General features: G+C 41.6%; 3 protein-coding genes and 1 long non-coding RNA gene across 8 annotated transcripts; 2 read left to right on the top strand and 2 right to left on the bottom strand.

The window, feature by feature from the left end:
- The first annotated feature begins 12,085 nt into the window (after window positions 1–12,085).
- LOC127473703 (uncharacterized) lies at window positions 12,086–13,820 on the top strand. The gene is made up of 3 exons (XR_007905559.1): window positions 12,086–12,175; window positions 12,538–12,617; window positions 13,246–13,820. It is a non-coding gene; the product is annotated as an uncharacterized LOC127473703 (long non-coding RNA).
- Window positions 13,821–14,970: 1,150 nt separating this feature from the next.
- Window positions 14,971–48,565, top strand: CNOT6 (CCR4-NOT transcription complex subunit 6). Of its 4 annotated transcripts, XM_051793470.1 has the most exons (13): window positions 14,972–15,132; window positions 17,226–17,550; window positions 30,166–30,279; window positions 32,752–32,938; window positions 36,342–36,427; window positions 37,402–37,506; window positions 37,598–37,666; window positions 39,135–39,292; window positions 39,796–39,950; window positions 40,904–41,058; window positions 42,026–42,256; window positions 43,576–43,778; window positions 44,462–48,565. In XM_051793470.1, the coding sequence occupies exons 3-13, from the start codon at window positions 30,168–30,170 to the stop codon at window positions 44,672–44,674; spliced, it is 1,674 nt and encodes a 557-aa protein (XP_051649430.1). In that variant the 5' UTR covers window positions 14,972–15,132; window positions 17,226–17,550; window positions 30,166–30,167; the 3' UTR covers window positions 44,675–48,565. The 4 variants fall into 4 exon arrangements, with proteins under 4 accessions (XP_051649432.1, XP_051649430.1, XP_051649428.1 ...); XM_051793472.1 differs by lacking the exon at window positions 17,226–17,550 and having other exon boundaries at window positions 14,971–15,132; window positions 37,402–37,491; XM_051793468.1 differs by lacking the exon at window positions 17,226–17,550.
- A 9,480-nt stretch (window positions 48,566–58,045) lies between these two features.
- Window positions 58,046–62,955, bottom strand: LOC127473829 (uncharacterized). Its single transcript, XM_051793928.1, has 2 exons — window positions 62,717–62,955; window positions 58,046–61,009 (listed from the first exon to the last, which is right to left on the bottom strand). The coding sequence occupies exon 2, from the start codon at window positions 61,005–61,007 to the stop codon at window positions 60,018–60,020; it is 990 nt and encodes a 329-aa protein (XP_051649888.1). The 5' UTR covers window positions 61,008–61,009; window positions 62,717–62,955; the 3' UTR covers window positions 58,046–60,017.
- Window positions 62,956–72,849: 9,894 nt separating this feature from the next.
- Window positions 72,850–241,972, bottom strand: ADAMTS2 (ADAM metallopeptidase with thrombospondin type 1 motif 2). 2 transcript variants are annotated; one of them, XM_051793541.1, is made up of 22 exons: window positions 241,801–241,972; window positions 240,508–240,869; window positions 179,244–179,403; window positions 126,689–126,891; window positions 115,586–115,669; window positions 106,836–106,992; window positions 105,878–105,983; window positions 104,102–104,245; window positions 102,145–102,277; window positions 100,536–100,649; window positions 93,633–93,778; window positions 92,052–92,227; window positions 87,911–88,044; window positions 86,988–87,111; window positions 86,295–86,375; window positions 84,678–84,841; window positions 83,340–83,499; window positions 82,559–82,691; window positions 80,121–80,328; window positions 79,665–79,794; window positions 78,537–78,626; window positions 72,850–74,232 (listed from the first exon to the last, which is right to left on the bottom strand). In XM_051793541.1, the coding sequence occupies exons 1-22, from the start codon at window positions 241,886–241,888 to the stop codon at window positions 73,769–73,771; spliced, it is 3,561 nt and encodes a 1,186-aa protein (XP_051649501.1). In that variant the 5' UTR covers window positions 241,889–241,972; the 3' UTR covers window positions 72,850–73,768. The 2 variants fall into 2 exon arrangements, with proteins under 2 accessions (XP_051649501.1, XP_051649502.1); XM_051793542.1 differs by lacking the exons at window positions 240,508–240,869; window positions 241,801–241,972 and adding an exon at window positions 234,449–235,177.
- Window positions 241,973–257,920: the final 15,948 nt, after the last annotated feature.

Genomic DNA, 257,920 nt, shown 5'->3' with positions numbered 1-257,920 from the left:
ACTTATCTTGCTGCAATTTCCAGTGGGAGAACCACAGGAGAAGGAGCTTCTACATCAATGAGAAAGAGCCATATCATGTTTGGAGCAGCCACAGTGCAGGGCAAGAGCAGGTACCAGAGGACAGTGACAGAAGAGGGAGGTGTTGGTTTACAAAAGCCCTGGCAGATGTGTTCACATGTGCATGAATCAAAACACCTCTAAAGGTAAGAACCAAAGGAAAGACTGTTTGTATTCATCCCCAAATCATCTTACATTCAAATGAAGAACTTAGGAATTACTATTAAGTAATAAAATGCTCAAAACAGGGTCATAAAATCCAACCAGTTTCCCTGCAAAGGCAGCTGAGATAACAGAGTTGCTTTTCCTTCCTGGTTCTTACAACCAACTGAATGACTGTGGAAAATCCAGTAATCTGTGTAAGATCCCCTTCCTGGCTGGCACAGCTGAGCTGGACTTCCTAAGGAGTGCAATGTCTTCTGTGGGGGAGCTCTGCAATGTCTCTCTTAGAGCAGAGATGAACCATGGGGCACACCAGCCTTGCTCCTGCTGCTGGTGGTTTTTGGAAATGGGACTCCAGTATCTCCTGGACCCTGCATAAAATACCCCACCAGGGAACTATCCTGGGGCACCTCACCAAAGGCACAGGCAACCTGGTTTATAGAAGGCAAACAGTGAAAATCGTTTTGTACCATTTCTTTTTAAATTGCTTGTTCTCTGACTCAGCCTCTCCACTGTCTCCCACAGACAGATGTCCAGGATCCTCTCTTGTAGATGCTTGGAAGTGAGGAGTAGCCCCTTAGAGTTACGGTAACTCCCTCGGGGAATGGTGCCAAAGACACAGCACATTACAGTCCTCTTTCTAATATTGTTAAGTGCACAAGGACCATCTGTAACAGAGCCATCACCGTTTCAATCAACTGAGATGATGCCATAAGGGCAGCTATTGATTAGAGAAAAGAAACAGATCCCAATGAGCAAAGGCAAACCAGTGATGACTTTGAGCTGGCATTCAGTGCAGGTCTTTGTTCAAACTAGAGCTCTGCCACTCCGGGGAGCACCCAACCCTGCTCCTCTTTTCTGGTTGCAGTTACACTTATTGAAGCTCACATATCTTTATCCCACAGCTGGTAGCTGGACTAGAGCATCTGAGCAGATACAGAAAACTCCTGATGAATTCTGTGGTCTGGGTTACAAAGCAGGCAAAAATGACAATTGCTTACTTCTCTGTAACAGTTTCAAATCTACTTTCTATGTATTACTAAGCTATGGATGAGGCAACCGATCAGTTCTGACTGAGAATGGCTGGAATTTGTGTGTTCAGCTGTTCCTTGTGATATAGGAAGGAAAACATCTGCATCAATTCAGTCATCTCCGTGAGCAACAGCATAGATCCGACACTACAGAGCAGGCAGAACTTGTATTAAAACTCTGAGGATTAGGACATATCTTATATAACATTTTTTATGTTTTAATGCATTTGAAAATATGAAGCAATCCTTTTAATCATTAATGTTTCAAAAAAAACCCAAACAACTAACAAACAAAAGCAAGGCTTTTACATCTGCCCATAGTAGTAACCAGTTAGGGCTAAACCCAGAAATGTCTGGGGTTTTTTACAACTTGGTTACAGGGAATATCACTTTTTCTGTGCAGCAGTTGAAAAACTGAGGTCTTTTACAAACAAGCTACAGGCCCTTCAAAATACTGTCAAACAGTTCTCTTGCCAAATGAGAATGATTTTTCACCATATAATACAGTGTAATACACCCAACACACCCTGTGACGCACCGAGTAACGCTGCGTCACTAACAAAGTTACTGGAAGTGATGCTAAAAGGAGTAATTTGCTTTAAAAGTATGTTCTTTCAGCCTGAATTATCTGGTTGGGGTTTTTTTATCTGACCTGAAGAGGTAGTCTGATAAATCTCATTTGAATTCAGTCAGTCCAGCATGAAGGAAAAGTTTCTTTTTTAGAAGCGCTTGAATTTTTCCATTAAATCACTTTTTTCTTTCCTAGAGGCCTTTATAACTATGCAGAGCACTCCAACAGCTAATTTTAAATACACCACCAGTTTCAATGAGACCAATGAAATTATCCACATTCATTGCATAAGCACTGAAATGCTTTGTAGGGCCATGATGAGCCCACACAAAGTATGAACCAGGTCCTTTGATCTGAACCTACACATCCTCACACTTGGAGAGAGCAGGATTGAGGTTGCAGTCTGGTTTTCAGTGATAACCAACAGAATTCCTGAAATCTCCCATAAAAAAAAAAAAAAAAAGGGTATTTTTGCAGCTTGGCTTTGTTAGTGCTGGGGTCTGAAGCAGATCTCCCCTCTGCATTCCTGAATGCTGATCACCTCCACTCCCCCTTGAGCCTGGGCTGCTCCTCCTTCGCTTCCAACTCTCCCATGGTGATGAGCCAGAAGGTTCACTCCCATGGTGATGAGCCAGTACTTCACCTGCTGCATTGTAATTTGATTTTCTTCATTCACTTCTGTGCTGGGGAGATACAGTTTGCAGCAGGGCCAGTGTGTTCCCTCAGGCTGTACAAGCCTCCAGGGGTGTACGCTAGAAAAATGCACAGAATAAAATACCCTGAACAATCCTGACCACCACAGGCATCACCTATGCACCACAAACACTGAAATGAAAGCTGTTTAAGATGAGAAAAACACAGGTATGGTCTGAGTCTCTTCGGGAAAAGCTTCAGCTGAGAAGCTCTTTTTTCTATCAAAACATGACTCACAGGATCTGGCCTCTGTAGGGGAACTGGTCACAGCATCCTCTCACAAAAAGGAAAACCTTTCCCTCTGGCTGGACCATACTAACCCCAAAAATCTATAGTAAAATTTTAAATACATTTTCAGCATGCCTTTGTTCAGATCCACTTGGGAACACACCAGATTTACCATTTCCTTAAGTTAAACCCTTTGCATCTGAAACCTGCACACATCAAAGGTCAGCTGCTGGATTCTTATCACCTTTAATGGAGTTTTCCTTGGGAATCTCCCATCAGGGTCCTGTATCTCCACCATATAGGGTGGAGTTGCTTTGATTACTATGTTCTCCTCAGCCTTTGTGTATATCTAACAGCAGGACTGTGTGGGAGATATCGCTGTCCTGGCCAGCAGCCAAAGAACCGACCCTCTGACATCCCACCAGGGAGCTGGAGCTGATGTACAGCTCTGCTAAGCTAGAGAAGGAGACAGCCTTTAACCTGCTCACCCATCAGTAATGATATGAACACTGTGTTCTTTGCCAAAATTAAGTGAAGCATCACTTTATCCTCAAGGCATGCACACTTTCTCACTTTGGCTGGAAAACAGCATCAAATGGCAGTCAAGGGACACATTTAAGTATTGCACCATGTGAGCCTCCACCAAGGGGGTTGGATGGCAGAGCTTCCCAAATCAGGAAAAACATGTATGAGCTCAGCCAGACTTTCAGACTGAAGTGCCTCTGTTCCTGAATGAAGCCTCTTGACTTGTCTCTGAGCAGTTATATTTATTTTTTTTTAAAGTCACGACTTAAAAACAAAGTCAAAATGATTTACACCACTAAGCAAAACCAGATTGTCCCAGTCCCACCTCCATGCTAGTGTTTATTCACAACTTGGATTCTTTTGCTGAGAGGGACAAAAGACACCTTCTAAAGGAAGGAATTTGTCCTGGACCCTGATCCAGCCCCCAGTGCCATCAGCCCCAGGTACAAGAAGACAGAGGGGAGATTCAGGTTTTAGGTCCTGTTTACAGAGCTGGGCATGACCCTGCACATCCACACCCCTTCTCCAATTAATAGCTTGTTCCCTGCCATACTGAAATCAGATAATAAAGAGCTGACCAGAAATGAAATCAGATAATAAAGAGCTGTCGGGGACATCTCTAATAGCGTGAGCCATCTGCACTCCTACAACGGGTGGTTCCTCCCACGTCACTGCAGTGAAGGTTACTGGCAGGACACCCAGTCTGCATTAGGACTTGTTCCCAGAGCTTTCCTATCCTCCTGTCCTGAAGGGAATTTTACTTACAAACTCTGATATTTCTGCAAACACCACCCTTCAGAAGCAGCATGTTGCAATTACATGTCAAAATTTGGCTAAGTTTGACCAGTAACTTCATATCAGTTACTACTTCTACATTCACTTAAGAACAAATAAGTCATCACTAGCAAACCCCCTTGTTCTCCACTTCAAATGTGGCTTTCATAGGATGGTTTACTAACAAGTTTTTTTGTTGTTTTTTTTTTTCTGTAAACTTTACAAAAAATAACTTCAAAACATGAAATCTCATTAAGAAACCATTTTTGCTATTACAGTTATCATGTGATTTACCAGTTGACTGGGACACAAAATTAATATCCACTTTTCTGGAAAAGCTGAGGTTTGGCTCAACTACAGCTCTGGAAAACAGGAGGACTGTAGTGATAATTCATCTTCTAGATTATACAGATGAGAATGAATGAAGTTTAACTGGTGGAAGTCTAATGAAAGAAAAGGTTATATTGCCACATATTGTAATAAGCACCTGCCAGAGACAGGTTTGCACTGAAAAACAGATGACACAGTGACTACAGTGTATTGAGAACTAATTTAAACACAGAAGTTCTGGAAGGTTTGGAAGGCTGTCCAGCTCTTTGGAGAATTGTTACTTTTTCTAAATTTAAATTGGGAACAGGATCCCAGCCTGCTGCCGCAGAAGAAAAGTTCTGGCTCGTCAGAATCAAAAGCTCAAATGCAATTTAATTATAGTACACTTATAGTTCAATCCTGAAAAAACCTAAAAAGTCCAGAATAAGCAGAGCCAAGTTCAATCACTTATTCCTGTGACAGCATCCACTGACCATAGCATAAAATTCTGACATTTCTGCTCTCCCAGCTATACATAAAAATATAAGAGATTAGATGTATAGCATTTCTTACACAACCAGCTACACCTGGAAATACAGGCCATGTAGGAGGGTTAAGCCTCCTGGCACTTGTCAGCTGTGCTCTGGCCCAGATCTGATGAGGAAAGAACTCAGTTGTTATCCCAGTGGCCAAACTACAGATGTTGTTGTCCACATGTGGGCGTCTTTAAGGGCAGCCTGAAAGCAATTACAAACCCAGTCAAACAAGAAACCTGAGGTTAGGTTGCCTTAATTTCATTTAAGACATCTGATTGGAGCTCTGCTTTTCAGGCCACAGTAGATTGTCATAACATGTCAGTTAATTATGGAAGTCCAGTTATTAAAAAAACAAACAAGTTTGCACTTTTATTGGAGCTGAAATATTTCCAAAGCCAGCAGTAAACAAAGTGTCTGCATTAAATAAATCACGGGCTGAATGTATTATTGACATATGGATTAACAGGGCTGGATGCTCTTCAAAAGCACGTCTGCGCCTTTGCCCAGTCCCACGCAGACGTTCTCACCAGGCCAACATAAAGCACTGTCTTATCACAAAACTTGCAGGAACATTTGTCCAAAAAAGCTTCCATTGCTCCTGTGGATGCCCAGCCTGCAGGGCAGAGGGATCTGTATGGTTTATCTGCCAGCTGGAGGATGGACTCAACCAAGTGGCCAGACCCTGTCTGTTTGACACGCTGCCCTGGCTACTTCACACCCCTCCGGAGGATTTTAGGCTGGAAGAGAGTGTTTCCTTCCAGCAGCCCTGCTAGCTGATGCAACCGGTTTAATTCGGCTTTAATTCAGGTCCACAGAGTCTGCTGGAGCTCGCTGCTGTTCCCAGCCTCGGTGCTCTGCTTGCTCAGCACTACCTGTGCGCTTCCGCAGGGAAATTATCCCACACGGATTGCAGAGTCAAGACAAGACAAGCTCTTTCGGTTACACGGCCAAGGAGCCCACGGAAGAAAAGTGTCTCTAGAAATGTCAGAGTGGGAGGGGCTTGAGCTTTCGTGGAAAACCAGAAAAACTTGGAAGCAAGCCAGGTGCAAAAATGGAAAAACTTGGAAGCAAGCCAGGGGCTCATCCTCTTTGGAAGCAGCTTTCCCACCCTCACCCCGTTTTAGAAAATCAGAAAAAGCTCTGCAAAGCCTAATTCTTTAAAAAAAAAAAAAAAAAAAAAAAAAAGTGATGAAATGAACATGTGCTACCACCTGCTGTCCATTATTTGGAAGAGCAGGGGCCCCAGCAGGGCCTGGCACCCACGGTCCCTCCGCAGCCCCCTGTCCCACTCCGGCCACAGGACATCGGGAGCAGCTTCAGTCCATGCAGGGCCAGTCTTGGGGAGCTCAGGGGCAACAGTCACCCAGGAGAGAAAAATCTGACATTTTGTTGAATTCTGATCAATTAAAAGCAGCACTGAGGAGGGAATTAGGAGATGAGGTTAAAGGGAAGGTCAGAAAGGTGCCCAGGCTGGAGCAGTTTCCTGTGATGTCAGATCCATACACAGACATGGAGGTACCAAGATGGAGAAAGCAGCAGTGGCAGCTCCAGACGTCCTGGGTGCTCTCCTGGGGTCCATGATCACCCGCTGACTCATCCCTGACGGGCAGCTGCTGTCACAAACAGCCGTGAAAGCAAAAGATTCACCGAGTAAATACGGGTTTAAATAGACCAATTCCTGCACAGGTCACTTCACTTCCACACGTCCCCACCGGGGACTGGCAATTCAGATCTGGAGCAATAAATCACCTCGGGCTGGCAAGAATAACGGCCCAGAGCTCACGAACACAAAGAATGCATTTAATCCTTTTCTGTTGCTGTGGTGAGCAAACAGAGCGTGCCCAGCACATTAGGCAGCTTCTTGTGTTAATGTATTACCTATAATTATTTGTAGAACAAAATGGAGACCAGTGGAATCAGTCCAGGTATTCACCATTCCCTGCAGCCAAAGGGCTCCCAGGAATTATCATCTTCCCAAAGTCTTGAGAATTAAAGGACGAAAGGAGTTTCTTTCCAATTGTTTTAACCAGAACCACATACATCCTGAACACATGGTTACACACAGGAGAAAAAGAATGAAAACATTTCTGGACAGATCAAAAATTCACCTTTATCTTTCTTGGCCTGTGCAGAGGCTTCTGTGTTTGCAAGGGCCCTGGGCATCAACATTACCCATCTCAAAGTCTTTATATCTGCTTCTTTTACAACATGTCACTGGTCCATGGTGCCTCTCATCCAACACCCTCAAACCACCTCTGCAACTAATTAACAAAGCACACTGTTTTACAAGGATTAAATGAAGTAATTCCACACATACAGTGTTATAGAGGTGAGCAGCAGACTCCAAACACCAGCTCAATGCAGGACACATTACAGACATGTCCCAAACAGACCAGCCTATGTGCTCAGCTGTGCTGGCAGAGATCACACATTGAATATTTATGAGTAAGAAATCGGGAAGAAGTTGCCTTTTCCAAGAACACGTATGAAAATAAAGCATAGTTACATTTAATTAATAAATTACTAAGCTATAATATTCTGATCGGCCGCAACAGAAGGTTGGATTTCAGCAGAGATTTTTGGTAACTTCCCTGGACTTCCCCAGCCTGTTGCAGTTTGCTCTGAAAGGAAACCCCACCAGGCTGGTTTGGAAGGGACCATTTCTATAAACAAGTGTCCCCTGAAACTGCTTCTGTGCAGCCGATGTGCTGGAGCAGTAACTCCCACGGAATAAAAAGGCCAGTACAGCATCAGTGTAAGTAGAAAGGCAAAAGGTATTCAGAGAAAAAGTAAAAAGGGGAATAAGTTAATGTCAATCCAGGCTTTACAAACATGTGTCAAGGGTTCTTCTCTTACTTTCCATCTGCCGTAAACAGAAGAAAGAAACATTCTAGGGTGGAATAAAAATGAGCAAAGGAAGAAAATAACATGTGTGCTAAACCCATTTCTCCAAAGCCTCGGTGGCATTTCTCTGCCGCAGCACTCCACCTCTCTGCAGGCTCGAGCCAGCGAGAGGATGCTGGGTTACTTCACTCTCATAGCATGAACTCGTACTCCTTGCTATTCTCAATCTGTCACATTCAACAATCACATGCGAAAATGACTCAGGCTGCCAGTTGTCTCCATGTTGTGCTCGTTGAGCATTTGCCAGTTCCTCAGGAGTAGGCTTGGTATTGAAAGCCACACTTTGGGAAATGTGATTTAGCCTGAGCCTGCTGCATTAGGCTCAAACATTATGATTTTTTTTTATCCTGCAACTTTTTGGTCTTTTTTTTTTTTTTTTAATCTTGCAGACCAACAATTCTGGACACAGAGGGAAAAAACAGCAGGTTAGATCAGTGGTTTGTTCAACTTGGCATTTTGCCCCTCCTGGAGGCATTTATTTAAAGTGCCTAATATTTCAGGAGGAGTGGAAAAGCCTTAATGTGCCACCCCAAACACCAGCTGTAGACATTGGGCAAATTTTCTTGCTGTCACCTGCAGTGATCACCTGGGAAGCAGGCAATGATTTTCACCTTTTTTTCTGAGCAAGAGCTGTTCCGTGGTGCAGCCTTTTAGCTGCAGACACTGAGTCACCCTCTCCCCTCTGCAGCAGTCAATACCCTTCAGCCCACTGAGGGCTCCCCATGCTTGGAAAAAAACCTCTTCCAGTCTCATAATCTCAGCTCCAATGCCTGCCATCAAAGCCTTCAAAAAGAAATTACAGCCCCAAGGATCTGTACCGTGGCCTCTCTGGCTGCAGGGGCACCCTATGGTGAGCAGCTCACAGACACGTACATGCCCACACTTATTTAGGTTGTTCCCCCTTTCTGCAAACCTAATGTCCTAAGGAAAGTATTTTGTCAATTCAGATAATATAGAAATAGCCACACTTAACGACCAGCTAAATTTATTCAGTCATTTTGTAATTTATTTTTGTAACCACCAATGAAAAAAAGAAAAAAAAAGAATAGTAGGCCTATAATAGCCTCAGGATTAAAGTGTACTTTATAAATTCTCTGGAGGGTTTTTTTTTCCACTAGAAACTGTCCTCAGCCAAAATTCTTCAGATAAATAATGATATCCTATACAAAACATTCAGCAATGAGGACATTCTACATCTTGGAAATGTGAAGCACGAAGACTATGTATAACTGTAATTGGAAATTGTGTGAAGTTAATTACTGTTATATATGCAAAATTTAGGCCTAAGATTTGATGCAATAAATAATAAAATGAAAGAGATCAATTCCAAAATCTTCATGCAACCATTTTATTGCTATTCAAAGTAATTAATCTGAGTTACAAAAAGGTAAACAATAAATCACTCATTCTGTCCCACAAATGCCACAGGTAAGGTCATGGGAATGATAAACAAAGTTTTCTACGTCTTCTAATAATGTAGCAAACGGATTTTTATTCAGGAAGCCTCTAAAACTTCCCCCAATTACACAGATAGCTGTCTGAAAGCATACGGTTTGTGTAAAGACTGCGTGTACCATATGCACGTATCACTTCACTTGCCACTGAAACAGTTGTGTCATGGGTGGAATGTGGCAACTCTACCCACACACAGTAATGTGATACAACAGATGAAGATAGTGGAAAGCCGTGAAACTGCATGGAGAAATTTAAGTAGATTGAGTCCATCTCTACTTCAATGGGAATTAGATCAGGCCCCAAATGAGAATTTATGCATGACAGCTGGATTAACATATATATTTCCTGAAAGACAGTACCTTTACAAACTGAAGAGTTCCATAGTGTCACACTGGAGCATTAGTTCATTTTTTATTAAGAGAGAAACCATAATTTTGTAATTCACGGTAATTTCCTCCAGGACATCGGTCTCCTTAGTTATCTCTTTTGAGTCCTGATCCTACTTAATTTGCAAGGGATGAGACTGCAGCAGGGACAGCTTAGTGTATATTTGAGTTATAGTCCTCATATATTCTGGTTCATGAGCAGGAAGCAGTGCAAGCGTGAGAGGCCCAATTAAATTAAAAGTTCAGCAGTCCTCCATTTCAGCGAACGGTCAGGCGACAAATGATTACGGTATTATTGCATTTTCTTACACAAGAAAAACTGCACACCCTCTCTTTTTTTCTCTCTTTTTTTTTTTTTTTTTTTTTTTTTTGTTTTTAGGCCATGCCCAGTCGGTGGCGCCCTGCCCACCTGATCCCTGATCCACGGTGGGAAATCCTGGCACTCTGGAAGGCTCCTACCCATGGCAGGAAGCTCCATCAGACATGCAGTGCCACGGCGGGGGGAAGCTTTACAGCGCGGGAGCACAGATGGGATCAGCTTGCCAGTAAATATGTTTCTGCTGCTAGGGAGAAGCATAGAAAGCAACAATGAATAAAGATGAAAAATGCTGACAGAAGAAGGGGGAAAAAAAACCCGCCAAAATGGGTACAAAGGGAAGAGGGTATGGCAAAAAAGACCAAAAATCTGGATGGGTTTGTTTGAGCACTTGCTTTCCACTAATGAGAATTCTTCCATCTTACATCAATAACACCATTATTTGGCATTTAACCTCTAAGTTGTGACTCCATAACTGGGCATTCAGGTTTTCATAGCAATTTGCTCTATTCACTCACATACATAAAAGCTCTTGCTGTGAAAGGCAAAGCCTTGTGCTCCTTTTGCAGAGCTCCGAATGCAACCAGGAGCTCTGCCCACATAATGAATGCACACAGGCCGTACCTTTAACTTTTTCTTTCACGTAATTAACTTAGTTTTTTATATAAAAAGATGGATACCTTCTTGGAGACAGGTGACCGAGAGCTGGAGAGGTGATTCTAGAGACAAAAATCTGTAAGAATCAGCCTGTATCTAAAAAATGGCAATGAGGTAAACAACATCATGGTTCATAAATCCAGCTTCTTAACAGCATTCAGATTTTAATATTTGATTAGGACAAGTAAGAATTAAGACATTCTCAGATCTGTTACTTCACTGCTATAGCATAGCACAAATGCACACACTAGAATATATTAATGAATAAATGCTCCACAAACCTGGAAACTTGAGGTAGAGAACAAGATTCATTTTAAACTGCTACAGTCCTGATAACAGATCAAATATCTAAATAATTAGAAGAGTCATCTAAACATGGTATACAAGCATCTCAGGTGGCGGCAGTGTTAAATAGTAGCATCCATCCCTGGCAAAAAGGAGTTAGAAACTCTTCTCTCGCTATGGAAGTCTTCCTACTAAAATGCAGTTATTTCTAGAAAGAAAGCTTTTGATCTTATTCAGTTTCTTTTTAAGCACTTAGTCTACTTTTGTCTAACAATGGATATTAAAGTAGTTCTAAGGCTGCAAAGCCCTTACCTACAAATCGTGCCATTCCAGGATTAAAATTCCTGAATTCATCTCTGTTGTGGATATGCATAAGGGGAGTTTTCAATTACCTTTTTACATACAAGTCTTCTGGAAACCACTGAACTCCATTCCATGCAGAGGAAAGCAGGAATATTAATTGCCTCAATGCTTTCTGTATGGAGCTTTCACTGTAGTTTTAATGCTCAATAAACATCAAAGATTTATCTTTACTATCCAGCTGTGACAGAAGATGCTCTTACATTCACTCTGTAGATGGAGAACAGGCCATAAAACTTAAGGCTGAAATCATTAAAAATGCAATGATTTCAGAAGCACAATATGAGTGCTCCAAGTCCTCATTTTTCAGAGTACCTGTCATTTTAGGCATATCCCGCGTTCAGAGCAGTTATCCCACTGATCTCAACTGCCATGGAAGCTATCCTGCAGTTTCCTGTCTCTCTACCTACATAGACTAAAAATGTAGACCATAATTAAGCTCTGCCCTCCTATTCGGGATCCCTCTCCTTCTTCTCCCAGTTACTCCCTTCTTTCCCTCTCATTATCTCCCTTACTTTACCATAACTCTGCTCGATTCATTTCCTGCCTCCAGTTACTTTGGTTTTGTCACATTTCTTGGGCACAGAAGGGGGGGAGCAGAGAGGACTGAGCCTTTCCTTGGCCACCTCTTTTGTGACCCCAGACACATGAGCTTCCATAAGCCATGACACCTCTATGCCTCTTCTCTGGGGTGATGATGTACGAGCCATGCAGGATGAAGATATGTCTTTTACTACAAAGAACTTAGAAGTCAAACAAGCCTCTACTGTGCAACTGTACATAGATATTTTAAGATTATAACTTCACCAAATTTGGCAATTTAAACAAAGCAGAAAGCATCATAGCTCAGCCACAAAGATAACTCTCTACCACAAGTTTCACATCCCTCTGTCAGTGCACAGAGGCACCAGGACCTCGAACCAGCTGTAAGTGTTGGTGAGATGGACCAAGTGGCCCTCCCTGAGGCCTCCCAGACACAACTTGAGCCTTGGATGTGTGCAACAGAGGAGATGGTGGGGATGCTAAAAGTCTTTAAACTACTCACAGCACATACTTCTATCTCCAGCTGTAAGGTCAGAAACGTTGTAGGACATTCACCTTCATCATGTGGGACATGTGATTGTGTGCCACAAGTGAGATTTGGCCCAACTGAAGGCCTATTGCACAGCACAGAAAGGCTTTTCTTTTTAGGGTTAATGAATGAAAACTTATGCTCAGGGTACGGTAACCTTAACATTGTGTTTTAAAAAGTGACTAATTTCTGCTCTAACCTGGCTGTCTTTCACAGCAGTGCTGTCCCAAACTCGGGACTACGGCGTTCCATGCGACGTGGCAGCTCCTGAGACGTATGGAAACTATCATGGGCAGGTAAAAGATTAATGGGAAGGGCTCTCTTTTGATTGATGAATCTGTGACCTTGAGCAACAAGAGCACTTGCACCGAGTATATCTGCCATGCGAGGCAGACAAAATGAAAGAGGCTCATGTTACGCTCTCAGATCTCATTAAACACCCAGACCAGAAACACCGATACTGGCACTGGCCATCTGCTCTGCTGTTTGCCTGGTTACAGGGCTGATAACACTTTCAGGGAGCAAAAGTTAATCACATGTACAGATGAGCAGCAGCACTTCTGCACAGGAAATTCAGTAGAACATAACAGTTTCTAAAAAAAACCCCCACATACCTGTTTTTACTTCATTCTGTTGTTTCAAACCCCGTAAGCTGGCAGTTCAAAGAAGAATTGTTGACATAAAAGGCCATAACTTTAGGCTCTTCAATATTGCTGGTTTTTTATAAACAACTTGTAGCGTTATCACAAAGTTCATTAACTTGAAATCTGCCAAACTGCTGTGACCTCCTGTTACTCTGAGTAACAGGCAATAATACAGAATTATTTTTAATTGCTTTAAAATTATTTCCCCTAATGCTCTTTTTTGCTTATCTCAGTTATTTGAGAATTACAGTATTTTCTGCCATTTGTTCTCCACTTGCAGCAATGAAGGCCCTTGCCAGTAGACCTTTCCATGTCTAATGTAATATTACCCCAGCATCCATCCCTGAGGAATGAAGTTTCCCTGCAAGCGTTTTTCGAGAGACTTATGATCAACTAAATTTTCTTTGCTGAGCAGCAATTCCTGGAAAATCCTGCAACGTATTCAAAGACTTTCCTACTGCTTTTGGAGAATTAGCTCTGGGCAAAACGATATAGTCTATTGAAGCCATATCTGACCCAGAAAGTATTAACTGAAGAATGTGCAGGACAGCTGCTTATCGGAAAGAAAAGACATGCAGTGCAGGAGAATGACATGTAGAGCTACTCGAGTTAGTTCTGAATGACTGTCAGCTCTCCAGAGCCAGCCAAGCCCGGGAAGCAGATAGGATATTCTGCCAGAGCCTGTGCACATCCGTAATGGAGCAGGCTCGGGTATCTCCAGCACAGGACTGCACCATGCGGCGAGGAGATAGTTTATCATCTGAGAGTATTTCAGATACATGATCTGATAAGGCTGAACAGAAATCTGAAGTATAGCAGGATTATTTCCAAAAAAGTGTCAAAGGGCTCAACGTTTGTGTGAGCGGGTTTGGTCTGCAGCAGGCCAGGGTCATGTTTTTCAAAGCACTGCCCTTGCTGGTTTGTGGTGGTGTTTCTCAGAAACTCGACCAGGTACCATTCTCCCTGGAATTTTGTTAAAAGAGAATGCCTTGTTTGCACAACAGTGTAAGTGCCACTTATTTCCAGCTACATATCCAGTTATACCTAAGTAGAGGAGCCTTCAATTCTTACTCAGCTTTCCCAGACCAGAAACAGGGTTCTATATGTGGGACAATGCCTTTTTCTTTACTATTCCTTTGGATGAGGTGGTGTGCATCAAGTGCTTATTTGCTGCTGCATCACCAATGCTTGAACATTTTAACTCTCTGAAAAACTGAGGAAATCCTTGATTTGGAAGTCATTATTTATGATTTACGCTAACGCTACACCACGGATGGCACTTTGCCACCATTTCCCTTAGCATCTCTCATCATACTGTTAAGTCTTATTGCACAGGGACAGTACTAACAACATTTAACGAGAACATGCTTTATTTTTCTAAATATCTTTGTTTGCATCCATTAATCTGTTCAAAGGAACATTACACGAGCCACAACCTGAGTTTCAGAAAGGTGCTGCTGGGCAATTCTGGGGGACATTTCACGGTAAACATTGTTTCTGAAAATGTCACAGCAGAGGATCCGAGGCCCTGGCTTACCAGGAAAGACACAAACGTAGAAAATATATTCCCTTTCCTAAAATGCATCCAGGCCCACTACCCGCACCGTGCCTGAGCTCATCCACCGCAAGGCTGAGCTCCCGATTTGGGCTTTTGCAGGAGAATTTTTAAAAGTTCTTTTCCAAACAAGCGGCTATTTCCATTCGCTCCTGCTCGGAACCCTTTCCCTGCCATACACCGCTTGCACCGGCTTCGTGACGTTACTTTCACCCACTTCCCTCCCCCTTTCCCCGGTTCCCGAGGCCGTACCCCAAAATCCCCCCCAAACTCCTCCCTCCTCGTTCCCCCCCACCCCTCCTGGGCGCTGCTGCGCCCCCTCCCCGCGCTCCTCTCCGCGGCCGCGCAGTGCGGGCGGCCTGGGCAGGCGGGGCGGAGAGAGGGAGAGGAGGAGGAGGAGAGGGAGAGGAAGGAGGAGGAGGAGGAGGAGGGGGGCCGGCCCGCCCGCAGCCGCCGCCGCCGCCAGCGCCGCCATGATGCTTGTTTGCTTTCAATGAGTGTGAGGAGGAGGCGGGGGGGAGCCGCTCTCCCGTCCGGCCCGCGGCAGGAAACAAAGAGCCAGGCAGGCGGCGGAGCGAGGGCGGCGGGGGGACGGGGATGCTGCAGCCACAGGTAGGGGCGGCCCCGGCGCCCGGCCCGGAGGGGAGGGGGCTCAGCCCGGGGGGGCAGCACCGCGGGGGGGGTGCGCTGTGTGTGTGTGTGTGTGTGTGTGTGTGTGTGTGTGTGTGTGTGTGTGTGTGTGTGTGAGGGGCGAGCGGCGGTACCGCGGCGAGGGGACCCCCCCATCGGAGTTCAGTGTGGGGGAGCCCCCCGGGTCGTTCGGGGGTGTCATGGGGGGGAGAGGCCCCCTCTGGGCGTGGGGGGGGCTCCGGACCGGGGGGAGCTGGGCCTGGGCAGCCGCGGCTGCGGGACCGCCCGGCGGAGGCTCCGCGCCCCGGGGGGGCGGCGGGGAACGGCGGCGTTGGAACGGGGGGCGGCGGCGAAGGGGCTGCGCACCCCCGGCCCGGGCCCGGCGAGCGCCCACCGGCGAGCGGGAGGGACGGAGCGAGGGAGGGAGGGAGGGAGCCGGGCCGGGCGGCGCCGCGCAGGAGCCCGGCTGTGTTTGCATCGGGGAGGCAATTAAGAGAAATTAGTATAATGGCATCTGCGAGCCTGAAGTTTTTCGGTGGTTTTTTGTTTTATTTTTTTTTTTTGAGGGGGAGTTGGTTTTTTTTTTGGTGGGGATTTTTTTTGTGTGTTGTTTTGTTGTTGTTGTTATTATTATTGCCGTTGTTTTGGTATCGGGGTTTTTTTTTGTTGTTGTTGTGGTGGGTTTTTTTCCCCTCACCGTGCGATCGAGTTTAAAATAATTAAAACAAAAGGCAAGAGAGGGAAATGACATCAATCGGGGGTGGGGGGGGAGAGCACTGCCCGTCCACCCCTCCGCGCGCGCGGCGCCCCGCGCCGCTGCCTCCCCCGCCGGAGGGGAGGCCGCTCCGCCTGGCTGGGCGCGCACCGAGGGGCGGCAGCCAGCGCTGCCTGTCAGCGGCGGAGCGCCTCGCCTGCTCCGGAAGGAGCCGCGGCAGCCGCCGGTCCCTGCCGGCCCGGCCCTCCCCTCCCCGCCCCGCCGGCAGCGGGAGCCGCGGCCGCGCTGGCGCCGGGGCCGCAGCGGCGCTCGCTCGTTCCGGCGGAGGGAGCGGCGGGGCGGGCGGGGGGGAGCCGTGACTGACAGCGGAGGCGGCCAATGAGGTAGCGCGGGGGCCGTGAGTGGCAGCGGCGGCGGCCAATGGGAGCGCGCGGGGGGCGGGCGCGCGAGGCCGCGGGACGGGCGCATGCAGGGGATAAACAGAGGGAATTGGGGGGGGGGGGGCGGCGGGACCAGGATTGGGATTTGGAGTGGTCGTCTTTCCATAAACGGGCTGGGTGCTAGCGGGGTCTCTGCCTAGGTTCGGCTGCACAGGGATGAACGCCTGGGCTGACGGCGGAACGGGAGCGGGCGACGGGGAGCTCCCGCACCCCCACGGCCTGTCGTGGCGTTCGCTTCCTCATCCAGAATTTTATGGAGTGCGATAAGCCTGGGATCAGACAAGGCTTTAGAAAAGGAGATATCTATGCACCTGTCTCTGTCTTGATGTGGATGGTGAACACGTATTTTACCAGCAGTTTTTCCACGAACATTTAAAATTCACGTGAAACCTGCTAGGTTATAGCCCTGGGTTGGCCTCGATGATCTCAGAGGTCTTCTCCAACCTAACCGATTCAGTAATTCTTTCATACTTTACTTTTTCCAATATATATAAACAGACATTTAAAACAAATACAGTAAACTAAAGGTTTTGTTGGTTTTTGTAGGCAGGGTTTTTTGTTTGTTTATTTTGAATTTTTTTTTTTTAAATACAGCTCTCTGTATTTCCACAAATGCGTAGAAAATTGTATGGCTGAAAATATAACTTCACAGATGGGTATTTGCTTTGTAGCTAGAGTTGCAGATCATCTGTTTTTTCATTTGATTTCTGGGGCTTATTTTCTTAATCTAGATTTCACCACAGTGGGTAACTAATTCAAAATTCAAGGGATTAAGAAATACCTGTGGTATTTGTCTGGCTTAAATACAAAGATGTGCAAGTGTTGACTGGTAATTGTATTGTATCTCGCATTTTTTTTCATTCTAGAGCAGGTCTCGTAATTGGGAATTTATCAACATTTCCACTGGGGTAATTTTACAGGATTATCCGCCCTCTGTTCTTCCTGCTGGTTCATCTGGACTCTGTGGAGTTTGCTGCTAGCAATGGAGCCTTCTGTGGGGGTTTATTCATGCTATTACTGAAATGGAGCCCTTCGCTTTGGATTAACTCTTTGTTCACTTTTCACCTGAACCACTTGGATCAGCCCATGTGTAAAAAGGACACTACCATGCATCCCTTTTCTCTTTGCATTTTGAAGTTGAACTCTGAATACAGTCTCAGTGTGTTCAGGCTGTTTACTGTGCTTGAATTTTAGAGGAAGAACTGAAATATAAAGATAGATGTGACTGTAAAACTGCATGGGCAGGTAAATACTTCTGACGTTTTGTATTATGAAGACTTGAAAACATGTTATGGCGGGTCACAAATTGAATGAGCACGGTACCTTTCAAGGTAAAAATCATTAAGATAGGGCTGTACTAGATCTTGGGAAGACATTCTTTTAAGCAAGTGCAATGTTCATGATGGAAACCACTGTCTTTAAAATGGGGTCAAATGCTCCCAGGATTGAGCAAACTAAAAAACCTTTCCCAACACATGAACGAAAGTGTCTGTTTTTTTAAAAGCATGGCAGTAAAATAAAAATGGCCTTGTTAATATATCACCAAAAAACTAAGTATTTTTCTTGGTATATTTTACCATTATTGTTTGGCTCACCACCATGCCTAAGAGTCCAGGTGGTGAACCAGAATTCCTCCATCCAGTTGTGCAGCTCCTGTTGCAGAGGCCCCAGTCTGGTTTGCTAACAGACTCTTGAGTTTTAATTTATTTTCTGGTTTTGTCCTGTCATTTTGGCTGTACATTGTGGATGTGCAGTCTGACCATTATATCCCTGTCCCAAATGGGGCTGCATTAAGCAAAGATTCTACACAGAATCTTTAGCAATGAGGATGCCTTTCAGTCTTTAGAATTGAAAGAATATACAAGAATTGACACTTATTTCCATAGGGGTTTTATTGCCAGGAGATATATATAGTATCAAAGGTTACAGTTGTGTTTGATGAGCTTTAAAAAGCTACCAGTGACCTTAAAACACCACAAGAATATTCTCTACAGGCCCCACCACTGGATTTTAGCCCTAGTGGCACAAGGCAGATCCCTGTCCTGTTGCATGCAACGTATTTGGGGTTTTTTAGTCCATATATTTAGATTTTACACTGCTTTTGGTGCCAAAATACTGACATTATTGAATCCAGTCTAAATTTAGACTTCTTTGTGGTGTAATTTTGAAAGCTTTATGCATAAATTGCTCAAACTGAGTCACTGCAGGGTTTCATCTGTTTTGTTCCTTCTAAAGTGTTGGTGCTTCACACTTGGAAGTGTGATTATTGTACAGTACCCTGCAAGATTATTAGCATTGTATTAAGTGACATAATTTATGTTCCTACATTGAAATTGGGTTGTAGAAGTCCACTAAACAAGGGAATCTTGGCATAAGCCTGGGGACCTGCACTCACAGTTTCTACACTGAGCTGTTTCTGCAGTTGAAGTCTTGAAGAGTTTACAAATGCTTAGACAGGTCCCTTAGAAAAAGCTGTTTAAATGCTTAACATGTAGTTTTAGTTACTAATTACACCTCCAAGATGGTGCTTATTTGGAAAGAAAAAGGTTGGCAACAACTCAATTTTTCCTTTTGTAAGGCTGCAACATGAATCCTTTTGTTAATGCCTCAGAGGCCTTTTTTCAAGTGGATAAATCAAGGAGGGCCTAGGAGCAGTAAATATATACAATTGTTTATTTTAGAACTAAAGTACTTGCTGTTAAGATTCCAGTTTGTGCTATAATGGAGAAGATTGATTTGATTTAAATTTTTTTAGACTGAGAAGGCTGTTAGTTGTGTTATGGAGGCTGCCAGCTAGACATTATGATCACTGCCTGGATGTTTGGATGGCTCTCTTGTGTGCCTTAGTTCATTTTCCTGGTATGCAACCTTTTTCCTGCCAGTGAAGTGACTCCCTACCTGAAGACCTTCCTAAAGTTTCTGTGCCATTGTAGAATACCAGTATCTCCAAGGCCTCCTTTGAACTTCCCCCTTTCCTTAGCAAGGGTGCAGCACCTTGCCATGGTTAGGAGACCATAAATATACCATAATCTGTTATCCTGTATGTTACAAATAACATGTGCAGCTTTATTGCTTGAGCTATTTTGGAGTATTTTGATGGGTAAGATGTGGATCCTGCACGTTGATCTGACTTACGTGGTACTCCACAAAATTATCTCTCTGCACAGATCAGTCTGCAGAGTCAAGGATCAGAAAAAAACTCCAAGCACCGGCTGTGCTCCAGAGACAGATCTTTCATATGGTTTTTAGAACAAAACCCACATTGAACTGACACCTACAAAGACAGGAAGGCTTGAAACTTAACTAAAATACCACCAGGTTTGAGCGTGCATCATCTGGTGTGTATCACCTGTCAGAGCAAGGACATGGCATCATAATGGCTAAATAATAAAAAGTATTAAGGTGTTTTGTGCCAAACTCTGACCGTTAATACTCTTAAATATTCTTTTATACAAGTTTTAACAGTTTTCACCCAACAGAAGAGCTTTGCCTGACAAGCAAAGGTCATGTGGACTAAGAGCATTTTCAGTGCTGCCTTAATCGCAGTTCATCTGTAAAAAGAGTACTTTAAAGAGAGTTTTTAGGAACAAGTGTGAAGAACAATTAAGATTAGGAAGGATTCCTGCTTTGATGAGGAGCATCATCTAATATCTACCTCAAGAACTGATCATGCAACAATGGTCGTGCTCTCTGTGCAGGGACCAGTGGGTTAGATCACCCCACGGTTTCTTCTGGTGTAGTATGTCAGGGCTTTTCTCCAGTGGCAGAATTTGGAAAGCTGCTTCTTTGGTTGCTCTTTTAACTCCACATAATCTGTGTCAGTACCACCGTTGTCAGAATGATGCTGAAAACCACCCAGTGACGTGGCTGGAGTGGTGATACTTTGTTATTTAGAGAAAAAAACAAACCCACAACCTATAAACCCCACTTTCTTAGCTGGGTGTCTTTGCTGGTTTTCACCATTGTCTCACAAACAGCTGCATCAACAAAACAGGGAGAGGTGCAGAAGTGGAACATGGGGACAGGAAAGAAATCTTGCGTTGGCTTTGCTGCGCAAGAGCGTGGTTGTGGAACAACATTTTCAGGCTTGTTGGTTAAATTTGAAGTGAAAACAATCTATGAATAGTTTGGTTGCTTCTGTCAGGATGTGGCTAGATGGGTAGAGCATAAACTGTATGATGAGTTCTGTAACATCCTGAACTTCAGTTAGTTTAGCAACTCTTAACAAGCAATTAGATATCTAGAACTTTTATTTTAGGAAGGTGAAGATTTTTGGATTTAGATGCTGACATCTCTTGTCAAGCTCTAGTTCAGTTCTACAGCAGGAATGCTGAAAATGAGCTCATGTCCGAACTTCATTTAAAGTAGCTGAGTTACCTCTTACTCCATAGTTCTGTTGTAAGTCTAAGAAATAGTGTTTTGTGTGGTGACTTCATGTTTTCACCCATGAAACAACAGAAATGTGGTAAGCATTCTGCAGACATGAAGAAAAATGTGGTAAGGAACATGGTGGTGAATGTGTCAGTATCTAGAATAGCTTACTGAGGAGGACCAGATAAGAAATTTTGCATTAAGTACTCTAAACAAGAATCAGTGTTCCTTGTATCGAGAAGAATCATAACTAAATTGTCAAAGGTGATTGTCTGGACACACCCAGTGCAGGGTGAGTTGGTATTAGGTGAACATATTGGAGTGTAAGACCATTCTCAGCTTTCTAAAGACATGTAGGTAAAGCTTTTAAGCTCTGATCTTACTGCCTACATTTTTAAGCTAAATGTTTTACAACAGCACTCTTCCTTTTATAGCTGATCTTTTAGGTTCCATCTTACTCGTACAGCATGCAATTATGTAATGCAAGTAAATTCTTAAAGTAATTAGTGAATCTGACATCTCTTAATGTATTGGCATTTCAGAATACACTAAAATAGAACGTGCAAGAAGCTGAATGCTGTGTAGTACTCATTAGTTAGCCAACATGTTTATAGGAGCACCAGTTAAGGTCAGCCTTTGCTTTGCAATTTGGTTTTGTGTTAGTGTTTGTTTTGTATACAGCGGCCTTTTACTATAGGCATAATTACATACAATTGCTGATAATTAAGAACTGTTCGAATCATCTGGACCATGTCTCTGCTACACTGAAAACACTTGGACATCAGATTTCAAATAATTAGATGCTGTGCGTGGTATGGGGTGGGAATTTGAGGTTTTTACCATGATTCTGATAAAACAGATCTGTCTTGTAGGTCTGTCTAGAGGATGGAGCAGTCAACAGCCTCTGTGCTAAATTGTGCCATTTGTATCCTGACCATTGTAGAGTTCTCTTTGGAACCCAAATTGGTGTTTATGGCAACTGAACGTGGAAGTGACAGTTGGTTCTTTGCACTGGTTTTTCACACCATTCAAGGTTTAGAGGATTCCATGTACAGCAGTAAAATACTGGGCTACCCGCTGCTCATCTGTAGGAAATTGGGATAGGTAGGGGTTGGGTAGGAGAAGTAAAAGTCTGGAAAATGGCATCCTCCCTAGCCCTGCCACACACCTTGAAACCAGCCAGTTTGCATTTCCATGGACAAGCAGTTATGAGGGACAAAGTAACCTTAATTAAATTTGAAATACCTGCAGGTCAAAATTTAACACATTCTGACTGAGTTTTGGACTTAAACAAATTTAAAGGCTGTTCTAGTCCCTGCTCTCTAGTCTAATCGAGTCTGCCTGATTTGAAGACAGCAAATAAATCCTTAGACATTTATGGCCGGATTGATCTGAACCAGGATGGTTTGCTTAAGTTTCAGGAGCATTGCCTCATGTTAGTCAGCTTTGGCTAGATTAAGGATTCTTGCAGAACTTTTACAGCTTTATAGATTTTTGAAAGAACATTAAAGCATTTGTTAACTTCTGAATTTTCTCTAGGAGAACTTATATATGCAAATTCAAATAACTTTTCTGGTTAGTAATATTGCAGATATACTCACGTGAACCAATGGGTATTGACCTAATCAGTATCTTGTATTTCTTATTACATAGTTGTCATGCATGTTCACATCCCACTGCATTATCTTAAGTCTGAAAAAGAGGAAGGGTAACTTGTGGGTTCGTATTGGCAGTCACATAAAATTATAGTTTTAGAAGTCCTCAAAATATGACAGAGAAGCATTATGTCCCTGATGAAGCCATTAAATCTTAATATGGTAACAGCCACTAAAATGTGATCTTAGCAAGTGAAAAAGCACTTGGAATGAATCAATTGACTTAGTGTTGACTCAACAGCTTTTTTTTTTAGTATTTTTAATTTAGATTATTCCAACATTAAGCTATAAATTGGGTTAAAGGGATCTTGACACTTTCCCACATGTTATAGTTGAGTCTCTTGGGGGTGGGGAGTGTTTCAGGAGTCCTTCTTGTGCTGCTCCAGTTCTTCCTGTGCCCACAGCTGGTACGTGCCATCCCTCCCCACACCGGGTAAAAGGAAATGTTTAATTCACAGCGTGTGTTCTGAAAAATTCAGGTGTTACCCTTTAGCTGATTTCCCTCTCGGATTTTTCTTGGCCTTGTTTTTTTCAATACTAAATGCTTACTGTAAAAAAAAACCTTGAACAGCCTTTTTCAAGTAAAATGCCAAGAGTGTTTGCAATAGTCCACAAATAATAGGTGTTTGCACAACAGACTTGATATTTACCTAGAAGTAGCATAATAGTAGGAAAAAAATAAATCTGTGGTTTCTTGCAACACTGATGTTTTCTTTGTATATATTTCAATAGAACAATGTGGTTCATGCCTATGAAGTTAAATGTAAGGTTGTATTTCAATGGATAGGCAAGTCCTCAAGTTTCTGTTTATTCAGCCTCAAAATATTTGTGATTTTAGTGTGGCTTCCTCTATTGTGAGGCAGATTTAATAATTCCAGTTTTTTTTTTCTTTTGGGTGATGGCCCATACCTGCTTTTCTGAACTTTGGTTTATCTACTTGTACAGTTGTGTATTGTAGCAAAAGATATATTTTTATTTATTGTATATATATGTTATAATACATTGTAACAAAGTATATATTGTATAAAATACATGTAGTATAAATATATATTATATGCTACATTGTAGCGAAATACATATTATGTAACAAGGTATATTTCATAGCAGGATGCAAGTATTCTTCCATATTATGGTGTATACCTGCTAATAGCTGGGAAATCCAAAACTGTAGGTGTACGTTTAGATTTATTTTTAAAGAAGCAAAGTTTCAGTTTACTGTGTTCTAAATAAGATATTGATAGAAATAAAATGACATGAAATTTAGAAGGCTTTGTAGGAACAGTGTCAGGCATATAGAAAAAATATTTAATTCTCTAGTTCAAGTTTTATGTCTTAGGAGGGTGGGGTGGTCCCAAATAATTTTAAATAAGAATTTAGCTGAAGTACATTAAATTTACTTCACGTGACACTTGAGGTCTAGCTGGGATGTGCTGGGTACTTTCTTCCTTTCCTCATCCTGATATCTTGCCTATGAATAGTTTTTCCATCATTTTTCAGTATTGACATCACTCTCTAGTTTGTTGCCCAGGCATGGCACAGGCTGAGGATAAATAATACAGTCATTGACTCGACTCATCAAGTCAAGTGTGTAAACTGTGCAGGGACTGACTTTTGTCATAAGCCTGTTCAAGTTGCTTTTTTGTGAGGAGGTGACAGATGTTGCATCTTGTCATCCTGACCAGGGACACGGTTGTTGCTTCATTTGCTTGTACATCAGGCTGAAATGTAAGTAAGTTCCCACAGAAATTCATAACTTGCCAAGTAAAATGCCACCAGTGACAGGAAGGTGAAAGAAGTGAGCTTGATTCATTTTGGAAACACTGTTGTTTAAAAAATGGGTGGTGGGTCTTTGAGTGCAATGCGGAAACCTGAAATTGTGCAGTAAAAACTGAAATACAACACTATGATGACACTTAAACATTTTTTTTCCAAAGCACAGTAGTTATTTTTGAGATGTACTTCTGTTCCCTTTGGAGAGGGTCACTGTTTGGAGTTGAAAGAATTTCTGTTAATTCTAATAAAGCTCAACAGTAGAAATTAACCCTTTAAATACAGGTTAATGCACCTGATTAACCTATGCATTGCTAGAAATGCTATCACTTTCAGTTATCTAAAAAGAAGTGTACTTTGCCTTCAGTTGGGATTTCAGACTTTGTTCAGCGTTACTGTTTAACTGATGGATGGGTGAGGGGAGCTGGAAGCCAGATTGTGCTTCCTGCTCTGGGACAAGAAATTTTGTGTCCCTTATGGTGGTGTCCCGATTTCAGTCCTTTAAACAGCTGCAAATGCACACATACATTTCTGCTGTACAGGAATAATACAGGAAGCTAGGCTCCCTCAAATATATTTTTTTTCATCTTCCCCACTTAACCAGTTTAATTCTCTTCACCAGCTCCTTTTGTTATCAGACAAAAGTCAGTGTTGATGCAAGAGTGAAGTGGAAATATGGGGTCCTGGGGAGGAGGAACTGCAGCAGGACCAGCTTAGTTCTGCTTCGTGTGTTGTAAAACCACAGTGCAAGTGGCTGGGGGAGTGGATTTGTGGAGGATCCTAAATTAACTTGGAATTCAAGACATAGCAGTCAATTTAAGAAACTATATTTGTGGAGGAAGTCATTGAAACCCGTTTTCAAATGAAACTTTGGATTACATGAAAGAGAGCTTCCAGGTTAAAGGCACAAGGTTACAAATGAATGGTCTGGGATGAGCTTCAAGTGTGAGGGTTTGGAGAGGGAAAGGGAAAAAGAAAGTCCCTCATATGGACTATTGTTTTCTTACAAAATCTTTGAGCAACTGAATACATTGCTTTCTATCCTGCTACTTTTCAGCAGTTCAAAAATAATTTATTTGACGAGTAATACTGCACTGCATCAATAAATGGAAAACATACTTCAATTATCTTGTTACTTCAGTTATCTTGTTACTTCAATTATCTTGTTACTTCTCACTTTGTTAGATCTAAATTTGTATAGTTTATTCACTGTTTTCAATTAAAGTAGCAAAAAATTTGAGTAATTCTGCACTTGATCAAGTGTGGTTATACATTGTTTACTTTCCCCTTCTGGCTATCTCCTGATCTGCAGCAGTTTGTCAGTAATAAGTAATATCAAGTAAAGGGGAGGGAGGGGAGGTCAAAAGAAGTCACCAACATGTGTTAGGAGGTTTCAGAAGCAGAGTTGTAATGCTTCAGCTCATGATCTTGAGGTACTTCTACAGATACTCCCATATGTGTAAATGGGTTTTATAGATGCTACATAGTAAGTATTGAAATAGTTATTTCAGAGCTGATTAGGTCAGTCAGAGCTGTGTCTGAACACTGTGCTGCTCTCATTAGCTCATTGTTTTCTACACAGTTTTAGAATTTTGGTTTTCTTTTCCTAATTTTAATTTTGATATGGTTGGAGATGATGTTTTAGGAGAGTTTTTGGGGCAAGCTTGATATCTACATTTATAATAAAGCTAATACTATAAAGGGTAGATGGTACTTGGCCTGCAGGAGTTGTCTGATACACTTAGTTTTGAAATAGAGCTGATTTATCTGTGGTGTTGTAGAAAGCATTTCAGGAAATGAAGGCATGCTGTATTATTTTCTGTTGATGCTTAAAAAAACCAAACAAAACCTTACTGTTTACTCTCAAAATAACTGCTCAACTACCTATTTTGATTAAATCTTCCTCCTCACCGTCTTACAATTTCATAAAAGTGGCAGAAGAGCAGGACAGGAAAAACATCATTGTCTTTCTTGCCCTGTCACTCAGGGCAGACTCATTTCTCCATTTCAGAGGCATTATTTATTGGTAGTTTTCCTAGTCATCTGGATCAGAAACTGCCTCATAGTCGAGCTTCCACTTCACACATGCCCATAGCCACGGACACCATTTCAAAGTGCTGCCAGTCAATGATCCAACTCCTTCCATTGTTCTCCAGCAGAGTAGCTCAGTCAGCTTGGCCTCCAGGAACTCGTTTTCTGGGCCTCCTGACACCGTGTCCTTCATGGCCCTGGAGCTGTGGCTGTGAGGGCACCTCGGGAGCACAGCACACCCATGCACGTGGTGTGGGTGATCACACCATTCCCTGTCCAGGACAATTCCAAAGCCAGCACCTGGCCTGGCTGTGCACCCCTGGCTGCTGCCATCACTGTAATCTGGAGAGACAGGCAGCCGTCGGTGCAGGTGCAGCTCGACCTGTGAACATTTGGCTTTGTCTCTAGTGGTCTGTTCCAAAGTGAAGCCAGAGCCAGTGTTCCATCATCCACCTGCTGCTGTAGCCAGCTCTGTCAGCTCTTCTTCCAACAAGTTGCCTCCCCTTGACTTTATAACCTTCAGTTTTTTCCTTCTCTTTCTGATCCTCATGACCCTTGTCCTTTACCCTTCCCTGAAGGGTCTTTCTGCCCCTGCTCTCCCTCACCCTGTCCCAAAGCCTTTCTCTCAGCACCCCCTGTGCAAATAAGGGCTTAAAACTGTGTCTGCACTGAAGGCTCAAGATCTAATTCCCTGTATCAGACCCTGTGCACTCTTGACTTCATTTAGCTCAGTTTCTTTATGATAAGGGGTGTTAAAGCTGTGTGGAGACTGAATGATCCAGGATGGGAGTGGGCAGCCACACTCCTCTTCAGCTCTCAAGCTCTTCTGTTTTTACAAGTATTGAAATAACAATTTTAATAACCTGGTACAAGATAGTAAACAATTTCATTTTCATTCAAACTCACTTAAATGTCCTCGTCAACAAATTCATGTTGGGGCGTGTTTTGGGAATCCATGTCATATCTTTATTTGTGAAGATTGTCTCCTTTATGAACTGATTTGCTGCATGTGATAACAGCCTAACATTAGTGGTGCTTCCACTGTGTGTTTGTGCAACTGAAAATCACAGGTGGTGTAAGCTCTTTTGAAAATGATCATCATGATCCTTTAAAAGCTGCAGATATCAATGACACTGAGGATGTTCAATGCTATTTTATGGGTCTTACTAAAAATTGCTTTAGTCTGACAAAATTGTATCACTTAATCTGATGTTTACCTCAGCTTTAATGTTTAACTGTAGCAGCTCAGCAGGTGCTAAATTTGGATTTGGGAAAGGGAGAAGGGAGAAGAGACAGTGATTTGTAAAAGAGACTGATTTTCTTGAACTACTCCGTGCTGTGAAGGTTTGAAATGCAATTCAAGGTATTGTGCTGATGTTTTATGATGTCCTGTGAAATACAACCCAAATTTAGCCTTGCTGTCAGTTCCTGAGAAGTTTTGAGCTCTGGGTAATGGATAAAGATATGCAAATGCCTGGTGTGACAGTATCCTTGGTGTGGCTGATGTCAGTGATGCTCTTGGTCAGCAGTAATTCCTTCAGCCAGGAGGCTCTCAAGCTTTTGCTGCTTTTTTGGCACCTGGTAATCCTAAACAGCAGGGAATCATTCACTGAGAAATGCAGCAGTGAGACAGGAAAAACCATCAAGAGCAGGAACTTTCATGAGGGAGGGTAGTGTCATGGATGGACTGGGAGTGCAGGGTCACCAGGATCCAGTGTCAAAATCTCAAATTCCTAAATCTCTAATTGTTTTAGTGCGCATTAACAAAACCCACTGGAAAAGTATGTCATCCTCTTCTGGTAGGGAGGGGTGATCTGCTGCTGGTACCAGCAAGGCTGTTAATTAGTGCATGTGATTGAGTGTGCTCTGGGGAGCATTCGTGTTTCTGTACTGAATGAGATTTCTGTCTCTGGTATACCTGCTTCTTGAAAAATTGGAACATATTTATTAATTCAGGGAGCGGCAGGAAGAGACTGAGCAAGGTAAACGTTTCCTGACAAACCAGAGCATTCCTACACGGTGTTGGTCTTTGTGAATTATGTATAATATATATAGGAATTTCAGAAGAGATGCTCTGTACATTACTTTGCTATATATTCTTGCACCAGTTGCATAGCTATTGCAGGGAGAAGTTATGCTTTTACTTTTCCAGTGGTTATAATCCAATCTCCTCTCTGTTAATTAGTTTAGTTTGATGAAGAAAGTGTTACACTTGGTGATTCCATCACCCTGGGTACTCAAGGGCCTTCAGTCTGGAGGGAGCCTCACCCAGCTGCTATTTATAATCACATCCTTTTACCCACAATTCACTTCTTAAAGGGGAATTTCTTTTCATTGCAGAAATCTGGTTTTGGCCAGTAGTGGGAGGTGGGAAAGGAAAGGAGGAGTGTGATTAGTAAAAGAGCTGTTGTATTAAAGTAAGCTTGTGGTGCCTAAAAGCTTTATTTTAATTAAGTTGCAGAGTTAGCAGAAAGTTTTGGTGAGTTTCTGTTGGTTTTTTAACGTGCAAAGTAAACATTATTCAGTAAAGTCAATAAACAGATAATAAGTCTGGTTGATGGCCTTATTTACTAACATTTATTATTTGTTTATTCTCTACAATGACAACATTCTTCACTTTGTCCAGGGATGTGAAAAAATAAGAAAGCCTTAAAAGACCTGGTAGGAGGATGTCCTTAAGAATTTGACCAGTATGGCTGCTGTTTACTGAGTGGGTTTGGGTAGCATTATGTTATCACTGTAATGTATTTTGTTGCATAATTGCAGAGTATTGCTTGTAATGTGTTTGTAAATGTGATTTGAGCCACCATTGTTTAATATCTTTATTTCATATAAATACATTTATAGCTTGTTGCTTGTGCCTTTCTGTACCTATTTAGATGTGGCAGCTTAGGACACAGAAATATTGACCATAAAAACTCTAGGATATATGTAGGGCAATGCAAAATCATTGCTCTTATTTGTGATAAATGTGGTTTATACTCGAAGTCCTGTGTAACTTTAAAGCACTGAGCTAATTTATAAATGAATACAGTGTTGGTTTAGTTATTTAAAAACTATGTAAGCTGGTTTTCCTCTTAAACTCAGTAAACCCCAGATGTATTTCTCCTGGGACAGAGGAGAGCTGGCTTGTGGTGCAGGGAGGGTTATGGCACAGGGCTTTGTTATGGAGCCAGGAACCCTTTTTTCCCCCCCTCTCCTCTTTGCACAGTACAAGTATGTTGATGTACAGGAAAGCTGGAAGGAGGGTGTTTTTAGAGAGGAAGATTTGCTGCTTCTCTCTCATGGTCCATGAGTGGGTATGGTAAAAAGAAATAACCTAGAAAAATGCTTCTTGCAAAGTTACCAGGAAAGGCGTGAAAAAGAATGAGAAAAATGGAGTTAAATTTCGGTATTAAATACTTGGCTGCAGAAAGTGACAGAAACGTCTACCTTGGGTACAATATTTTCAGATTGCAAGAGTAGGCTGAAGGTTGGATTAAAACCTATAATTCTGCAGACTTAAAGAATTGAGGAACTTTTTGAAACCTTAATTCTTTCATCATGCTGATTTGTGTGAAGAGTTGAGAATTACAGTAAACCTGGAACTGATAGATAATCAGATTTATTAGCTAATGTGTTCTGTATGGGCAGAAGTGAGATCCCAGATGTGGTGATCATCACTTTTTGAAGTTTCACTGCTGAAGAACCAAGAGCCAGGAGTAGAAGGGGTTGGTTTTAAAGGACATATGACATACCCATGGGAGGTGGCAGGAGACAACGTATAAGTTGGTTTACAGATGTTGGTAAATTATTGGGTGGGGTGTTAGGCTGTCACCTGCCATTCTGGGAGCATCAGGAATCTCTAGTCTTCTGTTTCCTAGCAGTTTTCCCATTCAGTGAAGTTTGTAAATGGGTGTGGGTTATCTTTATCCATAGGTTTGAAAAATATATGGAGCAAACATCCCATATGAAATCTAACTGAAACAGGAATTACTTTCTGAAGAATTCTCAGTATATAACATCTCAATTAACTGTCTTTTTGTCTCAACAGGAATGCCCAAGGAAAAGTACGATCCACCTGATCCACGGAGGATGTACACAATTATGTCCTCAGAGGAAGCAGCCAATGGAAAGAAATCACACTGGGCAGAGTTGGAAATAAGTGGTAAGAAACTGAGGCATGGGCCTGAGTTATAAACTCATTGCAAGTCGTATGGGCTGGGACAAGTGGTGTGGAGTGGAGTCACCCACCTTGAAGTGAGCCAGCAGAACACCAGGAGAGCAGCTGCCAGCTTTGGGTGTGAAGAGTGTGGGTTGGGAAAACATGGGGAGCTGTAGGAGAACTAAGCTGGGGCAGGTGGGGAATCCCCACATGTAGAAAAGTTGTGATGGTGAGGGTATGGGTGTGAGCTCTTTGTGTTTTAAGAAGATGGAGTGAGTGACAGCATGAATTTAAAATCTGATTTGTCCAAGAGAAGAGCGTGAGGTTGGAGTTGATCTGTAGGTGTGTGTCAGTGATGTACTTACTGTAAGTGATGGAACAGCAATGTGTTAGTCCATGACATAGTTTCTATTGAAGCAGAAATTTTCTGTTTAAAAGCAGTTGTAGATTTCACTTCGTTCTTGAGATTAAAGACAATCCCCAAAGCCTCCAGGATCTGTGCAAGCTTTGAGATACTGTTTGACTCTTGGATCTTTTCTCAAAAATAAGATAATGGTCAGAATTTGTAAGCATGAATTTCAACTGATGTGGGACACTAGTGTCACTTGATTTGTAGAGTAAATCCTGATTTCGCTGCAAAAAGTGTGTTTTACAGGGCAATTCAAGCAAATATTTTAGAGAATTAAAAAAATTTTTTATGATGTTTGAAACTTAGGCTGAATTTTGTTTAAATAAGGAGGTTATTTATGAGACTGAAAAAATTGGCATGTGGTATTTCTAAAAGACTGTTCAATAGAGAAATTTATGGAAGAAGGAATAAATATCCAGTTCATCACATTGTGGAGAGTCTTTCCATCCAGTTCATTGAATCTGTGTCTTGCTTCCAGTGGCACGTGCCTCACCACGTGAATGGCATTCTTTACTGAAGGTTACAGATGCAGAAACCCAGTTAAATGCTGCTTCAGGAATCAGCATTATATATCGGCATTAGGCTTGGAATCCTCTTGGACATCTGCTGCTCTGCATAGGAAGTGCATTAAGTGATGGCTCTTTCCTTTCATGCCTGGTAATCTCACTGCAGGCTCATTCCCGCCAAGAGAGGTGGTGCAGGGGAGAGGCTGGATCAGGGATGTGGATTGGAAATCCTGTCAGCTACAAGGGTTTCTTTGATCACAGTCACCTGTTTGCATTGGGGGTGGGGAAGAGGTGTTAATTCAGTTTTAAAAATGCAAAGAACTATTGATTTGTATTTAAAAGCTTTCAAAAGGCTTCTTAACGAGCATTAGAGCAGCATCAATCCTTTAAAAGCTGAAGGCATTTGCCTTGCAAAATAAAGCATGCAGTGTTTTTATTAGTTGTTCACACTGTCTTTTCCTTGCAAAATACTTGGCCATCTAATACAAAAGGCACGAATGTTTTAACTGCTCTCCTTTAAATCGCTGGGCTTTTTTACTGCAGGGTTTTTTACACCCCTCACTTTGTTACAGCTTTACTGGAAATGATACCTGTGGTTAAACCTTTTGCCACCAGGGACTGAGTCCCAGATACACGTGTATCAGTGTAACTTTCCTCAGGCACTAAATATGAATTCTTTTGTTTTGAAGAAAATCATTTAAGGAAAAGAATTCTGAAGTGTGTATGTTGGTGTAATATTAACCAGACTGTTCTTAACATCGATGAGTCACAGTGGGATTTCTAAAGTAACTTTTTACCTTGGACAAACTGGGGTTGATTCTCCTCTTCTAATGCTTTTGGTGTACAGTGAGATGACTTCTGTAAACGAAAAAGGATCTACTCCTGGGGGAAAAAATCTTAGAGAGAAGAAATGTTTTGAGACCTTCTGATGATATCTCACATTCCTTGCATGTGGCAGTGTAAAAATCTTGATTCTGTCACACAAATCCATGTTTCCACCCTTCAGTTTATACAAAAAATCATACCTTTTTTTTAAATATCTGGCAATAGTTTTATGTAGCTTTTAGTTGAATACCAGATGGAAATCCATGTTCTCAACTAAGCATCTTAGTCACCCTAAATATAGTGTTTCTATCTGTTCTTGGCTGGATTAATGCCATAGAATAAAGATTTTTGGTTTGAAAGATGTGCAGAAATAAGGGCCAAAGCTCTTTCATCTCAAACATAAAGCATAATTGAAAAAAATCTGTTTCTTACACCTCTGGTAATTATTAAATTCATGGTCAGGTAGTAAATATGTCTTGTCTTGTATGAAACTTGAGAAAGATGTTTAAACCTTAAGTATAGATTAGGAAAAACAACTTAAGCATCCCTGGCAATACACTGTATTGTCTTGTGCATTGAAAAATTTTTTTGTCTGTAGAATTGGTGATTATTGGAATTCTCATTGAATAAAATAATAATGATAAAACCCACAACAAAACCCTAACAGAACTTCCCTCAAATGTGTTATTATTGCTAAATCTAAAATGTTCTTTTTTCTCTTCCTTCCTTCCACAGGGAAAGTGAGAAGCTTAAGTTCATCGTTGTGGACACTGACCCATTTGACAGCTTTGCATCTCAGTGACAATTCCTTATCCCGTATTCCTTCAGACATTGCCAAGCTTCACAATCTGGTATATCTGGACTTGTCCTCTAATAAAATCCGCAGTTTACCAGCAGAGCTCGGAAACATGGTGTCACTCAGGTATGTAAATCTTAACAGGAGTTAAAATTGGTCTTTAATTGTCTTTGTAGCAACAGTTTAAATTTCAGCATAAGTAAGTTCCCCCTTCCTCCCTTCTTATCTATCTCCTGAATACTTGCTGTGGTCTGTGAAGCTGCAGCAGTGCTGGCTTTTCTGTGATCTCCTGTTCCAGTGTATGACAGCACAGAATGAGCCTCAGAAGTGCTTGGTTTGATGGCAATCACCTATTTTATATTTATCCAAGTCAGGTTTCCTTTCAGGCATTTTCTTCCAGACTCTTTTACAAATCTTTTATCTGGTGTTTTTCTCACAGAGTAACTGATGCACCAAAAAAATTGCTTTTAACTCATAGTAAGGTAGGAGAGAGGTCAGATTAAACATTTATAATCATGTTAACTAGAGTTTTTTCCTCTTTGTGCATATTTAGTGATTATTCCTAACAATAGTTCTTATTCTGTTTATTGTATAACAATTACAACGTATCTAGTATATCTCCTCCCCACCTTTGCTATGATGTAACTGCATTCCTGTGCAAACTGGGGAGGAGGAAAAAATGTTCTAAACACAGCTTTTTGATTTTTTTTTTCCCCTTCAATTTTGCAATGCTGAGATGTGCAAAGTTAGCATGGAATGAGAACTCCTTTTGGAATTGAAACATGCATAGTGATACCTATGCTGATTATGCTTAAGGCTGCAGTATTTCACTTTGTAGAAACACTGTTATGTAAATATATAAATTATTTATATAAGACTAAATATTTGCAGGCAACAGTCTTTGACCCAAAGGAAGAGCTTTATCTTTGGTTTATTAGACAGTTGCCAGTAATTGCTTTCATTGCTGTTAATTTTGAAGACACTTATGAACAGCTTTCTTAAATCCAGAAAGTCTAAAAGTAATGAGAATGTTATTAGAAGTAAAGACCACAATAGAGAAATGGGCTGCCAGCACGGCTTTCATGAAACTGGAAGCAAAGCAAGTTTGTGCATAGAAATATCAGTCATTGCATTTTCTTCTCCTTTAGAAAAGTCTGCTCTGTTGGGGAGGATTAGAGTAGCTGATTAAATTGGTACTAAATGCTCAAATTCCAGAGCAGTTCAAGTCTCAACCCTGGAGGCTGAGCAAAGAGATCCTGCTTTGTGAAGCATAATTGGCAGCTCTGTTTTGTAGTGTGTTGTATAGTTGTTTTCAGCTGTGAAGTAGTCTGTTCTGAGTTCTAGTTCTTTGCATTACTTTTTCTATTAAAAGCAGTTATTACTAACAGGTTTCTTCCCCTCTTTATCCACTCCTGGGGTATCGTGAGCTAGTAACCCTAAATTTACTGGAATATTCTCAAATTCATCTTTGTACTTCATTAACATCCTTTCAGTCTTCTTCCTTTTACAACATTTTTGTAAGTGTAATGCCTATGACATGGAGATGGCTCAGCAGTGTGGAGTCAGCAGGAATGTCAGAAGTCATTACACCTTCTGCCCAGCACTCTTCCCAATTTATTCTGGCTGTGAGGCTTCAGCTCTTCCAAGTTTTCTTTTGAGTAAAGAAGGCTAAATCTTGTAGATGTGAGATGTGTAGCTAAGGTCTAGGATCACACTAGTTCTCTGTTTATGACCTAAACATAACACTTGAGCCCGGGTCTCTGGATGTGAAAAGCTGTGCATTAATCCACAGCATTCTCTCTGTCCTCGGTAACTGCAGCTGGTCCGTGGTTGCTTTTCACTGTGTTGAAGGTGAAGAAAAGCCCATAAGCACATCCTGTGTGATAGTGCACTGCAGGTCTCAGCTGGGCCAGGGGCTTATGTTTCAGGCTGGCTCTTACTGCAGACACTTCCCATGGCTTCTGGGAAGTCGTTCAAACCAACGGTAATTCAATGCTGGGCATTGCTGATATCCTGAGCCACAGAAATCATTTGTGCTCTCACCAGTGAGAACTGATAACAGCTTTTCCAGCTCCCACATCTGGAGCTCTGGGTTTGGTCTGTACAGCAGAGCTCACTCAAGGCTCCTTTCATCTCCCTTTTTACTGCAGGTAGTTGAAAAAAGAGGTGTCAGAGCAGTAGGATTTCTGATCTTTGCAGAAAGAGGAGAAAAAATAAACACTGTAACATGTTATCTTGGAAAGCTCAGCTGTAAAACAGATTCTCTTGACATGCTTGAAAGAACTTGAGTGCACCCTTGGTACGTTTGCAGATGACACAGAGTTGGGTGGAAGTGTCAGTCTGCTGGAGGGTAGGAAGGCCCTGCAGAGGGATCGATGGACCGAGGCCAGTTGTGTGAGGTTCAATAAGGTGAAGTGCCAGGTCCTGCACTCTGATCACAACAACCCCCTGCAGTGCTCCAGGCTGGAGGAACAGTGGCTGAAAAGCTGCCTGGGGGGAAAGGACCTGGGAGTGCTGGTTGACAGTGGCTGAGCATGAGCCAGTGTGTGCCCAGGTGGCCAAGAAGGCCAATGGCATCGTGGCCTGTGTCAGCAGTAGTGTGGCCAGCAGGACCAGGGCAGCGATCATCCCCTTGCACTTGACAATGGTGAGGCCACACCTCGAATCCTGCCTTCAGTTTTGGGCCCCTCACAACAAGACAGACATTGACAGCTTCAAATGCTGTTATGTAGAAATCTAAAAGAGTTAAGATAACTCTTGGCATCCAGGTTTCCTTTTTTTTTTTCTTTTTTTTTCCTTTTTTGTTGCCCAGAAAATACCCTACAAGTCTCTAGGCACCAAGTTGTAAAAACTTCAAAGCAGCAACTTTATATTGACTGTGATTCTATGAAAGTCTTCACTGCTTAGTGGGAATGTATTTGAGAAAGTGAAAAGCTCCTAACAAGTCCATTTACTTTGCTCAATTTGTTGAGATATTAGAATTCAGGACATGAATTCTGTTACTGTCTGCATATTGGTTCTGTCAGTTTAAAAGCACATATTTTTTCTTAACCCTGAAATTATGAAAAGAAAACCACCCAAACCAATGGAAAATTACTGTTGTGAATGACTATTGCATGGTAATGTCAGTTCTAATCATACTGCCACGATCCTGGCTTTTTTTCTTATTTGTTTTCAAATAATTTCCCTTTATTTGGTCTTCAGTCACAGCCAAACTGTTTCATGGTCTGGTTTGTCTGAGCTGTTAGTGCTTCATCACTTGTAGATATTGAAGTGTTTTATTACTGCTAATGTTTGCAAAATGTCTGACTGTTTAAGATAAAGCTCCTTTCCTCTGTACTTTAATAATAGGTGTTTTGTCTGTGTGTGTGTCCGAGTACAGCAGGATTTCCCCAACTATTGCTGTTTAGTCTTTCAATATTGTGGTTTGCAGTATATTGATTCTCTTCTGGTTCAATTGTTGTACTGTACTGCTGCAGACAAATGTTACTCTGTTTTCAGCCCTGTATGATTCTTGCTCTGTCTACAGGGAACTACATTTAAATAACAACCTGTTACGAGTTTTACCTTTTGAGCTGGGAAAACTGTTCCAGTTACAGACTTTGGGTCTGAAAGGTATTACTGCTTTTTTTTTTCTTGGTATCCACGCTTGTTTAGTGATATCACTCTTGTAATGGCTGTAGACTGCCAGTTCATAAAATGTTACTGATTAGCAATCCCAGATGCAGCTACTCAATCCACATTTATAAATACTGTTATTTAGGGATTATTTAGAAAAATAACAAGTTTGGCAAAGCAGTGCACACATAAAGGGGTTTGCTTCTCTTTTTGCAGAGTGAGCAGAAGCTTTCTGTTGCTTGCATAGGGTTTGAATGCAGTGGTGCTTTAACTAAGAAATAGTCTGTAGTTAAATGTAGGTACATCTCAAACCAGAAAGGGAACATGCTTTATACAGCTTCAGGGCACTCTGCTGTTTATGCAAGCACCAATTTAAGTCTTGCCTTTTTTTTTTTGCTCTGAACTGTATAGATTCTAGCTATAAAACTGCTGACCTTGGGCAATTTCAGTCACAAAATCAGGAGCACTGTGGAATATAATACCTCTAAACACTGTTGAGTCTCAAAATCTGTTTTTCTCCCCCTTAAACCTGGGTAATTGCAGTGTGTGTTGTCCATGACAACTCTTGCAATCTGCTTATGTTTGGCAGATGGCAGAGTCTCTGCTCAGATCTGCCTGGCAGATAAACTGATGGTGGATGTTTCACTCACGCCGAGCAGAGGTGGCTCCTGTGTTTGGGCTCATCAGCTCAGCCTGTGTGTTGTGCCACACCAGTTCTTCACTACTCCTTGGTCCAGGGACCACCCCTGGGGGTTCAGTCAGAAGGCAGTCTCAAGAGGGGTTGTGGTAACTTCACTAGAGCTATCCACACATCCAGTGTTTTGTGGGATTGAAGATCTGAGATATGAAACCCCAAAATAGTTCATAGTAGGTGTGGTATCTTTTCTCCCAGAGGCCAGCTTTAAACACTGATATGTAAGTTTGTAATAGTTTGTATATTTTATTCAATATTCCTGTGAATTGGTTTGCAGGAAACCCACTTACACAGGATATTCTGAACCTGTATCAGGAACCAGATGGGACACGAAGGCTACTGAACTATTTGCTTGATAATTTGGCAGGTACTGCAAAAAGAAGTAAGTGATCATTCTTAAAACATTTATTTCTGCTGTGTAAAATATATGTGATTATAATTTGTTGTATCTCTATTTTAAAATGTTCCCATAGTTTCGACAGAACAGCCACCTCCAAGATCTTGGATTATGTTGCAAGAACCAGACCGTACAAGACCAACAGGTACTGTAACACTGGAAGGGGTTTTCCTTTCTTCTTCCTTTTTTCCTTTTAATGAAAGATGTTGATCTTTACTGGAAAAAAAAAAAAAATCAGTGCTTAAATTAACCAGTCATCTTTGCAGTGCTGACCAGCCAGCTGAAGTCGTTCTGTCCCAGTTGGAACACCTGTTCCAGATTTACCCATGGTTTACTCTGAAGTAATTTCTTTTTAATTAATGTCCTTCTCACAGGAATTGAAATTGTTGTCCACAATTAGTTAAATAGTGGAATTTTAACAGGCTTAATTTAACACTTGTTGAAGAATAAAAAAAATGGAAGAATATAAGCATAATTTCCAAAAAACATAGATTTTTTTTTTTAAAGTAACCAGTGTATTATCTTTGACTGCACTTTTCTTGCTGTTGGGATTCAAGTAAGTTTAATTCTTTGCTGATTTTTTTGCTGCATAAATTGTCTAAAATATAGCCCTTTCTATTTACCTGCACACCAAATATTGGTGTATTTCTCATTTACTGCAGTGACCTCTCTTTCAGGGCTGTTGTACATTACTTTCCCCTGTTGATTTTACTAAGGCAGTTGCTGCAAAGGTCATGCTGTAAATGCAGCTTGTCTTTTGCTGTCACCTGTTTATTTGTTTGTTTTCAAAATGCTGGGCTTTGAAACAATCAGCCCCAGATTGTTTCCTCAGTTTTCAGTATCTTCAAACAATGGTCTTGGGTTTTATTTTTCCCATGTTTTAGAGGAGCTCCGAGTAAGCTTCCAGTATCTCATTGTTGTTCAAGTATCTCATTCCTGAAGTGCTTTTGAAAAGCAGACCAACCCCAAAAAAGCAATGAAACAACCCCCTAAATCCATGCTGCTGGATTACATGTCAAGTTGCCCCAAACTGTCTCATTATTATATTACTCCTATTTCAAATGAATAGAGAGAGTAGATGTTTCGTGTCTTCTGCCTGAATTGAAAGCTTTTCGAGGTGGAAATAGCTGGGGGGTTATTTTGCCTATACCTTTTCTTTGTTCGAAGAGATCCTTAGCCTGCTGTTACAGTTTGTGATGGTAATAATTAAGGTAGATTTTTAAGAATCTTAATTAAAGACTTGCAGACCTTTGTATAGCTGGCAAATATAAGCGTTCAGATACATTTACCTTGGTTTGGGTTTTTCACAGTACAGCACCACTTAGCAAAAAATATGTTTGTCTGCTGTTTACTGCATTAATCATATAAGGGGTGGGGGGGTGTTTGTTTCCTAATTAAATGCTAGAAAACAGATGCCAGAAGTCCAGAGTTGTAATTTTTCTCCCTACAGAAAGCCTGACAGTTTTTCTCAGCGTAGATAAATAGGCTGTGTTTTGGTTGAAACAAATGAGGCACGAATTGATGAATTTGCAGAAGACAAAAACCAAGAACGTAACTGTATAGTTTTTTAATATATCAGTGTGTAATTATTGATTAAAATCCCTGTTCTGCAGCCTTGTTCTCTGTCATGTGTTACAATGTCCTCTGTGACAAATATGCCACCCGGCAGCTGTATGGCTATTGTCCATCTTGGGCCTTGAACTGGGAATACAGAAAAAAAGCCATTATGCAGGAAATCCTGAGCTGCAATGCTGACATCATAAGTCTGCAGGTAAAAGATACACCATTCTTTCTTTCTATTCCCATGTGCCGGGTTTCTTCACGTTAAATGTATTTATAGTAAACGTTCTGTTTTCAAAACCTTGTGGAAACAAAAGGAAAAAAGAAGCGATGTTTAGAACGTTATTTGTTGCTTGACATCAAAAGAATGCTTTCAGCCCCCGCAGTTGGAATGGGAACCAGCAGCCCCTGATCAAAGAAGTGTACGTGGGGGTGTCTTTGTGCCCGTGTGTGTATGTGGGGCTCTAATTGACACATTTTCAAATAAGAGGCTTGAGATAATCATAACTCGGGGGATTACAAAAATTCATTTATATTTTCTTAAAATAAGGATATTGCTCTCAAATTTGCATTCTCTGATGCACTTAATTCCTAGATTTCTTTTTTCCCTTAAATCTAATTTGAAAGTGATTTACACTTCTGAAGAGTCTAAATAATATCAGTCTTCTGTGTTTTGCTAACAGCACGTTCATGCTGTTCTGCCTTATTTTACAGGAGGTTGAAACAGAACAGTACTACAGCTTTTTCCTGGTAGAATTGAAAGAACGTGGCTATAATGGATTCTTCAGTCCAAAATCTAGAGCTAGGACAATGTCAGAACAGGAAAGAAAACATGTTGATGGTTGTGCAATATTTTTCAAAACAGAAAAGTAAGTGATGTGTTTTGCAAAACCTTCTGTTGTCTCTTGCTGTCTTTCACATAATTTCTCAGGTCAGTCTATAGCTCAAACAGTTTGGCATTAATTGCCCTTTTTTAGCCATGCAGGGTTTCTTGCAGAGCAGTCCTACCCCTATAGAAGGGGAATGGTCTGTGTGAGAGAAATCATTCTGTGTAGAATTAGCAGTAAAATATCTTACCTTGAAATTTTCTTTTAAGGTGAAATTTCATTTTGTTTGAGCAGTGCTGGTTTGGGAGTTTACTAAATTATACTTCAACCATTAGGTGATAATAATAAAAAAGAAGAAATTAATGAAAAATGAAGCAAATTTTCTTGATTTTTTTTTTTTTTTTGAGTAAAGGAATTTATAATCCCCCAAATTGCTGAATAAGACCTCATATAGTATTGACTTTTTGATGTATTAGGCTTCGGGTAAATTGAAAGACAAAGCATTTGGTATCACTCCATGCTTCTGTAGAAAAAAGTAATAATTTAAGAGCTGTAGATACTGGTTGTATCATATTGCACTTGTACAGCTGTTTGGATTTGAGGGTAGTAATGTCCCTTTCATTCCTCTGTGTCCACAATGAAGTGCAGGTGCCAGTTTTGATGCCAAGTGGCTTATTAAAATTATTTAGTCCCTCTCTATTAAACCTGCATCTTTGACCTCGAAACTGATGCAGAATTAAAAACAAGCTTGACTTTTTTATAGTGTCTCTCTCAATAAAATCTTTTAATTGAAACTAAAGTAGTATAAAGTACATGAAAATTGCCAGGAAAACTATATCCCTTGATTTCAGTTTAGGATTTTATGAACTGATGTGACTGGCTGAGACTTTCACATCATAAACATGTTTGAGATTCAATTAAAAGGTGAATTATCTATAACGTTTCCTATTGTATCTGGCTGCTGAAAAAAGCATACATGATGTTTTTTCTTTCAGATTTACTTTGGTTCAAAAACATACTGTTGAGTTCAATCAACTAGCAATGGCAAACTCAGAAGGGTCAGAAGCTATGCTGAACAGAGTTATGACAAAAGATAACATTGGAGTTGCTGTACTGCTAGAACTGCGAAAGGAATTGATAGAAATGTCATGTAAGTCCCATTTAATTTATTTTTTAAAATAGACTGTACTTTGTAAATGAAAAAATTGACTTTTGTCATAGTAAACAAGAGAAACTAGGTTCTGCAGGTGAATATGGCTTGGCACATTGTATGTTCAGACACATTTATTCCCAAAGGAGATTTGGGGAAAAGTCACATTGTTTAAATTATGAAGATTTTTTTTTTCCCCACTTATATTTTTTAAGGAAAAAAAGCTATAAAGACTTGAGTTTGAGTGATTTTGTTGTTGGTTTTTTGGTGGTGGTTTTTTTCCCTTGAAGTTTATAAGTATCAAAGAATTGATGGTGTTAGTTGTGTGTGTCTGCATCATTTTAGCTTGTTATTTTCTTTGTGTTGTCATACAACCTGTTTGTTCTGCCCTGTCATTCTTAATTTAGGAAATGTAAATTGGCTTTATAAGTATCGCAGTGGGAACCTACTCAACCTGTGTTATATTTGTCAAAATGATATTCTGTTAATTCAGATTCTAACAAACAAGCCTTTTAAAAAACACTTCTAGCAAGAGAGGTAACTTAGAATGTGGATAACTTAGAATTCAGAGCTCACTGCCTAATAATATATGAGCAGTGCCTGTTTACTGTGACAGCCTGAGGAAAACATGTAATTTTTTAGAACAACACTATTTGCCTGTAATTAGATTATCTGTTATTTATGTTAATTCACAGCATTCTTGAATACATAAGCATCACATGTAACAAGATGGTTGATCTGCTAATGGTCTTGAAAGTGAAATATCATTCCTAATGCTTTACATCCACTAAAACACTTGGTAGATATAAGAGGACTTGTCTGACCCTCTTGATTTAAATGGTATTAACCCTCTTGAAGTCATACTGGTATTTTATGTTTTGGTTTCCTCAAACATTTTGTTTAAACTTCAGTAATACTGTTTTCTGTTGCCGACCATGTAAAGTAAATAACTGATTTTAAATTTTAGCTGGAAAGCCACATCTTGGGATGGAAAAGCAGCTAGTTCTTGTAGCTAATGCACATATGCATTGGGACCCAGATTATTCTGATGTGAAGCTGGTTCAGACTATGATGTTCCTGTCCGAGGTAAAGAACATTATTGATAAAGCTTCTCGTAGTCTCAAACCTGGTGTTTCGGGAGAACTTGGAACCATTCCACTTGTACTGTGTGCAGATCTCAATTCTCTACCAGACTCTGGTAAGAGTTCTATTTCTTATTCTTTAGACTGTTTCAAGTGTGTAACAATTTAAAGTTCTTGCTTTTTTAAAGGAGTTTTCAACTTAGAGAATGCATTGTTTGATAATATAAGCTCTAAAGCTACTACGAGAATAGAAGTAAGAGAGAGAAGGTAAAACTGTTTAATTTGTGAGTGACCTTATTGTTATGCAGTAGTATAGCTATGTCAGGTCTTTCAGAAGCATTTTCACTATTATCTTAAAATACAGGAATGGAAAGGAAAAAAATATCTTCCAGAAATAACTGGAAACATGAATGTGTTGCTGATAATTGGGTTTTCTTAATTGTAAGTGTGAGAAGATAATTTCTTATCTTTAAAGTTACCACCATACAATCATTTTTTTGTAGCTCCATTTTTTGTAGAGCTTTTAAAATTCAGTATATCCCCTTCAGACAGGGACTCTTCAGAGCTCTTTATTAACAGGGAACTTTATTTTTTTACTTGGTGGCAACTTCATAAAATGCCAGAGAAGAACAGATTCAGTGCTTGCCACCTTGGCTTCCTCAGGTACCCAACTGAAGTGCTGAACTCGAGAGCCATCCTTCCTTTCTTGTTGATGGTTGTTCAATGTAATAATCTCCATTCTTGGTCCCCTTTCCTTCGGGCTTCATCTTGGCAACTCTTAACATCTGTTAGGGTTGAGAGGAGCAGTTACTGCTCAGCAGGACTGGAAATTTGATTCTTTTTGATCCCAGGAAACCCAATATCTCTAGTGGTGATTGCAGTTCATGTGTCTCATTGTCTTCAGAACAATGAACTGCTTCTTTTACCTGCCAGAATATCAACACAGTTATTCTGAAACTGAGGCACAGTCACAGTTTTTCATGACACAAGTCTTGTCCATTTGGCTTTGCAGCCCCTTTAAAGTTAACTTTATTTGAAGTAGAGTTTTAGAAGTTGCCTCTTTTGCAACACTTTAGCTGAAGAACATTGAAGGACAGGACCTGAGCATAGAAGCAAGGAGAGAAGGAAGCTGACTGCCTAGCACTGATAGAATTTTACTTCTCAATTTTTCATCTTCCCTTTCCCAACCTATTCCTTATTAACCTTCTCATTTTTTTTCTAATCAAAGCACGCCTCATTATTTTAGGTGACATTTTCTCATGATATACATTGTCCTGTAATATTTTAAAAGAAATACTGTCAACTGTATTGTGTACATGTTAAGGTTTTGCTTATATAAAGCATAATGTTGCATGTATGACTTCAAGAACCTAAACACACTTATTTACTGAGTGACTGTTAATCCCTTCCTGTGTGTATGTGTGTCTCTGAATAGGTGTCGTTGAGTACTTGAGCACTGGCGGAGTGGAAACAAACCACAAAGATTTTAAGGAACTGAGATACAATGAAAGTCTCACTAACTTCAGCTGTAATGGAAAAAATGGGACAACAAATGGAAGAATTACACATGGTTTCAAGTTGAAGAGTGCCTATGAGAATGGTCTAATGCCTTACACAAATTACACATTTGACTTCAAGGTAAGGACTTGGCTGGTATTTCGGAAAAGTTTTTTCCAGTTTTAAGTGTAACTAATGTGATTTGCTGTATGAAGTTTAACAAATAAGTTAATCTGTTGGTGCAGCTAACTAGATTCACCAAGTTTATATTTAAAACATAGCAAACTAGAATGCCCAACACTTTGGTCTCCTGGAAACCAGATTTTCCTTTTTCTTTTTAGTAACTTGCAATAGATTTGCAAGAATTGGAAATTCTTGCTGTTAACCTTCCCTGTAAACAGTATTTTAATACCCCAAGCTAAATGACACAGTACAACAGGAGCACTTAAGCTGTCAACTGCAAGGAAATAATCCATGTTGCTTCTGGAAAACTCTCAGTTCTCTGTTGCCCAGTGAAAACAAGGATGGCTTTTTTCCTCCTCAAAACCAGAGCCAAATGGGATTTGAAGCTCTGTAGGAGGTTGGAAATTTCAACCCACAGAAGCACAGCAGAAGTGATACAGGGTGGGCTTTTCTGTTTTCTCCTAGTCTATATTGAGCAATCCATGGGATATAAGAAGAAGAAATCTCCTAAACTGATGATGTGCTTTAGAGAAGGAATGGGATATTTCAGTTACCAGTAACACTGAGCTCACCTCTTGTTTGGGAGAATAACTTTAGTCATGAATAAACACTAACAATGTTTTTTTTTCCTCTTGTTTTAGGGTATTATTGATTACATCTTCTACTCTAAACCTCAGCTAAACATACTTGGCATTCTTGGACCTTTGGATCATCATTGGTTAATAGAGAACAATATAAGTGGTTGTCCACATCCACTCATCCCTTCTGACCACTTCTCACTTTTTGCACAACTGGAGCTTTTGCTGCCTTTCCTGCCTCCTGTAAATGGAATCCATCTCCCTGGCAGGAGGTAGTCAAATACATTTTAGAGGGCAACCTCAATCTAACTTGTACAATTGTAAAATCTGAATATAGAGGAGTGAGGTATGGCCAACAGGGATTTTTTTTTCTTAATAATCTTAATCTTAAATCTAATTATTTGCTAAAGACATAGTAAAAGCCAGGTGCTATCAACAGACACAATTCTGAGCCCAATATACTTTGTATACTGTTCGACAGCGATCGGTGCATTTGCACCTTTCTTTAATACGTTACAATTAACCTTCCTGTTTCTTTTATCCAACGTGACATTTTCATGCCTTGAAATAGGGAATTGTTATACAGTGTATTCTCTTTGCACAGTTATCTGTAGCACTACTTTTTTGAGGCCAGTAGGAACATCCACAGAACATTCTCCGTACTTCACTCCCTCCTTTTTCAGACTTGTTTGTAAAATATAGAATTTGAATTTAGCCTTTATTGATTGTATATGAACAACAGAAAACCTGATTTATGAGATTTTGTACTTTAAAAAAAAAAAAGAAAATTCAGATTTGGAAAATGATTGTATTGTAAACTAAGGCTAAATTTTTATCTGTTTTCATGTGTTATAAAGGCCAGCTTGTAAAAGAGGTTGTCACAGGTTTTCTCTGCTAGTGATTTGCACTGTTAGGGTTTCGTTAGCCCTTTTATACTACTTTTTATGTTCAATTGAGAACGTTGCTTTCAAAATCCAAACCTATAAAATCTTAATATCTTACAGAGATAACTAAATACATTCTGTCTATTTCTGATTTTAAAAAAAAAAAAGAGAGAAAAGCATAGAGTTCTCGCAGAACAGATAAGCTAAGCAGTGAATATAAGTAGACCTGTATGGATTGAAAGTTATTGCTGATGTGTATACACTCAGATATTTTTCTCATCTCTAACTTTTGAAGTAAAATCTAGGGATACTTGTGTACAGCTTCTTCATTTCTGTTTTAAATATTTGTCCTATCTCCACTGTGCCTGCTTAAATTTGTTCTCAACTAGCACTGCCTGTGCATGCAGAGAGATCCTGTGCATCCTCTTTTATTTTTTTAAATAATGTTAACACTTGTGAAAATTTTATGAAGATACTTTTGTATAAGCTGTGGCATCTTTTTTTCCTTTGTGAAGCATTGAATATCACACTTTGGAACATGTTCAGGTTATGGGTACACAGTTTCTAGCTTCTAATGCCCATGCACTGCTTCTTTCAGTGTCATTGCACAGTGCCGTTTTTCCCACTAAGAATTACTATCATGTGGATTCTCTTTCGTTTCAGTGTGTTCCTCAGTTTCAGAAAGTATAATTCCTTGAAGATACAAACCTAGCCCTACATTTTCTATTAATGAAGCAGTGTAAAATAAATGCATTTTCAATACAGGTCCCAAAGACAATTCTTCAGATCATTTTTTTTAAAGTGACCAAGTCTTATTTTAAAGTGTCAAGCGAGACTGAAGTTCTGGTGTACCCTCAGTGCCATTTGTGTCATGAAGCCAAGTATGTAACAGCTTACAAATTTAACTTGTCTATTTCTATCCTAAAAGGGAGAATTTATCGTCTCCTTAAACTAATACAACTTGAATAATCAATGTAAAAAAAAAAAAAATAAATAAAGGAGATAGAGAGCTTGGTCTTAAACAGCTTTTGTTTCAGCTGCGGGCAGGGAAGCAAAAGGACACTGAGCATTAAGAGAAAACTTTCTAAATATTGTGAATTTTTTTATATATAAGAGAGTGAATTGGTAATAATGATTCAAAATTTTATTGAAAAGTAGTCAGCACACAAGTGTGCTCAAACCGTTCTGTTTTAAGCTCAAAGTGAAATTGCAAACAGTTCGGATGTGTAAAATGTACATTTTAAAATTTCAATAGGAGAAATCTTGATCTTGAATCCTTGTCTGGGACCTGATCTCTTGGGGTTATTTTGTTTTGGTTTTAGTTGTAAAAACACCAAACATGTCCAGTTTATAATCAGTACATTGAAATGCTGGTAGTATTGCTGTAGTAGACTTAATGCGTAGTGTTATTTTTTTTCTGTTTGTTTTTTGGGGTTTTTTTGTAAAGTGTGAATAAAAGGTGTTATACTCATGTTTCCTTAATGATGTCTTGGTAATGTACATCATGACAATTTCCAGTAATGATGAGCCAATTTAGCTTGTCAGACTAAGCAAACTATTTTTCTTTTCTGATTATCTGGATTGTGTAAGGAGTCCAGAAAGCTTTACAGAAGGGGAAGGGAAGCACTTACTCATTTTGTATTTTTAGAGGGGGATAATTTACTTTATTAGATGCTGGAGCTTGAGTGCACTTGTTAGATTCTAAAGGTTTGAGCTTTATCCAGTATGTGTTCTCCTCTATTGCTTAGTCTTAAAAAAATATTTGGATTTATGACAGCATGTGAAAATATGGCCCCTTGTGCTTTTGGAGACACAACTGTTCCTGCTGAGTCACCTTATGGTCTAAGGGTCCATTTGAATAACTGTTTCCTCCAGCTTTTTTATACTGTCCATCAGGTCCTGATTGAAAACCCACTGAATCCATTGAAGACACTCCTTTGACTTCACTGGGTTTTAACTGGACTGCAGCTGTGACTCGGGGGCTGAAGGAAGGAAGGAGAAATGTTTTGAATATAGGGAAAGACCAGATGGCACCAAAACAGAGCTGAGATTAACTTTGTCAAACAATCTTTCAAGGAAAACATATTCTTGTGTCAAACAAATCTAACTCAAAAGTCTCAATTTCCAGCTATAACATAGAATAAGGCAATAAACCGTGTCTTCACAAAATCAAAATGTTTGCTTCATAGTTTTTAACATGCAATGGTTATTTGAAATATTTTTATTCAAGGTGGTTTTGGGTGTTGCCATAATTGTACCTTCAGTGTTCTTGTTGTAAAAGCACATACAGCAAAAGTCACAGAACATCCTTGGGGTTGAAAGGATTTATTTAGGTTAGACCAGGCTTTTTTCCACTTAAAGTACACTCTGCCATATCTTGTCTAGTTTTATTTACATTTACCAAGAATTCTGGGTGTCAAAAGTGTAAATTGAAATATACCTTTAACTAAAAGAATTGATTAGAGTACAAGACTAATACCACAAGTTACTGCTTTTATCATAACACAAATAGGGGGGAAAGGAGCATATAAGTTGGTGCAAGTTGTAATTATTTTGTCCTTTTAGCAGCTTTAAATTAAAAAAAAAGGTAAAATTGGCTAGCATTTGACAGAACTATTTTGAGAACATTGTATGCATCTTTGATGTAACTGTAGCAAGTCTCTCAAGGTGGTTTTTTTTTTAGAGCAGGCTTAGAAAATACCTTATGCTTTGCTTTTTCAGCCACACAAAACCTGTATGAAAGACAAAATAATTGCAACACCATTGGGGGGGGAGAAAACTAATTACACTGTAAAACTTTAAAAAAGTTCAGTTAACCGCTTCAGTAGCAAGCCTTTCTCATTCAGCCAGACACAGTATTTTTTAGTATGTTAACTGCTATTCTTTTCCTTTGGTTGCATAAATTTGTAACACTTAAGTGTCTTGGTATGTTTAAGTAGTGTCTAAAATAGAATATCTTAGTCTTTATTCACAGTACTTCTGTATAATGTGTAATGCACTGGACTAACTCTTGTTTACCATTCATGTAACAAAAACCAGCACATTATCTGCACTAAGCTCAAAGAATGTTGCATTTGTCTATAGGCAGCTCTTCAATAAGATAAATGGGAAACTGAATATGGTCTGATGGTAAACAAGGGCTTTTACTGTTCTCTTCAGTGGAACTTTCTTCTTGGTCAAATTTTAACTAGTTAGTATTATATTTATATACAGGGTCTTCTTTTTCTTTACCAATGTATTTTCCTACTCATAGCTGACCAATAAATCCAATATCTGTTTCAAACCTTCTTGAAGTCTAATTCATATTTTAACTTGATTCCTAAAGCTTTTCCTGAAGAGTTGCACATACAGCCAAAGTGAGTGAAGTGTGAGAAGGTATAGTAGAAGCATGTAAGGAACTTGAGAATCCTAGAAATATTTTTCCTGTACTTTCTGTTACTTTCTAGATCTGCAGACCAGAACTCTGCTCAGATCAGTTGGGTTTGGTTTGCAGAGTGAAGGTGTGCGTGATCAGCAGTGAGCTTGTGGAAAACCCCTGTCCAAACCTACTCAGATCTCAACCCTGTGGCCATCTTCTGACCTTCCCAGGTCAGTCAGGAAGGTCAGTTTTGCAGTGGAGATCCACAGGTTTTGTCTGGGTCCTGTAAGACCCCCCCTCCTTCCTTCCTCTTCCACTCCAGAAAGCACAAAGTAGCCTTGGGGTCTGACAGTGGGAAGGGATTCGTTAATTTACCACGGAAGGGGAACAAATTGAATATTTCTTCCATATTCTTTTTCAGAAATCAGATTCCACTAACTCTTGTCTTTAGTCTATTTTAATCCCGCATTCTTTGGCAGGGGGTGTTTCTGCATCAGTGTCTGTGTAACACTGCAGACCCTTGTGTTTGATGTGATGATCCCATCACTGGCAGCAGCAAACAACAAACACCTCAGCACACAAGCCCCCTCCCTGGTCCTGCAGCGTTCAGGATGTTGGTGCTGCTTTGCTCTGAAAAATAAATGATCTAGTTCAGTGTTCCTGTGAATACCACAGGCCCCAGAGTTTTCAGCTGGTTTGTAGGTTTGAAATGTGCTGTCTTGAAGCAGCTGTAAATCCCCAGCAGTGTGATGAGTCCATTGCAGACTCAGCAATGATTTCTCTTTGGTTTTGTCTCGTGGGTGAATGTTAATTCCTGTCACATTTGCAGGGTTGCCACTAGATGGTGTGGGAAACACAGGCTTCACCAGCACACAGCATGAACGGACTGGCGTGCTATCCACAGAGCGTGGCTTGTAGAATTTTTCTTAATAGTATTTTTGGGAATTCAGGCCCAGGAATGAATCTTTTCCAGTGGCAGCACTTGGTTTGGTAACATTCACACCAAATAAGTATGGGAGTTATAAATCCAGCTGTCATGATGGGAATGAAAAACACCTACTTGGTCCTCGGTGATAAAATCATTCTGTAGGGCCTTTGCTTGCTGCATTTAATCTACTTAATGTTACGTTTTTAGATGAGTACAGTTGTTATATGGTTCCAAATTGGAGTCTACAAGCTCTTAAATACTCACATGCCAGGTTAGCAAATATTATTGGGGGAGCTGTCTGTAGGGAAGCTGGGACAGAATTAATTAATGGAGAGGCTGGTGACTCGTCAGGGAATGTGCACAGAGAACAGCATCTCTCACTCAAAGGCAAAGGACTGAGTTGAGCTTGTGTCCTGTGATCCTCAGCCAGGTAGGAGAAATACTGTCTTTCTTTAGCTTGCAGTAAAATAACTACAACTATTTCAATACATTGAATACAAAATTGCTCTGGCCAGACTCCTAGTTACTGGTCCTTCATACTCCATGTCTGCTGGCTCTTCAGTGATAGAAGAAAAGTTGGATTTGTGCCTTCTAGGGTGGGAATTTCCAAAATCAGTGCAGTTGACTGTGTGGTTTGGTTTGTCTTTTCTACTGATATTAGTAGAGCAATGGAGCCTTAAAATGTGGAACTGAGCCTAAAGAGAGAGAGGAAAGGAGAAGAAACTGAGAAAAAGGTAAGTGGAAAGGACAAGAATAAGCAAGGTACATGGATTGACCTTTTGGGAGAAGAAATACTTCATTAAAGGTGAATGTCTGGTAATTTTCTTGCCTTTCATCCTCCCCTCCTAACCCAAAGGCACTAATTGTTTGCTCTCTAAATGTTCCTTTACTCTTTTTGTATGGAAAGCAGTACAACTAATTAAGCTATAGGGACCTTTGGTGCATTTGAGTATTTTCTTATTCCAAAATAATATTATAATATTCTCACAGATTATCAGTTTTTAGTAGATAAAATGGTTATGTTGTTAAATCTTCCCAGTGTGTCAGTGCACAGTATGGATTTCTTTAAAAAATACTAGATGCTATTGTAAAAAAACATACATTACAGAAAATAAAAACATATATACCCCCCTCCTGGGTTTTAATGCCCAAAAAGATTTAACCTTCATCTAATTGCACCTTTTTCTTTTCTGATTAGTTGATGTAATTTTTTTTCTAGGTTTTTTTCTGGCTGGCTTCTGGGTTTTTTCTAGTTAAAGGCACAGGTTGTTTCTCTATGGGTACCAAGAGTGACTTAGCAGTAGTTTCTCCACTCTGGCTAACGATATTGATAGCTCTTTGGAGGCTGAATTTATTGATTTCCCTTCTTCCTTTTAAAAAACAGGATGTAGGTTAAGAGCCTGCTGCTAAAGAGGGCAAAGGCCTGTTGTATCTGAAGACCTGACCCAAACCATGTGCTGGTTTTGCAAGACACGACCAAGCCACAGATGAGATGTGGAGAAGCCTGGAGATGCACAAAGATTTCTTTTAACCATCCTCAGGCATTTCTTTTAACCATCTCCTGCCCTCCCACCTCTCCCAAATAAAGCAGTGGGAGAGAGGAGTGCTAGGAATTTCATATGAGTGGCTCTCATGAGCAGTGTGGAGCAAAGGAAAGTTGTAGACAGGTGCAGGTCAGTCTCTTCTTCCAGGTAACAAGTGACAGCATGAGAGGAAACAGCCTCAAGGGGAGGTTTAGGTCAGATATTAAGGAAAATTTCTTCATGGAAAAGGTTGTCAAGCATAGGAACAGGCTGCCCAGGGAAGTAGTGGAGTCACCATCCCTGGAGGGATTTAAAAGACATGCAGATGTAGCACTTGGGAACATGGTGGGCTTGGCAGTGCTGGGTTAATGGCTGGACAGCTTTCCAGTGAATAAAAGCAACCATATGCAGTGAAAAGTCTAACATCAATTGCCCAGTGAGAGAAGATCAAGTCCAACATGTTTCAAACTGCTGCTTGATTCTTGTGAATTTATGTATTTTCATTCCCTTTGCAGTGTTTTAAGTCAATGTGTGAGGGATCTGAAGGTTTATCCTGCCTTAGCTGCTCTCTGAGAGGCTGTACCCCTGTATTAGTAGGGGATACTCCTGCAAATGCTTGCATGTAGTAAACTAGAAATATTTCTGGTGTAAGTTTAGGTAACAGACTACAGAAAGGGCTGGGATTACTCTGTGTAACATTTTCTCCCTTAGGTGGAATTGTTCATCCAGGGACCAGTGAGGGAGGAGGGAGACAAACAAAAGGTAGAAATTTGGGTCTTGGCTCAAGATGGCCAACAGGAAATTTTCCATTGACTCTACTGAGATTTCACTGGGAAAACATAATCAGGAGTACAAACTATGAAAATACCACGTGTGCATGTGGAACAGGTTGTCTTCCCTGAGACCCGCCCAAACCCACTGAGGCACTGCAGGCAGGAGGGCGAGTGTCTGACCTTCACCACCCAATGTGGGGATTCACATTCCACTGAACTGAGTTTGCATTTTTGCTGGGTCCAGCCCCGAGTCTTTGGCATGGCTGTACAATTTAATTAAGCTTTCACGTTTGATGGTGTGAAAACTGCAGTTTCAACCAGTTACATCATCCTCAGCAGCCAGCAAGCCTTTTCGTTACATTTGCCCAAGTATTATTCATGTCCTGTAGGAACTAGTGCAATAAATAAAGAGGAAGAACCACCTGGCATTGCAACACAGTTTTACCTCTTCTACCTCTGTAATTCTTTGCAGGCTATGAACAATCTACTCCTATATAATTATTTTTTCTTACAGGTTTGGCTAATCTTACAAATCTTTCTCTAAGTAAGAATTATTCCCATTCTAGAGAAAGCAGAAGTAAAAAGCCAGCAACTTGCTGAAGGTCCTGGGTGTCTGGATGGCAGAGCAGGTCAGACCTGCAGTCCCCAGCTCAGACTCCAGCGTTGGTTCTGCTCCCTCATGTCCTGCAGGTGAGCATCACGTCCCATGAGCTGAGGGAGGTCAGCAAGGGGAAAACTGCTCTGAATTATTCAGGCAGATCAAATGGTCTGAAGAGGGTACAGAGCCATGGCCATGTCCTGCCCAGAGCTCCCCTCCACAGCAGGCTGAGCAATGTGCCTTCAAGTCTGTCAGGTGGGTCGATTCCCTCCTGTCCCCAGAAGAAGGAATACATGCAGTGCAGTGCTTTGTGTTCATAGTGATTTTAAAAATACTGTACTGCTGGCCTGGAACACTCTGTACAAGGTTCTGAGGGCAGTGACTTCTGAAATATATCTCCAAAGGCCCTGATCCATAAAGATACCCAAGTCTGTGTTGTCTCTTGAAGTACAATGGAGCAGAAAGACCTTGGGAGCTTGTGTGGGTCAGGAGGTGAGTGCTTGTACCAGGAGCAGTAAAATCTTTTACTGTGATCCAAGCAAGAAACACTTCTCTAAAAAAAAAAAAGAGATGTGTGACAAACTGTTGGTGAGAAAGGAAAGAATTCTATAAATGTTAATTACATTGTTAAGTCTGACAGACGGGACCTCACAGCTCTGACAAGTCTCAGAGTCTGACAGAGTTGGGGCAGACCATGTTAAATACTGCTATTCCTGGAAGAGCAGTAAAAAGCAAAACAATAAAAACATTTTGAACTTAATTTTCAAATAAAATTTCTAGAATTGGTATTAGAAGCAACAGAATTTGGTGAGGTGGTTTGGGGAGGGTTGTTTCCTTGGCAACTTTGACAGCAAATGCCAAAATGAATGGCTTCAAACTGGCAGAGGGCAGGGTTAGATTGGACATTAGGAAGAAATTCTTCCCTGTGAGGGTGGGGAGGCCCTGGCACAGGTTACCCAGAGAAGCTGTGGCTGCCCCATCCCTGGAAGTGTCCAGGTTGGACAGGGCTTGGACCAACCTAGGCTAGTGGAAGGTGTCCCTGCCCATGGCAGGGGGTTGGAGCAAGATGATCTTTAAGGTCCCTTTGAATCCAAACCATTCTACAACACTATGAAAATTCTGAAGACATTGGGCAACACAAATTTCTGCCAATGGAATGATATTTAAATGTTGACATATTTTCCTTTCTATCCCATATTATTTGCAGTGGACTGGAGGAAGAAGGCTTTGTCTCTGAACACAGAATCCAAAGCTTTCTCCTGCCTGTCTGAGATCACGAGGTAATTTTCCATTGCCAGCATTAGCCTTAGCAGGACTTTTCTCTCAGAATCCTTCTGTTGAAGACAGTGACATTTAATGAACTGATGCCCTGAGCAGTCTGTAGTGCCCTTGCTGTCACACGCAGTGCCTCGTGCCTTCTGGGCAGCTGTGCCAGGAGCACTTGTACGGTGTCAGAAAAATGTGCAAAGACTACAGATGTTTGTCAGCATCTTTCTACTGATACAGAAAATTTTGGAAAAGATTATATTGGGCACTCCAGTCTCCACCTCTTGCTTCCATGGCAGCTCCCACCTTGGATCAGCTGGTGTGTATCTGCCTACCTGGAGAGTGAACTCTGTTTCACTGAGGATTTTACTCCTTTGCTTTCTTGTTGCAAGACCCAATTTCTTCTGCTCTCTTTGGTGGTAGAAACCATCACTCCCATTATTCCCCCTACACTTCCCTACAGTGCCACTAGTGTTGGCTTTTGGACTCAGCTATTCCCCCCAAGTGTTTTTCTGGTTAACGCTATCGTACACTTAGATAATTAATTGGGTTAATTATGCTTAGAAAAGGGTTTCAGGGTGGAGACCAAACCAGCTCATCTGCAGCTGGTTTGTTGTGCAGTTCATTCTCTTCTTGAGAAATTGTTGACCTGAAGCTTAGAGGTAGCAGAGGAGGGAAACTTCCACTTTCTACCTTTAAAATGATGAGGGGAGAGTTGTGCCATGCGCTGTAGCATCAATCAGTCATCACTGAGGTGGCTCTTGAGGACTTCCTAGAGCAGGTGACTCTTTATTATTCAAAGGAAAGAGGAGACACTTTGCAGTAGATCCTGCTATTTGCTTGTTGCTATAAAAAGACTGGGAAGGGGAGGTGGGGAGGAATCTGTTCTAAATCCAGCTGGTACCAGCTCAGCCCTTCAGGGAAGCGCAACGCTTAATTTCTCTTGTATTTCTTTGACCCAGTTAGCATTGCACAAATGTTCCTGATCACAGGACTGTCTAATCCTCTCTTGAATCCTGCTAAATTTTATCTTGTTGACATCCTGCAGCAATTAATTCCAGGATCTGACCCTGCACAGCAAGAAGGCTGTTTTTCTTCCCCGTCTGTTTGTTCCAACAATCCAGGTTTGAGCAGAGGCAGCACAGAGCCAGCATCCAAGGCAGGGATGTCACCATCCCTCCAGGACTGCGAGCAGCCCAACACCTCTGGCATAAACCATTTTCTCTCCTACGTACTTGCCATCAAGGAAGAAATAACAAAACATTCAGCTAAGCTCAGCTGACTTGCAAATGTCATAATCCACCACCAGATGAGATGTGGCAGTGTCCCTGCTGGCCAATTCTGCTCTCACTGTGCGTGACCACCCGCTCTGCACTTGCTGATCCCGAGGGGAAAAGCCACTGCAGGTGTGTGAGGCACAGGCAGATAAAGCATTGTGGTTTACACACAGTTTTTGCTAAGCTCAGCTGGCTGGCTGGGCTTTCAGCTAGATTAACTTAAAAGCAAAGATGAGAAACGGTTGACAAACTGCTAATGCACACAAATAAATAAACTAATAATTTGATTTCCCTCATCAGCTGCCATTAGAAATCTGTGCTTTAAATGCAGCAGAAAATTATTCCCATTACAAGCCCATTCCAAAGCACTTAAAGGCTCCCTTTTATTTTAAATGGCATTTGGTCAAATTTTATGTAGCAACTTGCTGGCATTCTAAAAATGTCCAGTTCTTCTACAGCTCCTCACAACAGTCCTCAGAATTGTTGCCTCCAGGACTATTAATTCCAGGAAAGCTGCAATTGCCAGGAACAATATCTCTGTATTTACACAACATGCATTTTGCATCAGCTCTAACTCGTGTCAGGCAAATTGGATTATACTTGAGAATCCCAGGGCATGGGGAAAGACCACGAGCTCATGATGTGGTGCTTCAGGGGTCATCCCTGCTGTCAACTGTGGCCCACATAAGTGGTGCCAGCCACAGAACAGGAATGGGCTCTGGTGAGCAAGGCAAAGAGCTGTGCTTTAATGCTCTGACTCCTCAAACACCAGCAGAAAAGCTTTCAGCCATCATTTCAGATCTCTATTCAGCCTCTGGTTACAGCTGCAAATCCAAAATACAAACCCCCTTGCCATTAATCACATTGCTGATGGGACAGTCAAGGTTTTGTTTCAAAGCTAAGGGATTCCTGCTTAGTCATTAAATGCAGTTAAACTTCATTCTACATCATTTATCATTACTCTCCACTAAGGAAAGCTTAAAGTTAATTAAAATATGCCCTCAATTAGCAATTAGGACCAAATTCAGGTACTTTAGGGCAGGGGAAAAAGCCTGCAGCACCACACACAGGGCCCCTGCTTTAAGCAGAAGGATTCTGTGTTCTGCCTCAGGCCCAGGTCTGGTCGCCTTAAAAGGTGGGAGTTTTCTTTAGAGCTTTTAAGATTTGGATTTTTTCTTAAATCAGAAACAGCTGCTTTAATCCTAACTTCAGAGTTAAAGACCTTTTTAGAAACTGGTTTCTCTGACCTTGCTTACACACCCCCTGCACCTCCCTGTTCACGTGCAGCCCCTCGATCTGCTCCATCTTGTCCCTGCTCATTACAATCCCTCGCTGAGAGAGCCCCAGTTCTGACCTATCCCTGCCTGGAATCACATTGCACTGCCTGATGTTTTAGTTTCTGATCAACTGTGTTTCTGGCTGTCCATGTGGACACAGAAAGGCCCCTCCTGGAGTGGGTGAGGGTTTCTGTGCTGTGGCTGCTGTTGGAGTCTCTGAGTTGTTCCTGCACTGCACAGATCTGATCCCCCCATCCCGTTAGTGAGGATTGTGGAGCTGTTGCTTCCTTGCCTTTGGTTTGAGCTGATCGGTATCTTTGTAATTTAAAAGACAAGAATCTGAGGAAAGAGTGGGACAGCTTTGTTTCTACCTCGCCAACTCTGGTTTGTAAATTCTGGTCATGATTTTCTGTGTCCAGATGCATTTACTGTTTGCAGCACAAAGAGGCTGCATGATCGTGCAAGCACAATTGCACGTTAGCCCACAGCCTGCTTGTGAGCTAGTTGTGAAGGCTGAGACTGAAAGCTGCCGGTGGGATTTAGATACCAATTCTCCATTCAAATTAATCCAAATCCCTTCGGCAGTTCTGATGATCTCAATAAATGAGATTTTTCTGCCAGTGACTTCAAATGCAGAGCCTGCCATGAGATTGGCCATGGAAGCAGCACGGCTTTTATCTCACTCTGTGACCTAAATTCCCAGATAAGGTTTTCTTTCTTGTCTGGGAGCACTTCTGAACAGGCAGGAGGTTTATCCTGACCAGTGATTCCTCAGGGGCTGTTCTGTACAGAGGAAAAGAGGGGGAGCATTTTCTGATGGCCCAGTGTGTGTCCATGGGCTGGTAGGGTCACCAAAGGGGGGAACAGGGAGAAAAGTGTTGTATAACTACAGGCCACGTTATCCCATCCAACAGCAGCCAATTTATTTTGCTTTGGTAGGGCTGCAGGCTCCTTCAGCAGCTCTCAGTTGGATTCTGGAGAGCCCTTGGTGGCCGAGGAGCAGAGGGGCTGTTACAGTGGGGTGAGGGGGCTGCCCCACACTGAACCAGCCTGAGATGCATCTGCAGCAGGTGGGTGATGTACAGCTGCAAACCCGACTTACCAGGGAACTGGTGCATATTTAACTGCACAGTGATTTCACGGGGACCAAAGTGCTCATTTCCAACAGAGCTGATGGTGAAAAAGGTGAGGACTCTGCTTTTCAAAACAGGATTTATCTGAACCTGAAGGGTAGCTGAAGCAAATGGAAACAACCCTCCCCATGTGCTCCCCTGTCCTGTGTTAAACTGGGTTTCCTTCTCTTACCTGTCACAGCCTTTTCTGCACAGCTGGAATCCCTCAGTCTGGGGCTCCTGGCCCCTGAAAACGCTCATCCCCCTCCTGCTGGGAGCTGCCCTCCTCGCTCCCCAGCACCACCAGTCCCATGTTTCCCTCTTCTAACCCCGATGCCTCACCACTCCTGTGACCCTGATTTGCCTGTGTCTTTGTCCCGATCTTTGCTGCATCCCACCGGCTTTGGGTCCTCTTGCAAAACCCAGTTGCTTGAGTAGAACCTCAGTTTTCACTAAAAAAAAAAGCTCCAGAGGAAGCCAGTTCACTCCAAAGCTTCATTTCTCCAAACCCTGCTGCACCTAATAGAGCTGGCTCTGGTGTGACCTGGTAGGGTGAGAAGGTGTTTGTGCACCAAATCACAGTCCATGTGCTGTGGACCAGCCCTGCACTGAAAATAATATCCCATGGAATGCAGTAAGGAAAACAACAACTGGATGGAAGGATTTTATTTGTTTCTTCTGTCAAAAGCAGTGACACATGCAATTGGCATAAGACTCGCTAGGCATTAGTGTCTCAAATATTCACATGGAGGAAATTTAAATGGCAGCAGAGCAATGAGGACAAGCATCACTTAAACCCCAGTGTTTACCTGAGAAGGGAGGGAAAGGTGTGGAGGAGGCAGAGCAGGCTGGCACCTCCCGGGTTCAGTTCTTTCCATCAGCTTTAATAAATGCAGGATCCACCTTCGTTTTTGTTCTTGCTGTGTGGTTCGTTCAAGAACAAAGCTGGGAAGCAGTTCAGCTCCATAGTGCTAATGAGTTTCAACAGGAGAAAAAATATTTGAGGTAAGAGATGTGAGGATGAGAAGCTCAGACACTCTCACCTTTTGATCCTTGGCATATTTACGCTCATGCTAGTACTGAGCAGAAGTTGCCTTCTGATTTAATCTGCTCCAGGGTGGTTTGGAAATCACTTGTGAGTATTTTTATAATTGCAGCTTTCCAATGCTATTTCTCATCCTAGCTGCTGTTGAGCAAACAGCCTGGTCGCTGTGCTCTCCACTGTGCCAAAACATTTGTTCCTAGTAGTAGTAATAATTAGGCTGGTATTGCTTTGCAGTTTTCTCACCTACTTCTCTTGGCTGGCTATAAGAGAGTGTGGCACCAGACACAGGTACGTGAGTTTGCTCTGACCACAGGAAAAAGTGCCAAGGACAGAGAGTTTCTCTGTATGGAGAAGTCTCTGTGTGGCAGCAAGGGATGGCCTGAGTATTTGCCCACCACCCCCCACTGGGACCACACAGCACTATAGGAATGCTTCTTGTCCTACAGACATCCCATGTAGCAATAACAACAACTGAATTGTTTTATATATGTTATGTGCTGGATGTTTGTGACATGCACATATGTTCTTTCCAGGTTTCAGTCTTGCAGGACCAGGCAAAGCACAGTCAACATCATCAGCGTGGTCAGGTAGGTGAGGATACAGAAGCACAGCTATGTAAGGAAACACAGAAATTATTAATTTACATTCAGGTCCTGTGAGCACCAGCCCAGCATCCCCAGGCTGCCCCTCAGCCAAAGCTCCTCTTCTGAGCCTGCAGAGATGTGTGCAGGCTCACGGGGCTCCTGCATGGGGCTCCTCCAGCAAATGGTGTGCAGCCTGGCTGTGACAGTGCAGAAACCAGCACTATCCCTATTTCTTTACAGCTGGCTCCAGAACAGCCACAGCACTGGCATGGCAATGCCCACCCAGGGCTCCTAGCTCTCCTCATGCCAGGGATAGTTCAAGGAGTAAAGGGAACAAAGTTGTGCCAGGGCAAGCAACAGGAAAATCCCCACCCAAAGAGTTGTAATATTCGCCATGTTGCCCTTCCAGAAAGTCCTCTTAAGAGACTTATGATTTTTAAGAAATATTTCTTTATGCTACTGTGTTAACAGATGACTCTCCAGTGGGGCTCTGGTGCTGACACAGGGATCTATGATGGGTCTCCCAGTAAATGCAGGTGTCAGAGAGAGCACATCTCGTACTGTCCGAGCATCAGTCAAAATGTTCCTTTCTGGATAACTGTACCCAAGTGTGAGCAACATCTGGCTGCTTGGCATTGGTTGGAAAACACTGGTATCTCCATGTTCCCACAGATCACTTCTTCTCCAGCACAGATGGGGTGTTTGTGCTCTCTCCAGCTTTTCTTCATGCTCAGGGTAGTTCTAAGCAGTAGGTGGGAGGAGATGCTTTATGAACTGTTGCCTTTCCAAAATGAGAACTGATTGCTGTTTCCTTAGCAGATGAGACTCTGAATTGTCCCTTTGTCCACAGATGAGGGATATGATGGGTCACAACAGTCTACCTGACTCGCATGCATGTTCAAGCCATGTTTTCTGTGTGAGGACTCCAGGGAGAGCTGCTAGAGCACAGGGTGGTTATATCTTGGGAATAAAATTATTCTGAGCAGCTTCTTCTTCACACTTCAGCAATGGCTGGGAGCAAACAAGCTTTTATCTTTGCTTCTTTCCAGATGCATCTGTGCTCTGAAATCCAGTTATGGACCGTGGCTTTTTTAGGTACCTGGAAAGACTCGAAGTATCTCTGCTTAGTGGAGACATCACCCATCACATTTTTGTCAAAGTGAGAAGTTTCTCTCCCTTCTTTTTCATCTATGCCTGCAGTGTTGAACAAACTCTGCTTTCTTACAGAGCAGTGCAGGGCTGGGTTTCCTACCAGCTTCCCTCTGGCTGAGGATGCTGATAGCTCCTCAGCGTTAATGGACACAGGGCCATCTTCTTTCTGACTGTGGTTACTCCCTAAAACTGTTCCCTCATCCCTTCTGAGATACTTAAGCTCTGAGCAGAATGCTTCTTTCTGAACTGGTCTTGGGGAGGGAAGCCTTGGAAGACTGAACACTTGTGGAAAACTGTTTTTCCCTGTGGCTTTTTCTTTCAGGGTTGTGGGATGAAGGTCATCATTTCGGCCAGAAGAGCTGCACTGTGAGTAACCACTGCTGGCACTTTTACCATATGAAGAAGCCTTGGAGGAGCAAAGATTTCCTGCGCAGGTGTAAATCTGTTCCAGGGGGTCCTCTCTGGACCAAAAGTCGGCTTCTGCAGGTGGGACTTTTCCCAGTGGCACCACATTTGAGATTAAATTGGTCAATTTGCATTTTGACCTCTCCTGTTGTGTCCCCACAAGGGGTGGAGAACATGACATGTCTTCAAGGGTCTTCAGGGTCTTTCTGTCCTGAACCTTATGTCTGCTTTCAGGAAGGGCTGGGAAGGTGGGTCTGACAAGGTGGCAGATGGATTGAATGTAGTCATCACTGGAGTACAAGTCTGGGCTGGCTGTGGTGCTTCCAGTGCGCTTTGGGTTGTTGGTTGGATCTTCCATCGCTTCCTCGTGGGTTTCACGGATGGTTGGGAGAGGCTTTGAAAGACTCAATCTGATCCGGGGTGCCATGGCTGCAAAGAGCAGAGCAGGCATGATCAGCATGTGAAAATCAGCTGCAGTAAAGAAATTCTGGGCTTGTTTTTGTGAAGTCCACACTACCTGAGCCACCTGATGGCTTCTTGTGGCAAACAGTGCAGTTTACAAAAACTGCGTTTTAAAAGTTTGCTGGCAGTGCTTTTATACCCAAGGCTTCATAAAGAGCTTCATAAATGTACAAAAGACAAGTGATTAAGTACAGCAGCAAATAAAAGGCTCATTAAGGAGATCAGCAATGATGCTCCTCCTGAATGCAAGGGGGCACAGCTGGAGAGGTGTGGGGCAGGGGCACAAGCTCATCTCGCTGTCCCTGTTGTAACAGCAAGGTACAAACTACTTTCCTTATTTAATACTCCACATGTCTGTTCACTGTAACAGGGCTCTGACTTTACCCTGTGTCCCAGCAGGCAAGAGCTGAACTCGACAGGAGAGGAGCTGACCTGCCCCTGTTGGGAGCACCATGTAAGTAAAGCAGCCTTACAGCTGGTCTGTTCTAGAAGCTGTAGGTGAGACTGTACAAACATGGTCACTTTTGTCTCTGCCAGGGGTTCATAAACATAGTTGTGGGTAGTAGATCTTTCCCTGTGCGCTTACATAAAGTCAAAGAGATTTAATTCATTTCCTTTATATTCAAATAGTCATCCTCAACGTTTTTTAGGATGGATTTCCATCAAACTGCTCCCACTACTCAGTTAAACAGATTGAATTACAAACATTTCAGTATATTTTGAGCTGCAGTGTTTTCTAACTGTACTGATTACTTTTTTCCTCCAAATGCTCTCCCTGCACTTTGCTTATCTCCCCTTCTGGCAGCAATGACTACATAGCCTGGATTAATTTTTTTTTTTTTATTGCTTCCCCCAATGAAATTTGTATGTGACTAATCTGCCGACACAATATAGCTTTGTTGTGTGATTAAACCAAAAGTGCTTTGCTAGCTATTTTAATGCCTTGCTTGTCATTGCTGCAAATAAATCTGGCTTTGTTGAACCTCCCTGCAAAGCTGCAGATCACACACAGAGTACAAGTGAGCAGCTCGTGCCGAGCCCAGGGCAAAGCTCCAGAGTGCCCATCCCTCCCCAGGCTGCTGCTGGCTCTTACTGGTTTTTCTCAGGTGCCACTGGTAAAATCAGCCAAGCTGGGACTTGCTGACTTGAGAGCAGGAGATGCTTGTTTTAAACCTTACGGCCTTTTTATTTTCCTTTTTCCTGCCTGCTCCTTTTTTCCTTATGTCTTTATGCCTTAAGGACAAGGCTTGTTCCTTTGCCTTCCCTCCCACCCCTTGTCTGAGCTCGGCAGTGTCAGGGTCTGGGCCCAGTGTTGAGGAGGGTGGACAGATGCTCCTGAAAAGGGGCTTGGGCACGTTGTGATAAATCACAATACAGCTAATCAGTGACTAAGTCCTGCCAACATACCCTTCCTTTGCAAGGAAATTAAACTACCTATTTACTGTAAAACTCTTCCGATGGGATGGATTAGTTCCAGCTCGGATCCCCTCCACCCTGGGCACTGTGCTGACATGGTCAGGGTCACCTTCCTACCAGCACTCCTGCAGAGCAGGACCCCCCTGCCCTGCAGCTTTCCCTCCACCACGCCTTGAGCATCCCTGGCTACCAGCATCCCGGGGATTCCCAGCGACACCCAGGACACAGCCCACAGCTCATGCGACCCCCTCCCCTTACCTGTGTGGCTGCGGGGCACGGGTGGCTGTTGTCTCCCCTGTCTCCACGGCTCTGCCCTGCTCTCTCCTCCCTGTTTTCAGCACAGGAGATGTGCTGTCTAACACTAACCCATGCGCCAGCTCCCTGCCTCAGTCAGCTGATCCCGCTGCCTGTTTTGTTGCTGTTGCTAAATATAACCCGCTGGCTGCCTGCCCTGCCCGAGCCGCAGCCGGCAGGCGCCGTGGCATCGGGGCAAGCAGGGCCATCCCGGCCCCGACAGGACTGGCCACCGCACACCCCTGCGGCTCAGCTCCCTGACGATAATTCCCCATGTGGAAGGGACCGCGGTGCCGTGGCCGTGTTGCAGGAGGGGCTACCTGAGCTCCGAGCTGGGGTGGGAAAAGAGGAGCCGTAGTACCTTCATGTTTTATTGCTGAGAGGGGAAACCTCAGGATTTTGGGGTGCTTTTGCTCCTCTGCCTTACTTCGTGAACAAATTTGTGCTGATTTGCCTAAGAGATGGTGGGTGTTTGCAGCATCGTTATCGCCGCTCTCTGCTCTCCGCCGTCCCCACTCCCACTCTGTGCTGAGCCGCACGTCCCTGGGCTGAGCCTACATCCATGGGCTGAGCCTACATCCATGGGCTGAGCCTACATCCATGTCGCCGAGTTCCACTGTGCCATCCACTGTGGAGGCACAGCAGGAGCCGGCCCCGCCACGGCACCTCCCTGGCTCTGCTCCCCTCCTCCCACTGCCCCCGGCATCGCCCCCGTTCGTGTTTCGCTGAGACCACACAAGTGCATTATGGCAAATTGCTCTGCCAGGAGGACTGGCAGCATCCGACCTTGCGGGCCCCTTGGCAGTAGGGATTTGCCTTTGTTTTCTGGCTTATTAACATGCTGCAAACTGATTGCAATTCTGGAATAACCCCAGTGTCCCTCTCATAGCCTTTACTGCAGCACCACGTTGGGTGGGGAGATGAATAGTTATGTTGCAGCAGAATCTTCCTTCTGTATTTATTTCCCAACTCTGTCCTCAGAGGACAATAGCTGCTGCTCCTTCCTGGGGAACAGCCACAAAACATCCCTGTGTGACCCAGGCCAGGCAGTGTGACTGCATTTCTGAACCTTGCTGCTCCCCACAATACCTGTCCTGAGCCACTGTGAGGGATGAAGAGAAAAGCAGAAATCCTGGATTAAAAATCACCACTTTAGTTTTAATGCAAATATTCTCTGCGTTACCAGCACTCAGGCTCGCATTGGCTGTAACTGCTGATTTGGTCACCCAAGCCCACGCTCATCATCCAGCTTCCTTCTTTATCTCTGGTGGAAAGAAATAAGCAGCTCAACAGACTTGTGCACCCCTTTAGGGTAGGCTTCAAAGCAGATTTTTTTTTTTCTGGAAATAGCCATTGCTTAGCATTTCAATATAACAGGTGTGTAAGCTTAAGCTGTTTGTCTGGACTTCTGCTGCCAAAAAGCTGAAGTTAGCTGAAATGACCCTCAACCTCCATGCATTAAATTTCCTAACAGCAATGATAGCTGGGATCATGCTGTAGTAACAAGCTTAAATTTTTCCTTCTTGCTTGCAGGCAACGTCATTGCCATAGAAAGGAAAAAAACCTCAGACCCCAGCTTCTCCAAGCATCTGCAGTATAAAGCTCAGGAAAGCCATTTTGTGAGGAAAATGACTGATCTGGAAAAAAAATTCCACGTGTGCAGATATGCATGGACACGTTCTCTTTAAAAAATGTCTTTAAGGTGCTTTCCCCTCCCCTGGAAAGTCTGTCCTTCTGGCTGGAGGTGTCTCCTTCCCAAAGGTCTCATGGAACAGATGGAACTGGGGCCATCCCCCACTAGGGATGGCAGCAGCTCTGAGAGGAGCTGAATCAGGCTCAGGGTTGGGATATCAAGTGTCTAACAGGGTCAGGGAATCTTCTAAAGCTTTTCTGTATCATTGTCCCTCGGTGTGGTTTTGGTGGTGTCCAGACAGGGCTGTGGAGACCTCGCACCCCTCACTCGAGGTGCTGCCCAAGAGCCTCCAAAGTGATCAAGGTCCTCATGAAATGTGCTTAGGTAAGGTATTTCATTATCAACCCCCCCTTAAAATATGGGTTTGCAATAAGAATCCCTTTTATCTGTTAAAATTAGTTTCTTCCAGGCATCTGGTTTTGCTGTAAGAAAATTACATTTGTTTGAATTGCTGTTACTGGAATTGCTCAGGATAATGGCAGTATAAATTATTTGTTCTCTGTCATATTTTTTACATTCTGGATGATATGAAGGTTAAAATATAATTTAAAAAATACCAGATACAGCTTAAAAAGTAGCTGTTATTAACCAAATATAATATACCTCTTGGTTTTTTTACCTCAACCACAGCCACTCGGTTTCCTCTTTCAACAACTGGGTGCTCAAAAAATGTTAATTTAAAATTAAAAACAAGACACAATTTTTAATGCTTGTTGCAAAACTGTCATAGGTGTCTTCCAAACACTTCCGAGGATGGTTCTGTTTAAATCATCCCTGTCTCCTGTACTTATTCTCCCTGAGAGTGTGGTGAATCAGCATTCCTGGGTGCATGAAAACCATCACCAAATGGGATTAATGGCAAAAGAAAACAGCCACAGCAGCAGTGCCTGAGCTGCAGAGGAAAACACCAGTTGTTAGTTCTGCAGGGCTTGGTTGAGTGTCTGAGATATAAATGCTGACAGTTATTTTTTGGTTTGGTTTTCTGTTTGTTAGCTTTTCTTTTGGAATGTTTCCAGTTTTTGGGAGAGCCTTGTATCCAAGCAGTTTAGCAGAGTTGGGTAAGTGTGACTCTCCTTTGGGCATTTTTGAAGTTTGTTGATGTTTGGATAAACAAAGCAATTAATCTTTGGGAGCCATAAATGGATACTAAAGTCAATTCCCATTTTTGGTACTTTCAGGAAAAATGCCTTTTATGTCAAATGGGGGCTCTGGGACAGCTCCAGCACTTCTGGCTAAAGCCAGCATCCACCTGATGAGGCACCAGCCCTGCCAAGGATGCTTCATAAATAATGTTTGCTTTGGGATATTGCAAGGAATATTTATTTTGGGGGGAAAAAAAATCAACTTATGCTTTCCAAAATAGTGAATCTGTACAGAAAAGATAGAAGAATAAAAGCTCCTCCAGCCTGGTTTGACAAACCACTACCCCCAGAGGGGCCAGGGGAGCTGGGCAGCTGTGTTGAGTTCACTGCCTGGATGCAGGTCGTACCTGGTGGCACTGATGTGACAGCTCAGTGATGCCACAGTGCTGCTCTGCTCATGCCTGGGGTGACACAGCTGAGCCCTGGGCAGCAGTAGCAAAATCCCAGTTGGAAAGAAATCCCAGTTTTTAAGCTCCCACACTTTGTCTGCTACCAAAATTGGGCCAAAACAGGACACTAAGCTGAAGGGCCATTCCTTTCACTTCCTCATTACAAGGCCTTCAAGAGACATTTATGGTACCAGTTCCAAGCTTTCCTGCTAACTACTAGAACTGTAAATTTGTTGTTTTACCCTTCTTAGCCCATTTCTGCCCACTCCTCCTTCCAGAGCAGCAGGAGCAACCTGGTGTAGTGGATGGCATCCCTGTCCATGGCAGGGGGGTTGGAAAGAGATGATCTTTAAGGACCCTTCCAACTGTGATTCTGTGTTTCTATATTTGTCTTTAAAAGTTCAGGAAAGGAAAATGTTTTGACCTGATTTATGCCAGATTCCAGGTGATCTGTGTTCTTTAATTACATCCCCCACCCCATTAACCTCCCGTGCATTAGAGCAAGCAGCCACTACAGTACCAGTGAAGATACTCCCATGAAACATTAATGAGCTGTTTTTGTATCAACCAGGCAGAGCTCGGCTGGAAATGTCGCATCCACAGCTGTTGCCTTGACTGCAGCTCACACGGTAACTGGTGGTGGCTGCATGTGCAAACACTGCCACTGGTGCACACAGATTTCCTGGGAATTACTGGGTATTTCTTGGTCTTTTGCAGGTGAGGAACCGGTTGCTGCGAGGGCTGAGTGACTGCAGTCACCACATGGCTTGTTTGCAGAACTGAGCTCTCCACCCGGCTGGGTGGGGCCCTGCTGGGAGCCTTTGCAGAGGCTCAGGGTGATTTAGGCACTCGGTTTCCTTGGGATTTCAATTAAGCTTGGAATATGGCCCCTGGGAGCCTTCACTGGGAGTTTCTAGGCCATGCCAGTGTCATGGCTCCATTGCCTCTCATTAGCACTGGTTGCCCATGGCCAGCAAAGAGAGAGAGAAGTAAAGTATTTTGAAGTCTCAGAAGTGCAAACTATGGTCACAACTCACTGGCAACTTCCCCTGGGAATCCAGCCCAGGGTATTTATTTAAAACATTATCAATATTTTCAGTTGTATTATTACTGGTCTGCATATGGTTATATTGTATCTTTATATGGATGCATTTTTTCATACATTATTTTAGATTTTATGTGTATATATGTATATCTCGAAGTGCCTGAACGCTGGTGTGGATTTGTCCCTTTGGAATGCACCCTGTGAAGAGGCTGGAGAGCTGAGCACTGTCGATTGTGGCAGGGCTTGATGAGGACACTGTGCTGCCATCACTTGAAAAGCTTCTTCTACCTGGGGTCCCATCAGACCCCATATCCTGCCAGCAGCCAGAGTCACCTGAGACAGGTTTGTCTTCTCATAGCTGTTGCATTTCTTTAATAGAAGATTTAAAAAAATTAAATTACAACCATCAGTGAAAAACCCTGCAATATTACTGGCCTCTAAACTTTCCTCTTTTTAGAGAAGCTGGGCTGTGTTTAGATGCCCTAAGAACTGGCAACCCCAGAAAACAACTTAATTCTTGAGCTGGTTTGGGCAGTGGGGCTGATGATGGCTCTGCTTTTCCACAGCTGCCACTGTCTGTGTTTCTCTCCTGCAGGATCCCTGCGTGTTCTTCATCCCCCAGCTGCTGGTAGGGCACAGACAGTATCACAACAGCATCTTCAAATACATCCACGCTGTGTTGGGGACTGAGCCGAGCGGGTTTTACTCCATCTGGTCTTTCCTGAGACCCCGGGATGCAGACAGCCCACCTCACCAGATCAGGGGATTTTTCACCCCGAGACCGAAGTCCAGCGACTGTTTCATAACCGTACTTCTTGTGCCGTGCCACCATCTAGTGGTAACTCAAGTCGACACTCCGCGTCCCAGAGGTGCAGCAGCACCGCCGGAACCCGTGTGCTGCCGGGGGCTGCACGGATGCGAAGCGCAATTTCCTCGCCTGCGGCTGGTGGGGGCACTCTGCTGACGAACCATAAAAACCGGCGGGTTAACTAGGATGGGGTTTGTGCCACACGTGTCATCCTGCTCTGCTCCTCCCTGTAATGAGTTTTTAGAAGTGGCCTTGCACTTGATGCCGTTCTGTGGCTCCATGGCCTCGGTCTCTGCTCGGCTTTGGGAAGCTGCTGATGGAGGAGGGACTGCAGAAGGGTGGGGGGGACGGCAGGGGGAGAAAGCAGAGCCAAGTGATGCATGTGGACACATATCCACCTGCACACACGCAGCTCTCATGGGATTTCCAGGCATTCATCCCCTGGAAGGGCTCTGCAGCATTTTTTGACCCCTGTGGGCAAAGCCCAGTGTTGGGCCAGAACCCCGGGTGGGAGCCTGGAAATCATCCTGTGCCCACCTTGCTGTGGGAAAGGGCAGTCAGGTTTGCATGGCACTTAGGAAGGGCTACCCTCTGCCTGGTGTAATTGAGAATAACCTGTATGACTGTTTTCCTGGCCTGGAATTGCTCCTTGAGCTGCCTTTTTTTTTTTTTTTTTTTTTTTTTTTTAATGCACACACTGCACTGAGCTGGAGAAATGCCTGGGCTCCCCCATGGGCACCATTTATTGCCCAAATCTGAAGAACAGATACAAAGAGGATAAAAGGCTGATGTAGGCCAGGAGAGGAAGAGAAGGACCTCCTGTGGGTGTCATCTTTTGGCATTTCAGACAAAGGGAGAAGGAGGGGTGTTGGATGTCTGACCCCACCATGGGTGTCTCTGGCGTCTGGAGTATGGACATGAGACCCTTTCCCATGACCCCTCTAAAAATCTCAAAATCTTTGGGTTGTGAAAGCATAATGCAATTAAATATAATCCTTGTCAATACTGTATGAATTGTCACAGTAAAGGAACCCCAGGTTTGAGCTGGTCTGCTGTTTTATCAGGGCATTTAAGTCAATGACTTTTCCATATGGAAAATGCTGAGGTGGTTTGTTAGCTGATCAAAGAACATGATGGACATGGATGCACTGCATGGTGCTCACTGAATAATCATAGTAAGCAGGGATCTTTCAAATCCTGAAGCAACAAACTTCAATTAGGTGGGAGAGGTTCAATTATGCTTTAAAGGGAACCTGGCTACGAGTGTGCAGGATATGGCAGGAAAATGTATGCAAAAGAATTTCATGGAAAAGATCAATTATTTTATCAATAGGACATGCCAAGTGGAATTTACTCATCAGTCCTGAACTGAGCCTTTTAAGGAGATGATACATGGGCCAGGATGGATTTCGGCCTCAAGAAGGTTTAAGTGAGTTTGATTAATTTATGTGCAGTTATCAACTGAGGTTTTGGTCCTGTGACTTCATGATATTTAGCCTTGGATAATGGATGTTGTAACAGTGATGTAGGACTTTGGCAGCAAGTGTATCCCAATCCCACTGCATTAAGATAAAGTTGTAGGAATTAAATTGGGTTTGAATCTGAAGGTGCTAGTTCTTTCTCCTCCACCATCTCTGCATAATATTAATTCAATGAAAAAAGCACAGGGAAAAGCCAAACTTTTTTGCAAAAGAACACAGACATTTGAATTTAATAAATTATAAAATTAAAGATTCTAATTTGTATATACATTTTTAATATACAAGAAATGGCTATTTATTGCAATTTCTGTTAAGGCATATGTAAGTGAATGGAAGTTGCATATAGATATTCAGATGAACATAGCTAATACTGTGCATTGTAGGTGAGTAAATAAGACATTAAATGCATTACTTAATAAAATAAAACATAAAACCCTTTGAGTACTGGTAAAGCACCGTTTCTAGAATTCTCAAAATATCTGAAAGCATTCTATGGAGATGTTGTGAGACTCTAAATATTGAATGGATATATGAATATAAAAAGTGATGCACTCATAATAGATTACAGAAATTTTTAAAGGAATGTTAGTGAAAAAAATGGCAGATGATTGGAGCCAAGGGAACCAGAATTTGTTTGGGATTTTTTTCGTGAGAGGCTATCACATGGATTTTAAGTTAAGACTAGCAGAAAAATGACAATTAAAAAAGCTGTGTACTTGCATGGTTAGGTCGCAAATGCACTGCTTCATGGGAGCACAGTGCTTTAGCTCTCAGATCTCTGAGATGGTCTTTGCAGGAATATATTTATTTATAAGCCTGCTTTAGTTTCTGGGGATTAGGTTACATTAAAATACCACTTTGTGCTCATTATGTCTCAAAATGCAGCACCTGGGCAACAGCAAACTGGTTACAGAAGGCACATTATGATGATGCTCTTGCCCAATTACAACATTTTAGAAAAGATGAAACGGTTGTCAAAGTCCAACCAAGCAAAACAAAAAAATAAAAGACCAAATTTTCCACTACATGACATGGAACGAAGATCAGTTGAGAGGAAACCCCCACCTGTTGCCTGAGGCTGCTTTTTGTTTATCAGCAGAGCCCTGTGTTGTGTTTTCCAGTAGGAGTGATGAGCATGTTCTTAGGAAACAACCATCATGGGGAACTGCTGCAAAAAAAACCTTCTGAAGAAAGAAGGCATCTTTCCTGGTCTGAAGAGACTTAACTTCCTCCCCCCCTCATACAGCAAGACTGTGAAGGGAAAGTAGCTGGTGGCTCTGCTCCATGAGGAGATGGACCATCATGCTCTCACTGTCTTCAGCAATCTAGACTGAAGCTGCTCCTTCAAATATTTCAGTGTTCCCCAAATAACAGCTAGAGAAATATTCAGTAGAATTAAAACGGTGAGAAACAAATCAAATTAAATCTCCAAAAAAGAGTGAGACTGAGAAGGGAGCAAGCCCTTCCTAAATGCAGATGGCACAAGGCATTGCATTGGGTCTAATGAACACTGCACCTAATGTAGCACCAGACCAGCCCTCTGGGAGGCTGCTCCTGCTCCCTGAGGCAGCAGTTTCCAGCCTATCTGGAAAAATGCTTTTTTTGAGCTGTGGGCACTGCCTCCTGTGGTTTTTCTTCACATTGCCTGGTTGACTAAGCCTGTTCCAAAAGCTAAGGCAGAACAGAATCTATTAGATGAGTTATCTCAGGCTTCTGGAGGTCAGAGCAATGAGTCTCCCCAGAGAGGAAGACTGGTACCATCCAGGCAGCAAATTTCTACCTCCCCATCTGTGTAAATCCAGCCCCAACTCCTTTCTATCCTTGGGTTTGTAAGGTTTTCCCTAAGTTTCATATGCTTGGATGTGCTTCTAGGCTATGAAAAAGCTGGGGGTTGTGGCTTATTTTTATTGTCCACAGAGCTAAAAGAATATTAACTTGAAGGGGAAAAGATGAGCTTTATACTAACCACATCTGTGTAAAGGAAATGTGGAAGGCAAGAAATACTATGACTACAGGCTGGGAGCCCAGATACAGCTTGTGTCTCCCATGGCACAGCAGCTGGAATGCTGTTGATTTAGACACGTCTTCCTTGCTTATAAATAGCATGGTGGGGTTTTTTTCCCTTCAGTGTTCATTTCTACATTGCTCTGTTTTGCACAGATGTGACCTGACCCTACGCTGTTACCAAAACTTGTCCTGTCTGTAGGCAACCACAGATCCCTTGGCACACAGCTCCAGCAGCCAGGCCATGGAGCGGGGCTGGGACAGGACTCTAAAGATAAGCACCCTTTGTAGGAAAACACTCAGTGTTCCAGGAGTTAAAGTCTGTGGTGGGACTCCTGCTGCTGTGCTGCCAAAACTGCAGGGCCTGAGCTTTACTTTTCAAAACCAGAACAGATTGTTGCTTGTGCTGGCTTCTGCTTCCACATCTGCTGCCACGTCTGCTTGGCTCAGGAGATGTTTCCCAGCGCTCTGAACTTTTACCAGGCCTGTTATGCTTCCCTGTCTTCATGGTCTTTGGTGTAACTCCCATCCCTGCACTACCTGAGCTGCTCCAATTGTATCACCTTGGTGCTCTGTAAGAAGGGGCACTTGATGCCAGCACACCAGCTGAAAACATTCCTTCTCTGCTCTGGCCGGTATCTCCATTTTTCTTAGACCAGGTGTTGTGCTTCAAAGACTTCTGGCCACAGTTCAGGCCAGAACAGTCCCACATCTAGGTGCTGCAAAGTCTGAGGTACCTGCAGGCTCTCACCTCCTTTCCAGCAGGAATGGCTTGTTTGGAAGAGGAGACTGGGCGGCTCATTCAAATCGTGGTGGTCGAGGGCAGAAGGCAGGGTCGCAGGGAGCCACGTGTGGTTCACCTGGCAAGACCTGTGAAGCTCTTTGCCAGCAGCCAGACCAGAGAAGAGCTCTCACATTGCTAGAAACGCAGCACATTCCCAATATTTGTGTGACTGTGCATACGGGCTTACTGATGGCACCACTTCAAACCAAGACCAGCTCAGGCTGCAGGATGAGATCTTACTCTCAGACTGGAAAAATCTGAACTGGGAGCCATCAGACCTACCTCCTGCTAAACAGAGGATTTCAGGGAAGCCCTGGGCTCTGCAGGAGGTTTACCAGCAAAGAGGAAACAAGTGGAAGAGTCCCAGCCAGGAAAAAAACTGCTCAGATGTCACCCACAGCAGGAACCAGTCCATGCTCCCTGTCTTGGTGGTATTAGAGCCAAGCTGAATTTATCTTCTGTTCTCCAACCAGGAATTCAAAAAGACCTATGAAAACCATGATGACCCTGAGGGGAAAGGAAGTACTCAAAGGGTTGTCAGGTTATACATCTTAAAGTTTCTAGCAGACCTGGTGCTGTGAATACACGTGTGTGTGTTTGTGTAAGGGCACAGCAAACAGTTGTTCACTTCTGCACCAATAAAGCTCTCCTAAGGAAAGCAAGATAATACAAAATTATTTCCTTGAAAAAAACCTCAGCCTATGGGGGGGGGGGGAAATAATGTTTTTCTTAACAAAGCACCAAAGAAAAGACAACAAGAATCCAGTCATCTTTAAGTTAAACAGAATGTGGGTAGAAAAAAAATCAGACCAATAAAAAAAGCACCAACCAACAACGATCACTGAGGCTGTTGCATTACAGGAATTTAAAGACTACCAAAAATATGGATAATTGTAAACAGAAAGAGTAGGATATTGTCAGTCCAAGTTGGCCAGATCTACCCTACTAAAAGGGTGCATCCAAAAGTTTAGGAGAATCCTTTGAAACTGTTTATGGAAGTATGTAAGCTACTGTTTGCTGTTTTTTAATTTACACATAAATATAGGGCTACAGGATTTTCTATATATTATCTAACACAGACACGGTTCAGAAAGGTACATGAGCAAATGCTGAGCTGTGACCACAGAGGCAGCTCTGCCAAAGTCATCAAACTGAGCCTGGCACATCCTTAGGTACCTTCCTGAACCGGGCTGTGTTAGTGCCGGGGTTTATGCAATGCACAGAAGCATCACAGGATTGCTGACCACCTGCTTGTCAGTGTTAAAGGGATTTATTACAGCTTGGGACTGCTCTCCTCCATACTAAGTGTAACTCCCATTACTATTCCCAAGTGGTTTTACACAGGCATAGAAGACTTAAAAGAGCCCATAACCAAGAAACCTGCTAACCTGGCCTAAGTATTACGGTTTGTTTGGATTCAGTGGAACACTGTGGGGATATTGCACTAATACTCTGCCGTACCCTGTACACCTAACCTAGCCATCAAACTGCTCAGATTAGCACTTATCAAACAATCTGTCATTTCCATTTATAGTAGGCTTGAGAATTTGGCATCTCTGCCATAGCACCACTTTGATTTTTCCCATTTTTAGTCTCTACGACACGGGCAATACTATGATGTTGGTAACATCTCTATAAGAGAAAAATGTTGTTTGTGCCATATTTCCATTTTAGTTTATTTTCCTAAGAGTCTCTTTTTTCATTTTCTCAGCAATCAGCTCCTGAATTCTTTGATTCCTTGTCCTTTCATAAGGTATCCTCCTCCGTGTAATGATGTTGTGCTGTGGTACTTCGTTATCCAACCCATCAACTTTGTAGGGAACATCCACTGCATTGATTTCTGGGTGCTCCTCAGTTGCATTGGAAGGGGGTGCACGTGTTTTGGGAACCTGAGGAGGGCTGGTGGTAGACTGGGTGGTGGACACTCCCACGAGAGGGCTGAGGGTTGTCAGGAGCTCCTCCTCAATGACATTATTCTTATTTACATTAGCATCGGTTACATTGCCGTCCTCTGTTATGTTGCTGTACATGTTACAGGACTTGCAACAGAGCTTATTGTAACCAGGGATGGAGCAGTAACGAGAGAGAACTTCCATGCGACAAAACATTGACTTGTCTCCTTGACAATGATCTTCTGAAAGAGAAAAAGGGAACAGATAAATAAAGAGCATCTTCACATTAATCAGAAAAAGAAACACAGCTGAAGCTTTGGCAGTGGGCAGAGGGTTTGATATTTAAAGTGGGATGTGAAACTGGCAAATGAGCCTTCTACAAGCAGAAGCAGGATTAATATTAAACCTAAAACTCAGCTCACTTCAAGGGCTGCAAAAGCTGATCTGAACTGTTTGTACCGGCCCCATCCAAGCTCTAGATCATAACACTCAAATTTTTGGCCTCGCATTCTGGAAGTGCTACCCTGAACACAGTGCAGCCACAATGAATTGCCTTCCTGTCTTGGTTGCAACTTCAAAACACACTGATAGTGCTGTGTTGTTAAAACCCAAGAAAGTAATCAGGGTATGAAATCTATTTTTTCCCCCTTCACTCCTTTTAATGTTTTTCTGCATCCTAACAGTTACAGTCAGGTGTAACTTGTATTTATCTGGAACATCTCAGGAAAGTCTTATTTTGATGTGTACCGTGTAATTCTCAGAATTAATCCACCTCCCATTGGAGTGATATTTTTGCCAGGTACCTCTGCTCTCAAAACAACAGCCTTGCCTCAGCATGTCCCTTGCTCAAGAGAAAAGCAGTGCATTTATCATGAGGCTTTTCTCCCCCTCCTAGAAGGGAGCTGATATTTTTGGAACAACAAACTCCAGCACGATGGAGTCGAGCCAGTCCATTAATAATTGGGAGACCCGGCAGTAACAAGTCCCAATTTTTGTGTCACTGACAGAAGAACTGTAATAAAAAAGAAATAATGACAATCAATAAGCTTTAAGCTGCCTATAGCTGTTATGACAATTTGCACTATAAAAGAGGTGTTACAGCAGATCCTGATCTTGCTGAAATACAGGTGGCAAATTGTGGGCTGAGGCATTAAAGCTGGACTGGTCAAACAACGCTACTGCCTGAGAAATATAAATAGAAGCCTACTCAGAGGTTACTCAAGCCCTTGTGATTTCTGCTCAGAGGAGGTAGAGGACCATATGAATTGGTGGCAGATGGATGGTGAGGGGTTAGCAGGCTCCTTGGAGAGAAAGCTACCTGTCCTCTGTCCTACATACACACTCCTCAGCTCCCGTGCCTCTGGGATGAAGTAACAGAGCCAGACACTGCAGTGGAGGAAAAATCCCAACACGCAGCCCATGATGAGAGAATCCTCTAAGGAGAGGAGAGGGCTGAGGAGAAAGGCAGGCTGACCAACACTTGGCATCATCAATAACAAAACATTTTCTCTGTGACCAGAGTGCTGAGACAGATGAAATCACTTCTGTCTCTCTCCCTGCTCTTACTACATTTCCACCTACTCTTACAGTAAAGGATGAGTAACTCCAATTACTCGCCTTTATTTAGAGTGCACCCGATGGCAGACAGAGTCAGCCTCTTACTGGAGCTCATATTTCACCCTCCTGCTACGAGCACTGACTTGTGTCAGCAGCCTCACAGCAAAAGAGAGAAGCAGAGCAAATTCAGATACCAAGGGAACTCAGAAAGCGTAGGTGCTGCCTCTTCACTCATCCTCAGTTAACAAAACAGGGCATTGTAGGTGTTTAATTGGCAAACATATCAGTCTAAAATAAACTAATAACTGGTGCTGCTGCTTTAAAAAGCTGGTGCTGGCTGAGGAAAGTGAAAACACCTCCCTTACATTGTATCTATACCCAGATTGTTGCATTTGCTGCAGAAAAGCAAAATTCTGGTTCCTACTTTCAAATGCACCAGTTCATTTTCGTATTTTTCAAATGCTAAACTGAAATGGTGCTGGAAATACAAAATGACTCCTTCCTTAAGAACCTAAGAATAATACTTTGGTTTTGGAGAAATTTTCAGACCAGCCTGTAAGAGCTGGAAGTGTTCATACCTGCGTGCACAGCTCCGTACCAAGGCCTGCATGTGCTTGTGCAGCTTTATACATGTTTTTACATACCCCATAAGAGTCCCCTTTGAACATTTTGCCTTGTGTTGCATGACCCTTATGCATGTTCCTCCACATGGCTTGCAGAATAAAAGCCAACAGATACAACATTTAAACGTGGTTTCAACAAGGCAGGGTTGTTCTTGGCTTTGTAAGGATCACTGAAAGCACCTTTAGAAAAATGCCTTTTTTTTCCTATTAAAAATATGCAGTGTCAAGCTTAAAAGTACACAGAAATAAACCTGCATTATGTAATAAGTTTAGGGACATCTGATAAGTTATATAAATAAACTCTGTAACTTCTGAATGTCAGAATGAAATTTTGATCCTCTATCCAAAGCAAAATATGCAGATTTGCTGAACTTTTATTTATTTTTACTTGCAGTATGCATGACAGACTGGAAGTATATATTCAAAACATCAGTAAGAAAAAAATAAATCAGTTTCACAGTCACTTTGGTACACATTAGTCTCATAAAAAAATATTGAAAAGCAAACTGAATTGGCACATCTTTAATATTATGTTAAATACATACAAAACACTAATAAAATATCCCTGATAAACCAAAGTGCATATAGACATAGTGCACAATGCCCAGATACCTTATTGCACCATTCTCTATAGCCACCCATCTCTTGAAACATCACTAAACATTGTCTATTTAAAGGTAACAGTCATGAATATATTTATACAGTTAAACACCAATTATTTTACATAACAGTATTCAGTGCCAGATACGTGTCTTTGCTTTTTCACTTTGTCATGTAAATTGTTAACATGTTTCAGGAAATTATCATATTAACAGCAAAATTTAAATATGTGATCACATGATAATGACAAGTTTGAAGTGCTACACTGTTGACGACCCAAAGATTCAAAAATGCCACTTTTCCAAAAAATATGATCAAAGCAATAAGGTAGTAATTTGCTCCAAGACTGCAGTTTTACAGTTGATACATTTCTACTATTGGTACTGACTGTCACAAACAGGTTTATGACTTGTGAATTCCAAATCTTCAACACAAACACGGAAGGTGAAGCACGAATGCCAGTTAAATTTCAGTAAGTCAGGCCACAATCCTGTCTTGATGAAGATATGGATATGCACTGTGCAAATTAACCTCCAATTAAATTTACTGCCTTCCAATAGTTATCGTTCAAGTAAAAACACTCCATATGAAGATTAACTCAAGGTACCAGTGTACTGTTTATATTTAAAGCTGGATCTGGTAAATTAATGCCATTTACATTTCAACATTAAGGCATTTTTCTAAAATTCTTCTTCTAAGCAAAAAAAAAGCAATAAAAATTGAGGTAATTCTGTAGTAGTTCACACTGTTATGTTTGCCAGTTGACACATCTAAGAGCACACACACACATACACACACACACACACAACCATACCAGTCAAGTCAGACATGCACATGGTGAAAAAAGACCAAAGATGTAATGAGTATAAACAGCTCCGTGCTGAGCAGCTGGAGACATCGTAGTCATGAAAACATCATATTGCCTCCGCCACGCTGAGAAAAACACCACCACGCAACCTTCTACATGGACCACGCCTGTTCTGCTTAGGGTTTGTTTCTAAAGTGAAAAGTACGCAAAACTGGCAAAAATTGTGCGATGGGAATCAAATGAATGCAGCTTTTCTCAAGGAGAAACACACCAAACCGCCACCGGGAGTTTGGCGAGAGCCGGCGGCGGCGGCGTAGCAGCACGGGAAGCACCGACAGAAACTCAGCTTCTGCTTCCCAGTGAGCCCTCCACGGGTCACAAACGTAAATGTGAGGGTCAGGAATAAAAAGTGAGCAGCAAGGGTGAGGAAAGCAACAGCCCCGCAAAGGAAAATGGAATGAAAAAATTCTTCCACTCATCAGAGACTACCCTGTCAGCGAACTGAAACCAGAGAGTTAGGAGATTTCGGGTTTTTAGATAAAGGAGAACTTTAGCACTACAAGGTGTCATTATTGTGATGTGATCACATTCACAATAAGTTCTCAGTTTTGCTATCAAACTGAACATCAGGAACCAGTAAGAGCCTTTTTTCACCATCATCAAGCAACAAGCAAACCGATCCCAGCTCCCTTTCAGAGGACTGCAACATACTGTGGAGATCCAACTTCACACATCCAACACTTCAAGACCTCCACCACCAGTGCTACGCAAGCTCCAGAGAAGAAAGACACCGAGCACCAAGTGCCTGGTGTGAAAAAACAGATTCAGCCCAAGATTTAAACTTGGCAAAGTCAAGGGAACTTTCCGCATAGAGAGAAGAAGAGAGCAAAAGGCAAAGTCCACACTCGATGTGGCATGCATTTAAGGGCAAAGGCAGAGTTATAAATGGGTCTTTTACTTGAAGATATTTTCTGGATGGGGTAGTCTGGATCAGGTCTTGACAGCCATTGTATCATGTAGGTTTTCTTTGAAGGATCAGAAACGTTTCCTTGAATAGAGAGGGAAAAAAAAAAGACATAACACAACATATGTTAGACAGCATTAAATAGTTGCCCTGTCAGAAGGGGATGAGCTGAGAGAGTGAGTGGGCTCCAGTGGTGAAGGAGCCCAGGGAAGGATTATGACCAGGCTGTGTAGTTTTGGGCAAAGGGTGCTGCTGTTTGGGGAGGTTGCTACAGCTCGTGCCCAGCACTTGACAGCCAACACAAAAGACAGCCCAAAGGCCAGTTCTCCAGCAGCACTTCTCAGGGCAGTGCTACAAATGTCCTCAGAGATATGCAGCCTGGTTTAGTTATACTGCCTTGTTAAAATCATCATGTTGGAGACCATAATTGACAGCTTGCTTCTAATTAATTAGGAATCAAAAGCTACCCTGAGCGATACATCAGGAATAAAAGAAAATTACTTAATAATAGGAATATGTAAAATGATCTCACAGGCATCATTTGCTAACAGCTGAAAAGCTAACAAGGATAAAAGCCTTATTGTCCTGGATTAAGAAGGAAAACAATTATTTATAGGTTTAAAAAACTGAATTAGATAACCCCTGCAGATGACTTGTGTCTGACAGAATGGAAAAAAAGCCCGAAACTGTCGATGGAGATGAGGAAAGCAAAGAGGCATCTTTGTACATGATGCCCTTGCTTAGCCACAACCCAGCAGCCTCCTGCCAAGCCCTGCAGGTCTCAGGGGTGCAGGGCTGTTCTTGGGCAGTGCTCCTCACCCAGGGCAGCTGTTGGCTGCTGGCAGATCCAGCCATCCCCACTGTACCGGGGTCTGCCCCAGACTCTCATGCTGTTCTGAAGCAAGTGCTGCTCCCCAGCAGAAGAGATTGACCACAGGCCCGAGAATCCCATTGCCCACAGAACAGCTCTAAATTTGGAAAATCTGCTCAAAACAGGGATTGTGGAGAACTGCCGCCCCAGGCAGACGTAGCACACCAGCATAAATTCAATGAAGGCGTTGCAAATAAATAAATTAATACTTTCTCAACAAGTACCATACAGTATAGAAGACAAGCACTTACTTGGGCATGGAGGTAGTCTGCAAATCCTTACGTTCTCTGGTTTATTCTCCTTGCACAGGCCAATAGCGTTGTCCCTGGTCCGGCACAGCACCGGGCGATCCTGTGTGCCATTGCCACAGCTGACAGAGCACTGGAAGGACATGCAGCAGTTAGACCCCAGTTCCACTCCTTTGGAAACAATGGATTAGAAATCAGCTTCTGAACTGCCCTTGGTATGAGCTGACAGGGTGCGTTATTTGAACCACTGCGGTACCCACGGTAACCAAGCAAGAGGAAGAACCACTCACTGCTTTTTGTGGTGCACCAGTGACTGTGAAACACTTCAAGAATGGTCTGAGCAATAAACAAACAACTGTAAACCTGAGACATCTATTCACAGAAGCATCCATTCACAGCACCAGGGATGGCATTGCTTGTCAGAAATTAGTTGCTTGAGACCTCCAGGCAGAGACTGACCTGTGACCAGGGTCCTATTCTCCACTGTGCTGGGCACAGCTCCCGGTTGCAGGGCCTCCTGCCCTCGGGGCGGTCGTTGTTGCAGTACTTGGTGTGAACAGACCGGTTTGTGTTGTCGTGGAGGGGCTGGATGCATCGCACCGATCGCACCTGATACCCTGTTTTCCCACAGGTTTTGCTGCAAGGCTCCCATTCTCCTGTAACCCATCTGGGTTGGTGAAAAGAGAGGAAGGTGAGTAAAATTCCCTCCTAAATTAAGTGAGCTCAGACTGGCCATCTCTAACTCCGTAACACAGGTTCAACACAACGTTAACACTAGTTCTGATACAGAAAAAGAAGATATGAAAAACCATAAGCAGTTATGGTGAGGGTTATTTGAACATGCACCTGAAATATCATTAAGATGACACAGATCTTTAATATTAATTGTTCCCATTACTTCTGAGATGAGCATTATTCTTACTTTGCCACATTTGCTTTGACTTTAAGCTGGCTTTTACAAGACTGCACATAAAAATATGGTAGCTTTTATGTCAAGAGCAGCCACCCAAGGGTGCTGCTGAGCTTCCCAGGTCTTGGTGCATGAGATGTGCCTTGTCTCATAATGTAGCATTCACCAGCCACCCCCACAGCTGGTTCCCATAGGAGTGAAGCCAAAACATCTGGACTAGAAATGCAGTTCCAGCCTGGCCCATATCTGGGCACTCCACGGATGACGCTCTTGGTCATGTTAGGCACCATCAGCTGAAGTACTGTCAAACCCAGCTACTACCCAGTGCTGTGTGTGCTGAGCTTGGGCAAATTGGGGTCTTCAGCATCATAAATGTTTGATTTTGGGGAAGGCAACACTCCACTGAAAACCGTAGTGTCTGAGTTCATAATGTGCAAATCATTTTGGCCACTGAAAAATGAAACCTATGGTTTGTAATGTGGTGTATTTCAAAACATCGCTGATCACCCAAACCAGCTCATGAATTACAGCTACAAATTGTAGGGAACTTAGAGAAGAGCAACAGGGACAGACAGGACCAGCGGACATTTACATAGAGTGCTGAAAGCTTGGTTATAATTAAGAAGGTATACAGCAGTCTATAAATATTTACAGAGTGCAGTGATCTACCAGATGGAAATATTGTTCCATTTAAACAGTATTCATGGGATAAACTTAAACAAAAAACATACACAGTCTGATGAAACACCCTGAGTTTGAAGGAATTGTCCTACAGTACTCATAAAATCCTGGGTTTAGAAATAGTCAGGAAATAGCATGGGGACGAGGCACTGCACTACAGGCTGCAATTAAACAAAAAGTAACTATTTCACCCAACTTTCTCTTTGTAACCTACGGAAATTACCCAGCTGTGGAGAAAAGTGAGTGCTGTGGAGCACCAAGCCATGAATCCTGAGGTGACTTCTGATACAAAGATGAGTTTTTCCCAGTGGTGAAGAAGCAGCATATTAGTGTAGTGGGTGTCAGAGAGCTTCATAAAACCCCTTAAATAATTGCCTCTCCTATGTACAAGAGCAAAATGCTCCGATGACTTTCTATGGAAACAGAGGTGACTGAAACTTCAGGGATCCAAGTACAATTTAGGATCCTATTGAGTCTTTGTGGTACCAAAGTCCAATTATATTTGCAGCTAAAAGGAGAATACAGTCCTTTCCAGAGAGCCTGAGATAGAGTTAGGTCATTACTTTGGTTTTCCAGTAAATAAATGTTAAACCCTGACCATGCTGAGTTTATGGGGCACAGTTTCTTGCCTTTTCTCTTTCAAATATTTTTTTTGAAAGGAAGTTAGGAAATATTGTGTGGTATGTTCTATTTATTTGCTGTGATTCCTGGAATCTATAGTTGGTCCCCAGAGATAAAAGCTGGGATCAACATACTCCTTTCTTGTTGCAGTAGCAGCACAAGGAATATATGAGTCCTACATGTGGCAGGAATAACCTGCTGCCAGTCAAAAAAATCATCTGTAAAATGTGCATTAAAATATTTATAACACTTGACTATGTAGAGCAAAGATTAAGGTAATAATGGGCATATCACGCTGTAGGAGGGCAGCCAGAGAAATTTAACAGGTCAAATATTTTTCATGCATTTAAATGTCAAAAAATATGAACTTCAGGAAGATTTGGATTTGAGAGTCTGGATGACATTGGTTTCCTTATGTAGCACTGTGTACATTTCTTCTGACACAGTTAATTCACAGTGTGTAAAATCAGCTGAATTTGTGTCTATTTTGTGCTACCTCAAGATGGCCTGAACACAAACGTCTGGATCAAGGCAGCGCTTCTTTTCTAATCCAACTGAGGTCATAAGTAATAGGACCCAGCAGTCCCAGAAACAGTATTTCTATGAGCTGAATACACAAGTGCTGGGTGGGTGTGATGCCTCCTGCCCCCTCCCAGGGAGCAGTGCTGTGGGCAGGGATGCTTACATGGGCTGGGAGCACTCCTGGAGGTTGCACACCCTGCGGATGGGCTTGGGCTTTTGGATCACCTCGCAGAAACTCCGATGAACCATCTTGTGGTCCGTCTTCCTCCGGCAGCCGTACTTGGTGAACTGGTAGCCTGGAGAAAGACACTCCTCTTATTCTCAGTACTGGTAAATCTCACAGAGGACTCACGTTTCAAACAAACTGCACACACGCTGTCAGAGGTCGCAGTAGGAGCTGCGCGCGACCAAAGGAGCTCTAAACCGCACCAGATTAACACGTATTCATGCGAACTGAACACCCAGAATTGCTCACCCCCTTCATTTATTTACCACAGGCTTTAATGAGAAGAACAACAAGATTTAACATTTCAAAAACATTCTGCACATCTGCCCAGCCACAGTCCAGCACTGCAGCCTGACCTGGGGAACAGCATTGGGGTTCGCATCTGGCCCCAAAAGCAGGAGTCTGACCTTGCAAGGTCCTCGCCACAGGATGTGCATTTACAAAGGGCTGCCCCATGGCATCTTGAGGTTTGTCACCTTCACAGCTCAGAGACTCTCATCCAAATCTTGGACATTTGTCCAATTTTTCAGTTTCATAAGCATAAATCAGACATGAGCCAGCCCAGAACTGCCCCCAAACTATTTAAGTCAGATTTTAACTCCATTTGTTGTTTATATTTCTGTTACGTAACTTAAATGAAACCCCTCCTACACTCCTGTTCTCCCCAGGGTCTTGTGGCAATGAATCAATTTTAAATGGTCTGGGATCTTGTTTTTACCTCCTCCACAAGGTTTTGAACACTGGGACCATTTCTTCAAAGCCCATTCATATGACACTGAGTCCTCTTCCAAAACATTATTATTATCTACATTCAAGGAATCTTCATGGATCATGTACTTGTAAGTCAAAGATATCTTGGCACCACCATGAGGAATCACCTAGTAAGCAAACCAGAGGTAAGTAAAAAAGATACGAAAAACTGATACCAGAAGCTCTGTGAGATGACATGAATAGGGACCATCATGGCTCAAATATAAAAACATCCCCAGAGGGATTTAAACCTTTTAGCTGCACTCAACAGATTTTTTTTTCCCTGATGAAATAGTATATCCTTATGACATAGAGTTTCTAAACTGCATATTAAGAAAGACTGTTGTTGATTTAGACTTATTTTTCTTGCCAGCATTGGACTGGCTTCATGATACTAAATTTTTTCCATATCCCATCATAAAGGAAGAAAATTTTGTGCTAAAACGATAATGGATAGTTCCACTAAAAGACAAAGCAAATTCAACTGCAGAGATAACTGAAAACAGCAAAGAAAACTGCTTATATTTCTGATAAAACACAAATATTCTTATGATAACTTATGATAGTTCGGCAAAGCTTGTTATTTAATCTTGACAGAAATATAAACTATTTAGAAAGAGTTTTTGTTATCACACTGCACTAAGACAAATGCAAGAAAACAGAACACAATGAGAATAAACTGAAAAATATTGGTCCTTTGGAAACATAATATTTATTCCTCCTTTGGAGTTCAGCTGGTGTAGATCAACACATTACAGCTGTTTTCAGAGGTATTCTGGACCAACTTATCCCTACTCCTCTAAGTCTATCATTTGCTGGTTTGTAATGAAAAAAGAGTGTAGTTGGGTGGTTTTGGGAACTGTGGAACTGGCTGTGCCCTGACAAAGGGAGCCTGGAAGCACAAGACTCCTGCGTCTGCCTTTGCAGGATATATTTCCAGAACATGGATGGGAAAAGGATCTATTAGATCAAGCTGACTTGAACCACTTTGACCTTTTTTAACTTATGCTCTCATGTCAGATGTGAGAAGTAAGCTGCAGAGTCTCTCCACAGTGGTTGATTGCTAGGCCGTCCGCAGGAAATAATCAGGAGAGCTGGTTGCTCAACACTTAAGGCTGAGTTATAACAACTCTTGCACAGAGCAATGAATTAGGAGAAAGGAATCAAAATACATCTTCTATTGTCTTATAACTGAAGCAGATGTCTTCTTTTAACTCACAAGAGGAATCTAAATTATATGATAGCCCATTATGGCTCTGTAACCCTGACACTGTGTTCTGTGGGAGATGGTTTTCGTTTGACTTACCAGAATAACTATCCCATTACGCAGCGGTCCCATGGTCTGCACCGTTTCTCTATCATCGTCATTCCGATATTCCCACTCCACACCCATGTCAATAAATACTTTGGAGTCTGGCACATAGTTGTCTTCACTAAGAATGAATTTCCCCGTCTCACGGTTTTTAATAGCTAGGAACAACACAAGAGAAGTGAATACGAGAGGTTTGCTTCTCATCTCCGGTTTTGTTCTGCTCCTGTCCCAGTGGAAGAAGCAGATAAGGCCAGTCTGAATTTTCCTCTGTTCTCTCACAGGTTTGGAACGACTTTTTCAGGTGTCTCATTGAAGTGCCAATGCTTTTCTGCTCAGCTCCAGAAACATCAATTGTCCTTTTTTTCCCTTTTTCATTGCCTGCCTTGCCAGAGAAATGAGGCCAGCCCGGCTGCACCGCGGGGGTCCAGCTGCCTTCTCCCAGCTAACAACTTCTAAATCCACTGGCCAAATCCGAGCCAATTTGAGAGCTGGTGGGGGTCCCAGGGCTATTCAGCTCTTTCATATGTTCTAAGGCAGCTCAGGAGGCTGTTACTGCTCCATCAGAGAAAGGCTACTGGGCTAACCCCCAGCAGGTCCCCACAGCAAGAGAGAGACACTTAGAAACAGTATTAATTCTCCTGCTCAGATCCAGTCCTGACAGAGACACAGCCCTGTTAAGCTCCTGCTGCTTTGCAGGCACCTGCCACTGCACACAGCACCTGGTTCCTCTGCTCCAGATCCCACCAGTGCTCCATCCTTCACCTGGAGAGACTTCAGCCACCTTTGTATTAGGACAGGTTTTCAGCTGAGATGGAAAATTTGCCCTTCTCGTTAGCAGAAGCAGGGACTGTTTGTTATTTAACACCGGATTTTAACTCCATTTTCTCTCAAGCAGCCATCTGAGCACCCTGGTCCCTCAGCCCTGGCCTCAGCAGCTGTTCGTGTCCCTGCACAGCACTTACCCCACACCGACAGAACTTTGTCTGAACTTGCAGCAAGGGAAGCATTCAGTGGTGAGAAATTGGGATGACTCACGATACAATTAGCAGACCATTCGCTGTGAATCTACCTCCAATTAGTGGCAGCCTATTAGACACTGCTTCCCATTGATTACAGGGCAGGGGAGGAGCAGATTTCAATTACCTCCTAAGCTGCTGCATTGATTTGGCAACCTCATGTCAATACTGTTAGCAATGGGGCAGAATCTGGAACGTATTTGGATGTAGCTGGGAAAGACTGAAGATGGGTAGCACATTGTAAAAGATGCACACAAAGACCATGGAATCATAGAATGGTTTGGTTTGAAAGGGACCTTAAAGATCATCTAGCTCCAACTCCCATAGGATGATGCATTGCACCCCATGAAATAATTTAATGCCTCTCAGCTTTCACACATGCACATCCCAACACAGAGATCTGGGACACCAGGGAACACAGCACAGGGAAATCAAGTTGCCAAACAAGTTTCCTAATTTACCATACGTGAAGAAGGTACGTGGTGTGGGAGGATAATGGGTAAACAAATGCATAAACACATTGTCAGGCTCCAAAGACAAAAATAAACAGTAGAAAAAATTATTCTGACTGAAAATTTTCCTACTTGTTACTTACCAAGATTATGAGTGGTGGCATCTGTTTCCTGTATAAGTAAATGTCTTGCACCAGCAGGAATTTCAAACATCTTAATGTGTCCTATATTGCAGTATTCGAAAATATAGTAATGGGTTAGTATGCCACAAACAGGAAGGGTCTGTCTTAGGTTTTTAAATAAATCTTATTTTCTGAAAGCAGGGTGTATTACAACAAGCTAATCCAGCATCATTCCCATCCCTATTTCCGTGCCAGGTGATGGAACATAACAGGGACAAAGGGCTTTGGGGCAGAAGAAAGATGCCTTTAAATGTCATCAACAGACTTTGCTTCAGACTAAGATGGGCTTTGAGTGCCTTATGCACCCCAGATACCAGGCAATCTGCTGTCTGATAGTGAGTGATGATGACATATTATTGCAGCACTCCAGTGACTTGGACAGAGCAGGTGAGTGACATCAGCAGCCCAAGAAAGTCCACAGCTCTCCAACAAGGAGCAGGGAAGCCCTCCTCTGGGCATGCACTGATCAGCTTTAACTGATCATTGGACAGAAGCCTTATTTTCAAATTCTAGACACATCTGGACACATATTGTTTATTGGAATTAATGGTGCTGCAAACAGTTTGTAATTTTCCTGGTACTTTCCATGAGACAGAAGAGATCAAGCAAAAATACCCTGAATTCCCCAGGACAAACCACGCTGAATGCACTGACCTTGTTTCTTTGGTACTCTTGAAAATGTTCTTTTCACCACTTTGCAGTGGGTATTATCTCCTCCACAAACACCACACTTATCTTCCTGCTTCGTGGAACCTATGACCCTGTCACACCCAACTTTCTGTGCACAAAAGAGAGAAAGAGTCATTCTTATTTATCCACTCTTCAAATGAGCCTTCACTTCATATATCAAACCCCAGACTTCTGCATCAGTAAAGCAGTACACCTGGTAGTATTTTCCTGCAAGATCAACACCTAACCAGATTTTAATATTTCCAGTTCCTATAAAAGCTGTCAATTGGGTGATTATATTTTCATATTATGCTTCACAGTGGTCCTCTTACTGAAGGAACAGTTGAGGAAAAGCTCTTAAGCCTCAGCTTGTCTTCAGGCAGCTGCTTAAATTCCAGGAGGATCAATGCATCTATACGAGGATAAGAACCTCCCCCAGTGCTTTGATAGTCAGAGACTCTAATTCCATTGAAAGATGACCTGCAGCAGATCCTGACTTAGAGGAACTGTCATTGATTTTTTAAAAATAGCATGATCAAATACAGAGAGAATGCACATCAGCCACATCCTAACACCACTTTCCTTGAAAGCTGCTGCGTGTTCCTATTTCATTGTACATTCCACCCCCACTAAACCTCAGCAGGAAAAGCTTCCCTTGAAAGCCAATTGTAATAGTTCATCTCAAAATGCTGCATGAAATATTACTTGTGTAGGTAGGTGCTTTTGGAACTGAGTCACAGGCATGGCAACTGTGAATATCACACATAATATTGTGACAATAATCCTAATGAAATCTCCTTATTGCCTGAAGCGTTATTATACTTAGCCATTCTTGGAGAGAAGCACTCAGGCTACATTTTAATTGTTGTCACAACAGTGAGCTCTGAAAGGAGCCATCAAACACTCACCAAGCAGTCTCCCCTCACACAGATGCTGTAAGCATCCTTGTAGGAGCAGCGGGTCCCATCGTGTACCATCCTTTTCATGTACACCACATCCCCTGTCTCCTTTGATTCACAATACAGGTGGCACCTCTCCTTAGCTGAAAAAAAAAGTAAAATTGTGAGTGTTCATCTCCCACAGTTTAATAGCTGACATTGTGAACAGCACTTTATCAGTAGTGTTAGCTCTCTCTTCTTCCTTGCACACGAAATGTGGTACCCCAGAAATCATCGATGCTTGTCCCCTTTCAAAGGCTCTGTGATCATTTGGAAACTGCTGAATCCTAAAGCACCTGTGTGTTACCATTAGGAGACAGACTTGAAAACAACAGATCATTGACTTCGATGGGGGGATCTATTTAATCCTTCAAAGATGATCCAGTCTGGCGAGGATTCTTCAGTCTGCTCCACAACTACCTGTGAGAGATGCAAGTTTCTCCTGCACTGCACTTAAATCTGAAAAAAGCCAAAGCAACTTTGCCATTATAAGCAGCTGTTTGACACTGAATGAACCTGGCATCCAAAATTTCTTCAGGAACAGCTGAGCCATAGCATTTCCTCCTAGTCATGAAGTTAATTTTTCCTCGTGGTCGTACTTGTATTTACGATAATTTAAATCATTAAACAAGATGAGATGTCAAAAAGAATCAGAAAAAAACCTATTTTTTACTGCTAACACATGCACAAACAGCCAGACAAGTGGTATTTTCTCTAATCTGTTCCAAAGAGCTAAGAACAAAAAACAAAGCTGAAAATGGCTAGTCAGTGACTAAATAAAGTTTTATTCCACTACTGTATTTCATTTTATCCATTTCTCTTGCTGTCCTCAGCCCAATAATAGGATTCTATGCTTTCTTTGGCACTGAAGAGCAGATGGTCTTTCTGTTAGATGAAACAAATAGAGATTCTGCTATTTTAGCATGATTAAAAGTTGGGACATTTTTCCCACCATTTAAAACAATAATGACCCTTCCATTATAGCAGTTCAATTGATATAAATCTTCACAGGCCCTTTGCGTTCTTCCCCCATACAGTTCCATGGCCTCTGCCCTCTTTTTATAAAGTCCTTGTTATTGCTGTTGATGTCCTCAAGGCTGCTGGGTATTGGTACATCAGAGACCTTTGTTACTCTTCCCAAATAATGCAGAGATGTCACGCTAAGAGTGTAGGGTCTAGTCTATTGAAACAGGTACTTTGCGTTTTTTGTGCAAATCCTTCATAGGCGACTATTAAGATCATAATGATGGCAGACCTAATGTATTTGCATATGTTAGAAATATTAAATTATGCACAAGACAAGGGGGTGTTCACACCACCCCCCTGGGTACGTTCCCACCCCCACCCCATACATAGCACGCATTCACTGCACGCGATTCAGGGAAAATATCAGCAGGTCTGACTGGGTGCCAACAGCTCTGTACAAGGGCTCTATTTTAGAGATGGTTCTGTTCCCACTGCTCCATGGGAACAATAAATGTGCAAGTGCTGTTAAATTGGACCCTGTTAATTGCAAAGAATTGTTTTCTTCCTATTCACTGGTGTTGGGCATAGTAGAGGTGCAGGAGCACGGATGTGATGTGTGCCTGTCCATTCCCTGCTCCCCATGAGCTTCCTTCTCATTTAATTGAGGCTGGGAGCTAATAGCCAATGTCACACTCTGCTGCGCTGGCAGATGCACGACACAGGGGTCTGTGAGCACAGCAGGGGCGAGGAGATGGGGTGCTCAGAGGGCTTGGAGCAGGAGACAGGCCATGGCACAACAGGGCATTGGGATGCTCAAGCACACACTGGGGTGTATCCCAGCTCAGCTTTTCTCTGCCCGCAGCGTGAGGTGCTCCTCTCTGTTCCTGTCCCATACACAATGTGCCAGACACATCCAGCTGAGCTGTGTGTGAAATGTATGGATTTATGTCACTTCTGAGCCACGACTGCACAAAGTATGTCACTGATATGCCTTATCTTTACAAAAGGGAGTTTTAAATAGATTGGAGTTCAAGCGTAAGCCACCCTCTGGCCTTGCTTTCACACAAAAGCTGTTCCCTTTAATAACCCTGCACAGGTAAATGGAACTCTCAAGGTGTGTGCAGTCATAGCACAGATATATGGGAAACCAGTGGTGCCCAGGGATCAGTGCTCAGACATCAATGAGCTGATTTCTGACCCAGAAGCCATTGAATCTAATAGAAAAAAAATCTGATTAGCTTCAGTGGTCTTTGCAGCAGACTGCTCCAAAGCCTAAAGCAGAAGCAAAGGTCCTGCAGGCCACAGCATTCATCCCCTCACCCTGTGCCAGCAAAGCTATTCCATGAAATTAAGCTGTGAGGCTGTGTCTGTGCCTTTGAAAATCCCAAACTGACCAAGATGGCATGAAAAGAATGAGGGAACCCTGAGAACTGTTTGGGAAGAAAGTCAGGCAAAGTAATTGCAAGGAATTTGCTATTAATTTCTGGCAAAGTATCCTCTCACTGGAATGCAAAATGATTCACCCAAAGTGACCCTTCCCCTCCCAGCAATGGGTGCTGGGCTGAGGGCAGGGTGGGTGCCCAGTACCTGCCCCTTGCCAGGGTGACCCTGCCCTCATGGCTTGTCATTCAAGTGAAGCGATACAGTTTAAAAACATGTTCAAGGAGCTGAGACTCATTGCCCCCCGCCTTTTTGTTTGGTAAAACATCTTCTCAGTGTATTTCTGGCAGTAGCAGACGTGGCAGTAGCACAGCAACAGCCCTCATGGCCCAAATTAACCAGCTGCACTTCCACTGACAGTTAAGCCGAGGCATTAACAGGAACATTTTTGTCCTAAGAGGTGATCTCTGCCGAGGTGCCAGAACACCAGCCTGACCATGCTGGTTGAGACCCAGCACCCATCCAACCCAACACCTGCCTCCAACAGTGCCAGCAGTATTTTTGCAGGAAGATGTAAGAACAAACTGGATACTCTTCTCAGAATATTCTCCAAGTTCTTTTTAAACTGCAGGTTGGGGGCTTCCGAAGTCATGGCAGGAACTTGGTGTTTAATAGCTCTTTATGAATTGTAGAACTGTCAAGAATTTTTCTAAATCATTTTTAAAACTTTCTGGCATCTGCAAGTTCCTGTGACAGTGAATTCCAGGATAATTAGATACTGTGTGGAAAAGTACTTCCTCTTATTTGTTTTAAATCTGCCACCTGATAATTTTATTTGATGTTCCCAGGCTTGGGAACATTATAATCATTCTGTGTTCAGTCTCTTAGTGCCACTCACAAATCTGTAACTCTATCTTTTTAATCTAAATCCTTGTTTTTTCAGGGTGGGAAGTCCTGGTTTATCCAAACTCTCCTCATCCAGAAATCATTGTTTATGTTTGATTTATTATGGCCTTTCTGAGTTCAACTGTAGGTTTTTTAGCAACATGGGCAGCAGTGAGATGGGCACAACCTGAGCTGCTCCGGCCAAATATTTAAAATGCAGACACACCGTGCAGGTACTCAGGGGCAGATCAGTGTTCTCCATCCCTCTCTTGACAGTCACTGAACTGATGTTTTCCTAAAGCTATTCCCAACTCCCAGCCTTTCTGTTCAGAGCCCACCTTGTCTACAGACCCATACACACACACACACACACACCAATTTTCCCCCCCGTATCCGTTACTAGCATTCATTAATACCAAACTTCTTTTGCCATCTTCAGTCCCTTTGTGTCACAAGGTCCTTCTGCAGCTCTCACAGTGCCCTGCCCTAGTTTAATTAGCCTCAGTAATTTTGTGACCTGAGTAGATTTTGTCACCTGGTTTGTTCCCTTTCCCTGCTCTCTACCATATCCAGCAGCACCCATGCTGCCAGCACCCGTCTTTGTGGACACATCCTCCCATGTAAAACCATTCCCTTTTGTCTCATGATGACTCAATTTAAGAGCTCTCATTGGAGAACAGAGTCCAAAGTCTCTGAAAATCCAAGTACATTGTATGAATTGGATCACTCATACATACACTGATACTCACTGATTCCTCCAAACAACTCATAACAGATTTGGGAGGCATCATTTCCCTAGAAGAAGTTTTACCTCTCCCTATATAGTTTTAATTGATATTTTCAACCGATTTTGGTTTTCATAGGAAAAGGAGCTACTCACCATCGACATGTTCATAGGGGAGCCAATGGTGTTTTGTGTTCTGGTACTCAAAGTAGGGGTCCCACTGCCTGCATTGCTCCTCTCTGAAATCCTCAAAGTCCTTGGGACAGTCCTGTGTGTTGCACAGCTGGAACTCGTAGCTCGGCCCCACACACGTGCGGCCTCCGTTGGCAGGACTGTGGTGGGGAGAGAAACCCACTGTTAGTTTTGCCATTAATGGATGAATTGAGTGTCTATCAAATCTTTTGAGGAGCAGTTTAATTCCCAGTCGTGTCAGTAGGCACTTGGAGAAGCCAGTGCTGTATTTCTGATATGGAAAAAATATATTTCCCTTCAAAACCCACTGTCACCATTTAGCTCTTAAAAACCAATTTCTGCAAGCAGAGGCTCAAACCACTTGATAACTGCAAGAAAAGTCATTTTCTTGGTGTAGCCAGGAAAGGGAAGCACAAGCAGATGAAGCAAGTCATCCACATTCACCCCTAAGCCAGCAGCACACCCAGCACAGCCCAGCTTTGTGCTGTGTCCCCAGGCAGATGTGCCCCAGGTCACTCTCACATCCAGCAGAGCTCAGGAGCTGCAGCTGGGTTTGCACCCTCTTCCAGAAAACATTTTCAATAGTGCATTGGGCTTTTCCTACATGAAAATAGATTTTACAACTAAATCTGTGCCCGCAGTTATAAAGGTCACTTTCGTGTTGCCGATGTAATAAAGGCTGAAATGAGAACTGCCAAATTTTTTCTTAACAGAACAATTTCCATTGGAAAATGCTGCATCATAAAACTTGATTTGTTTTAAAAAATCAATGATAAGATGATTTTTAACACTAGTCAAGTTCAAGTGCTTTATCAACACAAACTAAGAAATTCAATGTTAAAAATATTCTGTCTGGTAAAATAATTTAATTCTGACAATTGTTTCAGTTCTTGCTGTTAGGATCTTGACATTTTATGATACCACACTAAGATAGCAATAATTATACATATCATATTATTTGTATATACCAATCTTTATTCAATATACTTTACTTGCAGTATTACTGAAATTGAATCATTCTGAGTTATCTAGATGGCTCATATGTAAGTTATTGAAGCAAAACCATTCAAAATTCCTAAAATTAACTTTGGAGAAGGTTCTGATCTCCAGAACTTTGTTCCAACTTGGAACGAAAACCATTTGAAAATATTTTAAGACCTTCTTGTTGAAATATCCTAAAAAGTGGATTAAAGAAAACTTTTTTAAAAGGTTTTAAAAAAAATCCAGCAAATCCTTGCCGTCATTTCATGCTCACATATTGAATCAAGACATATATAGGGCCCTAAACTTTTACTTATGTTTTACACAGTAGTGTATTAGCACTTTCAAGATCCCTGTAATGGCAGAACTGCATAAAGGACGGATAAACTGAGAAATAAAGATGATTCATGGCTTGCTAAGAGCCAAAAGTAGAACTTCTGATAGGACAGATTTAACAAGCACCACTCAACACCCTTTACTGCACTGCTGCAGTGGTAATGTAGCAAGGATTCTCACCACTCAGTCACTGCACATCAGGAAGGCACGAGGGGGGTGTGCACTTACTGCGGGTTGTCACACTGCCGTGTCCTGTACTTCACCCCGGTGCCACAGGTGCGAGAACAAGAGCCAAACTTACTCCATGCCCCCCAGTGTCCATCCTGCTTCAGGATGTCTGGTGTGAGCCAGATGCAGTGACCTTTAAAGCAGTGCTGAAAGAGAAAATCAGACGTCAAAACGATTAGACGATTAAATTATGAGAGAAGCTGTGGTACTGCTGATTTAATTTTAGGCACAAACTCTGGATTTTTTTTCATCTTTCCAGCAGAAAGTAGGAAGACTCACTGTTAGATCATGCCCATGATCCCAAACTCATTCAGGTTTTATAAACTTCCATGTCCAGTATGCACATATGTGTGTGGCAGGATTCAAGCTTACCAATTGCATTAAACTGCTCTTAGTGTTACATTCCCTCATCACCTGCCTGCAGTGGGGATTTCAACAGAACTAGTACAGACTCTTTTAAGGGAAATGGCAGAATCCCAAATCTGGGAGGCTAGCAGTAACATTCTCCCTCTGCCATTGCATGCAGCCTCTCCAGGCAGCACCGGCAAGAGCTCTGGCCACGGCACCATCCTGCCCTGCTGCTCCCAACTCCATGTACATATTCCTGCAATAAATGTCATCAGTGAAGTGGCATGAAATTAAAGCCAGCACACATTTTAGACATTAGTGATATTAAATAAAAAACTCTTGTGGTCTCCCTGGAGATCTCATAGTAAACCTGGGCAAAATATCAGAAGCATTCCTTAGGGAGCAGCCCTAGACAGCCCCAGTGCAGCACAGTCCATCACACCCTACCACACTTTCTTTTACCTGGTTTTTAATACACTTATTCTACAGTAGTTGAAGCAGAATTTGCTACATTCCCCAAACCTATAAGGTATGTATACATTTTTTTAAGAGCCTTTACAGCTCCAGTACTGATCACTACTGTCTCCCCTGTTAAAGAAACCTGTCAGTGCCTTTCCACCAATTTCTCCGGTCCCTAATCAAGGAATTTTTTCTCAGCTGGAGTCAGAGAGAATTCTTCTCAAGGATCACAGGTTCTGGCCCTTTCTAGTACTATTTCTGCTTTCATAAAAGTTTACTGATGAAGTGTGGGTGCTGGAAAATATATTCCAGCCCAAGAAACGACTTTGCATGAGACTGTCGCAGTTTGTCTGCGTTAACAGTTACTGTCGGGATGAGAGCTCTGGCTCAGGAGCACAGATGGCTGCAACAACAAGTGAAATCAGTCACTTACTTTCCTTAACATTCAAATCAACAACAACATTTTACACAGCTTAACAAGCCCTGGAACGCAGGAATTTGGCAGGCTGCACAAGCCAAGCATATGGCTAAATGCAGGCTGCCAGCAAAAACAAAATCAGAAGATATATAACAGGAGAGCATTCTTCAGCATAGAGCGATTAGTGATCTGGAAGGCAAATTTAAAAGTGATGGATAGCCATTAATAATGCTGAATTTAAAGAGAGAATCATTAGTAAAATGGTGACAAGGCACAGCTTACTGATTCGCTAATCTGCTCAGTGACTGGCTCTTTATTCATGCAATTTATTTTGGTGCTGATTTGGTTGGACAAGGAGTAGAAGAGATAGTAGAAATTAGATTTCCACTTTTTTTTTCTTTCCCATATCTTCAGATATTCAAAGTCAAAACCTATGAAATAGATAAGTTACCACAAAGCCAATTACACCAATCCTGTTCCAGAGCTGTAATGGGCAGATTTTTCTTAGCTGTTTGACAGAACAAGAGATAATTCAGCAAAGCATGAAAGAAATGCAAAATGCTAATATGTCCTTTGCTTTTTTTGGTTTTGAAGCTTAGAACTGTACCCTTCAGGGACTGTTTACTTATGGTTTTAGAGAGGTTTGTTTGAACAAACAGTTTGAGTTGTGGGGCCCTGTGAAGCCATGGGACCATTCCGAGATGTGGGGGAAGCTGGCAGAGCATCAGCTTGTCAATACAAATTTCAGCTGGGCTTGGAAGCAGATGTGAAGTGACAGCTCCTGATCTGTGCTTGCTCACATATCCCCTTATCACGGTGTAAGTTCCACAGCAGTCAGAAAATCCATTTCAAGAACCATATAGCCTATGTTCATTATATGATGATCCAGAATCCAGTGCTTGGACTCATGCAGGAGGCATTGAGTTTCCCAATCTCTTTTCCCTGTTTTAGCCAAGAATAGCGGGATGTGAGTTTATAACCACCACCAATAAACCCCCTATCTGAGACTGGGACTGGTCCCTGAACTGGAAGGCAAAAGTGGAAAAGTGTTACTGACTTTGCTGCGTAAAGGAAAGAGCAGCACTGGTTTTTACTGGAGAAGTTGGTCAGATGCTGATTGTTGGGAAGCTGAGGCAGAGCTATTAGGAGAGAAGCATTTGTGTAAAATGAGTCATCCCCTGCTCTGCCTTTTTTGTGGATTAAAAGAAAGGAGCCTACAGAAAACAAAATGATTCACAAACAAACCTTACTCTGTGCAGACTCTTGCAAGAAATTGATGAGAAGGTAAACCCAGAGATGGAGAAACCTCCAGTGTAATAAAGGAAGTTAAAGCCAATCCTTCCTATTCCTACTACATTAAATACATAATGAGGTGGAAAACAGCCAATTTCAAGCACTATTCCCTTCATAAACAGGGGGTTTCACTGAAAGAGTGAAGTATATTAAATAAATATTTTTTTTAATTAAAAGAAAAGGTAAATTTAAATCGTTTTCTTAGTGGAAGACAAGATGACTTCTTGCAGTCTCGTCTGTTTTTCTGGCAAACAGGACAGTCCAAAACAAGTGCAATTTCCAGGAGAGGAAGCTTAAATTTCTTGCAGTAAAACATTCCACTGCTGTTTTCAGCAGTTCTTTGAAACAACTGCTGTGGATGCCAAAAAAAGAGCCAGTGTGTTCCTGTGGGCTTAACACATCCGCAGGTCAATTTTCCAAGAAAAGACTTGAAGATCTTGTGTGGGTATCTCTAACTGTTTTATATTGGGCAGCAACAGGCAGTTCTCCTATCTCCTCACTTGACACCCCAGTTATCTGCCAGGTGACCTCTGGTACTGCACCATGGCTGGTGGCCCTCAGCTCTCCCCACTCTCCTGAGATCCTCTGAGGAGAGAGTTACTTATTTATTTGTATTCCCCAACACACGCAGGCTGGCCCGCTCTGCTCCATCTGTTGAGAATAATTAGTTGCAAGGGATGAACTGAAAGCTCCAACACTAAGGACTTCTCTGAGCCAGTAAAAGTTTCTTCAGTGGAGAATCAAGTATTCTCCCTGTTTCTGTGGTGACTAACACAGCTCACACTCACCCATCTGTCTCCTGTCTCCAAGAGAAGCTGAGGTCAGCTTCCTCAGCAGGAAATTATCTGGATTGCTTTGAGTACACATTAGTGTTTTCAGAAACCTCTTTTCTTGGTCCATTTTTCTTCTCAATAATACCTATTTATTTCAATATTTAATCATTCCCTTCCTTTCCTGACAGAGTAAAAAAAAATCATTCCAAGTTTGACTCAGATCATCTCATTAGCACAGAGCAAGCAAAGAGAAGACCTGCTAGGTTTGTGCTGGAACCTTGGCACATGAGCCAAATCCAAGAGCAACATCAGCTTGGTCAGCAGGGTCAGGTACCAGGCTCTTACCTCTCTCCAAGAAAAGGAAAAAAAAGGAGGCTCAGGAGGTGCAAACCTTGGTGTTAGTCACTGCAGCAAGCAGATGGATCTCCTTGCATGAATGACTCTGGGTTTGATTTCTACCCTGTGGAGAGCAGTTTGCTACTTCAGCCAGTATAAATGTCTCCCCAGAAGAGTAATATTTTTTAAAAATGGAATAACAAAAACTGATGATATATTACTTAAGGTTGTCTGGATTCAGAAGCCTGAGGCTAATGGTGAAGCCGACAGAACTGTATACAAGTAAATAAATTTATCAGCTGAAAGCATATGTTTTCTTTCAATCTACAGAATGCTGGGCAGAGTTAAGCTTTGCACAGTTATGTCTTGTCTGCATGGTTTACTATAGCAATTTATGGAGTGTCTTTGACTCCACATGAAGACTGACTTAACTTTACACACAGGAGTCATTTCATGGAAGTTGATGTGACCGTTGCAAGTTATTGCATCATCAAAGCTTCACAAAATTGACAGAATCTTCCCTTTTGCTATTGAGGACTCAATCTAGTTTAAAAAAATCAAGCTGGGAGCAATATAAAATATCGTTTCCTTTAGGATACTGTCAAAATAGTAGTTTTGTTCTCTGGTTGGGAAGCTCGAAGAGAATATTTGATTTTTTTATCTTTAAGCCCAGCAACTTATTAGTTTACTGCCAGTTAACATAATGGTTGTCTGATATCTCCATTTGCAGAAGGAGAATTATTAAAAAGGTTTTGAAATGGCAGAATCTCACTCTTTTGGCACCTTGTTTCAAATAACCATGTGCACAGAAGAGCTTACATACATTTACATATATTTACTTAAGCATAAACACTTATATGTATGCATACCTACACACATATAGACAGCATTAGAAAGTCTAATCTTCCCTTTCTAAGGGTCAGTGCCTGGGTCCAGTTCACAGCCTGGGTGTGCAGAGGCACGACCCTTATCATCCTGCCTGCCAAAAATGTGCTATGGATCTCATGTCTCCCAAGTGGGTGTTCTTGCCCCTTGATCATCAGTTAGGAAGGAGGCAGCTGGACTGGCTTCTCCTCAATAGCATCTGCTAAGTTTGGGAGCAGTTATCAGTTATCTGAACACCACCCTTAGGTGAGAACATCCACCCACCGTGCGCCGTGTTCGTCTCCCCTGCACCACTTTCATTTCTGGCATCGGGTCCCCTCAGCTGCAGCAAAGCCAGGATGTTTCTTTGACACATCAGCAGTGTTGTGATTGGTTTGAGCTTAAAATAGGCCCTGGGAATTAGTGGTATGAAATCATGAAAACTGCAAGTCTCTAAAGCGGGAAACAAATGGATCTTTCTTGAATCAACATCTTTAATTGCTTATGTTTCTGTGCTTTTCTGGGGTTATTCCAAAGAAAATAGTGGATCAAGTTTGAAATTATTTTCCTCTTCCTCATGTGCTGATGAGGTATCGTGGGAGATGTACCCGAAACGAGGCTGCCCCACTGCAACTGAGTCCCAGCTTTGGGGAATAAATGCATTTTACATCCCTGTACTTTCACATAAGAGCCTCTGGTATTGTCCAAATCGGTGCAGAGAGTGAACAGGGGAAAACAAGGGCAGGGATGAAAGGGAAAGGAACAGATGAAAAAGCATTGATCGGATGTGCTTGTATTAAAAATCCCAACAACTAATAAATACCCTGGTCAGATGTTGGGCTCAGATGCACAAAGTCAGCTGTATAACCTTCATAGCTCACGCTATTTAAAAAAATCAAACATTTAGCTCAGACTGCTGAGCCTTATCTAACAAAATTATTTTCATTTTACAACGTTTTCTCAGGTTCTTCTGGAAGGTGGCAGCAAACTTATTTATCAAAAAAACTGGGACAGCTCCCCTGAGAATAAAACAGTCATAGTCCTATCATCTACTGCAGCTTCAGAATGTGCACATACTCTCTTGCATCTCTGCTGAGCTCAAAAGCCTGGCTGTCTGCACAGCTTACTGAAGCCTTGGATCCCAAGTTCCAGTCCAAAGAAAATTTTTACAGCTGAGTTGCATAATATCCTGACAAACTGTTTATAATGGAAGCACTGACAGATCCTTAACTGTAGGGTTGCAAATTCCCCTTTTTCTCCTCATTTCTGTTCACATACTAATATGAATGAATGGCACGGGGAAGAGGGTGATGCAACAAAATGGATATAACTGTATTTTTCAAGGGGGGCTCATGAATATTGTTATGCAAAAATCAAGATACACAAAAGTGAATCCAAATAAACTGTCTAAGATTTTGGACTGCAATTTAAAATATATATAATTTTTTACAATAAGAAACAAAGCTGTTACAACAGGAGTAATTTGAAGAAGAGAAAACCAGAAGGGAGTGGTTTATTTAGAGCGTGACTTGCTGGGGGATTAATTTAACATAACGTTTTCATAAAAAAGACATTCCAAACCATAACAGCAGCTGCTAATACGGTTCATTTATCGCATAAATGATGTCATCCATTGGGTTATAAAAAAATCTTTCCAAGTAGCGACATCTTCCTCTCCCCCTCAGTCACTGCATCCAAAGCCCAGGGAAGCCAGATTTTTTTCAGCAGACTTCAAAGGACTTGGAGTTCAGATGCACTGTGAGCACAGCGTGATCTCCACAGAGGATAACTGAGGTTTGGAGCAGGTCCAGCATGGTTGCTGAGTGGTCAGAGCTGTCTGAGCCTTTGCCACATCACACCATCCCCTCCACAGCTCCTCGTGCCTCCCTTGACTATCATCAAACCAGCAAATCCACCTCCACAAATCTGCCCTTCTCCCCTCATAGTCCCTCTTGGCCATCATGTTGGTTCTCCCTAGCTGGCACTCACCTCCCACATCCATCCTTTCCCCCTGGGAAACTACAGTGGCCTTAGCTTGGCTGTCATCTCCAGGACCTCAGTGCTCTCTGCATCCCTGCACTGGGATACAAGTACAACCCCCTGACATCAAAAAAGTCATAGCAGAGTAGAAATTTCCCCATTTTTTGATTTTACCATGAAGACTTGCCAAGAAGAATTGCCTGAGGAGTGGGTTTGATGGTCACAGACTGACCATGCAGGACACACCAGCCCTCACCCCTGTGTTCTCCCCTCGGCTCCTCACTTGCACTCATGAGATTGCCCCACATCTTAGCCAACTTCAGGTCCTCAAGACAGGTTCTTCTCTTTTTCCTCTTGATTTTAAGAACAGCACCCCCAGCTGCACACAAACACACATGAGCACACGTGCACACCCGGGGCACCCGCTCTCACCTTTCCTGGAGCACACATGGTCCCGTCCAGCGGAGGCCCTTTCTTTGTTTTGCAGAAATAGGGGTTCTCGGGGTGGCTGCACCACAGTTGCTTGCAGGGATCGAATGTGCGGAACTGAAATGCAAGAAAAATCAGAGTGGATGATGCTCTGAGAGAGTTCCCACTGGAAACTGCAACAGAAGTTGCAGCATGGGGGGGGGGGTCCCTTTCCTAGGTGTAAAATGATTAGCACTGGTTCCTGAGGAACAAGGCTATGTCTGTGGATCGAGCATGTTTGAGCTTTCACACAGAATCATCAGTGACTTTGAAGTGACATCCCACCTGCGTGAGATGGAATAAAGTCAGGCAAAAATAGTTTTACACTAGTGACCAAAGGCTGACTGGGCAAGGGGAAAACCGTTTTCCCCGGGCAGTAGGACAAACACAGCCTTTTCTTACAGCTTCTCTGGATGGTGCTGCTTCACTTGGCAAACAAAGCAAAAAATCCTTGAGCACCCATGGCAGACAGAAAAACGAGCTGCTCTGACTGAAGTTCAGGTGTTGTAATTACCTTCTTAGGAGGATGGAAATTTGAGATCAGAACCCTGATCTTATGAATAAATCAGCATTTTATCTACAATGCAAAGGCTTCTATAGGAGAGCAGGAGAATCACCCACCACAAAACATAATAAAACATTATGTCTGGATATGCTCTTGGCTATTCTGAACAAAGACTACTAGAACGCCTCCATTGCCCAGGCTCTGGAGAATGGGTGTAAGAAAAGATTCTCTTTGGTTGGGACTTTCTTCTAAGCCAGCAGCAGTGGGAATTGTGTCAAGAGACAATACTAGAGCTCATGCTCTCTGAAAGTTCTCATCCATTATCTAGAGAGACTGCTCGGCACACATATTCCTGCAGATGGGAATGAAAGCTGAAACATTATGTGTCAGCAGCTGCCACACCAGTTGAAAACATCTCTTTTCATTTAGTGTTTTGCCCTATTTGAGGCCCTGGAGGTGGGAGGCACAGCTCAGCTGCAGAAGACTGTTTTCTGAGGCCGATCCACTGAGAATTGCACTAATCTCGCCTTGCTTTAAATTGAGATTTTGCCTCTTGTTTTCCTCATATACAAGAGCCAACCATGTCATCAAGAGCCCTTGCAAGTTGCTTTACTTGCTGTCATGCTTATTTTCTCTTGCTAGGTATCAAAATGCATCACACTTTCCATAAAACTGGATCATAAAATCATGCTGCCCTGTGCTAGCACTACAAGATGTGCCAGAAAATCCATCTCCTCCACATCTGGGTGGGAGTTTTGTAGCAAAATAACTAGCTGCCAGCAAGAGGAGGCTCAATAATGCAGCAAGTTTGTTTGCTTGAAGTCTACAGATATTTATGAAACTTTATTTATTATTTATTTCTGTCACTCCAGTTTAAAAAAAAAATACAAGATCTATTTAAAATAACTAAAATTTTTTCAACATTCACTTGTTAATCCTTGCTTACAGCTAAGGGGACACAACATCTTTCCTTGTGGGCTTCACTGCTCTGTCCCTATTAAGGACATTTCAGAGACACTTAGAACCCTCCTGGATGAGAAACAGCAGAAGCCAAAGTTAAGTACTCACAGCTGTGCACATCATGTAACCCAAACCAAAATCAAACCGGCACTGCTCATTCATGGAGTAGTGAATTCCTGGCAGCTGTGGAAGGGAAGGCCAGTCATGTTCGAAGGGATCATCACGCAGACAATCATAGGAACTGCAACAGGCAAAAATTACAGTAACAGATGGGGCTGTGAGACTTGCACAGTGTTTGTGGTTTCATTGCCTTTTTGTTCCAAACAAAACAGAGCCTACAATTTCTCAGATGCTGGTTGTGAAGAGCAGCTAATATTGCAATTACACTCACATTCACTTTATCATGTTGTATCCACCTTTAATGGATTCTCTATATATTTTTTTTCTGAAGCCCTTCCTTTGTAATTTCCATTTAGCTTGCAGGTAAATTCCTATCAGTCTCCAGGCTCCTTATGTGAAAGGAATCAAAGGAAGAATCCACATGAGACCAAGAAGAAAAGAAAGTTTAATTAATTTTCCATTTGTGGAATTTCTTGCTGCCTGCAACTGTCTTTCAAGTGAAGTTTCAAAAGCAGAGGCCAGGGTAACCAGCCCAGAGTACCACTAAGCCTGCAGTTTCCCTGTGTCCTTGCTGAGAAGCAGACTAAGTTTTCTTTCTATGTGATGAACGTGGAAGTTTCTCCTCTCCTCCTAAGGAGGGAGGACAGCCTGTAATATATTAGAATTACATGTGACCAAGTCACTTGGGGGACAGAGGACTGGTGCCAGTATTACCAAATGGTTAACACAGTAAAAGCACTGGTTAATTCACAAGACCAACACAGTCCACAGGATCTCTGAAATGTCTCAGAGTTATTTAACAGACATGAGGACACCATACACGAGTCTGTCCTGGCAATCATTAAGGTTGCCTTGAAGATACCAATAGCTGAAAGCAGAATTTTGAGGTTAGATTTACTTCAAAGCAAACCATCGTTCTGCTTTGTTATAAGACATTTTAAAAATAGTTGTATTTAAAAGAATGTAAAGCAGCCCTCTAGGCCAGATGATTTTTATTTAATGACCAAAGCTCTGGAGGATCTTGATAATTGAAACAATCACACTTGCCTCACAATATTTTTATTCCTTATTGCCACACCTAAGATATCTAACATAATGAAAATACGGACAAAAATACTGACTCGTGTTTTCTTCTTATATTTCTCTGCATTTTTCCTACTAATTTTCAGGTTTTACTGCTTATCCTAGTAGTTTTCCCAGATTTTTCTGTACAACTTACACATAAAAACAAGGGGAAGTTTTTTTTTCTGTAAGGAGCAAAATCATGGTCATAAACAATAGAGCTTTTCAGGGAACTCCAGTACAGGCCTAGTACCTGAAGCATCAGGTCAAAAAGGAAGGCAAGGGGCATGGATAAAGCTGTTTAAATGACTTTTTCATTTAGGGTACTTAAAGGAAAACTAGCAACTGAAGAACTAATTCTAGGACCATGTTCTCTCTTTAGATATCTGTTAAAGCCAAAAAAAAAGTCCTGAGGACTTAAAGGGCAGATTTTTGTCTTTAAGCAGCACTATCTTATTATTGACAGGTATCATAAGCAACAAATGGTCCTTGAAGCCAAATATGGAGACACCATGCTGCTGGGTAGCAAAGGCACTCCTCCAGCCAGGGGTTACAGCAGGGAGGGAGGAAAGGTAGCAATGAGATTCACAATAGTGCCTTCTCAACACCCCTGAGAGGACAGTGGATACTCTCTAAATGTCCAGAAAATGAACAGATGTAAACAAAACGCGAACAATTTAAAATTAACTGAAATAAAACTAATTGAAAACTTGTAGTTAGTGGGAAAGAATGTCATTCCTGATAGAGCGTGGAGGGGATTCTGCGTTTGTTTTACTCAACTCCACATGAGTAACTAACAAAAGGGCAAAGCACAAATGCTGGGCGAATTGTTCTGACATGCTTCCTAATTAAAGGGGAGAGGCTACTACTGGCAGCTACTCACTGGAGGTATCTGTTCAGCTCCTGCTGGCTGCAGCGGGACCAGTGGAAGCGGTGGAAGGCGGCCTGCACCAGGGGGGCCATGATGCTGCCCAGGCGCACCTCGTCCCCACATCTGTTCCCTTGGCCGTCGTGCTCCATGCCTAAACTGCCCCGCACAGGAGAGACACAGCACGGTTACATCACAGCTCAGCTCCGAGTGCCCGCGTGCTTCCACCTCCCAAAGGCCACGGGGGTTGATGGCAGCAAGGTGCTGAAGTCCCGTCACTCTTGCCCGCATGAGCAAAGTCATGAGGAGTCAGAGGGTGAGGCTGAACCTGGAGAGCTACTCTGGAAGCACTGACCCTTGAGAGTACTTTCATGCCATTAGCCTAATCTATTTTCAAAAAGACTAAAAATGCCTTTTCTGGGCTCCTGTGAACATGACATTTGTGAGTTACTACAGCTAAATGAATCCACTTCTGAATTATTGAGCCAGTCCACCCTCCAGCAGTACTAATAGAAATTTACTCATGCTCCAATTTGGAGCTATTCAGGAATTCATTTAACTTCTAAAAAAAAAAAATCACACCTTGGCTTAATTCAAAGTATTTTGCAACTGTAGACAAGTCCTTTGCATGGAAAAAAGGAAAGACACCACAATGGAAGCTAGTTCAGACAAGCTGCTGCTATTGCCCAGGAGCAATCCCACATTGTTTAAATGTGAAACAACCTGGAAAGTGTTGGGTACTTTCTAGAAAATTTCCCCAAGTTACAGATATTTTAAGATTTCTTTTTGTCTTTATTATGAATGTGTTTTCTCCTTTCCTTTTTTAGGATCTTATATTGCATTTTTTATGAGCACTCTTGGACCAACATGGGCAGTATCTGTCCATAGTTAATACAAATTAACAGATTGGGGCTGAATGTGACTTGAGGGATTACAAACATTCTTCAGTGGTATCTCTTTAAAAGCTCCCAGTGTATTCTTTCTAATCCTAATTCAAAAATTCTGGAATCAAATACCATCTGGGTATTAAATCTATGTCCCTGTCTAAATAAGATAGGTTTACAGTGATTTCAATACATTTTGGCACTTTCTTGTTCAAAGCCCTTAATAACTCTGATACAAAAAAGAGAAAGGGCCTGCAGGCTTTCTTAGGGAAGACAGAATAGATTGAAACTGTTCAGAAAAAGCCTTCTGGGAACTGTTGTTCTACCAAGAGAAAACAGGAAATCAGCGGGTGTTCTCCACAAACAGGGAAGCGAAAACGATCTGGGAGAAACCAAAGCTCTGACAACTGCTGCCCAATCATTGGTTCTAATAACATCAGTAAGTAAAATGATTGCAGATTTTATATGAAATATATAGAACAGTTGTAACCACAGTGCTTGGCACCTCACTCCTATACAGTATTGTTTCCTTTATCAGCAGTAACATATACAGATGATGTGCTTATTTAGTATGGATGGTTTGCAAGAATCATGTGTTCTACTGGCTCAATGAATTCATGTTTCATCATCATGAGTACTTTACATTTCCACAAGGAGACTACAATACATCATTCAACCTACTCTCCTGGAAGACATTTTGGCATTAGTTCTTTTTTCCATTTGAAAATCCCAAAATATAAAGCTTACTTAAGATCATAAAGAAAGCTTAGCGAGAGCTGAGACCTGAAACTGGAGTTAACCCTGAATATTAGTTCTTTACATCAATGGCATCTTTCCAATGTCACCAGTATTTCTCTATATCAAAGACCTTTAAAGGTACAACACAGATGTCCACAGTTCTACTCACACATGTCCAGTTTCGTGAGCCACCACAAATGCAGATGAAAAACCATCCTCATGGTTGAGAGTGCAGCTTCGGACAGGATGACACATCCCAGTGACTGGAGCGTAGCCTGAGAGAAACACCAGGTGTTTCAGAAAATGAACAATATAGAAAGGCAACGTGGTGGGAAGCTCTAGGGTGAACATCTGTCTTTTGTTGTGACACAAGTATAGTTGGAGTGGTCCTTTCAGGAGACCTCTGCCCCCAAATATTTAACAGTGCTCCCTCATCTATGAAACAGATGTAGCCAGCCTGTTGGACAAATTAAAACTTCCTGGCTCATCCAAGAAAACTCTTGTCACCTCTAGGACCATCCTGCAATTGCTTTTTCCAAGTGCATAAGACAACAGAGGCAAAGGACATCACATGCTGCTGAGTTACAGCTCAGGAGGAGTTCAGTTCAGTTCCAGCCCTCAGGGCAAAACCCCAGCCCTGTGTTGACAGCAGATCTGGCCAACTCAAAAGGAATAGGAAAGCTCTGAGATTTCTCCTCTCTGGTGAAAAACCTGATCTCACAGGAGGTAGAGCTCTGAAAAAAAAGGAAAAAATGGACAGCACTTGGCCCTGCTGTTCCAGACCTCTCTGTAACAATATTTCTTGGCTATTCGCTGTAACACAGCAAAATCTTTGTAACTTTTTAACCACAAAATCTATTCTTTAGTCTTTGGGCATTTCCATTACTGTTTACATACGGATCTCATTTTCTTGGCTTCAGTAAGAGCACAGAAATGATGCAATAAGTAATCAGAAAGAAAGGATAAAATAATAAGTGAAGTAGTTACAGCTGAAACTTATGCAGAGCTCTCGGGGAAAGAAAACACTGACCAAAACCAAGCAAAAGGTAACACAACTAAACTTTGCATGACCAGCCTTTGCTCAGTGATAAACACAAGTGCAAAACAAACGTGGATGTACATCTTACCCTGCATGCCTGATGGACCAAAGTCCTGCCTGGTGAGGAAGATGGCGTGGTCGTGGTACTCCGCGTGCCCAGTGTCGGGTTTCTGCTGCAGGTAGGCCCAGCGACACACGTTCTCCAGGCTTTGTGAAGGGTTCCCAATCTCTATCAGACTCATAGACTGCACACATGCAGGGAAAAAAAAAGGACACCAAGAGTTATTTATTAAAAGCCTGGGATCCAAGTGTAAAACTGAGTGTCCTTTTTCAGCTGTACTTGAATCATTACTTTCAGAAATGGACTTTTTCAATGACTGCCTTTTAAACTGCATTTTCTTTAAACTATTACGCATGTGAAGATCATTCAGAGGGTAGAACATATAGATGTAGCAGCCATATATAGCAGCAGCCCATTCTGTCTGATATAACTGGTGTGCCATTCTCCATATAAACCACACATTACATGGGTGGTGTGCTGACACAGCTTGGCTGGCTCAAATGGTCTGACAAGTTAGATGAAGAGCAAAGGACAATTTTCTTGAACAAGAAAGAGAAAGGTATTTTAAAATCCAACTGCTACATTTGCCTTTTTTTTCCTTTGCAATAGTACTTTTGTAAGAATTCTCAGCTTATTCTACTTAATATTGTGCACAGCTAAGACTTTAGAAAGCTTATTGTATGTGGGATGCTATAAAATGTATGACTAATTGACCTGTCCCAGGCCTTCCAGGATTTTTAAGAACTACATATGTGAACCCTGGCTTTTCATTTGCAAAAATTATATTACCATGACAACACTGTAATCATAACACAAACCACTACAATTTAGATGCTATACTCTAATGCAAGTATTTGTCATTCCAAAATATTTAATGGAGAGCAAAACCTACCCTAGGCCAAAAATAAGAGAGAAGTAATATAATTCGTGTTTAAATACAGATGAATTTGACGTGTCCTCTAATTGAGTGCATGATGGAGTACAGAGAATATTGACTACATGAAACAGAAAATCCTGAAAGGGTTGTGGAAGAACAACTGGAATTGATAAAAGAAGTGTCTGCCAAACTGAGGTCTGATTTTGGCAAAACTAAGATATTAGAATTCTGCAAATGTTCAGAAAAACAAATTAATAAACCAAATAGAGGCTCAGTTTGGATTCTGATACCACTGCGGAATGAAAAAGTTGTAATATAATCCTATGCTGGATCATACTGCTTCCAGCCATCATTCCCTTGGAAATTCAACTAATAACTGTATTTTAAATGGCGGGACAGTTGTGGTGCCTTTATTGCATTTTTGTATATTTATAAGAACAGACTTAAATAAACTTTGAGTCACTATTACAGGGCAAAATCCTTGCTCTTCAAGCAAAAATCCTAGTCAGTTAAACAGAGTTTGACCATTGCTGAGTTCTTCAATAACATCCATCAGTGGTTAACCAAAAACAAACAAGCAAACAAGCACAAAATCTATCTACATCGTCTCCACTGTTCTCATTTCTCCAAAGCCACACAAAAGAGATCAATCTCTTCGAGGAGCTCAGTGAGAAATCTGACTGCAAGACTCAAAAAGTAAAGAATGCTGTAAAATGAAGTTGAGAAGTCTCCACTCGTGTACTGTTTGCTAATAGTTCCTTATCTCACAATGACCTCCCTCTGTACATTGTACCAAACGAAAATCATTAGATCTTATAAGATGCATTGATCAGAAAACAAAGAAAAAATGCACACTATCGACATGTTCTTTGTTTAAGAATATTCAGTTATTTGCAAAGAAATCTCTGACCAAAACACTGATTTTAGTTTGTTTCCAAGCAAATGAAAGGAGCACCAACCAGTTAATGTGGAGCATTGTGAGGGGTTTGCATCCAGCACAGTGGGGATAATGAAGAAAACCCCTTTGGCTTTGTAGGGGAAGCTGAGAAAAAACAAGTCCATAATACATTTCAGTTGACCCAATTTCTTTGCCAATGACACAATTTTAACATCAGAAATTTGGCACATAAAATTGAGCCTTACTGCTCTTTAAGTTGGGAAACGAGGCACCCAGTAGGAAATCCATTATTTTGAGTGTCCATGTCCTACAAATGTAAACAGCGAGTGGAGGTCCTGTGTCAGTGAGGAGGACTTGCAAAGAGAGGGAAAAACTCAGTTCTGCCTGCTGAGTACTCGAAGTCCACTGAGCACTCAAGTCATCTGGCCACTAATCCCTTGTCTTTCCTCACAGTAATGTAACAGCCTGAAAAGAGAAACCCATTTGATTCCTAGCAAATTTTCACCTCAACTCCCACTTTCTGCAATTTGCCAAAGGTTTTCAAATCAGAAAGGCTGCAACGATACTAACAGCAAATCCTGCATGGCCAGAGAACCATCAATCTGGCAGTGAGTCAACCTCACTGGGCTATGAAACTGCTCTGGCTGCAACCAAAGAACCACATATACCATGGTCATCTCCTGATAGTAGGCAGTGGGATGTCCAGGGAAGGGAATTAGAGGAGCACAAGTATAGTGTAGTGTTTCCCTCTAAATAACTTCCAAGGTTCCAGTGGTCTTTGGATCAGAGATTTCCTAAGCCACATATGCCTTTATATTGCATTTTTATCTGCTTTTCTAGCTGCCTTGCCTTTACAGATAAATGCAGCTGTGCTGCAAGAAAGGAGCTCAGGAAATCATGGGACCCAGCAGAGCTTGTTAGCAGACAGGGCAGATGTCATATGTTTTGGAAGGATGTTGTCCAAAAAATTACTCTTGTAGAGATGTCAGATAACACTTGATAGTATTTACTGTTGGAAGTCAATGGGGAGCTTTCATCAGACTCAAGAAAGCCCAACTCCTTATTAAATGGACAAAGCAAAAGGAGAAGGAAGACAAGAGATGAGCTGTGTACAGTAATAAGGACTGTAAGGTAAAATCCATCTTTGTTACACTGCAAACAGAGAAAGTTTGGGGGCCAGCAGGCTGCACATGGAGAAGAGGTGTAGGTGTTACTGTTGGCCAGCAAAGGGCCTGCACTGCCAGGAACACGCAGGTCCTGCAGCTGGCTGGGAGCTCAGACCTGGCTGGGAAGGACCTCTTTCCAAACAGGACAGCAGGCCTGTGGAGAGCATTACTCAGCTGATCAGCAGGAAAACTGCCAATGGAAAGAGAAACTTTCCTTCTCACAGCAAGAAAGGCAAAAAAATCTCTGAACTGCTGATGGAAACAGATGGAGGTGTTGGCCAAGAAGTAGAAAGTGCTCAGCTGGGAGAACATCCCCCAGTCAAGGAGACACCACAGAGGGTTATGAGGACAATCTGCCCTAGAGAATCAGCTGAAGCCCTTTATCTGGGAAACTCAACATCTACCAATGCTTTCCATTTGCCTTCCTTTTTTGATTCTGCCTTCAGTTCTTCTTCACTCCCTTCCTTTGATGGAAGCAGCAGAAAAAAAATTAAAAAAAATAGAAGACAACTGAGCTGCAACTATCATTCATACAGAGAGGCAAAGAAGGGCATTGAGAAAGTGTTGAGAGTCATTAGAGAGGTCTTTGAGCCTTCTTTGCCACCTGTCTTGTCCTTTGGGAAGTTATCAGTGTGGTGTTCAGTTGTCTTGTATGAAGACACTGAAGAACAAGTCACTCAGATACTTGTGGGGATTGTTGGACAAGCGAGAAATATGAGATTTTTTTTTTTCTTTAACGATTTCAAAGTCATCTTAGAAGAAAACTGTGAATTTAGACTATATTCTACCCAAACCTTTGGGGAATGTTCAAGCTGTCAGCCCATGTGAAAGACAGACAAGTATCACCACAAAATGGCAGCTCCCCTTAATGAACTGTTTTATTTATCTGCCATTTGGCATCACTGGGTACAAGTTTGCAAGGGTGTTGATTAGTAGGTACTTGATAAGAACGTAAGAAATTAAGTCTGGTCAGAAGCTTGGTACCTTTCCTAACTCATCCATTAGGTGGTGCTCCAAGAGTACCAACAGAGAAGCTTTGCAGCTCTTCAGTAGCTCCAGGAGGAGCAGAAATTTGTTTAACATGATAGGTTTCAAACTATGGTAGCAAAAGTTGGACCAGAGCAGTGCACACATTCGGGAAACAATTTAACATATGTCTTTCCCTTCTTGAATGTGTAAAGTCTCTGCAAAACACACTGTTTACATTGCTTCTACTTGGCACTCTTATTGTTCATTGGATATTGGATTAGATCTTCTATATTCTTCTCTGATCCTGAACAAGACAAGGAAAAAATAAATAAATACAATTATTGAGTGTCCATGGTAACTGAATGAACAAAAATAGCTCATTCAGCAAACTGTCATTTTACATTCAAAGGATTTGTAAAGCTTTCTTATGGCAGCAGTTTGTAAACATTTTTCAGTCTCTAATTCTGTATAAATGTAAGCAGATCAGGAATACAAAGTACTGTTTATGCTATCAGCCAGCTCCACATTCTTCAAGGTCCCAACAAAACACATTAGGAAATTATAAACTATGAGTCTAATACATAAATAAAGGAATTCAACAATTCACCCAGATAAAAAACAGGAGGGACAATATCTCTTCTCTTTATCCCTACCCTAAGCATATGAAAACAGTGCAAAAACATGAACAGCAGCCAAAATGCTGTATAATAAGTAGGTTCTGGCCTTGCAACTCAGTTCAACTCAGCCTGTGCAGAACTGGTTTGGCCACACTGGAGATGGCCAAATGTTGGGGTCAACAACTCCATCTTTAGACACGTTTGTGTAGCACACTGCAAAATCAGGGCTTGATTCCTGCTCATTCTTTCAGGTCTTTTGCATCTACCAATGTCAGTGGAAAACTAAGATACTCAATTCACATCAGTGACCTTCTAATACAAGGAGAGGCTGGAGAAGAGGAGGCTGGAGAAACTCTCAACGAATATAAGTAGCTACTGGGCAGGGAATAAAGATGACTGAGACAGAGTCTTCTCAGTAATATCCAGAGAAAGGACAAGAGGCAATAGGCAAGAAAAAAAGCCTTTAGGAGTGTTACTGTAGTTTTACTATAAAAATGGCCAAACATTGGGAAGGGTTGCCCAGAGTCTCTGGAAATATTCAAAATACAGCTGGGCAAGGTCCTGAACAAGCTGCTCCAAAAGACCTTGTGTTGGGCAGGGGAGTTGGACTAGATGGTGCCCAGAGGTCCATTCCAAGCACAGCTGTTCTGTGACCATAATGTGCAGCTAAGAACCTCCTTGCATTGCCAGGCGCAAATGCTCTCAGCCAGAGTTTTGGCACTTTCCTGGGAAAAGTGGAGATAGGTGGAGGCACTCATCCCTTTCCCTCCATCCAGGGCCAACAGCAAAATGGTAAGGATGAACACCAGATTTAAGGGGTAAACCTGGTTTGTCCTTCCAGGGCCTCCCACTGGGAAACAGAGAGAAGAAACTGATTCAGATCAAAGCAGCACTTTCCATCCTGGCTGAACCAGGAAAATCTTCCTTGCTTGTATCGAGCTTAGACATGAAAAGGTCAGATGGCAGAGATAGAGAGCATCATTTTATGAAAATATCAAAGGTAAAATCTTGTCCTGAATGAAGGCAGCAGGAGCTCTGCTAACATCTCAGACATACACAGTTGAAAAACCCTTCTCAGTTAACCGTCCTGTCCTGTGAGATTTTAGGCATCCAGCCCACAGTACCTTCTTCCTGACCTGCCATCTTAAAGCCATTTGGATTTTCTTCCCTCCCCTAATCTTTTTGAAAGGCTCTCTGCCTTGGTGGTCAGGTTCCTCTTTCAATTTGACCAAAGTAACACACAACCAGAGTCCAACCACTCATTCTGGGGCCAACACTGGTTTATAGCTTACGTGGCTTTTCTCTCCTTACTGGTTGCACTTCCAGATGAGTATGGAGCAGACACACCACCTCTCAGCCTATCCCACCCTGCTCCAGCCTGAATACAGGTGGCTCCAGCAGCGCATGTTGCTCCAAAGGAGAGTTCAGGGGTTCCTGCACTGCCTCATTCACATTTCCCAAGAAATAACCCTCACAAATCCTCAGGTGGCTGCATTGATTGAAACCCCTACAGTTCCTGAAAAAGTCTGATTTTTTTTCATTAATCACTGTATTAATTACACCCATCCCAGCTAATGTGTGTGCTTTTCCCTGTACTGTGCAAGGGCAGCTCATCTGCACACAGAGTCACCATTGTCAATGGACAGAGCGTGGGGCTGGAGCCAGGAATTTATGAGGTCTTATCCCCAGCCTGCCAGTGGCCTTCCGTGTGGCCTTGGAAAATAACTCTTAACGTCGTTGTTTTTTTAGCTGTGAAGTGGGAATAATAATCTTTATTCATCCACCTCAAAGAGGCGATGAGAGGATTTTATGCAGTGCTCAGGATTTAAATGTTTCCAAACAAATTTTATAATAACCAGTCAGGATTTTTAAATGCATTCTCAGCTCATCTCTTGCCACCTCCTCTGCACTTGGTGATCGTGGTTACTCTGCTTATTTCCCTCAGTATCCTAGAGCTAGCTGGATTACAGAGCCCTTACAACCAAAATAGGTCTAAGTGGAATAGTTTGCCCAAACATTGAATTATATTAATCTCAAATGTATCCACAGCTTCCAAAATTTGGAACCAATCTTCCTACTACTGAAGTCAAAAAGGCAGAAGTGAGCCAGCTCATCTTTTTCCCATTTGAAGAAAAATGCACTGCATGTACCCTGTTTACTTATTTGCAGTATCCCATCCCATCAAAAGAGCCTGGGACTTTGGGAGTCAATGTCAAGAAAACACAGAGAAATCCATGGGGGCTTCTGGAGCCACTGCAGATATGAAGCAGCCTTTGCAGAACACATTTTTCTATTGTAATGGTGGAATTGATAAATGAGTGGGCAGCAGCCAGGCACGGCTGAAGCCTTCACATCAGTCCCTCTGGTACATCACTGGTTTGAAGTACTGAGAGAAGAGTGGGGAGTCAGGGAAGGGCTGGTGGCTCCTGCAAACCTACCCCAGCCACAGCCCAGCCACACTCTGCCTGCTCCCCAAACACACCACCCAAGCCTGGTGCTCCTTGGCAGGGCTCAGCCTGCCATACCCTTGAAGTCCAGAGGCGATAACTCACAAAGTGCTAGTTCAGTAAAACCGTGTCAGATCTCTTGAATTTGTCCCTGAAGTAATTTCAGCATGTGATCACAGAGGAATGTCTTCCATTTTTTCACCTTACCAGGGCAATGAATGCAATTCCTGAAATTATTGAAACTTCTGAATGTACAGTTACCTGTGTTTGAGAACATTAAAAAATAAGTACATTTGAAGGAGTGGAGTACCTTCAAGCAAGAACCAGTGAAAGGTTGGTTGCTATGCAACTCAAGTATTGTCCATATTATTCTTATCAACAGATGATATATTGTATAAAATAATATAATCCTCTAAAAAACCCCCACAATACAGTAGAAGGCTTCTCAGGGGTGGAGAATTGGCAACAGCTGAGACTGCTGTCATAAAACTGACGTTGATGGTACATACTTCATCAATTACAGAACCATAATGTAATTATTATGATTATTTAAATGGTACCCTTGATAATATATATAAATTGCCTGCAGTGAAGCAAATGAATCTGAAGACATCAGCTCCATGCTTTCAAAAGAAATCTTACTCAAACAAGACTGGGATAATATTTTCATACTGTGAAGCCAACCAGGCTGCTTCATTCATGCATTGCCTTAACTTGCACATGCAAGAAACTTGCATTTCTTTTATTATGTACTTTGAATATATATTCCTGAGAAATTGTTAATACTGATATGTGGGATAGTAAAGTATTGAAGGCTTTGTTCTAATTCCTCAGAACAAGTTATGAACGTAAGAACGATACACCTTTTCTCTCTGCTTTTCCACTGCTAAATAATCCCAAACCTCTGAGGAGAAATCTCCTCACCTTCTACTCCCCAGTACTAGTCCTCTGATCAGGAGCTTTAAAAACATGAACATAAAAGAATGTTATTCTTATACAGCCATGGCATGCAGGTCCCCACACCGTAGATCTCTAAAATCTAGTGATTTTAGAGAGCACTAAAATCACATGTCCTTAACCAAAGCATTTATCAACAGACTTGAAACGCCCTCTTCCTGTTTCCATGGAATTTGATGTTGATGTGGCAATAATAGGGCACAGGTACTGAACTGATCAATACTTTTGAAACGCATTTAACATTTTGTTCCTCTGTACTCAAGTTTTGCCTGTGGAGTAACCCCTTCCATAGGAACAGTGAGAGAAAAAACGCTTAATATTCTTAGTTACAGGTTTGATCTGCAGAGCTCTTGCCTTCCGGCCCCTATTCCACAGAACTCCCATTTAACTTTAAGTACATGTATAGTCCCACTGATAATAAGCACAAGTATAAATGAGTTCTTAGAAAGAGGCTGTAGCCCTCAGCATCTTGCAGAACTGATCTTGTTTTTATTGTCACTTACATACACTTCTACCAGAACACCTTGTGTTTCCTTTAGGAACCAAAATGCTCTCTATGTTTTGTAGATTATTCCAAACAAATCTGAAAATACAGACTGCCACAACTAAGCAACGACTTCAAATGAGAAAGGGAAAACCCAGAAGAAACTGAAATTATTTGAAATGTGAAACTCAAATGGTAAACAAATATATATAAACATAAAAGGTCTTTATATTCATAGACTGGTAAAGACAATATATGAATTACAATACAAAACCAATACAAGTCACCACTGACTACACTGTTCATAAACAAATGAAGTTTATAGATATTGATATTCTCCATTTAAATTAACCTTTACTTACCTTGCCATAGCTCAGCAGGATTATCCTCACCAAGACAACATTAATGTGAGCACCCAGGGACTCATCATGATAAATTTCATTAACCTGCAAAAGAGTTCAGCACTTTAATGATGGTACTGGCAGCAAGTAACTATGAAAGCAGTGATACAGCAGTACCTTTTATGCTTTGTCATTAGTCCAGAGACCAGTTTGTGTTCATACATAAAACATGAAAAACCCCACTAATGCGAGAGGGAATGTTCTCTTTTCCAGGCTCTGTTGTAGCCTCCCAACAAGTCATAATTCAAAAAATCATTTAAGATCAACACATAATTGGAGACTGACAGATTGACAGGTACGTAAGTGCCAGCCTAAATGGACTTGGAGGTATCATGGTGCACCTACATGATGCAGCAGAGCTGACCCATGTGTGCCTGCTGGAGCCTGGAGCAGGCAGAATCCAGGCAGAATCCCAAATATCTCTCTGCTGGGCAGGACTACAGGTGGGGAAGGGGACAGTGAGCAGAGGGACAGGACCCCTCTCCCAAGAGCAATTCACTGAACCAGCTCAGCTGCACCCTGCAACTCTTCCATCTGGGACCCATCACCTCACACTCTGCCAAGAGGATGTACCTCCCTCATAAAGCTGGTCAGGCACATGGGCTGGCTTTGTTGTCTGTCAAAACTCATCAATGTTAAACTCTGCAAGCAGAACAAAAGCTACAAAATGCCAGCAAATTAAAACTGTCTTTTTTTTGGTTTGTTTTTTTTTTTAATAGTAGAGCTACATAACTAAACATGCACGTGGGAAAATCAGCCCAGGAACATAGAAAAGAAAACTGTAAATATTTAGAGAATGAAATGTGGATGAATAATGATTACTGAGGAAACACTACTACATGCAAGCTAGGCAAATATTAACTGTTAAAGAGACTGATTTAAGTATTCAGTGATGAAGACTGCGTGAAACTCAGCCAAGTGGCAGGGGTTTAGCTTTCCAAATTAGAAGAGGCAGATGAGATTCCCTGCAAGGCAAGTACCTCTCCTAAAACCTCCTTCCCTTGGTAAAGGTTGCACCAAACTGGACTGCTTTGCTGGCTGGACCTAAATTTCATTTATTCCTGCAAACTAGATTCATTACTCCAAGTTAATAAATAACTTTCAGAAAACCTTTCATTTGAAACACGGTAAATAACATCCTGTTACTTTCATCAGCCCCAGTTTTAATGGCCCATCTTTTATCTCTGCAAAAATCATTAAAATTAAATGCATCAGTGTAGGTTTTGCTAAGCAATCCCCGTTGACATTTTAAAGTGAATTTTAATTCATTTCATCCGTATTTTTTGATAGAAGGGCTTTATTTTATGCTTGGTAGATGTCCAAGTTTTCAACAGTCCTGAGTAACCTGTGCTGATGGGTTGGAAGCGGTTTGGCTGAACCACAACTCCAGGAGCAGGTTCACACCCTGCAGGTCACCTGCCCAGGCACCTGGAGAACATGCTGGGGGATGCCTGGAATCCAAGCTTGTTGCTGGTTGATGGGCAAGCAGATCCTTGGCTGGAAGATGGTGGATGAGGAACCCATGACTATAATTGGCTTCAGGGGCTGCTATTTTCATTCAGATGTAGAAGTAGCTGATCTGTTCAGATGTACTTTGTAAACAACCCCTCCAGAAACTGGATAATCTCTTTACATGTCTAAATAAGACTCGAGAAGGCTAACTTCATATTCCAATAATTTTAAAAATCTCTTATTTTTACTCTAAGGACCATTGCTGAACAGAGATTATAAAGAGGTAAGACATAGACACATATTTTGCTTTACAAAAATTCTTTCACCCAGGAAAAAGACCCATGTGCGTTGTCAAGGGACTCAGAGATAATAATTTGCCTCCCTCTTTGTGTGGTGAGAAGAAAGCACATGGATATGAGGTTGAAATAAGTTGTAAATTACCTACACATGAAATGAGTCCTAAACCAGAACTGCTGTGTACAGGGGACAGCAAACACAGCATGTAAATAAGTATTTAATTAGTTCATAAAGCATAATCCAAATTGCTCTCTCTCTCTTAACCTAAGCCTCTTTTAACAATAGTTGAGTAACCGAACAACTGTATCGCTGTTCTGTGCCAAAGGGAAACTTGGCTTGAAAACGTCGATGGAACAGAATTAAAACACTGCTTGACTGTTCATGCAAATGACATCTAACAAACAAACTGTGAATGAACAGAAAAGCACAAGCACTGTAAAAAGCTGCTTGATTCTCTTGGGATCTTGGATTTTGTGCAAGACAGTGGGCCAATTCAAAGCTCTGGGTCTTGGTTTCATTAATCAGGATGAGTCCAACCTCTCTTCACAGAGCATCTTTCTCTAAGCTAAACTGTGGTTTTGCTAGTAGTGTCTCACTGCACATAGATAACATGCTGAAATAGATGCTTTTCTTCTTCTTTTCCAGCATGGCCTAAATTGCACTTATTTGTTTCAGGAAGCTAGTAAAGTTACAAGATCCAAGCAGCTGAATGCTGTGCTCTCAAACATTCATGAAAAGTGCACACAGTTGCCTCCACGATCAGATTCTCCAAATTTCCACCTGTTATTTCAGTAGGAAAGCAGAGTTGAGATAATGCAGCACAATGTATAGGGCAGAAAATGACCAACCAATGTGTGGAATCAGAAAGCTCCAGGCTTGAGAGCAACTCACAACTTTGAAACTTACTGTTTCAAAGCAGAGGTAATCAGACAGTGGCTATACATTTTCAGATGTCCGTGCAATAAATACACACAGGTGTGAAAACAAGTGCATAGTACTTTCACAGCACTGCATCTCCATGTACTTCAGCAGGACATCCTGGTTCGTACCAACAGATCGGTACAATCCTGGATCAGTACATCTAAAATTAAGTTGCTGCATAGGAAAAGAAAGGACAGAGTCTATCCCAAAATCACAGCTCCTGAACTGAAGGTGGTGAATGCATTAAATCCTGTTAGATGTCCTAGAGTGATTCAGCATTTATAGAGGGTGATGAAGAAGGCTGGGTAAATCTCAAAGAATTCAAAGCACAGTGAAACACTCTAAAGAGACTTTCATCAAGCTATTGTAGTTCACTAACTATTTTGGGATAACTTTGCTTTCTTTTTCTGGGATATTTCAAAGGAAAACATGCATTTCTATTTAAAGTTTCTGTTTAGAAATCAGGCTGGCACAGATTGGTGCTACATAAGAAAAACAAAGACTTCATTTACTTTTTTCATCTGTCCCTCCCTGCTAATTTTATAATTCTTCTGCCTTGAGCAAGTTTAAAGTCAGCACAGTAAGCACATAGAATACATCAAAAAACTAAAGGCAAACCAGGAATAAAAGCAGCACTGGAAAGTTTTTAGTATTGAGCAAAGCAGGCCCCAATCCTAAAAGGGAATTTTGAAAGCTGCTGTAACACAAATAGTAATCACTAGCCTGCAGCTCAGCAAGTCCTGGTGCAGAGCAGGTTACCTGCTGATAGAGCTGGCAGGGCTTTTGGGGAAAGTCAGGTGGTTCCCTCAATCTCTAATTAAACCAATGCACAATAGGAGAACAATCTGCACATTTTGGCAAGTCATGGGCAAACTCATTCATGCAGTTTGAAGGAGTTCCCAGCCTTGCAAAGTTTGTTAGTATCTGCTATGCAAAAGGCAGCCCTCTTCAGCACAACACAACCACAGCTCCATCCCGCTGAACCATAAATCATCATGTTCATCCCGAGGCACACCCTCTGCAGCTCCATGGGTTGTGCCTTACGCTCGGGTGGGCGCCGCTTCCTCGGGCTCCTGAGCACACACACCCTGTGGGCATCTAATAGTTTCCACCTCAGGCCACCATCAATGTCAAACGGCTCCGACCCAGCGACAGCGGCCGTCAGAGGGCACATCTGACCATTTGGAGAGGGCACAAAACAAGATGCATCTGGTTTTCCAGACGCCACAAACTGCTGATCCATCCAGCCTGATTAGCCTGCTCTTTGATCACCCAGCGTCCTTACTCAACTACTGCTGCAGAAACTACCGATGGCTACGTGCTCCCGGGCAGAGCAGGGACCATGTGTGGGTCTCTGCCAGAGCGATACTGGAGGAGCTGGAGAGCATCAGCTCCTTCCCCGTGGGATGGCAGAGCTCCTGGCAAACCACTGTTAGAGCCCAGCCCGAGACGCAGCTCATTCATCAGATCGTAATTATCTGCAGCAAAGCCTCGGTGCCTGGTGGGCATCCAGTGATTGTCTATTTCTGTAAGAAACGTCTGTTTGGAATTACAGAATAGGAACCAGAAATGTCATGGTGGATACTGAGCACAAACTTTTGTAATCTGACCCTCCCAAAAGCGTTCCCTTCTCACTTTATATTTCTGTGGTCCCACTTCAAACACCACTATCCTCTTCGATTTTCATCACCTCCTTCATGCTTTTGAAGATCCCAAAGTAGCATTTCTAACATTCCCAAAGCTTTATCTTAATCCCACAGGAATAACATTACATCAATTCCTTGGGTGGATGTACTATGGTCACACAGAAAGTCATCAGGCAAAATCCAGGGTTCCCAAGTCTCCCTTTCTAGTCCTTACAAGGCATTTCCTAATTTCCTCAAAGAGGAATTCTTTTTTTTCCTGAAATCTTTGTTGAGCATCACAAGGAAAAAAAAATAATGAAAGCACACAACACACATGAAACTTAAAGGTCAAACTGTGATCTCTGATTTGGAAAACATCTATCATTCTGCTCAAAACCAGAGGCAACAGGCAGTTTTAGAAGTTTTTGGCAATGTACATTACAAAAAAAGATATAAGAATCTGACATTTTCTATGCAAATATGAGCCCGAGTCCTGATTTACCTTCCCTGGTGTGAGAGTCGGTAGATGTTACCAAGTCCAAGTTAGCTGCTTCTGATCAAAATGAAAAACATTCCCCTGAGCAGATGTGTTGGCAAGGCACTAGGTAGCTTCATGTTACGGGTCTCTATCTCATCTTCGACTGTAACACTGGTTTCAGAAAGGTCACAGACTTTGTTTTCTGACTTCATGACTAATTTATTTCTCTTAGTTCCTCCCATAGGCTCTTGGAACTCCTCATTTTTGCCACAAACCATTGCTCTGAGAAGTTTTTCTAAACACTGTAAATTACCTTTGCACCAAAAGACTTGGTATTTTTCCAAATTACTGTCTCAAGATCATGGTAATAAAATCAACTATAGCATCATAAAATAATTAAGCAGATTGATTTATCATGTTACTAGAAGGGATAGGGTGTGGTGTCAATCCAATAAATATGGTGACCTCTTCAAATCTAAGTGGTTTGGTTCAGAAAAGCATCCAGAATTTGAAAGCTGATCCTAATTATCCACACTCCATCACACCAACCACACTGTCACAACTCAAAAGTCCCTGGCTGCAACCTTTATGGCTAAAACTCATGTTGGTATTTGGAGTAAAAGAAAAATCTATCTTTTAACAGTACCTACCCTCTGCCTTGGGGATGGTACCAAATCCTGTGTGATGCTCTGTCCTGTGTCCAACAGGGCAGCAAGGCACATTCCAGGTAATAATAATGAGCAATGTTCACCTAACTGACATTGGGAATAATATCCCTGTGAAAATGAGCACAACCTGTAAGAGTTCTGAGAGGGTCTTTCCTGCGGGAGCTCCTGAATTCCCAGTCACAACTACAACTTCCACTGGAGGGTAGCAATCAAGATAATGAACAAAAATAACCCCATGAGGCCTTTTCAGACACTGTTCACACCAGTCACAATTACTGGTTTATAATGATCCACCTAAACATGGAGTTAACTCACATACATATGTTTAAGCTTTCAAACAAGCTGTAATTCAGCTACTGACAGCTGAAGTGCCTCAGATGAATAGAGCTGGACTTATATTTGTTATTTGTGGAACTTCTTAGAGTTAGTTCAGCTTTCAAGTGAACACATTGAAATAAACTGATTTTAAATAATGAGCATTGGTGCCTATGAATTATTTAATTTTAAAAAATCCAGTCAAATTCCACATTACTGAACTATCCTTCCCATCTAAAAAAATTGCTTTTTTAGTTTAAAAAGCATGATTCTGGAGACAGGGTGCCCCATTATTTCAATGTATTCAATCATCACTTTCTTTTTAACAGCTTGAATTAGACATGCTTTCAAGGTTTTTATCCAACTGTCAGTTAGAAAACCGATGGCATTTCTGCCCTCTCCTCTCATTAGGGACTTGCTGTTCTGTACCTGCAAATCTTCATCCCTCATCAGCCAGAGAAACGAAAGCAGAAATCTCATCTATAATAGTAGTATCATGTACATCCTATTAAAGAGGACAGATAACATATTCAACAGCGCCTCAGGGCCACAAATTCAAAGACATATGTAGTGCTGAAAGATGCAGGTGAAAGACTCCAGGGACTTTCCAAAGCCCCCAGCTGCATAACTCCCATTGATTTCAGTTATTCAAATGAAAAGTTATTTAATGTATTTATTCTGGAGTTGAAGTTTCACTTGAAGGCTGGGAGATACATAAACCCATAGGCTAATTTTTAAAACTGATTCTCAGTAATTTCAAAAACAGGTAAATGACTAAATACTCAGATAAATCTAGCCCTGAGTGAGGCATAAATCCTATTTAGGGTCTCTCTGCCTTTGAAATAACAGCAGTTATGCACCCATCTAGTTTGAGGAGATAGGGTTTGTATCGCAAATATTTTGGCCACATATCCATTACGTGAATATATATAAATATTGCAATATCACATCTTTTACAGTAAGGGAATGGAAAGGAAATGAAAGATTTTTACCCCTGAAAATTGTCCAAAGATAAAAGAATATACCTACTTTGTAGACAAATTCTTCTAAAAAATAGACAAGGATGACAATTTCCAGCATTAGAAAATGAGGTAGTTGAGAAATTGAGGAATATTGTGGAGGAAGAAAGACAAAGGATACAAGAAAGAGCTAAAACAGGGGCCTGACTGGGAAAAAAACCCACCATTTGAAGAGAGGCATGAAAGTGGAAGACTTGAAGTCGAGACAGATGAAGCCAATACATACAAAAAACCATTTGCAATTGAGCTTATTTGATGAGACTTTGCTATTTGGAATGGCCAAAATATTGTAAGATCACACATTCTACCTCTGACTCTTCAGGAAGTTTTGAAGATATCCAACCTGGATGTGACCCTAAACACAGGATTGTAGCAGCTGAAATAGTCACACTAGTCAATAGTGCAGGCCCAGCCTGGTAAATGAGAGGGTCTCAGGTCTGCTACTCTTCCACAGCAGGCAGCAAATGTCCTGCTTAATCCTGGAATCTCTGTTCAAGAGGGTTATGAAATGATCAGAGAATTTCAACACTGGGGCTGGCTACCAACAACACCCACCTTAGAATCACAGAATAGTTTAGGCTGGAAAAGACCTCTAATATCATCAGGTCCAGCCATCAACCCAGCACTGCCAAGGCCACCACTAAACCATGTCCCCAAGTGCCACATCCACACATCTAAATCCCTCTAGATCGTTGATAAAGATATTAAACAGTGCTGGCCCCAGTTCTGAGCCCTGGGGAACACCCCTTTTGACTGGTCACTACCTGGATTTAGTTCCATTCACCACCACTCTTTGGACTTGACCATCCAGCCAGTTTTTTTACCCTGTGATCGGTGCACCCATCCAAGCCATTTAGCTCAATGACATCCACTCAGCTCCCTGCTCCCCCCTCAAAGCATCCTGCAGTGAAATCCTTTCGTTTCCCGAGGAACAAGATGCCACTTCTCCAATGCCTTGCAGTTTTCCAATATTTCCCAAACACTCGTAGAACCAGATAAAATCCCTGGGGTTTTGAGACGCCTTCTTGCAGAAATTGAATTACCTTCCATGTTCTTGAGTAACTACAGAGCTACAAGTTTCCACCCAAATCCCTCTCCTCTGTGGCAATGCTCCTGCGTGCTATAAATACAAAGTTAATTTGTGCAATGTGTGGGCTCACGCTTGGAAGTGCAGAGGACTGTGCAGGCTAATATCCTTCCCAGGAAGAAACACAGCGTGACGTACAACTGAAAATGGTGCGAGCGAGAGGCAGCCGAGGGTCTCTTAAGAGAAAACAGTGGAATATTTTCCAAAGGTGGACTGAACGTCCCGTGGGTGCTGAGCAGAGAAAAGAGAGGAGGTCAAGAGAAACCAGAGTTTTTGTATGAGGAAATGACTGGAGGATGGAAAGGCGGTGGCACGGGGCCGAGCTCACTGCAGTGGAACGGCTGGCGCGCAGTCAGGGGATGCGTGGCTGCAGCCCAACATGTTAAAAATGCTCTGGCGTCTATCACCACTTGTTTGGGAGTGACTTCATTTCCAAACTTTGGGATAAATATTAGCACAGCTATTCAAGATAGCCAGGACACCCAGCCCCTGGGTTTTTTCTCACTTCATGGCTTTTAGGTGTGGACTGTAACACATCACTTAAGCAGCACAAAACAGATTTTACTGAATTTACAGTCGTTGCACTGGGCTTGAAAAGAAAAATAAATTGTTTTGATTGGGTTGGTGGTAGGGTTCCACCCAAGATTCCTAGGAGAAGTTAGTTAAGGACAACTGCTCATGCCATCACTCACAAGGAAATCAAGCAAAGTGGGGAGAAGCAGCTGTGCTGGGAGTTGCTTCTGGGAAAGTGGTGTCGTGTCCCAGGAGGGAGAATTCACCTGGGATTTATTTAATTTCTGGAAGCTCAGAAATTCAACTATTTGATCATCCTCTTATCTCCAGTAAATACTTTCACTACTATTTTATTCAGTTACCATGCATTCTTGATTTTATGCTTACCAACTTGTTACTGTACAAAGCTAATTGATTCTATGCTTAATGTCTTGTTGCTGTAGGAAGCTAATTGATTACATCCTAAAATCAGCAAGAAACACACAATCTGATGGTTATGGAAGGATCTTCCACCAGATTTAAAAATACAGCTGGAATTTTTTGTAGCTGTCTCTTCTTTTTGAGTGACCTTGGACCTACACATTTCATTAGAAACATGAAATGGTCCCCAGCACCACCTGGCACCTGCAGTAACAAACCCCTCTTGCCTCTATACTGGAGCTGGAAACAGGACTGGTTACCATCACCCATCCCTCTGCTCAAATACAGACTCTAGAAACCAGCTGAGTTTTGAAGAAAGGAAGAACAGGACAGCACAGATGACTGCCAAAGACCATCCAGAGCCTCCTCAAGAGGCCTTGGGGATTTCAAACAGCTCGTCAAATTTGGGCACAAGGCATGGGATACATCCTCAGTCCCCAAAAGACACGTTTCTACCTCAGAGCTCTCAACAGAACAATTGTTGCCTATGCCAAGAGCTGCTGTGCCCTGTGGGTACAGTTACACAGGCTGCACTTTCTAAACCACTTGCGGAGACAGCATGCTTAGAGTTGTTATTTCTTGCAATTTGTGTGTTGGATGGTTTACTAAAATTAGGAAGAAGTATATTCCAGAGCTGGAACATTTATGGCTTCTTTACCATTACTGTATATTTTAATTCTTAAAAATAGATTTAAGTGACATGATAAGTAAAGAGTCATGTTTAATCTATTTTGGCCTGTTTGCCACATTCCTGGTTTGGCCTGTTTGGCTTGTTAATTTAGAGATGCATAAAACCATCTGTTTCACTGTAGACTTTGTTTTAAGCCTCAGAGGAAACAAACCACACAAATAAATGAAATTCACTGTGTCATTTCTGTTAGAATATATGTATTTACCGCCATCAGAGCAGACACCAAGGACCTCATAACTCTAATGTTAGTGCAGGTTTTTAACTATTTATAATGCTGTTATAAAGAGTTGGTGCAACTGAATTTATATCAGACAAGGGATTTTCTTAAATCGTATTCCACCTCTCATTTAAAGTGAAAAACAGTGATACTCTGCACATTGTTAAAAGAATGTAATAAAGAAAGAAAAAAATAAACTTCATAATTAAAAAAATACATCTTGGAAAACCTACATCCCAGGCAAATGTACCTAATAGCCTGGATTTCTGCCTCTGTGGTTTGTAAAGCCAAAGGAGCCACCTACATGCTCATCCTCTTGACATGACTGCAAACTTGAGCAGTCAGACTCCATTTGTCAAAAACAGAGCAGACCTACAATTTTTTACTCAATGCTATTTCACTGAGAACACACATTCACTGAACCTAAAGCTTTTCTGGATGTTTTTTTGAGAAAAGACTCCTGTTCCAGATGAGAAGGAAGAAAGTAATCCCCAAATGAGTTGCCTATGAAGGGGGTTGCCACTCAGTTCTATTTTTTGGGCAGAAGAAGGAAATATGTTTTGACTTTGATCTGTAACAGGGATGATTTTTCAAGACTTGATTCTTTTCCCACAAAATAGTGTCCTTGCTTACTGAGTTGGATACTAGAGGGCTGCTGTGTCTGCTGCATTCATGTTTATAAATAAAAAGTGGTTCTTTCAAATATAATATTCCCTAGTGTATTCTTTCATCCCTACTGCACTATATAGTCTGTTGCACAGACTATGGTTCAGAAGATTAAATATTTAACTAAGGAAACCTAAAGATGTCAGTCATGGAGTAAACACTAAATCAATTTAAGAAATTTCAGTGTTACACTACATAACATTTTACTGCAGGGCGAACAAGGAGCAGCAAAGTGCCCTGGGACCTAAAGTGGCTGTTGAGGAATCAAAGAATTTATCTGAGTAGTTTCAAAAATGTGAAAAAAAAAACCAATTGAAATTTCTAATAGAACCTTATTTGAAGACAGTTCTCCAAACCACATTTCTCAGCAAGAAGCTCGGATTAAGGGAATATACAGCTAAAATGTAATGACTTCCAAAAACCTGAGCCCCTGCTGACCCTGTGCCCCCAGCCCACCAAAGCACGTAAGCAGGACTTTGAACATTTTAACAGTTCCATACTCAGCTTCTTTCTTGGCCCCTTTTTCCTTTTTTTCTTTTCTCCTTTTGAATTTTTTGAAAGTGGCCTGGATTTCCCTCCTATTACCTCCTGCCATGAGAGAAATTTGTTATGTCTCCTTCAAATGGGCCAACCCAACTTACATTCCCAGTCCTCTCAGTGCCTTCCCCCAGGGCGGTTCGCGGGGTTGTACTCACAATATTCATCAGGGTCAGCAGGTACTTCTGAACGTGTTCTTTCCCATGGAACTGAACAACTGAGTCATCAACCCCCAGAAGGACTTCAATGTTGTAATCGTCCTCCGTCGCGTGCCTTCGGTGGCGCTGCCTCGATCTGTGCACCTGGTCTTCAACAAGGCTCAACGCGCTGTCGAGATTATCCAAATTAGTGAGGTTAGCAGCTGGAATCAAACAGACAAACAAGTCATCAACCAAGAGAGGCTCAGGCTCAGGTTTCAGCTAAGCTGGTATGAATCTGAAGTAGCAGCATTTGTTATGTTCTGGGTGTTATGTAACAGCATTAGTTTCGCTTAATGTCAATTAAAAATTACCTAAATGAGAGAGAAACATGACCCAAAATGTTTTTGCTTTGCAAAGTAAAAGTAATGCTTTCTACTAAGTAATACTGCATAATAAATACAAGCCCAAAAGGGCAGCAAGGTCATGCCAATGTTTTGAGGAGAAGAATGGAGCTGTTTGAGGTAAAATGCTTGTTACTTGAAAGTACTTCTAACAAAAATACACTATTCAGGGGTATTGTGCTACCCAGGGTAGTCTACATTTCAGAACAATTAAAGATAGACACCCTACTTCAAAATCTGATCTTAATGCCCACAGACTCCTATTTCAAGGCAGGTGCAGTTGCCAATATAGTCTTTTTCTATCCAGGCAGGTAGTAACAAACCAGTCCCCTGGATTCAACCTTTTAGCTCCTTTCCTAGATACACACATGCAATCCAACAGTAGTGACACGGATCTTATTTATCATCACAGCTCAGGACCACATTTTAGATACGAGACTAATTAATTTATAGCTATGTTCACAATTTTTTAACATTTTATTCTCCTTCATTTCAAATTTGCCATGTCACTTTATATTATTGTATGTCAAAGACCAACCCATCAGGTACAACAGTAGTTACTTCATTACTAACAATTTCTAACAGTCCCTGTGATATGAAATGCACATTCTCTGACAGGATGGGACATGATTATTGTGGTACCTACCTACTAAAAATTAACATGAAAATATGGAATCTTGACATTTCACTCTGAAGAATAACAACTATTAGCTTTAGTATCGTTACTATCATTTGCATTACGAGAGCTCTGGATGTCCCACCAAGAACCTCTTGATTTTAACATATGTCAGAAAAGACTCACTCAGAGAGGTGAGGAAAGGCAGTGAGGTGGCTGTGGGTTGAGTAAAGGTTCCCAGTGCTTCACTCACAGGAATATAGTGGGAAGCAAAGGGAGGAGGCCAAAGCCATCACCTTCCAACCAGAAATAAGAAACGACTCCTGGAAATGCTATGAAAGTGGATTCTCCATCTTCATTTATTGAAGTTTTCACATCAAAACTGGCTGCTTGAGAAGGGCTGAATGAGTCACCAGATCACTGGGCTCATTACAAGAACATCTGCGCTCTTGCCTGAAGACCTGCTGCCTCAGGCTGCTGTGTCAGCAGGTCCTGGGCAATGTGCAGCCTGAGCAGAGTCCCCACAGTTCCCCTCTGGGGTGACAGTAATGTACCGTCCTGCACAGCCTCCGGCTGCCAGGAAGGACACACACCAGGCAGTGTTCCTTACTGCCCCAGGCTTCTGTGCCTTGTGTGGTGAGCAGCTTGTCTCTGTGCCTCCAGGAGAGACCTCCTGTCAAAGGACAGTCCTTGAAAGACACAGCTCCTTACCATTTCTCCACCAAGCTTCAAGGACACGCTTGTCCAGAGACCCACAGCCACAGGTCACCACACTGCCCTGGCAGGGCTTCCCTCACTCACTGGACAGAGAGAAGGTCACATGTGGTAGTTCTGCATCCCCATGGAGCTACAATGTCCTTCTCCCAGCACAACAACATTTAATGCAGCTAATAAGCACAACCACCATGTTCTCATTGCCAGCCTCAAGGCTCTCAGCAGCTTCTGCTCCTGGAGCCACAAGTTTTCAAAATTAGTCTAGTCAGAATCTATGATGTAGCATGGAAATTCACTCTCCATGCAGAACCCAGCTGTCACTCCCAGGTGTACCATGGAGGGTGAATGGGTCTGGCCTGGCAGCAATGGAGACAGCTCTTTATCAGAGCTCTAAACCTGCCAAGTAGCCAGCTCCAGCCCTGTCTCTTGGTTTACTCCACCAGGAAAACTTTATTGTTAAAATTTCCTTGCTAGAGCCCAGAGGTAGTGACTGAGCCATCACAGTGGTCTCAGGGGACATGCTATGAGACCGTGGGGCAATCATGTATTCATGATCTGTAAGGCAAATCACAGTTCCTGTAAAATTTGACCATAAATCTTTAAATCCTCTCTAGAAAAGAAAGCCTAGGCTGGCAGGGCCTGCAGGTCATGTCCTCTCTCTGCTGCTCACAAAAAGCTACAGCAATCAGCAGCAAGGCCAAAGCTATCAGAGCTGCTATTGCAGAGCAGCAGAGCTGGACAGCGGGGAGAGCCTGAGCTCTGCACTGAGACTGCAGATGGGCAGCTCTGCTGGTTGGGGGGCTGCTATTTGACTGGGTGAGTGGTTGGCTGTCAAGGTATCTTGAGCTTTTGTGCTTTCATCTCTTTCCCTTCTGTGTCAAAGTCAAACTAACTCCGAGTGCAGTATCTTTATTCCTGCTGTGAGTAAATCAGCCAGAGGCAAAATGTGATCCTACCATCCTGCAGTGAAAACTGCCTGTCCTCCCTCTTTGCTCCTCACTTCATCACTGTCACACTATAGCCCTCACAGTCCTGCCAACTCCTGGGAAAAGTTATCAGGAAGTTCCCTGGAAGTCATCTCACTGCCAGTAGGTGCCAACCAGCCACTTGAAATTTTCTTTGGAGCATAAAAATTTTCCACACCCACAGTTACCTTCACCCCTCAAGTGTTTCCCTCTCAAGAAAACATGCCCAGTGGGCACTGGTACCTCTGAGACACCAACACATCCCAGCACAGAGAAAGCCACGCTGGCTCCATCTGGCACTGGAACCATCCCAAGAGCACCAACACAGCTCAAAGCATTTACAGCAGTAGCTGAAGATTTCTGGTTCACATCCCAACTTCCCAAGTGTTCTTTCCCAGAGGTTCTCCCAGGACAGGCAGGGACGCCTCCACACACGCCTGACCACATATCCCACGGTGCTGCTCTGCCTCTCAGTCTCTTGGATGATGAATTGTTGGATTTGCTGGACCATGCTGTGTTATTCCCATGTTGAATTTGCTCCTAAATGACTTACATCCAAATGGAATTAATACCCATATCTTACCAAAGAGGAAGTGAAACAAAGTTACATCTGTAGTAAATGAGCAATTTGTAGTGTTTTGGCATCTCAGCTTTCCTTGGTTAACATCAGTAATTTTGCTGTATCATTGTACTCCAACAATATGCTAGAAAAGCTCAAAAGAAAAACTCCAAGAACTGAATAAGACACCAAATTCCTTCTTAATATTTTCTATACTACCTTCCTTCTGGTCACCCTTGCACTTTGCACAGTAACATCATAAAAATCATCTCAGCCTGCACTGTGTTTTACTAAATCATGCCAAGACCTCTCCATCAGCTGTTAATTTTCAGCAACTTTTGCCAAATCAGCCACTAATTATTGGTGCCAACTTTGTTCTCCATCTCCCAAGAGCAGACACTTGGCATTTGCAGGCTTAACAATAGCCTGTGTTGAAACCTTCTTGCTCCTGCTAGGAAAAACTCACATTTGTGCAAATTAACCACTGAGAGACAAGGTTCTATTTTTCTCTTGTGCTGCTCATCCAGAATAAATCTAAGAACAGCAGCACTCTAATAGTTCCTCCAAAAATCCCTCAAAACCCCTCTTTTTTCTATAAAGCCAGCTAAAAACTCAGTAGTATTTCTGTGGTCTTCTCCCAACACTGCAGACCATGTTCCAGTGAAAGTGCCCAAGTTGCAGATTACTTTAGCCTTTGCAGGTCTTCAGAAGAAATCTCTCTCTGCAACAGTTTGGGATGACACCACCTTATTTTTTGAGAGTTTTTGCCTTGCTCATTAATGTTTGATATCATGTGCTTTATGGAAACCTAATTACATGACATCTCCTCATTCTGCCTTACCCATCATGGCAGGCAAAGCTCAAACAGATGCTCTGAGTTACTGAAGCATGAACACGCTGCCTGCCATGAAAATCGCCTCTCCCTGTGTTTTCTGTCACTCCCTTTAGGACATCCAACAAAAGCACAGTTGCTGGCTCATGATTCTTGTTTTGTTTTTTTTTTCATGACCCCTTTCAAAAAGGCTCAGGGAAATACAGCTGCACCTACAGCTCTTAAAGAGGCCCTTATGAAATGACTGCACTTTAACTGTACTAGATTTAGGGTTCCCCAGTCTCACAGCAGCAATATTGTCCTAATAAAGCAGTTTCTGATTTTTACCTCCTCTTTCTGACAGAGAGAAGGGAACTTTCTGGCAAGCCCAGAGCGGAGACCGGGATGGGCAGCTGGGAGACTGAACTGCATGTCATGTTCACAGCTGTCATCTGTGGCTTGTCAGCACAGCAACGAGCTGGAATTTCTTTTCAAACCTGAGTGTGCAGCATTCAGACCAGCCAGCCACCATTTAAATGCAGCTGGTTTGCTTTTATGGACACTTCATCTGTCAGCGTGGGAGCAGACGAACACCTGAGCTGACTGCTGAGCACCTTCTCTGCAGCCACACAAGGAGCAGCACTTTTGATGCTGATCTCCATTCCTGCGACACTCTCCTGAAGGGACTCCCAGCTTCCCATTCCTTGCTGCAAACCACCAGCTTCTTTGTGGTTGTTTTTTTTCTTTTCACCCCAGTGACTCAGCCTGGGACTATGATCCCAGCACAGGCATGAGGCCATCTACCACTTGGTGCTGCAAATGCAGGAGAAACAGGCTGTGTGGTAGGGAAGCAGGAGGCAGGGTGGACTTGCTTTAGCTCAGCTTCCTGCTGCTCAAGTACATCTGCACCTCTGGAAAAGTACCAGACACCAAACACCCTCAACAGCTTGACAGAGAACTGCTCTTTTGGGAATTGCACCTTAAATCACAAGTCATCTTTCTGCAATGCTCCCTGCTGCTCAGATGCTGTAGGCTTCTGTTGTGTCTGTCCTCCGTGATCAACAGACTCCCTAATTAGCCCCTTGTTAGCCTTTTCATGTATTCTACAAAAGCCCCCATTTGTCCTCCATGGTAAATTGAAGCCCAACCCATGGAAGTTGGAGTCACCAATGAACAGTCATCAAATCTTGATTTTTATGCCCTAGTGATTTTTTTCTCCCACTTTTAAGTTCCTTGATTTGGGGTTTTGTTTTTCATTCCAGTTGCACACAATCATGATGTGTTTTGTTCATTTGCTAATCAAGAGTTCCTCTAATATTTTAATTTCTTTAAAAACTTACTTCTGCTGGTTTTACAGCCCTGCTCACCTCCTTCTTTGCTTTCTGTTTTGTTTTCCAAATGTCCTCTACTTGTCTTTCTTCTCCCCCTTCACCATCCTGCTCAGCTACATTGGTCTTTCATAATTTATAAATCCCTTTCCCATACTACAGTCTGCATTTGGACCCTTCTGCTATAGATCACTCATAAGAAATGATTCCAGCAAGGAATTAAAATGGGAGAGAGCTCCTGTGATGTGAAAGCCAATGGAAAATGGTCTAAACAAGAGAAGCAAATCCCACACAGTGCACTGGGTACATGACACAAAGTTAGCCCTTTTTAAAAGACATTCCCAGGAGGACATTGCCTCAACATTTGATTTTCATGAGCTTCTTGTGATTTCTTGAATCACAGGTTAACACAGTGGCTGCTATTTGGTAATTCATTTACCAAGAACAATTATTGCAGCAGAACTATCTCGGGGTTGTGACCAAGTTCTCCCTCTTCCACTTTTTTGCATAAACTAAAAGAAAGACCACACTAGTAGACTAAAGACCAGGCATGCATCAGGCATCCTCAACGAGGTTATGAATCCTCATCCTGCTCTTATCTGCAAAGCAGCACTCATTTAAAAAGAAACTCTTGGGCTGCAAGCCTTGGTAACCATATGATCTCATTACAAGCTCCCTGCCTCTGAGTTTATGGTGATGCTGTTTCCAGTCAAATCACATTTTAACACAGAGCCTGCTCCACCTTTCATCTGGCTGGGGGAGTTTGCCACGGGTGTTGGGGTAAGTTGGGCTGGGCTCTCAAAAGTGGGTCTCAGACTCCAGCTGCACAAAGGCCAGCACATATGGCAGCTGAACTCCCACTGGAATGATCCAGTCCTGGCATTTGAAACCAGGAGGAGTTCAAAGTATTTCACAGTATTTCATGTACTGTATATTTGGGCCTTTATAGAGTAATTCTTGTAAACTTCTTGGGGCAGAACAAGTGTCCCACATTTGCAGAGTGAAAGCACATTCTTGCAAACACAGGCACAAGCAACATTCCTTTTTTTTCCTTGTCATCTATGCGACAGCACAGTGACTCTAAATCTCAGGAGATGCTCAAGTGTCTGCCCAGACCATAAAATAAAAGAATGGTTTGGGTTGGAAGGGACCTTAAAGCTCATCTTGTTCCATCCCCCTACCATGGTCAGGGTCACCTTCCCCTATCCCAGATTGCTCCAGCCCTGTCTAACCTGGCCTTGGACACTTCCAGGGATGGAGCAGCCACAGCTTCTCTGGACAACCTGTGCCAGGGCCTCCCCACCCTCACAGGGAGGAATTTCTTCCTTATGTGCAGTTGAAACATAGATCAGAGAATCTGAGTTATAAAGAATAAAGAAGCTGAAACCGACTGAACTGACAAAATAGAGAACTTTCAAGACTGAAAAATAAAAAATTGTCTTTTCCAAAGGATAAACCAATTAGCACAGTGACAATGGCCAGGTGGATGCCGTGGCAAAATGGCCAGGCCAGAGGCACTAAGAATAACCACAGTTAGATATTGCCAGGGAGAACTTTTCTGGCAAGTCACAACAAAGAGAAAAGTTATCACAATACCAAAAAGAAAAGTTGAAAACTAAATTGATCTCATCAGGGCAAGAGTCACACAATGAATAACAAAGATGAGAGATAATTGCATTGTTAAAAGATTAAGTGAGAGCGAGGTAATACAATACCCCAGGCTAAGCTATTTTTTTTTAAATGGCGAAACATATTGTGTTAAAATTTTAGCTTTCATATTGCAACATAATAGTCAAAAAGGGGAAATGAAAGAAATGGCAAAACAGCCAGGCAAACCAATCTATGTGACCTGGTTGAAATGGACCTCTCTAAGAGTTGAACACAAACTTTTTCCAACGGCAAAATTTATCCTTTGGAAGATTTTCAGCTGTCAACCTTACTAGTGCTAACACAGGTTTCACAATTTAGCACCAAATAATCTATGAGCAAGACGTTCCACATCTAGTGCTTGAAAGTAAGCTCAAAAAGGGGCAAAAATCTACTCTAGAAAATTAATTTTTTGGGCCAACTTCGAAGTTTCACTGACTTAATTGATTGCATCTGGGAAATACTGTCTTGCAAGTATTTTGGCAAGTCATTGTAAACTGGCCTGTAGTGCAGAGCCTGTGACTTGCAAAACAAGGTGCCTGATTTACCACATCACACTTGTTCCAAGAGCCCACAGTTGACCCTGGAAAAGGGCTCTGTCCCTCAAAAGTCCCCGAGCACACGTGTGCACCCAGGCAGGGCAGGCTTTGCTTCACAGCACTCACACAGAGCTACAAAGGGAGCTCTCAGTCTCATTTGCAGTTAATGCATAATTAATTAAACTGCAGAGTTCAGCCACATCTTCAGGCAGGCGCTGGGCACAGAGCCAGCACTCCACAAAGCTCCAGGAGCCCCAGAGATCCCACCTGAATTCCCAAAGGCAGAGGATCCGGAGGCAACCCACAACCTGCTTTTCCTGACCAGGCTTTAGCCAAGCGTTTATGGGCTGTTTGAGTCTGAGTCTGCCACCGAGATACTCAAACGAGATACTCAAATGTCCAATCCATATTCCAAGCATGATTAAATTACAGCAAATTAGCACATTAAGTAAGCTGCCAAGCTGACCCCCTGGCTTTGTAGGTGACATGTCCAACAATCCCACTTGTATTTTTAACAGAGTGAAATGCCAAACCTTGATACAGGACCTGAATAACAACAGATTACAGGGGGTGGAAGCTGTCTTTCCATGAGCCAACTATACTGAAAGAAGGGGAAATAAAGTTTAATTACAGTTTAAGAAACTAACATTAAAAACCACACAGGTATTAAAAAAAAAAAAAAAAAAAGAAAAAGTCAAATTCCTACCCAGTGCAGGGGGCTGAAAAGATGGAGAAAAGGCAAAGAAATACATAAAATAACCATACATCATCGGAAATACTACTGAAGCAAATAGGCATTTTTCCAATGCTTTTTAGCCATAACCTCAAGTCTTGTCTTTTGGTAACATTTCAAAATGGAATTATCCCATCCTTTTAAAAGGGGAGTGCTTTTCTCGATTATAGTCTCACAAAGTTGTAAATTATACAACTGAATGTTCTCAATGTCAAGTAGAACATAATATAAATCTCATCAGTGTAAATAATGTACTGCACAAATGACTGTGCAAACAGTTCCTGTTTCTTACATAATCATTATGATCTTTTAATTAGACAAAGTAAACAGTCTGCTCATTTCGCCAGGTGAAGCATAGGAAGAAAGTTTCCCAAATTCTAGGGTAAAAACTACGTGCAATTTGCAGTATCTATAAGTTCAACCAACTTCTTATACATCTCAAATTATTGTGCCACAAAAAGGTTAATTTGAGTGTCCCAAGAAGAAAACCTCAGCTGGGCAGGCTGAGCAAAGGCAGTGCAGTACATGATGCCTTGGCTACTTACACTGGCAGGATTTAAATCGGAGCAAAAAGGAATTATAATTTTACCTATGTTTTGAAAATATCCTTGTTGCTAAATCTGCTTGGACTTTCTGCAATAACAAAGCCAGCTGCAATTGATTGGGGATTGTAGGGAAGACAAAGCTCACTCGGAGGACACGGGAGTTTCTTGGAGGACATGGGAGTTTCTTGAACATCAAAATGACAGTAGAAAACCCTGAAAGAGAACCAGTCTCTGCTCTAGTGAAAGTGCACGAGGTTTATTCCCAAGGCATTTCAAAATCAAGGGCCAAGGCTTCTTTGGCTATTTGTACAAGAGCTCTGAATCTGTCAGGCCCTGCAAAAAGCAAACTGGGAAATGCTGCCCCTCTGCTGCTCTGCCACCAGTGGGTGAATGGGATGCAGGGTCCTGGTGATAACAGCAGAGAAGAGATTTTCCAACATGCAGCATTCCTCATGAACATGGATCAGGGATGGAGAGAGGGGGAAGGAAGGCAGGGAGGAAGCAAAGAAGCTGGATGGGTGTAAGGACATCAAAACTCTCAAGTGAAAAGGCAAATTAAGAGGCACAAGTCAGAAGAACACGAAGTGAAAAGAAATCATGGTACATCTTCCTGCTGCAGTTCCCCACTGGCCTCAGGAGGGCAAAGCCAGGGCTTGCTCCCACCTCCCACTCCCCAGCCCTGAAAGCTGTGTCCTGAGAACAACCCATGAGCTTTAGGGTGCACAGGGATGAGTGCCAAGGTTTGCCAAGCAAACCTTCTCCCCAGTATGCGTGGGCAGGGCTTTAGTGTTTCTTTTTCAAGATAAATTTAGCATTAATATCTGTGAGCTTTAGAGGGATTAGAGCCAGGTCAACATGCATTTAGTTTTCTGGCAGGTCCAAAATATTTTTAATTCCTTTCGGGTCAAATTGACTTGAATATGGAAATTTTTTTTAAAGTGAAGAAACAAACAAAGCATATTAGCTCATCTGAAAACATGTTTTACTCATTTGATATGAAATCAAGCACTTCAAGTCTCAATGCAGAGAATCGTTGAAAAATATAACATATTCCAAGGGAAAGAAGGGAGATGGTTTGTTTGAAACCCACTGCCATGAAACCCCTCAATATTTTCAGGATTTTTTTTTTTTGTCCACATGAAGTTCAGTGAGAAATTCAGAATTTTTTTATTAATAAAAAATTTCCCCTAACTCAACTGCAAGTGCCAGGACTTAAAAGAGTTTCCATTTGCCTCTTTCCACCATCTACCCTGCTTCCTCCAAAGGAATGATCATCATTTTAGAACCTCTGTATTTTTATCAGGTTATCTACATATTATTGATAAGCAAGCTGTACCTAGCACTGTCTGACTTGCCCTTCAGATTGGCCTGTAGCCTAATCAAACTGAGGTCATTGGTCTGCTAAATCAGATGTAGTCAGTAGGATGTGATGCTCCTTGGCAAGCAACAGACAACTCTGCTATAGGGACAAATCAGACTCACTACATCTCAAAATAAAAGCCTTTCAAGAATTAGGTGGCAAGGAATTTATCTCCTGAATTAAAGACAGTATCATCTTTGTCTGTGCAAATAAGGCTTAAAGTGGTCAGAAACTGCATTTGTATTCAGCTTGCAGAGTGCTATAAAATTGCTTTAGTATTAATGACTGCTCTTCTCTTACTACAGATAATGAAATCAGACTTTGGAAAACAAATGCACAATGTCCAATAAGAAGGGCTGGGAAGCCTCTTTTATATATATATATACACAGAGACATGTATAGATACACATACATGTAATAATCACTAAAATAAGAGAACTTTGCATTTTAACAAGGTATGATGGTGGCTGGAGGGCTGGTGGACAACTCACTTGATAACTAACATATCAAGTCAAACATTGGAAAAGTATCAGAAACAACAGTAAATTGAGATATTAAATTTTTAAAAACTCAATTAAATTCTCTTTAAATGGTGTTAACCCAAATGGAAGCTGAAAAGGCTAGACAAGTCAATGGTTGTTAAAGAAATAGTGGAAGCTGTTAAGGGTAAAACTAGACAGCTGTTCCAAAGCTCCAGGTAGTTTCTGCCTCCTGAACTGGAACAGTATATAAAGACCATTTAGCTTCTAACCTGTTATTTTTTCAGAATAAATGGGAAATGTCAAAACCAACACCAAAAAAAACCCTTTCAAATTGCCTTACAAAGCAGTTGCTAAAGTAATCAAGAAGTTAACTGAGAGCTCTGCTGACATAAATAGTAAAGGTTTGCAGTAATTAACACGTTCTGTCTAAAACTGGAAGAAACAGTGACTCCAGATCTGAGTTCCTGCAATGAATTAAAGGTTTTATCCAAATACTGGACTTCAATTAATTGAACTCTATCATCTGTTCCTACCTAGTTAAGAACTGGTTAACCAAGCCTCTCCTAATTTACTTGATTCTAAAAAGGCCTGTGATCAGTTGAACAACAATCATAAGAAGAAATGGAATAAGTACAAAAACCTTCCACAAATCATCAGCTGTAACACCACAGTTTATGTTCCAATTTAAAAATCAAATGGTAAAAAGCTGTCCACGAGTATATTCATCTTCTCTATTCTTCCAAAAACCTAAATATTTAGATAATAGTACTGATCATACAAACTCTGATAATATTAATTATTAATGTGTACTGTGCTAAAAGAAGTAATAACATGGTTCCCTAATCTGAAGTCAGAACAGACTTTATCCTCTTTCAGTTCTTGCTGGGCAATATTATTCCTTCAGTCTTTCAACACAGAAATTCTTTATATTTTCCCATTACCCCAAAAAGAAAAGTCTACCAAGCTAAAAGTTAACACTAACTGAAATTACTTTAAAGAAATAAAGTGACATTTTATAGCAATGTGGAAGCAAGGCTAGAGGGAAAAGCAATATGTTTTGGCTGCTGAAAAAGGCACACTTTGGGTGTCAGGGTCTCTTCAACAGATTATTGTTCCCTAAGAGCAGCTTAGGGAACTGTCTCCTCAGCAACATGAGTACCACAAATACTGTCTCCTTCGGTCCACCTATAGTATCTGTTCACCCAGATCTGAGACCATAAATCAGCGCTGAAAAATAATGTTTTTGAAAGTCATACAAAACAGCATTTACTTGTCTGACAACAGTGCTGTTCAGTTATGCAATAAGACATGAAAGTACTACAGTCAATAAAGACTCCACTTTGCTTTGGTGCCCTGGAAGCCCCTAAGAGTCCTCAACAATTATTTTGGACTTGCAGGACTCAGAATGATCTTCTTCAGTGTGAGAGCTGGACACGTATTTATTGGAGTTGACACTAATCAATACCCATCACTTTCTCCCTGGTTTCAACTTTATTAGCAAAATGATATCAACAGCTGCTACTGTCCCATTGAGCCTCAAAAGAAAGCCAAGGGTTGATGGTTTCCAAGTGCTCTCATTGCCTGGTTCTCCAGTTTACCTTCAAGTCAGCTCCAGGCTGCCTTTCAGTGCAAAGTTTTCCGTTTGACCTTTCCTGTATTTCTCTTAGGATCAGAGAATTTTAATTTATTACTTTTTCACTCTTTCCAATCTATTTCTGGCTAATCTTCTCTAAAATTTCTGAAGCATTCGGAAAGGTTTCTTACATTCTGGTTTTAGTCCAAGGTGCCTTAGTCTGAAATACTACAGTGCAGCTGGGCAACTCTTACATTTTGCTGAATAACTGATTCACCAAAAGCAAAGTTTTTTATTGTTTTGAAGTGATTTTCAAATCGAGCCGCAGGGTTTTTTTAGGGATTAAAAAAACCCCAAAAATAGTGGAGCAAGGACTCACATTTCATTTTGGTGAACATATATTCCCCAATGTGAAAGTGCCTGCACCTTTCCAAAGAACTGGAATCTGTGGGAGTTCAACACAACGAGCAACATAAATGAGATCCTCAACCCTCCTAACTGAGAGCTTGTTTTTTGCAGACACTCCCTAGCTTTAAGCTTTCACTCTTGACCTTGACTTCTTGACCACTTGAATGGGAGACTGTTACCCAAGTCCAAAGCAACAGTCCTTAGCCTGGCTAAAAATCAGGAAATAGCAACTCTGAGCAGCCAGCTGTAAGCGGGGAGGGGGGAATCCACACCAAAAAAAATACACCACCATGAAAAAAATCACAATGAAAAAAAGGGAAGCAAAATAGCTAGTGAAGGGAAAAATCTTTTAAAGGTTTTTCCTTTTTTTTTTTTCCCCTCACAAAGTGAGTGTGTCAAACTGTGGTATGAAATTAGTGCAGCAACCATTGCCCATCACATGAGTTTCAGCCACCTCTTCTGACCAACGGTGGGCTCTGCAGTGCGATTTTTGTATTGGGGGGGAGCTAAATAATTTTGGGCAATTCCACTAAAATTACATTTAAAAAATTCATCTGCAAAGCCAAGCAATACTCTGGGAGAACTTCAGTATTTGGAACTCCTAAAGCACGAGAAAAGTCAGCAAAGAACAAAATGTCTGAAGCATTAACCTGCCAGGATTATAACTTAACGTCACAAATTTCAGGTGCATTTGAAGTCTCACAACAGAGAAACTAAGGAAACCGATTGAACTTCCTCGTGAAAAGAACTAAAAAACCCAAAAACCTAAAGAGTACAGCATGTGGTCTTGCAGATATGTCCTGAATTCACACAGGGAGAACAACGCCTCTTGCAGAAACCCTTGTTGCCATTAGTCAAGGCAAAGAGAGGGCAAGAAAAAAGTGCTTTCTCATCCAGCTGCAAAAGCACCTTCCATCTCTTTGTTTCGCAATCCTCCAGGCCTGGATCTAGCTCAATCCAGATATTACTTACAGCTACCAACCTCAGCAAGGCCAGAAACATGCCCAGTGGTCTGTGAGCAACATGCTGCCCCACTGGTATCAGCAGCTTGATTTCAACAGGAATGCATTTCCACCTTCTTTCTCCTTGAAACTCAGAATATCTTCCAGACAACCAACACCCTTCCCCAAAGACAAGTCATGGCAAAACCCCAACAAGTTCTGTAGATAACCATCTGAGCAAGGAAAGGAGTCATGCCAAAAAGCATGTGGGAGAGGGAAGAAGTGTTGTTTGAGTTTGGAGAGAAGAGTTGCTTTGTTTGGCGGATACACGTGGAATTTGACCATGGAGCCAGAGGGCTTTGGGAAGAGGTATTTCAATGTGCTTTCAAGTGTTGGACCACTGATGGAAATGCCAGTGAAGAACTGCAAGAAGAGAGTCTGACAGGGTCAGACTGAGCCATTCCGTGTGTGGGGGACAATTACAGCTCAGCTGGCACCAGCACAGCCTTCTTGCTACTCCTGCCTTCCTGACACGTGTGATATCTTGGAATAGCACACATATAAGTAATACCAACTCTCAGTTTATGGAGTTTCCCCAGATTTACTTTTCCCCTGGGAGGAACAAGAGGTCAAGACAAGAGTATGAGATCCCAGCTAGTTTCCCAGTTCTTCCCCTTGGTACCTCAGGAGGAAAGGGAAAGAGACATTCAGGGAGCGAACTTTTACCAGGGCAGGTAATGCAGGGCCAGCACTTGCACCAGGCCCCAAACTGCTGCACCTGCACCATGGCATGTGACTGCTGCTCCAGCTCATTCCAGATCTGCTCCGACTGGAAACTCTGCAGGGCAGGGAGTGTCCCCCATCGCTGCTGGCACCATGAGGTGTTTCCAGTCCAGGCTGGGCATTAGGTATAACCATCATGTAAGCAGCTGACAGCTACAAGCCATTTTCTCCCTGGAGCCAACTGCTTCCCAAAACTTCTGTAAATCTCTGCCTCTTAACGTGAACTTACCACAGCTCCATAATTATGGATGTAGCAGAAGGAGCAGACAAGCTGAATTAGGCTTCCGATTGCATGTCTAATTTATGTACAACTGCAGCAATTACAGATGCAAATTAAATAACTGTGCAGAAAATGGGTTTTATTAGCCATAACTAAAACCCAATAAAACTCAGTAACTCATGCACATCTCTGCACTGAATGTGCCTCTTTAGAACGTCAATTAAAAATGTGAGAAAAGACCAGGATTTTCTATTTCCTAATCTGAAAAAAAAAAAAAGAAAAAGAAAAAACTGTCGGAGTACGTCTTTCTTCCACAAGAAAATGAACAGGAGTTCTAATTGGTAATTTCAGAGCAACACATTGTTTTAGGGACAGCAGTTCTATGCAGCTTTTAAACACATTATTTATACTCAGTCTTTCATGCCTGACATGGCTGAGAAAAGTCTCATCTAATAAAACGATATGCTAAATGTAATTCAGCTTCACAAGAGGCCCCTTCTGACTGCCTGGCAGGTTGGGATTTAAAAGTTTAAACTCTAAGCTGAGGAACTCTGTGCTTAACTTTTTCAGCCCTACTGAAATTTGGGAAGTTGGGGGCTTCTTAGCATCATGTCAACTGGGTCCAGGGCTGTGAAAAGCCTCTCTGGATGTTTTAATGCTGAAACCACTCAAATCTTCTGTCATTCAGACTTAGGATGAGTGCTGTCACGCCTAAGGAGCCAGCACTTACCTGTCAATTTTTTTAAAAGCAATAAAAAAATTGTTCCCATTAAATCAAGGTTAATCCTCCCGCACAGTTATTACACAATTCTGTGCTATGTGAGATTAAAACTACTCCATATATATGTAATATGAACACCTGGATTAAAAGTTTATATATACCATGGTGTGTCTGCGCTGTCCATTTGCTTCATTCCTTGCTTTGCAAGGGAGAAGGGATTTTCCTGTCTGACTGTGTTACTACATGGGAGTTGATCACTGGGACTGACCCTTGGCTCTCACCACAGGAACCCAGGTGTGTTCCTGTAGAGCCACCTATACACAGCAGGTCAGAGCACACCATCAGTGCAGAGCAGAGATACAAGCCAGGATTTCCAGCTACAGTACAGATAATTCACACACACGTCCATCCTTCCCCCTCCAGCTGTAGGCAGAGGCCTAGAAAGGGCTCTGTTCTCCCAGGACACCTGGGTACATCTCAGGTGGGGTGGGATTGCCCAGGTCCCTTTCCCAGGACTCTCTGGCAGCTGCCAGGCAGGACCAGCCCAGGAGTACCAGGAGGAGACAGAAACACCCAACTTCTGGCATGGGACAGGCAGCAGACACCAGGAGGGGAGCAGGGGAGCAGAAGAAGTGTCACATTTCCTGGGTCCCCTGGTCTTCAGGCTCCCATGAACGTGGCTTCCATTGGCACCCTCTTCTCCCACTGGCGTCCACAGACACTCTCCAATTCCTCAGCTGTCCTACTCCATGATGCATTACTGCCAATAAAACATCTTCCCCAGTACACACAGTAACACAGGTGGCATTTAGCTCCTAGATTAGCATGTCTGTTGCTGTTTCTACACTGCTTCCCAATGAACCTGGTCCTAGATGCAGTTCCCTACCAGCCACTGCCCTGAGCTTCTCCTGACAGGCCACAGCCTGGACACTCATTCTGGATGCAGAAACCTCCTTCAAAATTTAAATATACCATAAGCACTGACTTCCCCTTATCTCTTCTGGCAGTTATATCCTCAAACAACTCCAGCAAATTACTTAAACATGACCTCTCTTGCCTGAATGTCTGCCAGGTAGTCTTAATTAAACTGTGCATTCCCACATACACTCTCCACAATACCCTGAGGAGAGGTTTCCAAGATTTCCTCATTTTGTGTATTCCCTTGGATCAACTATCATTAAACAGCAATAGTGATAAGCAAAATGAAGAAGACAAGAATAGTTTTGTATCTGCAGAAAGACAGTGCACAAAAAATAACTAACTGGAGATTAGTTATTAGATGGGCCAACCTGTCTCTTCCAAACAGAGATCCTGAGATGCTGAGCACTTCCCTAGAGCTACTGAAGGATAAGGTTTTCAAACATCATGGTGATGAACATGGAGTAAAATCCATGAACGGCTTCAGAACAGATCTTACCACAAGAGGAATAATCTAAGTCACTAAAAGAGAAGCAGTACCAGAAATGTTGATTTTGCCTATAATTCAAATAGGAGAAGCATTTACACATTACAGTCATGTTCAGCTTTCCTAACTAGGCGTTATCATGTGATAATAAATTTTTTATGTTGCAGTTCTAGGTTCAGACGTTCCAGATTCCATTAAAAGCTTTAAAAAACCCAACCCTCCATGAGCCCACTGCCCTCCCTAACCTGTCCCTCCTATTAAATCAATATTAAATCTGCTACCAGTCTGAGTGGGTGTGGGAGCATCCTGCGGGCACTGACTGCACAAAGCTCTGGAATAGCAGAGGGCAGGCAGGGCTCAGCTCAGAGGAGCTTGGCACTCAAAGGAAACTCCTTCTCTTAGAGGTGAACTGCTCTGGAAATGGTGGTTCTGTAACACTGGGAACTGCCAAAGGACAGAGAATGAACCACACTCTCCCAACCTGCAGCTGACAGTCACATCAGTGGGGCTGTAACACAGCAGCAGCAGCATCCTTGGCCCCAGGAGCCTGAGACAGAGCTTATCTGCAACATCCACAGAAGGTGAGCAAGGTAATGTAAGGCACAGGTTTATTAATCCCATCAAGCAAAAAAATCAATTTAAGGAGATTTAGGGTTTACACTTATCCCATGCCTGATTTAAAAAGATATTTTAAGTCGTGCCTTTGTTTCTAGCTGTATTTTTGTAGCTGACCCATTTCTGTTCATAATTAACCCTGGGGTTTTGTTTTACTTCAGGATCAAGATACCTACAGAAAAACAATCTGGGTTGTGTCTGGACCGATGTAACAAGATTGTTACCTAAACTCTGAGTACAAGACTCTGTTGTTGCTGATGAGTGAGAAGGAGAGAAATCAACTTGATTTCACAGCAGTGCATATGGAAGTCCACAATGTCATCTCTGCAAAGTCATCTTTCAGAAGAGAAGTACACCCACGACTGCACCATGCCATCAAAAATTCCTCCACTGCAACCTGGATCAGTTTACATCAGGCACATAAAACCCAGCTGGGGTTTTACAGTAGTAGCTGAAGGTTTAAAACAAACAAACAAACAAACAAACAGCAACAACAACAACAAAACCAACAATGTTTTAATAACTCAAGGAACTACTTTCTCTTATGCCTGCTGCTGGTGGTCAGTCAGCTGAAGATACTGATGTGAAAGGAGATGAGGGAAATGATGGAAAACTGGAAGGAAGGGAGTTATACACATAGGCAAACTTTGCCTCCTTAAAATAGATGAAAAAATCAGGGATAATAAGAGGATAGTTACAGCCATTCACAGTGATCTAGAGACAGGAAACTCTATGTGAGATAAACGAGCTGCACCACAGGAAATACATGGGTACATCCATTTCGGGAGTTGGAGCTTGTACGTGCAACTGGTGTGAAACCACAGACAGGACTCTCTGTTGACACCAGTGGTTTGTGGGCAGCACCTCCATTACAGGGGCAGGATGCAGACTCACTGCAGCCAACAGACCTGCTGGGAGTGTCTGGCTGGGAGACATCACTTGCTCACATTGCACACAGTGCATCTGTGTTAAAAATTAATGAAGGCTCAGGTACAGCTATCGACAAAGGTGGACAAAAGTGAATACTACGTGTGAGAGGTTTCTGTGCACCTGAGGGAAAGAGTCACTTTCAGGCTGGCAGGCAGAACAGCACACACTTTGCTAGTGCAGCATCCCCAAGAGTCGGTGCATCACCAGATGCCATCGATCTGTGCCAGGTTATGCAAGGTCCAGAGCACACTGCCTACAGAAACTTGCCAAAACAGAGATCCTTTTAGTACTTAACTTGAGATTTTGTTAAGATTCGCTTAATCTGCCTTCTTAAAGTGCATTTACAAAAGCGAAAATGATCAATAACTCCACCATTAAATTGCATTACTTTGCATAAGTAATTTGGGACAATACATTAAGTAAATGAATGAATAATCCTTGAAATCTACATGCAGTAGGACAGCAGCTTTAATAGCGAATCTCTGCTGGAAGGAAAACCAGCTATTCAGATGACTAAATCTGCAAGGCAACCTAGGAAAACCAAAAAATAATGTTTCATATTGGAAGCAAGTGGATTAACTTTAACAGACACCAGCATAGCAATTTATAGCTATTACAATTTTTTTGACAGTATAAATCTCCAGTTTCAGCAGCCAGAGTAGGTGAAGCTTTAAAAACAAAGAGCTCATTGATTCAATATGTCTGTGCAGTTTAATTCTGAGAAATCGATCATTGTGCATTTCCTCCAACACTTTTTTTGTGGCATCCTCCTAAACAATTTATTATTATTGCTTATTGCTAAAATAGAAATGGTGATTCCACCACTCACAGTCCTACTAAATCATTATTTAGTGCTGCATGACTGCCCTGTATATATAAAGGGATAGCTAGGTTTATTATGAAGAAGATTATTATTAAACATTCTCAGTTGTGTTTATAGGTGGTGAATATTATTTTAAGAATTCTGTTTTCTTTGACTAGATTTCCCTTGCCCCACCTATGTCGTGTGGAGCTCTTGGAATCACCTCTAAAGGAAAGGGTCCCTTTTGGTTTATGAAGTATCCCCAGGCAAAAGCCAGAAGCTATAAACATGAATTTTTCATTATATTAATTGTCCTAGTTTAACTATGCTACATGACTCTTCAAGATAACCCATACAGAATTTTAATTGTGTGTGAAATATTCAGTCTTCATAAGCCCCCTTCCTAACCTCTTTTATAACAGAGAGAGCTTCTGCCAACAAACACTGCCTCTTAGCTAATGCTCAACTTTCTTCGTAATTCACTTTCCTGACCTTTTATTTTGACATTTTCACCTCATATATTAATTTCTGCCTGCACTGAATACTGAAGCATTCTAATTACTTACATATAAACCTTTCATCACATCTCTCTTTGGATTTTGTTAGAAGATGCTGTATTATCAAATAACAGCAAATTTCACGTTAATCAGCTGGCCTTTCAGCAGAACAGGGAGATGCCACCAGCAGGAGATGATCCCACCTAAGAGCCTCTGTGCTGCCAAGTGTGGGTCAGACGAGTTGTCTGCTGCGAGACAGCAACACAGGGCACCCAAAAGAGAGAAACCCACCTTTCCAGACTTCCCACAGGCCCTGTGGACATGTCCTCAGCTTTGCCCTCACCCAGATTTAGGGCAGCAATAAATTAAGCAGGACAATGAGCACCCTGCCAGCACATCCCAGAAACCCCACCACCTCAACAAGCCCTTTAGACAGGCCTGAGGATTACCTTTCTCATCCTGCTCTCTGCATTAATGGATATTATTGGTAATTTAAACCACAGTTTCCAGTGAGTTTACTACCTATATTGAGAAAACCCTGAACATAAATCCTGCAGGTTTTATTGTACATTTTTATCTACAGCATGTTCGCACACAGTCTATTGCAAACAGGTAAATGCAGTGACACACTGAAACAATCACATTACATAAATGTTTTTCTTGCCTGGTTTCCACACTAGAAACAATGAACAGAAGATGCACGAAGCATACTTCAGGTGATCAGCTCTAGGAAGATGGTGTCCATTGGACCTGATACATCCTAAATTCAGCCCACCTGAGGCTCTTCCACTGTAACGTGGCATAGAACAAACAGACTTCTGTGCATCCCTGTAGGCACCAAACCTCCACATGACCTGCCTCACTGGGTGAGAAGAACCCTGGCTGGCTGGCAACAAGAATGTGGTTCAGCAGCTGTTCTCCCAGGTATTTCTGATTCTTCAGGATACAGATGTAAGCCTCCAAACCACCCAGGTGATTGCAATATCCCCCCATACACCCACCTGGATTTCAACCCTCCTCTACCTTGCTGGCTCCTCTTCCCACAGCATAGTGTTTCAAGCAGCATCTTTCCAGGGACAGGCCTATGTTGGGATGACAATCCACAGCAAGCAAAGGAGCAAGACTTGATTTCTCAAAATCCCAGCCTAACTTCTTTCTAGTCCTGTTCCATAAAATATCATAAAAAACATTTAAATTTGTTCCACAGCAACTGCCTTCAGAAAGTTCTCTTGGATGTGACTGCTCTAAATACAATTCCAGACTTCTTGGGGTTTAAATCTTTTAGTTACACTGAAGGAATTGTAGGACTTTCACAGCTGTCACAAATTTTTCATACGTACACAGAAGAGATTTTCAAATAACGTATGCAAGCAGCACAGATGTTCTTGCATTGTTCTTCCAGCTTCCATTGAGCCAAGGCCCTTAGTTCTGTTATTTACCATGGAGACCAGTGAAAAACTAATCCAAATATCTGAGTGAATTGAAGTAACCTTGTCAATAGTTCTGAGAAGTGGGTATGTGCTCAGCTGAGCAAGAGAGACAGAAAAACATGCCAAAGCCATTTCAAACATCATACAGTGTGAGCTGCAGGCACACTGGAATTGTGCATCAGTGGAAAATCTCCACAATTCTGTTATCCAGCCTTTTACTTTACTAGCTAATAAAGATATAACTCAATTGTTTGCAGATAGACACAGCTGAGTATCCCTCATGTAGAGGTCTAAGTCATCTTCTAGTACCCTGAACATTAAACAGACAGGATAAAATTGCAGAAGGGAGAAAAAAAAAGAGATATAGCAGCTGATTATGTACATGCTGCCATATATTAAATACATTTTCTGGAGTAGAAAAGTATTGAGGAACAACACCACAGACGCTACTGGGCTGCTCAGCCTTTCAGGTTCCCATAAGGCATTTCACATTTCTCTCCCTTTCTCTTATCAAGGTCCCATCTGTCAGCGGCCAGTTTAGTGCTGGTTCTTAAATAAAACTTCTGCTCCAAAATGTACAAGCACATTTTCAACTCCAGACACTAATAAGAGGTTTTCCCACCAACTTAGAGCACCACGGTTTCATCCTAATCTTCGCAAAATAACCAAAATGCAACTAAGAACATAAGCATTACTAAGCAGACATCATCTGTGCCAGAGATAATCCTGTCGCTGAGAGGACTGTGAGGTATTTATCCTGTATTTTTCCTTTCCAAGACCACCAGAATAGTGTTTTGTTAGTACACTTGGAGATATCATTAGCTCAACCGACCTTCTGCTTCACTGGTCTCAAATTCAAAAGGTGAGGCAGCTCAAAACCTCAACCACAATTTTTGCTTCTGACTTGCTAGGAAGAAGCAGAGAGCTCACAATCATTGTCCCACTATTTTTTAAATACCATTTCAAATCTCTCTGAGCAGATTATTTCAAAGCTTGATCCCAGCTCACTGCAGAGTGATGCTCTTGTGGAACTCCTGGTAATGGGAAAAGAGCAGGCAACACAATGGCTATTTATCAGAGCACATTGTAGGAGAAAACTCTGTGCCCATAAAAGCACAGCCAGGCCCCTTGGGTCTGTCCAGACACCAGCACTGCTATTTAATCACTGGAAGCTGGAGGAACATTCAGAATCCTGAAATGCAAGCCAGTAAATTGAACAAGTGAAGTTTCTCTCCTCTTTAACCCATTACAAGGAATTTTCAGCAAAATTCTGAAACCCATACAGTATGGATGCTTTATGCCCAACACAAGCAAATGATAAGAAACTTTCCCAGGCTTGGCGAATGAATTAGTTGGTTTGGGGTTTGCTGTGTGTGTTCAGACCTGCAAGTTCTGGGGGATGTTTCAGAGGTCACAGCTCTGATACCACACATAGGCTGAGCCAGGTTTGGTACTCAAGGCAAAGCTCCAGCCATCTTCATATGAAGGATACAATATGTCATGCCCAAAGTTACAAAACCTAATCTCTAAGTATAACATCTTGTCCTGAGAAAATAGAAGCAAATCTATTTTTTAACTTACAATTTTAAGTTAATTAAAAAATCAATGATTCCTTTACATTTTTGTGCCTTCACTTGCTAGTATTTCTCTGATATAATCTCAATATTGGATATACCTCATTTTTGTTACTCCTAATTTGCAGATAATTGCATCATCTGAAATACATTATCTTTCTAGATTACTCCCAATTGTAATTTCAGTATACATAGTAATTTTTGGCAATATGTTATTACCAATCAAAAAATTACTTTGGTTCTTTTCTACCAGAATCGGGAGTAAATGAAATAATTTGAGTTGGTGTTAAGGAAAACAAAGGTTAAACTCATCTAACTTGAAATGCAAAAAGTTGCTGTCTGTGTGGCTAATGAGACACTAAAACCAGGGATATATCCTGTGCTATCCCAAACCCATATATTAACTAACACTTGGTCCAGTAATAACATAAGCATTTTGTTTTGTTTAGTGTAGGAATGGCCCCCAGTTAAGTGCAGTAACAGAGATTGTATTCTGCAGAGAGGGTAATGAGCCCTGGGAGAGGCACACACAGAGCCAGCACCATAAAGCAAAACTGTCTGCAAGAAAGTTTGTTAATCTCTGCTATGGGACATTTCCATTAAAACATGTTTCATAAAGCCACAGGTTCCTTCTGCCAAACCCAGGCAGCTCGACCTACTCATCAGCAGGCAGAGCTACGGAAGACCTCAGTCTCTGTTTAATGACCATTTCAACAAAAGTTGCATTTACCCAAAGACCAGCAGCAATTCATGTTCTGCACCATTTCCCAAGCCAGATACCTGAATCCAAACCTATGTGCCCACAAACTTTTCTTTATTTTGCTGTAGAAGCAAGGGATAAGTTCTTCTAAAACCTAAATTCTCGTGTAGCTGTTAGAAAGAGCGTTCCAAAAGCTACTGCTTTTTATATTCATCATAATATTCAAAAACATCCTTAACACTGACTTTAGAGTAGGAGATGGTATAAATTTAAGAGGTTGAATTGAGATAAGCATAAAAAAGACAGAAGAGAAGGCAAAAGCCATTTATTACAAACACACAAAAGAAATATCACTACAACATCTAGAAATGATAGATTACTTTTCTTTCAACAGACCCCAAAGGTCAGTCGATTTGAATGGTTTTGGAAAAAAAGGGAACACGTTAAGTCTGAAGCTGAAAATCCACCGCAGAGAGTGTCTAGACAGCGAGTCTTGAATCTCACTCCTAAATCAACTGAGCTGCAGCTCAGCTGTCCCTGCCATGCCGTCATGCCAGGTGAGAGACTGGTCTCAGTGAGGAGCAGTCCCCAAACACCACCAGAAAGATGAGCTCTGAAGGCCCAGAGCTGACCCGAGGGCAGGACACGGCCCATCCCACCCCACTCTGTGTGAACAGTACTGTATTGGGGTGGGTTTTTAAGGAGTCTGTAATGTTCTGCCTGAACTTCCAGGTGGATTTAACAAGGACGTTTGCAGCAGCAGCGCCGAGAGCAGGAGCAGCAGCCAACTTTTTAATCTACAGATCTCAAAATACTTACAAAAGAGACTTGTATTCTTACACTATGGTACAGAGAGCCAAAATGCAGCCTTAGGAGGGGAGGTGACAGAATGCAGAGCAGATGTCCCAGCCCAGTGACACCACAACATCCCACCTCCACCACTGCACGCTTTCTGAAGGTGCCCACTAGCTATTCTGCACCTTTAATAACAGCAGTCCTTCCAACTCTTACTCATTTCAGGGATACTCTGAATGCAGGCATAAGAAAACTCAACATCATGAGAAGTTTAGTGTCTGTTTTTCCCCATGGAAAAAAATATAAAGCTCCTTTTACTATTTTCTGATTCCACTGGCTGTGCAAACCTCCTTCAAAGACTCGGATACAACATTGGGTTGTATTTTGTACACCAGAGGGTAAAAGCTGTAAATTGATTCACTTTGGGCACTGTCTTCTTCCAACATGATTTATCAGACCCAGCTCACTGTGAGGAATATTCTGCAGAGGAGGGAGAGTGATAAATGTCATTAATGACTGGCCTGAGAACACGCAGGGTGGAACAGCAGGATAATGAATAGTGGGGGACTCCTACCTCCTGGTCATGGCTGCAGACCATTAGACAAAGATATTGTTTTATGCTACAGCAGGTTCAGACACACTCCATTCTTTTGTTTAATCCATGGAAAATAGATTTAGGTGAGAAACAGACATGTGGAAATTAAAAAATAACAGAGAAAATTTTCTTTTTCCTACTCTTTTTTTTGAAATGTCTCCATTTTATTCATTCCTTGTTCTCCCTCCTCTCCCACCCCAAACATGCTCTTTGTTTTGTTGTTAGGGTTTTTTTTTCCCCCAAGATAAGGAGAAAAAGAAGTCATACCATCATGACTGTGCCTTAATCTTTACCAGTCCTTGGTCTGACTCTCTCTAATTTCAGAAAAGATCCCGAAGCTAATAAACAATTAAACCACAGAGGAGAGCCACCTGGAAGATGTATTGCAGAAAGAATTAAACAGCAATTTTTTTTTACTTTTTTTTGGCTAAGCAGCCAGAAAATGCAAAAATATTTTGAGCAGCCTGGCAGCTTTGGGATTCTTGGGCTGAGACTCATGATTTTAGTAGCAATTGTATGCAAGTATCAATAATTTCATATAGTTGTTCCAATGAGAAGAAAAGTAGATAAATAATAATAAAACAATTTTAAAGAATAAGAGGGGAGAGAAAGAAACTAAGGGGTGGTGCAGAAATGGAAATGTCAGAGAATGTCGCAGGCAGAGGGTAGGTATGGGAATAACAGATCCAGAGCAAATCTGCTGGAGATGTTAAGAGCTGGCAAAAGATCAAAGTGATAAGAAGCAGGAATGGAAATAACCTTTAATTCTGTGCCTATAAGAGGATGTCAAAAAAAACATTGCAGCAAAGGCCAGCCAAGGTAACATGGAAAGGGGCCTAGTCATGCGCTGGGAGCTCTGCTCGTCTCGGTCCAAACTACGGCTTTTGTCCTACTTTAAAAAGCTTTCTGCGAAAAACATAACACAGAGAAGCTCTGAAACAAAGCTGAAATACTTCAGTGTTTTTAGTAAACTAAGGCTATAGTTGCAGTTTTCTAACTCTTCAGATATTCCAGCTCTGTGAAGATGAGTCTTCATTCCTCCTCTCCCAGATACGGAGATGAACCTGTTCCACTGTCCGTAAGTACTATCTGTGGCACCATCTTTAATCAGGTGACACAGCAGAGAGACAAATGACCAAATCCTGCCTTTCCTCACAGCACTCAGTTCCCCTTCTGAACACATTCAGTTACTCATCAGACACCAGATACCCACTGTCATTGTACACTGCCCTGACTGACCACTAAGAAGACAAGCAAGGAGTAGATATCTTTTCATTGGAAGTCTCATCGTTATTGCTTTGCTACAGAGCAGGTAGAACCTGCCCAGGTGCTCCCAATGCAGGTCCTACAGCCCAAATACCCTTCTTGGAGTGCACACAAGCTCAGCCAAACCACCACCTACTTGCTTTCAAAGCTTTGCTGGAGCACTGGCAAATACTGATCCTCTCTAAACTTGACCTAGGATTTTCCTGGTTTGAGAAGAGTGTATGGAGCTGACATAATATAATCTCTGATCCAAACCTGTTTCTGTCTTTGAAACACCTCTTTCTACCTTCCGTATCCCCATCCCAAAGTACCAAAACATTACCAGGGAATGGCTGAGGATATAACAGCTTGTTCCCAGTCTAGAAATTCCAGAAAAACCTTGACTTTACCAGAGTAACAAAACCAGCTTTGCAAAACTTGAGATACTTTAAAAAATTGGCTAAAACCTGGAGAAATGATGAGCTTTTGAGCAGCATCTGAACTGAACCACAGGGAAAAACTGAGGTTCGTTCATCACTAATTAAGGGCTTAACTGACATTACCAATGCTTAGCATATGTTCTTCCCTATTAGCTTCCAAGAACAACAACAGGCATGCAAGATTATTTTGAGCTTGAGTTGAAATAAGGTGAACCATACCTTAGGCCAACAAAGTTTTCCAGAAGGAACAAACATTTTGTTTACTCTGAAGTCAATTCTAAGACACAAAGTGTTTACCCAACTTCAGCACACACAGCCACAGATCAGCCCCATTTCCAGCAAACTGAAGGCAGCTTTATTCTTACTTCTCCATTTCAGCAGTTTCAATTTGCTAATATAAATCTGAGTGGCGATAAAAGACACAATGATACCCATTACACTAAACAAGAATATTTTTTTAAGTTGCAGAGTTTTTCCATGGGAGAGTTGTACAATATTCTGCTGGTTACAATAGGGCTGATATCCTGTGTTCTTGCACAATGTTTTCTCTAATGCACATAGATATAACATGCAATACAACATACAATATATATTTGTGATGGGAACTACCCACACTGAGCCCTATCAAAGAACTCAAAAAGGCTAAAGGGAGGCTCTGTGGAGCACAGAACTTGCTCCACGGGAGAAGCTTAATCCTAAACTGGATTTCTTCCCATATTATGGTTTAAAACTACACAGTGCTCACTAACATCCTTATCTGTAGGCACATATGGAGTTCCAGAGAACTTGGTATGATGCTTTTACATTTAAAAGTTTATACGGTCAGAGGCTCAGATGTCATTATTCATGAGCAAATAAAATTTCAGAACTGCAAGGCACTATGGAAAATGTCAAAGGCAGTTCATCTAAGGCAGTTCATCTCATTTTCATATAAGTTTTTAGCATCATCATTTCATCAACATCATCTAATGTTATTATTTGCTATTCAGGAGAAAAAACATATCACTTCTATTTTTAAAATGGAACACTCAGTTAATAAAGCACCATATTTATTTATTATGTTTTAAAAATCAATCTGGTTCTTACTAAAGCCTGCAGAAAATTTCATTGATTCCACTGGGAAATAGGTCAGGCCTCCAAATATAGGCCAAAGAAGTAAGGTTTCCTGCAAATGTAGAATAGATTATACCACTGAAAGGCCTAAAGCTGTCAGATCCCAGCTCTCCAACAAATACTGGGTGGAGGGACGGGAGGTTTCTCCCCTGTTTGGCTCAGGATAACTCGGCTCCAGTGCAAGGGGAAGAGCTCAGGCAGTTTTGTAACACAGCCTGGATCTGGTAAGTGAACCCGAACTGAAAACAAATGAAAATGTTGTCATTTTCTTCAGGGATCAAAACTTTCATCATTGAAAGGTGCTGCTATTTATTTTGTTATGTCCTGCCACATGCCAGATTAATACTTCAGGGCTGAACTCCTGCCAGTTCTCCCTTCCTACCACCTCGGTAGCTTTTGCTAGAAAACCAGTATCACTGGCTTAAATAAACAGCTGGCAGCAGGCAGATTTCCATCCACTGTGAAAAGGTCAGACACATCCCAGCCTATTTTTAGTGTGTATTTAGGGCCCATTCAGGCTTGATTTATGTCTTTTTTTAATTCAGAGACTTAAGAAGAGTGTGAAGTTACGTACTTTAAAACTCATTTAGGAAACACGGAAAACCTAATGACCTTCTGGTGACCCAAGATGGATTTAAGTGTGATTAGTAACAGAAATGAAAATTCATTTTCTTGCAATAAAGGCCAGTTGACTTCATCATCATGTTAGAATTCAGTCTTAAACCAATTATATTGATAGCCTTGTTGATGTTTTACACAGTCTGGTGAAATAGTTTTATCTATCAACATCCAAACACAATCTCAGTAATTAGGATCTTCTCAGGCAACAAGTACTTTTTGGTGCCTGAAATGTCTTCAATATGCCTGACTTCTAAAGAAAGCATGGCTCAGCAGTTTTTGAAAATGAGGCCTTTGCAAAACTATAACAAATAGTAACTTTACAGCTACCTTCAAAAATATGGGTCACCTGTTGCATTCAGTGGAAAAACAATCAGGATGCTTGTTCTCAGCTCTTCAAGCAAGCCAAACTGGCTATGAAATTTGATTTCCCTTCTGTGGATTGCCAAAGTCAACTGTCTGGTGTAAGAGATGCTCGGTTTTGATGTTGCTTCTGTGAGGAAAGACTATGTGTGAAGAACAGCTTAAGGGGACTCAACCACAAGTATATCCAGGACAGAGGCCTTTGTGAGAGAGAAAGACACACTGATAAGTTGCTTTGCCTGAATTCAGATTTGAAAAGGCATTCAGCAGGATTTCAGTAGAAAGAAGGGGGGAAAATGTTTGTAAACTGATGGAACTTGGCATTTTGTGGCTGCAAATGAAATAGAAAATGCAGGAACAGTGCATACACTGATACAGCTTTGAGATACTGCAATGAAATCCCGTAATAAAGTCAAAATCATGGTTGTTTACCCCAGTGTTTGCAGTCTGAGCAAGACTTAAGAGCCCTGTACCCCAGGGCTGTCCCCCAACAGCACGGGGGAATGCTGGCTATCCTAACTGGAAGTCTGTGTTTGCACTTTGGCTCCTGTTTTATCTACAGGAGCAGTGGGGTGTCAAGCTGAAGAGTGGCCTATACAGCCACAAAAATCCTGCAGCTCATCATCGCCTGAAAGATCAACTAGGAAACCTTTTTTTCTTTTGAGGCATAAGAGAGTTTCCATTGTCATCAAACATATTTCAAAATAATGTAGAACAGAGAAAAACAATATCTCAGTTGTACTCTGTAGTTGGGGAAGGTGGGGCAAGGTTAGAGGAATTCAGATTTAGTCCTTGAATGGCAACTATCACAAGTGACCATAAGGAAAAAAGCCAAAGCAGACATTGGTCTATTCTCCTGGTCATCAATTTGTGCATATGCACAGGAAAGAGTCTTTCACCTATCCAGAGAGACAAGTGCCAACAACCTAAAAATCTGCCTCTGGAGACTTCACCTGTCTCCCAGAGACTGTAATTGCTTTCTTAGGATCACTAATGAACTGAATCCCTGTAACCTACATTCAAGCTGTCAAATGTTGCAGCCTACTAATATTCACAAAAAACAACACATCTCTTTGCTCTTCACACCACATACTATTTTCACTAGTTAAACCATAGAATATAGAGGCATTTTAGCTGTCTTTTCATTTCTTAGGCATATGTTGCTTTACTTGAAAATATTTTTTATCTGAAAAAAACTAGATTAACTTTAGAAAAACTACCATGAAAGCAGGTTAATAAATTTATATGATGGAATATAGATGAGACTTTTATTTAAAATGGCACTTTTAGCAATGAACCAAAAAAATGTTTAATTATTAATTCTTTCCCCGTATCCACAGGAAACATGGATGCACTACCCTCCCATCCTGCCAGACATTCTCCTACCACTGGCATCTTTACAGGTAAACACAACAGGCATTTGGGAAACTACCTTCTTGGCCATGTAAGCTCTAAGAATTCAGCAATATTAGCTGTGTAGAATAACAAAGAGAAGCTGCAACTTTTTAACTCAGAAAATGAGATGGGGGGATTTACCTTTATTCCTTTCAGGAGAATAGTATTTTCTGCTTGAGTTCTCTGTCTTTTCAGTAATACTCCATCAACAGCTCTTGCTCAGTAGTTCCAAGAAACTGGCCTTTGGGTTGAAACCCTGCACAAACTTCACACATCAGTGAGAAACCCTTTACATATTTCCATGTCTGTGTATTTGTTGAACAACCCATCCTTAAGAACCATCCACCTTGTACATCCAGTAGGAAGGTCAAGTCGGTTGTGTACAATTCAGGAAACTTAGCTTTCAAGAGCTCATTCTATCCTGGAATCTGTTGCACAAAAGGTCTGTCCTATAAAAAGACTACATGGATATAGTGGAATTTCCCTGGCAAGCCCGGATCCATGGCTGTTGTTATCCTTCAAGCACTCCCTACACCTCTCACAAACCTTCCCCTGCAGACAACTCAAACTAGGTCACTATCCATGGAGTGAGTCATCATGCCCATCTTTAGCATCTGATGCAGCTGGCTCTTCAGGAATCCACTCACCTGAGACTCTCTAAATAGTCAGCAAGGGAAAAAAAGGTATCTCCTGACAGTGATTCAGAAAAAGACATCTACAAAATTATCTGAGTCTCTTTCCAGAGGAAAGCAGTGATTGTCACTCAAATTTCTAGAAAGCTATCAGGGCAAAGAAAAAACTCTATGACTAAATATTTTACTGCATATCTTTTGATATTGCCATTTAAAGAATAACAATTCTTGAAATGAGGAAAATCAGTCAAAGAAGGCCAGGCATTTACTAAATACTACTTATCCATTGCATACATGTAGATTATTTAGGCTTTCCCCAGAAGTCTGGTGCTAGAGAAGATCAATGATTTCACTGAGTGGTGGATTAACTCCCACTGGAAGTACTTCAGGAATCAATCACTGCCCAAGTATCCATCAGAAAACACTTTGGATCATAGCAATAGGAAGCAACAATAAGTGCAGATTTTCCTTCAGCTCTCTAACACAGAAAAATAGAAATCCCATGTTTAAATAGCATTTTCAAAGCAGCAGTGTCAAAGGTTTTCTCAGCTACAAATGTTCATTACTGGAAATGCTTTAATTAATTCTTGTGTGACCATAACCCTGGGCCCCAGCATTTATGTATTATGATGTATTATGTATGAGATGTTCACATACTTTCCACTGAACCCCTGACCATGCAAACAATAAACATGTGTAGAGATGATTCAGAGGAGGGCAGCAAATAATTTTCTGTGGAATTTCTTTTATCACATGTTGCAAAAGATAAGATCTGTGTTGAAAAGTGTCTAAGGAAGGAATACAAAGCAAATTTGCTGGAGAAGCAAACTCCACTCTATCACATGTACCATAAAGTTTTTCCTTTGCAGGTAGCACTGTACCATCTGTGCTGTAGCCATCTGGCTTGAAACATCAGCTTTGGTTTTTAAAAAGCTTCAAATTCTTCAATCTGCAATTGGGCATGACAGTTGCTCAGTGTGTTTGGACTCTTTAAATCACTCTAAAAAAGGTGCCTCAAACAGGCCAGCCAGAGAACAGGGTAAGTTTAAGCTCCAATCACTGGTTACTTGGTTCCCTCCTCTATAATATGTGGAAAAAACACTGTCTTCTTGCAGAGGGTCATGAAAACAGACACATTAGTGCTTGTGAAACATTCACGTAGAGCATCAGGGAAAAACCCGGGAGGAAGTTCAATAACCAGAGCTGAGTTCGAAAATGGATGAGCAATGAAGGTATGTTTGGACACCTTGGAGAGCAAACAGAAAACAAAATCCTGCACAGATGCTCCCCTGGAGAGCCTTTTTTACTTTGTCATCAAGTATGACCTGAACAGCATTGCCAAAAGCCAACCTGTCTGAAGTCTCCAGTGGAACTCAGCCCTGGCAGACACCTGACACAAAAACCCTCACCCCAAACCAGTAAAGTTTGGCAAATTTTTATCAAAATTGAATCAGAGTTCAATAATGGGAAGCATCATGTAAACTCAATGATAGCTGATACTACCCACTCTGCTTACAACTCTGCCATCTCTCAAGATAAACCACCAGCTGCCCACACAGAGATTCATTGAGGCGTCCGGAGGAAAGGACCGCGCTGCTTCGTTCGGGGGAAAGTGTGAAATTTATCATATGCCTTTTATTTTTTGCTTTCCCTTTTCCCCTTGCTTCAGACTGACAAGTGCAAATTAAAATTTCACACCCAGCCTCATACAGGGAGCATGAAATTCAGATTCGGAGGATTTAGGAAGATTCCTCCAGGATTACACAGGTGGCAGCTGCCCCAGTCAGTGCCACTGAGCCTGTCCCGTCCAGCCTGCCCTGCCCTTGGGCAAAAACTTTGTGCAAACATTTAACGAGGAGAAAATGCATATGTGGCACTAACAAAACTATTGCATGTGCATCATTTAATATTGATAATAATAAAACATAATTTATACTGCAAAGTACCCTCAGATCAATTGAACTGGGGCCACAGATGCTATATATGAATAGACAACTGGTTCTCACTGTCAGTTCAATAGAGTCACTTACAGGGTGGTCAAAGATAACCTGATGGTTCCCATATCAAAAAATCTAAAACTTAATACATGATTAACATTGAACACAGATTTTTGCTGTGCCATTTCTAGAAACAAGAAGGGATTTATTTTTTTGACAACTTTTTAGGTAATACCTATCCTTAGAAGGATATTGTTATTTCTTTTCTCTGTGGAGCCTCACTAATTTAACCCATATTTTGGGAATGCCTGAGGACAGCAGAACTATTGCTGAGACTCTGACCTTGATCTCTTGGCCATGGTTGTTCCATGCCAACTTCAAGCCTCTGGCATTGCTAATGATGAGCCATGGAATAGAGCAGTAGGAGACAGAAACAAACAATATTTACAAATATTTGTACTGTGAGGTATGAGCATCTTCCACTCCTTTACCACCCTTCTGCCCTGTTCCCTTGCACTCAGAGACTGCTGGACATGCACAGTGAACACCAATTCCTTCAGTGCCACCAATTCAGTGGTCCTTGAGAAGTCCTCGTTGCAACCTGGTGTCATTTCAGTGCCAACAAAGAGCAGCAAGTGAGGGAATAGCTTCATGAGATGCACTTTTACGTGCATACCATAACACTACCAAGTCAGTCCAAGGGAGTCCCTGGGAAAGTTCCCAGTAAGTTCAGACAAGCCACAGCTTCACTCAGGTTTGACTGTCCCGAATTCTCTCATATCTGTCAGGTAGAAGACCGTATGTGGCACAGTGGCATTTCTGATTGTCAATTTTTGACTTCCCAATTATTTTGTTAAGCAAAAAAAGTGATTTCCAAAGCAAATTAATGCTTTGAATTTCACACAGATTCAGTTTAACTGTTACAACATGGTAGTACTGGATGAATGAAAACATGTGGATGCCAACAAGTGCCACTTGCATCTGGATTTTTTTACTACCTTGAACTGTGAAGCTCCATTTTTATAATTTTAAATTCTCACCAGTTCCTAATGACATTCATGATTTAACTTTTAAGGATTGCAGTGAACTGATGAGCAAACCATTGAAAGAAACAGGTTGGATATATGAGCTAGGAGTTTTCTGGCACCAGTTCCTGTGTTTTGGTTAGTATATACCACAGCACAGACACTCAAGGTCTACTTTTCTCTTTGCAGAGAACCACATTTTCCACATGTTTTGAGATGATCTAGCACACAGAAAAGAAAAAGATGGCACTAAAGTCAACTTTCAGTTGTGCTGGTACGTATTTAGTGCAATCTCAATGAACTTTGAAGAGTGTCAATGTCTTTGAAGAGTTCTGGACCATCACCAGTGTAACTGAGAAAAGTTATTGACTCTTACAAAAGCATCCATATGACACAGGCCTAAGAATCCAATACTTGCATTATTAGGGGTTTTGTTTGTGATTACATTTGATTAACTCTGAAACCTTTTTTAATTCAAAGTCAGGATGTGATACCATTCCAACACCACACAGCCAAAACACTTCTGGCAAAGCAACCCTTACAGAAAATAACTACACCCACTGTCAGGACAGCACTGAAGGATTAACAGCGAACTCAACATTTGAACATTACTTTATCCCAGTTTTGAATCCATAAAAAACAGTTCTGCTCAGTCAGGATGTTTTAATCACTGAGACTTATTTGGGAATAAAAATGTATGAATAAGAGTCATTCCTCCATCCAACACCACCAAACCACAGCAGAACATGAACTCTGCTCAAGGACACACATTTACTCAGCTGATGACTCTGCTGCCAAGCTGCCTACCCATTGCTATGTTTTTCTTTTTTAAGGGTGTGGAAATCTTTGTTCATTTAAAGTCATCCTCCTGGTTTATTGTCCTAGATCACTTACCTTCTGGGTGATAATTATCAGTATAAGCACCGGTGTGGGTACTGGGATAAAGGTGCCTTATCCCAAGCAGAATTTGTCTTCCCACAGAACTGTGTTACACAACAACACCAGCTAGGTTGCGTCATTTTAACTTCAGGAGGTTACATTAGTACGATTTCTGTATTTACATAAAGATGAAGAAAAAAAATAATCATCTACAGGAACTAAAAAGTACATCTTGATTGAAAGATGGCTGAGACAACCTGATAACAGCTTATGTGTCTACAAAACACTGGCACATGGAAGGGAAGGAACTTTTTTTAAGAAGAAAGTGGGGGAGGGTTAGCTACAAAGGATAGATTGTGAAAAATTATTAAACTTAGGCTCAAGAAAACATTTTTAAGCAGTGAGATCATTTAGACTACGATGTAGGCTCCAAGTGCAAATTGTTCAATTTCTTTCTCTGGAATTCTGTTTAATAAGTTTGAACAATGCACAGGAGGGAGTGGTGGTAGAGGGGGCTCAGGGTGCACCGAAGGACCAAAGAGATGATTTCCATAGTAGAGGAGAATGATACTGCTGTACAATTGACTGCAAAGATCTGGAATATTTGGCTTCTGAATCGCAAAGAACGATAAACAACTCACATTCTAACCATATTTCTAAGGTTTTGCTTGCACTGAGAAGTCATCCATCAGATGGTGCACAGAGCGGCGCGAGGCAGAGAGACATTTGCGAGGAGAGAGGAATTGCCTGTAAGCCTTGCAGAGCCTGAGCTTGGGTCCCTCTGCAGGGAATCCTGCATTTCTCTGGGTTACACAGAAATTAAGTACATTTCCTGCCCATTTGGTCAGAAGGAGTGAATATGCAGAATGGGAAGTAACAGCCTCTTAAAACAAGTAAAAAAATCGAGAATACCACAGTCAAGAAACAGATTGGAAATATCAAGACAAACAGGACTTTCATTTTAATACAGCAAACTGTTATCAAACACTCAAAGCTAAGACAAAAATACAGCCAACACCAATTAATAGCAAGGAAAATGGCTTACACCAAATGGTCTGACTAAATGCTCGTCCATCTATGTAGAGAAAGGCTGTTATATTTGAGTCTGACTGAGCAAGACCTTAAAGCCTTGGTGATAAATCGTGCACCAAATTTTCAACTCTACTTTTTAATTTGTTTCCTTCAGCTAATTATACATTACTTGGAAAATTCAAACTACATTTCAATCCTGCTTTGATAAGAAAGGTTATAGAATCAAAGCAGGCTCTGATTTTGGCCAAAAATTTTCTGTATTTTTCCAGAGGGGAAAAAAAAAAACAAAACCAGAAAGAAAAAAAATAAGATATACCTTTGTGGGTGGCCTCCTGCAAAACTGGCAGAAGAAACCCACTGCTTTCCAGTTTCACTTCTATATTCAGACATGTTTGCATAACTTTTGCATTTGGAAAGGATCTTTCATATTTCAGAGGAAGATGGTTCTAGTAAGAAAAAAAATTCTTTACCAATAACAAGTTCCTTTTGTATTCTTCATTCTAAGTTTTGAAAAGAAAGCTTCTTGTTCAACAACACAATCCAAAACCCACTGAAACTTGATTCTTATCAAACGCAATCCTAACAAAGCCCTTGTGAACAGTACATCCTTGAGACAAAGGTTTTGATATTAGTTCGTTCATCCAGATTTCCTCCTTGTTCTGCTCTTTATCTTCCCAGAAATTTTGCCCAGGTGGGATTAGAGAACACCAGCTGTTTGTCTCACATTTCTAGATGTCCAGATGTCTGACCAAGCTACTGGTGTTTTGAACCACTCCTCCATGGAGGAGCACTGGTCATGAGGTAACCAGATCCAGAAGCACAGTAAATCTACTGCAGCTGCAACATACTGGAACAAGTGAGCCACACACGTACTCAGTAAATTTAGGATGCCCTTCAGTGCTGTCTCACGTGCCTAGAGCATGCCCTGAAATCCCCTGAGCACACACAGCAGGCAGGATGCAACTGGTATGTACTGGGTTTACTGGGTGGACCAGTGCTGTGGGACATGCACACTAAGTCCCCCTAAGTCCCCTCTTGCATATTAAATCCCACACAACTTGGATACTGCAGATTCACTCTGGTCAAGGTATACATGGGGCCCTGCTTGAAAAATCCTGGACAGAGTGATGCTCCACAGGGCCTGACAGGTTTGTCCAAGTCCTATTAAAAATCCATCAAAAATCAGGTGACACTGAAATTTTTCATGCAACTCAATCATTTAGCCATAAGGGTATAGACTTCTTGCAAGATACAGCTAAATCAGCAAAGAACAGCACTTCAGATTGGAAAGCAGATTGGAAGAATCGAGTATCTTGACACTGCCTAATTAAGCTGTGCTGCTTTTCACACCAGGACTGCCAGCAGAAGGCAAAACATATTGCAAGCATACAGTTCTCTCTACAACCAGACACTAAATGGCACTCCTTTCTCACTTCCTCACTCCACTGTGTGCCGTTCCACCTTGCCCACCAACCGTCCTGGCAGGGAACTATCACACTGAGTGTGCACCAGAGCTGCTCTTCCTCAGGGATGAGGTGAGTTGTGCTGCTGTCCTCACCCAGCCTGCCCAGGAGCCAACAGAGCCCCTCAGCCACCAGGGACAGGGCACGTGTCTATACCCTCAGCACGAGAGTTGTCTCCTTGCAAAGGGCAAGAGCACGGAGCAATGGGAGCACCCGCAGCAGTGCTGTGTGTCCTTTTCCTCTGTAAAAGGAGGGCAGTTCCCAGCTGGATTTGCACAGCAGCCTCCTCTTCCAGCCCAAGCTCAGCACTTCCAAGGGAAGGAAATTCACCCTGAGCTCTTGGCAGTGTTTCTGAAATATCCTGTTAATCACTTTGTGGGTTTTTTTAAGAGCAAAACGTGAAATGAAATGAAGTCCAAGGGCTTACACTGACTTTGTCATTAAGGTGACTGTGAGGGGGGAAACAAGAGGAGAGTGGCTAATGGGAATACAGAGGTCAGGCCAGGAGCTTCAAAGTCTGTAGATACCTTATTGATTCTCCCTTCAGATCCTGAAACCAATAAATTTATCTTCTCGAGATCCTTTCTATAGAGGCTGGAGACAGTAGATTTCCTGGGTATCTAAAGAACTTGAAACTTGTTTTGAAAAACGTGAACTATTTACCTTTATTATAAAGAAAGTGAGAAAGGTATTTGCACATTTCAATGACTTCTGGAAGAATAGGGAGAGACCAATGCTGCAGGGTGTTTTTGGTGTTACTGCCCAGGGAAGTGTGTTTCTTTCTTTTTAAGCTGTATCAGAACTGAGAGGTCTTTTGCTTGGATTTAATGGATATTTTAGAATTTGGGGAGCAAGGATAGCTTTTGGATTTGTGTTTTGAGCCAAATTTGCCCATGAATGAGAAATTCTCCTAAATGCTAACACGATATCAAAGTCTTCCAAAAATTTCACTATAAATTGGGAGAAAACAAAATGAGCAGTAAAGACCTCACGCAACATGGCATCTGGATATACACTGGTTAAAATACTGACAGGACATGATGGGTTCCTTGGAAAATGTGGATGAGAAGCCTGAAAGACACTAAGATATCTGGGAAAGATGAAAATCACCAAGACATCATCTGAAAACCTAAATTAGACAAATTAACTGTTGGGGGGGGAAAAAGAAAAAAAAGAAAGAAGAGGCTCAGTTGGATGAGACAAAAAGAGAGGAACTGGAAGGACAAACCAGTAACAACAAAGCTGAGGGGTCAAAATTTTAGACTTTTTGCAGTTACAGTGTAGTATATTTTGGTGAATTTAAGAAACATACAGAAGCACAGCCCCATGTGAATTCAATGAACTATTGAAATCAGTCGAGAAGTTTTCTGAAAATTGGAGCAGAGGGATGAAAAGAAGATACTGCTACATGAACACAAAGCAGTGATTTTTGGAAAGTACTATGGGAAAGGAGGGCACTATATATTTCCTGCAAATTGGATTAAAAAGAAAGTATGAATGGAACAATGAGATTGAGCACAGTGAAGTGCATATCCCAAAAAAGAGCTGTACAAAGAATATTCAGAAAATTATTTAATCAGAGAGCACCAGGAGGAACAGAGGCACAATTATTACTGACAGAGCTTAACAAAATTACATCTCAGCTCTGAATGCATCTAACAAACACTGGAGGAAGGCATACCTGACCAGGTGATAGAAAAAAGACAGTGCTCATTAAAATAAAAAGGAACAGCACTGAAATCCCAAGACATATAACTTAGTCACTTATAATCTGGAAACTTCTTAACAAATTCATTAATGACAAATTGGTTGAACTGGTCAAAACTAATGATGTGTTTCTTGACATGAGGAAGGGCATCGACACAGCACAAGCAGGGAGGAAAAAAAATCATCTCATGGTGACCGAGCTGCTGAAAGCAGGAAAAGACTCTGCCTGAATTCTGACCAAATTAGGGGAATGTGTATGACATTGTCATAAGTCTGTGCCCTAAGTGGTGAAAGCACATCTGCTGCAACTGGAAAGTAACACATCAAAGCATACAACCTATGCAAACAGTACAGTGGGGAAAACAGGGGAAAAGAAATATACTTTCCAAGGGGCTCTGATAATTTTTCATGAACAATGAAGGATGTTGCTGTCTCTCAACAGACATAAAAGGAGTGTTAGAGAGTGAGCACCTGTGTAGCACAGCTTCATTAGGAATGCCTGGGTCCGTTCCATCATGTCCATAGATGCACTCCATCATTAGGAATATAGAGCTCATATTCTCAATGCTCAAGTTACAGATTAGCTTCAATGTATTTAAATGATCTTAAAGTAAATCATGAAACCAGAAGGTACAAAATTAATCAAAACAGAAGCAGACAGACACTTTGCAATTCAGGCAAATTCAGACATCCAGTTTCCCACAGCCTTGCACTGGGTCTGCCCCCACTAAACTCACTGGGAACTTTTCCATTAAAATCAGTGTGAATGGGATCAAGTGCATGGCTTGGCTGAACCTTATACACTTGCCAACCAGTAATTTATTATTACAAAGGCAGTTCCCAGAAAATTCATTCGTATAAGGTCTGTGAGAATTAGCTATCACATAGCACGCGTTGCCTACGGGGATTTTGAAAGAGACACTGTAATTTATTTGGTGGGAGTACAGTTCCATCTCACATTGCAAAGACTCCAAGCTCTCCTTTAAAAAACTTTAAAAAGTTGAAAAGAAATAATCTTAAGGAAGAAATGTGGCCTCTTAGCTAAGGGATTCTTTCTCCCAGAGATTCTTGGAAATGCCCCCACCATCACTTCAGAGACAATCAGGCTTTCCAGTTGTCTGACCTGAGGCCCATAAGGACTGTAAATCCTACCAGTGCAATCAATCTGATCTGCTGCAAATCTCCAGAGCTGAGACACACCAGTTTCACTGCAAGGAACACTCTGCCCTTTGCCAGTGCTTTTCACGAGGGTTTCAGCAACACAAAAGAACATTTAATTCCCTTCAGGACATCTGATAAGAGGGTCAGGCAGTATTATGGACCAGTAAACACCTCCACAGAGATCTAAGGCTTAGCTAATTCAGGCCATGTGCCCTTCCCACCTGTACTCCACCACCATTACCAAGGACCAGCATATGAGCAGCACAAAGGTAGCCACGTCAGGCTCTCCCAAAGTCTGTTAGCACCTCTAATACAAGCGTAATAGGAGTTGCTACAACATTTTTACAATCATCCCACCTCTATCCCACGTTCAACCACAAACACAAACCAAACCTAGAGCCAAAAATATGGCAGAAATTAACCCCTTGGGGCTGCCACTTGATGTTACCACCAGCAGAGTCCTAAACAAAACCCCCACTTAACTTTTAAGTCCAGATTTTATTCCAAAGCCTGTGTTTTCTCATCTGCATTTTGTTGCTGTTGCCTGTACATTTTGCAGTAGACTGACAGATTTTACCAGTCTTTCAAAAATATTCTTCTTCAGTAATATATGACCTGCAGGTCAATATCTGAAATGCTACAATGGGTTGCCATGGAAATGTCAATACCATCCGTTTCTCTGCTCACATTTAATTGGGATATCCTAGAAAAATACCTGGATATTTAGAAATTATATTCCAGTCATCTTACAGTGACTCAAAATCAGATTTTCTCCCTTTGTTATGTTTTATTCCACTGGAGATAGAGCAGCATTTTCATGCTGCCTAGGACATTTAATACCCTTAGCTAGAGCCTTTGGGCTGCTTTCTGTAACCATTTCATAGTTTAACAAGTCTCCAGAGGCTCTATTTTAAGAGGAACAAAGCAAAAATTACTTCAGCTTGCAAGCAGAATATGAAGTTAACATGTATGATTTTCAGCCTGCTCTTTAGTCAACACTTTCTGAAGAGGGACTGGGAAAAGGTTACATTGAACTGGCAGAAGTAATGGCCAGTGAGCCTGTGAACAGAGATTAAAGCCCAGATTTAATATATGGCTTTAGACAACTCATCATTTTAAGATCAGGTTCCTGAAAGGTTTGCTTTCCCAACCTCCATGAAATCCATTTTTTGATGTATTGGAAAAAAAGTCTGCTTTAAAAGCCATCCTAAAAATAGATTCAAACCCCAAGTATCTAGGGTTTGGCATACCCAGTTTCAATGTGACTAAATGTGTACGAGAATGCTATAAAATCAGATCCAAACTTCTGCCCTACTCCACAGGGAAAAAGGCATGCACAACTGCTATGTGTTCATTACTATATATAACAGTGTCTCTAAAAGAGGAAAACCCTAGATAGAAAGAAATGCAGTAGGATGAATGAACTCTGAACACTATGATACAGTGAAGCTCAATTAGACAAACAGAATTGCTGCCCACTCAGCAACAACAAAACACAGCTCATGAGATGTAATTCTCAGTGCCTGCTAATTTAATGTATTTGAATAGTCAGGCAAGGGCAGTTTCTCATGTCACTAGTTACTGTTGCTGCCAGTCACACCAGAGGCTTTCCCATGAAGTGACTTGGGTTTGCTGATCTGTGGAAAAATGATGTTTCCAAAATGTCGTGACTTCCCACATCCAAAGACTCATTCAAAACACCTTGTCACTTAAGCCACATCACCCATTTATCTCTAAGATACTTACCAAAAAAAAAAAAAAGAAAAAAAAACAGACCAGAGAGAGAAAATAAAGCAGTGGTTCATATTCATTTAAAAGTTAAAAAAATCCTTTCAGCAGCAAAGTAAACTTTCCCTGCTGACTTTCCTGCTAAGTTTGCAAGGTGGTTTTTGAAGGAGGCACAGGGATGGGCGTTTTGGAGGCAGCTGCTTCAGGCAGAAAACATTTTTCAGTGTCTCTTACCATTCACAATCAGCAAGTGCCTTCAACAACTGCAATATGCCTCCACATGTACCACAGGAAAAAGGATCTCCCTGACAGGCAAACAGACATGGTCACAAAGTGCACAGATACTTGACAGGATTACAAGTTTAAAGAGTCCCCACAGGTGGCTGTTCATAGAAACCACTATTAGGCTTGTCTTTTCAGGTTACTTTTAGAACTGGGCATGTCTTATGTGCAACTCACTCTTTGGATAAAAGAATCCTTCCTGAACCGTTCTGTAAATAATCACTCCAATGTTTACAAAGCTGTGATTATTGAAGCAATGTTAAAATATTAGGGTTACCAGCAAAAAAAAATAATCCATGTCTCTTAAAATTGACAGTCTGTAGTGACCAAACCTTGCAAAATGGAGCAAAGCCCAGGGAAATGAATTTGTTTCCAAGGACAACTGTCTGAAGCCCAGCAGTGCTAAAGAAAATGATCCTCAGCACCATGAGGCTCCTGCAGCACGAGGCGCCAAGGACCACTGCTCCCGGCTCCTCCCTTACACCTGGACCTTCAGCATTTCTGGCCACCTTTCCTCAAAGGGTAGTTCTTCCCTAAAGAACTACCTACCTGTGGAACTACCAGCTCTGCAGCAGAAATAAAAGCAATTCCTAACCCCCTCACCATCCAGATTGTGATTAATAATTTTCCTCCTTGAAAGCAGCACACATTGACGGGCAGCCGAGCTGTGCCAGATGGTCCGAGCACACACAGAGAGCTGGAACAAGCAAGTGACTGCACAAAAACTCAGAGATAAAAGGAAGAGCAAAGATGTGTCTCAGGCTTTTAATCAAAGAACCTGCTGAAAAATGAAGTGTTAGGTATTTAACCCATTAACAGGCACCGCAGTTCCATGAGCTGTGCAACCAAATTACACAGAAAATGAATGTTGGTCTACAAAACCTTTGCACAGGGATGGGGCAGGTGGACAACAGAACCAGGTGCCACTCTCTGGGGGTCTCTTTTGAGACACACAGCCAGCAGAGCACAGGGTCTCCATGAGCAGTGAGGAAAGCAATGTAGTGATTCAGTTGCCTGCCTTGGCGTTGTTGGACCATCCAGCAGTTTCCAGCATCCCTTCCAGCAATGTGGCTCAGACAGCAACAGTTGACAGGAGACTGTGGCCAGTGAAAAGGAGGACTGGTCTCTCATTAGCACAGTGTTAGATTGGTTTAAACCAATTACCAAACCATGCCCTTGGTCTTATTAGAATAGCAAAGTTTCAGTAAGAGAGTATCAGGATGCAGGTTTGTGCAGGCAGTGCCATGGGGATCAAACTAGGCAAGAGCATCATCCACACCTGAGATGTGATGGAAGTCAGTGAAGCAGCTCGTGGCCACTGCTCACATGTGGGTCCTTATCAGGAATGGTTCAAATCCAAGAAGGCACCTCTGTATTAACAAAATAACTGTTGTTTGGCTTGAAAGTACATCATGATCCAAGACAATCCTGCTGACAGAACATTTTTAACCTAATATGTGAATGTTAGGTAAAATGACTCCTGAGGTTTATATTCAAAGGAGCAAAGACAATTAAATTCAAACTATTACCAGCAAGCGTGCACGTGAGACTTCATGCTCTACACAGTTTGGGACTAAATATTTTGAAAAATAATTATAAATCATTTTTTAAATGATCATTTAGAAAAATCAGAGTTTGTACTCACAGTTTGCAGTAACAGTTTCTGCTACTGCCTTACCCCACTTATCCCACTGTTTCAAAACAGTGTCTCTGCTCTACAGAAAAGCCCAAATTTCCGAGAGGAAATTCACTTACTACTGTTACCAAACTGCAGATTGAAAGCAACTGAAATCAGAAATGTTACTGTTTTTTTCCTGGGCTAAAACCCTCTTACCTTTCAAAATTTCAGGGAGGCATGGGGGAAAGGAGCCTTGCACTAGCTGAAAGTTAACACTACTATTGCTTGCTTTTCCTAGAGAAAGTTATTTTTACCTAAAAAGTCCAGGCAGTCCCAAGCAAGAGTTACAAAATAGCTGCAGAAAGTTATTACCCAACACAGGCTGCAGTTATAAACCAAGGCTGTGCAGACCAGGCACCTAATTCATACCAACCACCGGGTTACTACAGGTGTACTACCCAGCCTCCCACAGAGCAGAACACATGCCTTGCTAAAGCATAAACATCAAAGAGGCATGAGCTTCCCTGCTCATCCCTGCACCTGCACACACCAGGGGCAGAATCCAGCCCAAAGAGCTGCATCCTCCTCTCCTCTTGTCTTCAAAAGGCAGAAGTCCCTCTGCCAGTTCACCCAGTAGTAGTACTGGTGAGCAGCAGTGTCTGCACTGCTAAGCTTCCCCAGCACTGTGGGACCTGTGACTGCAAAGATGAAGGGAGGCAGGACAAGCAGCTCTGGCTACACTGGGAGATGATTTTAGGGCACTGGGAAGAACGGCTTTTAAAGGGAACAGTCCATAATGCAGTGATTAAATATTTTATATGATGCACAACTTACCATATACACAGTCAGCTAGAGACAGGCAGTGGCTTGAAGGAGCCTGGTGACAACTGTCTATGCAGCACCAGCTCTGAGGCACGGAAAGACTCTCCTTTACCCAGCATTGAGTTCACAGGCAACAGAGCTTGTAGGGATGTGTTTGGTGTATGGTGGCGACCCTGAACTAAATTAGTGCAGAGAAAGACAGAGCAACTTGTTTCCCATTCTCCAGCTGGGTCTCACAGCACCATAAATGCAGAGACCCTTCCAGTGCCACTTCTGCAAGCATTGAGACACCAGCACACAGCACTGCTTCCCTGGCTGGCCCATGAGGAGCACATTTCACACAGCTGAGAACAGTCAGAACCAGATGGAATACATTTTTAATCCTTGGACCTCTTCACAGGGCCTCACATGTGGCTCTTCTGTTGCAAAAGATGTAGATGTTTGAAGGATATCCATCTCCCTTGCAGCTCTGGGCTTGCTCATTGCTTTCATATGATGATGCCTGGATATTACAGCCTGATCAAACCACTGTATCATCATTATCAAGGACAGCAGGCAAAATTTATGCCGCTTTTAGTCAGAAAACATTTTAAACAGAAAACGTTTATCGGCATTTTCTACCAGAGCTTATTTCAGTGATGCCTACCAGATGCTGTTTTGTGTATTGTTATTAAACACAGGGTTTGGATCCCATGGTACAAAACAGCAAACACTACATGCTACCCATATTTTTGAATTCTCAGTTTCAGAATCCATTTCCTAAACAGAGATATGGGTTCCAGAACACTTTCAGTTAGTCAAGGCAGAATATTAAGGTCTTTCTGTGAACAAGTTTCTCCCTCTTTGAGCCTGGCAGGACCTACTGGATCCTTGCCATGCTCTGTTTTTCTCAGCAGGTTGGACAACGCGAACACAGCTTGTAAATAAACAAAACCCCAACAGGATGACACTTCACGGAAAAACACAGCAGTAAATGTGAAATTGCAGAAACCATGTGGGTGTGCACATACATTTTCATAAGCAAAGCCTCCTCACGCGCCTGTGGGCGGCTGCACACCCTCCTGTAGGCGAGCTGGGGCTCTGGGGGCCAGGTCTGACTTACCAACTGCTGCTCCAGTGAACTCTGCTCTTACACTGGGCTATTACCAGCAAGAAACAGGATCAGCTTCCAGTGAAAACAAGGTTTGTGTTACTCCTGTCCAAAAGGCAAATATTTTGTTCTCTCTTTCCTCCCAGGAGGCTGAGAGGCTAAATTCATTAAGGGCTGTGAGATCAATGTGTGAGATATTAGAAGCAAGAATTAAAATGAACTTCAATGAAATCTGTTGAAAAGTTTTTGTCTCTATAAATGTATCTATAAGCAAACAAGTGTTGACTAAATGTAAACAGCACCGAGTGATTAATCAACCTCAGTTTCACACACCCACAGTGCTGAATTAATTGATAGAAGGATGTGAAAAGTAAAATGAGTGCTTTCCCTATACTTTAATCAGAGCTTCTCACAAAAACTTTGCAGGAGAACTGGAAACTGTTGTTTTATAGACCAATATCAGCTTTATTATAATTTTGTTACATTTACTGATATTTGATAATATTCCGCTCCAGGCTGTAAGCTGTTCACAAGCCATCACTTTGGAGAGCCTTACAGAGTTTGAATTTAGCAGAGAAACTAAAATGAACTCATCAGTTGAGAATTAATTTTGTTTTTACATTAGCTAACAATACGTGCAAATCTGTGATATTTAAATAAGCACAAATAATTAAGTCATTCACCTGTAATTGATGCATATCTGAATGGAAGTAACTTCCTCTGGTAACTTGCCTCTTAACCAAAACAGAAACCAGCCAGAATAAAAAACATTTAGCCTAAGGTACATATCTGAATCTCACTGAAATCAGTTTGACTTAAGTACTTGCTCAAAGCTAAGCCTGCACTGAAGTGTTTCCTTGAAGTCTACGTGGATCCCAAACTGCCTAATGAGAAAGGCAGGAACAAATACAGAAACTGAGCTTCTTCACATACTATTATTATGTTCCTGTATTCCAGGAACATAGTAATAGTTTAGCAACATTTTATTACAGTTTGATGGGGTGTGTGGGATAGGGAGATGACAGTTCAGTGCCAGGAACCCAAAACAGAGTGGGCCATGTGGCAGTTCTCCACTCCAGCTCCATGACACCCCACCAACTTTTACCTCTGTACAAGAGGATTTATGTTCCTTGTGAAACAAAACTGTGTTGCAGCAACTATGGATTTGATATCACTAAGAAATAATAACGAGAAAGTATCTGATGAATGTTCAATTGTTCTGGAAGCAAATTAGAGCCCCTGGAAAAAGATGTTTAATTAAAAGAAAAATGAAGATGCAACATACTTCCCAAAGCACTCCAAAATTCAAGAAAGCCCACTGTACAAGTAGCCCACACACCTTTACTGTGGTCCCAGTATGTATCTGCATCACCACACATCTGTAGTTACATGAGCACTTCCCCTTCAAAAAAATTTAGCAACATTACTAGTATTTAAAAAAAAAAAATATCAATTATTTTCATAGTAATTTTATTTCCAGGCAAAAGAAAACTGTCCCAGAAGCACTGGAAGGGTTGATTTTTTACCTGACACCATTCTGTGGCCCAGCTCAGGCCACCCACCAAGGAGGTCCATGGCAGAAAACTCCATCATCTCCAGAGAAAAAGAGGCTATTCCTTGTATTTCCCATCAAGCACAAGTAAGAGCATTGTTCATTAGCCTTCACCTAATCATCCCAGATGATTTATTGCACCTCTATAAAAGTAGAAACCTTTAGATTCATCCTAAAGTTTCTTATTGAAATTGCTGTAAGGATCTTATTTGCCTGTGCTAGCAAAGAACTGCTCCATCAGCTGCAGTGAAGATGGTTGGGAAGGGTGACATCCCATGGCCTAATACCAATCCCTGGAGACTTTTTATGAGTGCATACCCTTGCTTCTTATTAAAAGCTGATTTGCAGCTGAATTCTCAATCTTCCTCTTCCCAGAAAATCCCCGGAAAATGAATCTGCAATGTGGAATTCAGAGAAAACCCAAGACAGGAGAGAAAGACAGATGTATTTATCATGCACAGATGATGTAGGAAGGAGACAAAAAATATTGTCATCAGAGTCTTACTGACTGCAAAATAAGGGAGCAGTAATTAATCAGCAAGAGTGCAGGCTGAGAGGAAATATTGATTGGATTTGGAGAAACTTCAGTTTCCTGAAGGAACTGTTCCCCTGCAAAGGTAACCAGGAAAGTTTCTGTAAATTAGAATGGCAACCAGCCAGGCAGCAGCCAATCTGAGTGTTGTTTCAGGCAATCCAGAAAAATATACACCAGATGCACGTTGGTTTCTAAAAAGTAATTTAAATACATTAGTAAATCAATGGCATTGACAGTTTGATGGACTATGATGGAGGAGTCTCCCTCTGAAATATCATCTCCAAAACCTGCAAAGCTCTGGCAACTGAGTTGTTACAACTTTATCATATTTTTAACTTTCATCTTTTAAAAAAACTTAGAGGGTTGGGTTGTTTCGGCTTAAATTTGCTTGGATTTCTCTCCTGCTGAACTGGCCTTAACCCCTCAGGACTCCTGAATGTCCCAGTAGGATGAGAAGGAGAGACTTTTGCCCTTTTGCTTCATGGAGGGGCAGGAGATGCCAATGACAGGACTGAGGACCAGCTCTGCCCCGATGAGGTTTGGGTGTCTGTCAGAAAGGAGTTGGCCACCACTGCTGAGTAGAAGCAGCAACTTATTTCTGTCCTTTTACCTGACTGGTATATTCTTATGGCCAGGGGGATGTTAGCACCCTCAACATCAAAAAAGGAAACAGTAACAGAATTAAAACCAAAAACAAACAAAAACAAACAAACAAACAAAAAACCACTTAAAATTACGGGTTTTGCCCCAAAAAGTGCATCACAGGGTCACATAAAACGATCACATCATTCAGCATCAAACCACTTCCCCTCTGCAGGTCTGACCACCAGCAGTGGCAAGTATTGCCACAGGAAGAGGTCTCAAGTCTCCAGCAGAGGCTGTGAGTCTGTCTGTCCATCCTGTCAGCCCACAACCTATTCATGACAGGACTTGTGTCAGATTGGGTTTGGCCATTCCAAGGGATTTAATTGGCACTTGCAGAAACAACAGCTTCCTGGTTTAAGCACATTTGGGGAGTTACCTTGCTGTCTTCCTCGGTAATAAACTGTTCTTGGCTAAGGTCATCTTTCATCTGCACAGTAAATAAAACTGTCACTAAAGCTGAGTTTCTGTTTCTCATCAATCAAGCAATACAGTAAAACTCAGAGCACCATATTTAAACAATGATTTTGAGAGAAAAGGCCAACCTTAAGGAAGTTTTAGTATAATCATTTCCTCTCAGCTGATCAACATAACAGACACAGTAATTTAGCTGGGGAAACGTGATATTAAAGCTTACAAGTCTGATAATCATGTTGTCTTTAGAGACAAAAAAATCAAGCTGGCTTTCCAGACCTCATCATAGCCATCAATCAAATACTTACCATCTCTTCACTTAACATCCAAAGAACATTCAAGAAAAAAACCAACCTACTCTAGCTCATCTATTTAATTCCAGTTTTATCATGTAGCTAGTTTTACTGCTATGAAGCAACATTTTTCATGTTTGTAAGAAGGAATTCAACTGGAAATATTAAAATATTTTCAACATGCTGCTTATTTTTATCTAGAGGAAGATAAATTATTATATGCATGCAAGCAGTAAGAGCAGTCGCCAGAAAAAATAGAATTTATTCTCGCCATACCTGCAATACCTCAGCCACTACAGGAAAATATTTCTCTTTCTGAAGCAATTAGCCTAATTTGTATTGACCTCACACAGACCCCCACAGTATTACTCTGTTGAAGATTATTACTTGCCTAAAACGTGATGCTTACATTTTTCCAGTACATTGACAAATGGTACTGTTGGAGAGGGGAAGAGGAGGCAGAAATATTACACCCCATACTCTGTCATCCTCACCAACACCAGATAATCCCACACCAGTCAAAACAAGTTATTCAGGCTGCCAAAACAACTATTTACGTTTCCCAATATTCTGATAGCGTTTTATGTAAATGCAGAAGCAAACCTGGCACAGTCTGAAATCAGAGCAGAGTTCTGCTGCTCCTTTCAGGGCAGATCCTTCCCAGGACATTCCACTGCTCAAAACCCAGCACGTCAGCAGAGCCTTCACAAAACTAGATGCATGCCTTGATCCCACCAGGGTTTAGGAGGTCGTGGGGTTTGTTTGTTTATATTTTTTAAACAGATGGAATAAAATATCAATTTCTTTTGCTATAATATTAAAATATAGACAGCATCGTATGGAAAATGCAAGAATAACCCTGCTGTCAGGTTTACCTGACTGTATCTGTTGACATAATTAGAGTTTATTTCCATGGTGTGGAAAATGAAATTTTTTTTAAAAAAAATCTTTCTTTTTTTTTTTTGGTGAATCTACACTCACAACCAGTCAATGGATCTTCCATTAGTTCTGGTTGTCTTCTGGGAAGTTCAGCTGTTCATCAGCTTCAGGGGCCTCTCTCCTGCTGTCCTGCAGCTCCATGTTGGAGCTCTCTGCCTGGGCAGCCATGGGAGATGCATGTTGAGTTGGGTAGCAAGTTCTTCAAGAAACTACTCAACAAAAAAACTACATTCAGTAGTAAACCCCAAAGTCTTGTGTTGTGTGAGGTCCAGCGTGGCCACTGCTCACTGCAGACCCAAGCCCTTGAAATGACAACTGACCCACCCAACTCCAAGTTCATGGAGCTTTCCATTCCTTCCCCTCCTGTTTCACTGGGGAGAGAACATCTTGTCCTATTTCTCGTGAAAAGAGTGCCAGAAATAGAAATATTTATAAGGAATTTGTATCTATCTATCCAAAGTGAAACATTCAAAAATCATGACTCACAATCCCCTCCCAAATCATGGGATTAAATTAACATATCATGGGACTTTGAAAGATGCTGTCTTAAAAACTATGGAATACATAAACTTTGTGTTACTCATTACCTTAAAATATTTACACAGCCAGAAACTAAAGGTTTTTTTCAACAGTTAAAAGAACCAGAAGCTTACCTAGGGGAAAAAAAAAAAATCATCACATATTCATAAGATTCCTGGAGGCTGGACCTTTAAAAATAGTCCAAGTGTTACAATTCATCACATGTAAATTTATGGGATTTGGCAACAATGCAGTTGTCTCCAGGGATGCTGGAAGAAAGGGAGTGCTCTTGGTTAACCTCTTTTTTTTTTTTTAATAGATACAGCATGCTGAAAGTGCCCTACTAAGTATTTCCTAAATCAGCCCATCGATCAATTTAGAGCACTATGGAAACACGCAGCACAGCGCCCTTCTCAACACCCAGTCACTAAATGTTTTGATGTTTGTTAAACCAAAACTCAATGCATTCTGTAAAGAGACAAACTGGGAAATAAAATTACAATTTCTGAAAGCACGTCCTTTCCGTGCCTGTTGCCTAGAGCAAGTCAGAGGTGGGAAGCCAGGTTTAATAAAAAGTAGAGAACAGACCATTTTGGAGTGCCTGTTCACTTTCTTTGTTAAAGGCAAAGAATTGCATGGAAAAAAATCCCCTTTGCACGGCAGTAGGTTATTTCCAAAATGAAAACTAATCTGTAACTAAGTTTACAATCAAAAGATGGTGGGGTAGAAAGGAAGACTACTTAGATTACTAAATATTTCTTTCCTTTAAAATGTGAACTATCACAACTATTCCTACCTATCCCCAACTCCTGCTGATCCAGACAAGGTCACTGCTACGTCTCAGCCCGGCCCACATGAGTTCAGCCTCGCTGTTCAACCCCCCAGTGCTGGCTGAAGGCTTTGATTGCTTTGTGCCTTTGTACCAGAGCCTGCAAACTCCAGCCCTTGTGCAAGTGAGGTGACAGACACTGAAGTCTGGTGGCATCAGACACGGTGTGTGGCTTTGCTGCCCGGCAGGGCGGGCAGTGCCACCTTCAGCTCCTCGAGAAGCCACACAGCACTTGAGAGGGGTGTTTTCAGACACTGCTGTCAGAGCCTCCTCTTGCAGGTACTGCATGCCAATAACTGGAGCTGATCTACAGTTTACACTTTGCTGTGTACCAGACTCCTACTCCTGAGGATTATTTACCATCCAAAAACAAAAATACTGCCATAAGGTGTGAACGAAATCAAGTCTCTTTTGTTTAGGAGGAAACACAGTGAGCAGCTGATATTTTCCAACATGCAATATTTTTATAAACGTCTACTAATAGAGCAACTTCCATCTATCTACCATCCAATCCTTCTGGGATTGTGGCTCTCAGACTCCTGCATTCCCCAGCTCTGCTCCACAGTGAGTACAAAGGCAACCAGAAGAGTCTCTCCACAGCATTGTGTCAGCCACAAAATTACATGGGTTATTTCCAAGGAGGAAAAAAAAGGTTGGTTGAATGCTATTGTTTGCTTTCTTTTTAATCCTTGTTCCCATTTGAACACTGAGAAACTTCTATTGTTCACATGACCCTAATTTCAGTGCTTCACCTCTCTGGCTCTCTGTTCCTTCCTTCCTATACTTGAAAACCTATTATACTGAAATAAGATAATACTAGGGTATGAGTGACAAATAACTCTGCAGTTTGGTACACACATTTGGAACAAAAATGTAGCTATTTTGTTGTTTCCACTCAAATGACCCAGTTAATTTCAGTGTTAACATCAGCTGTCAAAACATCTACTTACCAGATTTGCATCCCTTATTTATTTAGAAAAAAAGGATGCAATATCCAAGCAGTTATCAGACAAATAGAAAACACTGCATAAAATTGGTGTTTATGTTTAATTCCTGCTATTCCATCACTGTCTATCACATACTTAATACGTTAAATTCCACACTTGGTAGCACATAAATAAATCAAGACAGTTTGTGTTCATACTGGAGATACCATTATTCCCTGTTGGGATTAATCCAGCCCAGCAAAGACACTCAGTGAGAAGCCCATGTACCACATTAGCCTTGGTGTCCTTGTTGCAGCCTTCCAACACAGCCTCTGCCAACCCAGCAGTGCCACCTGCCCCCAGCACAGGCACCTCTGCACTGCTGTGTCATCCACCACTCCCCTCTTCTGCTCTCACCCGGGGACTCAGTGGGACACACAACTTTATGTTGGCTATCTCTGGAGCCAAGGAAACTCTTTAAAGCAAAGTCATTTCCACCATCCTGGAGATGGTTTTGGCTGCTGCAATGTTTGCTTATCCCAGGTGAAGTGTTCAACTCCTTCCACACTTTTTCATCCTTGGAGGGAGAAGAACACATTTCATTCTCAAGGATACAAAAGCCAGAGGTAGCAGATCACACTGGCTACCTGCCTTCAGCTACACTTTATACATCAGCTTGCCTTACCTTTATACAGGGTATCCACATTCTCAATAGGAAGCTGCTTCTTGGCAGCTGCTCTGCGATAGACCACATGTGTTCTGCCTCCTCCCTCCTCCTCCTCCCGGGCCCCCTTCTCCAGAGGTTCAATGAAGAACTCGTCCTTGTCCGTGCGGATCATGCCAGCCTGTAGGGACAGGGCAGAGATGGAACACTTGGCATTACTGCACATACAGCAGGCGTTGTGAGTAAACAGTTACAATATGCTTAAGCACACTTTAGTGCTCCCTGGAGAGCAATTAGGATGCAGAAAGGAAACCAGGTGAATTCTTTATTAGAGCAAAACAAAGCATCACTTCCCCAGCTTGACAAGAAAGGACAAAAGGTACAACCCTGAGCCTAAAGGACTTCTCCTTGAGCCACATGAGTGAAGTATAGGTTTAAGAATCTGTCTAGGAAACACCCTCTCCATTAAAAAACAGCTAAAATGCAGGTTATGATGACCTTAGCTATCCATCAAGCCCAGACCACCCCAGTGTTTACTATTTCTGCTAAATAAAGGATCAGTTCATGCCATAAGCTGGTCCTGATGTGCAGTTCTAGTCAAAAAATGTAGAGTCAGCCTTTCTGTCCAGGAGCAGGATGGAAAAATACTATGTCTCACTTGCAAGCAGATAAGCTTTGTGATTATTCCCCCCTTGACACAAAGGGTTCAGCCAACAAAATAATCTTTCAAGAATTAGCCACAACTAGTTTTAAAAAAGTGTCAGTAGTGCATTGTTAAAAAATAAATCTTACGCAGACTGGACCAGATATTCTGGTATGAAAAAAGAAATTTGCACTTCTACAGAGCATCCCTAAGGAATATCATCCAAGCAATTTTCACTATGTTCAGGAGAAACCCTCATAAAGACTGAAAACTTTAAAAAGAAAAAGACTTTTCATCATCTTTATGCAGGTGAAGTAACTTGGGCACCTGGATGATTTGGGTTTGTCTCCTCTTGCAGTCCTGCCCTACTGCAGATGATCACAGCAGCCAAGAGCTGCTTGCAGAGATGGTTGGCTTGAATCAATTTTTCTGCATATATTTGAACATCCATGTTTGAGAACTCAAACTAATGAACTCTCAGCTTGTAGACAGAAAGTCTTGCTAATGACATGAATGAAATTGTTCAGATGACTATTGAGAGAAGCTCCAGATCCAACCTTCAGAAGCTCCTTCATCACGCTCTTTCCCTGTCTGCCCACTGATGATCCTGAAGTCACTGGAGTTCCAAGCTGGACACAGGAGAACACCTCAACACTGTGACACACTTCATCTTGCTATCTGAGCTTCTGGGAGCCTAAATTCCCTGTTTGCTGAAGGCCTATCTCAAGCTTCAGGAGAACCAGTTTTGGCTCCTTTGAACCCAGAATCCTCACTTGAAACAAGTATCATCTAAACACTCTTCTCATAACCCCGCACTAAAGTTCTCATACAACACATATTTTTCTTCTACAAGCAGAAAACTACATTCCTACTGCTATAAATACAGTATGTTCACTAGTTCCCTCCTTGGAAAAATGTCAGGTTCATCTGTCATGTCTTAACTTACATTAGGCAAGATTTCCAGTCCCAGAATTCATATATATAATGTATACAAAAACAGATTGAAGAGGAAGGATTAAAGAGGCAAAATTATATCGAAGCAATTTAAACTGATGCCATCCTGCCTGTATAGAGAAAACTGAATTTGAAATCATGTCCTGTTTCTTCTTATCTAATTTGGATTCCACATCAGACATAGAAAAGGTGAGACAGGCTCAGTAGGCTCAAGGAAGCCAAAACAACCAAGAAAATAAGTACTGAACCCAGAGAGACAAAAGCTGATCTTTTGCTGTAAAATGGAATACATGAAAAATTCAGAGGTGATGTTACCCTCCTTTTAATGTGTATTCCAATTGCATTACACACACACACTTCTTCTGGGTATTAAGTATTATATCCAGAAGTCCTGAAATCTTTTTATAAATGCACAACTAAAGATCAAGAAGGACCAAACAATTGTGAGCTCAGCTGCACAGGGTCTGATGCAAACACCATACATATGCCCAGGAGAAATACACTGAGAGCTTGACTGTAGCAAAAAAAAAAAAATGTGATTTTGTTTTTTCTAAGTTAAAAAAAAAAAAAAAGCATGGTTGTGCACAGGTTCCTATGTATTTCTGGGTTCATTAAACCTAGTGTTAACTAAGCATCTAATGCCAGACCTAAGTTTGGAATGCAGACCATAATTCAGGATACTGGGGAAAATGCTGCTGGACACTGTATGCAGCAGGGAACACTGATGGGAGTTTGGAGGAATTTAGATCTTCTAAGAATATTAACAGATAAGCAACTTCTACCCTCAGTAGTTGAACTGATTAGACAGAAGCACAACTGCTATAGGTGAACTTTAGCTTCCAGGGCATGGTGGCCTTTTGGAAATGAAAACAGCTGGTCAGAGTGAATTCTCCCTCCTGAGAAGATGAAGGTGACACCTGAGAAACATATCAATTATTTTTGGTTGGAATTATTAGGAAAGAATGTGTGTTTGAACTGTTCAAGAATTACGTATTTTTATGTATTGCGTGTCCTACACAGTCTTTGATTTAGCCAACATATCGTCATGAAATAATTAAAGAAAAAATGGCTTTTTCAAGATTTTAAGAAGAAAATTCATTTAGATGGCAAGGCAGAATTCCTACAGCAATCCACAGGTCAAGCCAACTGCCTAATAATATAACCACAGTTATAAATGATTCATTAAGAAATATGTGGGGCTCCTGAAAGTCTCCACCACACATTTCCTTGCTGCTTTGAGCAAGACATTTAACCTCTTTACTTCCATTTCTCCACCTGTGAGGCAGCATAACAACAGTCTTGCAGGATAATTACAAGGGCTGATTTGTTATTTTTTTTGCCAAGTGCTTTGAACACGAAGTACTCAAGATCAATTGCCTATTGCATTTTTTTCTGATACTACTCAAAACGACCTCAAAAAGCCACCATGAAAGGGAGACTGCTTTTAGTCATCAACCCAACACCAGTGTTGTGCGGGGGTTTGTTCACATCCTTCACCTTCCATCAGTCCTGTTCTTATCCACAGATGCCATCACCCTTGTGCCAGCCAGCCTGTCATGCCAAGACAACTGTCAGACAACCACCAAGTTTATGATGACAACAGAGAGCATTAAAGTTGCTGCAATCTCCTGGAGAAATTGCAGCCTCTGGGTGACTAAAACAGAAATGCTGTATTGTTTGAGCACACATGTTCCTTTCCTTCAGTTAGAAGGTCTTCAGAAAATTCTTGGGTCATCATCATCTGGACATTTACTCCGTGTGATGTGAAAGCAGAATTAAGGTTTTCCATTACCAGTTTCCCGAAAAGTTCTGAAGGGAATCAGAGTAGTTGCTTTCATGAACTTTAAAGATGCTTGCCACCCATCCTGGAAATGCTGTACCTCTAGGAGTTATGGATTAGCAGTGCCCACTCTGCACTGTGACCCTGCAGCCACGTACATGCTGTGCAATTCAGAATTAGGCATGAGATTGCACATCCTCGTGGAAAGGAATTCCAATTCTGGAAAAAAATGCTGAGCTAACTGTTACCTCTTCCCCTCCTTTTCTGGGACTTTTAACTTGAAACTGAACTGCATATGGGAATATTGCTAAATAGTGATGGCAGGAGAGACTATGTCCTGTGACTAATGAAAATATAAATTAATGGAAAAACTGTTTGCCTTTGGAATGCACCAAACTGTAGCAAAGAGTCTATAATATTCCACTATTTCCCAAAGCGGGATATCCCCAGGCCTTTCTTCCAGGGGCTTTTAGATCCCAGCTGCAAATTACTCAAGTCAAGCACTGCTTGGCACTCATTAATATGCATTAAAGACTAAAGCAGAAGACACTTAATCAAAAGGAAACGGCAGTTCAGAGAATCAAAACCTCTGCTAAGGTTACCAAGGCGGTTATTTAGAAGTGAAAGCCACACAGGAAAAAACTCACAAGGAAGGCAGAGAGTGACTGTTCTGTCTAATTACGACATGAATTACATTGATATGCCACAGATTAGTCCATTGCAACACACAGGATTGGTGTTTAGAGTTCCACTAATCTCTTTTGGGGTTAACAGGGCTCCCGTGCATCCCTGAAGACCTCCTTCCAAGGTTTTCAAGGACCACAGGATCTACATATACTGGCAATGCCAGCAGCCACATGGGCTTTCTGCCTAAATTAATTACAATAATCCTGTCCACCACGATGGAGATCTCCTCTCCAGCCCAGGAGACCTGCCAGTGCTTTGCCACCACACCACAGAGCTCAGCTGAAAAGCATGTTTCTTCTCCCTTCTCCTCAACACTCTCAACCCTTCTTGCATTTCTAAAGACACTCTTTAGAAGTCTAATTTGACAGAAAAACGGCCTGGCATATTTAGATGTACAGAAAATCCAGGTTTCAGAGCGTTAGCTCCTGTGGATAATTAAATGTCTCTCTGGCTCTGCACTTGGTGAGTGACTTAATTGTCTCTTCATTCCCATTCACATCACAGCTCCCTGTTCTGGGCTGTAATGAAGCAACCCATCTAACTGCTGCTTCAGGACTCCAGAGCCTCGGCCCATCCCGCAACCGCAAGTTTAATTAATGCTCATTTTCTTCCTCATTAGTACAGCTTTACAAAGTTTCTCTCACTGCCCTGTAAAGGCAGATTTGCTTCCCAATCTCTGAGCACATGATACAGATAGGAAGATAAAATTAAATGTGAACAAACATGAAATTAATATAAAAAATCCATGTGTCTGCTTAGTTAATTAAACCAGTAGCCTACAAAACCAGAGTGTTTCAGAAACTCTTAGAAACAGCATTTCTGTAAATGAAGAGTTTTTTGGGTTTTTTGAGTATCTGAGTCTTAAAAAGGTAACTAGCCAAATGACATACCTGTGTATGAACAAATCCTAAATACAGCCTGGAATTTCAGATTATTTTCCTGAAAACAAAGGGAGCTACAAAATATCTGATATTTAACCTCAGTGCCTGGGTTATGAGCCTGCACTCCCTGTGATACCAGTGAAGGCTCCAGAAGGGAATTTGCACTACAGGGTCCTCCCAACAATCAATTCACAGAGAAGATGAGAGAGAGATGCATTTAACTATATAGTTGCCAAAAATACTCTGTAGATGACTTGAAAGAGAAAATATTTATATTCGCAGGACAACATGTTGGACAACATCTAATTCTATGTTTATATCAACACACTGTACCCTAAATACACAACTGTTAGACATTTGACCAAACTGGCACTAGTATAGCAGAGAATTAGAAAGCAAATTCCACGTGTTAATTTTATGATCCTTTTCTAGGTCTGAGAATCACAGGAACATGCTTTTTCCAAACAGTAACAGACCTGTCCTTCCAGTGCTGAAGTCAAGAATGGAAATACTGTTTGTTCAGTTCCATTAGAACGGACCTGATGCACCAGGAGCAAGATCACCTGGGGAACGAGGCAGAATGAAGGACATACCACAGACCTTCCAAACTCATCCCTGCCCACATGGGGTCTCTCAATGTTTTCCCTTCTGCAGTGTCTTCATTCCCAACCACACAGTACACTGATTCAGGAAAAGATGTGTTTGGCATTTTATTTCCATTTAGCTTAATTCATGTAGGTAACAATGGAAAAAAAAAACAAAACCAAAAACCCTTCCTATGTCATATTTGCATTTGATTCTTTGAGAACATCCCTTGAACTACTGAAGTATTGCAGAGGAAGAATTGTGCAGTGCTGCAAATTCATCTTCTGTCACAGTGAAATGAGGGACTGAAGGAATTGTAGCAAATATTTGGAACATACTGGCACTTACTTTGCTGGATGCTGCTGCTGCCTTAAAGCTACACCTATCTATTCAGGCTGGAGGAGGAAGTTTTCAACTGAACATTTATATTTTTATCACTCTTGGTATTTTTCAGCTTTTTTTCAAGTTGGTTTGCAATTAAGTTGCTTTATTTTTGTATATCCCCCAAAAAATAAGGGGGTGAATAATTAAGGATACACATAAGAATTACAGAGCCAGACTAGCAGAGACACAGAGCCTGCTGGGTAACCCCATGGAAGCTGTGTGTTCCTTAGGGCCCCCATTTATTCTCTGCAGAATGGGGATAAGGTCACATTTTTACTGTACTTTGAGATCTACTAATGAACAGCACCATACAGGAGCAATTCCACAGCCTGCTTTCTACAGTCCTTGTTGCTCAAGGGAGGATGGATATCCATCCATTCATGCATCTACACGCTTCCACTGCTACCAAAAATAAAATTTTGTCCCCGGAGCCCAGCTTAGAGACTACACAGTCGCAGGTGTGATTGATAACAGCAGGGGGACAAATCTGAGCCAATATAACCGAAGTTATGAGAGCTGCATTAGTTACAGCAGATGAGGATCTGAACCCAAATCTTGCAGTTGTATGGTATAACTCATTTTAGAAACTCAAAAGGGTTTTCTGTGGGTTTTAAGGGACACAATAGTGAGACAGACTGTGTCTCATTCTCACTGAACCATCGAGAAAACAGACACAAAGCGATTTCACAAAGCAGTGCCAGCAAATTTCCAGACTAGGGTCCTGGCCACAATGCCTGGCTTTTGCCAGTGAGCAATGCTAAAAACATTACTTCCAACTTCTCTGTCTTTACAAGAAAATTACCACATTCTCTCCTCTGCCACTCAGCACCTGCCCAGGGCCAGCAGCACTGGCAGACCGAGGCCACGACCCAAGCACCACTTCCCTCCAGTAAATCTCCTGTGTCTGTTCCCCATAATCTGCCCTGTCCTAGCAGCCACTCTCCTATGAATTCCTGCAGATCACAGGAGGTAAATCTCATTTTCAAAAGGTTTAGGTAATACAAAAAACCACGACTTTCTGTATTTGCCATAGATACTCCTTTTGCAGAGTACAGCTTGCAAAAGCATAAGAGAGGCTTCTGAGCAGGGAAATTCAGAGCTGGAAGCAGCACAGCATCTCTACCAGGGTGGCTTCCACCTTTGGGATACCTCTACATGACCAGTAGGAACCTCGTCTGCAATGAGCTCAACTGCAAGAGCTGTTACAATCCTGTAGCTTTTTAAATACAACCAGTATTTTTACCTAAAATAATGCTTAAGCAAGAACATTTTGGAAAGTCTCTAGGCTTGATGTCCACAGGTATGTGTAATTCCAAGTGGGGAAGAGGTGAGTTATTAAATAGCTGTTAAGAATGAAAATGATAAATGCGGCAGATCTTGCCGACTCAGGGGATTGTAAACTTGATTGCTGTTGTTGCAAGCAGGGAATAGTAATTGCAGTTCCCTGCAACAGAGTTTCTCAGTTTTAATCTTTCAGGGAGGAAAAGCATGAATATCAAGTCCATGAATTTGCTAACAGCAAGATCCAAAAAGATTAACTTTCCCAATTTTATCACAGGGAACCATTTGAAATAAAGCATTTCTGAGGACACTTTGACAAAACACATAGTTGAGTCCTACCCTCAGCAATAAAAATTAATTGACATTCTGCAAGAAAACAAAACAAGCCTGACTGGAAAGCTCTTCAGCTCAAACCTTCACAAAATGGGACAGTTGCAACACAAGTTTCTTTTCAAAAATACATTTGCTTAAGGCACAAATCACCACCCACTGAAGTCAACGGGTGTCACATTCATAAATCTCAAGGCCAGAATTTATAAATGTATTCATAAATATTAAAGTAGTTTAGTCTGGTGTTCTATATAAGATAGGCCAAAGACTTTCACCAAAGCATTGCTGCAGACTCACAAAAATTGTCTTCATCCTGAATTCAGCAGGACTGGATCAGATCCATTAATGGTTAGGAAATGGAGTCTGAGTCTTTGCTATGGTAAACAGGATAAAAAGATCCAGAGTACAAACTAAGGTTTACAATATTTAAAAAAAAATAATATACTAAATTCATCTGAGTGAAAACTTAGCATTTAAAGTAATTTAAATTTTCCTATAAAAACCCCAACTCTTCCCTTAGGAAGATGTTCTGCAGCAATGCATATTCCAGGGGAGAGCATGGGCTGCAGAGCATAAGTTGCAGGGCAGCAGGAGTCAGCTCTGGCCTGGGCCATTCCCATCTCCTCTTTCTCCCAGTGCCACACCAGCCCTTCTTACAGAGCAGCTCCAGTGCCCACACTGCCACACAGTGTGTAGGCTCAGGGAGCTCACCCCAAAATCACCACCCTACTGAGATGTGCCCCTTGGCAGAACCCAGTGTCCATGATCTGCAGCCTCTGACATTCGCAAGACCCCCAGCAGGTAAAAATTCCTCCCTAGGAGAGAGCATCTCACACCCTCTTCACACCGTTCCATGCAACAACTCATAACCCAAATCCAGCCACAGGTCCAGGAACTCATGGCTTGGAAATCAGACAGGGTCCTTCCCTGCTAAATGCAAGTTTTACTCTAACTGGATGCTCATAAGGGTGCAGGAAAACAAAAATAACAAAAGGTTATTACTGCTGGGGCTTGTTTTTCTCTCCACATCCTATAGACAGATTTATTTTAACCTTCTCTCCCTTACTCGGTTTCAGAGAAATGAACCTGGAAAACCGTTATCCAAATGGGAGCACGAAAAACTAATGAGAGATGAGCTTTCAATTTTATACTGCACTCAGTTGTAGGCTCCCAGTACAAGATGTCAACAAAGTGCAAGATACAGTACAGAAACTAAAATAATTAATCCCCGGAGGAACAGGCTTATTAAGAAGGATTAAATCAAAGAATTAATGTGCACTATTTGTCTGTATGACAAAGAGGAAGGGAGGCATATGATAACTCTCCAAGATCTGAAAGCATAGAGAGAATAAGAATTGTTGATGAGAAAAGCTTGGACATACCAGGAAACAAACAAAAAAAGAAACTCTGACAGAAATTTTATCTGTAATATTATAGGCAGCCTTATGCAAAACCAACTCAAAAACTTGTCCATAAAATTCTTTAAATTAACATTTAAATTAACATTCCTTATTCTTTACATTGCTGGCACCTACAGTTCAAGGAACAAGGTTTAATCATTGCACAATAACAAATACATTTTAGCAGACTTCTGCAGAGGAAGAAATAAAGAACATCAACTGAGTCCAGAACAGGCTCAGGGAACACAGCAGTAGCTGGTGATTTACATCCTTGGAAAAGCAAAGTCAAACATGAGATAGGTTAAGACACCAAAGACATTCACTCACCACTGGCCAGTTTTGAGGACAAGATAAGGCCTTGCATGGACACCTGGTCCAACAGAGTGTGGCTCATGTGATTTTTCTCTTTCCCTCATTTTGATCACCTCCAGTTTTTCATGGGTTTTGCTGCTTTGTGTTTTTCCTGATATTTTTCTTCTCCACTCCTGCCAAGGTTGCAGCTACTAACAAAACAATTTAATATTGTGTGAAATGAAGAACAAGAATGTTCCCTCTGCCTGTTCCTTAGACTGTGGCTCTGGTAACCATAAACTTTTCACCATACTCCAAACAGCAGAAAAGAACTTAAATTACCTACATACACACACAAACCTCTAAAGGACAAAACCACAGTTAGATAATAACTGTAGAAACCTGAAATAATAGCAAGTGTTGAAGTAGAAGGTAGAGTGTTGGAAACATTTTGTTTTGGAAAACAAAGTGTACCTATATTCTTAGGTAAAATTTTAAAAAAATGCATTTTCTCAAAATAAATAGAAATCCAGCAGCAACCACAAATTGGACACAACATATATCAAGTCAAATGAAGCCTGTAAAGGATGCACTCCCTGAACAAAAGAGGATATAGAAAATACATGCAAAGCAAGAAGCATAAATCAGCCTGTAAATCTTTCAGAACTACTAGAAATCAAATTACACACCATATGTCAGTGGGCTAATGTATTCACACCAGTAGAGCTGGGTTAGCACATTCTGGTAAGTTTACAAGTGGTGTGTGTTTATTTGGACAATACTACTACCACAGAAGATAGTAAGGAAGTTCTTTCAAGAGTGGTTTCCATACTTTACACATCTACTGTAAAATGATGTGACTTTCTTACTTAAAGCTGCCTTTAAATCTCATGAGATTGTTTTATAATTAAACAGGCATTATTAATTTAGACTACTAGGCAGAGAGGAAAAAAAAAAAACACATCTGTAGCTTTTGAACCAACAACAGTGCTTAAAAACTTCTCAAAATCTATTGTCCAAATACAGTTACAAGAACTACAAGCCAGGAATCTGGATCTAGAAAACAGAGGCTCCAACCAACTCCTGTGCACCCCAGACCAGACCTTACTGATGGTAAGTTGTGGCCATATGACCAGTGAGCCACTGAGCATCACAGTGAACTTCCAGTGGTTTTGAAAAATTACAAAGAAAGTCAACAGAATCCTCACTCTTCCACTTTGAATTTGCTGCTAGCTACAGAATTTAGGTTAGAGACAGCACTATCAGGAGCCCAAGAGACAGAACTCAGGAAGATCAGGGAATGAGTGCAGAGGAAGCTGGCAAATAGAAGCTAACACTGACAAAAACCTGAAACGTTTTGTCAGAAACATTTAACCAACCTACGCATCTTACAAAATCCTAAATTAGCTACTTCCAACTCAGGTAAAGGATGGACAACTATTGCAACGAGTTCAATGAAGATTTCCTCTCACTCTACAAAGACAATCTGTACCAAAACAGAGGGGAAAAAAAAAGAAAAAAGAAAAAAAGGATGTTTAAATATGGGATAAAAAAAGATAAGACAGATGGCATTATTTTGTTGTTACACAAGTCAATGGTATAGCTGCATTGAAAACACTGGATGCAGGATGCCTGCAAATACAACCAAACTGAAATGTTTCCAAAGAAGCTGAATGAGAATGACCAGAACCTCAAAACCACTCTCATTTCAGCAGGGAGACTGAAAATGCTAGATATTTGTTTTAATATGAATGAGAAAGACAGAGGAAAACAATTAATGGTATAATAAGGAATACCTGAAAGTCATCTCTTCATTTCACAATAAAGAGAAAGAGAGTATAATTAAATTAAAACATGCTTTCCCCTGCCTCCCTCTGCCTAAAACAAATAACAGAGTAACTCCACGGTTTTTATTCTCCAGTTGACATCTTACAGCAAATTAAAGACCATTAGTACAAACAGTGAGGAGCCTCAGAAGCTCCAGGGTGCCCCAGAAAGAACAGAAGCAGGTCTGGACTTCTTGGTCTTGGATTCCTGCCAGACCAAAAGACTTTATTAAATGAAAATGCCCAGAGGATCCTAAAGAGAAAAATTTCTTTTAGTTTATTTGTTTAACTAGTAGTATTGCTTCATATTTACAGGTTGAGTTTGTACTGGTAGCTTTTTGTTTTTACAAGTCCCTGTTCCAGCTGACCCTGGTTTCACAGGACTTACACCTACTGTGACAGTTTTACAACCTGTTGTAGCTGCCCCACGCAGCACGGCCAAAGCCAAGCTGTTCTTTTGGTAACACCGTCAGGCTTCATCGCTCTCCTTCAACAGGTTCCAAGTTCTATTTAGGGTACCTCATCTCTATGGTAACTGCCAACTCCACGGAGCCTCACAGCACCGTGCTGGAGGAAAGCAATCCCCCCCTCCCTCACCGGGGAAATGAGATGAGGGAAAACTGGATGACTTGTTCAAGGATATGTAAGAGCTGCGTGACAGAGATGGGAAACCAAATGTCCTGAAGACCAAGTCCAGTGTCTGATCTACGAGATGCCTTTTTCACTCCTACCAGCAAAGCCACACGCTCCAGGCAGCTCTCAGCATCAGAGCCACTTCCAACCAGAGCGAGGTTCTCAGTTTACAGAGCAGGAGTGTTATGGGAGCATTTTGGGATACGTCATTGCATACTCCATCCCTGTTCTACTCTGCTGCAAGAAGTTGGTCAATGAACAACCCTCACCACCAGCATGGCCACCAGTCCGGGCTGGCCACTGCACTGCAATGAGGAGCTTAACACAACTAGACTTTCCTGGGATTCATCTGAACTCTGGGGAAGCAGGAATTTCACAAAACTCTAAAGGTTGTTTTAAAAAGTTTTCCAGATTTTATCGTTTTTCACATAGTCTGCAATTCTCCTTCCTGGCTTTTGAAAAACGACACACAGCTGTGCTTTGGATCACAGCTGTGACTTTTGGCAGCAGGCAGAGGAGGCCCAATGCTGAGCTGGGGTAGCCAATGTCACCCTGAGCTGTCTGGTGCTTCTCATCAGTAAGGAGGGACCAGTCCCCCTGACTGGCATGGCAGGGTGCAGCTATTGCAGGCTCCTGCTCTGTCACAGCATTTCTGTGAAACTATGAAATACCCTCTGGATCTGCTCTCCTGAGTACAACCAGTGGGTAAAAATGACCACATGGATGAAAGGCAATGGAGAAGATATAGGAGAAAAATCTAATGAGTGTTGTGTTGCCTCCCCATTTGAAGCCAGTTTTCTTTCTTGTATTTGCAACCTCAAGCTTTTGTTTTGTTATATTTGGTCTGTTCTGGTGTTATCCAGGTTCCTACCAATTCTCAGCATCTTATTTTCACATCCACGTTTTCCACAGTTTCTGAACATATTTTCTGCCTTTTCCAAAGAGCTCGCTGGGCTCCGTGTCGTTGCAGAACAGATGGCACAACACTTAGATTTGCTTTAGTAAACGGACAAATGTGATTGCTTTGTTCTTCTCAGCTCACATCTGTGCTCAGTGGAGAACTCTGCCCCTGCAAGCCAGGCAGCCAGGGACAGGGATGTGTGTCCATCAACTGGCAGCAGGGCAGGACCAGGTACTCTCCAAACCTCCCAGTCAGCAGCACAAGAATCAAACACCAATAGCCACCTTCCTCCCAGGTCCACAGGAATAACAAACCTTGGGAAAGCATTAAAGTGCAGGGGGAGGTAGGGAGAACGAGGAGCACAAAAGAACAAGATACGCTGACTCTCTCAGAAGAGCCTGAGGACAAGTACTGTCATTTTTAGCCATATTTCAACTTCTAAGGCAACCTCCCATCAGTCACAATTACAGTATGTGGAAGGAACCTGTTCCATCTTGGAAAGCCAGAGGCCACTTAGCCTCATGACACAGACTGTGATCAGACCCAGCTTCTCTCACAGAGTACAGAGCAGTGAAAATTAACCCCTGGCCTGCCAAGTGCTCTGCTGTGGTGGCAGCCACATGCAGCAAGCCATCCCTGAAAGTTTTGACTGGTCATGGATGAAACAGTCTTTAAATATCCAGGTTTGGCTAGAAAACATCACACTTATAGAGATGACAACACTCATTCTTCAGATGGGCTCTTCTTTGCCCACAAAGCACAAACACATAAACACAGAGGGTCCACAGTGGCATGTCCAGGGGAGTTCTTCAGTTAGTGGTCCAGGTTTCTTCGGGGCACAAGAGCCTCATAAGAGAGAAGATGATGAGTTCATGCTTCCAACTGATCAAATCAGCAATCAGAGGTACATTGGAAGGAGCCTTTCCTCCTTCTCCACAATCTCACCAGCCCATTTCAGAGAGACCACAGGGAAATAGCTCAGGCCACTTCAATTCATTAAGGAATTTTAAGATACACATTTTAGGTTTCCATTTGGGCTAACACTCATTGGAAACATGATAAACTACCATGAGAAGGAGATGTCATTTTTCAATCCCAGAGGAGAAAGAGAGGAAGTATAAGGAAGGTTAATGAGCCCTGAGGTCTTGTTTGGGGAAAAAAAAAAAACAGTGTAGAAGAAAGGGATTATTAAAATACCTGTGTGCTCCCAGAGCTCAGACTCCTCCTGGATTTACCTTGGTCTTGTGATCCTCAAAGTACTACATTTGGGATGTCTTCACTTTATCAGCCAACATTAATATAGACAAAATTTTAAATGCATTAATGCATCCTTGGTCATAAACACATGAGCATGTTCACAGGAACCAGATTATTTCAGCATGATCCAGTTTTTTCATCCCCTCATTAACTACTACATTCACAAGTGTGTTTATTTGTAACTAGCTGCTAAAGGTAATGACCCTTAATAGCTCTGACAGAAACAATCCTTTGGAGCTACTTCCTACCTTGGGCAAAGAAGTAGAAAAGAGAGCAGAGTAGTGAAGGCCAACATTTTTCTATAACATTTTTAAGGGTTTTCTTACAGAGTTACTGCTGATTTTTTTATGGTTTATTGGAGGAAAAGAAAAAGTCATTTTAGTTCAGTCTCAGAGGAACTGAAAACTATATTTTTTTTATTTGACTCTCTCCAACTCTCTTTCTTTATCCCTCAAGAGTGTACAAAATTTTGCTTTTTTCCACATCTTGCAGAGATTTTTTAAAAATTAGCATAATGCTTTAAAATTAATTGCATTTTTAAAATAAGAATAACTCCAGCTTTCTTGCAGGCAGCTACTGAAGTGAAACACATGATTATGCAAACCACAACCAATATTTTGGTGCCAAAAATACAGCTCAGCAGAGAGATGTATAAATGCTGGCCAAACCTTGGAAAATTCGAGTTACAGAAGTAGATAACAGAACTCTCCTTTCAGCAGCTATTCAAATTTCCTTCCTTTTTAACTTCCTTGGAAAGGGATCAATTAAAAACCAAACATTAATTCAACTTCTGCACCATCCTTTTCTATTGCTTCTGTCTCATGGGGGAAACTAAAATCACACCTTAAAAATTCTCCTTAACATCTCTCAGACAGCAAAGTCACTTGCTGTGGCCAGAGCTCTCTGTGCTCACCTGCTGTGCCTGAGCAGTCATGGGGCTATAAATGCAAAACCTCAAAAACTACAAAATTCAGGTAGCAGCAACTGGTCTTTGAGACTCTGTTCTTCTCCAAGACTTGCATGTGACTGCAGCAATCAAGACACTTGGCACACGTGGAAGATGTGTGCAAACAGAGGGGTTTCCAATTTTACAAGTGATTCATAAGGGAGAAATTGCCAAAGGACCCATTTCCTCTCAAATGCCTTTTTGTGCCCTGCCAAGGTAAACTTGGGCACTTGTATGTTTCTGATCGGTACTTCTACAAATTTTTTAGAGGGATAAAATTAACATGCAGGGACTCTTAACTACATCTTATAAAAAAAGAGCTGAAATATAATTGTATGCATAAAAAAGTAAACTTGTTTTTGAAACCTGGACCTAATCTTCAGTGAAGAATACGTGCAAAGACCAGCCAGGAATCTGGCATGTACCTCTAAAATGACAGCTGGGGCCTGGTATTGGGAGGCCCCTGTGAATTCAATGGGAAAAAAAAATTCCTTAAATTAGAATATAAGTACCACAGACCAACTTTGCAGTACATACACATGTAGAGATCAGCACTGACCATGTGATCACATTATCTAATGTGACTACAACATTTTTCAAAAGCATTTGATTCATATGGAAAACATGCGGATAGCGAAGCCTCGAAAGAAGCTCCCCCATCTGTCACCTTTCCCTCCAGTAACTCCTGTCTCACCCACTAGTCATGTAAGCCTGCAACTCTTCTTAGCAAGGAAAGGATTAATCACACTCAGTTCTCACTGGAAATGCCTAAACCAAAATAGTCAGAGCTCTTAATATCAACACACATGGCTGTAGCAAAGACCTTGGACACCGTGCTTAAGAAAGCATATCCCTCCATGCAGTACATACCTATGGGGATCTGATCTCATTCTACTACTATGCAGAAGATGGGTGAGTTAATGGGCTGATTTTTTTTTTCCATTTGTCTTCCAGTGATCCGTTTTGCATCTTTTCATTTAAGCAATACAGATAAGACCTAGATCCTCTTGCTTGAGCTAATGCTCATTAATAATACACATAGGTTTATTAAAATTTGTTCTTCCTCTTTTCTTTGACTCAAATATAAGGAACTGTGCGCTGAAAAAAGACCCATATATATAGATATTTGGGGGTATTGTCTTTTTGTGCATTTCAAACAGCACAATTTGCCTCTCCTCACACCCCATTTAAGGATGTATAATGTCAAATCAAAACAGGTTGTGTTCATCTCATCTATTATTAACCAAGAAACTTCTATAGAGATTTGAGTATATGTTTACTCTGTGAAAACCTACACAGTATAATCTACAGCTAAGAGCAATACTAGACACCTACATAATCAGAGAAAATGCAGGAAGAATCCTGCAAAGCATATGAGCAAAAGCTAAATAGATCCTAGTATATTGCTCTGACTCTGTGGAAAAAGGAGAACAAATATTGAACATGCAGTATTACCATTTATTTCTGCTGAAGTAGCTCAGGAGTAAAGAGGCATTGTGTAAATATACAATCCACAAATTGCAGATGATCAAACCACAGCCTTGCACACAAGGATTAGATACAAAAAAACAAACCAGGAGTGGGGTAAACATCAAGTAATCAGGAAGAATTAGGATCTGCCAATACAAAGCAGCTGGAGAGCTTGAGTTTGCCCAAGACAAGTGCAGATACCCAGGTGCATGTGGCAGAGGCTGCATCGCTCACACACTGTTACACAGCTCATGGGCCTGTCTCCTGCCTGCTGCAGCTTGCACAGGGAATCATAGGATAATTTAAGTTGGAAAAGACCTTTAAGATCATTGAGTCCAACTGCAATATGAGCAATCCAAGCCACAGGGCCCCGGGGGCTGACTCCATATGGGAGGCACATGTCAGGCTGAGGGCATAACCATGCAAGAAATGATGAAAAAGCAACACAGGTTACAACAGATTGCCAGTTATTAATTCAAATGAGACAAACGGTCCCTGTGGGCAATGCTATTTCAAGAAGTGTCTACCTGGCAGGGGAGCAGCCAAGTCCAGGAGCGTGGGCTGCCAGCCTGTACTTCCCTGAAGTTGCACTTTCAGGACTCTTCCAGTAACACACAGTTGGGGTAAATTATGCAGTAAATTACGCAGTAAATTTCTTCCAGTTCTTATGGAATTTTAAATTGCATTTATAATGACAACTTGATCACTGAGACAGAATGGAAAAAAGAGGCAGCAAAATAGGGTGTTTCACAAAGTCAGCATCACTTCCCAGCTTGCAGGAGTCCCCAGCCCCAGCACAGTGTGATAAAGTGTGCAGCCTGAGCCACTGCAGGCAGCAAACCTGGAGCAGGCAACACACAGCACCTCATCAAATAAGCAGCAATATACATGTCTAATGCCTTTAATTCTGTATATTGCAATCTGGTGCATTAATAAAGCCTGTTATAAAGGGCAAAAGAAAACGTGAAGTAATTTCTACAGATCAATGTGCCTGGAAATATTACATTAGGTTCCAGTTTAGAAAAAGTGTAAAGATACATGGTTGTCATTAGCTGACAAGATTTGTGAAAATTATGGAAAAGGTAGTTGAAAGGAACTAATTCTTGCTACTGTGCAATTGAGTCCATGTTTTAAAAACAAGTAAAACTAAAACTGAAAATAAAGTACCCACAAATCAGCAATACTTGTTGAAAATTTTATACTCTCTGGGCCTGACATAGACTTGTTCTGACCCATTATAAGGAACAGAGGAACACACAAAAAGTCAGAGTTCCTCTTCATTAATTCTGCAAAGTTGAGGTCTGAAAAAGTCAACACTAAAACGTTGCCGTGACTGAGATGGCCTTTGTATATTAGTTACTATGAAAATCAGAAGTTCAGTTTCAAAGACAGAAACAAATTCAATGGTTTATTTTTAATATTGAAATTGCTTCCTCTGCCTTCTAATGAAATAATTTTTTGGCAGAACAGCTGTCCAGAACATGAAATTCTGGCAAATACTACAATATTCCCATGCATTCCTGAATCAGAATACCCTGGAATCTTAGTCAATTCTTTCAACAAAGCAAAAAATTATCAAGTTACAATAATCTAATGGAAAAAATAGAAAAATAAATCATGACATTTCTGTGTCCAGTCTAACAGATGAGCTTCTGAACATCAACTGCTCACAACAAATCTCTTGTAAATGAGCTACAAAGTAAGGATTGCTGACAGAAATTATTTGATGCATAATTTTAATTAACAACTAAATTCAAGTAAGTCACGCTTTATTCCCAGGCAATTCAAAATAGGAAAAGGTGACATTCATAAAATAAATTACTCTTTATGAATTATTCACCCAGTTCTAATATCTTTTGCAGAATTTCCAATCTGTTCACTAAACCCTACTGTGAAAAGCTCAATACCATATTCATTAAAATAAACTTAACGTAACTGAACCCTGAAGGAAAGCACACACAGATCATCACTACAACCAACTCTTCTACATCTGAAATCCCTATTTTACACAAATGCAGAATGTGTTCCCTTACCTGCTCTTCAAAAGACATATCAACACCTGGATTACAAGTGCTATCCTTCAAAAGAAACTAAAGGTATTGGAGCATGACCTACTGACCTACTTCAAGACAATCACTGGCAGACTCAGAAGATGTTGCCTCTCTCCTCACAGTGGCTGGGTGTTGTAAACCCCAGGATGAAGCCCTAATCATAGACTTTCCCCTTGCCATGTGCAATAAGATGTTTAAGATAAGGTGAGTCAGGGGCTATGAGAGTAAACTTTCCATGTCCTGACCTTTCCCTTGCACTAAATCATCGCCTGGGTCTGCCCTCCAAGAGCAGGAAAGAGACACACTGACTCCTGAAACAGCAACTCTCTTGGTCCACACTGCCAGGATGCAATCATAGATCCTCTGGTGACTCATGAACCTAAATCCTACAACAAGGCAAGAAAACCAAACATATTCACTGACCTTTGCTTGGGGTAAGGAGTATAGTGATGAATGAAGAAGAATTGGAGCTGCTGCTATCCGTGTTACTCACCACAGAGAGTTCACTTCTCCTCCATTAGTAAATACAAAAATATGTAGTTTTATCGTCAGCCAAATAGCCAGGCTGTGATCCTCAGAGGATAATCTGGCAGTCATTGCTGCAAGGTTTCTCCATTTGGTTTGATATTACATTAAATAAGATGTCTCAGATCTCTCTCATAACAGTCATCTGGTGTGTTATCTCCCATGTATATTAGGAGGGCTGTTTTCCCGAAACCTGATGTATCATTGTAACCAGCATATGTCAGGGAATTGCAAATCAGCACATTACAGAGCATCGCTGCAGTCCCAGCCCTGAGAACAATATGAAGCACCACACCAGAGGACAGGACTGTACATCAACAGAGAGGGTTCCTGCTGTATTGGGAAGCTGAGCACATGCTGCTCTGGGCACACTGGGATCCAGAATGTCAGGCAGCCCTGAAGGAAGGAGATTCACAATGCAAATCTAATATTTACATTCTTTCCCAGAATCTTAGCCAGATTGTCAGTGGTTTGTTGGCAGCTTAAGTAAACTCTTGGAAGTACATAAAAGTGGTGAAAGAAACGTGATTCTGTATTACAAGACAATAAACAAGAGGGCTCAGGACAGGTAGTGATGCACCTCAGAGCAATTTCTGTCCTTCCAGGTGACTGTGACAGAGGGGAAAGCCTGTGCTCACAGAAGAGAGACTCATGCAGTTGCTGTTCTTGGTGCTTCCATGCATAAGTGATGGAGAAACAGAGAAGAGGAGAGGCAGGGTGGTTCTATAAAAGGCTATAAAAGGCATCCCCACTCCCTTCCTGAGAAATATATCAGCATAAATAAATTAACTCTGTTCTCAAATAAAAGCATTTTCAGTGTCTGAGTTCTCTACAAATCTCAAAGAAGTTTCTCATTTTTTCAGGAAAATCTAAATATTACATAGACATTTCTGGGCAAATTTAGGACTTGGGAGGTGGGGGAAATGTTCTTTTCAGAGGGAAAATGGACTAAGAACTTCTAGCTAACCCTAATGGATCTACAGCTGTGTTCCCTCTGCTTCATCACCACCTTGACCCTATGCAGCCACAGCCTCCTCTTTGCATTCAAGAAACATGAATAACATTCTGCAGAAGTAATCTAATGACTCAAAATTCTGGACAGTGACCTCTCATATCTACTCTGTGCCAGGCTAAAACCCCGGAAAACATTTTCCTTGGAGTCTCAGATGACTTGCAGTTGAAAAACACTTAAGATAAATCCTCTGTTTGAAGTGAGCAGGAAGAAAGGTGGAATGGGATGACCCATGACTCAAAACTCCAAAGGAGGGAAAGAAAAGAGAAAGATATGGGAAAAGGGGAATGGGAGACAAAGCAGAACCTGCAGTAAGGGGCATAAAGGTCCAACAGAAAAGGATGGAGTGGCGAGAAGGAGAAAAGGGTTCAACTCAAATGTCACAAGTGGTTTGTTATGCAGCTGCCACCAATGAGTTTTTAAAAATGAGTGATGAAAACTGATCCTGCTCAGAACATAATTCAGAGTTTATTTCTCACCACATATATACCTGGAATTATGCCTTGCTGTTCTTATGTTTTTAAAGGAGAGAGAACCAAGCCCATCACACTGTTCTAGGAGATCACTGCCTGGATGCAGCAACAAAACACATACAGCAAAAGTGACCCACAGCAAGTGAACACTCGTGCAGTTCAACAGCTGCACATGGTTTGAAAGATGAACAGAAACAGACAAAATAACAATTTGTGTTATTTTAATATCTACATATATAAATATATCTAGCAGCTAAAGGAAATCGAAATCTAAAGCTCTAGTGGACTGCCAAAACCAAAAAAAAAAAAAAATCCAAAAAAACATGGTGTTGCTGTTGGCTCCAAAGAAAACAGTTTGTCTACCTTCTTCCAGGAACTTTAAAAGATAGTGATGGAAAGCAAAAGGAGAGGAGAAAAACATATATCTAAATAGAAGAAAATTACCATGCAAATTGAAACCACATACTGGGTCCCATATGTGTACCACATACTTCTGCTCATGGTATGTATCTCAAAATTTCAGGTCAAAACTCTCCACTGTCACCATTCTTCTAACACACACCTGCTCTGGGTATTAATTCACTCTTATTTTTTCATGCAGAGATAGAGGGAAAGACCATCTGTAAGTAACAGTCAACTTATATTATTAACAATACAAAATTACTTTCCCTGGAAAGCTTCACAGATCAGAAATGAAGTTCTTATCTCCTCTCTTGCAGTGAGTTTTGCACTACCTGTAGGAGCAGGTGGGGAACGCTTCTAACCCAGATCAGGCTCTCACTCGTGATCACAGAAGCTGAGAGGCTGATGTGACCCATTCACAGCCAGAGGCCATGTCTGGGCCAGCATGTTTTTGTAAAGCAGATTATTCAGAAAAAGGTAAAATTGTGTGTTCTGATTTGTGACTGAGCCATGCCTCCTTCCCCCAGATTAACCAGGCTCTGAGCCTCAACTGCCCTACAGAAGAGGGACAGTGGACACTGGGCAGTGTGGAAGACACTCCCCTGCACCACGCAGATGTTGCTGCAACTCATTTAAAAACCAGGCTGTGGGAACCAATCAGGAAATGAGATCTCAAAATATGTGAAAGGGGAAAAATTAGATACTGAGATCTACATCTGAGAGCTCTTTAAGGTGCTTGAAGTACTTTGGAAGGAAATCCTAGCTTTCCAGGCTTCCTACTAGATAAAGAGGCACCCCAGTCCAAAGCTAAAGGGTGAGTAGAATAAGTAGAGGACAACGAATCAACCAGTGCTACAAAGTTGATGCCCATAAATTAAAGCTCATTAAGTGCTGGGGATTATTCTCAGCTGAAAGAGGAATTTGTTTGTCATAACTTCATCCTATCCAGAAGATGAGCATACAGCAATTCGTAGCCAGACGAGACCATTGTGGCAGAGGCTAGATATGCTCTAGGTAAGTCCCAGTAACTTCACAGTTTTAGTGAGTTTTGATCAGTTTTTTGTGTTCTTCAAATAAACAATCCTCAAGCATTGTTTAGGAAGTGTTAAGGCTACTACACCAAGTAAATAAATCACCACATTTCAGGGCAAAAAGCAGCCACTCACAGCTTCAAGGTGGGATGACTTTATGTTTGCTATTAATCTTCGTGTACCTGTGGCTGGGACCTTTGACTTTGGCCGCTTTCAAGGCAGAAAAATCTGATTAATGGGAAAACAGATGGTAACTGATATGATAAAGCACTTATTTCTGACGGGCAGAAATAACACAATCTCATTTACATCCAGTGCAACCCAACTCCCCCTGCCCTCTTCAGAAGTGCAGCACAATCACGGCTCCTGCTCCACAGCTGTGTTTCCTCAAGGAAGAGGAGAAGGATCAAGAATGCGAACATGCACAATTCCCGTTGTTAGAGAGGCAACAAAAACAAGATTGCACAGTCTGTGAACTCAGACTGATAATCTAAGGTTTTGCCACCACTTTTCCTCTCGTTGCACCACCAAAATAAATGAATCTGGAGCCAGTTATAAACTGGCCTTTACAAAAACAGGATTTGTTGTCTTTAAATGCACAGAGCTCTACCATCCCACAATGCATGAATTCTGCAGCCTTTGCACTTTAAGGGACATTAATTCAAATGAATACAGCAGCAGACCACTGCCATATATTACATGATGTTTTTACAGATGTACATAGTTTTCCAATTGAGAGATAAAATAATGCAAACCTAGGCAGGGGAATTAGGCATGCAGGCAGAGTCGATGTGCAGGTATGAAATACAAAGTAGGACTGGCATGCTGACAGGACATTCCTATTCTCTAGGGAAATTTAACATTTTAAGAGGGTCAGCAGCTTAAGAACATCTGAATGGCCAAACACAGCTTCCTGTTTACATAAATTAATAGAAGATTAGTCTTTTCCAAGCTTTGAGTTCAACGAGTGACGTGTAAATTCCATGTGACTCACAAATCCTTAGCATATGGCCCAAGCACACATAGGATTTTTCCATCCCAAGTCAGAACTTGAGTCCAGCATTTTCCTGTGATGGTGATTTCTGGGAATGGGAATAGAAACTCTAAGACATTGCTATCTTTTTGTCAGTCCATCCTTTAAAAGGTATGTGATAACTCCGCTTTTCAGGAGCAAGCCTGGGAAAAATGCAGACCAGATGGAAATGTATGGTTATGATGACCCATCATCTTCTCAGTCTGAGGGCAATGTCCCTTGGTATTTCTCTTGCAAAATGTTGAGTGACCTTATCTACTCCATTCCCAATATAAGGGTTAGAACAAAAGTTGGAGGAGTCCTCTACAGATGTCAAACAGTCTACATTGCGACAACAAGATGGTAAGAAAGATGGGAAGCAAATTCTTACCATGTTGGGAGTTGCGCCTGGGGTCTGTATTCCTCAAGGAAAATATTCATGTCTGCCTCCACTGAATTTTCAAGACTCATGCATGCCACAAAAAAACCAAATAAGATCTGAAAAGCCTCATGGCTTTGTTTTCCACTGAGGCCAAGGGCTATCTACTACACAGAGGGACTCTGATGATTGCCCCACTGCCAGAGTGGGAAAGGCACACTCCCAGCAAGGATGGGCATCACACTTGCTATACACTAATTGGAAGAATCGTCTGCTGGCTGGTTTAGCTGGCCTTGCAACCCCTTCACACACAGTCCAAACACTCCTCGTGGGAAAGCTGGCAAAAGCCCCAGAGAATTACAAAATGATGAATTTTGCTTGGACAAGAGAGATTGCCAGAGTTAATTATGAACCATTATTTAGACATATTGGTAAGGAAGACATAACAATTCTCAATACTCAGACTTATTATCAGGCCTGCCAAATTCCTGCCTCTGGGTACAACGCTGCACATAGACCAAGACATTTCTTCAGAAATTGGCATTGATGAAATTTTATGAATAAGCAAAACATCCCATTAGCAAGGGGTCTCTGAACATCCATTAGTCAGAGTAGCAATGAAAGCATGGGATGGAGCAGCCTACATGGTCACTTCTTGCCCTGTCTCTATGACATGGATCGTGAGAAACAGATTTTCAGCCACAGAAAGACCCAAGAATGTTGATAGCTTGGGAATAGGCTGAAATTTTGCACTGTTAACTACAGGGACTGGGGAAATGAATTTGCACATTGCCAAGAAATTAAACCAAATTTAATTTCCCATCTTGGGCTTTTTTGTATCTTCTTGACTTCTTGCAAATCAGTCATTATGCCAAGAAAATATCTTAAAAATATCACAACGAACACAAACCCCATACTGCTAAAGCAAATGGTGAGTTAGGAAGAGAAAACATTTTCTCCAATGTCTGAAAATCTGATGCCAGCTAACAGAGGATGGGAAAAGTATCATAATAAGAAGCTGAGAATTTAATAATAAGAAGCTGAGAGTGATGGGATATTTGGATAATATAACACAGGAAAGCTACTGAGAACTGCATTAACAGCAAAGCTTCAAGCCACTCCTAAGAGAAATAATGGGATGTACTGCTGGGATTGTGGAGAAACACTCTTTTTTTTCATAATATATAATGTGTAAAGATCAAAACATCTGTGCTTACTGGACCAAAGGCAGACACAGAGCTTTTCTGTGTAAATAGAGAATAGAGAAAGATATGACAGCAGTGTTTGTGTGCCTCCTGATTGCCTGTGAAGCCCCAAGGGTCCCCAGTTGCAATAAGAACAAATATTCTCAGTACTCTGAGACTCCCAGCTAAAAGTTCAATATCCTATTTCCAAAGGTGTCCTATAACTGCTTCCTAAGAAACTATATAAGAACACAGCAAGCAAGCAGTGATGTTCTCCAGAATATACCTCTTACTTCCAGCAAACTGCTAGTCTGGGGTTTCCTGCAGCAGCACTGGTGACTGGATACTTCCTAGCTCTTAATCAAGTTTCCTTCTGTGAATCTCTGATGACTTTTTGAACTCATGCAGCACTTTACCCTCCACAGTATCACTCAGCAAGTAGTTCCATGGCTTTATTTTTCTGTGCTGGCTTCCCTGTACTTGTCTCAAACTGCTTTCTGCAAATTTTATTTGATGCCTGTTAGTTGTCACATAGGAAAAGACATGGGACAGTGATTATCTATTTACCTTCTCCTGATCACTCATGATTTTATAGACCTTGATATCTCTGTATCTCTTTCCACCTTCCCCTGCTGGAATTGTTCCTCCCTTGGCAACACTCCTTGACAGCCCTAGGAGAGAGGTCCATGGCACTCCTCATTCCACTCTCAGGGTCCAAGAACAGTGTCACTTAGTTCTCATACTGCCACACTAACAGTCTGACCTCCCAAAGGCTCAGATGATGAAGAGATTTGTGGAGCTGTTACATATTATCACTGCAATTCACCAAATGTTCCTCTCTACAACCTGAGTTCTGTAACAGTGCTGGGTTCCATATCTTTGTTTTATATTATTTGGTTCTTCCACATCATACCTACTGCAAACTCACTGCAGAGATCCCATCTACTAGCTTAGTCTCAATTCAAGGTTAAGCTCCAATCTGAGTATAAGATTTGCAAGTTATAATTCCAGCTGACAGAACGCTATTGTTGGCAAAAAGTGACAGAAAGCAAAATGAGTGTCTATCCTACACAACCACAGTCTCTACTATCCCAGTGAAGTCTTATTTCTGCCACTATAAAGTTCAAGCAATCCATGCTTAGAGGAAAGAACTCATTTCACAATTTTATCACTGCTGTTATGATACCAGCAGGGGTTTCTTTTAAAGCCTGCTCTGGCGGGATCATAACTCCCTGCGATTCTCTCCCCGCATTTAAAACAAAACAGCTCTAGCTGTTGTGGTTGCAGAGGAACGTTTGAAATTTAATGCAATCTTAAAAGCTCAGGGGAGGCAGCAGATACAAACCCAAACATGATGAGAAATTAAACAACAAATCTGAGGATTTTTAACCAAATCTCATTTTCTGAGCAATTGGATTTAGTGCATGAACCTCCCTCTATGATCTACGGATTATCCGTTCCTAACGTTGTGCCTGCAGCTCATGCAAGTTTAAAACAGGCTCCTTGGTTATTCATTTCACCATGAAGCTCAGCTCAGGCTTATCAATCACTCTTTTTGGGATGAGGGAGGTTGCAGTTACAGGTTGTTTTGGTGGGGGTTGTAGCCTCTCTGTTAAGCTCTTGCTGCCTCAGAAATACTGTGGCCAACACTCAACTCAGTTGTTTTGAAGCTAATGCATGTAGTCTACACAAGGTGCAATCACACCTTTGACTTGAGGGCCATACACATAAATTGAGTTCAGAAGGACTCCAGGTTGGATTTAGCAGCTCAGAGTTTCACTCCAGTGCTTTCTACAGTTCCTAGTACAACTGAAGCATCTTTTTAATTCTTACATCAAACCAAGTTACAAAATAATGCTCACACACACTGAAGTTCATGCTGTAGTTTGTATCCAACTTCCATGTATTTGTGTCTGTTTATATGAAATTTTTGCATATTTTAAGGCTCTACAAAACATGGGAACCTAAAAATGGTAAGAGCTGCTCTAGGAAATTGGTATTCACTGAGTTTGTTTACACTCAATTCAGAACTGCTTTTCAAAAGCTTCTCTGAATTATTATTAGCAGCTTTTATACAACATTGAAAACACACAGATCATTTTACAAATAATAAGAACATTCTCTGTCCTGAAAACTTGATCATGGACTGAGTTGTCGGAGTCAGATTTCACAATCATCTCCTCAATTTGAGAATATAAATGGCAAAATTTATAAGTATAAATATAAATGGCAATTGTCCTTGCCATGGCAGGGGGTTGGAACTAGATGATCTTTAAGGTCCCTTCCAACCCAAACCATTCTATGATTCATTCCATGAATATGCCCTCATTTGAACAAAATGGCCTAGAAGTCAGCTAAATACATGTTTGGCTGAAACAGGCAGGCATTTATCTGACAATTTTGGCACGTATAAAACTTATTTACAGCAAATGAAAAAAATGTGTATTTTGAAGATAGAAATCTTCAAACACTGAGCGTTATAAAACTGCCCTACAATTGTTCTCAGCACGACCACTGGCAGGGTCACCAGCTACATTTTGCACCCAGCTCTGGGACCTGACCTTACCCATGTTCCTTAATTTCTTTGTGGCTTATGCCTTGGCCAACTCATAGAATGCTGTGGACTTTCACGACCACTGACATGCTTCCTTTAGCACCACATTCAGGCCTCTGGTTTCCAGCCACCTCTGAACACATTCACAAATGCTACTGGGAAATCCCTCAGAAGTTTCAAGGTAGCTCTCTGAGGAAATACTCCAGCTGTGGGATGGCAACTTATTTATTCTCTATTTTCCCCTTTTTATTTTTTAATACAAACCACATGACATTGCTCCCACAGCGCTTATTTTAGTTGTCTCCCTTTTCTAGCTACACTGAATTGGCAGAAGACAACTCTGCCCAACTCCTATTCTCACACCAGGCTTTTACATTCCATATGTTACACTAAAAACAAAGGCCTTTTTCTTTCCCCTCACTTTAAACACTGTGTGCTTGAACACACATCAGTGCCCTCTAACTGATCAGACAGCCTGGACTCAGGAAATCCATGGTGGAACCACAGCCTGCAATCATCTTTCTCCATCCATTCCCAGAGTTCAGAGTTCACACCAAAGTGTTTCCATGGGATGCCAAGGGGAAAATTGGTATTTGGAAAGGCAAGTCTATTCTAGAACTTCACCACTTTAAGCTTGTTTGGTCCTTCTGAAGGAGACTGTCATGTCCATGGAGTTACTGGGTAGGAGAGGATAAGGATAGGAATATCTTTTCCTGAAGACCTTCTGGTGTGCCCTTCTGACAGGAGCAGAGGAAGAGGAGCTCTCCCGTCCGTCTTCCACAAATGTCAGTGCTGACACTCCTACAGGTCACTGCTTTGGTTTAGGTGTCAGTTTATCATCACCTGGAAGCCCCTGGTAGCTGCACAAGCTGCAGCCAAAGCAATCCAGGCCTCTGAGTGGTCAACTGTGACTTATGATCCCTGAGACTTTTTACTCACTCACATGAAAGTCTTCAAGTAAAAGAGAAGAAAAAAAAGAAAACCAAACCCTTGTACACACAGGCCTTAAGAACCAGCCAAAATCCTGAGACAGGCAGTACCCCATTTATCTGGAGAATCTGACAACAACTCCTGACATGTAAAGCTGGACCTTCTAATCTAGCCAATTTGTAAAACGACAGGAATTCATTCCAATGCTGCACAGCAAGCATGCTCCAGCACAAAATCAATCCCAAACTGCGAGAGACTGTGGAAAGCACAGAATACTTATTTTAGTGTTTGGTGAAGGCTGAGGTGGTTATCAATTTTTGTCTTATCATTATTATCAATACATTTTTTGATGCATACATCTAACAGATTTCCAGGAAACAGGGTCAGATGATAGAGAAATTACCTTCCTGCTTATAAGTTTGGTGATTTTAGTACTTTTATGACCCTCTTCAAAACATAACACAGATTCCAATGGATGATGGACTGCAGAGAGAAAAAGACAACTCCAGTGCATTCACAAAACCACACAATCCCAGACACTGAGCCTAACTTAATTGTTGTTTATGGGGTAGATCCAAGCATGAAGCCATTCCATTCTCCCATCATTAAGTCACGTTTTGCTGCTTAATACACCACTGCTTCTGAGCACTCCAAATTTTACAAGGAAATCTCAGGCTTAAAATAGGGCAGATCAGAATCACAGATCCCCAAATCCCAAATCTTGAAGGCAACCAAGAGCCTGTCAGACTGGATTCTCACCCTGAGCTCACAATGGGAACTGAAACGCTCGTTGAAAAGCAGATGGTTTTCTCTACCTCATTAAACATTTAAACCACATATTATGGTGGTTTAAACCGAATGAGAACTCAGGGAAAAATCCCAGCACATCCTAAATATTTGCAGGCAGGCTGAGAAGTGCCACTGTCCATCGATGGGCTCCTAAAAAAGCAGAGCTCTGGGATGCTTGACAGATCCCTGTGTCAGGGAGAAACTCCTCCTGCAAGGACCTTTCCTGCAGGGTCGGGCACGGAGCTGTGCTTGGCAGCACGTGGTGGGAGCAGACCCTGGAGATGGCACTGAAGGAACTCTCCTACAACCCTTACTGATTATTCAGATTACAGCAGCACTTTGAGGAACTGAGTATCAACCAGAGTGCTTGCTCCTCCTGTTCCCAGCGGGACCAGGATATGGTACAGGAGAAATCTAATAGACTCCCAGACCTAAAATCAATTATTGAAGTTTTTGAAGTCTGTTGCCTTTTTAATTGTAAGCAACTGTAAGTTACTCTCCTGGTTTTATCCAAAGCCCCACAGGACTGAGTTTCAGTTCCTGCCTTTAAACACAGATAGTCATATTCATGTAGTGGGCTTTTTTTTTTAAAAAATTAAATAAAGAAACAATCACAATTTGTAAACAACTTAATACAACCAAAAAGGTACATTCAGCATCCAGAAATAAAAAGAGAATGAAAATAACTAAGAAAATATTTTTATATTTTTATTTTTTTACATGATCCATTTACTTGGGGGCGGAGGAGCAGGATTGAGCCAGAATGCTTTAAATTAGCTTTACTGCAACACATCTCCAGGAGGATTTAAACCCAGCAAATGAGGGCAGAAGCCTTGGTGTTCAGCCCAGGAGTTGTCTGGATCAAAGGTTACAGAAGAAATCACGAGATCACATAAGCATTTGTACTTTGACATGCGGAACCTCTCCTATATCGGGTTCTGCCCAAATTCTCTGCAAAATAACTGCTAGCAGTAATGATATCTATAAAATGCATTCACAATGCAATGATAGGGCAGGTTTTTTGAGCCCTTCAAAAGGATTAGTGAATTTCACACTTGCCAGAAAAGCAGATTAATCTTAATATTCCCCTTTGTTTTGCAACCAAACAATGACTGTTTGAGAATAATTCTTATTCCTTTATGCTTTGCTTAAGTATTGGAATATCTTATGAACAGGAAATTTGCTCCCATCTACTACCCCCATTAGCCCATGTAAAGTGCATATTTTAAGAGAATACTTAATTATAGGCCAATAATTCCAGCAGGCCACAAAGATTTTATTTCACAATACCCATTTGTGTTGCATTTTCGATCAGTTATTTTTCACACATGCTTGGTGACAAGGTTATGGCACAATGGATTCCATCAAATACACCTGCCAAGTCACAGCACATTGAAAGCAGTGAGAACAACATTAAACATCCTGTTTATAGCACTAAGTATATATGTTTAATGGAGCCTAAATGGCAAAGCCTCACGTCTCCCACATCCTTTCCCATAAAGTCAGGTAAGTGTCAGAAGCAGTTTGCTTGTCTGGAAGTGAAACACGTGTTTTTCTACGGCAGCTTATCTTAAATTCAAGCTTTCAACCTTAAGGGGTAAATAGTGTGAGGATTTAAGAATAAATCTCAAGGAAACGCATGGAAGATTTACTACAGACTATTTGAAAATGTAAAGGAGAAAAAAAAAAACATTATAACAGAAAATTATTTAGGTCAGTGGGGTAATTCATTTTATGTACCTTAGAATTTATAATACCACTCATACTATACTATATATGTACATATATATTAACAATTATACTATACTTTTACATCATCATTCTTCACACTTTTATATTAATAAACATCTTTATACTGAAAAGACAAAACATCTTTTCCTGTGTTTTTAAGGGCCAGCAACCTCATCTCTTTTTCCCCCTATCATCTCTAGTACTGATGAACGAAACCACAACAGTTTCAAACTGCTCTGTAAAATTAGCTGCATAAACCTTCCACAAAGAAAAGGCCAAACTCCCTCCAGAGTTTTTAATTCTCCTCATACCTCCCTACCTGCTGACTACATGAAACATTCTCATTCCTCAGTACCACCTCCACCTTATTCCAGTGGATTTTAAGATCAATGTTTCTCATCCCATCTTTAGCTCAATCTTTATCCTCAGGCAAGCAAGAGGACCACGTCATAGTACCACATGAAAAGGCACATTACTGTTAATATGAGACTACTGGAGAACTTAAAATGTTCTCGTCTGCCTCCCAGTCCCATTGCCAATCAGGTCCACACACCTCTGGCAGAGAAAGACCATCTGCAGGAAGAAATTTTGTTCCATATTTTTTCTATTAACAACCTTGGCATTTCGGAGTGCTTCACACTTCCTATAATAAGATCCAATGTCAACATTTATACCTTTGGAGACTAAGGAAATTCCTCTGGCCTGCCCCATCCTACTCAAGTGTTGTGCTGAAAGGTTAGCAATCCGCCTAAAGTCACAAATCAGAGTGATAAACCTTTAGGAGCTCTAACAACAGTTTGTATTGCTGTTGAAAGGCCATTTACTTACTGGTAAACTATCTGCAAAATAGAAAGAAAAATTACTTTCTGAATGCTTTGCAAAAATTTATTACCATTTTCAGCTGTTTTCCAAAAGCTCTAGTAATGAACAAATGAACAAAAGATTCTCATCTTCCTCTTCATTTGCACTTAAACTTGCTAATTATCCCCGGCCCATGAGGCAGCCTCTGATCTAAGAAATAAACTCTTGGCTCGAAAGGCCACCAGCCAGTAACTATTACTGCATGTGCACTTTCATTCTCTGCAGCTTTCCATGATGTTTGTCAACACTTCCTTTGTCTTTGGATATTTATTCTTTGCTGTTTTCCTAACAATGAGTTACATGTAAGGTAACTTCTCTTTCTATCAGACTCCTGCAAGGCACAGAGTCTGCAAAATCACCACAGCACTGGGAGAAGGCTGATTCAGTTTCTGCAGTTTCTGAATTAGCAGGAAGCTCATAATGACTTGTGGCTTCATGTCTATGAGCCAGAACTCGATCCTCCAGCTCTACCAGCTTCCTAAAAGGACATGAGATCGTAAAATGGGCCTTAGGCTCTTTGTGTTCATGTAACAATTTCACTGAACTCAGTGGAGTTAGTGCCTCTTTCCATCAGTGCGTGGCAGGGAGTTGTACCTTCCAATATCCTCATTGTAAACATCGAAGAACATTTTCAGATTGAAATTAAGGGAAATGTGTGTATCACAAAATGAATTTCAGTTCAATTATTCTATTTGCCTCAGAAATTTACAGTAAGAAAAATTATTAGCATTACCCCATGGTATTTGTAATCTTCACAGTCGTATCACGCAGCAATCATGGAAACTGGCAGAACTGTTACGGACACTTCTACACTTGGTGAACATTCTGTTTAGAGGGCAGCGTAGTGTAACTGCAAGACAAAACCCTGGCTTTGTCCTAGCCCTGCCACTGACCCATCTGTGTAATTGCCACAGAATGCTGGTTTGTGAAATGGAGATGAAAAAGGAACAACCTCGCACGCGCGTGACACCCGCGAGGCACCCGCATCAGGAGGCACCCGCCAGCTCAGGAGGTTTCTGCCACTCCATGCTCCCCAAAAAAATTTAATTTATGTAAAGTTCTTTGAGGTCCTTGAATAAAAACCACTATTTAATCGAAGCTCTTTTCATAGGGCATTTTGCATCAGTTCCCTATGGGGCACAAAGGGGAAGGAAATCATTTTTGGATGTACTAAGGATATAATGTTCTTACTATTTTAACTTTATCCGGATTTACCTTGTTCAAAGCAGACCAATAAAATATATATTCTATAGCAGTGGAAAAATGTAGGGTTACAAGATAAACTGTAACTAAAGTTCACAAAAACCCCCAAAACCCCAAGCCCAAGATGGATCTATCTATGGACCTATCATTACTCCAGGCATCACTTCCAACCCATTCACAAGCCTTTCCCAACATCAGTATCTTTAAGTGAAGTTCCATAGCAGTAAAATGAGCTTTGCAGAGAAGTTAAAATTTAGAGAAAGTGGTGAGCGCTGTCCTTCAGCTGCTCTCCTATAAAAGCCAGGGCCAGCTTTAGCTTCGGTCAATCCTGTTTCAGAAGTTGTTCAAAAGTTTACAAGGAAACTTCCATTGCTCAGAGCAGTGCCGAGTTCTGTGCGTCACACTGGAGGATGACACCAACACAACAGTACATTCTGTGCAGGAGGAGTAATCTGCATGGAATGGATGTCAGTACTGGGATATGTGATTTGGCCAGCACAGTGGTTATTTCAAAATTCAGGAGCAAAGGAAAATGTCTTGAGATGAAAGCCTTGGCAGGTGCAATAAAATAGGTAAATAAAACAGGTTGTGAAATCTCAATTTATGATTCTTACTAATAGATTAAGTTCTTACAACTAGATTACAAATAAGCATTTTAAAAAGCATGGCTTTTTTGTTGGTTTTTTTTTTTTTTGGAGGAGGAGGATCAAAGGAGGAAGACTGGGATGAGAAACTGCCTGCAAATCTCAGTACAAGAGGAAGAAAGAAAAACAACCTCACACATAAAGCCAAGAAACAAATGGATAGCTGGAGAGAGAGAAGAATCCTTCCTGCTTTCATCATCTTCTCCTAAGTTTCAGGCAGACTTTCTCTTAAATTGTAGGCTGGGAGCAGTGAAGTAAGGGCATTTGTAATCACGATGGAAGTAACAGAATATATCAAAACAGCTCTAGGCACAAATGCATTAGCTGGGACAGCAAACCCACTGCCTAAGCCTGCTACCACAACTCCCTGCCCTAACCATAAATTAGTCTTAACATAACGGGCTTTCAGTTCCCGTGCTCATCCCACACGCCTGGGTGTCCCATTTTTTTCTTTTATACGTATCTGCAGGGTATGCAAATACATTTAAGAAGCAAATGGCTCTCAACTGCTCATGGCTTTGACAGGGGGAGGCATCAACATCACAGAAGAGGCAGACCTTGCCTTTGGGAGCCAAACAGCAAAATATGCCAAGAGGAGAGAGGAGAAGAAATTCCAGCACTGATGTCCAGTGATGCTCTGATGCTGGTGCCTCCCTACAGGTCCCCGAGCTGGGACTCTCCAGTTCCTTCTGCTACTGGCACAGATGCTCCACGTGGCCCCAAGCAATGAGAGGGACACAGGGATTTGGCAGTGCCTCACTGTGGTCTTTTTAATACCATTTATTTAAAGCCTCTCTGAAATCTCCTTTCCAACTGCAGCAGAGCAAGAGAAGGGTAATTAAAAATAAAAGGAAGTTTTCATCTGTTTCATCATGATCAAAGGAGAAGGTAAAGGAGTGTGCAAGTCCTGAGGGACTTGTGTTTCCCACCACGGCACAGTTCTTGTCATAAAACATGGATCTGTGTTTTATTGAGACAGTTTTGCTTAACAAATATTCTAAGATGCAGCATCTCATTTTCATGAGGGGCCTCAGGGGACAGAGTTAAAAACAGCTATCCTGAACAAGTAAGAGCATTTAAATATAAAAGTAAGAGGGAAAAAAAAGGTAGAGCAGAATGCTCTGTCCAGAAATGGACACTAATGAACAATGACCTGGGTTCATTTACCATCAGCTAACTGAACTTCCTTAGTGTAAGCAGGGCTTGGGATAAATTGGGACATTTATTTCAGATGACAGGACCAGAGTAAACAAATAGGAGATTTTTAATTTCTCCTTTTACTTAGAGGGCCATAAAAATTCAGTGGCAAAGAGACCACACAGGGGAAGACACAGGAGATTTAGATGGGCACAAGAAATACATCTGAGCAAAGGTTTGCCTTAAGAAACAAAAAGAAGATTTTTAAGTTCAGAATGGCTCATCCTTAAAGAACAGGACAACTTTTACCCTGAGCATTACATTCCTAGTACACATCCCTGCTCTCTTTTCTCTCAGCCTGCCAGTGTTCCAAGCACCCCTTTCTTCCCTCTTTCCAAAAGTAGCAGTGGTTTAAAATCTTCTTGCATCTTGTAAGGAAAAAAAAACCAACACCAGCACCACTAGTTTAACTGAAACTGGAACATTCATCTCTGTGTGTCTGTAGGTTTGCCTCTTCAAATCCCTATTTGAACACTTGAAAATGACCTAATTTTAAAAGCTACTTGAAGACCCAACTTGCTTTCATTCCATTTAAATTGTGGAGCTGGATTAGCCATTATATTGACTGCAGCTGCCTGTATCATCAGCCCAAGAAGATTACAGCCCTCATGTCACACCTGAAGCAGCACTTCAAAGACAACTAAAGAAGGAATTAACACCTTGGGTACTCTATCCCTGAGTAATATAACACCATCCTATCTCACCCAGAAAGGATACACCAAACAAAATCAGTTACCAGTATGCTATACATGAATGTATAGGCTAAGTAGGACCATGTGGATATCAGAAAAGCCTGTCTCATCATAATTTAAAAAAAATTAAGCAGTGCCATGACATGTATGTAATGTAACGAGGACTTTAGGCACAGTATCAGGTTGTGCTGTCTATGGGAAGTGTTGTTTCCTTTACTGAGGATAAGCTTTGTTAAGTATATGGCTTTCATGACTTATATTAGGTTTCCATCAAAATTTATCTCACTTTTTATTGCTGTTGTTTAAGCTTTTACAAATTGAAGTTTTTCCAAAACCTTTCCCTATTACAGAAAAAAGCCAGAAGCTTTAGGAATCTACTGTATACTATAGTTTCCTTGCAGCTATCTCTGTTGAAGGCTTTTTTAATAACAAAATGGCTTTTGGAAGGCACAGGAGTGGTTCAGCAAATTACTGCTTAGAGCACAGCATAAACCCCAATGCCAACAAGGGGGCACATTCAGGATTTTGTCCTGAAGGTCAGAAATACCAACTGTAATGGAAGATGGTTCGATTTCAAAGTGCTAAATGACAGCTGTGGTCCAGAGATTTTTTTTTTGTCAGATGTACAGGAAGGCAGAAACCTAAAGAGGAGAAAATGGTGCATGGACATCTGGTAGAACAGCATCCAATAATTTCCTACGGGCATAATAGGGTCTTAGCTTTTAAGACAGTATAATTGGACGTGTTTGCCCATGGTTTTAAAAGGCAGGTTTCAGAAGTGCACAAAAAAAGAGGTATCATACACATCAAACCTCTACATAAGCAGTTAAGAAATTCACTGTCTTGCTTTTGGATCCAGTCCACAGCCTGGAGAACAACTGTGGAACCTCAACATCAGTGATTAAGGTCTGAAGAGCTACAGTATAGTGAGAGAACAGGAACTCTGCAGGGAGCAATCTTTCAGATACATAGATTTAAATTTCATTTTTCATCTGGAAGGAAGGGGAAGAGCTCTCTCACTTTTGAAGAACTTGAGCCAAACATAAATACTATTATGAAGAGTTATACTAACACATATAATTGATCCTGCAGTATTCTAGTCATCATAAAAAAAATAAGTGGATACCCTGGAACTTTACAGTATAACTTTTGCTTTTCAGAATTTTTTCCTGATCATTTCTGACCATGACCAGATGTATGAAGCACCCCTGACAAGAGCAAAGTAATTTTTCTCAAATTAAAATAATTTTTTTGTTCTAGATACAACTCAGCATACATTTTGTGTTAAGAAATGCTGCCAATTTTTATAACTTGTTTTGAAAAAAATCTCTTCTTCCTTAGTGTACAAATTGCTACATTCCAATCACATCCTACACAGCCTGGCCAAATTAACATAGTCTAATAAAGCTTAGCAGATATTGCTTTCTCTTGTCCTGGAAAGTCAATACAAGGATGAACATTGCTTCTGATGCTATTAGAAATATTTAGAAATTAAGGTACAAAACATGGACATGAATAACTCAATGTACATAACTCAATAGCATAGGACATGTCTATTTTTCTCTCCCCAAATCATATTCTTAGCCATCGTCCTTTAACATCAGAGCCTATTGTCCAACAGATCACGTATAATTTTGGCCTCTTAATTACAAGCTCATCACTTTTGCATTTTAAGTCCATACTTTTTCAGGGAGTTCTGCTCCAGTCTTTCCTCACCCTAGTTTACTCAGTTGCATAAGACAACCTTATTAAAGATTACAGTCTGCTGCAAAATGCTTTCTTCTGCCTGGAACTACAGAGAGAGCTGAACTAAGGCAGGCAACATTTCAACAATAAGTCAGACTACTTCCAGCAAGGCAAACTAAATAATTTTCTGTCCCAATTACTTTGGATAATCTTGAATTTAGCCTTATGCCATCTCTGTATCTAGTATTTTGCCATGAACTGGGGACTTGCTGACGCACTCTGACCTGCTTAATTGGAAGCTGAAGCATAATTGATATCAAAACAGATATCAGAGGAAAACGTTAGCCAGTTCACCAGATTTCCCATGCCCAAAAAACTTCAACTGACTCATTAAGAAATTACTTCAAGAAATGAGATATGGAAGAGCAGTGACATCCTAATTAACAGAACAGGAAACACATAATCAGTGGGAAAACCTTTGTGTGGTGGGTGCACTGGGAGATGTTTCAAGTAAATCAGGCAAAGGCTGTATCCACATTCATGTTTCCCTGCATTCGTGGTGCAGTTCTCAATACCAGACACTACTGAGAGTTTAAATAAACCTTCTCAACAGCCAGGTCTTAGTAATCATGTCTATCAAATGTAGATCAGTTTAAAAGATGTTTGAAATCTTAATCTCATCTCTTCAGATTATATCCACACCCTGTCTGTTTCAAGGGTGTTTAAAAAAATACTTTTGCTCCATTGCAGAAGAATGTATTTTAACCAGAAAGAGGCCAAGACTAAAAGATTTCTTCCAAGTCCTTAACAATTCAGGTGGGGCGCCCATCCAAATCTGCTTTGGATGCAAGTCAGATCCAAAGCTGGAGAAAAACTGTTTTCTTGTTCCAGTTCAAATATGGACAAAATCTGCCTTGAGACAATGAACATGTGCCTCAGATGAAACACGATTAAAAATACTGTTCTCCCTCCATCTCTTGATTTAATTCTGAGTAGACAGTCCCAGTTTACCCTCTGGCAGCATTACACCCAGCACTGCTCTTAGTCCATGTGACACTGGAGCAAAGCAACCTCTTGTTTCAACGCAGATTTAACACTTTATCAAAATATGGTATAGTCCCTTTCATTTCCAAAGTAGATTCCCACAGAATAATACACATGGATTTATGAGTCAACACATAGGAGGTTTAACCTGAGAAGTCCCTCCTTTTGCCCTCTCTTTCTGTAACCCCACTCCATATTCTCAGCTACAGGACCTACACTGGAGCAGAGTTATTTCCAAATACATTAATTAAAGCCTTAATCTATCCCACAGGAAACTAGCAGAGGATTCATTTTCTGCAAAACCCTGCTGTAAGGGAGGCTGATCTACACTTACCACATGTTTAAAATCAGCAGCTTTTCCCACTCCTTTAACCCTCATTCATTTTCACTTCCACCTCATAAATATCACTTCCAAAAAACCCGAAAATCTCAGATTAATAAAAACAAAGCAAATCTGACTTGCACAGGGTTTCTTATAGCATGACCACCTTTCTCACACCAGCAGCTGCCTCAGAGTCTAAGCAGAGCAGACCACACAAGGATGATGTCAGACACCTCCCTGCTTCCCGCAGGGAGCGCTTCCAACTCCACCAAACCAGGTTCTGAGAGTGGAACAGGTTAAGAGGCACAGACCAAAGTAGTTCTTTACCCAAATATATCTGCTGTACTTAAAAACACCGGCAAGCAACTTTTTATTTGGGTGGCAACTAACCTGTCCTGTAATGTTATAGGGAAAATGGGTTAGTTCAATTCCTTAGAAGCTTCAGAGTTCAGCATAACATATAAGAAACACTTCTTTTTCCTACAACAATCTGCTCTTTGGCACTGTCTCAGAATACTTTACTGCCACGTCTTACTTTGAAATGGGAGGATGCCAAGAATGAGATAAGTGCAGACATCCATGACTGGGAAACACAAGTAAAAGGCCTTCTCCAGAGCCAATTACAGCCTGTGACACACAACCACTTCAAAAAAACCCCACAAAATACTAAACTAAACAAACAAAGTAAAAGCAACACTAGATTTCTCTTTGTGTACTGAAGTAGAAACTCAGCATTTTTTTTTAATTAAAAGTCTTCAAAATATCCAGCCAAATTGAAATAAAGCCTTGTTCCTTCCAAACATGAGTCTGAATTCTCAAAAAAATACAAATGCCTACATGGCTCCATTAAAGAAGTGATCATTCCTTATCTGCTGCTACCCATTCAATGAATGAAAACCTAGATTACAGCAGAGACTTTCTTGAGATATAACTGCTTTAGTGGCCAGGTTTGTCTCCTGCCAGTTCCATTTGGCTTTTGTGTGGCCTTAAGTGTGTGATAGCAATTTATTGTGTAGTTTTATCAGCAGCTTTTCCACTACTAAATGTTGTAGGCAAGATGATGCAAAAATGCCAACGTGACTACAGTCTTCATTTGACACCTTTATAGTTCAGCCTATTTCCTTTTGGAAAAGGAAGAGCTAACTTAAGTCAGTTAGGGAAAACATGGTATGAATACTTTATAAACAATCAGAAGAGAAAAAAATTAAGTTAAATCAAATAAGCCACAGCAAGTAATTAACTATTTAGATTCAGCTTCATATACACTTCAGCATACAGGGATCCCAAACTGACCCATTCTGCGTCCCCCATTCTTGCCTGGTTAGAAAAATCCAGATTGTGAAGTCAGAAGCAAGCAGGGGAAGGTCCATAAAACAGAAAGACAACACCAAGGTATCAAGTCACTTAAATAAAACTGTAACTGAAAAGAGCTCTGAAATTTCAAGGAAGTATACAAGCAAATGTGTTTCAACCAAGCCAGTCCCATTGAAACTGAAAATTACCTTCAATCAACACTAGAAATGTGCTTTAGCTCCCTCTTCCTCTTGTTCACGTTGCCTCATGAAGGAGTTCTGGCTACTTGAAAGTCCTTGGCTCCACTTTTCCTTCTTCACTAGAACAGTGATGCTCACCACTGCTATTGCAGAAGGCACATATAAATAATTTAAATCACTTTTTTAAAGAGCATTAAAACAACCCCTGACAATTTTAAAAGGGGTTAGAACCCAACTCAGAAGAGGACAGTGAAGTCCAGCACAACTGCACTTCCTCAGGAGTCTATGAAGTAGGTCCAGCAAAAGCCAACAGCTCATGATTCAGAAACTCAGCTGTGTGGGGTTACATATCAAAGGTATTTGTTTACCTACTAAAGAGGCAGGTAGGTATGTAAAGCCCCCAGCCCCAGGGAGTTAGGTAGTTAAGCTCATTGAGGTCAAACAAATTAAGACCAGAGCTCAGGTGAATGTGGAAGCTTCACTAGGTGTCACACATCTTTTTTAGTTCCCTACACAACTCTACTAAAATTCAGAAAATGCACTGTAACCTTTGGGATCAGCGGAAGTTCCAAAATCTTATTTTTCTGAGAGGGTTGATTTGGGTCTCAGCCACTTTATTTAGCTGGCTACAGAAACAGCTTCAGGAGATTTTGCGGTTTGTGTCGTACAAGAGATCAATCAGCAGCATCATAAACATTCTTGGTGATATTAAAAATAAAAGGCAAAGGACCATGGCAATATTTTGTGAACATGTGCAAAAACACTGCAGAAGAAGCCAACGCTCCCCAGGCCCCTCGCAGCTGTCGTGGTGAAGTGGCAGAAGCCCTGACGAGAGGGAGAAATCAGAATATGATTGAACTGGTTTTGTTGAAAGTTTCCACACAGAGAAGAATTTACCTTTGGCCTAAGACCAGGAATGAAAAACTTTCAGTCCAAAAAGAATGCTTTGGCCAAGGCTGCAAACAGCTTGAAAAGGGGGCTTCTCGTGAGAGCTGGAGTACTGTGGTTACTCTGGCATCTGCTATCACATGTTTTGCATTTCATTTCTTAATGACATTATGCTCCCTGTAAGTACTGAAAGTAACAAAGATTTACTTATTTTACCCATTTATCCCATATGTTCTAGAGGTGCACTAGCATAATTTGCCAATTTATTCCATTTTATAAGTATTTCATGGATTTTGAATGTACAATAATTTAATCATTTCATCAGTATTTTATGTAGAGTTGCTGTGAGTTGCACAAAAAGAGTCACCTGTCTTTTGCAAAAAGTGGTACTTAGACCAATATACAAGTACAGTGAAATATAATGATACACACAGACTACTCCAAGAAACATCTCTTTTCTGGTATTTTCCATAAATCTTAACCCAGAAAGTAAAAAGATTACTTCTTTTCCAAAGAAAAGAGTAATATGCAGTTGGTAAGGTCTATGCAGAGGATTAAAATAAAAGATACATGTAAAAAAACCCATGACCCTGACACCTGATAAAAAGAGAATTATTGTTACATTCACTTTCATCTGTTGGCTTTTAATTGTATTGGTCCAAATAATTGAATAATTCTCAATTTTAGAATTGATGTAATCACTACTTTATATAAATAAAGTAATGCTACAGTCACTTATTGCTTGACTCAGCCAAGATAAGCTTTTTTTTATTTTCCACAATGGGATGCTTTACTACCTCTTCCTCACACGGCTCATGTCTACAGTCTGGGAAACTTAAAAGAGGGAGATAAAACACTGTCACTGAAGGAGGAGGCTGTATATGCCACATTTAGTCTGTTTTCCTTTTATGACCCAAAAATTCTCTCTCCCACACCCCCAACTTTACCTTCTCCTTAGATGAGGAGGATGGACCAGCACCTTGCAAGGAACTGCCACCCAGGGCTGCCAGTAGGGAAGAAAGAACCCAGGGAAGAATCAGCAGCTCATCAGCAGCTCAGAAATAAGGAAATGAATCAAGGAAGGGACAAACACTTTAGAACAGTTCATGTAAGGACAACCCTGGAGAATGGCAAAATTGCTTACAAACCGGAGGGGAGAAAAAAGGGAATACCAAAACTCAGTAATTTCCTCAAGAACAACAGAACAGAATTTTCCAAGTCTTCCAAAGAGGACTTGAAGATGGTATTTATTGTACTACATTTCAGTGAGGAAAAGATGCAGAAAACTAACAGAAGAGAGCAATAAGTGTATTTACACACCTAGAATTTCAAGAGAACCAGTTGTATTTTGAAAGGAGGGAAAGGCCACTTTCTTCTCTGAAAGCAAATGTAAGGAACACAGAAAACACCAAGCTTTATCTTACTTGTATTAAAGTTTTGGTTGGCTCAGAAGCAAAATAGAAATTCTTTATCTGAACATTAATGTTTGCAAATTGACCAGGAGGCTTTTTTTTTTCCAAAAAAAAGAGACATTTTGTATGAATTATCTCATTTCCTGATTAGCGAACTAGAAGTATGAAATTGTTTTCCCCCTGGCTATATCCCAGCTGGATCAAAGCACTGGCCCAAGAACATACTGTACTAGATTAGCTATTAAGAAAGTCCATGAGTAACTCAAGCATCTACTTCTCATCTCTCCTGATAAAGTTATCACCTCGGAATGTAAACACGGGCTCTTTATGCACCATACAGCCAGATGCTTGCCCAGATAGTTTTACACCTGTTTTTTGTTGCACTGTTACTCCTTCTACACAAAGAGTATCTGCTCTGCTTTTGGAGCAGAGTCCATGTCCAGTTCTAGATGACAAATCACCAAAGTTCATTCCACCACCGTTTCTCTTTCCAGGTCTCACAGGGAAAGGTTAATTCCATCCCTGGAAAAAGCATCACCTCCAATGAGTCCCAGAGGGCTACAGCTCACACAGGAGTTGTGTGTGGGCCAGTGAATGGCACAGGGACACCCTGTAAGGAGCAGTGCATGGTGGGGAGGCTTGAGCCTATTGCCAATATTTGAATATCACTGTGATATCTATTTTCAGTAAATAAAAGGAAAGAATCTACACCCACTTCTTCTGAATGCACAGGATCATCAATAAAAGGAGTCTCCTGATCCAAGCCATGAAGTCATAAATCAAGACAAAACAAGCTGTTGACCTGGTTTTATTCTGATGTGGAGATCACCACTGCAGTAAGGGTTTAAGGCCATGACTGCCGTGTAAATCAGCTCTCTCCTACACAATCATGTGACAGATAGACCCAAATACACACTGGCAGCCAAAACAGGGGAGGGATACTCTGGTGGGGTGATGCTGGCTGGATGCCAGATGCCCACCAAAGCCAGCCCATCACTCCCCTCCTCAGATGGACAGGGGAGACAAAATGCAATGAAAGGCTCTGGGTCAAGATAAGGGCAGGGGGCAATCACTCAGCAATTACTGTCACAGGCAAAATTTGACTTGGAGAAAATTAATTTAATTTATTACCAATCAAATCAGACCAAATATTAAAAACACCTTCCCCCCACCCCTCTGTTTTTTCCGAGCTAAATTTCACTCCTGAATTCTCTACCTCCTTCCCCACAGTGGTACAGGGGGAGAGGGAATTTGGGCTGCAGTCAGTTGATCACACATTGTCTCTGCTGTTTCTTTCTCCTCAGAAGGATTCCTCAGACTCTTCCCCTGCTCCAGCATGGGGTTCTCCATGGGCTGCAGGTGGGTCTCTGCTCCTCGCCTCATAAACCTGATGCCAGTTTTCCTCTCCATTTGGAAAAGTAGAGCTATTCTTTAGGGAGGTGTCTGTATAAAAACTACAGGGAGTGAGAACTGATTACTATCTTCCAGAGAGCAATGTTAATATAGGCTTTAAAAAGAGATCAATAGGCATTTTTCTATTAGTCACATTTTTGGCAGCTTGTCCAAATCTTGAAATATATATTTTATAAGCTCAAATCAGCAGCCAACCCAAGCAACAGACAGAAAAAGGAAGACAGTAAAAGCACAAATCATGGAATTATATTAGTGCTCCCTCCCAGAGAATGTTTTACAATTATGTCTGGCCAGTCAAACTAATTCCTCTTTACTGCTCACTGGAACACCATCCCTTCCTACTGTATTCTCCAACCTGACTAGGTCTTTTTTGTTTCCCTTCTTCACTTCTTTTATTCTATAAGTGTTTTGCTAATACGCTGTCAGTTGGATTAGACTGCACTTAACCTGAAAAGGGTTCACCATTCACTGGGTTAAAAATAAGATGCATCACAGCAGCAGAGAGAGATCTGGTGTACATCACTGTCCAAAGCCTGTGTGTGTCCAGGGTCAAGAACAACTCCGCTGAACACAGTCCAGCTTCAGAAGCAGGTGCACCTGAGAAAAGTCAGAGAGACAGCCCAAAACCACACAGTGCAGAAAATCAGACACAGAACCCACAAACAGTCCTAGGGAAAAACCTAGACTTTGAGTTAGTTGTTGAACTTGGAGCTGGGAACAGGAATCTGTGTCCTGGCTTTTGATTTGAGCTCAGTGAGAACTCAAAGAACTTCCTTATTCTTTGTAAACAAGCAGGAGGTATGAAGAATATCTGACTCTGTCACCTTTCCCTAACTCCAACTATCTGCAAGAATCCAGCTTTTGGTAAATCTAACTCATGTCCAAAGGTAGCAGAACATGCAAATGCTATATAGTTTAAAATGTCATATGTTGATGCCGTCAAGTTCAAGACATAAGAAGAGGTTGCTATGGAAACACACATATTGCCTGGAACATAAGGCAACATTTTACATTAAAAATGATTAAAAAAAAAAAAAACCTTGGACCAACAAAGTAGTTGGTTGCCAAATTAGGTTTTTGGAGGGGAAAAATTACTTTGTCATTTGTTCTCAGACAGAAATGTTTTCATTAAGAAACAAAGAAGTTAAATGTGATGAAAGCCTTTACATTGTATTTTGGATTGTTTCCCTTGCCTCAGAACAAAAAGTAATTTGATATTGAAAGACTTTCCTCTGTGGTTCATATACAGCAAATCCATCTCTCTATTCCCATGTGGTGGAGTCCCCGTGTAATTTTGTTTTTATGATTAATGAAATCACTTTAATGAGTGTTCATGTTCTTTGAAGGGTTAATCCTTTAACTCTTCCTTAACTTTACTTATTTGTGTACCCACATTGGCCAATGGAAGTATTATAGGAACAGAACTGATCAGAGGTGAGCAGAATTGCACCCTTGGACAGTCAGGCATCTCTCAGTTGCTTCATAAACCCTGTTTTATAACCTGTCACTGTTGCAAGGTAACTCCTGCCCTTCTGGGGTATCACAGTGCAGTGGCATCCTTGAATGCCAATCTCTTCTGCTTCATTCCACTGCCCTCCCAAAAAGCACAAGAACAATTCTGAATTCCCCAAACAACAGTTTTACTCCGCAGGCTTCATCAAAAGCCTGATTCCAAAACACAATTCCTACACACCCATCTCCTCAAAAGAAAAAAAAAATTACTTAGTCTTTTTTAACTAAAACATAAAACCAGGGGTTTTTTTTCTAGAAACCTTCTACTAAGTACCCCCTGGATTTGAAAGAGAAGATAGGTAAAAAGGGGAGATGAGGTTCTAGTTCAGACACTTTATTTTTGGAAGCACAGACAAACATTTAAGCCACTGGGCCTGAGACTGATTCTTTCATCCTTTGTTGTTTTGAGTGTTCTAGGAAATTCTGGTTTTACTAGAGCATTTATTTGTTTGGGATTTTTGACTATCACAAAAGTGACAAATCTACAAATCAACTTAAGTTACTCTCCAGTCTGCAGCTGCAGCTGACAAGACCTTCTTGATTTTTGCAAGTAGAAAGTCAAGATATGCTTATAAACCCAGAAGATGGTGTCACGGTATCACCATGACACAAGCAACATTTTTTCTTGATAACTTTAACAAAAATCCAAACAAAATTGCAGGCATTATTTATTCATAAATACCTGAGCAGTGAAGATGGAAAAACCTCTTTTTTGCTAAGTTAAAGAGAGAGGATGTTCAGTAGGTACTAGTAAACCTGAAGACAAACGTCTGAAATGGAAATAACCTTGTGAACTGGCTTAAGAGCACTAACCTTCAGTAAATGCATCAGCAGGCAAACAATGCCACAAGTTGTTTTTAGAAAACGTCTCAGTTAGGGTTGTACTGTCAAAGAAGCCTAAGGAGAACTGACATCCAAATACAAACAGGCACCTCGTGTCCCCAAAACCTCAGCTTACATGGTTACAGTTAAATCCCAACACATCCAACTTGTTTAAAAGGCAGGGGGTTCTCCAACCATCACCCTGTCATAAGGAAACTCCAGTGAATGCTGTTTGTGAGTGCTGCCCTCGCTGTCTCAGCAGTGCTGTAGGCTACTGGATTCAAGGGCCACTGCTGCTGCCCAGGCAAAATGGGTCACAGCAAAGGGAACAAGGAACAGCATTTCAGGGTTTTAAATGCCAGATCCTTTTAACATCCATCCAGCAGCACACAGAAATTCATTTATTACTGTATTTTTAAGCTGTCTGTATGTGATTGATTCTGTGGCTAGTTCCAGAACAGCCTTCTTTAATTTTATTTTCTTTTTTAACGCAACCTACTTTTTATGCAGATCTTCCAGATACAGGGCATATTAGCTTTCCCCTTACCTTCTACTCATATCAGTAGCTGAAAGCTGCTTCTCTTTTCTTTGGAACCTAGAAACTCTGTATTCCTTAAGAATCTTACAAGAATAGTCAAGTAAAGTAAGTGTAAATTATTACTACCCAATTTCAATATTGTTCAAAGCATCTCTTTCTTCTATCACACCTCTCTTCCCATTTTTTTTCTTATTATTACCTTCATTGAATAAACATGTCTATGAAAACCTCTAAACAGGCAGTAAAAATGTAAGGATCCTTTACATTCAGTTCTCTTAAAAATCCACAGTGCATCTGTGTCAGAAGAATTGAGGCAGAGAAACATGGAAAAGCTCATCTGTAAAGATATTGAGACTTTGGCTGCAGTTCACTCAACTTCACAGGGTTCATCACAACAGTATTTGGCTCTCCTCTCTTCTGTTTTCTTCACTACTAATGGATACTTTACTATTTAATTAGTGCAGCATGATCCAAATCCCATCAAAGTCAATAAAACTCTTTTCATTTATGTTAACGGGCTTTGGACCAACTCCTGATTTAATACCAGAATCAAATAAAACACCCTTAGGAAAAGAACAGATACACCACGCTTACACTTTAAAGTACAATCTTAAAACCTTCCTAGAGGTTTTTGCTCGCTTTAAAGTAAGTCTCATTATTGAACATCTTACAAAAACAGCTGGACAGCCCTTTTTTTGCCAGTCTGATTAAAGTGTCAGAAGGAATCTAAACGTATGCCCTGCTTTGCTGTGAAAAACCTTCCCACGATTAGAACAGCAGAAGGTCACACCTTCCTGAAAACTACTCCTGGGGCTCCTGCACTCCTCCCCATGAAGGTTCCACTGTGGGAGGACAGACTTGGCAATACAACTGTATTTAAAAGGTCCTGTCCCCAAACACTTGTTCTTTCTCTTGCATCACCATAGTTGTGCCAACAAAGGGTCTGTTGGGCTGCTCTACAGAAAACTTCACCAAACCGATTCACCCATCAAAGCTTTTGGCCAGACAACATCCACACCTGACCAGGTGGCATCAGGACAGTCCATGCCCAGCTCAGGAAAGCTCTGTTCAGTGGAGCAGTCAGTATTATGTGTATCACAGTTGAACCTCCATAACCACTTTAATCAAATCATAAGGAGAGAGCAAATGCTATTTTTGTTGTACAGAGTAGAGAAGAGGCTTTTTGCTCTTAGACTATACCCTACTCACTGCAAAAATTAATGAACCACAAAGTAAGCAAAATGACACTATGTAAACAGGGAAATTAAACTTTCTCCTGATACTTTTGACCCATTTTGGCAATACCAAGCAAGCCACATAAAGCCACCACATCATTTCTTGCATAGCAGCTTGCTTTAATTGACTGACACATTAAACATCAAAGCTTTGTGTAAAATTTGACCACATTCAGAAATCACATCCCACCAGTGCTGACTCAGCAACAGAGCCACAGAATACTTTCTTAAGTTCCCAAAAGCCCAAACAAATGAACCAAACCTGTGCTGTTGCTTTCAATGTGGTTTTTTTATTTCACGCTGGTCCAGACTGGCAGCGCAGTAGGGTGAGAGAAAACTTTCCTAGAAAACAACTTTGGCAGAACAATAAGAGAGAAGGAAGAAAACTCAAGGTGAGGATGAGAGGTGCTTCAATCCCTTCTGGGCTGGAGCTGTGGCCCTTCCCATGAAATCAATCACGGCAGCTCTGGAGGGGACTGTCCTGCAGCACACAGGACGCGTTGGTGGTGCGTGAACGTGTCTCCAGCTCTCTGCTCCCATCTGCCCAGTGCCCCTGGGCAGCCCTGACTCACCTTGGAGTGCCACATGGACTGGTTTGGGAGATGCAAGAATTTTCATATGCTCTCAAATCGAGTCAGTATTCCAGCCCTGCCCTGCAGACTAGCAATGAGGATATATAGGGACATCACTTTTTGCTTCATTCTCTCTTCTGGAGGTTCTCATTAAAGGAGAATATTCACTGAACAAGGATTCTGTTATGAATTGCCAGGAAATACAGTGTTTTCTGCTCATTCCTGCTGCATGGGCTACTCACAAGCAATTCTTATCACCTCAGCACTGTAGTGGCAGGGCCCAGCATCTTGCCCTGCTGATGCTGATCAGAAGGCTCTAACTACTCTTTCCTTTTGGTCTTTTTTCTGACCTATTCCATCATCTCCCCCAAATCCCACACAGAGACAGTCATCTCACTGCTCTGAACACTACGCTTCTCCACAGGAACCACGGTGCATTTTTTCCCCAGTGAAGGAAATCTTTCCAGCTCGTGAAAGGGAGAGTAGAACTGCCCACCAGCCCAGCAGCAGCATGTGGGGAGGGAGGTAGTCTTTCAAAAAATCTGCCACCTTGGAATTCAAACTTTTAAATTCAAAAATTTAACTGTGGTGGAACAAACCCACCACCTTTTGGCAGCAGTTTCAAAGATGGGCATTTGCTCCACATTTCTCGCAAAGGAGGGATGCTGACAAGGTCCCTGGCTCTGTGAAGGTGAGGAGTGAGAACCTACAGGCTCAGCCATCGCCTAGAACCAGCTTCAGGAAGGACACGATCACAAGGTGAAAGCTGCCTCCAACATAGACTAGAAAACACAAGTATTAGGGCTAATCTAGCCAGTGCACCGTGAGATATAGAGGATTAGATTTGACCTGATAGGTCTCTGACGTCAGTGAAAAGTGGTCTTAATATAAACAAACATAAAATGAAAAGAGAAAAAACCCAACTGTTTCCCACAGTGGGATGGCTAGAATCTGCCGTAGAACTTGCAAGCAGTGATTCAATATTCCAAAATTATATCCTTGGGTTAAAGACTGCATGGAGTTCATTCTGGAAGTGCACTACAAAAGCATCACCTAGACACAAATATTTCTGAAACCCACAAGTCAAAGTAAACACCTCTTTGAATCACCCCAAAGAAACACAAAATTGCCAGAGGAAGTTAAACCCTTCAAAGACCTAAGTATATCCATCACAGATGAATTTCACATTACTAACACAGTATTTATTCAACAGTTTTGCTAGTCTTGTCATGATTTCTACAGGCTTGCATAATAACATGGAAATGTCACAAAAATTACGTCAGAATGACAATTCAGAGACAGGGAGGCACGAGGCCTCAGTGAGCCCACATTTTGTGTGAAAACAAGCAGTGCCCACAGCTGTGTCTTTAACCCATCTGCCCATTCGAGACCAAGGACCCAGATAACCTTCAAAGATCCTCCTCTTCCAATGCATTTTGCCATTTCCAAGTATGTTAACAAATCCTAAATGCATTACTTAAAGAAATCTCATGTTCATAGCACATACACATTCACAGATCTTGTGCGTCCTGCTGCCTCCCAAAAATGAGCATATCTCTTCTCAGACCATGGAAGCCTGAAATCCAGACAGTCAGAGGAGGGCATGTCACCAGGAGAGTGTGAAAACATCTAATTACATAAGGCCAGGTCCTCAGCTAATGCAAAGTGACAGAGCTCCCAGAAATCCGTGGAGACACGATGATGCAGATTAACAGAGGTTTGGCTCATTATAATTGAATGGACCCAACTTCTAACTTTCCCATCTAGTGACAGATTGTTGGAATCCTGACCACCAGAATCCCAGAGCGCAATGGGGAGTTGAAAGGAGGTTGCATCAGGGAAAGTAAACTCCAGTTTGGCTGAAAGCATATTTATGATCCAGGAGTTTCAATTAGCTGTTGCTGAGTTATCACAAAAGTCTGTTGAACAGATGTGCACTTAGGGTTTTTCTCATGTTATTCTCTCTCCTGATTTGTTGTTTGTTTTTTTTCTTTTTTTGTTGGGGGGTTGGTTGGTGGTTTTTTTTGCAAGTAATGCTAGTTTTGTTGAGGTCAGAACTAACACCTTAGGCAGAGAAAGCTCTTCCCACCACCATGTCTCTAGCAGTGCAGAACCAAAGAGGGGCAGCCTCAGAAAGCAGGAAAATCTTTCTCTTTCTGGCCCAAACTTCATAGGGAGAAGGACACAGAAGAGCTGTCAGAATGAGCCTGCAAATTCAAGGCAGCTGGAATTGCCTCATCTTCCTGGCATGGACTGAGGGAAGGGTTTCTCCTGATCCCTCCCCCTTGCTTAATGCATCACCTCTTCTGTGGTGGGGATGTGGTGTGAGGCAGAAGGGGAAGAAGGTTTAGCAGAGCTATTTCAGGTTTAGAAGCACAGTTCTGTCCTGTTCCATCCAGCACACGGGATATAAACAGCCATGGGAAAAGCCGCCCTTGAGCCTCTCGTGCTCACCTCCCTCACCACCACCACTGCACCAGGGGACAGAGAACAAGGTGAAAGACAAGGTTATGATGTGGAATACTTCATGGCCTGCTTTTTGTCCCAAATTCTTTGCTAATCGACCTGCCCAAACAAAGCCAAATGGAGCCAGTGAAACTAAACACATTCACTTCAGATTTGGAACAAGTTCAAAGATCAGCTACTTGCCATGGGACCTCCCTGGCCTTTATGCAAAATGATGCTGGATCATGACACAAACACTGAGAGAGATCTATTTTTTTTTCTATGTGATTTTCTGTTTAGATAAATACAAAATTAGACTACATTTTCATAGGTTCAGAGTTTTTATTCTATTTTATAAGATGTGTTTGATTATTGTTGGCCTTAATTTGACTGCAGCGAAGTAAGCACTTTATTTTCATAGCAAATTCATTACCCTTTCCTACTGAGGAGTTTAAATTAATTCAAGACATCTTGTAAATTGTCTTGTCTTTCTTTGCTTGTCTATTATTTATCCAGACTGAGTTTCATATTCTTCTTTCAGAGTAGTAAATCATCCTGTGATTAATCCCATTTTTACACTTACTGCTTATGTCAGCCTTAATGTGTTGTAACTTTGCAAACAAATTTAATTTTGACAGACACCTCTTAGCACTTATTTGGGAATTAAATATTTTGGTTTACTGATGAATAGTGGATTTGCCATCTTTACAATGAAACCTAAATCTATTAGGAAATTCTGATTTCAAGCTTGGTTATAAACCTGAAACCAATCCACATTCATCCCTAGAACTTCTTCATCCCTGAGCTCCTTAGTGGTATTGAACTGAAGCAGTGTAAAATTTCTGCTTCTGGGATTTGGGGTGGGTTTTTTGTTCCCAATAGGTAAAAGATTGTGACTTTAGGTAGGTTAACACTGCTCTACAGAGAGGTGTTTTGAAAAGTTTGAAAGAAATAATTTTATTTAGATATTATTTTAGGTACACAAAAAAATTTTTAGACATTTTCAGCTTTGCAAGTTTCAGAGCCTGTCAGCTTCCAATATAGCCCCTGTCACGTGAGAGAGGGTTGGCACGTGAAAGACTCTTGGCCCAGCTCAGCTCCCTTCATCAGCAGGTAGTGATTTATTTCTCAAAGACTGTTTCCTAAATACATTCTGGTTTGCAGAACGCTTTCCAAACAACATCTCTCACATTCCTTCCACAGCTCCTCTGCTTGGAGAAAGAAAAAAGCCTAGCAATTCTAACACTCTGAAAAATGAAGGGGTATATTCCTCTGCATATGAATTGCATGAACATGATTTACCCAAAAGCCATGACTTAAAACAAATAAAACCACTATCAAAAGAGTAACCACAGCCTGTGCTGCCACCTATCCTTGGTTATCTCTGTGTTTTCTGCAGATTCTTTTTCCAAACTACAGGCTCTGTCCTGTTTGCCCTTCAAGTGATGTAATGGCCATGGACACTGGCCCTTCTACCAGACTCAGGAGTCACACACTTCACCAGGAGAGAACATGTAAGGTGCATCTGCTTAGGGTAGGTATGGGATGTTAGTTCTGTCTTTTGCATATGGGGCAAATATCAGACAAATTAGAATCACAGAATCACAGAATTGTTTAGGTTGGAAAAGACCTGGAAGATCCTTAAAATTTAGGAGCCTAAAACTTTAGCAAGTCTTCAGAGTAAAATCCATGCTTTCCCCTATTCCCTTCTAAATTCTATCATTTTACTGTATTCATAAGAAAATGTAAATGGTTTATTACTATTCTTAGCTCTTGAAATAGTCTTACTCCCAAGAAAATAAGCCTTTCTTTCCTGTTGGACTCCACGTATTATTTTAACTTTCTCCGTCCTATACTGTACAATACTCATAATATCATGCCAAAAAAAGCACATGCTAGAAACACAACTTGAAAAAGAAATCCCTCCTACAAATTCTGCAAGAGTAGCCCTGACTCTGCAGTCCCCATCCTGGGTGTGCAGTGTGAAGGTGCCTCTGGATGGGTTTGCCTAAGGGGGCTGATACAAGCCCAGAGCTCCACTGGACATGCTGGAAGATGCTCCTGCAGCACAGCAGCCCACAGGGCACAGAAGGAGGAGGCAGGTATGGAAAAAGGACTACCCAGAAGAGAGGGAAGCAAGCACAACATGAGGCTGAGAGATCTGCACTCAGGGCTCCTGTAAAATGTGCTGTATCATTCACAAAATCCAATCCCTCCTGCCATTTCATGGACTGCTCCTTGTCAGCGCTGTAAGTGATGGGGTAAAAGAAAAGAGATCAGGAAGAGCTGCTGGCCAGCCTGTTCATTAGCCAGCCTGCTCATTAGCCAGCCTGCTCATTAGCCACGTATGTTCTTCTCCCCACATGTCCACTTCATTATTCTTACAGTGGTAGTAAATCAGAAAACACATTAATAAAGGCTTCAAGACTCAGAGCATATATCAAGATGTGGCTCTGTGTTATCCTAAAACCTTAGGAAGATATTTTGGTTTTATATTTTCCAAAAAAACAGTTGAAATATTGGCCATATGCCAGGTGTTTCCTTCCAGTTTTCTTGCTTCAAAAAACTGTAGAAATCATTCACCTTCTTTAAAGGGCAATAACAGCAGCTACCCATAGTCAACACACCTAGTGAAGAGAAATGACTTAAATGCATAAATTAGTTTTATCTAGTTACAGGTAAAAGGAGATGTTCTTATCCACAAAGTTACCAGTGATGTCCACTGACTCTCTCATTACAGGATTAGTAGACTTCACTCTTAATTTCAGCAGAAAACAGATTGTAATTTGTCCCCTGAGATCCACTGGGCTAGAGGTTAAATGCTGAGAAAAATTGGTCTGACCATATAATGAAATTCAAACACGGAGCTGGCAACTGCAGGAAAAGTTAAAGGGAATGACAGTAGGAAAGAAGTTAAAGTAGCTTTATTTATAGCTCACCACATCAGAAGAAAAGTGAAAACATTGTACTTTGCAGGTGGAAGAGTCAGAAAAGTATCAGCGACACTGGGCAATTTCAGCCTCTGAATTCTCCACAGAGAGCTGCACAACTGAAGAATTAATTCTATGCATTTATTTTGAAGATAAAGGTCACAAGTGAAGCAATAGAGAGGAAAAATATTAAATTTGACAAAAACCAATACAAAGGGAATAAGAAAGAATATAAACTTTAAGGGAACACTGAAAAATTTAAACCCATGGGATACCAAGATCAAAAATAACAGCAAGTTGTACAAATGTTGTTCAATTTTAGCAAGGCACAGTTTTGGGAAACAAACAGATCAGTAGATGCACTCCTACAAGGGGCATGAAAAAAAAGTATATAAATGAGTGGTCAGGGCAGGTTATTTCTGTGGGATCAGAGAGGATGAAACGATGCTGAGGTTACCATATCCAGCAATTGAACCTCCCCCACTTGAGGGGCAGCCAGCCCACGTAACCCACACCAGTGGACAAACTCTCTCAGAAGTGCACACAAGACACACACACGAGGTGGTAAGAGAAACTCATCTGTACTGTAAAATGACACCTTCAAAACAACATACTTGGGATGATTTTCACTGGCCTGGTGATTTTTGAGAAAGAGAACTGGCATCTCTGCCTTTTCCTTGAGGGAAACTCTGACTTTAAAACACCTACTTTAAACAGAAAACAGTTACCTAGAAGAAAAAGCAAAAACATTAGTGCTGAGATTCACACTTATGACTCTGAGAACTCCAGATCTGAAGAAAGTACCAGACGTTTTGAGACCTGGGAATAACTCGGATCTGTGACAGAAACTGTGATTTAGATATGAGGAAGCAAAATGCTCTTCTGCACTTGAAGAGGACACTCTTCTTTTCAATGTTACAGTTTAATGGAGCAGCGCTGAAAATAGCGTGTGAAATGTGGGCCTTTCATTTGCAGACTATTAAAACTGGGAACCCGCTGTGTCAAGACTCTGCAAACAAAGACGAATTTAAAACACACACAGATAAAGGGGCTAAAGAAACCAGATGTGATGTGTTAAAGAACTTACTGAAACTTCGGAAGAAAGAAAGCAATAAAGGGAGAGGGTGATCCGAAAAGGAGGGTGTGCACATCAGAGCTGTCACAGGAAGCAAATGTAGGTTGTGCAACCCCTACAGGAGGCTGAAGACCTGCTCCCTGGTTCTGTTTTAATCAGACCCAGTATGAGAAATGTCCTAGTGTGCAATTAAGTAATGGCATGACCTGCTTACAAAGCCACAGTCTCCATTAATAAAAAGTGCTCAGAAGTAGGTCGAATAAAATACTACTGTGATCTGTGGAGAAAAGGTCCTGCTCCATGCAACTGCTGGAATCCTGGTTGATCCAAAAAAGTATTTTTCAACCTTCTGCAGCAGACAGTAAACAAGTAACTAACTCAAAATATGGGAATGCCTTGCCGTTTGCAAGAGTCTGAAGTTCTCAGAGAACACTGGAACACCTCAGCACACAACAAGAGAGCTGGTACCTAAGTAAGCCAATAGCACACTTCAAAGGACACACCTTTGGAAGCTGAGGAGGGACAGACTTCTCAAAATAGATGTTCTGCTTACCCCAGAAATTAATTATGACCTTAACGAAATTAGTTCCTATATTTGGATCTTTCAAGATGGAAAGCAGAAGAAGCCATTAGGAACATTTTCTTGGACGTACATAGTTTAATATTCTGGTTGGAAAACAACAGAATAGATACTACTACAATGAGGACAATGCAACAGAAGGTCAAATAGGACATAAGGAAATACCTATATTTTATCCAAAGGCCTACAACATACCACAAAGATACCAGTTTTGATTGCCTGAGGAGACTCTGACCAGATGGTGTCCACCTGTATGATGTAGAAAATTACTTACTCTGCTCTCAGATAAAATGTGAGATGATCCATGCACAGAAGATGCAAAGGAAAAAAAAATACTTACTGATGATAGAGTCTCTTTTAAGGACAGTAGAGGATAATTTACTCCAGTCAGAGGCTGAATCATAGTGTTTACACTCCCTGTGTTTCAGACTGTAACTTTTAAAAGGGGAAGTCTGTGCAATTTACATAACAGAAGGGGCTGTCCAACTAGGCTGTCCAAGGAAATGCACAGTAGAAACCCAGATAATGGGTTACAAAGCAAAGTCTGTCCTGTGAAAACCTGTGGACATGCTTGAGTGTTAGGCATCAAAACAGCTCCATTGCTTTCTGTCAGGCAACACAAGTCTTTAAAATTATGTGTGTAGCTGGGATGTGCAGTCAGACTCTGATTGTGCTAGAATTTACATACATACTTGGCTTGGACACGTAGAAACCCCAGCAGAATTCAAAAGACCTTTCAAAAAGGGTTAATGGTGATCCCACTCTGATGATCTGCAGAGGAAAGGATGCTGTTTTCTTAAAAAGAATGACTTTTACATTTTGTTCCACACTGTGTCACAGGAAATATTTGCATTTCTCCTGCCACTGTATTACAGTCCTACTCATCCAAAAGACCAAAAAAAAAAAAAAAAAAAAAAAAAAAAAACAGATGGCAACTTTGGTTTGATTTTGGTTTAATTTACAAAGAAAATGCTCCCAAATTAAGAGAATATATATGCCAAATTTTAATATACTAAAAATATATGCAACATGATCACAATGTAAATGCTAAGAACTTAGCATACAAAAAATGGATTACTGGAATTATTTGTAGCAGACATCTGTTTTAACTGTCAGACACTCAACCTGACCAGACTTTGAAGATAATATTGTGCTACCTGAAGCTCTGCTTCTTTGCTACATCACAAACCAGCTTAATCCAAAAACCAGATAAAAAAGAAACAAAACTAAATTGTAAATCCATATGAAAGCAGGAGATGGATGTCCAAAAGGAAAAATAACAGTTATATAAGCATGTTTGCCTTCTGGTGTATTCGCTGTGAGCAGTTCCTTCCCCCTCTTACCCAGGTAAATTACATGTTCCACCTAAGGAGAGTTATATTCAACTTTAACTTTGTGGCCTGTTCCAAGAAAGCAACTCTGTCAGGAAGGTATATAAAAATATAACCTTAAAAGTCAATGACTTCTAAGAGCTCAAGCTCATTCTAAAAGTGAAGGACTACTACTAAATAAGTATAGACTTCACAATGCTTTTAAATATCTTCAGGAATGCAGGGAAGGTTGCAGGAGGGAGGGGGGAAATATTCCCTTAGGAAGGAGAAAGGTGGGTATTTGACATGGGTAATTGAAACTGCTCTTAGTAAGCACCATTGACTGACCCTGAAGCTGAGCTTTTACATTTACAATTTACAAATTAGATTATATGAATACATCCCTGTAAAATAAAAACTGAAAACAAAAATCTATTCTCTGATTTAAAATAGGCAACACTATTAATACAAATAATATATAACAAATTCTTGGGACAACTGACAGACATGCACTTACATTGACAGCAGCCAAAGCACCAGCCAGTTCCTGAAGATCCATGACTGGTTAGTAAAACAAGTGGATCAGCCCAAACCCACCCAGGTCAGCCCAGGGCTACAGATATTGTTAGCATTGGGCATGAGTTGAAAAAGCACTGCTGGTGTCCCAAGCATTTCTAGAAGAAACAGCATCTGGGCAAGCAGCCAGCCATCAGGCTTCTCTCAAACAGTTTGGGAGGGTTATAACAGCACACAGTGAAGACTGAAATGCTGTAGAGCAAACCATGCCTAGTTCACCAAATAAGAAGAAACAAGTCCACTCTATTCATAAGGTGACTATGGCTTGGTACCTCCAGACATGTAATGCTGACAGCTTATTAAGAAAACACACAACCACTGACGTCTTGAAAAGCTCAGTTTCTATATAACTACTTCTAACAACTTCGCATTTTAATGATAATATAGTGAAATTTTTGGGCAGCTGATCTTTTAATTTTTAAAAAAGGAAGAGGATTATACTAATGAAGTAGAACTAGGACATCCTGTTTTGTTACTGAAACTGATGTTCCTTCATTTGCTCCCATGGGTGCCAGATCATACTGGCTGTTCATCCTGAAGCTGTGATCCTCAGTCTTCTAGGATCCTGTCAGTGAGTCTGACTCTGCACTGCAGACCAATTTAATCACGTGTTCCTTATCCATTTCAGACATGGTGTTAATATTGTGTTTCTCCTATACCTGCTTGTGTCTAAGCTCACACATTCTAGCTCACAAACTGCAAATGTTCTGAGGAGACTGGGAGAAATTCATGTCTCTGAATTTCCACAACCAAATACTGCCATCCTGTCAACCTGAAGAAGATATTTTTGGCACATCTGCCTCAAGCACTGCAGAAATATTTATCAAAAATCAGAAATCCACATGTATAAAGAGTTTGTCTACAATAGCAGGTTCATCTGCTGAGACGAAGAAAGGGAGTTCCCGTAGTTCAGGCAATAATCTGGAAGGATTAATATAATTCTAATTTTTTTTTTATGGCACTTTTCAGAGCCTCCAACCACTTCTCCTTCACAACCCTAGGAGAGGACAGCCAGCTCCCTTATGCTCCAACTGCATCCACAAGTAAGAATCTGGCCAAGGACCAAGAACATACTCAAAGTGCAATACCTTCCACAATAGACTGCAGGCCACAAACAGCTGACCATGATTGTTCTGCCCACTCAGTGGAGAACTAGTTTGAAGGCTGTCAGGCTGACCAAGATGATAACAAGGTGTCCAGAACATTTTTATCTGAAGTAGGAAAGCTTTCACAAAACTTTTTTTTAATATGGTAAAAGTCACATTCATAATTCAGAGAGCTGTTAAAAAAGTTATTGATTAGCTTCAACTTTCCAATGATTTGTAAAGATCCATTTCAGCTCTGAAAACACATCTAGATTGCACACTTCAGTTGTTCTCTTCATCTGTCTCAGATTTGATTTTTAGGTCAATAAAACTAATTTTGTCATGGACTTCTGATAGAGAAAAACATGAGTACCCAAACTAACTGTGTATCTCCTCAATCAGGGCAACAAACCTTCAGAATTTATAGTACAGTTCAAAAATTCCTTCACAGAATTTACATTTTCATGTAAATGCCTTCCAACAACTTCTCATTTGGCAGTACCAATTCCACCAGCCAGACTTTTCACTGACAAAGATTGGAAAATAAGGCACAGTTGGTAGTGAAGTGCAAACCAAAGGGGATGTTCAGAGAAAATAACATCAGTTGGCAAGGTAACAGATGCGTTCGCTGACTTAAACCAGATTCAATCAACAAAAGTTTGCAATGTAAAGATCAAAGAAGGAAACTTCAGTTCCAGTATGATTTCATCCCTGATGTCTGATGCAAAAGCTGGAAGACCACCAGAAGCATAGACAGATGTCAACCCACCTTCAAAAGCAAACACTTCAAGAAAATACTAGGAATTAAAAGAAACAAGTTTATAACAAATAACTCTAAGACTTGTCAGTTGACAACTCAGTTATCAGACAGCTCCACCACCCCTGTCTCCAGAGTAACCTGGAAAAAGAGGTGGAAATACTTGAGGTATGTCACACTGGCCATGGTGTGTATATTGTCAGGTAACTGAAAAAAAGAAATCCATAATACTGCAGAATTCCTCCACAGAAGTAAACTATGTGTGAGGCAAAAACTTGATGTAGAAAACCAGTTAGGAATAGCCTTGTCCATGTCTTAATTCACATCCAAAATGCCAATAAACCTGAGAAAAGCATAGAGCCCAGTGGTCTCTAAGAATGTCTTGCTGGTGATATATCACTCCAAAGATTCTTCAATATTCCTTTCAAACACAAAAAATAAAAAAGTAAATGAAGAGACAGTTAAGAGCAGTATTAACTTCAGTGGGTTACTTGCTCATTATTGCTGTCCATGGAGCAGTGGCTTTTGGAGAACCATTGGTATAATTTCTTGGAGTTTGTGTAATTCTATAGACAATCTGTTTTATATTCTTGCCCCACAAGAAAGAAAGAAACTGAGATGGAGGGAATGGGTAGAGACAGAACATAGTACCCAAGGGATTGGAGTTCAATTTGTTGTTCTACAACAGATTTACTGCACAATCTCAGGGAAATCATTACTGCCAGATGCTTAAAGGTATTGAGGTAATGCTTCCTGCAGGAAGGCTTCAGTGACCTGGGCAAAAAAGTACATGTCTCTGCCCTGCAGCATTTACCTTGTAGATATACATGGAGGAAGCAGCAATCCTTTGCCAAAGGTATTAGCAGAACCACAGAAGTTGTAGTGCCATGAAAGAATCAGCCTGACATCCAGATTGGAATGTGGCAGCTCCCAGACCAACTCTCCTGCTTCCTCTAATGAAATAGGAGTGCTGGGAAAAGGCAGACACACAGGCTGTGCACACAGGTTGAAAACTACAATTCTTTTGGTATCTTTCTGAATTCCAGCCAATTGTGAGTGCCACTGAATTGAGACCTGGCTTCATTTGTTTGTGTTTGAGAAATTACTTAAAAATTCAAACAGAGCAGCATTTCATAAACCCTTTGTCATTTTCACATGCAGCATGAGGTCTTGGACCTTTAGAGTCTTACCCATACTTTGGCTTTAATCCCTGTTCTATTTTATCATAACTCTCTAAATATAAGGAGTTCATACTCAGGTGAACACAAGAAGGAAGAAGGAACAAGCTCCCCCACTGCCCTTACAGTCAACACCTGTGTTGATGAGGAGAGCACAAGGCAAGCAGCAGCCATCAACAGGATCTTCCTCCACCTTTCAGCACAGATGAACAAGGAAGAAGAGTTTTGGCTCCTCCTCAGTTCTAAAAGTAAAGAGCAATTAATTTTTGAGCAAGTAAATTTTGTCTTTTACACTAAACGATCTGTGCCAAGTATGGGGAGAGCACAGAACTTCTGCCTGCCCCCCTGAGGCAGGACTGCAGGCTCACACTCTGCTTTCTGAACTGCTCTTCTTGCTCAGTCCTGGTGCTCCTCTTGCCCTCAGCCAGCTGTCCACATCAAACAACTGCAACATTAAAACCTGCTTCTCATAACAGGAATGCACATGGCTGAGAGAGACCGCAGGGAAGGAAAGACTAAGGGGAAAAGCATTTGATTCCCTTCCATTCTCAGGCAGCCAACATACTATCCCCATACATGTCATCTTCTTGGCACAGCAAACTAACAACTTCCTATGACTAAATAAATAGAAATACAACTGACTCCTACTGGCCCTTTATGCAGAGACAGAATGCATTACAATTAAGCAATCTCAAAATTATGAACTCTAAAGGCTATAGCAAGGAAATATTGGCTGGATAAGCTGTTCATTATAAAAAAATATAGCTCTTTTCTCACTAAACAAATTACTGTGCAGTAATTACTGCTCAAATGACAGTATGACAGTTTAAGATGTCAGGGACAAACAGTGATAATCTGACTGCTGAACATGCACTCCAGAACAGGAAGCTGCAGCAAGTTTTAAAACACACAGCCTTGCAAAATATATCCCAGGGAGCTGTTTTGCATATAAAACTCAAACTCTTCTGCAACTTTCCATCAATCACTTGATTAGGCAATGAAACTCTCCGAGTGAAAGATCCATGAAAACAGACTCGGAATAAATTAAAATTTTCCAAGGCAAAACCATATTTTACCTATGAAACTTGTTTCCAGGGCTGTCCAGCCCATTATTTGGGATTAACTCTTCCTAACATTTCCCATTGCAGGCTGGAAGTGCGAAGTGGACGAGGATGCCGAGAACTTGCCATTTCGTCCTCTGCTTCAGAGCATCAGACACCTCAAGCAACTTTACCACAAATCAACATAAATCCTGGTTTCAGCTGCTCTGTTCCAGAGTAGCTACCTCAGAGCATGTGCTCAAACTTCTAGTGCCACTGTCTGTAAAGCAGCGCCTGGTGCAGCGCAGCTATTCCCACACAAGAGAACATTAGTTAATTTGCATTCACAGTTACCATATGAGGTGTGAGTTTCTGACAGTCCACACATTTTATATTTAAAGGCTGTAGGAAATTAATATAATTATCTTTGATATAATAACAAAAGTAACTTACCAGCCCATCGCAATTGCTGATAGCCACTGAAGCATTTGGCAAGTCAGTGATATCCCCAACATAGAGGCAATTCCCATAGAGAGGTTCAATGTGAGTCTCCTCAGAGTCCTCCTGCCACTCAACTGTTGCTCCAGGGGCCACGAGCCTCGAGTTTGGCCGCAACCTGAAGTGAAACTCTCTTCCAAAAACAGTGACATTGTAAAATATTTGCTCATTTGCTACTTCACGTTGCAAGTCCTCCACTGCTCTCCTGAAACGTCCTTTTGGCGGTCCAGACACCAGGTGGGATAGGAACCTGCCCTCTGAATCGGTGCTGGTGGGGATGACAAGGCTGTACTCCTCTATATTCCTCAGAATCGAATCTTTACAAGAAGAAAGCAAGAGAGGACAGAGATACTAGAACTAAACACATCCTGATGCCGCGGGATTTTTATTCCATTATTCATTAGCACAGCAGACACTTACATAAGGCAGATGGACACTGCACTCTGTGCAGGCACTTCGTTCACCTGCATGGAGTGTGCAGAGTTCATTCAAACTTGCCTTTTGCTCCTCAAAACACCAGACGGCAGCGTGAGCCTCCCCACCCCGCCGGGACCCCGCACTCCTGCCCTTGCAGCGAGGTCCCGCTACCCTTTGCCACCCACCCGGGACCCCGCACCCCAGCCCACCCCGCCCGGGACCCAGTCGCCTCGGGGACTTCGGGGCTACCCGGGCGGACAGAGTTGAAGACGAGGGCGCTGGTCCGCCTCGGGACTGCTCAGAGGGACAGGGGTAGGGGCTGGGTTTGCAGGTGGCAAGTCTGCAAAGGAAAAGGCACGTCCCTCAAACTACCCCCGGTGCGGCGGGGATGGGTCGAGCGGTGATGGGAACGCCACGGGCAGGGATCGGGAGCGGTCTCTGCGGGAACCCCGGGAGTTTTGGACGGAGGCGATGGCCGGGGCAGGAGGAGGAGGCAGACCAGCTGCCATGTGTCTCATCCCGCACGGGGAACTCCAGGCACCGCGCCCTGCCCTCCGGGGCTCGCCCGCTCCGCGGGGCAGGCAGCGGGCGGCGCGGGGCTGCGAGCGCAGCGCTGTCACCGCCGGGCGCTGCCCCGTCCCTTCTCCCGCTCCCCGTCCCCGCCTGCCCCTTGCAGGAAACAGCTGGAAACCCGGCAAAAAGTAGCCGCAGAAGAAGTTCAAGGGGAGCGGAAAGCCGCGGGGCGACGAGCCGCGACTTGGGACGGGCGGGCTGGCGGGCACCGGGGCAAAGGCGAGCAGCCCCGAGAGGGGCGTCCCGGCGGAGACCTACCTCTGTCCCCGGGGCGCCGCAGGGCGCCGGCGGGCAGGGCGAGCGCGCAGCAGAGCAGGACGCAGGCGATGCCCGCGGGAGGGTCCATCGCGGCGGCCCCGGCCCGAGGCGGGGGCCGGCGCCCGGGCTGCCCGCAGCCGGGGCGGGCCAGGCGGCAGCCCCGCTCCGCGCCGCTCAGCGCTGCCCCGCGCCCCGCCGCCCGCGCATTCGCCCAGCCGCAGCCGCAGCGGCAGTGGCGGCCGCGCTCCCGGCTCGCAGCGAAGCAGAGACACCAGGAGGCGGCGGGGGTATAGTACTGGAAGCACAGGGCGTGCGGAGTGAAGTCAGGCTGATTGACAGAGGCGCTGCCACACGGCGCAGCCGGGGCCGCGGGGAGCGGGGACGGGCCGCGGGGAGCGGGGCCGGGACCGCCCGCCCCGCCGGGGCAGCCCCCGCACCGCCCCCGCCGGGCTTCCCCGGCCGGCACCGCCCGTCGCTCCCCCGCTCCGGGACGGGGCCGGCGGCGGGGACGGGACTTGACAGAAGGCGGTTTTTGAGGCAAAAAAGAAACGCCCCCGCGCCGAGCTCGGGACCCCCGGGCGTTGGGGCAGCGTGTCGCTGCCGAGCTCCGGGGGCTGCTCCGTCCCGGCTCCCGGCTGTGCATCCACTGGTGCTCAAGGAACACCAGAGACAGATAAGGGAAACTTAGAGCACCTCGATGCGAGTTTTGTTGGAGTCTTGGTTTCCAGTTGACAGCAAAGACCCAAATGGAAAAAGTGCCATCAGCAGAGGCAAGCAACAATCAGAGATCATTATCTGATCCCATAAATTAACTCTAAGCAGCCATTTCACACGAAAAATTGTTTGGACTATTAGCTAATAAGACTGAAATTACTTGCTGCAAAGCCATCTTATATTAAATATCTGCAATTAGAGAGATAGACCCTGAAAGTGTTTAGGAATACTATAAATAAGATATAAGAGAACATTTTTTAAAATGATATAGAAGAAGATTTTTTTTAAATTATTAAAGAATCAAGAGTGGCCTTTATGGAAAAAAACAAGTTATATTTGTTTCCATATGGCCAGGATAAATGCCATATCGCTTATTCCCTTCAGATAATGTATGTATTTACTCAGCTGTTTCATTACTTGGATCATCTGCTGCTTTCATCACTTTACTCTTCAACCTTGCAGAATCCTATCAGCCCTTCTCATGCTCCCACTGGCCCTGCCAGCCCCATGGCCTTACCTGCCACTGGCTGATTCACACCGTACCTGCATGTGTATACCCCTCTGGAAATCCGCATGCAATGGCTTCCTGAGGGAAGCTGGTCCTCTGCCAAGGAATTTTCCTGAGTATCCTTGAATATTCTTGCTCCTTTTTGACTAAAGGTCCAGTTATTACCTTCCATCCCTACATTATGGACACAGGTGAAGGGTATAGAAATAAAATAACAGCGAGCCAGTCTGCTCACTGCCCATGATGAGGTTTTATGGACCCCAGCTCTGGTCAGTTATGGCAGCACCTGATTTCTACTTGCTTGGTTTGAAGTTCTGGTTTGGTTTTCCCACTTTTTAGGTTAAGAATAAAATGAGAAAGATTATTCTGAATAATGGAGAAGATCAGTTTGTACATTGCATTCAAACATCCCTTTACTTATCATTTCAAATGACCTCTGTTTGGGTTTGCTATCTGCACCAGGCTTCTCCCAGTTCTTCCTTTTGGTTTGGTTTTCTGTTGGCTCATTTTTTTGTTTTCTTTTGGGTTTGAGTCCATATTGAGCAGCTTCTCTTACTTAAAATCTCATATACTTCCATCAGTACACAGCTGGTAAAGTTCCAACTTCATTTTTATTGGACTTGTATTTTAAGCTGATGATGTGGCTTTTTTATGTTCCATCCATCCCATCCTGCTCAAATTGAAATAACTTCTGCATATAAACTTGAAAGGGAGAGGGGATGGTCCTCTATATCTGAAATCAAAGTTCTTGTTTGTACATCATGTATCCAGAAAAAAACAAGGACACAGAGTAGGTTATAGAAACACAAAACAATCCAGCCAATACTTCTGCTAATTAAGATGGATTTTTACTCTTGAAAATACCGGAGGTTAGAAAACATGCTTTAATATGGATAACAGCTGTACTGCAGAGTAATGGTATAAACAAAAAGAAGCAGTAACTGCCTTCATGTAGTTTATTTCTATACAGAAACCAAGTCCTATGTGCACATTTGTTACCTTATCATACGTGGACAAAACTCTGTGGGCTCCAGGGCTTGGAGGGACTGTTTTATAACCTTCTTTAAAACGTTAAACAAAACTAAACTGAGAACAAGTGTCAAACAATGGAGCCAAATATGCCGTTGTTAAAATCTGTGCTTCCACTGAAGTCGCTGGAATAAATCCTGATCCCCCACTGAAGTTAGTGAGAGTTTTGCCATTGACTTGAGCAGAGCCAAGATTTTCTGCAATAGATTCCCAGCGCCAATTTTTAGACCAACTGAGAATGTGCCACATGGCACAGCAATGGGTCCATTATCCTTCAAGAGGAAAAATGGATCCATGTTTGACCCTGAGAAGGTGGTCCAGAGCATGCCAACCACCACAGAGCCTAGAGGAGTGAAATTCAAAGAGTTCTTACATCCCTACTCTTACACCATTATAGCAGAGAAATTCAGGGAAATATCCTCATCAAAACTAGTTCTCCCCCATTTCCTGGACTAGAACTCTTGACACAGGTAGTCAAGGTTGTGGCCTGGGTTTCCTTGGTAGGACCTTGCCATGGCTGGCTCCAGCAAGATGTTTCAATTCCTTTTAGAACTAACTAGAAAAAGTCAATGTGAAACGTAAGGACTGCTGCATTACTTATAGTCCATGAACCTCTAAATTAATTGATGTGAATGAAGTAAGGTCATACTTATTTATTGGAATGAAGGGAGGAGGACTAGATAGTGCAACTGTGCACTATCTGAGTTTGATTCTGAGGGCACAGCTGGGCTGCTGCCAGCCACAACTACAATCACACAGATGTTTGCCTTCACTGGATACAGGTATATAGAAAGGAGGAAACGGTCCTCTGTGTGTCCTGAATGAGTACCCAGGCTGAAGGAAAAGTGTTCTAGCAGCTCATGTTGAAATACCCAAAGCAGCTTTAAACAAGCTGAGGTACAAACAGCCCTGTAACTGAACCGATGTGAAGTTCAGCACAGATCGACAGAGCATTTACTTGGATTTACAGATCTTCTAGTCCTCACCAAGTTTGTGCTATCTGTTCCTGTTCCAGCTAGGGTACGTCTGCAAAAACTGCAGCCAGACCTTCCCTTGGAGATGTTCTCACAACATTTAATTTTGCTTAGGAAAATGAAAAGATCCTAAGCTTAAATCTTCAACCACTGCTGTGAAGGTGTTCAAAATACCACACTTATAACTGCTCACTGCAATGAGAAACTTTGCATTTGAAATTTCTAAGACCTCGCTGTTTTCAAGGGAAAATCACTCTTTTCCTTACATTAGGGGGGCTGTGAGGGGAGATGCTGGGCTGCAGCACTGTGCCTTCTGCTGAGGGCACATCATCACCTGAGCAGGTGACTTAGAGGCTGCTTACAGCCTTCATGACACAAAGTAGTCCAAGTTCTCAGGCTAGAGGTTCCCAAAAGAAGAGATCTCAATCCTGGCCTCCTGATGGAGAATGTTGTACCTGTCTGCACAAGGACTGTGTGTTACCTGCACTATGTTTCTCATGCAGATGATTGTCTTTGCTCTCACCCTTAGCTGCTATGCATACTTTGTGGCTATGCAATATTATAAAGCTTAATAAAAAAGAATTAAAATTAAAATAGGGTGCCAGTTCATTTCCTTCACACTTGGCATTTCCAGGCTTCATATTGTTTGAACCCTTTTGCCATTACGTGGCACTATGATATACTACCTAGGAAAAAAAAGCATGTATTTAATGCTGATTTTGAAGCAGTGCATGCTAAAGAGCAGTAATTAAAACTGGAGAAGTCCTGCCTTTTCTCCCCTTTACTTTAGCCCAGTAATGAAACAATCCATCACACAAAAAATAGACCAATGTAACAATTAATAAATTACCAAATTATCAAGCTCCTGTTATAAATTTCACTTCCACTCCCTTTTTTAAAAGGTGCCAAAGAAATATTCTAAGGTAAGTAAAGTGACAAGAAACTAAATTAAAGCAGTAGTACCCAGGTTAGTCACTTTGATTCCTGAAGTAAGAAATTAGGTAATAATACAAAACATTAAAATCTATGATTGGTAACTAATAAAATCCTGCCTTCAACAGCAAACCATTGATTGAACGTATAAAAGAGGGGCATGCCCTCTGCCTGCCCATCCTGAGATTTATGAAAACCAGCTCCTCAGCCCTTCCTAGGCATGCTCAAAGTGCCCAGACTCCTTAGGAGACTTGGATGACTCTGCCAAGCCAGGGGTAGCACGGGACATGCTACGGAACTTCAGGGCCTTAAGGAACTTGACAAAAAAACTTCAGGAGTTACATGTTTTGAGGTCTGTCCCTGTTGGACTACGAGACTTCACTCTCCCTTTACCTGTCTAAGATGCAGATGTGCAGTCTTCCAAGGTGGAACAGAGCAGTAGAGGCTCCTCCCAACCTTGATCTGTGTGTCACTGCTGGGATACCTGCAGCCTGAGGCACTAAAAAGGACAGGCCAAGAGATTAATTTGCCAGATGCTGATCACACAGGGACCAGCTGTGGGCACATTCTTGGGTCTATACACGTTGATAACACAGGTTCAAATTCCTTCTGCTCTGGCCCAGAGCTTCTGCCTGACCACAGCCTTGCACCTGAACTGTACACACGGGAGTTTGCACTCGGAGCCAGGGAAGGAAGTAGCAGAACTGGGGGGATGGATCCAAGTTTCCTTCAGCACCTTCATTATTTGGTTCAGTCACTTTGTCCTGATTTTGTGACCCATGGTAGATGTTCCATCCTAATTCCCCTTAACATTTTCCCCTTAATTCCCCTTCTCTGTCAGCATAACACATAAAGTTTTATTGTTACCACTTCTTTCACTAACTATCTGTATTTACCTGCTGGCATAATTGTGTTTTGATAAATAGTACAGTCCCTCCCCTACATTTTCACCTTGATTCTTCCTGTGCAGATTTATTGCCTGGCTATTAATATTCCAGCCGTGTGATTTATCCCAGCATGTTCCCGGAATACTTGCCTTCCCTATATAAATATTTGAATGATCTTAATTTCAACTAATTAGTACTGGGACATTTGATTTCCCTCTTGAAGAATTCTCATTTGCTACTAACCAGTTCCTTTCCATTTTATGAGATACCTATTTCGAGGGGAGAAACTAGAGACACTGAGTGAACCAAACACTTTTCAATACTGTTCTACCCTTCATTATATTGTTCATGTTAATCTGGTGCCAAAATAACTCTCCTAAGGTCTGAAATCTCAGAAACATCAGGTACACAGGGAGTGACAATGAAGCATTCCTATCCTGCCTGTCAACATGCTTCCATCCTGACAGAAAGACAGACCTTATCTAACATCTTATTATGCCACAAATTTGGGCGAGCCACTAAGTTCAGATGTGTGCAATTCTGGAGACAGAATAAAAGTCTGATGGCCCTAAGATCTGTCACTCTCTTGGAAATCACTTTTCCTCTCTGCTTTACCTACAAAGGAAGTTTAGATGAACTAGGCCCTAATCAAGGGTTTGGGATTTTTTTTCCCAGTGCAAATCTAGCTATACATCACTTTCCCTGAAAAATATTTAGCAAGTTCGGCCGAAATATGTTTGCTTTGGGCACTGTGACTTTTTAAAAAGAGAAGGATCAGCATCTTCCAGAAGACACATTTCTGGAGGAAAAGCATGTTTCTAGTCAACATACTATTATTGTTGAGAAACAATTTCGATGGAGCAGTTTCAACCAACCGTACTCACAAATTGTTCTGCTAGAAAGAAATTGTCTCAGAAGCATTTCAGCCATGCAGATTTCTTCACCCTCCAGAAAAACCACACCACTCATTTTTACTGATTCACCCACTGTTGACATTAATTGATTGTTCAGCGTAGGCATTGTTTCAGTGAGTAAAGATACACATAAAAAGTGTTCTTTACAACTACTAGAAAAGCAGTTCCTTAGAACTGCTAGAAAATGTCTCTGAAATACTTATTTAAAAATCTAATTGAGTACAACCAAAAAGTAGAATTTTTCCCAAAACAGAGTTAAGAAGCATGAGATTTTTTTTTTTAAATTAGCCTTATCAAGATCATCAGATTCAATTATCTCTTCAAATACAGATTCAATTCTTCCCTTCAAATAAAACAAATTCTACTTTCCAATTGCCTGTTTCACAGCTGCAACTCTGATAATAGGACATCTTAGTAATTTATATCTTCACTGAAAACAAATACCCATTTAAAATAGATCGGGAGATCTTCCAGCTTCAGAATCATTATTTGTATATTTGTATTGAAGTAATGCCTAGAAGGTCCAGCCGAGACTGAGGTCTATTGAGTTAGTAAGACAGTGAAGAAAGTGATCTCCCTAAGTACAAAGTTCAGTACAGCAGTTTGGTGAAACAAATAGAAAACTAAGGACTTCCATCCTAAAATCCTAACAGGTTGCATAACATTTAAAAAAAAATCCTGTCTGCAATCATTACCTATTACTCGTAGGCACACTTTTCAAATAGTATTTATTCTTCACATTTACAAACAATTTATCTGAACAACTATATTCTTTAACAACAGAAGTCTCAAGCTAATTCCCTTCTCCCTTCTCACCGCCTACGCTGCCTCCTCGAGAGATGCCGCGCATTTGCAACTTAGCCTTTTTTTTTTTTTCTCCCTTAATCATGTTTGCTGGGAGCCATAAAGCTGAAAGGGAGAAAACCGTAAATAATTGCATCTTCAGAGATGAGTTTAAGCTTTAAGCAGTGGCAGAAATACTGAGTTCATAGGCTCTCACCATGCTCGATCAGAGAAGGCCGTACAAATTAGGGTAAGAAAAATTTATTGCTGTCCAGGCCCCTGTATTTTAAGAGGTTTTCCATCAGTCACAGAAATGATAGAATCTCTGTAGCTGCCGATTCGGTGTATAAGTAACACAGAAGGAAAAGCACAGCAGATTACTGGGATCTTATCCAATATGGAATATCTGCAGCCTCGAGTTAAACAAGCTCAGAAGGTTCATGGAATTTGACTCAGTGAGAACTGCCAACTCAGGGAGAAGGTCACAATCACAGTGACTGAAGGATAAAGGACAACAATTCTCAGGCTGTTGGGAAATGGGTAACTTTTGAGAATGTGCATTTTCTACCTTACAGAAAGAGAGTTATGTTAAAATTGTGGATTTTACATTTCCTTTAGCTCCAGTCTCCAAACCTGCCAAATGATGTGGCACTGCACATGGAAACTTTACCTAATCCTTCACTAATTCAGGAACGAGGGAAGGGATTCTTCAGGAATATTTAAAAGCAAGTCTCTTACATCATTTGTCACTCAGAAAAATTTGAGATAAGGATTAAGAATAGAATAATTTCAATTCACTTTTATTGTGCAGAAATTGAATCCCATCCCTGCCTTCTATTTAATCCCAGAACAAAACTTACTTGAGTGTGAGCTGGCACTCCTGGAGTGAACTGTAAATTGTGTCACACTAGCATCAAAGGAAAATAGCATGGAAAATCTCTAGTAAGCCCAGGGCTATTATTGAAACACATGCAGTAAAACAACCAAATGTTTCTGGCCCCTCTTCAGCTTATTCTTCAAATGACATGTCAGGGTCTAGTCTGTAATATGAAGAGCTATAACTTGGGTAAGCAGGCCCTATGTCACACAAAAAGAATGGTTGCAGCTTGAGAAGGTCCAGTTTAGTGGAAATAATAGAGCAAGTTCACGGAAATGGAAATTTAAGGAAACACATTCAGAAAGCATAATAAGAAATAATTTTCACCTTAAAATCCGAAGCTGAGAAAGCTGGCTTGGTGCAGCAAAATGCTAATCACACATCAGGCATTTCAGTACCCCAAGGGAACAAAGGGAAAATCTGGATGTTTCTAATGACCTTTTTCATTTCTCAAAAGTAATAAAATCACTTTCAAACAGATATTTAACGTTTAACAAATTTATAACTGGTTTTTGCTCCACTTTCAACCAATGGCTGACAAGTAGACTGCAGAGCTCAGTCCATGACCTGAAAGCTTGTTAGCAGCCTGCCTTGTTCTTTGGTTCTTTGTATTGATTTCAGAGTATCACAGGGAGTATCTTATGATTGTTCCTGTCCTTTATAGACATATAAATCAAGAGTAAATTCACTGAACTCAGAGCTGTGACCCTCATGTGAAATGGATGTTAATACAATCAGAATCACCTACTGACAATGCGTTTTTGAATCATTTCAGCCTGCTGTGCTTACAGCATCCCTGCCTCTAACTTGTAGTTTTGGGCAATTATATAAGGTGCATTTCATAGTCCGACAGCAAAGAATTCCCAAATACAGAAGCAGGTAAAAAAAATGTAGTATATCTACTAAATGTGATATCCTACAGTTTATTTCCTCAGACATCATGTGGTAATCTGGGGGGTTTGGGGCTGCTTGAGTTTCAGAATAGTTAATCAACTGCAGCGTAGTATTTTATAGATCTGTTTTCATGCTCATGGTAATAATGTGATACTACATAAGGGACACTGTATCAGTGATCAAAGTGCATGTGCTTTGCATTCCCTGACAACCTTTTCCACCTGAAATAACTTCTGGGTTCTGTCTTCTTTAGGCAGTACATGAATTACTGAACTTCAGAAGTGGTCCGTGCATCCTGTCCATGTCAAAGATGAACTCTGTAAAAGCAGGAACAATTCTGGTTTCTGATCTGAGTTCACGAGTGTGAGGCCCGTTCGTTTCTCCAGAGCATTTATGGAAACAGCACGAGGGACCTGCAGGACTCCCTGCAGATTCCTCCAGCTTGAAGGCATGTTGTGGTTGAGTGGACAGAGCCATCAGCCACCAGAAATAGCTGTGCCTTTCACTTTGCATATTTGCCTCTAGCATTCCTGTTTGCAAATGTTGAAGATTGTGGCAACTCAGTTCTGCCAGGGCAGTGCCTGAGTACAAACAGAATCAAACTTTTCCAATGAAACAGTAGGTAAAATGACATCTACCTGCTAATTACAACTGATGCAATTCTGGGTAGAGCATGCCTACTTAATGTTTTACAGTTCAATAGAACTGTGTAAAATATCCATCTTCATTAGGCGGCATATTACAAAAGGATTTAAATAGGACTAATTTACAAATAGTCTTTCCACACTGAGCATTGGGCATGTTCTGCAGAGCCTGAGAACAGCTTCCATCAGAGAGAGTACAGAATAACACAGGCCCTGCCTAAACATGGTCAGTCTCTCATCATTTGCCCGACTGAAGACACCAAAATAGGCCTATGCATCCATCAGACTCTCTCATTTCTGTAGGTTCCAGGCTTCTGGCCCCCTCTGGAAACATTCCATTCACTATGGAAGAGAATTAAGTTGTTTTGCTTTTTAAATCAAACCTACACAGGCTCGTAATCCATCAGGCAACTTCACAGCGTATACACATCTGCATAATCCTCCTGAAGTTGCATAACTCTCCAGCTGTCCTCATAAAAGGGATTTCATTCTGTGCCTGGCAGGTTTTGGAAGAAGTACATGTTCTGGACAATATGCATCTACCCATGTGCGTGATTCTGGGGAGGATTCTTAAAACTAATCAGTTTTTAATCTCTGCACCTTCCCTTTGTAAAACCTGCCTTCCCTGTGGCTGTGTATACACAAACTAAGGAACAGACATCAGCTCCTTTGGTTCTAAAAGTGACTCCAGTGAAATATTTTAGCAAGAGCTAAATATTCTTCTGAATTGTAACCTATCTTAGAAACACGTTTGAAATATTCTATAGAAATGTCATACTTATCATGTCAACTGGCAGTAGTTAAATTAATAATTTAGTATGATGGTAATCATGAGACTTCTCATATACACATAGAGTGCAAAAATATATGTAGGATCTGCCTTAAGAAGAAATAAGTCTGACTGTAAATTATGCTGATTATGAAAGAAGTTATATCAAGAGCAAAAGTGGAAATGCAGCTGGAGCACAATTCATACACAAATCTGACTTTGTCCACATGGAAAAGGAACCTCTTCCTAGAGAGTTGCAAATACCACCTCCATGACTCCTTCATTCTAAGTCATTATTCCAACATTATTTGCTATTGGATATGTATGTATCAAAAATATGAACAATCCTGGTTCTGAGGGACAAGGGAAAAACAGCTGGTTTTTAGTGTCTTCAAGAAATCTACTGTATTTTTCCTCCAGTTGGCATTACATCATGGCCATGTTCCATGGGAGAAGAAACAAAAGCAAATGCTTCTTATGACCAGGCTAAGTATTTCTAAAGTGCTATCATTTCCAAGGTTACTCAGGTTTCTAAGTCAAAGAGTTTTTTTATTTTTTCTGAGTTTCTATAGAAATTTTGCTATTCCAATGTTACCTCTGTCTTGTTTACTGATGGTGCTCCATCTGGCTTCAGTCTTTAATTGCAATTTTAGCACAGACTAAGGTATTGTACAAACTTGAAGCTTCTCATGAAGTTGATACTCTCCTATATTTAGTTGTACATTGCAAGCAGGAGGGGAAAAAAAAAATAATCTTCAAAACAAATTTAAATCTTATCAAAAATAGAGGGTGGGCAATATCTGACAAGTTCTAAAAGTTTCTGCCCTCAAACCAGAGGAAGGATTGAAAAGCAACCTGAGCTACTGATGACCAGTGTTACTACAAAAACTGATATTCTCATTCCTCTGATTTTTACTAAGGCCTAAACCAAATAGTTCTCAAAGCTCTCTGAGGCTATTAAATAACCAGATTTGAATTTTGCAGTTCAACCTCTTACAACTTTAATATCATTATGACAGTATCAGTGTAAGAGAGGATTAATGTACAGATTGCCTAAAGAAAATGTGACATTGGCAACTGCAGTGGATTAACAGTCATGATTATAAGTAATTATTTCATGCCAAGCAGATTCAAACAAGACCAGATCATATTGTGCTAAATCCTATTAAATACAGTAAATGACTCATTCTTTTGTAAATATCTTACTACTTACATAAACAAGCCATGATAAACATGGTAATAAAAGGACTGGCAGGGAGTAATGGTATAACTTGCCTAAAATCATACAGCAGGTCAGCTAAAAAATCAAGAATAGAACATGTCTCAATGGACCATGTAATCATTACCTCAGATCATAGTCTAACATCACCATAATGAATCTGTGTTACACTTGGATAAATATTTGTTCACTGTTACAAGGTTTGGTAATTTGGTATATCAGAACAGTGAAAGAACATGCAACGTACATTAAACATCTGCATTCAATCCTTTCTTAGATATCACACCACATTAGATATTGCCCAAATGAGGAAAGAAATTAAAAAGGGAAAACACACACAAAAGCAAAAAAAATACATTGATTCTTGTTTCAAGGTCAATCATGTGCATGTCTTCACCCTAACAGGGCTAATTATGAAAGAGAAAAGCTGATCCCTGCTGTTACAATCGTTAAATGCTGCTTAAACAAAATGCCACTTATGTTGAAAAGAAACTATTTTGCTTCATTTTATATTTCAGTTATCCCAAGGTACCTAAATGTTACCCTTTATTAGCCATTGCTCCTGTGTGTTACATGGTGTTTCTCTTAAAAAACAGAAGAGAAGTTGAGCTCCATGGACTTGCACTCAGAGCCTACAGGATCTCACATCTGCTAAATTGAGCTTTCAAGGCAAAGGTTGTCTTCTCCTCAGGTCCATCCCCATCTTATTCAAAAGGCTTCTGAATCCATAATATCAGTCTCCTTCCTAGGAACTCTTTTTAGCTGTGCAGTGATTAATATCTTTTCATTCCTGACATGACATTTTAAATTGTTTAAACTGAGGGACTAGAGAGATTGTTATTGTAACCAATCTGCAGATATTGAGACCTCTCACATACACACCGTGTGGCTGCTTGGAACATCCTGGCAACAGCAGTAATAGGAGCCTGGATAATACCAGTAAAAAAAACCCAAACCCTGTGCATATTTATTTTAAAAATATGGCATCAAGGGAAATTAAAATTGAGCTGAAAGTTCAGCAATCAATTTGGGTTTGAATACAGGATTGTTTGGAGACTCATCCACTTTTTACTCTGCAAGCTGATCTTACATCTGCCCATTTTCTCTCTGCACACAGTTACAGCTATGGAGACAAAGATACAGCTCACAGTGAGCAACATCCCAGGCTGTGCACTGCTCTCCAAAAGAACTGGAAGAAAATGTTGGGTTTTTTTTAAATTAAGACAGAGGAGCAGACATTTCCGACTGAGACACAGCAGATGGCTGCCAGAAAATGGTAAAGAATTCAGGAAGATGAAGGGCGAGGCAGCCTGTGGGCTTTGGAAAAGAGACAAGAACCCAGAGCAGTTTTAAGTGCTCTGTATATGTGGGGCAGGAAGGGTTTGAGTGGCAAAAGTGTGTAGGAGTCTGTCTCCATGCCCTTTGGTCCTGCTGCAATCAGCTTCCCACTGCAAATTCGTTCTAAACCCAAGCACTGCATGGCAGCAATAATTCAGCATTCCACGTATGAGGAGGAAATGTGTGCTCTGCTCTGGCCTCTTTGGCCTTTTTTCAATACGACTGTAACTGGAGCTGTATTTCCTGGGAAAGGTGGCCTTATTGGAAGGGTTTAGACAATTCCACAGGAAACCCATCTAGCTGTGGAGCTTAAGAAACATTTTATTAGCAGAAATAACAACCTTTATAATAATAATAGGCAAAGTCAGTATTTCCATTCATGTATGTTAGGAGGTGTTGATACAGATGCCTTCTTTTGCAATATCTGTTATTGTAATGATCACATTTCAGAAGGATGGGAGAGGAATTTCTTCTGTAACTATCTAAAAGAATTTTTGAGCTATCCCTGACACAACCATTTTTAGCTTCTTATTCTGAACTGTTCTGTAATTGTTTATGTGAAACCTCAAAATAAAATCTAATCAGGTGAAGTAGCACAGGACTGCAGGTAACAGTTCAAAAGTATAATAGTTGGTCATGGCTGGGGTTCAGTGTCATGTGATTAGAATGTGTCCCCATTCTGAGGGCTTTTTTGGCACTGGTTTCTAGGAGTCCATTGCACCTACACAGGGAGCTAGATTTTGAGCATAGCTCAGATCCTGTTTCAGAGTGTCAGAAAAGCCATGTATGTCCTCTGAAGAGTCCAACACTCTGATGTTCTTGGACTTCTTCAAGGCAATGGCAAACTGCTTCACAACCCAATTCTTTTCCATCAAAATACAACAAATCCAGGCTTTGCTATCTGATCACAGCCCCCAAACAACCCCTTCCCATAAAAACACTCATTCAAAGGATTTGATTGCATGGAAAGCCATTGTTTCCTCCCTAATCCATTTGAATATTTAAAGTGATAAGCAGAAATGTTATGAATGCAAAATACAAAATTCAACAGCTCTTTATGAGCTGTTTATTAAACAAGTCCCCAGCTTATACCAAATGCAAGGAATAGTTATTGCGGAGGGGGGGGAATTCTTCACTTGTGAAAATAAAAAGACATGAGGTTTCATAGTCTTCCTCATGGACTACAAGGCTTCATCAGTATCTATTATTCCATTTACAATAACTTTGTACATCTCTGTCAGCACACACACCCAAATAAAAATACTTTCTATACCTCTGAAAGTAACTCAGTAGTTGAAACTGCATCCTATGGTCAGTCAGCTCTTTGAAAGCATTATATGACTGCACTGATCCTCTGCAAGGCCCATGGCCTTGCACGAGACAGATTAAAGGCAACTCAGCAGGGCATCTGCTTGTGCATATTAACTAGATGAAGTTCTCCTACAGCTCAAGGGAGATGTGCACATGGTTGGAGAATAAGAATAGGCACTGTCACCAGCAATTGTTTGCAGTGGCATTTAACTGAGTAGTGAGTCTTCAGTCTCTGTATGGGCCATGCTGCAATATTAACAGGAAAAAAAATTGTTCATAGAGTCTTCACAATTTGTTGGAAGCTACTGTTGTAAAGATTATGTTACTGGGAAGGTTGCTAGATATCCTCTATAATACAGAACATCCCACATTATAATCCCAAATCCTGTGTTCCATAGTAAAAGCAAGCAGAATATTAATTTCCCCATATTTTCTCACCTCCAAGTGGCTGCTCAAGGCCTTCAGAACATTGTCTTGAAGCTGATTTATATTTCTGCATTAGAAGAAAGGGAGACCCCTGTGAGATTGATGTTCTTTTTCAGTTGCATTTCATTTGTGCACAGTTTCTGCCCTGTGCATTAAAACATTTGATTTTATCTATCAGAAGCGCGCAACCGTCAGGGAGTGAGAGGGAACCTAAAACTCCTGTGAAGGTAAAGGATATTAAAGGCTCACAAACAGCAAGAAGTAGCTGTTCAGCAAGCCTGTGCTTCACTTTAATGGAGGCTGGTGGAGCAACAGCACGAGACACACAGCTCTCGCCAACCTCATAGAATAACACAGAGAAAACTTCCACAAAGACCCTCTGGCCCTACCTCTCACTATTGTAGGAACACAGCCTGGATCTGGACTCCTGTTTTTATTGGCATCCTGATTAACTCTATAGAGCAATCAAAGTAATTTGTTCCAACTGTTTTCTTCCAAAACAGCTTGCATTCTCTGCCACACCTCTGAGAAAAAAACTAAATTGTTAACAAATGGCTGAGGGCTCAGTCACAATGAAAACAACAATTGTGAGGCAGAAATAACAATAACACAAACACAGCCCCATCCAGTTCTTGCTGGTGTAAGTTATTCCTGCAGAGACGTGGAATTGTAACCCAAGGGTATGCAGTGACTTTGTTATTTGGCTCAGTGACCTCTTACTTTACTGCAAAGTAGTGCTGCTGGTATTTATTAGCAACAATGCCCTCTAATAGCTGGTGTACAGAGTCAGTGGGATAGTACTTTTCCTGAGGAGTTCTATCTTAAAAACACAAGCTTTTCCTGTTCAGTGTAAATCCTGCATGACACACAGTAACTGCTTATCTCGTTCACAACATATGGCTACTGGTGAGCACTTCCCAACAGCTGGCACCATCAACTTGTGGCAAAAGATTTTAAATCAGCCCTGCCCATGATTTGAAGACTTGTGTGCACTTACTCCTCAAAAGATGCCGTTTGCATCATCCACGCCGAGACACAGCCAAGCATCAAACAAAAAGGTTGGGAACAAACACACTGGCAATATGAGATTAGCTGCCATTCTGTTCACCTACAGAACAGATGTTCAGCTTCCTAGTCACCTAAAATCATCCTCCAGGAATGCATGATTTTTATCTAGTTCCCTGTGTTTAAAACATTGTGTATGGACAGTGGAATCATTAACAGATTCAAATAGTTCACATCACAAAAGATGGCAATTGTTCCTCTTGTATCATTGTGCTTAGTAAAGGAATTGTTGAAAAGTATATTGAATTGCTGAGGCTTTTAGTGACAAGTGACAAAAATAATTTCAAGAATAAATTATGCAACAGTAGTGGAAAAAAATTATTTTGAAGTACATGTACTTGATGCTGAAATAGACACCGAAAATACCAGCTATAAACGAATTTTCAAAGGGCAATACCTTGCAAGGCTCAGGTGTCCTGGAAATTGTTATCTTTCAATTCACCAAGTTTTTGTCTTATGGAATAGGAAATTAGAGATAAAGTGTTCTGGTTTTCTTTCAGGCCTGTCCTGATGCTGATGCAGATTTTTTCCATGGGAAATTTTATGTCTTCCTACTTGAGTTGTCAGTTCCTGTCTTTCAACCTTCTTTCCCTTTTGGTTGTCCTCATTACCTGTTCATCTGAACACTAATTATATTAGTTATTGGGCTGAGAATAGGAATAGATTCTGGAAGATGATGATCACCCAAGATTTGCTGAGTAAGGGCTTCAGGACTGTCCCCTTGGTGCTACTCATTGTTCTGCAGAACATACATTGTCCTGCCTATTAATCATTTTTGTTGGTTCTCTCTAAATTCCTTTCACATTTCTGCTATTGAGCTGCCCAGAACCGAATT

Source organism: Manacus candei, unplaced genomic scaffold (assembly GCF_025592945.1).
Source record: "Manacus candei isolate 608988 ecotype Guabito, Panama unplaced genomic scaffold, ASM2559294v1 h1tg000037l, whole genome shotgun sequence".
In the NCBI taxonomy this organism is placed as follows: domain Eukaryota; kingdom Metazoa; phylum Chordata; class Aves; order Passeriformes; family Pipridae; genus Manacus; species Manacus candei.
Note: the sequence above shows the minus strand (reverse complement) of the source record. Positions and strands in the feature narration are given on the sequence as shown.

Bases quoted from the DNA above. Each gene is read 5' to 3' on its own strand.
- CNOT6 (XM_051793468.1), top strand. From the start codon at position 30,168: ATGCCCAAGGAAAAGTACGATCCACCTGATCCACGGAGGATGTACACA. The intron at 36,428-37,401 runs GTATTACTGCTT...ATTGGTTTGCAG, and splicing joins ACAGACTTTGGGTCTGAAAG to GAAACCCACTTACACAGGAT. The intron at 39,951-40,903 runs GTAAGTGATGTG...TTTTTCTTTCAG, and splicing joins ATATTTTTCAAAACAGAAAA to ATTTACTTTGGTTCAAAAAC.
- LOC127473829 (XM_051793928.1), bottom strand. From the start codon at position 61,007: ATGGCACCCCGGATCAGATTGAGTCTTTCAAAGCCTCTCCCAACCATC.
- ADAMTS2 (XM_051793541.1), bottom strand. From the start codon at position 241,888: ATGGACCCTCCCGCGGGCATCGCCTGCGTCCTGCTCTGCTGCGCGCTC. The intron at 106,993-115,585 runs GTAAGTAAAGGT...GCATGTGTGCAG, and splicing joins TCCTGCTGAGCTATGGCAAG to TCTATGAGTCTGATAGAGAT. The intron at 78,627-79,664 runs GTAAGTGCTTGT...TCTCTATTCAAG, and splicing joins CAGACTACCTCCATGCCCAA to GAAACGTTTCTGATCCTTCA.